The sequence below is a fragment of the Trichogramma pretiosum genome, unplaced genomic scaffold (genome assembly GCF_000599845.2).
Source record: "Trichogramma pretiosum strain Unisexual culture from Peru unplaced genomic scaffold, Tpre_2.0 scaffold96, whole genome shotgun sequence".
Lineage (NCBI taxonomy): Eukaryota > Metazoa > Arthropoda > Insecta > Hymenoptera > Trichogrammatidae > Trichogramma > Trichogramma pretiosum.
This window is the reverse complement of record NW_019640792.1, coordinates 63459-277162: the sequence shown is the minus strand read 5'-3', so window position 1 is coordinate 277162 and position 213704 is coordinate 63459. Positions and strand designations below refer to the sequence as shown.

General features: G+C 39.6%; 7 protein-coding genes across 10 annotated transcripts; 6 read left to right on the top strand and 1 right to left on the bottom strand.

Moving 5' to 3' along the window:
- Positions 1 to 36565: 36565 nt before the first annotated feature.
- On the bottom strand, positions 36566 to 201738 carry LOC106655644 (lachesin). 4 transcript variants are annotated; one of them, XM_014376140.2, is made up of 9 exons: positions 201357 to 201738; positions 148266 to 148605; positions 82541 to 82695; positions 73779 to 73964; positions 73462 to 73654; positions 71310 to 71438; positions 44138 to 44257; positions 43721 to 43891; positions 36566 to 40410 (listed from the first exon to the last, which is right to left on the bottom strand). In XM_014376140.2, exons 2-9 carry the CDS (start codon positions 148405 to 148407, stop codon positions 40148 to 40150), a joined length of 1359 nt encoding a protein of 452 aa, XP_014231626.2. In that variant the 5' UTR covers positions 148408 to 148605; positions 201357 to 201738; the 3' UTR covers positions 36566 to 40147. The 4 variants fall into 4 exon arrangements, with proteins under 4 accessions (XP_014231626.2, XP_023319287.1, XP_023319292.1 ...); XM_023463519.1 differs by having other exon boundaries at positions 82589 to 82695; XM_023463524.1 differs by lacking the exons at positions 148266 to 148605; positions 201357 to 201738 and adding an exon at positions 124691 to 124847.
- On the top strand, positions 61940 to 63173 carry LOC106655648. The gene is made up of 2 exons (XM_014376143.2): positions 61940 to 62626; positions 62712 to 63173. The coding sequence occupies exons 1-2, from the start codon at positions 62082 to 62084 to the stop codon at positions 62830 to 62832; spliced, it is 666 nt and encodes a 221-aa protein (XP_014231629.1). The 5' UTR covers positions 61940 to 62081; the 3' UTR covers positions 62833 to 63173.
- LOC111694631 (speckle-type POZ protein-like) lies at positions 117824 to 119109 on the top strand. The gene has a single exon (XM_023463527.1). It carries the CDS (start codon positions 118031 to 118033, stop codon positions 119036 to 119038), a length of 1008 nt encoding a protein of 335 aa, XP_023319295.1. The 5' UTR covers positions 117824 to 118030; the 3' UTR covers positions 119039 to 119109.
- On the top strand, positions 125775 to 127095 carry LOC111694635 (speckle-type POZ protein A-like). The gene has a single exon (XM_023463537.1). It carries the CDS (start codon positions 125983 to 125985, stop codon positions 126964 to 126966), a length of 984 nt encoding a protein of 327 aa, XP_023319305.1. The 5' UTR covers positions 125775 to 125982; the 3' UTR covers positions 126967 to 127095.
- LOC106655647 (speckle-type POZ protein A-like) lies at positions 127837 to 129209 on the top strand. Its single transcript, XM_014376142.2, has one exon. It carries the CDS (start codon positions 128058 to 128060, stop codon positions 129048 to 129050), a length of 993 nt encoding a protein of 330 aa, XP_014231628.1. The 5' UTR covers positions 127837 to 128057; the 3' UTR covers positions 129051 to 129209.
- Positions 154866 to 156155, top strand: LOC106655625 (zinc finger protein 33A-like). The gene is made up of 3 exons (XM_014376116.2): positions 154866 to 154878; positions 154978 to 155090; positions 155174 to 156155. Exons 1-3 carry the CDS (start codon positions 154866 to 154868, stop codon positions 156017 to 156019), a joined length of 972 nt encoding a protein of 323 aa, XP_014231602.1. The 3' UTR covers positions 156020 to 156155.
- Positions 187424 to 188908, top strand: LOC106655634 (zinc finger protein OZF-like). The gene is made up of 3 exons (XM_014376131.2): positions 187424 to 187598; positions 187668 to 187785; positions 187856 to 188908. The coding sequence occupies exons 1-3, from the start codon at positions 187573 to 187575 to the stop codon at positions 188849 to 188851; spliced, it is 1140 nt and encodes a 379-aa protein (XP_014231617.1). The 5' UTR covers positions 187424 to 187572; the 3' UTR covers positions 188852 to 188908.
- Positions 201739 to 213704: the final 11966 nt, after the last annotated feature.

Sequence of the window (213704 nt, the reverse complement as noted above, 5' to 3'; positions counted from 1 at the left end):
AGCGAGAGTAGCAGCTCGAAGATGTTGGTGTACTCCGGACTGCGACTGGCCCAGGCTCGACGCTGCGAGACTTGCAGCCTGGAAAGGTACAACGTGAGTCTGGACGCGACGGACGGCTGGTGCGCGTACAAGCGCAACGACGGCGACGGTCGGAGATATCTGGATGGCTCGCCGGTGGTGGTCAATGGGATGCTGGTCGGCGTCGTGACCGGGCCCATGGGCGACTGCTCGCTTGAGTCGTCCTACATAGTGGATCCGAGGTCTCACTTGGAAATGATGAATGACTTCATGGGCAAGAAAGACTGTTTCACCGTAAATTAGCCGTGCACTGTACGATTGTACAATGTGTCTGTGCGTGTGCGCGTGTGTGTATGTGTAAATTTAATAAAATTATCGTGAATGCTTGTACTTAGAAATGATTTTAATTACTTTACGCTAATTACCAATAGTGGTATTGATTTCGAAAAACTTAATTAGAGGTCCGAAAATTTCTAATAAAAAGATACTCATGTTATCTAGATATTCGTGTAATTTTTTCAAAATATCATCGATTCCCCTCAGACTCGGTAGCTCTCAATAAAAATAATCAAGACTGAAAACTTTGTAGACCGTGTTCTGACTTATACAATTATTTTTAATTTGCCACTTGCAGATTTACCAAATAAAACTACTCGCCATCTAGTGGTGGATGCTGTACTAGTTGAGACTGCTAGAAGCGAGATGCATTATACATCGAAAAAGTTGGATACACGTTGAACGTCACATCAAGTAGTAAAAATAAACTATATTACATGGGCCACAAAAAAATAAAACAAAATAAGTAAATAAATAAATACATAAACAGATGGACAAATGTATTTTTGGTACATTTTTTAAATTGACCTTCAACAATATATACAACATTTTTAAATCAATCGACGTATTACAATTTTCCCATGATGCGATAAAAAGCCATCAGATATGATAATGCCATTTTTAAAATCTAAAAAGCATTTTCACAGATTATTGTCTGTAAAATTATAAAATTAAACAATTTACATCCAATAACTTACTGAGCTGAAAGTTTGATAATTCATAGGAATCGACGGACCAGCCGTGAGAGTGCAAGGCTTTGCAGTTCGGAGAATCATTAAAAGGATCAAGTGTCTTTCTTTTGTTGAAAATAAGTACCATTTAACGTTATAACTGGAAGTGTATTTTAAATTTAGTTTTTCTTAAATTTTTTTGTTCTCAGTTTCAGTGTTAGTTTTAGTTATACTGTTTTATTACCAGTTTCTATTCAATTCGTCACAAGCATATATTATATCATCGCTTGAATAAATTAAGTACAACAGAATCATAACTGCAGTTATCATTGGAAAAGCCATTTTTGAAGCATAAAATTTGTTGTACGGAATTACCATTGTAAACTGAAAAAATAATGACACCGAGGTTTTTAACGAAAACAATTTTAAAAAAAATTTTTTTTTGTAAAAAGTAAAACAAATGCAGTTTTTGAAGAATATAAGTAAATCTACCCAGAATCCGCATGAACATAATTCTAAGATTATCAATGTTATTATAACTAGAAATTTCGTTTTTACTACTTCTCGTAAAGCTTCAAACAACCTGAAACATTTTATTTTTTTAATAAATCATGTATTTATATTGCTTTTTACGTGATAGTGTAAGTATTTTTTGAATTTTCAAGATAAAAAAATTATTTTATTATGAATAAAATCAAAATCACTAAACTGTATTGCGTCTTGATGTATACGAATATTATCGCGAAGCCTTTTATTTATTATTTTCATTTTTTGTTTATTCATCAAAAGTATGGAACTTGATTCTAATTCTTCATGAATGTGTGCCATGTCTTGTCTGAAACAAAAAATCAGTAGATATTGAAAATTGATCAAAGAATTAATTCAAGTTCAAATGTACCCCAATATTGAGAACATTCCTACAATAAATTTTACTGTAAAAACTTGAAAGAAATTCATTCCACTGATTGTAATTATAATTATCAAAGTAAGTATAATGGAGTAAGAAAAAAATATCCAATAATACTTCTTCAGGACGTTAGTAAAAAAGAGGGGTACACAAATGGTTCTTTCAGCCGAGTTATTTACTGATATCCAATTGATTACTGTAAATTCAACAAGTGGCTCGAATGCATATGCTAAAAACGTTAATGATAAAAAACCTGTAAAAATAGTTTATGTTATCATTATTTGTGCTTTTTTACCACTCAACGGGCTATAATGACTAGGTTTTCAGAGCTCGAATTTTTTGGCAATCTTTTTTATGTATAGTTAGTTTGAAATTAAAATAAATATTATTCAAATGATACATTAATAAAAAAATTGTTTTAAAAATTCGTTACATGTTTAATAGGGAGATAATAATCATATTATAATTGATTTTATTTCAATAATAAATAATAATCAAATTTAAAAAAAATTCATAAAATTAATAAAATAAATACAGACCAAAGTAAAGAAAAGTTATGATAAAGCCAATTTTTGTGTGTTCTAAGATAATTTTTTCCTCAGTGCGGGATCTGCAATTTTGCCACAAAATTGAAATTTGAATTTCAATAGCCTTAATCTATGTTAGAATTATCATTTTATAATAAATCATTTTCAAATGCACTTGAGTCATATCCATACATACCTTTGGCGCATCAAACATAACGCTTAGGTACATGGAAAAAAAACCAATGACGACACAACAAATAAAAAACGTATTAAATGTATCATAACTATCCATAGTTCCTTTATAAATTCCAAGTGTAAATGCAAGTATCTAAAATAAAATTGATATTTTTTTTTATAATTAAATTGCAATGTATTATAAGAAAAATTGTAATTTTATCATTCTAACGGTTGATGTTAAAATTTTCCAGACAATTTCTCTTACAAATACATCAGTATGTACATTGTACCAAGATTCAGAAATATAAAATTACGATTTCACTGTTAAATAATAAAAAATTTTTAAAAAGTGTCATCATATTTAAATGTATATCTACTACTACTGAATCCAACCAGAGATATAAAAATAGTGTTAAAATGACATTTATAGATATTTACTATATTAAATAATGCGAATGACGAAAAGCCGATTACTATTATTCTTCCAAATAATTGAATACTTTTATTCATGTCAGGAGAAACGAAAATCCATCGACCAAAGTTAGAAAGGTAATTAATCATGGCTGGTGGTGAATAGTTTTTTTCAGAGAGTAAAATATTAATATAGTGACTCATCTTCTTGCAATGATTATAAATTAAAATTTTTTTAATTAAAGATGAATCAGGTGATTGGATGATTTTCGAATAAAAAATTGAAAAATTAAATTGAAATCAAATTTGAGGAATTATTCTGTATTTCACCGGCTAGAGTAGTTATTATACTATATAATGAAAACAAATAATTTCATTATTTTTGTTTTTAATGACGCACGTGGGCTTTTCTTTTAATGGCAACAATTGAAAATTAATTATTTAAAAGGTTGTTTTTTTCCACCAAATGCTTTTTACCGCCCTTCTTTAGACAGTTGATGTCTACCCGTAGACAATATAGACACGTGTAAACGCAAGTCTTATTAATTTTAATCGTCACATTTTGAAAAGACTTGTTCAAATTATTAGATTTATTACGGTACTATAAAGTTGTACGCTTCGTTTTGTGGTTTAAAAAGCGATATGCAATATTATTTTTAATACCTAAAAAAATATAAGAATATAATGTACTTTAACTAAAGTTAATAATAGTCTTGCCTTGAGAAAATAGCTTAGAAGCCTGTTACTTGATTATTCGGACTCGCAGTTGCCTTTACAATAATCAATTCATGCACAGATGTTTTCGTTGAAAATAAACCTACTTTAGTTTTGGTTATTGAGCATGCACATAACTACAAAACCGAAGGACATGATGGATGCCACGGTCAATTTCAACAATATAAATTTAACTGATATGCAATTTTACAAAAAAATATTCCCTCGTGCTTGATTTCATCACAGCAAATCTCTGTAACGTTTTCCTATAGTTTCTTTTTAAAAAAAACTTGAACAGTTTGATTGCATTCTGATTGGTTTTAAAATACTACTTTTTAAAAAAAAGTTTCCTCCAATATTTGCGGTACGACTAAGTTCCCTTCCCGTATCAACTCTCGTTTAAACCTGCAGATTACCCTCATAAAAAGCACTAAAAATCTAAAAACCGATACAACTTTGGTGACCGGTTTTAACGTGATTCTTTTGAAAATTTACACCAAAAAGAAATTACAGTAAAAATTTAGCTACGGTTAGATGGGCGGAGCATATGAATAAATGAAAAAGACCATTATTTTTTTATAAAACCAATTTTGCCCAATTTTAACTTCAATTTGCCATATCTCCGTGTGTAATCAAAATTTTTTGATGGAATTTTCCAATGGTAATGGAGACAACATTCTTTAACTAGCCTACAAAGATGGTTCGGACCTTGGTCTGAAACTTTTAATAACAAAAAAAACAAATTTTAAAAATATAATAGTTTTATTATATGTAATAATTGTTTTATTCTAACTATTATTATTATTTCCTAAATCTCTACCGTGCCATATTTGGAATGCGTTCATTTAGTAATGGTTGACATTTCACATGAGCTACAAGTTTACAAATCTCAGCAAGTACTTAAATCTATTGTAATAGGAAAACATGAATAATGTGAAGGTCGCATATGTCAGCAGACTGTAGTCGTATGTTCACTTTCAGCCCGTCAGTAGGAGGAGGTGTCGATGGAGTCATTTTAAAAGAGAAAGTCGAAATCTCACCTACTCTCTAGTCACGTTTGTTTATACAAGTACACCACATGATGTATGATGCCGTAATAAGCAACGAGAGAAGCCACTATTGGATATTTAGTATCAGTTCTGTGGTCTACTGATTTCACACATGCTAGAAGTGAGTTTATTTAAGTAGTAGGATCACATAATTTAGAAGAAGGTCGTATGTATCATTAGATCGAAACTGTGTTCACTCAAAACAGATCAAATGAGATTTCTCGAGTCAACAGCAATGGCTATATCCCCCCGAGGTGTTAAATAATTATCTTTTTCTCAAAATCATTTTCGTTAAATATAAAATTCTCACTAGTAGATCCCTTTTAATCTATTCAAATCTTGTATAATTTTATCTATAATTACGCGTCTTTACATAATGGATAATAAAATAAGGTATGTCTTTAAATGTCTACAAGCAACGATAGTGGCCAGCAGTAATAGGAACACATAGGTTAAAAGAAGGTCGCATACATCATTAGATTGAATCTGTGTTCACTCAAAACAGGTCAAGTGGTAGGTGAAGTAACTCGAGTGTAACGCTACGGCCGCGCGCAGCAGCAATGCAACAACCTCGGCTGCAAGCAACATCTCGCGCGCGGCATGCAACGTCAGTGCCTGCCGAGAGCCAGCGTAGCCAACGACAACAGCTGCTGCCCAGAAGGACCTTCCGGTCGACCCAAGAGTCGACAGAAGGTCGCAGACCCACCACCTTAACTGCGACCCAGAGAGCGGCACCAACGACATCAAGACAACAACGTAGCACTTCTCCGACTGCGCTTGCAAGAGGAAGCGGTAGTACAAGGAGCAAGGCCAACAGCTCCGCGTCCGCCACCACGAGCCGCAAATCTGGCTCGTCACTTCCTGCCGTGCGCATGACTCGTGCAGAGCGGCTGAGGTTAGAAAAGCGAGCCAGAGAAACAACAACAGCTACAAGAGCTACTCCACCACCATCCAGGAGTAGCACGAGCGTCCAGAATAGGCGGACGCAGGACAACGCACCGCAACGAAGAAGCTCCTCGCAACAACACCAAGCAGGACCAAGCAGAATCCGGTCGCCACAACAAATGCAACAACATATGCGGAAGCGACCCGAGGCCAGACGTCATCACGAGCCTCGGCGCCCGGGGAGGACATCGTCATCTCCAGAGCCTCCCCCACAATAACAGCGACCGAATCAATGGCGGCAACAACATCCATAGCCGCCACACTCACAACAACAACAACGACAGTCTCGGTCTGCAGCGGGAGCATAGTGAGCACAGTCAGCAGGCTAATCATCAGCATGGCCTGCCAGCGACCAGAAGAAGTGCAGGGGCAACTGCTTTCGCAGACACCTGCACTCTCAGCGGTGGAACAAACACCACCAATAAGCGGCGACACTTCAATACCGGCAGTTGCAGAGGCAGAAACAACACCAACGAGCCCTTCTCCAGCAACACCATTAGCTGAGGCAACTGTCGAAGAGGACTGGCGAGTCGTCGGAAGGAGAAGAAGCTCGGCCCCAACAACACCTGTCGCCGAGCAAGAACATCAAATCACCGCAGCGTCCGAAATAACATCTTCGCCGGTTCGTACCTACAATTTATTCGAACAACTGAGCAACGCGATTGAGCTCGAATTCGAATCGAAACTGTGAAATAAGTAATAGGATAACATAGGATATGAGATAGTCGAATCTATTTTTAGATCGATGAGACATGTTTACTTCTAGCAGAGTCTGTAGAAAGAGGAGGTGTCGATAGAGCCTGTAAAAAGTGAAAGTCCAAATCTTGCCTACTCGTTGTATACTATTTCTCACATTGGGTCTACGCCTCCAACATATGTCCAGAACAAAATGAAGTAATCCGACACTCCGCATTGCTGTTGGATCATCTTTGAAACAGATATTATTGAATTCTTTAATTACTCATTCATACAAGCTTTGGATGAAGAAAAATCATTAATCTTGATCATCATTACATTATAACACATAATATAAACTACCATTTCATGATGGAATAATCAGAAACAATTGTAACTATTGTATTTTTTAAAACCATAAAATCAGGCTTCTAGCCTTGATGGGTTAAATGATCATTCTATTGTTAAAAATCATTTCTGTAAGATACTACATTCTCACTAATTATGGACATTTATATTTTGATCAATTATTAATGAAGTGACGATCAATAAGCTCAAAAATCTGATTAGGAAAACATAGCTCGAAGAGAGCTGATTTTTTTAGAAGCGTATCGTTTCAATTGGAAACGATTTTGTAGGCATTGCCAGCTGACCATCTCCAAAGCTGAAAGTACCATATGATCCAATAAGAATTGATTCCGAAGACTTTCCAAGAAACTTTTTGGATTATATCTCTCTCATTGAATCTTTATACGTCTCTAACATACGCATATCAAGATGAACTTCTCCAACATTCAGCGGTACAGTTAGAGCTTTATATAATTTACATTTGTGGATCTACATGATTTAAAACTTTTGTAAGTTAAAATTAATTGAATATGTTTTCGAGCACAAAAAGAATAAAGTGAAAAATAATTGTGACGCGATTGTAGTAGTGTAATCGGTCTGCTTCCGATATGCTCAACTAAATTTTCTTAAAGTTATAACGCCAGATGGCGATATGAAAATCCATACCAAATTTTTGCGATTATTTTCTATATCCTATGCCTGAGTTTGCCTGTTTTGTGTTTGATCCATTATTCTCCTTGTGTTATCAAAATTTTTTGATGGAATTTTCCAATGGGAATGGAGACAACATTCTTTAACAAGCCTACAAAGATGGTTCGGACCTTGGTCTGAAACTTTTAATAACAAAAAAAACAAATATTAAAAATATAATAGTTTTATTATATGTAATAATTGTTTTATTCTAACTATTATTATTATTTCCTGAATCTTTACCGTGCGATATTTAAAATGCGTTCATTTAGTAATGGTTGACATTTCACATGAGCTACAAGTTTACAAATCTCAGCAAGTACTTAAATCTATTGTAATAGGAAAACATGAATAATGTGAAGGTCGCATATGTTAGCAGACTGTAGTCGTATGTTCACTTACAACGCGCCAGTAGGAGGAGGTGTCGATGGAGTCATTTTAAAAGAGAAAGTCGAAATCTCACCTACTCTCTAGTCACGTTTGTTTATACAAGTACATCATGTATGATGCCGTAATAAGCGACGAGAGAAGCCACTATTGGGTATTTAGTATCAGTTCTGTGGTCTACTGATTTCACACATGCTAGAAGTAAGCTTATTTAGTAATAGGATCACATAAGTTAGAAGAAGGTCGTATGTATCATTAGATCGAAGCTATGTTCACTCAAATCAGATCAAATGAGATTTCTCGAGTCAACAGCAATGGCTATATCCCCCCGAGGTGTTAAATAATTATCTTTTTCTCAAAATCATTTTCGTTAAATATAAAATTCTCACTAGTAGATCCCTTTTAATCTATTCAAATCTTGTATAATTTTATCTATAATTACGCGTCTTTACATAATGCATAATAAAATAAGCGATGTCTTTAAATGTCTACAAGCAACGATAGTGGCCAGTAATAATAGGAACACATGGGTTAAAAGAAGGTTACATACATTATTAGATCGAATCTGTATTCACTCAAAACAGGTCAATTAGTAGGCGGAGTAACTCGAGTCTTTTAGAAAAAGAAAGATCAAATCGTGTCTTCTCATGTGTCTTTCGTCATGTGTTTCATTAGTAGACCACAAAATGAATGATGTCTTTAGATTTACACAAACAACAAGAGAAGCTGATGATGGTCCAATGATTTCTTAAAACAATATACAAATTAGTTTTAAAAAAGCCTAATGTTATCGTTTTAAACTCCTCTACCATACGACATTTGGAAAGTTTTTATTTAGCAATGATTGGATATTACACATGTGCTCTGGGTTTCACAAAAATGGCCATTGTATCAATGGATTCTTTTTTAAAGAGTTAAATAAGTAATAGGATAACATAGGTTATGAGATAGTCGAATTTATTATTAGATCGATGAGACATGTTTACTTCTAGCAGAGTCTGTAGAAGGAGGAGGTGTCGATAGAGCCCGTGAAAAGTGAAAGTCCAAATCTTGCCTACTCGTTGTATACTATCTCTCACATTGGGTCTACGCCTCCAACATATGTACCGAACAAAATGAAGTAATCCGACACTCTGCGTTGCTGTTGGATCATCTTTGAAACAGATATAATTGAATTCGTTAATTACTCATTCATACAAGCTTTGGATCTTGATCATCACTGCATTATAACACGAAATAATCAAAAACAATTGTAACTATTTGGTTTTTTAAAACCGCAGAATCAGGATTCTAGCCTTGATGGGTTTAATGATCATTCTATTGTTAAAAATCATTTCTGTAACATAATAAATTCTCACTAATTATATGCATTTAAATTTTGATTAATGATTAATGAAGTAACGATTAATTAGCTCAAAAATCTGATTAGGAAAACATAGCTCGAAGAGAGCTGATTTTTTTAGAAGCGTATCGTTTCAATTAGAAACGATTTTGTAAGCGTTGCCACTTGACCATCTCCGAAAGTACCATATGATCCAATAAGAATTGATTCCGAGGACTTTCCAAGAAACTTTTTGGATTATATCTCTCTCATTGAATCTTTATACGTCTCTAACATACGCACATCAAAATGAACTTCTCTGACATTCAGCGTTACAGTTAGAGCTTTATATAATTTACATTTGTGGATCTATATGATTTAAAACTTTTGTAAATTAAAATTAATTGAATATGTTTTCGAGCACAAAAAGAATAAAGTGAAAAATAATTGTGGCGCGATTGTAGTAGTGTCATCGGTCTGCTTCCGATATGCTCAATTAAATTTTCTTAAAGTTATAACGCCAGATGGCGATACGAAAACCCATACCAAAATTTGGCGATTATTCTCTATATCCTATGCCTGAGTATAGCGTCAATTTAGTGTTCCTCTTTTGATCATTCGCAACGAAGTCAACGCGAATAAGGCACACAGAAAATAAAAATAAAAACATAATACCATCGTTAGTAATAAAAAAGCATAGATTATAAGAAGGTCACATGGGTCAAAAATATACAATAGTAATTAGATCGATGTTGTTTCATAATTTCAACTAGATTGAGTGTCGATAGAGCGTATATAAAGAAAAAGCCTAAGTCTCACCGACTTCATCTAGTCACGTGTTTTTAAATTTACATTACATACATATTTGTGTTTGTCGCATCATAGCTATGACATAAATGGATCGTTCTCTTATTTATGTTTTAATTATCATAAAAAACATAGACATAATGAGAAAGCACATATAGTAGATCAGTGTCAATGTTCACTCCAAACCAGACCAAGTAGTGGGCGGAGTCACTCAATCCATTTTGAAAAAAAAAGTCCGAATCTAATCTTCTCTATCTAATCACTTGGAGTTCATTTGTAGACCACAAAATGAATGTTGTTATCGTTTTAAACTCCTCTACTATACGACATTTTCAAAGTTTTTATTTAGTAGTGATTGGAAATTCCACACGTGCTCTTGACAAATATGGCTATTGTATCAATGGATTCTTCTCAAAGTGTTAATTTAGTAACAGGATAACATAAGTAATGAGATATTCTTAGATCGATGTCGTACTTTCACAACAAACATATTCAGTGGGTAGAGGTGCCGATAGAGTCTTAAAAAGAGAAAGTACAAATATTGCTTACACTCAAGCTAGTCACGCGATGACACGTTAGTAATTTGATATTTAACTTCTATCAGTGGTTTCCGAATCGTGACAATTATGTAATTGGATAAATCGTTCTAAAAAACTTGAGAATAATTTGTAATAGGAAAACATTGATTACGAGATGGTCATATCTTTCATTGAATTCGAGTCGTATGTTGTAACGGTTTCCATCCCGGGTAAACCGTAGCCTGTCTCAGCTAAATAATCACCTGAAATTGTATCGATTCGGATTCCAAAATAATAAATAAGGTATTTATTGAGAGCTACAGTCACTAATGTGACGCCATAGAGAGCCATAAGCCATAAGAAGGCCATATATGTCATATTAGATCGACGTTGAATGTTAACTTTTAACAGTACGACTCTAAGTATGATGTTCACAGATCAAGCTGATCGGTCTTTACAGTATTTCATAAATTCTGAAAATCAAGGCACAATGCGACAAGAAATTGTTCTTTGTTACTGTGTCTCGTTTTCATAATTGTGTCTGCGGACTGTAAAACTTCATTTTTACTCGATCACCATAGAAACTGGCTGTTTTATACGTTTACAAAAGTCTCCTGGTTTTTGATCCTTTGGCCCAGTTAGTCAATAATCGGATTCCGAATTCTCGTACATTGTATATATTGCTGTATTAAAGAGCCGGAGAGGATCGCCGAGTGGGGAGAGTCGAACGAGTTTCAGTTCTTGCGGTCAGAAAATCGGCACCGATAACTTGAAGTGCATCAGCAGCAGCAGCAGCAGCAGCAGTAAATGCTTAGCATTACAGGAGTCGCGATCCATGAGAAAAGAGAATCGAAGTGGCACTGTACATCAGCGGCTGTGCATCTTTGCAGCAGCAGCAGCCAATGTAACACGGAAGAGGCGGATGGAAGAGGTTTTCGCCGTGTATACATATACGTAGTGCACAGAGATGCTTCGCGAAGGGAGGTGAGAGCGAGAGCTGAAACCGCTCTATATAGTCGTAGTAGTACGTACGTACGTCGGCGTGGTGTAGGTGGTATGCGCGCTAATATGCAAATTTCATGGGAGGCAATTTATTCGGCTCGTTCTGTGTGAGGGATAGCAATTTCGGAGCAGCTAGGGGCCAGCCTTATTCTTTCTTTTTTCTTTTTTTTTTTACCCTCCTTTCTTTGCGCGCCCAAGCTCGTTGTCGACGACTATATGTGGGCTGTGTAGCACCACGCAGTAGTACTACGTACACCGGAGAAGAACTCGGCGCATACACGCGGCGGCGGCGGCGTCGGCGTCGTTCGGAGGTAAGCTAACGAGTTTAGCGCGGCTAAAAGAGTACACGCGTGACTTATCTGTGTGGTATATATAAGGAATAGAGAAGCGCGAGTGCTCGAGCCGTAGAGAGAGAGAGAGAAAAATTTGAATTTCTATTGCGCGCCGAGCAGAGAAGGCCTGTCTTACTGCACAGGCTGTTATATGCAATTGCCATTGCCATTTGCCATTTGCCCTTTTCTTTTTTTTTGTTCTCTCTCTCTCTCTCTCTCTTATATGGAGCTCTTTCGCGAGCTCTTTTTATACGCGCGCGGCTCACCACCGCTGTTTTTTATTCTCTGCGAGCAGAATGCAGCAGCAGCAGGCGCAGTCATTTAACATCTTTTTTAAGATGATAATGAAGAATATTAAGCAAGCTGTAAGGCTATTATATGCAGACCGTATATTTCTCCCTTTTTTTGCTGCAATGGGTAACGATGCTTTGCGATCTCTGCGGACTATTATTAGGATGAAAATAATGTAAGAAATTTAATAATCGCAATTGTCGTGTAATCATCTGTTGAATCGTCGCATTTCATACAAATTTTTTGGCTACATTAATTTCAATTATCGAGCAAAAGCTGTAAACCTTGTCTCGTGGTGTCTAGCGATGCGCCGCAATTTCAGCCTCATAAGTGATTGAAAACGAGCTCGTTTCGAAAGGTAAAATTTTGCTGCGCAATATTTTAAAAAGTACATGCTCTTTCTGTAGATGTTCGAAATTATGTGCTGCCAGAGATTTACACTTGTAATTTTCAAGAGGTTTCTGTCGGGCGCGATGCACGACACGAAAAATGCCTACCCACGCATGATTCGCTATGCACAAGATTCTCGATGCAGTTTCTCTCGCATTAATCGCACGGGTAACATTGAATAGTTACGATAGTCAAACGTTAAATTTAAAAGAGGATGTCGAGGGTCGATTTTGCTGGAGCCACTCTAAACGAAATCGAATTAAAAATTATGACTGTTGAATATCTTAAAAATTGCGGCTGTATATGTCAGAGTGGCAACGTGTCAATCATGCGCGCGCGACTGAGCTTGAGACATATAAAGCTACATCATTAATAATAGCATCGCGAGATAATTGAAGCAGCGAGTGTGTACAGCGTCGTCGCGCACGTACATACAATGCCGACTCTCGATCGTGTTTATTTTTGACACTTTTTAATGAATTTTAATAAAATTTCGGATGAGTGAAAAATTGTAAGAAATACCTTGCTGGTTGGTCGAAATTTTTAAAAAAAGTTCACGCCACGTTACGTGTTCTCGTTCACATGCAACGCTAATAATTTTTCAGCCCTCGCTTGGTTAGCCTTGAGAATATTTTAATATTCCCTTCGACCGCCAGCTCATAAATCTGTTCTTAAATCTTTATTACCCTAGCGTTGATACGTCTTTTAAGGATTTTGAAACTCGACAATACGGTAAGAAAATAACGATGGTTTAGTGCTGAACATCAGTGGTTAATTGAATAGAATTAAATATGGGCCTTTTTTCTATTGTACAATAAATTATTCAAAAGAGTATAAACTATTTTAAGTTCTTGTGAATAAAAAAAGATATAAAAAATTTTTTCGAACTAATTTATGTATTTAATTTTGAATATTTTATAGAGGAAATGATAAGAGATGCTACATGAATTAGTTTCTCAATAAAATTACATCCTTACAATATTAACGAGAGGTATCAGAGAAGTAGATTTAAATGTGTAAACGTCTTTTTCTCTGGCGCGAATAGACTAGCGCCTCGTAGCGGAAATAGTCATAAATCGAAGTATATTTTGTCAACAACTCTAACTCATGCATATAAACATTAAAAGGAGAACCCCACTAATTTGAACCTCGTTAATTCGAATGAAATTGTTGGTCCCCATTTTTTACATCGAACCTTCAGAATTCGTTTAATTTGTTTATTTGAATAAAATATTGAAGTCTAAATCTTCAATATACGTGAAATTGTACGTACAAGATATCATTTTACATCTAATTTCAATGTTATCATTTGGCTTTCAACTTGAATTTAAATATCTAAATATAATGCATTAACCACTGAAAATAAAATGAAAATAATCAAGATGATGAAATAGTATATTTTTCACTCCCTAGGTGCAAAATATACTATTTCACGGAAAAGAGAAGATATATTGTAGAACAATTTGTGATTTTTGAAAATTATTTTCCTGGAATTTCGAAAAATGAAGAAGTTATTATAAATTGTAAAGTAAGAAAAAGGATGCAAAATAAAAGTGAGTCCGATGTTGGTTCATAGTTTTACAATTTTTTAATAAACAGCAAGATCGGCAGACATTATTCTTTTTGTGCTCGAAAACATATTCAATTAATTTTAACTTACAAAAGTTTTAAATCATATGGATCCACAAATGTAAATTATATAAAGCTCTAACTGTAACGCTGAATGTCAGAGAAGTTCATCTTGATGTGTGTATGTTAGAGACGTATAAAGATTCAACGAGAGAGACATAATCCAAAAAGTTTCTTGAAAAGTCTTCGGAATCAATTCTTATTGGATCATATGGTACTTTCACTTTTGGAGATGGTCAACTGGCAACGACTACAAAATCGTTTCTAATTGAAACGATACTCTTCTAAAAAAATCAGCTCTCTTCGAGCTATGTTTTCCTAATCAGATTTTTGAGCTAATTAATCGTCACTTCATTAATAATTGATCAAAATTTAAATGTACATAATTAGTGAGAAGTTATTATGTTACAGAAATGATTTTTAACAATAGAATGATCATTTAACCCATCAAGGCTAGAAGCCTGATTCTGTTGTTTTAAAAAATCCAATAGTTACAATTGTTTCTGATTATTCCATCATGAAATGGTAATTTATATTATGTGTTACAATGCAATGATGATCAAGATTAATGATTTTTCTTCATCCAAATCTTGTATGAATGAGTAATTAACGAATTCAATAATATCTGTTTCAAAGATGATCCAACAGCAACGCAGAGTGTCGGATTACTTTATTTTGTTCTTATACATATGTTGGAGGCGTAGACCCAATGTGAGAGATAGTATACAACGAGTAGGCAAGATTTGGACTTTCACTTTTTACGGACTCTATCGACACCTCCTCCTTCTACAGGCTCTGCTAGAAGTAAACATGTCTCATCGATCTAATGATAGATTCGACTATCTCATAACCTATGTTATCCTATTACTTATTTAACGCTTTGAGAAGAATCCATTGATACAATGACCATTTTTGTGAAACCCAGAGCACGTGTGAAATATCCAATCATTGCTAAATAAAAACTGTCCAAATGTCGTATGGTAGAGGAGTTTAAAACGATAACATTAGGCTTTTTCAAAACTAATTTGTACATTGTTTTAAAAAATCATTGGACCATCATCAGCTTCTCTTGTTGCTTGTGTAAATCTAAAGACATCATTCATTTTGTGGTCTACTAATGAAACACATGACGAAAGACACATGAGAAGACACGATTTGGTCTTTCATTTTTTAAAAGACTCGAGTTACTCCGCCTACTAATTGACCTGTTTTGAGTGAATACAGATTCGATCTAATGACGTATGTAACCTTCTTTTAACCCATGTGTTCCTATTACTGCTGGCCACTATCGTTGCTTGTAGACATTTAAAGACATCGCTTATTTTATTATCCATTATGTAAAGACGCGTAATTATAGATAAAATTATACAAGATTTGAATAGATTAAAAGGAATCTTCTAATGAGAATTTTTTATTTGACGGAAATGATTTTGAGAAAAAGATAATTATTTAACATCTCAAGGGGGCCATTGCTGTTGACTCGAGAAATCTCATTTGATCTGTTTTGAGTGAACACAGCTTCGATCTAATGATACATACGACCTTCTTCTAACTTATGTGATCCTATTACTAAATAAGCTTACTTCTAGCATGTGTGAAATCAGTAGACCACATAACTGATACTAAATATCCAATAGTGGCTTCTCTTGTCGCTTATTACGGCATCATACATCATGTACTTGTATAAACAAACGTGACTAGAGAGTAGGTGAGATTTCGACTTTCTCTTTTAAAATGACTCCATCGACACCTCCTCCTACTGACGTGCTGAAAGTGAACATACGACTACAGTCTGCTGGCATATGCGACCTTCACATTATTCATGTTTTCCTATTACAATAGATTTAAGTACTTGCTGAGATTTGTAAACTTGTAGCTCATGTGAAATGTCAACCATTACTAAATGAACGCATTCCAAATATAGCACGGTAGAGATTTAGGAAATAATAATAATAATAGGTAGAATAAAACAATTATTACATATAATAAAACTATTATATTTTTAAAATTTTTTTGCTTCCTCATAGAGGAAGCTTTGTGACGGGCTGAATTTCAGCATTCGTAAATAAGCATCGTAAGGTAAATTAAAATTTAAAAGTCCATAATTAGTGAGAATTTAGTATGTAACAGAAATGATTTTCAACAATAGAATGATCATTTAACCCATCAAGGCCAGAAGCCTAATTCTGTTGTTTTAAAAAATCCAATAGTTACAATTGTTTACAACCATATGTGCACCCATTGAGAAATATACTATTTCTGTGTAGGCTGTAAAAAATTACATTCGGTAAGACTATATTTACATTCATATACTTACGAGAAGAGCCTTTCATATTCAGGTCACAGATCTTCACCAAACTTTTTTGGGGTTTCTTAGTGCATAATTATTAAGCCTTTTACGTTCAATTTGATTTTATTGTCCCTAAAAAATGTATCGTGTTTAAAAATAGCCATAGTTATCTTATTATGGTATCGGGCTACCACAGCCAAGTCCAGCTGCCTCAAAAGTATTTATACTTTAATTATTTCATGTCCTCAATATTTTTTTGTACAGTAAACCCCTTAGCTCAATTGCCTTACTGTTAAAGTTTTAAAGAGCGAACCAATTCGAGGTAAAACTATTGCTGTTATCCATAGTTTATTATTACAATTATAGTACATTGCGGAGCACGTCGTTCACGCCGTGGCCTAAAGGCGTCAAATTTTGGAATGAAAGTTTTGTTATAATTAGTGAAACCATCTACTTAATTGATGTTTTTTGTGTGAACTTGCTATTTGTTGGAAATTTTTTTGAAGAATTCAGTTTTAATGAGACTGAAAATTCCCCGAAGGAATCATTGCCAAGTTTAATTGTTAAATTTTCAATTGTTTCATATATTATAAGGATGATGTATAAACAGGTAAATCGGTACCTTAATTATAGACAAAATGATCATCAACAATTTTGACATCGTCTCTCAAACACTGATCATGTTTACAGTAAAAACCAATCAGTTTGAATGTTATCTTTCCCCACAAAGTAATTCATAACATCAATAGATCAATTTTATTCATTCAATTTTCGTGGCACTAAATTGGAACCAACGTTTAATTCAGACATCAAAATGGATACAAGCGCTAAGAAATCCGAAGAAGTTGTCTCGGAAAATAATTCAATTGAACACGAAATTGTCGTTTTGGACGACAAACAAAACATTGATGATATTCGTCAGAAGGCATTTACACTAGAATCAAGCATGATAACACAGCAAGGCACAGTTCACAATGAACAGAAAGATTACTCATGCGACAAGTGCGAAAAGAAATTTGAGTTTCGAAGTCATTTGAGTAGACACCACATATCGGTACACAAATGCCGCAAAAATTTTGCACGTGACCATTGTGAAAAGAAAGTTGTGAAAAAGTCGAGTATGTTTACGCACCAAAAATTAGTCCACAAGGATCGCAAAGATTTCTCATGCAACAAGTGCGAAAGGAAATTTGAAAATAAATCAGCTTTACTTAAGCATAATAAAATATTCCACGAAGTTTTCAAAGACTACTTGTGTGAAAGGTGCGCAAAGAGATTTGGAAATAAAAGAAGTTTGCGCTTGCACATAAAGACAGTTCACGAGGGTTGCAAAGATTTCGCAAGTGCCAAGTGTAGACAGAAACTTAAAAAAAAATCGCATTTGCTCTGTACCCGAAACATAGAACACGATGTCTTTCAAGATTACATATGTCACAATTGCATAAAGACATTTGGAACTCAAAGCAATTTGATGAGACACCAAAGAGAAGTACATGATGGTCATAAAGATTACGCATGTGACAATTGCGAAAAGAAATTTGGAGAAAAATCTAAATTAATCAGACACCAAAAAGTAGTCCACGAAAATCGCAAAGATTACCAATGCGATAAGTGTGAAAAGAAATTTGTTCAGAAATCGAGTTTACTTTTGCATCGAAAGATAATACACGAAGGTCAGAAAGATTATGCGTGCGACAGGTGCGAGAAAAAATTTGGATACCAAAATCATTTGCTCTCCCATCAAAAGATAATACACGAAGGTTGTAAAGATTACGAATGCAATGATTGCAAGAAGACATTTGGAACTCACAGCAATTTGGTGAGACACCAAAAAGCAGTACACGAAGGTCATAAAGATTTCGCAAGCGACAAGTGCGAGAGGAAATTTGAAAAGCAAAGTTCTTTGATTACCCATCAAAAGACAATACACGATAGTCACAAAAATCTCGCATGCGAAAAATGCGCGAAAAAATTCGGAAAAAAATCGCAGTTGTTCGCACACCAAAAAACAGTTCATGAAAATCGCAAAGATTACGCATGTGACAAGTGCGAGAAGAAATTTGGATTAAAATGTAATTTTCTCATGCACCTAAAGACAATCCACGAAAATCGCAAAGATCACGCATGCGACAATTGTGAAAAGAAATTTGGACGAAAAGAGAATTTGCTTGTGCATCAAAAGACTGTCCATGAAGGTCGCAAAGATTACGCATGTGACAAATGCGAGAAGAAATTTGGAAAAAAATCGCATTTGTTCGTGCATGCAAGAACAATTCATGAGGGTCGGAAAGATCACTCGTGTGACAAATGTGAAAAGAAATTTGGGGAACGATGCAATTTGATCAAACACCAAGAGGCAGTACATGATTGTCGCAAAGATTTCTCGTGCGATAATTGCGAGAAGAAATTTAGACATAAACATCATTTGCTTTTACACCAAAAGACAGTCCATGAAGGTCGCAAAGATCACGCATGCGACAATTGTGAAAAGAAATTTGGACGAAAAGAGAATTTGCTTGTGCATCAAAAGACTGTCCATGATTGTCGCAAAGATTTCTCATGCGACAATTGCGAGAAGAAATTTAGACATAAACATCATTTGCTTTTACACCAAAAGACAGTCCATGAAGGTCGAAAAGATTTTGCATGTGACAATTGCGAGAAGAAATTTGGAGAAAAATCGAAATTAACTAGGCACCAAAAGACAGTCCATGAAGGTCGCAAAGATTACGCATAAAAAAATGTGAGAAGAAATTTACACAGAAACAGGATTTACTTATCCACCAAAAGAAATACACAAAAGTCGCAAAGATTTTGTATCTGAGGAATCGAGAAGAAATTTTGACTAAAACTGTATATGCTCTTACACCAAAATATAGTACACGAAGATGATAAAGATCATGCGATCAGTATGAGAAGAAATAATGATTGACAATTGTAAATATGTATTGACATTCATACATATGTTTTACCTAAATGATTATTTTTTACATGAACCTCGTGTATTCAATTATCAATACACCTTCGTACATGTCGTTGTGGTGTTTTATTTGCGAACCAGATTTTGCGTACTAGTGATAACTACTCTCTGTTCATTTGATTTTCATACTTGATTTCTGAATTTATTCATGCAAGAATCATTCCAAAATTTTTTCCACGTCTTGTTTGAAATTTCGATTGGAGCGAGAGTTTAGTAGTTGACCACTAGACTTTTCAAATGATACGCAAATGAAAGTGAAAAAAAAGTGTCATATTTGATTATGAGCTTATTGATTCCATCGACAGATGGAGTACTGTAAATCCGCAAGTGGCAACAATTATTTCGTAGGTTATTTATAGAATGCATTTATCAGAATCGGTACATTTGCGATCTTTATGTTCTGTCGTATCGCAAATTTGAGCGGTGCCAAGCTGTCCCTTGGCCCACGAGTTTTCGATATGACGGTATGAGTTATACAATATATTATATTCATAAATATTTAAATTAGAAATATCTCATAAGTACTAACGAGTATGAAAAATACATTCAGCACTACAAGTGAACTGCAAAGCGTTTAAAAATGGTATGTTTAAGATTCAGATGCACCGCCGCGTCAATAGAACGTCGATAACGCATTCTTAAAAAGTCTCGTCTTCAAAAGTGTACTCGTATATAGGCTCTTACACATCTCTATTGTAGTCCGTCATTTTTAATTTATCCGAAACGTGTCCGTGGAAGCTTTCTACATCATATATATCATACAAATATATAGATAAACACGTATATAGGAAGGGCCACCGAGAGGGAAAGAGAAGCGAGTGTATATAGCGCGGGAGCGAAGGCCACGTGAGCGCAAAGTGCAGAGCAGCAATATCCATTAACGAGTGGGAAATGCTCGGCCGAGCAGCACCGGCACCGTCGCCGCTATATACCTACATACCTATACATCTACCGCATCACAGAGCGACGGCGTATATAACGGCGAGGCGCAGCGCAGCAACAAGCCCGTGCGCGCGTGGTTAGGACCTCCTCCACCTCTTCTATATATTCCAGCAGTCTATTATACATGCACGATACTCGCGGATGAAACTGGGCTTTTACTTTCTGCAACGTGGGCTATGATATGTTGTATACTTGCCTACACGGCGAAGCCTAGATATCGTAGGATACGTGAAAAGGTGCTGGAGTCTTGGTTGATCGACGCCTTTTATATCGTAGCGATTTGGGACTCAGTTTCTAATGTCGATACTTTTCATCGGGTTCTTAGTGAACAGTAGACTCAGATACAGACAATTCTTTCAGTAATGTTTAATAAGTATATTCATTTATTTTTAAAATTTTTGTATCGTAAGTATTAGAAACACGCGCCTTTGAAGAAAATGTATACTCCCGCATCCCTGAATTCGTATAACGAATTGCAACGGAGTAATAATTCAGTTTAGGACAATGCTGCTATGTAATGTCTAGTACTAATAAAGTTGAAAATATTTACATTAAAATTATTGTAAAGTGGAAGAAATATTTTTTCCTCGACGTAAATTAATTTTATGTAAAATCATCAATGATTGTTATTGCTTGTAATTAGAAATAACATAATTTATGCGTCGCACTTTTTGACAGCAATAGTAATGATTTACAAAAATCTGCAATGAATAAATGTTGGAATAATTTTTCCGCCACCTTATACAATAATTTTTACTTTCCTACTTGCAGATTTACTGAAAAGGTTGCTCGCCATCTAGTGGTCGAGACTAGTACTCTAATGAATTTAACTTACTGTGTCGTTAAAAAATAATCATTTATTAGAGTAAATTCAACCGCATTCTCTTAAATATCATTTAAAATTATACTACTTTTATAATGAATGGATTTTAAGACGTGTTCGAAGATTTTAATCAAAAAATTAATAAATTAGAAGTTCCAAAACAAACCGAAGTTATGATACTAACTTAAGAAATAAGCTAGAAAGTGTAAAATAAGTTCCTCTTTTAATTGCGTGTTGTGATACTGTACTTTTTACTGCTTGTACTAAGAATAAATTAAAATAATATGATAATTAATTATTTTTAATCAATAATAAAAATAAATTATAAAAATTGTGATTGCATGATTTTTATAATTTTTTTTTTTACGAAACTTTTTTTTACTAAACATACTTGTTTTTTTCACTTATCTTCAATATCCATTAAAACGTTATCCATCAAACAACAATGAAATATAAAATCGACGGCGCAATAAATTTATTTTTAGTATGTCGAAAGTAGAAAGAGTTGAAACGAGAGAGAGATACCTGCGCTTCGGCTTTGAGAAAAACAGGTACATCGCACGACCCGGACGCAGTCTCGTAAAAGGTATCGAGCCATAAAATGGTTAGTTCAGTGCCCGGCCTCGAGCGCGCGTACAGCGTTTATACTTCGAGGGCGAGGAAAAGAGTCCTTATCTATATGTACGGAAAGCGACTATGGAGCATCGACCGTTCCTTACACGGTCTAATTACTTTCGGTGCAAATATTCCTCCGGAGTCAAGCCTTTGCTCTCTCTCTCTCGCTCTTTATCGTATACATTAAGGGATATGTGCGGCGCGGTGACGGGCACGCAATGCAAGTGTATGTATCGACACTATGTTGCATACATATAATGCAGCCGACGCATCTGTGCACGCCTTGAAGTTTTTTCGCCGCGATATATATACGAGCCGAGAATATACACACAGACACACACGCGCTCTCTTCCTCCTCCCACTTTCACCTCTCTCGTTCCTCTTTTTTTTCGCCCAACCGCCTCCCTTTTGCTTGCCGAGCGGCTTAAAGCTTAGGTAAAATACTCGCCGAGTTAAGAGTCTCATCTTGCGCTCTTTCCCCCCCCNCCCCCCCCCTTCTTTTTTCTTCTTCTCTCTCTCTCTCTCTGCCTCTCGTGGCTCTTCGCTGTGTGCTCAGGCAAGCCTTTTAATTTTTTTCCTGCAGTGTATATGTATATTGTGCGTTGCTGTACATCCTTGGCTTGAGAGAATTTTTATCTTCATTATCTGCGAGTTTCTTGGCGGAATGTATATAGCGAGAAAGAAAGGCCTGGATACAGAGAAGAAAAGAGAAATAGAAAGGAGAAAAGAGAGAGAGAGAGAGAGAGAGAAGGCAAGGTTAACATTAGGTTCCGAGTTTTTCTGTTAAAAACAAGAGTAGAATGACTATAGCGTAGGATTAAGTGGTTGAGGTCGGCGTTGCGCCGGACGATGTATGCGCTCGCGCACGCTTTTTCGCTTACACGCGAACACTCGTTTTCTTCTCTTTTTCTTAACTGACTCGCTGATTTCTTGCTTCTTTATACTTTTAATTTTTTCCATCGCAACGTGTGCCTCTTTCGAAATGATATATTTTTAATATTTTCAACCCAACGTCGAGCGCACGTCAGTCGAGATATTCCGATGAAAAATTTACTTAAAAAACGTTTGAACACGATATAATTGAACAAGCGAGAAAAGATCATTTGATCGCACACTCGAGATTATCACCTAGTAGCCGGATCTCGCGATGTATTGGCTAAAATTATAACGTAAAGGTAGAAATATTTTTTCATAGCTCGAAGAGAGATTCTAACTAAATTAACTATTTTCATTTTTATTATCTTAGGTAGAGAGAAATCAGCTGCAGAAATATAAAGAAGACATACAAGGCTTAATGAGACGGGTTGTATTTAAATGTGTGAACACATTTATCTCTTGCGGGAATGGATTTGCGCCACCTATCGGATATTGTCATAAATCAGAGTATACTTTCCCAACAGCTCTAACTCGTATATACCATCATTCACGGTGAAATCCCGTTGATTCAAACAGCTGCTCAATTTTTTCTACCTAACTTGTATGTCATTAGAACTGTCCAGAAGAAAATATCTCTTGAAACAACGATGAAAACGACGCGATTAAACGAGGAAGAGAAAATTTCTTCAATGATATCTAGTACGTCTTATACTCATTTCCCAAGATTAGGCTGCGATCAAAGCTAATCGTAAAACAAATAAGTTATTTTCTCACCTGGAAGGGTCAGATTATGCGTGAGAGTATATAATATAATACATAATGCAGGTATACACACTCGAGGTACATACCTGTACATCGCCGGATTTGTACATCGTGCGCGACTTTAGTGCTGACCGAGCTATTCGGCAGTTTCGTCGGCTGTTCGTCGTCGAGAGCTCGACTCATGAGTAGTAACCCGAGCATCGTTTTAGTTTATCGTTGGCTCGCTTCTGTCAGTGTGCGTGCGTCTGAGTATATCTATACGGGCGTGTCGCGGGAGCATAGTTGTTAGACTTAACGAGATACCTCGTTACGGCGCGGAAATAACTTTGGACTTGTGTATGTATGTGTGTGTGTCCGACGACAACACAAACGACGAAAAGACAGCAGCGACGATAATAAATATATGTACTCGGCGCACGCTGAGTCTAAGCAAAGATTCGACACATCCCGTGTGTCCAATCGGCTGCATCATTTTGGATGGAATTTTTCACTGAGAATATTTAGATCCACGCGTGGGTATAATAAGCGCACGTGTGCAAATACTCGCGCTCTGCGATATCACACCGGTAAAACGCGCAACAAGCAGCCGAGAGCTCGAGCTCGCGTTTGGAAAACCGGGTTATCGTATAATACCATTTGGCTAATATTATTGCTTGCGAGCCGAGAGAGCTTAATGACGTTGCGTGTGTCCTTTGAAAGCGCAGCGGACAAAGGTGGGCCCCCCTCTTCCCTCTGCCACTTGTTTGGTTTCGTGCTTGCTTTCTCTCTCTCGCTCTCGGTATAGTCGAGCTGTGTGCGCTGCAAGTTCGATTCGATTAATCAACGAGTACGTGGAGGATATAATAATACACGCGGACTCGCGGGCCGCAGACGCAGTTTTCCCCGGTGTGCCCCGGCGGTGAACGAGCCTAATTTTCGCTTCTCGGTAAACACATTCACACACGTATATAAATATACACGTTATGATGCATCCCGATGAACGAGCGCATCTCGATGGAGTCATATACGATATACCATATTATAAATACGACACGAGGCACAAAGATCAATCGAAACGTTTTATCGGGTGCGCGGGGGGACCCCCGGCGAATATGATCGAGCATCGGAACTCGTTCGCATTATTAAGCGAGTATATAATACAGCGATCGAGGACTACTATATGCGATGTTATATATACGGCGGGGCTTAATTGATTACTGCGCTTCGCGAGCTTTGATCTATTTTACTCTCGGCTGCGACGACGACGACGTGCGAGTGCGTGTGCTGCGGATCGTCGCTATCTGTGAGCGCGTGTGTGTGTGCTGCAGCACGATGCGCACCGAGAGCATCGGTTTGCACAAGCGGTTTCGTGGGCAAAATAACGTTTTGCGGCTGCTGTATATAGCGCACGCTGATCTCTCGTAGCAGGCGATATAATACGATCCCGAGGTCAGTCGAATGTCCAAATAACTCATTTATATATCTTTGCCTCGTAATATCGTTATCTCGCTAGTTTGTGTACGATTTTTTCTCACTTTTTAGTGTCGAATAATTTGTCATTTATGATTGCGTTGACCTGATAAAAAATCTCAACATTAATAATGATCTAATGATCCAAAAAGTACCGTTTAAAGTGTTTTAAGGTACATTTACATTTAAGATACACTAGTACTATTTTAATTGACATTTAGGTCTATTTTTATGTTCGAAATTTTTTGTGTATGGGGCAAAATTTAAAATAAAAATATGAAAAAACCTTGAAGTCTATTTTTTCTTGCAAAAGGATAATCATCGGAAAATTCGACTGCCCCACGAGAAAGCTGAGAAAATTTTCTATCGAGACCATATTTTCATTTATTTTTCCAATCAAAGAACAATGTCATACGTGCGAATTACAAGTTACAGCAAGTCGCGCAAGACTGGAACTCGACTTTATTTGCTTTTATCTCTCCTTGAAATGATCAATTGTACTCTATGGAAACAATTTTATTTTATGTAAAAAGACCTCTGCTTTACATTAGAAGAATTGAAAGAAGAATTGAAAGAAGTGAAAATCCCTGGTAGAAATACAACATTTTTTGACCAATAGTGTAACGCTTATAAGGATCCGCGTGCACAGTTCCACAGTGTCACGCAATGCAATAATATCAGATGGCGAGTACCTTTATCTACAAATCTGCAAGTGTCAAAGTAAAAATTATTACTTAAGTTATTGCGTTGGTTCTATTTATTTAGTCATTCACATTTAAATCTCCCATAACAAAATCACATCGAAGAGAAATTAATTATTTTCAAAAATAGTTTTGATGATATTAATTTGAATATATGATAATTTCGATATTATTAAAATGTGTATTAACAGTTAGTTCGAAATTTTAAAAGACTCAATAATTTTATTGTCAAAATTAACGACAATCAAAATTCAAAATATTATATTCAAAGGTATTTCAATTTCCTGGTATATCGAAGCAGCCTATTCTGGCTTTTGATGTTTGAAAACAACTTGATTTAATCTCAAAATATATTTAATCTCCAAACTTTAACGTACGGAGTTCATTAGTGATTTTATTATAAAATTATCAAAAGAAAGCTCAAATTTTAATCATGTAATTATAAAATATATGTATTTAAGCTTCGAGTATCGCATTTAAAACCGTCACAAAACTTCCTTTAGAAGAAAGCAATACATACATTTGCTGTTATCACAGGAACTCTTTTATGATATGCAGTGGCAAAAAAAAATAATTAGAAGTTTCAATTGACAATAATTTTGCATAAATACCCGTGTCAGTCTTCATTCAGTCGTGAGTTGTAAAGCAAGACAACCAGAAGAATGTCAAAATTGACTTTTGTGTGAGTATTTTCTCAAATCTATAGACGGGTGGATGTGACACTACTTAACGTAGTGCTCCTTTTATAACTCTCTGTTCGGTACATATGGGGTTCAAAAAATATTCTACCAATGTAATTCTATAGATTTTTGTCTGCTCTTTCCCAGGGTTATTTCAATTTTACGAAAAAATAACTTTTCTTGGAGAAAATTGACTTAGAAGTTGACTCGATTTTTCAGATCGATGCTCCTCGCGAAGAATAACCTGTTTCCATTTAAATTAACATATAAACGTGTTACTCTTCGCGGGGAGCATCGAAATATACTTCTTCCGATCTTGTTCGTGGCTGTAAAATAATTTTAAGTTTGAGGCTCATGCGTTTTAAAAGTTATCAACAGCCAAGTACCGAAAATGTTGTATTGTAGACACGCGCGACTATTCTCAGCGACTGCCCACTCCTCTTACCCCCGATTCTATCGTCTGAGCGTAAAACGACTGTTAATTGTTAATAACTTTTAAAGCGTTTTAGACTTTAACTTGAAATTTCTCAGATTTTTATTTTTTAATTATCTTTTGTGATTTACTTTTTCGAGGGGCATGAACGATAGTAATACTTGTTATTGCAATTTCGGTAAATTTATTTTAAATGAAAAATAAATTAAAAAAAACGTATCATTATATCATTTCATCAGAAAATGTACAGAAACATATTTATCTGTAGACTTGTAAACTATCCTAGCAGAGTATTAGCCATATACTTAAATGAAAAATTTTTCATCGTCTTTTTTAGATTCGCCGCTGTGGCGGTCTTGATGTTGAGCGATCTTGGCTCAGCTTCGGAAAATTTACCTGGACAAAACTTGGAAAAGGCCAAACGTTACTTCTCTTGGGCAGTTGGCAAACGTGCCTCATCGTACCCATCATTCCATAAGGGCAGCGAACATGAGCGAACCCCCGACTTCGCCGATTCGGAAAAGGCCAAACGTTTCTTCACTTGGTCAGCCGGCAAACGTGCCTCATCGTACCCATTATTCCATAAGGACAGTGAACATGTGCAAACCCCCGACTTCGCCGATTCGGAAAAGGCCAAACGTTTCTTCACTTGGTCAGCCGGCAAACGTGCCTCATGGTATCCATTTAAGCGTTACGTAGCTAAACGTTCCTGGTTCCCGGAAGATCACAAACGTGCCGCATGGTGGCAATTTTTCCGTAAGGGCAGCGAACATGAGCAAACCCCCGACTTCGCCGATTCGCAGAAGGCCAAGCGTTACTATTTTTATTATTAATGTGCCAAGCGTATAACAAATAATATATTGAATAAAAGTTATTCAGCATTATGATATTGTATTCGAGTGACTTTGTTCAATAAAAATCAACCATTCTTTAAAATAATTTAATTCATATACTTTATTACTTTCCCATTACATTCGTTAAAAGTATATTTTATAAAATGGCACTACGTTGAATTATCTGAAACTCATTTGTTATCACTATGTTAACGTGTATACTGTATAACATATTGTTCGGTGTCATAATTCGTACCTAATATTTAATACATAAAAAAGTTACACGTAAATCATAACATTGCTACATTTTTTTCCAATTGCTGCTGATTGGTTATTTCGAAGGTACGCATAATAAGTATTTAAAATTTTAGTATTTGCTAACTATCTACGGCAAAAACTCTTTTCTAATAATTTTTTCTTGTAAAATGAATATTAATTAAAATGTAATTGTACTTCAATTTGCTCCTCAGTTTGCTGGAAGCAGAAACGTGTGAAATCTCTTTTTGAAAATAAAAGAGTAATATTACGAAGTCAAAAAATATAAAAATGTATAATCAAATTTAGACGATTTACGTTAGAAATATTACCTAAAAAATCCACAGCATACGATTAATGACGAATTAATCGTCGATCAAGTCAACAAAAGCAGAAGTCCATGAAAAATACGTCAGTAACAACGTAAGAGTAAATATAAAGTACTGAATATTTTAAAACGCGATAGAAAATTCATCTGACAAAAAAATTTCTTCTGAACTAAAATTACACGAAACACCACTTTTTTCGTAATTGTGCTTTGAATAATATAAGTACTTTTATTTTACCACTTGTGGAACCACAGATAAGACGGCTTAAAGTGGTAGTATCGTAATCAAAGTGGTTGATAAGTGGTCTAAATTTTTTTGTAAAAATTGAATTGTCATTTCAGATTATTTAAAATGTGCTGGTCGTTTTTATGCGCGTAACATAAATACATGTATTTGAACGCGTTTAAAATTTTCATCTTCGTTCACTAATCTATTTTTGACAAAGAATATTTTAACCAGGGCTCATAAACATGATAAACTTAACGAGGGAAAATGATTTCGAGTATTTGGAAAAATAGTTTTCATTCGTCTTATTCAGAGCGAAACATTTGAACTGTATCGTTCAGATGACATACTCTGCTTTAAAATATTAATTGTTATGATCGCAAACTCGGTCGAGCTAGTAATACCAAGTGTCGGTCAGCGCCTTTCGAAAATTTACATCGTGTCTTATATTGTATGATATGCTTACGTTATTGATCACGAGCTTACGTTACCTCTATACAGAATGAGACAAGTAAGGGAGCAGCTCTCATTGTCAGCTCCGTGAGCCATATGATATTACGTCGAGTCGTTTTGTTCAGTAATACACGTCACGACACCGCAGCGTGAACAACTAATAAAGATCGCATCGACTACAGCAAGTGATTTTCTCGAAGAAAATAAATATCTTGAATTATAAACATTTGTGTTTGTGTGAGGGCCCAGAGCGATGTCGAAGCTCAACTTCTTTGTCGGCGGACGTTACGATAGCGGAGACGACGACGATAAAAGCTGCGAAGATGAAGATAGCCATTGTGGTGAAGGTCAAACAGCAACACCATCCGATGCCGATTCCGAAGAAGTCTCAGACTTGGAAAAATTGAAGAGCTTACGAAAAAAGTTCAACTTGAAGTTCAAAAGTGAGCGACTCGAATTTCTCGAGCAATTTAAAACCTTAATCAGAAAATGGAAAGACGAATTTCCTAATCTTCGGGACATTTTTCGGCCTCGAGAAATCGATCGTCTTCTCGCGCCAGTCCCAATTTGGTCAACGAGGAAGGATCGACACCTCTGCATATCATTTGCAAGGAATACCGCTGGGATTACGCCATAGAGATGTTCTTCGAAGTATGCGACGAAAAAAATCACGTGGTGCAGGTCGACGCCCGGGACAAGTCGGGCTGTACACCGCTGCAATTGGCTGTGGCGAGTCTCTCTCCAGATACGATTGATGCACTCTTGCATCGTGGTGCTGATTTGTCCAGCTTCGTTTTTCCTAATGTGAGTCACTTCAATAAACTTCGCCGATCATTTTGGTGTAGAGTTTGGACAGATTTGAAATTGACACTAACCGCTGGCACTCTGGCTGTCGTTGAGCGCCTAGAAAAAAGAGGATACAAACTCGACCGAAGCGACGCCTTGACGATCATGAAATTGATCGTCCAACACGAATGTCTCGCCGAGTCGTTGGATTTTGAAAAATTTTGGTACAATGATGAGTTCATAAGCACGGCAAAAGAAATTATGATGACCCCGAGCCTGTCTGTCTACGATCTTATTCGGTTGCAACCCGAAGAAGCGGCGAAACGACTCAAATATACAGACTTCTACATGTTAGAACGCTTGGATGAATGGAATAAATTCGTCCACGCTCGCGAATTTTCACTCGCAAAGGCTAATTGCACTGTGTATCTGTGCGAAAAACTATGGAGAAGATTTTTCCGGCGCTGGATTCTTTCTTGGAGCTGACGCGCCACCGACTGCCAATTCTTTGCTGTGAAATAATCTTCGATGAGTTAATGAACAAAGATTTATATCATACTTTTTTGGCGACTGTAGACTAAAGATTGCAAAGGCTCGTTTATTTTCGTAGCCTTTACTTAAGGTGTAAACGAAAAATTATGAATTTACCGCATAAATTTGAAACTTCAATCTCTGATTCACATTTTTAGCATAAAAATATGTAATAATTTTATTTTGTAGGCGATGATCTAATAGCCCTTTGATGCCTCTTTATTTTATTTTAAGTGTTAAAATTGTATAAAATAATAAAATGATTGAATCTTTAATTTTTTTTCTTGTGTCTGATGTAATTCTGCAAATTTTCAAAATCATTAAAATAAATAAATGAATACAGAACAAATTCGATCCTTACACTTTGAAACATTCCTCTGTTTACGACAATCTCTCAATTCAACGTTAATAGGAAGTCATAAACATGTATATCAGTGGTTTGACAGTTCTTTAATAGACATGTATGCCCGGAAAGGTCGAGGCGAACAGTAGAAGGATACGCAGAAAGTCAAAAAACGAAGGAAAGAAAAGCATAGACGACACCGGAAGTCAAGAATACCGCGACAACTATCCATATAACAAAAAGCTCTCATTGTCTCTCTCTCTCTAGCTCCGTCTCTCTACTCCATTTAATCATTGAATTCTAGCCTCTGCTTCGTTCTATGCTCGTCGTCGTCGCTAACGCCGCAGCCGCGACGTCGCGCACATTGTTCTCGATGTCTCGTCGTCGTCGACGTGGGGCGGGCTGGCGGCGGGAGAGCAAAGAGACAATCTTCCACGGACGACTGGGCAGACTCGCGGAGCGAGAGAAGATAAAAAAAAAAACAAGCCCTCGTCGCGAGTTCTTACATTATACGCGTGCAGTTCGCGCGATGCAGCCAACGCTGTTGCTGCCTATGTGTAGGAAGAAGTTGTGCAGCGGACGAGCTTGCACAATACTCGCGCACCTGTGCAAGCTCGCTGCGGGCACGTGTGTCGACGTCGAGGACAATAAAATTGAAAGGCGTTCACAATGAATCGCGCGGCTCGTGAGTAGCAGGCAAAATACGAGTGCTGTATACGAAAGGATAAATAATGCATTTTAATAATAATGACGAAAATAGGTAAGCAGATATTATAGCAGAAAAACGATAATAAACGCTTCGATGAAATTTTCAAGTGGTTTTGTAACAGTCAAATCGATGGCTAAAAACCAAACTCGTACGTGATTGTTACACATGTGCTAAATCACATAAGAAACAGCTCAGTAATTGTGGCCACGCTAGTTCAGTTACTCTGTTTTTTCCAGACGACTCTCGGATTTTATGCCGCTCCCGTCATCCGTATACCACGTGTACCCTACTGCATTGTCTCGATCTTCTTCGTGTATATGCTACACGCAGCACCGAAACTTGCACGAGGCGGCGGCGGTCGCCGAGTGAAATTGCCAAAATTACTCAAGCTCGTGCCGGCTCCACATTTCATTTTCTCGCGCGCTCGAAACCTCGTGAACGATCCTCCGGTATACATACGTGGATACTGCTATTTTCGCCTATTTTTATCACGGACTATCGGAATTTTGTATTCTTTCGGGCGGAGGACTTTGATCGTGACTTTTTTCAGAAACCGGTAACGTAATATTCGCTATTTTTTTCTTGCCGTTTTTGAAAAGTATTTTTCCTTTGAATAAAATCAAGCTTGTAAATTTAGTAATTACAACGTTGGCTGTGGGTCGTGTAGCTCGACACGAATCCTTTATGGACTTGCACGCTGCAGCGAAAAAATATCATACGATAAGATGATTGGCATACTTTAAGCAGTCTATTTCATCCGGTCGTCTTTCTTCTTTTTCAATCAAATTTTCTCCATATCCCATCAAAGTCTTTTTTATAATTGACCGTGTCTTTTGACCGATGCTTCGCGAGATCCATATACTCGTTCGTATTATTTCCCATCATCATCCCTCCACGCGGCCGAGATCCACAGATAAAAACGGATAAATTTTTAATTAAAATATTTATCAATCGGAAGCACGATGTACATACATTTTTTTCGTGTGTGTGTATGTGTGTACGATACGCGCCGCGCGCCATTGAAAAGTGAAAATAGTTCATGCGACGGTATTTTATATATCCGTTACGCGTGTATAGGCGCGCATGCACCCTACTACGTGTGTGCGCGCGCGATACGATCTGGCTGAACTTAGATTAATATAACTTTCTGTGGCATCGGTATACGTACGCGCGGTGCGCGGCGCGCATCTGGTTGGCCGCGCCGCGTTATACCCCCGCTGTGTAACTGCACTACTACTACCACTACCACTACTACTGGGCCGAGCCGGAGCTATCTCGTCAAAGGGAAAACCTCGAAAATAGTTTGCCTTATGAAAAGAACTCGCGCGCGGCACAGCTGCACACAAGCTCGTTTCTAAACAAGGGCAAAAAAAGAGAAAGGAGGAGAGAGAAAAAAAAGGGGGAGAAAACGTATCAAAAAATGCGGGAAGAGAGAGAGAGAGAGAAAATCAGTGTATCTGCATGCGAGCACGGAGAAACGAGGTTTTCTCTTGCAAAAAATAAAATAAAATAAATAAAGAAGAAAAATGAACGAGAGAAAGGAGAGAGAGAAAAAAAACTCACTCTGTGCAAGCTGAAAAGTAGTCTTCTGATGAAAAAGATCTTTTAATTACACGCTATACTAATATGCGAGAGTATAAGGTGAGAGAGAGAAAGCAGACGAGTTACGGATTTACACCTGATGCGCAAAATGCATCCCTCTCTCTCTCTTTCTCGTTTTCACAGCAGTGCGTCAGTAAAATTACATAATATTTTGACTGCAGTTGCTCCTACACACGATGCTTAAACACATTTATACCTCGTATAAGTCGCAATTCGTGCCCTCGTATACGTATCCGAGCTAAGGTTGAAGTTTATCCGCTCTACGAATCCTTCGATATATATGCAGTGCTATCGACTATCGGATCAGCTGCTGCTGCTGCGGCGTTGGCGATGGCATGGAGTCGTCGGCAGATGCTGCTGCCGTTGCGGCTGTTACTTACCCTATACCTGCCAGACACGATTTCGGTGTTTGTTCGCGACGTAACAAGTTTATATATCTTCGCCTCGTTCAGCGATTTTGTTTCTCGGGGATAAACGCGCGGGCTGCCGCTACTGCTGCTGATATAAGGAAACGCTCGTGAGCTGTGCAGAACTTTAGGCACTGCAGCTAGAATATAAGAACAAGTACGAAGAAGAAGTTGAAGAAAGAAGCTCTCGTTTCTGTATCTTTCTTTCTTTTTTTTTTCTTTAGGTTCTGTACCAGTGCAATGGTGTATCTGCAGTGCGCGTGGGCTGATATACATATAGCACAATATAGATATAGATATTGTATGGAGATTCGCGCGCTGCTATAGGGTAGAGGGAAACGTTTGCTTCTACTCGCTCGAACCTGTGGAATTCCTTTGGGACGAACTTTCCGATATTCATATCGCGTTGCTTGTTTGCTCGTTCACTCGTTCTCTTTCTCGCTCTTTCTCATCCTCTCTCCCTCCCTGGCTTTATACATTTCTTTTACTGTGTGTACTGCATCAAAAATTTCAAGCTTGTCATAACAAGGTATTCGTCGAGCCGTATTACATACGTGTATGTACCTTTTTTTTATATAACACACGCATACACAATGTGTATTACACATATGCTGGAGTACTTCGGACGATCTCGCGTTAGTAATATTTTGGAGCTCCTCTTTGTTTTTCGCGCCAGCTATTTTTCATTTTTAGTTTCTGTACCGATGCTCCCAATATGTAATATATTACATTATATTGTACGCAGTTATATATTGTGAAACGAAGCTCTGCATGCGATACGAGAGCATCGTTCGGCTAACTATACTTATGCAAGAAATGTGTGTGATTGGCGTATTCGTGCTAGCGATCGCGCGACAAGCGGCTGTTAATGAAAATTTTATATAAAATATACGTATCTGCCCCGAAAAGTTGGTATGCAGATGTAATATATTTGGTATCGCTTGCTTTGCTCGATGCATACGGAAAAAAGCTCGATGTTTCATCGAGTGCGCACGTTTGTAACGATGTATATGAAGATTTACGTACTCACTCGACAATATAATTTGCGCTAAGAAAGAGTATGAGTAAATTTTTTTTCTTCGGTTCAATTTTTTTCCGCCTGCGTCTGTATTCTCTTCTTCATTCACTCAACGACCTATACATTATCCCAAATTATTTGCCATTTTTTAATTGACTTGGTGTTACCAGCTTCCAATGAGACGATGGTCGACCTTGTCATTGCCGACATAAACACTAATTAGTGCATAAATTACTGCTAGATGTCGCAGGGCTGAATTATCAGAAATCGAAAATGAAAAAGTAAAGTGCTTGGAACATATAGGAGTGAATTATGTAATTTGGTAATCACTTTTTGTTCTTCTCTACACGATTTCTACTTTAAAAACAAAATGTCGTTCTCGTGCAAAAATTTGCTCTTTGAAAGTTCATTCAAGTACAATAAATTAATGTATCGAATCATAAGAAATGAACAAAAATGAAGAAATCCAATGTCGAAAATTGCAAATATTGCTCTCATTCTCTTGCTAGATCTAAATCAATTATTGTTTACGGAAATATTTATATTCCCATTCGATACGAGCAATTTACATTTGCGCGATCCTCATAATCAAAGTGGATGCGCACTCGAGTTTACTCGGCACACGCGTATACCCAGAGAGAGAGGGAGAGAAGGTCGTAATAATCGCAATATCAACAGGAACTACTTGAGATATTGGGAAACGAGGGGAAGAGAGAGAGCGTACAGAGTCGATATAAGCATGCCAAGATACCGACGTGCTCGCTTCAGCCAGAGGTGCAGTGTCACCTCTCTCGCTCCCTCTCTCTCTCTCTGGCAATATCTATACGTATATATAAATATGTATACGTATTTGAGCTTTGCTGCACGCGGAGCTACGTACATATATACACACCGAGAGAATCGTTGTTTGCGGTGCAAACGTCACGTTTCGAGCTCGTCGTCGTCGCCGCGCGACGTTGCACAGTCGCTGCCATAGACGCGGCGTCAACATGAGCATCGCAGTCAGCTCGACTGTTATATATCTATATACGACGATGAGACCTATGTAGATACGTTCGGCGCCGACAGCTCATTAATTTCAATGGTCATCGAAAGAGGGCTTATATTATTATTATATTATATATTCGATGCCCCCACGCAATCGTTACGCGTTAATGCGTTGGATTTTCCGACAAATCGCTCGGGTCGCGCGTCGAGTACTTCTCTATGTTCACACCCGTACGTACGATTCACGCGTGCAGAGGAGTTCAGATTCATCGTGCAGCATCGACCGAAGGGAGCTTTCAAGTTTTTGTCCATTACCTTCAATTATTCAGCCAATGTTGTATAATATTATTGCGCTCGTGGCACGCACGCACAGACGCGATACGATTACTTAATTGCACTGGTCTGTACATGGGTACGCATATGTTTGAGCGGGGACGAGAAAGGGGAGAAATAAAAACGAGACGCAAAGAACATTTTACATTAATGATATTTTATTCATGTTTATTGTTATATTTTCGTCCAAACAATATAGCAGGTTATCTCTTTCGGCGGCGGTGTCGGCGGCGGCGGCGCAATTGTGTATTATATAGTAGTAATAGTAATTGGGCTAAAAAAGGAATTTCGTCGATCGGTCGTTGTTTTCAATTGAATCAGTTCGATTAACTCTTTCTCGTTTCGACCCTCCCCTTACAGCGCGTATACAGTGGAATGTATATAGGCAATTCTATACTTAATGCACTGACCAATCCAATTGTATGCGCAGCATACAATACATCCTCGTGTGCGTCTCAATTTTGGAAATACATTTTATGCTTCGATCGCGATGTGCGTTTTTTATTCAAATCAAAATTTTTTCACAAATCCTTTCTGTTTTGTTTTTGTTGCATATCGTTACGCCTCTGTATTATACGGTATAGTTTACAATTTTTGTTTGCGCTATTTATAATTACGAATTAATCAAGATTACGGTATACATGATATTTTTTTTCTTGTTGTCCTGTGTATGCAGCACGTTGTATAGGGTTTACAACTTTTCGGGGATTTATTTTACATGCGATGCGACGCTATATCATTTCGATCGGCGCATGACAGTTCGAAGATAACCTACGTAAAAATCAATATAATATGCATGTAATATTTTTTTTTTAATTCAAAATAAAACCAAACGTCCATGATCGTCGTCGTATTTATAACTTACGTCGTTTAAATGCGTGAAGCGCTTTATTGTACAATGTGCGAGGCGCCAATTCTCAAGACTACTCGGTTTATATAATAATAATAATTTATTTATATATTATCGTGGTACTATTGTTACGATCTCGTGGCCGCGTTTACTCTCTCTTGCCAAAACCCTTACATATATTCAACAGTAAAAGAATTAATTATTGTTGCCTTTCTTTTTTTTTTTTGGTACAATGCTCATATATATTCACATTCTTGTTTTATGTACATTAAGATTTCTCTGTAAACACCTTATTAATTATATATACTTCTTTTTTTATTTTGCATTTATATTCAACACTCATCAGTCGCCAACGATTTTTCATAAACTAACTATAATTTTTTTATTCACAAGTACAATTAATTTTTCAAGCATTCCATTCGCGATGAGTTACGCTTCGAAAAAAGTTGTTCTCGATTATTATTATTATTTTTTTCATTTCAGAGCAAAAAATGGTCTTCAGCGATCGACAACTCATACAATGAAATTCATCTAGTCATTCATCTATTGATAATATACACCATTTATACTTAGATATAATTAATTAGCTTATTATGCTTTGTTCAAGTTCATTAAATAAATTTTTGCGAACGACATTTAATAATAACACTCGTACGTATTACGTCAACCTTATCAACTTTTTGATGCGGCTATCTGTGTATAACATATTTATATGTAATGGAGTTACATTTTTATAACTATCATCAGTATATTATAACACATTATTTTACAGCGTCTTTACAGAGATTTTCATTCAACGCGTCGATTCGTCGCAACTTCGTTCCTATAATGTACTTGAAAAATATAATTATGTTACGACGCACTGCTGAGTGATATTTTTAAATCTTTTTTCTTAAATTTTTCTTATAAATTTTATCGACTCCCGAAGTTGCGAAAAATCAACGATCGTTACCATTTTTTTCATTCGAAGGATATAATAATACAATAGTTTTAAATTTATTTACGAGTTGTGCGAGCGAAACAAAAATTGTTTTGCCATTATACTTTAAAATCGTAATGTAAACGGTGTTGGGACAGAGGAAAAAAAATTACCTCTGAGAGTAATTTCCGCATTTTACTGCTTTTACTTAAAATGAGTTTTACACGAAACGAAATGAAAACGAGAGAGAGAAGATTTGCGTTGTTTCTGGTTGGCTTGTGCAGTTGGCGAGTTAGAGAGAGAGAGAGAGAGAGCTTGGAGGAGGAAGGGAAAAAGCACGGGGGTGCCGGCGCGGCGAAAAAAAAAGTAAAAACAAGTAAGCTTACGTTGAAACAATCTTTTAAGAAATCTCGAGCCATTTAATGCAATGCACTTAGCTCCGCTGAAGTGTACCCGTTGGGTGAAATTTTCCTTCCTTCTTCTTCCCTCTTCGTCTTTTTATTTTACGCTTACCTGCCAATATAATAACTCGAAGAAAGAAAGACGACGAGAAAGGAAGAGAGAACGAGAGAGAGAGAAAGATAGAGTGGGAGACTTGCTTGGGATGTTCGCGTGCCGAGGAAGCAATTAGATTTCCAGGAAAGCTCCATGGCTCGTCGGTGTATAGCCGTGGCAGCAGTAGCAGCAGCAGCAACAGGTGCTCGCTAATCCGCGATATGAAGTGCGAGGGAGAGAAACCGAGCGCAGCAGTGTATACCTCTGCTACTGCCGCTGCTGCACTGTGGCAATGCGGAGCGCTGTGTTCACAGCCTGCAGAAGAAGAAAGGCACAGCTCCCGCGCGCGCACACACATAAGCCCGGAGAGAAATAGAGAAAAGTGAAAAAGAGAGGTAGATAGAAAGTTTCACCCCTGAGAGGCCTCGACATCAGCAGCAGCACTGCACACGCCGGAGAGAAAATCGCTCTTTTCTCTCTGCCTCTGGCTTCTGTGTCTCCGCCTCTCTCTCTTCTGCCTCTGTCTTTATATTCACGACGAGCATAATGAGCTGAAACGCGTCGTCATGTTGCTTGTATGCAATGAGCAGCTTCCGACGATTGATATTAATTGCGCTCCCTTCCCCGGGGGAGAGAGAGAGATTACAACGCGAAATGAGAATGCCTCGAATGCTTGTAAAATCTCGTGAACATTATGACAGTGCGACGTATAGAGTAAGACGAGACGGCGTGTACTTTGAAGGTAAAAGCTTATGGAGTAAAAAAACGTGCATCAAAGTTATTGCCGCGGCGTTTCCTAAATGCACTACATTGATCGCGATTCGCGTGGAAAATAACTTCTATGTAGTGATATTAATGGTCGAAATAAAATAATTGAAGAAAATTTGAATACTAATGAGTGAATTTAGTAAGTTTACTTTGTTTCAGCATGATTTACTGGAAATGTATGTAGATCAACGGAAAAAAAGTTTTCGTACTTCTAAATTCTCCTCAACTTTATTGAGAAAACTGTTGACTCTTTTTCTTTAGAATAAAAATAATTTTTGGCACGGTTTAATTACAGGATAGTTCATGAGATCTGGAATTTGAGCCGCAAACGTAAGCTTCGGAAGTGATAATTTATAAAACTTTTACAATGAAATCTCCGAATTAGTCGCTGAGGGCTTACGTATACCTAGGAATCTTGTTTTTTTTTTTATTTCATTGTTTAATGGGATATTTCCTACCCTTTTTATTGAATTATTCAAAATTCCAACATTTTTATCTCTCATTGAGTTACAGCAGTTCCTTTATTTACTTTTGAATTTTTTTTTATTTCTTTTGCCCTTACCGGCATTTCATGTTTTTTAAAAATGCCTCTTACCAGTCGTAACATTCAGTGGAAACCATTTGAGCTACAGTGCCCAGGTGGTGCACACTTCATCGGAATATGAAATGGTTACGGCCGCAACTCGGGGCGAGGTGATCGAACGCGCATAGGTTGCTCTTTACGAACACTCGAGCATAATTTCTTTTACATTTTTTGTTGTTATTGCCATCCTAATGCGACCAAAGAATGCAACGAAAAAAAGTTTTACGCTTAAAGTTTACGAAAAATAGAAACAGCTTATCTGGGGGAGAAATTACAAATTTTGAAATTTTAAAAAATGCAATGAAACAGGGAAGAAAAATCCCATAAAAAAATTAAAAAGCCAAGTTTAAGCTATAAGCCCATAATAAATAATTTTTGTTTTGTAGACGCGTTCGATTTTTCATTTGGCTTGAGCTTGAAAAAGTGTAAATATGTACATTAGGTATTATATACTTGTACGCACAGACTTAGGCATCATAATACAATATATTCTATATATATATGATCTCATTGTAGTGTACAAAATTTGTGCTCAACTCAATAACAGAACATTCATAACATTTCAACGATTTTCTCATTTTCGATAAAGAAAAACTTTTTTCGTCTCGTGCCAATCGTATCTTATATAATTCACATTTATAAAATATACTTTCAACGCACACTTTCGATTAACCATTGTATTATATATAATATTTATATAAATATGCGAGTGGCTGCGCCGAAAAAAAGAAGATAATTACACACTACGGAAAGACTTTGATATGTGTGCGGTAATGTCACTCAAAGCATTTATCGAAATTATACGCGCTCGGCGCAGCCAAACAGCTGCCGATATCGTTATATCGTCCTAAATTCGTCCTCGATCAACGCTGCACCATAATAGTATATTCATGTAACGACACAAAGTTCGAAATCAAAAGCCCGCCCCTTATAAGTACACGATTCTTTTTTTCTTACGATTAAAAAATTGTTCTGTACAGTTTTATGTGTCTCCCACCTCTGACGTCGTCTGCGTTCGTCTTTTTCTACGCACTGCAGTCGATTCTCGTCGTCGCCAAGAAGAATACCAGCAGCAGCGTCGTCATCAGCAGCGACGTCCGGGCAGTAGCAACGGCGGCATCGGCTCCATTGGCCTTGGGCTGGGCCGTGGCACCGCCGCCCTCGCGCAGACCCTGATACACGTGATTGAGACGATTGCCGAGTTCTCGCTCGTCCTCGTTGTTGCCGCCGTACTCGTTGTCGCCGCCGCCGTTGTCGTACTCCTTTTTGTGCTCCTGCAGCGCTATCTCTGCGAAAAGGGAGAAACAAAAAAAAAGGTGAGCGCAGCTTTAGACATCGTCGGAGCAGAAATTATCGCGGTCGTAATCGAAGCGAGAAATTGACACAGTTATTATTTCGTGCGCCGGTTATCTATTCTTTCCGTTAGGCTGAATTCTTTCCTCTCCCAGCTCGTGCCGCTCGAGTGGCTGTAGCTGAAGCGCGCGGTGATTTGCCGCAGCTATATGTACACAGGGTTCGAATTACCGGAGGCAGAGAGAGAGATCGCGAAGAGGGCGGCGGTAGCAAAAGACCGATACACACGCATACTGCGCCCGAGAGAGAGTGTATACAATACCGCGCGCGTACCAACAACGAAAAAAAAGAAGAAGAAGGTAAGAGAAAAAGAGGATCGAGAGTATAAGCGAAGATACAAAAAAAAAAAAACGAGGAAGAGGGTAAGAAGCTCGAGAACAAAGTTATCGGCGCGCATAGTGCGGCGAGGAAGAAGAAGAAGAAGCAGCTAACGCGCGAGCGTCAAGTGCACACGCCGAGTATAAGAGCGCAAGGGGGGAAAAAGTATAAGGAAAACCACCCAAGCCTTTTCCTCTCATCCTCCTATACCTATCCCCGCGCGCGCGCGCGTCGAGTGTTTGGTATGATAAACCGCTCATGCACGATCGCTGCTGCTGCACTGCTACGAGGGAAGAAAGAAGACGGCAAGAAGTGCTGCTGCTGCTACCGTTGTCCGCGCGTCTGTGTGCGAGTATGCTGCGGCAAAACTGCAAAGAGGAAGCAGCCAGCCAGCCAAGCCAACCCTCCCCAAAGTCGCTAAAACAATATCTTGGCTCTCTGCGGCGCGCGTATTAGTTATCGTTTATCAGCTACTACTTCACTATAGATATATAAGGGCCGCCGCGTATATATCCACCGCAGCGCGCGTGTTATAGTTATGTAGCTGCTGTATGTGTGTTGCTGCGAGCAAACGAGCAGCCGTAGGAGAGTTTAGGTACAGCAGCAGCAGCAGCAGCGCAAGGGCGAAAATTGGGTGAGCCATCTGTTGCCAGTGCGCGCGCGACACGATCGATAAAAGTCTTGGCCAAGTGTTATCAGACGAGAGAGAGAGCTAAACTGCTACTTTCGACGGCATGTTGCAAGCTCGTACTATAGCCACTCGCGCGCGTTTGTATAGATATTTCAACCCTTCTTGCTTTGACCACTGACAAGGCCTTCATATAAGCTATCTTATTCCTTTAGCTTCTTCTTCGCTTTTTTTTTCACGTCGCTTTCTCTATACCCTTTTACCGAGAGGGAGAAAAATTCGCTTTTATTTGTTCTCTTACGCGAGAAAAGAGTAGCGCGCTGATAATACGTTATAGCTTCTTCTTGCAACGAGCGTTTCCACGATCCATATTGTTGTTTCGAGATGGCTCAGCTTAATTTTGGATAATGTATAACGTTATAATTGAAGTGAACAATTTTAAAAATAAATTTTTCAACGTTTTACCGAGAAATCCCCGGGATATATCAGAGACATCCGAGCTGTGCACAGCTCGACCCGGTCTCTTCTAGCCCGCAATTATAATCTACTCGTGACCAAACAGTATATAAATTAGCCCAACAAGGCCAGGCAATTAGTCAAGCTCGGACAGCCGTCTCCGTTTTCTCCGTGCGAAGAGAGGCGCCGACACGTAAACCCTCCGCGCACGTCCCTTCCTCGTCCCTTCTTGACCTTATATTGAGCTGCGCGAGCTCCGACTTCAAGAATATTATATATTCGCACCGTAGAAATAAACTTGAAATTATTTTGATGATTAAATTTAATTAAAGATCTGAGCTAATTTCGAAAGTACTCTCTACGTAAATGGTCGACCAAAATATTTACAAAGTTTCGCTTCCAAATTCCTTGGCACACCCCCCGAGTAAATCCAATTTAACAATCGCAGTCAAAAGGAAAAAACTTCTTTTTTTCTCAGATCCAAAGAGCATGAAAAGTAAAGAAGCTCAAAAGCCAAATAAAAGGGACTAACGTCGCGCGAAAAGTCATTGAAAATGCAGAGCGTTATTAAGGGTACATATAACCCAGCTGAGTGTGTATAGAGCTCTCTCTCTCGCTCACCCTCAAGACAGGATATATTTTCCACAATGTAAACGCGGACTTGCAAGCTCACTTGCTCGTCTCGCATCTCTCTTGGCGCGAGCGCGAACACTCGAGACTTTCTTCTATCTCGTCGGCGGCGCTGTGGCGCTAAAAAGGCAGATAATATACATAAGTCCTCTCTCCTCCTTTTGCGGCCTCTACAGCACCAGTAGAGAACTCGACGTGCCGCTGATCGCAGATAAGCCGTTTGTGCACGGTCACGACTCTCGACGCGGGGGGGAGAAGGGTGAAAAATATTTTAAGCGTTTCGGAAATGATGGCAATGAGCAGCAGCAGCGGCGGCTTTAAGAGAGGCAGAGAGAACAGAAAAAAAATTAAACAGAAAATGAACTTACCGCTAATATATTTAATAAAGCTCAAGAGAGAGAGAGAGAGATACATTATACTCCTAGCTCGCCTTATTTCTCTTTGTGTTTGCAGATAAGTATTTCATTATAATGTAAACAAATTATTTTATAAACGACGCGCGCCACCGGAGTTGATTCGCGATATTCTGCTGCTGCTGCTCTCTTCGCGCAACTCGATTTTCGAATTTAATATTCTTTCCGTCGCTCGGCTCGACTCTTGTGGCCCTCTGGCTCTCGCTCTCTCGGCAGCCTTATAGCCCGAGTTAACCGGAGATTTCATAAAGCTCTTTATCGGATATCAGACATCACCGCTCCGGTGGTAATATACAGATATATACACTACGCCGCGCGGCCAGCTACTCCGTGGTGCTCTTCGCTCCGTGCGCAGTCCTGATCCTGTTATTAATAAACTGCTCGCGGGCTTCGCTTCGATATATCCTTATATACCTGCCGTCTATTTGTGCATGTTTCAGTAGGAGGAGGAGGAGGCTTGGTCAGCTTTAGCCTTCGTTCGAATAGTTTCGTTATTGTGTAACTTTTCTTATTATTTAGAATGGGGCAGGGGGGGTCCTCCTCACCCGGACCAAGTGCAGTAGTTTATATACTCGACGCGATAATGCTATATTATAATGGACGCAGTTGCGGTAAATAGATCTGCGCGCTTGCCGATTCCTTTAAAATTCATTTTAATCTTCTCGCGCGCGCGCGAATCTGATAATTTAATATTTGACGAAACTTCTCTGCTTCTGCTGCTGCTGCTTATCGCAGTGGCAGTTGATGGACTTTTGTATAACGAGACCGAGTATAATAATACAAGATGACATTTGCCTTACCGTACAATCTAATTCCGCTCTCGGCGTCTCCCAGCGAATTTTTCGATATGCACTTGTAGCCGCCGAAATCCCTCGGCTGGAGATTCATTATGACCAGCTGCATCCGGGCGCTATAGGTATTGGCGACTTCTTCCGACATCGAGTACTTGTCGTTCGTGACGATCATGTCTCCTGCGGGAAAGAGAAAAGAAGATTCGAGGGCGTTGAATCATAACCTCGTGTAATGAGAATAGTTGAAAGTTTTGTCGAAAAGAGTAAAGTAAAAAAATATCGAAACAATGTATAGATCTCGTTAATTCGCCGGGTTTGAAAATCAGAAAAGACTGGAATTGTGAGGAGGAGAGGGCGGGGGGATCTCTTTAATCCATATAATATCAACTATGTGTGCCACGAGTTATACGAACTTTGTAAACTCACCGTTTTCACGGGTCCAATAATTAATAGGTTTCGGCGAAGCCTCAACTTTGCAGGATAGCGTCACGTCGGTTCTCATCGGCGCCCCAACTAGCTGGTTCGGCACTTCAATCAACGGACGAACTAAAAGTAGACAATTTTCCTTTCAAAGTCCTTGTCACGCTGGATTCTCATACGTGTATTTATTTTGGATAGAAATTAATTTTGAATTACGTGTTCAACGTGGAGATTCTTTTTATTCAATTTGTTAAAAGCATAATAACTTTTAAACGCATTTTATAATTTTATATTTCATTATGGTGAATAATTTTAAAAACCATAAATGCAATTGAATTTGTATAGAAAGTAGGACTTTTGTTCAAAATTAGATTTGATTGGATAAAAAACAATTAAAAACACATAAAAAAAATCTTGGAAGTCAATAAAAAAACTCGTTTAGTTGGAACTACAAAAAGCCATTTTGTTACGTCAACTAAGAATATTGTTGGGGTTACAAAAATGTGTGATAGCCGTAACAAAAAATATAATTTTGTTACTTATATCAAATATATTAGTTGGCGTAACAAAATGTACTTTGTAAAGCTTTCACTGAAAATTTTTTTATTGCTCTCCACGATATTTTTCTCAGTTCCGCATTGAAACAATGCATCGGATTTAAATTATTATTTTGAAAATTCAACGGTAGTATACTTTAAAAGAAGCCAACAAATGTTCTAAATATCTGTTAAGCTTAATTGATTGACAATGTCCAATTGTTCGTGAATCTTAATAAATTTTTATATTTTTACATCTCAATTAAAGATGGACGTTGCATATTTTTTCAAATCAACCCATCTTAGGTCATCATAGTTATAATATGTTATATACTATAACTATGATAACTATGGTTTTTGGTTCTATGGTTATGAGTAAACAATTTAAGTTAATGTTCGTATGATTATGAAAAGAGAAATCGAAATTCATTTTTAAAATTAATTTATTTATTTATTTGAATGGTATGAAAATATTATACATTAAACTCTGGACTTAAAAAAACAGTTAATTTTTTAAGTTAATCTTCTTCGCTTATTACTTATTACTATGTTATTACTTCTTACTCTCTTATCACTATTAGCAACGATAGCAAACTCGTCGTGATCAATCGTTTCGTCTCTAGCTGCCAAACAAACATTCCACAAATGTTTGTTCGTGAGTGATTCATCGATGATGATTATACTCGGTTCAATTGGCAAGCCTGTCCTCCTCATGAAAGAATCCAATGCCCAGCACCGGAAATATACCCTCGACATTGTCTCGCACAAATGCCTGACACAAGTTTCCTTGAAACTGTTGGGTACGCCTTCGAATTCTCTGGAGAGCGCTAACTCGTAGAAGTCCGAACACGTGAGTGTTTTCGCCGCCTCTTCGGGTCGCAAACGGACAAGATCGTAGAGCGAAAAGTCTCGATTTTTCAAGTAATTTATTATTATTTTTTTCGCTTCTCTTTTGAACTCATCGTCATCATACCACGATTTGTCAACATTGGCCGACGAATTTTGAAACAATCCAAGTTTGATGAACAATTTCAGGATCATTAGAGCATCTTTTCGGTCCAGCTCGTATTCTCTATTCCCAAGGAATTCGACGACGGCCAGAGCATGAGACACTTGTCTCAATTGTAGGATAATCCGATCAGACGGTGAGTACAAAAATTCCGTCGTCATTCGTTCTTCGTCGAATTTACTCTCCGAGGGAAAAACGAAGCTCGTAAAATCAGCGCCATACTTCAAGAGCAAATCGACCACAGGTGCCTTGATATTCCACACAGCCCGCTCCAGCGGTGTACGAAGGTCCAAGCAATCACCGGCTAAATTTGCATCGGCCCCATTTTTCAGCAGGACCTCGACCATCTTCTCGGAGTTTTTTTTCACAGCCAGGTACAACGGTGTGTTGCCCTCCTTGTCCCGGGCGTCGACCAGTACCGACGCGTTTAGCTTGTGGCAGATCTCGAATAACATCTTTGCAAGTTCATCCTCGCAGCTATTCGCACAAATGTGCAAAGCCGTCAATCCTTCCGCATTGGCTGAATTCGGATCGACGCCTCTTTCCAACAATAATTGGACCATATTCTTGTTTTTACGTTGCGTAGCGATGTGTATCGGCGCGTCGCCCCGTTTGTCGCGAGCGTCGAGCTGCACCGTTCGCTGGACGTCGTCGCAGACTCTGAATAACGTCCTCGCCCAGAATGCGGCAACGTAGTTTTGAGAAGTAACGTGCAGAGGAGTCAATCCGAGCTCGTTGGTCGCGTTCGGATCGGCGCCCCTTCGCACCAGCCCTTCGATCATCTTTATTTTCGTTTGCTTTGGAAGGTGCCTTGGTTCGAGTAGCAAATGCAACGGTGTGTTGCCCTGCTTGTCCCGGGCGTCGACCTGCAAAATTTGACGCTTCGCTTCCATGATCTTGAAAAACATCTGCTCGGCGTTGTTATCGTTGCCCCTCCCGCAAACGACGTGCAGCGGAGTCTGTCCATAGCGGTTGACCACATTCGGATCGGCGTCTCTGTTCAGCAGCATCTCGGTCAAGACGACAGGCCCGTCCTGCACTGCCAAATGCAACGGTGTATCACCGGACACGTCCTGGACATCGATCATCAACGTCTGCTTTTGTTCATCGGTGATCTCGAAGAACACCTCCGCTAATCCGTCGTGTCTGCGTTGTGCAAGAACGTGCAGAGCCGTACGTCCGTCCTTATTGCCCAGATTCGGATCGGCGCCGTTTCTCAGCAGCAATCGGGCAAAGTTTTTGCGGCCATTGTACAGAGCCGTGTGCAGCGGTGTATTTCCCAAATTATCCCGAAGATCGACTCGCAACGGCTTGTATTCGTCGTTGCTGTGCTCGAACAACATCCGCATCAAGTCGTAGTCGTCCTCGGAATACTGGCAAGCAACGTGCAGAGGGGTCGATCCGTTCTCGTCGGTCGCATCGGGATCGGCGCCTCTCGTCAGCAGCGATTCGACCGCCTGCTTATTGCCGCGCTGCAAAGCCAGGTGTAGCGCGGTCTGGCCTTTCTCGTTCCGCGAGTTGACGACCTGCAGCAGCAGCTGCTCGCCACAGATCTCAAAGAACGTCGCGGCCAATTCGGCGTCGCCGCTTTTTTCCCCGCAAACGACGTGCAAAAGACTCGATGCCGTTGCATTGGCCAAATTCGGCATGCTTCCGTATCTCAGCAGCATCGCGGCTACCCGCGTGTGGCCACGAGACAGAGCATAACGCAGCGGGCACTCACCGGATTCGTCGAGGATATCGATGTTCACCGGCCGATATTCGGCGTGGCTGAGCTCCAATACCATCTGCACCAAATCCCGGTTATCGATGGCGCGTTCGTTGCAAAGCCAGTGCAGAGCTGTCGATCCAGTCTCGTCGGTCAAATTGGGATTGCCGCCTCTTCTCAGCAGCGATTCGACCAACTGCTTGTTTTTGCATAGCAAAGCCTTGTACAGCGCTGTTCTGCCCTTATTGTTTCGAGCATTGACCTGCAACTTTAGCTGACGTTCGTCGCAGATGTCGAAAAACATCCTCGCCAATTCGTCATAGCCACTTCCTCTCGAGCAAATATAGTGCAGAGGAGTGTCTCCGTCTACGTTGGCGATATTGGGATCGGCGCCATTTTTCAGCAAGAATTCGATCATTTGCTTGCTGCCCCTAAGCAAGGCATAGTGTAGCGATGTATAACCTGACTGGTCCTGAGCATTGATTAGCAAGGATCCATGATTTTTGCTGCAAATCTCGATAAATGTCTCAAACAAGTCGGTGTGATTTCTCTTACAAGCGAGGAGCAAAGGAGTCTCTCCTCTATCGTCGGCTAAATTCAGATCCGGGTCGTTTTGTAGCAGTAATTGGACATTGACAGTGTTCTCCTGGCGCTCTAGAGCCAAATGTAGCGGCGTCCGGCCAAACTTGTCTACGGCATTTATCTCGAGCGGTTGATTCAGTTCCTTACATATCGCGAAAAACAACTCCGCCAAGTCATTATTATCTTCGCGTTGGCCGTAAATTAAGTGCAATGGCGTCACACCACAACTGTTGGCCATATTCGGATTGGCTCCTCTTCTCAGCAGTGCTTCAACTGCGTTATTAATTTTTATTCGGTGCCTCGAGAGTATTACCGAATGCAGTGCTGTGTTACCCGACTTGTCACGGGCATCGACTTGTATAGGCTGCTGGTAAAAGTCCCACATTCCGAAGAAGCAAGTCAGGATAGTTTTTGCGCTCCATCGCTCGGATATTATGTGCAGAGGAGTCTTTCCGTCTTCGACTCTGGCTGCGCTTGGATCAGCGCCGTATCTGAGCAGCAAATCGACCACCCTCGCCCTTTTGTGCTCCAGAGCCAAATGTAGCGGTGTACTGCCCGACTCGTCCAGGATCTCCAAATTCATCGGTACCTCCAATAATTTTTCCAAGAATTTGGCCGATTCACTGTCGTTGTCGTGTCTGCAAATCGTGTGCAGAACACACTCTTTCGGTTCGGCTGAATTACAATCGGCTCCCTTTCTCAGCAAGTTCATAATCATCAATTTTCCGTCATAGCGTGTAATTAAATGGAATTTGTAATTCGTTTCGCGACGAAGATCGTTAAGTTTATTTAAATATCTGATATATCTGTTGTTTATTTCGTTGCCTTTACTTCCATCACGCAAACTTTCACCAGAGTCACCATTGTCGGACACTGACATTGTTTTGCAGCACTCACATACAAACATAATTGTTTATTATTTATAAAATTCTTTATTATTTTCACGAAAATCACTCTATCGTTTTTCAGCGTAGCAACGTGTACTAACTGTTAAACCGCACTTCACAAAGATGTATGCTGAGTCTAATCAAACACGTGGCGATGTGTGAATAATTTTTTTATCCAGTTGGCTCTATATATTCCTTTGCTACTTACAGTTTGGCTTCTCGAATGATACTGAATATTTAAAAGCACTGCACAAAGATGTATGTCGAGTCTAATCAAACACGTGGCGATGTGTGAATAATTTTTTTATCCAGTTGGCTCTATATATTCCTTTGCTACTTATAGTTCGGCTTCTCGAATGATACTGAATATTTAAAAGCACTGCACAAAGATGTATGTTGAGTCTAATCGAACAAGTGGTGATGTGTGAATAATTTTTTTATCCAGTTGACTCTATATATTCCTTTGCTATAATTACAGTTGGGCTTCTTGAATGATACTTAATATTTAAAAGCACTGCACAAAGATGTATGTCTAGTCTAATCGAACACGTGGTCGAATTAGAAGTGACTTGAAAAACTAACCTTTTTTTAAACACTTCAACAGAGCTTATGTTTCGTTGATGCTTATAGCTCGGTGTCGTAACGTGTACTGACTAATGCTATGCATCGACTTTCTATTTAGAACATTGGTATAATGATAAAATTAAGCGTCAGTCACGGCGAGTTTATATGTGCTATAAGACGGGGAATAGTAAACGTAGCATTGCAGTCCCTTTCACTTTTCAAGCGACGCAACTGGTATGAACATGCTTGGCGAGAGAAAGTTAGAAAAAGGCGATGGTAAAAAGACCATGTGGTGGATAGCTCATACGTACACGGAAAAGGTGGCGCCAAGCTGTGAGCCGTGCTCGCTGAGAGCATGAGTTTTAGGTTCATGTTCAAGAAAAAGCCGTGCATGAGCAGCAGCGTCTGAAGTCTCAACGCGGTGGTCGCACGGCACTTTTCGACAAAATTGCTTAATTTCTAACTCGCTTGAAAACTTCCTTAACCTACTTTAAAAAAATATGTGACCCATGATTTCGATTGGAAATTTCCTCAGCTTTCTGATGGTGTGCTCAGATTTTCAAAAAAATCTGTTTTTCTCCGGAAAATCAAAAAAATTAACTTTTAACATTAAATATATTAAAAAGCGTAATTTTAAGATTTTTTCTAATGGTCTAGATCGAAAGCTGAGAAAATTTCCGTTGGAACACACATTTTCCAGATGGTTCATTTTATTTTTACTTGCTGAACTACATCGATAAATGTATAAAAACGCGTTTTTACACGTTTATCGCTGTGGTTTAATAAATAATAATTATTTTCACACTATGAAAACTTGCATATCAATGGTAAATTTCTTCAGCTTTCGATCTAGACTATTTTAAAAAATCTTAAAATTACGCTTTTTAATACATTTAATGTTAAAAGTTTATTTTTTTAATTTTCTGGAGAAAAACAGTCTTTTCGGAAAATTTGAGCACACCATCAAAAAGCTGAGAAAAATTTCCATCGATATGGCATATCACATTTTTTTTGTAAGTACGTTTAGGAGGTTTTCCAGCGAGTTAGAAAATAAGTAATTTCGACAATAAGTGCCGTGCTACGCGACCGACGCGCGATGAGCGCTGCGCTGCTCATGCCCGGCTTTTTCCTGTGCATGCACGGCTATTTCATGAGCACGCACGGCTACACGAGGTGCGTGAATATTTTGTACGGCTCACAGCCACGCGCCAGTTTTTCCGTGTAATACAGAAAAAATACATCAAAGGAAAAACGTCAGTTGAACCTCGGCGCGTCCAAATTGACTCATCTTTAACACCAGAAACTCGACTTAAAATATGTCTACAAATAATCCGGCGAGGAAAGTTCAATTGTGCGCACGCTGCATCACATAATTTTATGCGCGTTCATTCCGTTTATCATAACGGGATGTTTAACGGTAAAAAGCTGAAAAAACAGGGCCTCCGAAACGAAAAGCACACGGGATTAATTCAGCTCGGCGGCTTAGTTAACTATACGGTAAGGTGTGGAAGAAATCTCTTGTACCACGCACGTGACCCAATTTCCGGCGCTACCCAACGTGTCGCTCTTCGCGTCGTCTCGCTTTCAAAGGGCCGCAGACGATGAATATTTGTATATACCGTTACAATTGTTTGTGTCGGTGATTTCTCGCGCGAGCTAACGTACGCAGTCTCTCTGCTCGTTTGGCGTCGAGTAAAGTCTTTCATCTCGCTCGTTCCGTCAATCGTCATTGCCTGACGCACGAAGGACCTCCGTGCATCATTGAGACTTGCCGAAAAATATTTAAAGTGACTATCGTGCGTCAAAATCAAAAAATTTGAAGATAATTACGAGTCGATAAAATAATATAATAAGTATATTACACGAGTCGGTTCGTTCGAAATGGCGCAGAACGCAGAGATCAACGCTTCTAATCCAGCAAACGCATCGAAGAGCGAATTCACGTGGACAATAATTCATAATAGACTGATTAGAAAGCCAAGAGAGTTTGTAAGATCACCGCTTTTTAAAGTAGACGAAACTGAACGATTGTTTTATCTTGAATTTTACCCATCGGGCTACCAAAAGGACCCAGTCACGGGAGAAATCACGCATCCCGATCTGTGGCTGTGCGGTACTCACGATGAGCCACTCGTGTGTTGTTGCACAGTTACCATTAAGGTTCAAGACTTTGTAGTCAAATGCAGCGAACCGAAAAATTGTTCGGTAAAATTTGGCGAGTGCGCTTCGTTACCTGATCCTCTCACATTAGAAGACTGGATTGATGTAGCAGACACAGATGAAATTAATGAATTCACTATCCATTGCGAATTCACACTAGAATCAAGTCTAGTGCCGAATCCACCTAGACTGAAATTCGACGAGTTATGTGAGAACGAACATTTGAGCGACGTGAGTCTGTTGACGGATGTTCCCGTCGAAGCCCCCGTTCCGGCTCACAAAACCATTCTGATTGCGGCCAGTCCGATTTTTCACAAAATGTTTACCCAAGAATTAGAGCAAGAAGAAAGCGGTTTGGTTACGTTGCCTGACATAAACCGTAGAACTCTCTTACAAATGCTGCAATTCATATACAAAGGTAGGGTGGATATTGAACACAGAGGGGAGGCTTATCGTCTATTAACAGCGGCCCATACATATGATATTGTAGAACTGAAAAAACAGTGTCAATTATATTTAATTGCCCATTTGACAGTAGAACATGCATTGCAACCGTGGATTTTTTGTCAATATTTTTCCCATTGTTTTTTGAAGCAACTTGCAGACTTTATCATATTACACGAGTGGGAAATGAAAACGTGGGCGTTATCACAGCCTGGTAATGAGTATGAAATAATTCAGAGTATCATAGATCATTTTAAGTAAAAAAGAAAAGATTCGATTTATGTATTTTTATATTATTGTATGATATCAAACCTTGTTATGCAAATAATTTACTGGGTTGTACAATGTCATTAGTATTTAGTAAAAAATATGCCTTGGGACGATTACTGTAATATAATCGAATCATTTATCTAATGTAATAAAACCCATTACAATAAATCATAATAAAAAAAGCATTAAAAAAATGTGTTCCTCATGAAAGTAGAAAATTATAAGTTTTTCTCTCATAATTTTAATTACAATAGAGTTTTTAGCTAAATGACTCAATCCATAAACATTTTCTATCCACAATGATTTTAATGAATCAATTGTTTATCTCACTAATCAAATTATGGCTCGTAACAATTTTTTAATTATAAATTTTTTAAAATGATTTCGACTGACTTGAAATGACTCGACTTTGGATAATTTTAACAAACGCAAAATAAAATCACTACATTGGGACAAGTTTGCTGAGGTCAAGTATAAGTATTTTGAATTGATCGATGTAATTATCACGCGTCTTAATCATCTTTCCCTTGTCAATCACACACTGTATGGTTGTAGGCTGACCTCATGTGTAACACGCAGCAACGAAATTAAAAGAACACGCGGAAAAAGACTCAAAGGGCACCGTAATATAATCGTGAAAGCGATCGACAACTCCTTCCCAATTTTTATATAGCAGTCTCTTACCACAGTTGTGAGGTTTATACTTACTTCTTACGGATGCGATGCATTTAAGCGATCGTAAATTCACCAATAAAAAAATAGTACAAAATTTCTTCATCACGTGTGAGTGGATGTATCAATGTCTAATCACCACCCAATACTACGCATGCTTGTCAATGTAAGTGAGAAAATTGAAAAACGGGGCCTCGAATGCATGAAAAAGTTCATCCGATGTATCCAGCAGCATAAATTGAGAGATTGTCAATCGGCATTTTGCTATAATCATTGTCCATCGTGATATATTTACACCGGTGTATCGCGCACGACGAGTCTAGCGTGCCTATATTCTAATTGCTGGCGCCGAGCTCGGTGTGGCGCTACGTGCGCGTTGTCGCGACGCGAATCGTATTGCTATATTATAGTCATACCTAACGATCTCGATAATCTCTCTGTCTCGTTCAACGGCTTCTCACTGACGCAACACCGAGTACGCATAGCCCTCTTTTCTCGTCCGACGGTCCACAATTGATTTCACTCGCTTTGTCATTACCCGCTACGCGAAGGACCATACAGCGTGCAAGTTTTAAATCGCACGGTGAATATATTTTCACGTTTACCGAGTGTAAACGCGTTGAAAGATCAAAGAAGTCGTAATATTACGAGGCAATGGAATCGATCTCGTGCCATGCGTATACTCGACTGACTACGATGAAGAGATACTTTACGTGGATAATAAGTGAATATAGTACAAAGATCGGAGGGCCAGAATTTATAGAGTCACCGAAATTTACAGTGACTGAAGGTTCAGAAAAGTTGTATCTCAGGCTGTACCCACTGGGACTCGGAACTTCCGACACTTCCAAGCCATACCAATATGCCGATCTCTTGGTGTATACCACGTCTCTTGGTTTACACGACCATACGATTCTCCCAAGCGGGTGGCGCAATTGCAAAGTGTCAATTATGGTTGACGATTGGCCAGTCGCAATAGCAACATCGCGTAATTGTTCCGACTCGCCCGTTTTAATACCTGGACTTTTTGAAATAAGTGCTTCGAAGGACGTAACGTCTGAAAATGATGATTTGACTATCCTTTGTGAAATCACGGTCGACACAGGAGGAGCTTCGGGGATGAACTACGAAAGTCTCCGTAGACTCGACATGAGTCGGTTATTTTTGAATAGATCTTTGTGCGACGTGACTCTGTGCGCGGCGGACGAAGAAACATTACAAGCTCACAAAATCGTGCTGGCCGCGGCTAGTCCAGTTTTTGACGAAAAATTCAAGGAAAGCCGTGACTGTAACTCAATCGACATGTCTAAATACGAAGAATTGGTTATCTACGAAATGCTGCGTTACGTATACCTCGGTACGATTATGATAGAGAGTAAAGAAGAATTTATATTACATCAACTTTTGTTGATAGCTAATGAGTATGGAATTCAAGGATTGAAGAATAAATGCGAACAAGAATTGCTTGCCAAATTGACAACGAGTAATGCTCTAAGTATATTTCGATCGGCTTATTTGAGTAGCGCCGATCGTTTAAAAGATGAAGTTATAAAATATATCAAGTCGCATAACATGGAAATTGCTGAATCTAACGAAACTCGAAATATTCTGAATCCTGTAAGATATGAATCACTTAAATCGATGTTAAGTTCTGTTAATTCTGACAATTTGCCATAGAAACAAATTGACGGAATGAATAATCTCATTAAAATTTTGTAAAAAAAATTGTACTGTGACAATTAATGTAATAAGCATCATTCATTAAGTATACTGAACTTATTTACTTTATAAAATAATTATGTATTTTGCGAAGAGAAGACCCATAATAAATATTCCACGAATTACCCAATAACAACTGTTCCATTAAATTTTTCGAAACAATTCAGATCAATTTTCAACAATTTTACGTTAATACTACTGTAATTCTCTACCACTAGATGGCGGGTACCTTTATCTGTAAACCTGCAAGTGGCAAAGGTGTAATAATTGTTTAAATAGCAGTACGATTTTCTGTGTGTTTAAGCCTACTGATTCAAAGTATTTTTCAATTTTGTGATTTTGTTGTTGTAGCATTATAATAAATTGATAATTCACTGATAAGCATCGGAAAATGCAAGAATATGTAGTTTACAGCATAAAAATTTCCTGAATTGTCCGTTTTCAATTGACTCCGCGCGTCCACGGCTGTCCATGTATCATTTTTGAATCATTACGATTGACGCGCGACGCAGCCCATACATACTGCGCTCGGTTGTAAACGATCGAAAATCGAAAATCGTGCGCGAATCAGAGAGGTTCTCGGCTCTCTTCAAAGCGACTCGGAAACGAAGGTTATATATCCGATCACGAGCGCGCGCGCGTGTGTGTATGTGGACGTGTACGTGTATTCACGTACTCGGTTCGGTAGTATAGGAGGAAGCTGCTGATGTGCATCAGCGAGGGTGAGGAACGAGCGTAACGAAAAGGGCCATCAATCTCGAACGAGCTCTATCTGTCTCTTGGCCGTGCAGCGCTCCATGCACGATCTCTCCTATCGAATGCGCGCTACTCTGCTGCTGCTGCTGCTGAGCGCCAATAGGTCGCATTTTAGAGGACCTACGCGAGCGTGAAAAAAACTGCTCCGGTAGCTGTGTTGGGTGCGCGTGTGCAGGTATACACACATACACGAACACAGACGTACGTACACGCAACGCGTATAAACGCAAACGGACGGCAATTAAAAGTTTGCCCAAGCGGCGGGGCATAAATCAATCCCTCTTGGTATATATATGGGATATAGCGGCGTTACGTATATCGCGCTCTGGCCGTCGTCGTCGTTGTACACGGCCGCACATTTTAAAGCTCCCTTTCGCCGATGCTCGACAGGCTCTCATCTCGCTCACGGCGCGCGCCCGAGCGCATATTTATACATCTGTCGATGACTTTTTATCGGCCCATTGTCGCCCTCCCGCGTGACCGTTATACGTTATACGTTATACGTATACGTTAAGCCTCTATATGTATGCATGCGCAGTATTGGAGTGATCGAGGGATGGCTGCTGCTGCTGCTGCGGGTGTCGACAGCGAGGTAAAAAAGAGCTATTAGTCGAGGCGATGTTGTCGCGATCGTGGGAAAAATTTTTCAAGTGATAATTTTTGCATCATTTTTATAAGAAAGAACACCTAAAATAAGGAAATAAATTTTGCTATCTTTTTGAACCAATGAGGAAGTTTTTTTTAAATTTCGTTTCAAAACTTTTATTCCGATTGATACGTAATAATGGCCTAAAGTTGAAAAAGTGACCACTTAAAATATTTTAAAATACATAATTATTTATTGTTTTTGGCTTGTTTTTGTCAATTTTCCTAATACAAATATGTTACACATATTGAGATTAATTTACATGACCTGAAATTAACCATTTAACTGTTTCAATCAGTTGAGACCAATTTTTCACCACTTTCAGTTTTTATCAATAAATGGCAGTTACCTTAACATGTTAAAATTCAAGTGGCAAAGTCAAAATAATTGTATAAGTCAGGCCGAGTAAAAGAGAAAAATAAAAATAAATAATTACAAATAAATTCAATATAGTGTATTTGACTTTTAATACTGTTTGACATGATAATTTGTCCTCACTCTCCCCTTGACCTTTTGAAAACAGTAAACTAAAGACAAATCGAGTACCATTTGCATAAGAATTATACATTCAAATAGTATCATACGTTAAAAATAACGATTTTTTTAATCAGTTATCCTTTTTTCATTTCATACATAACTAAGAAGCGAACATATTTTTTCTTAGAATATTTTTGAAAAATTTAGAGTTGAAAATTTCATACTATATAATATATTTAAAATTGGTTATTACATATGAAATATGTACAAAGATGATGAAAAACTGGTTATGTAATTGTCCAGTAATTGTATACTTATTTTAAAATTCTTATTTTTTACGCCGTTTCGCACCTGCCATATGCAAAAACGTTGTCCTCGAGAGTAAATCTAATTTGAAAAATCAAACTGCCTGAGTATGCTAACATTTTATCGCATTTATCACTTACTAAATCTTCATAGTTCCTCGTCTGCGAAAATATTTTTTGGAAGATTGATGAAATTGGGTACTTGCGTGTACCATTCATTACACTCGTCCAATGGGTTGGTTGGTTGAGTTTCGTGCATTATTTTTTGGTCTGTATTCAATTTTGGCTCAGTTTTAGATTCAATTTGGCACTTTTCACGAGAGAAATCTTTGCAATCTTCGTAGTTGGTTTCTTGGTGTATATTTGACTTCGATGGAGTCTCAAATTCATTTTTGCACTTATTGGGTACAAAATCTATGCGACCTTTATGAACTGATTTTTGGTGTCTTAATAAATTGCATTGAGCCCCAAATTTCTTTTGGCACTTGTCAAATCCGTAATCTTTACAACCTCCATGTATTGTTTTTTGATGTGAGAGCAAATGTGATTTTTGTCCAAATTTTTTCTCGCACTGGTCGCAAGCAAAATCTTTACGACCTTCGTGGACTGTCTTTTGGTGTCTTCCCAAATTTCTTTTATCCCCGAATTTCTTATCACATTTGTCACATCCGTAATCTTTACAACCTTCATGTATTGTTTTTTGATGTAAGAGCAAATCTCGTTTTTGAGTAAATTTATTTTCACACTGGTCGCAAGCAAAATCTTTACGACCTTCATGGATTAATTTTTGATGTCTTAACAATTTCGACTTATATACAAATTTCATCTCGCACCTGTCACAGGCGTAATCTTTCCGACCTTCATGGACTGTCTTTTGGTGTCTTAATAAATTGCATTGAGCCCCAAATTTCTTTTGGCACTTGTCACATCCGTAATCTTTACAACCTCCATGTATTGTTTTTTGATGTAAGAGCAAATTTGATTTTTGTCCAAATTTTTTCTCGCACTGGTCGCAAGCAAAATCTTTACGACCTTCATGGGCTGCTTTTTGGTGTCTGATCAAAGTAAATTTATGTCCAAATTTCTTCTCACATTTGTTGCATGTGTAGTCTTTACGACCTTCATGGACTGTTTTTTGATGTAAGAGCAAATGGGATTTTTGTCCAAATTTCTTTTCGCACATGTCGCATGCGTAATCTTTGCGACCATGGACTCTATTTTGGTGCCTTAACAAATATGGTTTTTGTCCAAAATTTTTCTCGCACATGTCGCATATGTAATTTTTTTTACCTTCGTGGACTGTTCTCTGGTGCCTAGAAAAATTTCTTCGTTCGCCAAATTTCTTCTCGCACTTGTCGCATGCATAATCTTTGCGACCCTCGTGGACTATACTTTGATGTTTTAGCAATTCCGCTTTTCGTCTAAAATTTTTCTCGCATATGTTGCATGCGTAATCTTTGTGATCCTCATGAACAGTTCTTGTGTGCTCATACAAATGAGATTTGTATCCAAATTTATTCTCACATTTATCGCATGTGTAGTCTTTACGACCTTCATGTACTGTTTTTTGGTGTCTTCTCAAAGAACTTTGAAGGCCAAATTTCTTTTCACACTTGTTACATGGGTAATCATTGTGACTTTTGTGTACTTTCTTCTGATGGTCGAGCAAATTCTGTTTATATTCAAATTTCTTCTCACACTTGTCGCACGCGAAATCATTGCCATTGTTGTGAATTGTGTTTTGGTGCTTTATCATGGTTTGTTTTTCTGCAAATACCTTCAGACAAACATTACAAACGTGTGTTTCGTCTTCAGATTTCTTCTCATTTTTATCCATTTTTGTGCCTAAACTAAGCGATAAATCTTTCTATTTAGTACCACGTAATTTGAATAAGTAAACTTTATCTTTTGATGTTACTGATTTTCCGTCAATCAAGACAACACTATTATTAATTTGTTCGGCCGTATAAATTTTTCAATTATATCAGATCAGAGACGATGTCAAGATGGTTTATGACTATTGTTTACAATTAAGACTCGGATTTATCTATTTGAATTTTGTCAATTTATAATTTTATAGACCCGTGTAGCACATGAAAATAAATGTTCTGTTCAGTGCCCTTTATTGTGGGACTCAAAATTTTTCATATTATTTTAATTTTCTTTATAATAAGCGTCTAATAAAAAAAAATTGGACCTGTTTCTAGTAAAAAATCTAACAAGTAAATTGTGGAAATGTTCATATACACCACACTTACGAGTTGTTTATAAAAATGAGAGCTCATTTTTTACTCACGAAATCAATGTCTATATGAAGCTCATTTCGTAAATTAAATTTGTCAGACCTGGTAATCTTCGTCATTAGTTAAGTTACAGTCATATACATTTAGAAAATCATAATATTAGTTTATTTTTCTCCCGCAGTAATAGGTGCACCCGCAGTAATACCCACATTTGCCCTACCCAATTTTATATTCAATGTGACCAATTGATTTGAACAAATTTTTTCCAAAAACATTTTGGTATTTATTTCCTCATTTATTTCCTCATCGTGGGTATTGTTGCAAGCGAGAGAACTGCGCCCTCAAAATGCGAGCAAAAAGTTCACGTTATATCTGTATACAAGTCGATTCAACGAATTTCGCACTCAAAAGTGCGTGTAGTGTGTAATATAAAACGCGCGGAAGCGAACGTAACCCGTGCCAATATATATCTACGTTGCGTAGAGTAGCGAAACGTATATTAGGGAAGAAGAGGGAGAGAAAGTGTGGAACACGAAATATCTTGAACGAGTATTGCTTCGAAATTAACGAGTTCAATTTTCGTTTTGGACGATTTAATTGCGAGAGGCTCAATCGATGAGCAATATAGGGTCAGAGTGTGAAAACAAGCTGACGCACTTGCTTGCAAGCTGCATTGACGAATCGGTCTCGTAGGCACGCAGTGCAAATAATAAAGCCAAAATTATAGCTATCTATGTAGTGATTTCAAAAATTATACAATTTCAAATAAACGACTCGTTACAAAGTGAAACGCAATAATAATGTCACGCATCGTTGATTGTTTATACGTTAATTCAACTTTTGAAATTATATTAATTTTCGATTGAAATATTTACTTGGAAAAAAAGTAAACAATTATGACTGAAAATAAATATTGCTAATTATTTTTATCAGCTCGTACGGAATTTTATTACAAGCCTTTATTAAGTTGTATAGTGTGTGTATGCTTGTAATTATCATACTTTACTATCTCATTTCGCACGAATCGAGTTTTTTTTTCGGGTCACTGGGTTACGTTTAGAGCGGCGTCAGCTAAAATTGTCAAGCCCCCTCGATTATTATATTCATTAACACTTGTAGATAAAATACACTTGTAATTTCGCGCTCTCGCATGCAGATGCGTGCTTGCACTTTTTCAACGTATTCGCAGGCAGCTGCGTACATGGCCATAGCTGCTTATGTCGAGCTTTTGAATAAATACAACTTACGAGTAATATTACGTACACCCTATACGCGGGTGCGTACTTTGCAATTGAAATATAAATATATATAAATATGATGATGCATATTACATGAGGGATTTGCGCGAAGATAGATTAATCCGAATATGCGTAGTAAATGATTGATAATAAACAATAATAGTTAATAATAGCCATGACGAAGATATCATATTTAACGAAGCATGCACGAAATAGTGTTTGGGAAAGACCACACATACGCGCGCGGGTAGTTTAATTTATTACAAATTACAAATTATGTCAAGCGTAATGTAATGTATTATACGTACAATCAAGTGTCATTTGAATATGATAACTACAATTTGAATAAATTCCCAACTATAATGATGCGTACTAACAACTACATTCAAAGAAAGCATGATCTTTTTACAATGTACTTTGTACACAATGTTTCGATTTTATTATATTTTCATGGGATCACCGAGAAACTTTTGCCTTAGATAAGTAGAACTCAAACTAATCGTGGCATCTAAGCTATAATATTTAAGCACCTGTGATCTATGCGAATAATGAGCAGCTTTTAATGCAAGAAAAAACGGATAAGAAGTCAAATCAATTTTTGAAATGAACAAAGAATCACTATTTTTAGACGAGTTCTCACATAATGTCACCTTCGTTGTGCCAACGTTTACACAAAAAGAAACTCGATTATTAAAAATTATTCGATTATTAAATAGAAAAAGCAGAAATAGCTATTGCTGGGTATTCTTGCTTTTACTTATATAAATACAATTATTTTTGCTTTGACACTTGCAGTTTTACAGGTAACGATAAGTCGCCATCTAGTGATAAAGGTTTGAAGTGGTAATATCGTATTTAAAGTAGTTTGAAATTGATCTTAACTTTTTGAAATAGTGAAGTTGTTCATTTTAGATCATTAAAAATAAGCCCAATAATTACAATATAATTATATCAGAAAATTTGTCAAAAACATTATAAATATTGAGAATTTTCATCTATTATTCAAATAATATGCCAATCATTCACTGACCTTCAATTAATATTGAGAACAAAAAAGTCTGAGGAAATTTAAAACCGCTCGACTGGCTAAGCTCTGTGCCGATCGTGTTAATTCATAACTTTATTATAATTGTCACGTTTAAAATGATTAAAATACATAGCCAATTGACAGGTTTATAATATCCAAATGATACATTCCATGTTTTCCATTCCTAGCAAGTCATTCTCTGCCTTTAATTGAATTAATATTAGAACATTAGAGTAATTAAAGTGTATTATTACAATAAAAGATCAAATTTGCTGTATCAAAATTTGATTGACAACCATGAAGAAGTCGAAGAGAAATCATATCTATAGATTGGCAACTATTTCCTCTCGTAAACCAGTATCATTGGTAATTAGATGATAATTAGAAATAATATTTAGGAATTAAGATTTCGTGATTGAGATCGTTCAGGTGCTGAACCATCATTTCATGAAAATTGTAACAAATACAATGTTTACGTTACTTTCAAATCAGACGACACGAGCGTAATATATGTATTAAATAGATGTCAATAACAATCGGCGTTATAAGTATCCGTGCTGATCGTATTTTATTTTGAATTCAACGGGTCGTCAGTCTCAACTCAATCGTACAGATCAACGTATCTCGGTTTTACGCACTATTGATCTCGGCTCAATAATTTTTTATAAATTTTAACGATAGAAAATTTTTACTCGACGTAAGGAAAAATGTACAAACCGAAATACGCGGAGTCGTTTCATCTGATAGGTTCCGTTTACGTGGAGCCACCGATACCCGTGTCGTTGCTGCAAGAATTCGACAGAAGAATCGCGCCGCTGATAGGTGTGCATCTGCGCCACAAATTACCCGCAGAATGGAAGAAGGTGGAGGGCTACGTCGCGCTGGAGCTTCATAGATTGTTGAAGGCAGAAACGAGCGAATTTTCGATACCAAAAAGAAGTTATAACGTGAATACGTTTCGTATGATCAGGCAAGTCGATAAAGAACAAGACGATAACAAAGTGACACAAGAGGTGGATAGCAATTTTGCAATGCTAATGGGCGATTCTCTATTCGGTGTGAAGTACGAAATGAAATTGAGCTGTTGTTATCACAAACTTACCGAATATCCGGGCGAGCCGAACTACATTCCGAGGCCGCATTATGAGTTGCGCAAAGCTCTAATGAAAGTTCATCAAAAATATGCTCAGTACATTAAGGATCAGAGTTTCGATGTTGTTTTTGCGGACCATGCTATCAAGAAGGTTCTCCAGTACGTATGCGTAAAAATGATCTTTACCTCAATGCCAATGCTTGCTTATCGATCTAATGTTTTGTATTATTTCTTTTTGATATAGATTTATCCCGAAATTGTTTGGAGAAGTTTTTAATGGTTATCGTACAATGCCCACAAGTCCACCAACACGACAGGTCAGGAGGGTTCTGACGCGGAAGCGGCGACGATTGCAAATTGAATAATTTTTTACAACCGTGGTTGTAACTAAAAAAACGTTGAAACTGTTTGATTTTAAATTGTTTGATATTTTGAGTATTATCAAGTATTGTCTTATTTGTATAATTTCAAAGTTGTTATGTGACAGTTATCATATTTTTCATTAGTTCAAAATCAGTCTCAACAAATTAGTTTGAAAAACTTATTTGAAAAATAGTCAATCAATGACGAAAAACGACATTGAAGGACTTTTTTTAAAGAAAAAACTTGTTGGCGATTGGTTACTGAATTTTAATTAAAAATATCCATGTTTAACATTATTTCGTATGAAAAAAATTAAAATATACTGTCTCGACCTGTGAAATAATCTTTCAAAACCACTTATTTTTCTCACAAAAACCTTTACCTCAGCTTCGAATGAATTTCAAGTCAACTGTAAAATTACTGAAAGTGAATTATGGTAAAGAACTTTTCAAAGTGGACTCTCGATTTTTGTGACTTATTTAAGCGTATGTTTGTTAATTTTTGCATCATGAATTATCGATTATTTTTTAATGCACTCGCTTACTCGGGCTTGGATGAAAAAAAAAAATTAAGTAAGGCAAAGAAGAAGAAGGAAGCTCGTTACATCTGGGTCTTAAAGGCCATAACCCTGTTCCTCGGCGAAGTGGCTGCTGCACTTTTAAAGCCCCCCTGTTGTCGTAAAGCCGCACATATCCATCAGAGAATGATACAAGCCGTATAGCCCGCACAGCTTGTGTGTGTATATATGACATACCTATACGTATACGTACACGGGCGCACACAGAGCGAAGGAAAGTATCTTTTCTTATAAGTGTATCACGACACGTATATATAAAGTATGTGCAGAGTGGAAAGCATTTCGACATCTGATGAAGCTCTTGCGAGGCGCTTTTTTTTTATTCGCAAACCTTCGGGGGGCTCTCTGAGTGTGTTCACGTATGTGTGTGTATCTGTAGAGCTGCATAGCTGCTGCACAATGTACACATTCTGGGTAAAATTGACAGTTTCGCGTCGGTAGTACTCACAGCAATTAACGTCCTACACTTTTAGTACCCCCCGACGTGGCAGTAGCGACGGCCCCTGCGCCAGTTCGAGAGCTTGCAAGCGCGCTACATGGCCTTTGAGAGAACGAAGGAGGAGAAAAAAAAATTTTAGGCTGCAATCGCGTTAATTCTCTGCTCTTTTGTCTCTCCACGCTCTTCCATGTACGTATACTCGTATAGAACGGTATAATCCAATCTTTTTTTTTTTTTTTATAAATTCCGCAATAAACGAGGTGCACTGGGCTGTTGGACAATCGAGTAAAAGTCGAGAGGGAGAGTGAGAGAGAGAGAGAGAGAAAGCGCAAGCCGGCAATAATATAGCCAGTGTAAAAATGACGATTTCCAAATCCGTTTTAACTTGGAGCAACTCGTACCGAATATTTTTCAATTCGGCTTTAACTTGGGTGACGGTTGTTTTCATATTCAATTGGGTATATAACACATAAAGATATGGCGAAAACAGATTCGAGCATTTTTATTTTCATTTCCAGCCCTGGTTTCGCAGGTCGTCGCCGTACGCGTAAAGTCGACGAAAAGAAAATTTCAAGTGCTCCAGAGGACTTCTTACATTCGCGCTTATAATAATGTACACATAACAATGTGTATAAGCCGAGGTAATAGTGGCGGCGGTGGCTCGTTTCGACCGCATGGCTTTAATGCCGGAGAAAGAAGGGGATCGGTCGGTCGCGCGCCCGTTATCTTATCGCTTCGCGCCACTCGGGTACTTCTCTCTCTCTTTCGCGTGGCTGTAGTGCTCGCCACTCTCTGTGCGTGCTTCGAAAATGTGTATACGCGCGCACACACACAGTCTCAACTGTACGTACGTATATATGTGTATACACGCGAGTCAACAGTTATACATAGCAGCTTTATCCTGTGCGAGCAGTAACTGGGATTTTCGCCTCTCTCTCTCTCTCTTTCTATCATGGTCAGAGAGGCCTCTAACTTGCGTGCTCGGCTACGAACTGTGAATTATAAAGCTCGAGATTAGAGGGCAAAGAATCTTTGAGAAGAAATTGAAATGAATGAACATTTGCGCGGGGGTCTCGATCTCCGTTCGTGTACGTTTGTAAATTCCGAAGCGAGCTGAGAAAGAGGATCGCGTATCGACGCCTCTGAGAGATGTCTGAGAATCTTCATATATAATCATAATAATAAGTAAAATGTATTCATGTGTAAACAATTATCAAGATTCAAGGTCAAAATCGTGATCGAATTTAAAACGAGAAATCGACTTTGATAATTTGTTTATTGTAATGCTAAAAATGCGGAAAAACAAGGAAACAAAAAAGTTTGCTATTTTTTCTATAGCTGTCAAGAGGACGAAAAATCGTGTTATTCCGTAAATATGACTAATTATTTTTTCTCCGACTTTTTTGAGCTTTAGTAAGAGTATTGAATACCTAAAAAAATCCACAACGGTTCGAAAAAATTACAATTAAATGGATAATTTCGAATGAATGTTAAACTATTTATGCGCAAACCCAATTATTTCTTACTCGATAACTTAACGAAAAGATGTTACAAAATAATACGTGTATAAAATCGTTCAAAAAATACATATTAATTATTTTAGAATTTTCTAGACTACTTTAGAAAATTTAATATTGCACCAGATTGTGAACAATTATATAAATGTTGAAAAACATTTTTTTAGTATAAAAATAATTTAAATTGAACAAACACACGTGGAAATTTCACATAAACACAGTTTTACAAAATATACGTAGCGAGCAAAGCACATCGTTGCTCACCAGTATTTTCTTATCATAACTCTCATTTTTTATGTTTAATCTCAGTGTAATTGAACATTCAAACCACCAATAAATCATACCAAATTCATTTTTTTGAACCATAATGATTTTTTCTCTAGATATCCCAAATCCATAAAAATAGTCAGAGAAGAGTTTGAATGATTTCGGGATTTTCAAACACGTAATATATAGATATTTTGACAGGAAAAAGTCTATTTTCGTCCTACGAAATATAAAAAAAAAAAAAACTATAGCTAAAATACCTATCAATATTTCCTTTGTTTTCGTGTTATCCCATGTTTCTTGGACCTCAATGAACAATTATCAACGTCCATTACATGCATCAAGCGACAATAATTTCAATCGTGATTTTAGTCTCGAATTTCAAGGATTTTTTATCTATAGAACTGCTCATATACGTTTATACAGTAGAGGGTACAATTTTTCGATTAAAAGAGAAAAGAGAACTCGCAGACACTCGCTCTCGGATGGGTATGTATATCTCCGGCACGTTGGGCAGTATACGGAGAGGAAAGGCGAACTACTCCGTTTAGATAAGCGCCAAAGACAATTAAAGAAACGTAAGGGAATTGGAAAATAATTAAAGTCCGACCGGCTGAGAAAACGAGTTACGAAACGCGCACTATATATCGTATATACGGTCAGAGATATATACACGTATCTATATATCGTTAATAGTACGGCCCTGTATAGCGCTCGAAGCGCAGCGAGATAAGACTATATAGTTGAAGAAATCGTATATATACTACCTTGATAAAGTATAGCAGTAAAACAATAAGTGCACACTTGTGAGATTGTGGATTGTAAAAATAGTGCACTGTATGTCTGCGGAATTTATTTATATAAAAAGACGAAAAAAAATAACGGCAAAAGTAGCTGGAGCGATGAAGTTTTAACTGCCCCGAGAGTTCCGCACATCGGTGTACGATTGATCGTTCGCGGGGCGGGGCGTAAAGACAAAGAAAATTGATATAAACACTTGCTCGAAACTGCTCTCGTTTACAACGGCACCGGGGCGCATATCTGCGTCCGCGTAAAACGCGCGCGCGCGACGATTCATCCGCAGTGACTTTTAAATTGCAGCGGAAAATGAAAGCCAAGCGCGTGGGGTGAAGGGGGGGGGGCTGGATGAAAGGGAGCTTTTTGATGGGCGCAATTCTGCGTAAAGAAAAATAATTAGCCTCAGCTGACTGTGCGTGCGCACGCGTATAAAAAAAATAGAGAAGAGGAGTCCTCGAGAGAGCGCAGACATTCATTTCTAACGCTCCATATAAATACCCGCTTTTTTTATTACTCGGTGATATTTTTCATGGCTTCGTCCTTCGAATCGAATAGAATCGAATCAATAAAAAAACATGAAAGAAAATGAAAAAAAAGAAAAATAAAATGGATCGATTCTCGTGAATGCGGCAATTGCTTTGTGTTTTTTTTTTACATGACGAAGGTTACCAGGTCTGACAAATTTAATTTACGAAATCAGCTTCATTTAGACATTGATTTCGTGAGTAAAAAATGAGCTCTCATTTTTATAAACAACTCGTAAGTGTGGTGTATATGAACATTTCCACAATTTACTTGTCAGATTTTTGACTAGAAACAGGTCCAATTTTGTTTTTATTGGAAGCTTATTATAAAAAAAAATTAAAATAATATGGAAAATTATCAGCCACACAATAAAGGGCACAGAACAGAACATTTATTTTCATGTGCTTATACACAGGGGTATAAAATTATAAATTGACAAAATTCAAATAGAATAATCCGAGTCTTAATTGTAAACAATAATCATAAACCATCTAGACATCGTCTCTGGTCTAACATAACTCTTATTAATTTGTTCGGCCGTATACATTTTTCAGAGTGTTGTCTTGAATGACGGAACAATCAGTAATATCAAAAGATAAATTTTACTTATTCAATTTCCTTGGTACTAAATAGAAAGATTTATCGCTTAATTTAGGCACAAAAATGGATAAAAATGAGAAGAAATCTGAGGACGAAACACACGTTAGTAATATTTGTCTGAAGGTATTTGCAGAAAAACAAACCATGATAAAGCACCAAAACACAATTCACAACAATGGCAATGATTTCGAGTGCGACAAGTGTGAGAAGAAATTTGAATATAAACAGAATTTGCTCGACCATCAGAAGGAAGTACGCAAAAGTCACAATGATTACCCATGTGACAAATGCCAGAAGAAATTTGGAAAAAAATCGCATTTGTTCGTGCACGCGAGAACAATGCATGAGGGTCGGAAAGATCACTCGTGTAACAAGTGTGAAAAGAAATTTGGCCTTCAAAGTTCTTTGAGAAGACACCAAAAAACAGTACATGAAGGTCGTAAAGACTACACATGCGATAAATGTGAGAATAAATTTGGACAAAAAACAGATTTATTAAGGCACCAAAATACAGTCCATAGAGGTCACAAAGATTTCGCTTGCGACGAGTGCGAGAAGAAATTTGGACAAAAAACAGATTTGTTAAGACACCAAAATAAAGTCCATAGAGGTCACAAAGATTTCGCTTGCGACGAGTGCCAGAAGAAATTTGGACTAAAATCCCATTTGCTCTTACATAAAAAAAAAGTACACAAATATCGCGAATATTTTGAATGCGATAAGTGCGAGAAGAAATTTGGGGATCGAAGCAATTTGAGAAAACATCAAAAAACAGTCCATGAAGGTCGTAAAGACTACACATGCGACAAATGTGAGAAGAAATTTGGACGAAAATCAAATTTGCTCTTACATCAAAAAACAATACATGAAGGTTGTAAAGATTACGGATGTGACAAGTGCGAAAAGAAATTCGGGGAACGAGGCAATTTGCTCCGACACCAAAAAACAGTCCATGAAGGTCGTAAAGATTTTGCTTGCGACCAGTGCGAGATAAAATTTGGACAAAAATCACATTTGCTCATACATCAAAAAACAATACATGGAGGTTGTAAAGATTACGGATGTGACAAATGTGATAAGAAATTCGGGGATACAAGAAATTTGAGAAGACACCAAAAGACAGTCCACGAAGGTCGTAAAGATTTTGCTTGCGACCAGTGCGAGAAAAAATTTGGACAAAAATCACATTTGCTCTCACATCAAAAAACAATACATGGAGGTTGTAAAGATTACGGATGTGACAAGTGCCAAAAGAAATTTGGGGCTCAATGCAATTTATTAAGACACCAAAAATCAGTTCATAAAGGTCGCATAGATTTTGAAAGCAATAAGTGCAAAAATGAATTTGAGACTCCATCGAAGTCAAATATACACCAAGAAACCAACTACGAAGTTTGCAAAGATTTCTCTCGTAAAAAGTGCCAAATTGAATCTAAAACTGAGCCAAAATCGAATACAGACCAAAAAATAATGCACGAAACTCAACCACCCAACCCATTGGACGAGTGTAATGAATGGTACACGCAAGTACCCAATTTCATCAATCTTCCAAAAAATATTTTCGCAGACGAGGAACTATGAAGATTTAGTAAGTGATAAATGCGATAAAATTTTAGCATACTCAGGCAGTTTGATTTTTCAAATTAGATTTACTCACGAGGACAACGTTTTTGCATATGGCAGGTGCGAAACGGCGTAAAAAATAAGAATTTTAAAATAAGTATACAACTACTGGACAATTACATTACTAGTTTTTCATCATCTTTGTACATATTTTTCATGTAATAACCAATTTTAAATATATTATATAATATGTAATTTCCAACTCTAAATTTTTCAAAAATATTCTAAGAAAAAAATGTTGACTTCTTGTTATGTATGAAATAAAAAAAAAGATAACTGATAAATAAAATCGTTATTTTTAACTTATGATACTATTTGAATGTATAATTCTTATGCGAATGGTACTCGGTTTGTCTTTAGTTTACTGTTTTCAAAAGGTCAAGGGGAGAGTGAGGTCAAATTGTCATGTCAAACAGTCTCAAAAGTCAAATACACTATATTTAATATAGTTACTTCGCTTGAAAAACTTTATTTTTCACACAGAAAAGAAAACCAAAAAAATGAACCAACGTAGATTACAAGCATCAATGAAAACAAAATAAGACCCATTTCTATTAAAAAATTTAACGGGTAAATCGTGGAAATGCTCATATAGACACGATAAAAGTGGCAAACGTAGTACGCCACGGCTCGAGCGCGCTAATGCAGTGCGAGCTTGCGCAAAGGGGGTCGAGAGTGTCCATCGAGTTATAAGACTCGGAGTCACCGTTGCGCAGTATATAATATCTATCGCTTTCCGAAGCAGCAGATCGGTCTTGTTAGGGAGCTGGCCATGGTGTATATACGGAGTAAAAGGCCTCGGGAGGGCAAAGGGCATTCAATTTCCGGGAAGGGAATCAGCTCGTGTGTGTGTGTGTATATAGCGCAAAAGTAAAGATCTAAGATGCGAGCGAGCTGCACAGTACAGCGAGACCCTCTCACTCTCCGGACGATATAAACCTTATAGGTCAGGCCGAGGGACCCTACAGAGTGTGTACAAGAGCGAGAGAGTAAGAGAGAAGGTGGTGAGATAGATGGACGGAAGCCTAGTGGCCGGTATAGTCCTCCTACCCCCCGGTAACCGCAGCTTAATTCATTCTACGCGCGCATCCTTTTGGCCCGAGTCGATATAACTGTAGCCGTAGTGCGAGTGTAATTTTATTATCTCTCTCTCTCTCTCTCGCTCTCTCTCAGTCCGACTTTCTCCCTGGTTCTATTCGCCAGCTCTCTCGGCTAGCTTTGACCGCACGAGGCAACGGCGGCGGCGGCGGCCAGCCCCGTGTGCTGCAACGCTTTCTATCTTCTCTCGTTCATCTTCTTCCCTCTTGCGCGCGTGAGCTCGCCTTTCGCGGTTTTAGTCATACATTACTCCGCTATATACACGTATAATGCGCCAGACCAGCTCTCATGTACCAGGCTCATTTCGTATTATACGTTCTACTTTTTTCTCTTCCTTCTTCTCGAGAGCTTTCACTCGACTCGGCTCGGCTCGGCTCGCACTCGATGTTATTAAATTTACCAGAGATAGCGAGACTTTTGATCGTTGACTGCGGAATTGCAGCGTATGTAGCAACAGTAGCAGCAGCAGCAGTGTACACATCTCCGCGGGCGTGAATAATGAATTGACGCAGTGGTACGAGTCGAGAAGTGATCGGGCTCGGCGCTGCATATCATATACTCGTATCATTTAGCCGAAAAGAGCTGAAAATGCGCTCGCTACTGTATAAGCTTCCGTATATACAACGACCCGATGTTTTCCAAGGTATATAAGCTCGTGCACACGTTTTGCGCTGTAGTACAGTGTGTGCATGTTAAGAGACTATGTATCTCTATGTATACGAGGCGGAGGGGCAGGCTTTCTCGTTGTTGAACATCGGCGCGAACAACGTATCAGCACTGTACGTTTTACACTCTCCGAGCCGAGGAAGAAAAATCGATCTGCGCACGTGCGTTTACTGTTATATGTACTATATATGGGAGAGCTTAAATATATACGTATATTGTTATATGTATTATATATACGCACACGCGTCGCACCTGCCAAGCTACATTTATATGTGTGGCAAGGCGTCGGTGCGCAAAGCTGTGTGTGTGCTCGCGAGAAGGAGGAGGACGAGGAGGAGGAGGAGGAGGAAGAAAACATGAATTACTCACAATGAACTTGCAGCATCATTCGTTTGCTCACCGACGGAGGCACTCCGTTGCTCGCTATGCACAAATAAGCTCCCATCTCGTTCCGGCCGACGTTCGGGAAGCTTAGAATTTCGCCCTGGGCCTGCGACACTGCGAACACAGCAAGGCAACAACGAGAGAACGTATTATATACATATATAAGCAACAAGTGAATAATCGTTTTTCAATAATGCGCAGCAGCTCTTCTTGAGGCGCCTGCGCGCGCGCGTCTATATGCTCTACGTTGTATTGCATATTGCAACGTTTATACAAATGTAAATGTATATTTGAGAATGAAACAAAGTAATAAGAAAAAGTGGGAATTATTAAAATGTTGCGGCGTCGAATTTTAACACACGTAGGTATGTTTGCATTTAGTACGAGTGACTTTCCGCAAATTTCATAAAGAATATAAAATGCTCAGCAGCTTTATATTGCTTTTAAAAACTCATTTTTATCGAAACTATTACAAACATGTTCATTGCTTGGGGCATTATTAAGTAGTTCTATGAAAAAATTTTTTCGGATAATTTTTCTTTTACGAGGACGGAGAATTGCGTTTTTCCATAAATCAAAACTCATATTATGTAATCAACGTGAAACGAAACCATTTGAAACTTTTCTCTGACTTTTTTTTTGGCATCGCTTACGTATTATATCTTAACAAATAAATAAAAAATTCAAGTAAGTGTTCAAAAGACTAATTTTATAACTTGACATGTACTACGCACTTGACTATTATAATGAATATGCGCTGTATAGCCATGTGCACGAAAATGTTGACTAGAAAGTGCATCGTAAAAAAAATCTGACCAACGCTTGAATTTTATGATGTGATACACAATTGAAGATTTTATATGGCCAGCTGAGCAAACAGAGCTGGCCTAAGATCAGTTATCTAAAGTAACAGGATAATAAAATCTTTCTCTATCTCAATGAATTTATGATTAAAGCACACGAATTCATAGCAAGTGTTTTATAATGTAATCTTAAGTTTTCTTTGCTCTAGTCGCTGATCGCCGTCAGTACTTAAATAATCTTCAAAAATATATCATTTAAATGCCATTTTTTGAACTCTAGAGAATTTTTCCTTGGGTATTCGAATTCCTAAAGTTAATGTAAAAGTCAGAAAGCAGTTTGGAATGATTTTAGCGAATAAAGAACAAATTACGTCCATTTCAATCGCGATTCTAGCCTTGAATTATAAGAACTTTTTATAGAGTTGCTCATATAATACCATAAACAGTAAGCAATACACTGAAAAATTTTTCCTTACATAAATTCCGGCAAATTTGATGCGCAGCAGTACGCTAGCGAGACGCAATTGAAAATAAATACACAGCAGTTGCGTATGCGTATAGCAGAATAAAAATGAAAAACAAACCCTCAACTAATGCACGCGTACGCACACATCATAAGTAAGTACTATATGCGGGCCGTTACATAATCGGAAGCGCGTCGGGGAAAAAAATATTTGCACGCGCTCGCTTCAATTTGCAATAAAAGCGGAAGAGCGCGAGCGAATAGCGACAACGAAAAAATACGCGCGTAGGTACAATGATACGTGCGCCAAAGCGCCCAAGAGCGATCGGCATTTATCTTCGCGAAAAACAATGACTATGTATAGGCACGCGCGCGCGGCTGGGTCTCCGGATTCTAAACGAGTTTGTACAAAATATCATGCGCTCACCGAAGCGGGGGAAGCGCGAGAGAGAAGCTCGTATATGCAGTACCGGGGGCGTTTATCAGTGTCTTCATTTATAAATCGACGTCGAGGTGCAGTGGCTGCTTTTTTATTTACACCCGCACGCGCGCGGCTCCTTTTTTCCTCGTAACTTTGTTCGCCCGAGCCTGCCCGTGCCACAACCGCGCGCTTCCTTGCAAGCGGGACGCGTGTAAAAGTTTGACCGCGAAAAATTCCGAACAACTTTCCGGCTGCTTTCTTTCTTTTTTATTTTGCTTCTCATTTTCCACGTACGTGTCCACTTTGAATGTTAAAACAATATTGACACTCTGTGTATACTTGCGAGTGCTCGCGGTGTCCGTATTATACGTATTATACATTATACACGGAGTAAAAGATGTATGTTCGCGAGAATACAGTCGCATATACGATGTGTCACACAATGCTTACCTTTGCTCTTGCTGCCGGTGCTCGCGCGGGTGGTAATGTCGCTGCCGTCCTCGCGCCTCCAGATGATTTCCGGCTTGGGGTAGCCGCGCGCCTTGCAGATAAGTTTCGCCGAGCCGCCCTCCGGCACCATTATGTCGCTCGAAGTTTCCTCGTAAATAATATCCGGCGAGATGACGACTTCCAGATGTGCGCTCTATATATACGAGTACAGGACAATACATATAAGCGTATATCCGTAGTTGTAGTGTAAGTTGATGCGTGCGTAAGCGCAAAACGCGAACGATAAACGTTTATTGCGTGACATATCCTGAACTCACCTGACTCTTCATGGGATCGGTATTGACTTGGCACATGTAGGTGCCCCGGTCCTCGGGCTGGGCGTTCTTGATGTTGAGCGTCCACGTGTTGAAGTCGCTGTGCTTGACGGTGAGCCGGGCGTTGTTCGAGATCACGTGCTCGTGTATCGCCAGGATGGCTTTGGTGTCGGCTTTGATCCAGGCCACCTATGTGCCCCGTCGTTACACCCAAACGCCCACGCAAACAGCCAACGGCCAACAACAACAACAACGACCCCCCGAAAAAACAGCACTTTAATTAATGAGTTCGGGGTGGCAACAAGTCGTTTATGTTAAGCATCGTTATCGTTATCATTTAGGTATAATTTTCATCATAGCTTAGCAGTGCAATTTCTTTTTTTTTCTCTCAATTTTATATGCGCATCAAAATACGGAAATCAAAAATTTTAGCTTCGAGTCCAGTAAATGCATCGTAACAAAAATGGAAAATAATAATCCTACTCCGATATCGCAAAGCTGTAACAAACGCGTCTCTATCGAGAACCAAAAATTAAAAAAAAAAAACAATTTTCAATGGAAAAAAATAATAATAAAATGAAAAAACTGCGTACGAAAAAAGAAGGTTTAATTTACGATGTAACGCGTTTGGCCCGCGCGTTGATTTCGTATCATACATAAACCCATTGCGAAAAATTGCCAGGCATGCAAATCAACCACCACCCCCCTATTGAATAAATGCGGTGCGTATACGTATATCGATGTGTCTCTCTCTCTTTCTCCTCGTTTGTTGTGTTACTTTTTTTTTTTACGCCCGCGCGAATGTATTTCACGCTCACGCGTACGTATAACAGAGGCGACACGCAGTGGTAATGCCTCACGATCGAACGGGCGCAACGCAACGCGCAGATAAGCTAGATAAAAAGCGCCGGAGAGCAGAGCGAGTGGTTGTACGCCGTGTGTACGCGTTAAAGCGCACGAGCTGCGGTGCTGCGTCTAATATTTAGTATCGATCACGTTATCTTCGCGCTTCGGGTGTTATATTATGTATATATATTTATCTATATGTGCGTTCATTTAACAGCTCGCAAAGTTGCTAACCCCGACGAGAATATATAATATACGTTCGCGTATACACAATGCGCCGCGTTATATGTATATAAGGCACTTGTCAACTTGCGTGCACACGCGTATATGCGGCTAAAAGCATCGCTTCGCACACACACACACAACGACGGCAGCAATGACGACGTACAGCGAAAGCTCCTCGTTTTCATGTGTATGTGTGCGCTGTTTTTTCTTCCCTCAACGCGTATCGTCCATGTACATATATAGCATTTTCTTATATATACTATAAGGCTTTACGATAATACGAATTTTCTCGCCGCGGCGGTGGCGGCAGCGGCGCGTGTGCATGCACACACAGCCGCACATACGCGCGAGAGCGTATGAAAAAGTTATACGTGCTTGGGAATATTGCATCGACGAATTGGGAAGTTTATAAGCATAGCTAGTTTCGCACTCGGGCGATATTGGCCGCTCGTCTTTTTTCCATCTAAATATGTAATATATTCTCTCAACGGGATATATCTATTTATTATATAGCAAATTTTTATACAATTTAGCCGTTTCATGAAATTCTATTTCTGTTTATACTGAACGAGCTGCGAGGATAGTTTGAACTCCATTCAGTGTTTAATTAAACAAAATTACACAAAAAAAGAGATAATTGAAATAGCTGAATATTTTTAAAATGGGACACGAAGATGATTTCTTAATTGACTCAACGAACAATTTATATTAATTTCAACTCTAATTATAATGCGCGAAGAAAGACGCCACATAGCGGCGACATTTGAACTACTGTACTGTGTAATTTATTTAAATGCGAAACACGTAGAATTTCAAGTTAGTACAAAGCACGACTACGCTTTGTAAGATCAAAGATATCGACTCGATTTCATGCGTGTCCGACACATGCATCCGAGAGAAATCCGAGGGAAAGTGAAAGCTTAGCCGAGTACAAGAAGATTTTTTAGCGCGGAAAATGCCTACGCAATGACGAGCTAATAATATAACGCGTGAAGTGAGCTCGTCTACATCGTCTAGCACACGTACGAAGGAGAGAACAGTGTAAGCAGCGAACAAAAGGGAAACATAATTGCGCTCATATGGCTATGGAATAAAAAGAGCGAGAAGAAAAAGAGACAAAGACAGAGCGATATGGTCACGTCGGTGCGTATGTATTGCGCACGAATCGAGTGATTCTACACACCACGCAGGATCTCTCCATCGTCTGCGAGCTCTGTCTTTCTCTCTGTATAGCATCTCTCTTTCAAATGCAAAGTATTTCGGCGGCGCTCGACTGCCTGGCGCACTGTAATACTAATTTTTTTTTTTTTTTCATTTTTCCTTCCTTCGTTGGCTCAAAAACATTGTCGGGATCTCCTCGCTCGCGCGCGCCACCATATCCTCGTTCGCTGCTTCTCCTCTTCTTCGTTCCGCTTTCATCTACCTTCGGTAAGATACAGATACGTGTGCCGCGTGTTATGCGCTGCGGTAATACGCGCCACTTTTTGTCTCATCCTAACTCCGGCTGCTTTTTTCTTCTTCCTTTTTTTTATTCCAATTTTATCGCGCCTACTAAGGTTCTTAGGAGCTTTTCTCACTTCCTCCGAGTGTAATCTACGCAAATGTATGTAAATAAACAGGTGGCGACGCTCGAGACACCGAGGCAGTTCACCATTTTCACCCATACAGACGCGCGTGAAGCAAGTACAACAAACGAGCTATGCCCGGCAACATCGTTTTATAATACACATACGCATAGCTTTCATCATGTGTATGTATCTGTGTGCGTGTGGGGATGCAGAGAAGCGCGGCACACATCACAGTAATGCGCCGGACTCCGTGTGTTACTTTTTTGAAAAGCTGCGCTGTATACATCCACATGTATATATATAGTACGCGGCATCAGCCTGCAGCGCCTCTCGTCCGCAGATAAATGGATAAACTCGCTAATTAAAAGTTTCGCCTCGACGAGTTGTGCGAGAGCTGCCGCGCGCAAGCTCCTGCCCCTCTTGCAAGCTCTCGCGATCCCATGCGTCAACTGCGCGCTGCCCGCTGCGCGCTTTATATTTTCAGCCCAGCTTCTTCGATATCGAGAATTTCACGAGCTTGCGCCAACATTTTTTTTCTGAATTAGCGCAGCTATGGGCTCGGGCGTTGGAGTCTTTTACTTTACTTTTTTTTCTCGCTTTCTTCTTTTAATTAAAGTCAAACGACGAGCTTCGCGGATGTATACACAACGAAGACAGAGACCGGAGAGAGGGTGCAGTTGCGTGTATGGATCGTGTGGTGTAATCATTTTAACTTCGAGCGCATATTCCGTGCCTATCTGTTGCTTCGAAATGACAAGCGAGATACATGTGTATTTTTTATAATAAAAAAAAAAAAAGCTCACACGCACACTCGTCGGTTTATTTAGCAGATTTAACTGTCTGTCGTTCGTACGTAACACACAATTGTTTAGCTCGCGTACGAACATTATACGCATATGAAAATGTGTCGTTTTCCTCTCGCGTGCAGTGCCAACATGCGTTACAAGCCCTTTTTATATTTTCCAGTCGGGTAATTTTTCTCTCCTCCTCGTCGTCGTCGTCATCCGCTGTTGCAGCGCGCGCGCGCGCGTAAAAGTGCCCCCAGGCCGGTTAACAAGCGTATACACACGTACATGTGCGCATTATCATTATTACGTAACGATTCCTGTGAGCGAGCGTGTAGCAGCAGCAGCACTGCACACACACAGGGTTTCATTTCGCGGTGAAGCGCGAGCAATAATAACGCGCGCAAAGCATGAGCTCGCGCGGATACGCGGAGGACTTAACCCGCTCGGACCGAGCTTTTCCCCGAAAATCCGCGAGTGATTCATATTGTAGCCGTCGTTTGACGCGCTGTTTATTATGTATATTTTCAAGTTTATCGCGAACGTGTATATACGTGTTCATGTACACTCGCGCAACTACTGCGGTGAAGTGTGGTATGTTAAGTGCAGTAGACTGTGCGTACCTTATACAACACACCGCGCCGAGAGAGAGGGAGAGAGAGAGAGAGAGAGAGAGAGAGAGAGAGAGAGAGAGCACAATACGCGCAACCACAACGAGTTCAGCTGTTTATTCAATATCGATATAAACTCACGCGCACCGTTGTTCTCGCGGGTTGACGTTTCGTCGTCGCGCGCGCGCTTCCAACTCTGTACATTATTTATAAATATCATAATCATACATATATCGTATATTTTATATCAATCATTATAATATATGCATTTAGCTAGTTCATATAAATATTGTTATTATTATATATATACTGTGCATATAAAGATACTGCTTACGAAGCTTGTTTGATTATTTCGTCAATGGAATAATTGACCCTGCATAATACACAATATATTTGGTTTGTATTATGCCAGGGGAAAACAGGTGGTATGAAACAAAGCCATGCAGCATGCAACTTCTCAACGCGGTGACAATCCTTCGTATATATATATTTTTTATATTGGGTATATATTTCGTCTTTATAATGATGCAATCCGAACGTTATGAGCTCGAGTACTTTACTTTTTCTATTCGTTTCAGTTCGCGCTTCTATTCTGGTAGAAATGCTTAAAGTTTTTCGTTTATTTCTGAGAAAAATTGTCATCGATTCCAAACTGTGCTTTCACTTATGTAATTAATTTTACTTTGCCGCTTGCAGATTTACACACAAAGATAATCGACATCTAGTGGTAGAAGCATAAACCAATAATATTATCGTATTCAAAGTGGTTGAAAACTGGTCTAGATTTTTTTGAAACAATTTAATTGTCATTTTCATATATTATTTAAAACGCGCGTAATATTTCTAAATTATTGTAACAAAAAATCGCAAAAATAAGCCAATTAAATGTCATGTATTTTGAAGCATTTTAAACGATCATTTTTCAATCAGTATGCCATTATTAACGTTGAGCATGTCTACCAGGGATATCATTGTTTCATTTATCGCGATCATTATCATTTTTTTTTTTTGCCATCGACCATATTGCGCAGCGTTCAGCGCGACTTTCGACTCGAGTGTCAAATTTTCAGCTTACACACCGCACTCTTTAATTTATAAGTGGCGCATGATCGCCGATCCCCGCGCAGCATATATGGCAATGCATGTAGTACTTTCGAGTGATCGCTCGCGAGAGCCGTAGTACGCAACTGTGTACTATATCCAATTGGTATTCAATGATAGGCGCGCGCGCGCGTCTGCTGCTGCGCGCGACCTCCCCCCGATCACGCACACACGTGCTTCAAATTTTTCATCTGCATCAGCTCTTTCGCGTGTTCCACGAGTACTTTTCGTTCTTTCCTTTTTTTTTTGCAATTTCATTGAAAATCGTACGGGAAAAAAAATTATCACGTGTGAGGTCGAACGTTAAAACGTGAAATTTTCCCAAGTTCAATTGTATTTGCGTCGGAAACTACTTTTAATAAATAATAAAATATTTACTATTCATACGATGTGATAATATTAATCGTTAATAATATATCATTAAAATATTCATTTATAATTATAATATTCTATTATAAATCAAAATATGCGAATATTCATTGATCACTTTAGGCCAATACATATTTGTGCGTTCATATCGTATTTATTTATCATACAATACCTGCGTGTGAGTCTGCGGGTTTCGAAATTCGTTTGGCAGCTTTAATATTTTGCGAGAGGAAAATCGGTCGGAACAACAACGACAACGACAACAACGACAGTACGGCAGCGGTGTGGCAGCAACAACAACAACAAACAATAACAACAACAAGAGCATAATAATGTGCGCCATGGCAACGAATCATCATCATCGTTCGACCGAACTTCCCGTGCCGTTGGAAAGCAATCAATTTATTTGTTTTCTTTTCGTTTTCTTTTTTCGTTTCTTTACTTCGTCGACTGATTATATGTATACAAAACAACGTCATCGCTTATGTATAGCCGCGACGGAGCCGAAGTGGATTAAACGTATACATAATCGAAAGCTGCGATCGCACGTAATATATATCATCGTCGGATCATCGCCTTTTATAAATACATATATATATTTTGTCGAATTTTGCGAGAGTGCACGCCTCTATTCGACGAGTGTGTATAACGCAACGCACAAGTTGCGCCGTCGTAGAGGGGTTGCAGTGGTGGTGGTGGTGGTGGTGCGCCATAAGTGCCAGCATGCATTATAACTCATGTACACACACACACAAAGGTGCTTCGGTGTGTATATATACAAAATATACTTTGCTACTGTGTAAAACTCCATGGTGCAAGTTTCCAACAAAACATCACGCTCGCATTATACGATATATATACAAAACTCAAAAGTGCAGCGGCACGCGCACAGTAATATATATACGCCTCGCAGAGTCTGCTGTGCGGGTTGTTCAGGCCCGCGTGCGAGCGAGATCGATATTCATGTACATAGGCAGGTGAAATTAATATTGATATTATACATATTGTGTGCGAGTGCATTATATATAGCGGAGAAGCTTGAGACAGAGAGAGAGAGAGAGAGAGAGGATGAGTGACAATTTTCGCTGCTAAGGCTGTATGTGCGCTGCTTGTTATACGTAGAAAGGCGAGGAAGTTAATTTGGTAAGACATGAGGTGGGGAAGAGAGAGAGAGAGAGGATGCATTATTACGAAGATGCATCGGCAATGTAATACAGTAGCTCTTACGCCCTCTTAATGCGGAATAATCTTCGACTATAATACCGCACGTACATTTGAGCCGCGTGTCTCGAAGTAAATTAATCATCGATGTGTATAGATCGTAAGCGATATTTGCATTTGAAATTACTCGGTACTCGAGACGATACAATCATATCGCGCGCCACGATAATTTTGACAATCGCGTTGAAAAAATAATTGAATTTCTTCTCGAAAAAAAAAGCGGCAAATTATGCATAAAATATCGCACTCGATACACTAGTATAGTATTTTGGATAAGGTACATCGAATCGAGTATTCGCGTAGCCCCGATGTTTGGAGCAGTTGTTGTAACTCGCCCGCGCTGCCACCGTCGTGCGCGCAAAAGATTTTAATTGAACTGTGTTCAATTTTCCAATGAAAACTGTTTTCGCCCGAAATCGATCCGCGCGCACCGATACAGATATCTCTCTCTGTGCAGCCGGCACATGTATATAGCCCCGGTGTTAATCTACTTTCGTATATAGAAACGATACCGGCACGGCGACGTGGACCGACGTCTGTTGGTGTGCATTTTGTTTCATATATACATAATATACACACACAGATTCGAAACGCGCAATACTATATACATCTATAAATCCTACGTGGTAAACGAAATGAAATCAAGATTAAAGGCAAGATCAAAGCGCGGCACGAGCGAAACCGCGAGTCGAGTCGAGGGATGAGAGCGGGAGAGATTGAGTAAAAGAGAGAGAGTGAGTGAGAGAGCAGCTTGGATTGCATTGGCATAATCTCAACGCCGGGGTGCAGTAGCAGTATGGTAGGTGCTCGCAAAAGCCTGACATTTCAGCGCTGCAGCTCTGATTTATATAATGCGCGCACGAGGCTTGATGATGATAACGCGCGCGCAGCATCAACTGGCAAGTAGCAGCAGCAGCAGCTGCTCCGAGAGAGAGTGAGGAGGGTTATCAGATAACAATAATTAGGCAGCGAGAGTTGCAGCGATAATACATACGCAATATAGGTATATAGCGGCGGGTTTTGCTGGATATAATGTTTACCTACTCGAGGTCTATATATATTATTATTATTATATATTATTATATATTATTAATAATAATACGCATGGCAAGTGAGATGGAAAGATAATACGCCTAGCACACGCAGTTTGTGTGTTGGTGGAGGATACACAAAAGCTCTCGCGGGCACACGCGTATACGCACGATGCTGTCGGTCTCTCTCGTGCGGTATGCGCTCGTATAGCTATATATGGAGGGAGGAGAGCCGCGCGTGAAGTATATTGCGCGCGTGTGCTTACGCAGATATATCTAGTGTATACGAGAGAGGCAATGTATAATTGATATCATTACTGCGTGCGCATTATTATTAGCGTTATTATCATGAGAAAAGTAGGCATGAGAGAGAAGCTGTATACGGGGGGGCGGGGGGCGAGGAATTGATAATCAATCTCGGAGAATTACAAAGAAAGAGAGGGAAAGAAAGAGATAGAGAGCGAGAGAGATAAAGTTGTTGCAAGAGGCTTGTAATAATTAGCGATGATGGGAGTTGAGAGCTGTGCAAGATAAACTAATACGGCAGATAGACAGAGATAGTGGGTGTAGTATATTAGAAACAGGTTAAATATAATTGTATCATTACATAGCTGCTGGCATTATTATTATTATTATTATTATTATTAGTATATAGTGAGCGAAAGTGAGAACAGACAGTGAGTGAGATATATAGAGATAGATAGAGCGAGGCAAGATAGAGAGTGCAACATTATTTCATCGATCATTGTCGCCGTATATATAGTTGCAAGTTGCAGTAACAAAATACGGTGTGCGAGAGGCTGATTATCATAACAAGAGGCAGTTCAATACGGTGCGTGATAAATACGGCTTGCGACAATATAGATCTCGATCGACTTTTATTTATTTATTTTTTTTGAAAATAGGGCAGGCAGAGGCTTGTGTGTGTGCTCGACTCACGCATTAACACTTTACTTTTGATTTTGATTTTTGGTTTGTAACTCGTGTCACCGAGGTGGAAATAGTTACCCGAGGATTGGCCACACTGTGATCACCGCTCGCGGACGAGGGACTCACCCTGTATCCACCAAGATTGTTCACCACGCACGTGAACGCGGCGTCGCGACCCTTCGTCACCGTTACGTTCTCCATGGGATTAAGAAAGTCCGGCTCCAGGCACCTGGCTGCAACATAAATAAAAGCGGGCATAGAGGTTAATAACGATCGTTGACGGAGATTTTAAACATTTTTCATTTATTCGATATATATGTGTTGCAATATCGCACACACAATATGCGTGTGCGGATGCGTACTTCGTTATTATAGATCGTGTTTATTAGCGTTTTAATCATTCGGAGAGAGAGAGAGAGAGAGAGAGAGAGAGAGAGAGAGAGAGAGAGAGAGAGCGAATATTTTGAAAGAGGAAATTACATTTTCCATCTGCGAGCTGTCGATGATTAAATTTCAAATAATGTTCGATCTGCTCATTTTGTGCAATATATGCTTAATCGCGATGGTTTCTGCAGTCGCTTTTTAGCAGTACGGTTTAATTAAAATATAATTTTCTCGGTCATTGTCACGCACGGCGTAAAACATAATTAATCTTCGAGCAACTGTAGTAAAATTCGAAATCATTACGACAAAATAACCAGAGATTCTTAAAATAGAAATGTCGCAAGGGAAGAATAAAAATCTAAACAGCAAGCATGAAAGTTCACTCTGTGAGCGGATGCGCCGACTCGGAATGTTAGAATCTAACTACATCGATCGAAATGGAAAACAAAGCTTTAAAAAAGAGAAAACGAGAGAAATTATGTAATACACATCGAATTGAACACTTCTTACGAGGTGTGAAATAGATACGCGATCCAGTAGATTGATGGAAATCTATGTCGAGACGACGCGTTGTCGATCTAGCGAGAAAAACTATAAACTTAGAAATTCGATATTATTTAGCATCGACTTTCGTCAGGTTCGTAAGCACTTGATTCATTTTGGAATCTCTGCAATGACATGATCATCGACCAGCTGATAAATTAAGATTTATAACATACTAGCGACCCCGTCGTGGCTTCGCCCACGTTCAATTTTTTCAATAAATTCGACTGATTAAAAGATCTTAAACAGGCCACGTCAAGTACGTAGTAGGAAATGTATAAGTCGAGTCGACACACTTGTAGAACTCGAATAGCGTAATAACACATGTACACATCAAATACAATGTATGCCGATTGACCGCATGTAAAAACAACTGCTTACGGTCTTTTTTATAACAATTGACCAGGGAGCGAGCGAGCACGCAAAGTGGTAAAATACGAAAAAAATTCTGAACTCAAAAATAAATAAGCAAATAATGGTTTTAATATGATAGAAACCTGCGCAGTGGTACAATGAATACGTGGTAAAAATTTCAAGCCGATTGGACAAATAGTTTTTGAGATCATAAAGGACAAACAGACACCAACTTCGCTTTATATATATAGATTTACTTGACGTCTACACTGCAAAGTTCGCCATAACATAAGCGAATATCTTTTATTTTGTCAATATCTGATGTTATTTGATGAAGCATTTTTTCAGATGAATAAATTTATGATAAAAAATTGAATTCGTTAAATTCAAAAAACCTCGAATACGTTTTTCTCATAAATGTATATTTTAATCTAGCAAAAACAAACTAATAATTTTTTACGCTTTTTTCCAATTGTAATTTTAAAAAGTTCGCACAGCTTGTACAGAATTAAAATATTAAAATACCGACAAGTATTTAAGTACCAAGTTATGTACCTTTACTGTATGTTATCCTCTCAAAATAATATCAGCACAAGAGCATGCGTGAAAAACATTTGAATCCAACGGGTCGCAATTTAAAAGAACTCACATGATTACATTTTCGTCACGTATGTTGATATTTTTACAAGCGCGTCGGTGTTTTAAAAAAAAGGAAATAAATTTGACCGCGTTTAATCCTTCAAGCTTCTTTTTTTTGTTCCGGGCGTAAGTTTTTTTTTTTGTTCAAGTCAAATATAAGCATTGAAAAAAAAATCACACAGAGAGAATCAATAGACTGTATAATGGATACGACAAAACGAAAACAACACGTTGCATCGATTCGACGCGGAGATTAAAATTTGAATCTCGATGATACCGTTATGTCGTTTCAGCGGTCAACACACTCGCGGGCCTGTTTTGCCAAAAGCCTCGAAATACAAGCGAAAGTTTGGACGTCCGGACGTGGAATTGTTTTTAATAATATATGAATATGAATCGCAGAGATGAATGTATAAATGCTGTATATACGTACATAGCCGCGGAGTTTTGGCGCGTTTTGGTCGGAATAACGAAAAGTTTATAAATTCGCGCAGAGAGAAGTGTATATTTAGAAATTCAATGGTTAGCTTTCAAAACAACGAGAATGCGCGAGCACAACTTTTGTACTATACGGACATATTTTAATAATTCATTATTGCAAACGTAATTATGCAGTAACAATTGGGGAGGGGAACGCATGGAGGAGTATAATTCGAGATTTATCGAAACGAGAATCATCGCGATTAGAGCAGTAGTATAGCTCGTCGTCGTTGAGACTCGAGGAGGAAAGTACCCGCACGCACCCTCTCGTGCTTTGTCTTGGCCGAATCTCCTCCTCTCGCTCTCGTTGCAGCTTATTTGCGCGTGTATAATCATATGGCGAGTACGTTTGTACACACACGTACACAGATGTATAAATTTACAGTCAAAGGCTCGAGACAAAGGGTTAGCCCGCTTGGATGACTCTCTCTTCGTTGCTTCTGCCGCGTTGTATATATTATTATATAAGCAATTCTCTATATTCTACACGTATACCGTGTACCACGCACACACACACGTGTATTATCGTGTGTACGTGTGTCTACGGTGCTCTCCAAGAGTGGTGCCCCGCCCGAAATACTACATCGAGATCAGCGGGTATTACGTACCGTTGTATACGGCACGCATATACCCGTAACCCACGCACTTGTATGCATCGATACACGCACACATTTGTAATTTCTCTCGAGTGGCGCAGGAAAATTGCAATTATTCCGGCAGTCCAATCAATTTAGATAACACGACGCTGAATAGGCAGGTAATTGATGAAATAGGATTAATCGCGCGCTGGGTACTAGAGGAGCTCCTACTACAACCGGAGCAGCGGAATCTCGTATATTATATATCGAGCCTCGGCCGTCTCGCGCGCGCGCTTCGTATTACATATAGTTATAGTATATAAAGCCCGTGTGTGTCATATGGCGCGCTCGACTCACTCTTTGGCAATTTCGCGTGTACGCCATGGGCGCAGAGGTTAATAATTGTAACTATTTTGTCCTGTGGTATAATACGTATAAGCGTACAATAGAATCGCAAATAATACACTCGCATTCTTCGAATCGGTATACGCGACTATACCCATAAGTATTCCGAGATTTTCACCTTTTCATAAACGTATACGTAAACGCGAAAGTATAAGGATGGAAAATGCATTAAAAAATATGCGAGAGTAGTTTTAGGCAGCCGCGCGCGAGAGCGTCTATCGCAGCTTATATATCGACGCGTTATACGGCACGAGCTGCAAAAATTGGAAAAACGTATTGGTAGAAATGCAATGATATCGGTAAGGTTAAGGAAAATCCCGTTTTGTCAATGCGTTCCTCTCTCTCTCTCTATCTCCTATATATCGTGCATAATAGAAGCTGCGCTTGGCTCTCGACCCCGTCGCCGTCGCCGTATACAGTCGAACGTCGACGGTGTACGACTATACGACATACCTTCGCATTCTCTCTCGCGCGTAAATCGCATTTCGTCGCCGTAGATGCTTTTTCTGCGCGTCGAATTTCAATTGACGATGGAATTCGTTCGCTTCTTCTACTATATATACCTCGATTTTTTTTTCTTCTTCTTCCTCTCTCCTTCGTCTTTTTTATATATTATCTCTCTCGCTGCATAGGTATCGGGGCGATCTTTTCTTCGCGCGACGATCGAGAAGCATCCCGCGCGCATCGCCTGTTTTGACTCTCGCGGTGCTGATCTTCGGCCGCTGTGCGTAAAACACTGTTACGTGGTATGAGCAATAGCTGTGAAGACGATGTGCGTGCCTTTGCTGAATTTTCACGCAAAGTATTTACATCGGTGCTATATTTTATCGAAGGGAAAGGGGTGAAACGTGGGGACCAATCTACAGGTATGAAATTCTGTTGGCGAAGGGCGTAGGAGAGAGAGAGAGCGAGTGTCACTTAATGCCGGGTCACGTTTCGTGCGCTATAGCTGTATCTTGTCGTTTCTTTAAGCAAAAACTATATAACCCCGCGCAGTGCAGCTTCGGCAAAGACGCAGACTGTACTGATTCGCTCTGCCTCTGTTTTAAGATTCACAAGGCTATATACTTTCGTGTCATTGTTAGGACACATTACGCATTGATGTTCATGAATTTTTACGATAATAATGCCTACTCGATGATTCAAATGATGACAGTGTTTTTAGATGGTAAACAAATATGACTAAGTTTGTTAAGCAATTGATTCAAATTATTGAAATTTTTACTCCAACTATTTTATCATTGCCAGGTAGGTTTAGCATTTGTTGCTTATCTACGCCAGACCTAACAAACGTAGTTTTAAATGAGTGGATCACTCGATGATCCAATAAATTTCTAAGTATTGCCGATCTACTTTCGATAACTCAACTAAGTTTTCTTAAATTTATAACGCCAGATGGCGATACGAAAACCCATACCAAAATTTGGCGATTATTCCCTTTATTCTATGCCTGAGTATAGCGTCAATTTAGTGTGCCTCTTTTGCCTTTGATTCTTCACAACGAAGTAAATGCAAATAAGGCACACAGAAAATAAAAATATAAACATAATATCCTTTCCCACTGTTTATACGATAACAGTTGCAGGGTGTCTCTCTCCCACCGAAGTTGATCCAGTCACACACAATATGGGAGGAGACAGTTGTGCTTTAGATAGAGCATGGATACAAACATTGAAACTATTAAAAAGTGCATTAATTTGATTTTTGATTGATTAGGCGAACTCATAAAGATCGTAATATAAGTCCGTTCGAATCCAATAAATTATAATACATTCAAACACTCATCGAAGCTGATGGAGTTCCTTTAAAAATCGATAATGCAAAATCATGAATAAACCATTTAAATAAAGCATCATTTACGAAATATTGATGTCAAATGCATTAGATATAAAATATGCATTGATATTACGTCAAATGTACATGTCAAATGTAAATGTCAAATGTATCTAAGTGTACATACAAACCAACATTAACAATTTAAACACCTAAATGATATGTGATCTTGGTTTTGCATCATTGTGGCCTTATTAATATATTGTTCTCAAATTTGAGTTAGTAATAGAAAAGCATAGATTATAAGAAGGTAGCATGTGTCAAAAATATAATAAAGTAATTAGATCAATGTCGTTTTATAATTTGAATTAGATTGAGTGTCGATAGAGCGTATATAAAGACTACATCTCACTGACTTCATCCAGTCACGTGTTTTTAGATTGACATTACATAAATATTTGTGTTTGTCGCAACATAGCTATGATATAAATGGATCGTTCTCTCATTTAGGTCTGAATAATCATAAAAAACATAAACATAATGAGAGTATCACATATACAATTAGATCAGTGTCAATGTTCACTCCAAACAGACCAACTAGTGGGCGGAGTCACTCGATGAATTTTGAAAAAGGAGGACTGAATCTCTTCTCTATCTAGTCACTTGGAGTTCATTAGTAGACCACAAAATGAATGTTGTTATCGTTTTAAACTCCTCTACTATACGACATTTTCAAAGTTTTTATTTAGTAGTGATTGGAAATTCCACACGTGCTCTTGACAAAAATGGCTATTGTATCAATGGATTCTTCTCAAAGTGTTAATTAAGTAACAGGATAACAGAGGTTATGAGATAGTCAAATCTATCATTAGCTCGATGAGGCATGTTTAATTCTAGCAGAGTCTGTATAGAAGGAGGAGGTGTCGATAGAGCCCGTAAAAAGTGAAAGTCCAAATCTTGCCTACAGCAACACCATCAGCGGAGGCAACTGTCGAAGAGGACTGGCGAGTCGTCGGAAGGTCCCGGAGAAGAGGCTCGGCCCCAACAACACCTGTCGCCAAGCAAGAACGTCGAACCGCCGCAGCGTCCGAAATAAAATCTTCGCCGGTTCGTACCTACAATTTATTCGAACAACTGAGCAACGCGATTGAGCTCGAATTCGAATCGAAGCTGTGAAATAAGTAATAGGATAACATAGGATATGAGATAGTCGAATCTATTTTTAGATCGATGAGACATGTTTACTTCTAGCAGAGTCTGTAGAAAGAGGAGGTGTCGATAGAGCCTGTAAAAAGTGAAAGTCCAAATCTTGCCTACTCGTTGTATACTATTTCTCACATTGGGTCTACGCCTCCAACATATGTACAGAACAAAATGAAGTAATCCGACACTCCGCATTGCTGTTGGATCATCTTTGAAACAGATATTATTGAATTCTTTAATTACTCATTCATACAAGCTTTGGATGAAGAAAAATCATTAATCTTGATCATCATTACATTATAACACATAATATAAACTACCATTTCATGATGGAATAATCAGAAACAATTGTAACTATTGGTTTTTTTAAAACAACAGAATCAGGCTTCTAGCCTTGATGGGTTAAATGATCATTCTATTGTTAAAAATCATTTCTGTAACATAATAAATTCTCACTAATTATGGACATTTATATTTTGATCAATTATTAATGAAGTGACGATTAATTAGCTCAAAAATCTGATTAGGAACACATAGCTCGAAGAGAGCTAATTTTTTTAGAAGCGTATCGTTTCAGTTAGAAACGATTTTGTAGGCGTTGCCACTTGACCATCTCCAAAGGTGAAAGTACCATATGATCCAATAAGAATTGATTCCGAAGACTTTCCAAGAAACTTTTTGGATTATATCTCTCTCATTGTATCGTTTTACGCCTCTAACATACGCACATCAAGATGAACTTCTCCGACATTCAGCGTTACAGTTAGAGCTTTATTTATCATTCACAATTTACATTTGTGGATCTATATGAGTTAAAACTTTTGTAAATTAAAATTAATTGAAGTTTTCGAGCACAAAAAAAATAAAGTGAAAAATAATTATGACACGATTGTAGTAGTGTATCGGTCTGCTTCCGACATGCTCAACTAAATTTTGTTAAATTTATAACGCCAGATGGCGATATGAAAACCCATACCAAAATTTGGCGATTATTCCCTATATCCTATGCCTGAGAATAGCGTCAATTTAGTGTGCCTCTTTTGCTTTCGATCCTTCGTAATGAAGTCAAAGCAAATAAGGCACACAGAAAATAAAAATAAAAACATAATATCCTTTCCCACTGTTTATACGATAACAGTTGTAGGGTGTCTCTCTCCCGCAAAAGTTGATTCAGTCATACACAATATGGGAGAAGACAGTTACTCTAACAATTTATGTATCATTTCAAAAAGAGACAAATGTGTAGGCGTTGTCAGTTCATTGTTGATCATCTCTAAACGTAAATTTATCATTTCAAGTAACTCTTCGTATACTATCTCTCACTTTGGGTCTTTCTACACCTCCGTTCCAACATATACGTACAGAACAAAATAAAATACTTTGTCATTCGGCGTTGCAGTTGGGGAATTATTGAAATAAATATTATTAAATCTCTTAATTACTTATTCACACAAGCTTTAATTATAACTTACTTGTAAAGCGTAATCTAAAGAACCATTATAAAACAAAACAATGAAGTGGAATAATTTGATTTTTTTTAGATTCACCCGATCGACCTTTCCGCTTCAAGATGATAAATAATATATTAATAATAATTATATAGCCAGCAATCATTTTCATAAAAAATCAATGTATTAGACACCGCACACTCACAAATACTCGGTAAATACAAAAACTGTTTCAAAGATACATAAACACGTGTAACACGATCGTTCGTTAGTGAGATTAGATTTATTGACTCGAATTCTCATTAGGAAAACATAGCTTTGAAAGAGCCATTTGATTTTTTTTTGAAAGTCTATCATCTTAAAGAAAAAAATTTGTAGGAGTGGTAGGGACCGTATTACGCTGGACTAGAACGCTTTCTAATCGTTACTTCACACATAGCGTCGCCACTTGTATCTCGTGCAGCTTCCACTATATGCTTCTTACTCATTACATGCGTAAATCAGTTCACGTTACGATGCCGCCGAGTAAACAGCTCGGAAGATCACACCGACCGAAGCACTTGGTTCTCGTGACAAAAATACATTTTTTATAATTTGAGCAATTGTGTTTGTGTGAGTGTGAAGAACAGTGAATCAAAAAAACAAAAACCGTTTGGAAAAATTGAAGTATTTGAAAGAAAAAATCAATTGAAAGGACAAAGATTGTCAAAATTACTTTCCTAGCGGGAGGCTTTATCAGTTTAGTGCTTCGCCGCGCCTACAAGGACAAGTCCAACGATGCTAAAGACGGCAAGCCATCGTTGCATCGTACCACACCACTGCATCATGCAGCTAAACACTTAAAGTGTAGTTGCTTAGATTAAAAGTTGTTAAATCGGATGGAACTTCATTGTAATGGCTTGGTCTATAAACATTTTAGAATATACCACAGGATTGATGTGAATTACACCGACGATGATGGCCTTAAGCATTTCCGCGTGGTCTGCATATTTAAACGACAAGAGTTCATCGAGTCATCGAGAATTAACTCTGCGCTATAGCCAAGTTGGAGCAGCCAAGCAGTTATTAAGAAGAGACGCAGATTCAAATCTGCCCTACAAGGATGGAGAGAATGATGTCCTGATAGCACGGTAAGAGTCATTTGATTTTTTTGAAAGCGTATCATCTTAATTAGAGAACAATTTGTAGGTGTTATAAATGAAATTTAAAAAAAGTGAAGTATCATATGGTCAAAAGAAATCGATTCTTACAATTTTTCTTAGTTTGGTCTTTTAGCAACTTTCGAGATATCAGTGGAGAATGAGAGAAAATTGTAAGACGCTCAGCGTTAGAATTAGAGCATTTCTGAAATATATATTATTGAATCTGTTAATCACTTATTCATACGACTTTGGTTGAAAATAAATGAATGTATTTCGCGATGTTTAGTGTCTGTGAGGTAGCTTATTTCTATTATTGTTGGGCGCGACTATACAAAACGAATTAAAGACCTCGCGACGGCTTGAAAAAGTACCGGAAAATTCGGCGGTCTCTTTGACTTCGCTGACGCGTACGGTTAGCTCGCAGCGAATGGTCATGACGTCCTCGGCGGACAGCAGCTCGTTCACGTTCTGCACCCTGTAGACCTTCTGTATGCCCAACTCTTTCACTTGTTGGTTGAACTTGCGACTGATGGATTTCTCGCTTTTCACGGGCTTGTCGTCGACCAAGAATGTCACGGTGAAACTAACTTCGACCTCGTCGTATTTGCACTGGACCAGGTAGAGCTTGGCGAAGTCGTCGTCGCCTGATATGCCAGTGGGAAAGAAAATTAGGCTGTAGTACCTTTCCGTGCCCTCGATCTTGAATTTTTCCGACTTCAGAGACTCGTGTCTGTTCTGTGTTCGCAGACTGTAATTCTCAATGGTCCAAATGTACTCGCTTTTCAGCGTTTGTACTTGAGCGTCGCCTCTGCTCGTCGAGACATCCATGTTGGTGGATATGTTTCGTAGTTAAAAAATGTATGTCAATTGATCCCCACGAAGAGTATTATCGGTGTTGACTTATCACCGTGACGATTGTTACATAAGTGATCGAGTTTTTCGTTGTATCGGGCGACGCTATGATTCGGATATCTAATAATACACGATGTAAATAAAATAAACTCATTGGCATTTAAAATTTGTCATTTGCACTAGAAAGGTTTAAAAGTCTCATAATTTGTTCCTTTGAAGTTGACATGCATATTTACCTCGCACAGTCAGAGTAAGCTTTCGAAATAAAACAAACTCGAGATAGTGAATAAATGATCGATGGCCAGGATAATAGGATGAAAATATAAAAACCATCAACTAAATAATGCACAGACAAAGCTGCCCGAGTTTTGCGTATCTGCTAATTATTTAATTAAAAGTGAAACGATTCAGGTAACCTTTGCTCATAGATAAGTTTTTTTTGGAACAAGGAAGATATAAAATTGTTCGCGTCTTACCGTTCGACAGATACGGAAATTTAACTTCAATTTTTTCCTGTTATATTATTTTAATTCTAGATCGCATGATTTCTTAGACTGCATATCTGGATCTTCGTCGACAACGGGTGATCGTAAAAACCAGATGGTATTCTTAGCGCCGTTTATTATAGTGGGCTCTGGTCAATTTAGTTCATTGAGAAAAAGGTGATCTTTATTACCTGTTTATGAATCTTTCCCGGAATCAGCTTCATTTGTTCAGCTGGCCGCATGGCCCTCATCTTAAATATCTTCATTTGAACTACATACTTATGTTAATTTTATTACAGCGTATCTGCTTACGTATATAGTGAAATCATGTTAATTGAAAGTGGTTCTTATCATCAGACTGAGTTCACGGCGCGGACATGTGTTTCTTTATTAACGAACTGAGTTTATGGGACGAACACATGTTTATTTGTTTCTCACGGGTAGTGTTCATATTTTCTTAAATCACGGTTTTATTGCAGTGTAATTAAGTCTCTAGTGGACCACGGCGAAATGGTTTCTCCTTAATATCTGTATCGTAATAAATGATTAAATTACGTGGAAATTACTGAAATGCTTTAATTACTATTTTATTATATTTATAATCATAATTTCGAATAATGTAACAATAGAAGTCAAAAGATCGGATGCAATCATACTTATTTTATCGATTATTTGTACTTTTACGTATTTAAATAAATATCGATACGGGAAGACACGGTACCGGCGCGCCGCGGCGCAGGCATAGTTGATATGTTTGGAGCATTTTGTTAGTTGTTAGCATATTTGTTCCGCGGCCTTTTTCCGTTCTAGCGTGGCTTGATCTCGTAATTGTCGTCTCAAGCGATTGATAGGAGCAAATACTGTGATGGTGTAAGGATCGACTTTGGTGTCGTTTATCGTCCGTGGTTTAGTGATTGTTTCGCGATCGTCTTTTCACAAATCGATCCAGTCATAATCTGGTACATATGCAGCTGATTTTAATCGTATATTTACGCTTGTTTTTACTGGCTTTATAAAAGGTCTTTGAATTATATGATTGTTGTTCACCGAGGACTTTACACAGATTTCATCTGACTTTACGATTTGATCATATCGTAGAGGTTTTTTCTCGATATTTTTTCTTTTTCTTATGCCCCAAGTTACTTTTGCTTCTATTTTCTCAGCTAGTTTTTCGTTGATAGTTAATCTTGTTCTCACTGCAAGATTTCTATTTTTATACCCTTGGAATTTTCCTGATTTCTCAAATTTCAAGAAGTATTTAGTGTAAAACTCGGTAAATTCCACCCAATCGTGTATACTGTCCACTAAAACAAGCAAGGGAAAAAAACAAAAAAATAACAAAAAATAATTATATTCGCTTCACTTTTCTTTATAGAGTGCTATTTGTAGTTTAACTAGTATTGAGATGGATTGTAAAGGTGACAGCTCTTGACGATACAACCTATAAATATCTCGTCTAAAATTGTGAATACCCGACTTTCAAAGTCGTCGTAAAAAGTTGTAACGCGAGAAATCGTCGTTTCTAAAAATGTGATTACCCGCCTCTGAAGGTCGTCGTTCTAAAAGTGTAACGCGAGAATCGTCACCCCTTAAAATTTAAAAAAAAATTTGAAAATTATGCCGCCCAAAAAAAAAAATTTATTTTTTATGAAAAATGTATTTTATGTATAAACTAAACCCTCTTTAAACAAACGTTATCTCCCTAGAGCCTCCAAATGTGACCTTAGGTCCAACATAATTAGGACAACGCGCCTTTCAAGCCTGGGTTTGACCCCAATAGCTTAAAGTTCGTGTTTGAAGGGAATGTCCAATTTATGAGTAGTGATTAATTATTTAGCAGAGTGACGGTACTGAGGACCATGCATTTGAGGTAAAGGGAACGTACTGAGGACCGCACGTTTTATTTATAAAGTACGGTACTGAGGACTGCATGTTTTATTAATAAAGTACGGTACTGAGGTTCGCATGTTTTATTTATAAAGGAAGGTACTGAGGACCGCACGTAGCTGTGCCAGAAGTCGTATCATAAAATCATAGAACGTATCGCGTTCCATAAAATTGTCTCTCTTTTTTGCAACAGCCCACTAACTTTCTCACACTAGCTGTACGCAAATCATTATTCATCCCAACATTTGGGTTGTTGTGTTACATCGTGAGACGCGACATTTAATAATTGATCTTATTCTGACTGGGGAGTATTGTGACCTTAGGTCCAATTTAACTTATTGACACGCCTTCTGAGCCTAGGTTTTAAAGAGTTTATACTAAAAACTTGATTTTGTTCTAAAGGAATGTCTAATTGTTCATATGTTTCATCGTATGCATTTTTCATAAGATGAAGTTTCGCGTATGATATATCGTCTTCTGGGAATAAAATTGACTCTTGGTCTTTCGAATCAGTTAATGAACTTTCTTGTATCTCGTCAATTATTGGTTCAATTTTTGGGCTAACTACTGCATGTACATTATGGAAAGAAATTAAACTGTCAATTAATTCATTGGCGCTAAGGTTATCTTGCATTAGTATGTTTCCAACGGGAACATCTTTCCGAGGTTTAAAACTGATGTCTACATTTTTCGTAATGAGTTTTTTATTTTTAAAATCGAGGATTGCTTTTGCTTGTCTGAAAAATTTAGCCCCTATTATGCCTTCACAAGGTAATCCGCAAAATTCTGGTACAACCAAGAATTTAACGTCTTTTTCGCAAAGAAAATTGGCGTAGATAGTACCTATGGTAGACACCGTATCGTTATTTATTCCTTTTAATTGAAAGGTTTCACTGTAGTCGATTTTGCAATGTTGGGGTATTAAATGACTCGCGACAATATTTGCTTCTGATCCGGTATCTATGAGGAATTGCCCTTGCAGGTGTTTACTTTGTTCACCCAAAATATCTACATAAAATAGTTCATCTGTCGCTTCACAGAGCCGTTTTCTTTTTTCATAAGTTTCTTCGTATGTTTTGTTATTGATGATGTTTTTTGAATTTAAAATTGCATTTGTTGAAAAATCTAAACAAATTTGATTGCTTAAGAAAAATTGGGTACCGATAATTCCCGTATGAGTGATGTTAGTGTCTGTAGGAACTACAAAAAATTCGATCCATCTATTACTAATAAGGTATTTAACCTTACCCGAGACTGTAATTTTTTTACTTGTTAAACCACGTATTTCAATGCGTTTATTAGTATCATAAATATTTTGAATGAACTCGTTATTTTTTATTAGATTAACTTGTGACCCTGTGTCAAGTAGAAAGGTAAATGATTTATATTTCACTAGTGGGGCTAAACAAGGGTTAGGCTCCACATCGATTTTTAAAGTTTTAAAGTGAAAGTCTTGTGACTGTTGGTTTTCAGTTTTTGATGTTTGATTTTCGTGATGATTTTTATTCGCGTTTTTCGGTTTATTTCTAAAACAATCAGCATCTACGTGCCCTAGATTGTTGCACGTATTGCATTTTTTTGATGTATCTATTCGACATTTACTCGCCTTGTGTCCGATGCGATTGCAATTATTACATTTTATTCCGCTTTGTTTTGAATTATTTTTTGAATTACATTCCGATGCACTATGACCCGTTCTTTCACATTGGCGCTTGAAAGAAGGAGAAATGACGTAGCTAGCTGTGTAGGACGTCACAGTATGAAGGATTATAAAAGAATACACCTGTCGTAACCCACAATTACAAATGGCAAACGAATACAGATTTATTCACGGGTACTTATATCTAATTACATGAGTTCTCTCTACTTAGACTACTTAACGTACTGCTGGCGACCCTCTGGTGTGAACGATGTCTTGTTGGTGCTCCGTCGGCTGTGGTGGACGCTCAATGACCGCTGCTGTGTCCGCTCGTCTCGAATGGCCAGGATACTCAAATGTCCCACACTAGGAACAGGCTGTATGACCGCTCTCGACACACTCTAGCGCGCACAGATATCGCTGACTTTATTACAATGTATAAATTAATTTAACAAGACTCTCGCACTGACGCTTAGTTGTCTACGCTTTTAGTACAAGTCCGAATAATACAATAATACAAGTCTGAATATAAAATCGCGGTACAAAGTGACGTGAGCTCTGCACACCGAATCAGATGATAGTAGAATCGCGCAGAGGCCTCCGTGGGTCCTCAATATATACCACTAGATTTCGCATACAAAAATAGGAGAAAGTACCTGTCAGCACCTGCTCATCCGTGAGAACCTGACGAAAGCTTTTACTAATTTTTACGAGTTTATTGGTCTTCCTGTTAAACCGACATCGCCTCAAATTTAATCAATGCTTTGTATGGCGTGTCTATTTCACACCTTTGTAAGAGGTGTAGATTTCGATGTTCTTTTCATAGAACGCGATGTTTTTACCAATTTTATAGTTTTGTTTTCCACTTAGCTTGATGTCGTCAGATCCCGTAGATCGAGGCTAGCGCGTCCGCTCGCAGAGTGAAATCTCATGAATATCGCTATTTTAATATAAATTGTTTACAATAGTTGAGTGGAACGTGACAGTGTAACGGCTGTCGAGCCGCTACTTATTTTAAATAATATAATGATCTTAATCTGGTAAGGGAGAACGAATGGGTGGCAAATAAAAGCCGTATACCTTCTCCTGATTACAACAATTATACATTTATTTACGCGACACTTAAATGCTAATTACAAAGGTGATAGATCTTAAACTACTTAACATACAGCTACGGACGATTCGTGACAGTCTCGATGATGATGTAGGCGCTGGCTCTCGTGGCGGATGATTCTCCTTCTGCAGCTGGGCCCTTTGGTAAATGGCAGTCCTTACTTGTCGCTAGCGCACTCACTCGCAATTTATCTTAACACACGCGAATAATTCTAACTTGACAAATTTTATAATTCAAGACTGCGTACTGATAGCTAATATTACAAATCAGACTGACAAGAGCTCCGCGCACCGTATAAGTTGATAATAGAATCGCCCAGAGGCCTCCGTGGGTCCTCAATATATACTACTAGATTTCGCATACAAAATTAAGAGAAAGCACCTGTCAGCACCTGCTCATCCGTGAGAATCTGACGACAGCTTTTACTAATTTTTACGAGTTTATTGGTCTTCCTGTTAAACCGACATCGCCTCAAATTTAATCAATGCTTTGCATGGCGTGTCTATTTCACACCTTTGTAATAAGTGTCGATTTCGATGTTCTTTTCATAGAACTCGATGTTTTTACCAATTTTATAGTTTTATTTTCTACTTAGCTTGATGTCGTCAGATCCCGTAGATCGAGGCTGGCGCGTCCGCTCGCAGAGTGAAATCTCATGAATATCGCTAATTGTTTATAATATTTGAGTGGAACGTGACAACAGCACGTATCGCGTTCCATAAAATTGTCTCTCTTTTTTGCAACAGCCCACTAACTTTCTCACACTAGATGTACGCAAATCATTATTTATCTCAACATTTGGGTTGTTGTATAATTCTTTAAAAGGATCTACTTCTGGAAATTTTTATCAACATCGTTTTGTGGATCAGAGTTTTCATCGTTATCTTCTTCTTCTCTACACAATTGGTGAGATTTCTTTTATTTAAACGTGAAATCTTTGGATGTAACATCCCCCCGTTTGTTGGAGAGACATTCTTGGTATTGACAAGAATGGATTTTTAAATTTTGAAAAAATTCTTGTCTTGTACTGGTTGCACTGCTGTACTGGTAGAGATTGGTGCTGCAGGCGCCGGCTGTTGATTGATAGCTATCATTTCTGTTACTTCTTCTTGATTTGGTGTTTCATTATATCTACCGGCGTTGACGAGCAACTGTGTTAAAGAGCCCAAGCAAGCAGCAAACATATGCATTGACCATCCATATGCTCGGTGTAGTGCTACGCCGTTGAGAATCACATCGATCGCTAATTTAACGATATGCAATATCATTAGTATAGCAATAACACCTGCGCTGGCCGAGCCGAAACTCATGAGTTTAGACCAAAGTCGGCCCCAAGTTGTTTCTTCTAACTTGTCGATTCATTAATTGGATTATAGTTCCGTTGGATCATAGTTAACATATACAAATTTAGAATTCATATATGAAAATAGATCAAGGTTAGAAGCGTTTATGTGGCTCCTTTTTGCGAAGCTTTCGTCTCTGACTGTTTCGAAAATAAATAAGCGTGGGTGTTCCGTAGTGATTACAGAGTAGCCACAAACACTTTCTACTTTCCTTGCTGTCAATCGAAAGGTTATATCTTGGCTCGTTACTGCGTAGACCCTTCTGGCATCTTCTTCTCCCTCGTCGGTGATCTTTTCCGCTTGCCCTTCATATAATACACTGTACCGATGAAAATTACAGATGTCCGTAGGCAGCGTTTTCCAAAAGCTGTTTCCTCCTTCAGAGTCTATACATGATTCGGATGCAAAATTGCATGTTGTACCAGAACGCAAGTGTATATTGCCATTGTTTAAATCTACTTTAGCCATTTGTTCTTGAAGAGTGATCCTGTGTGAGCCAAGAATTACAACATTCTCCCAAGTTTCGTAGTGTAACGTAATTAATTATCCTGGGACAATTATTTCGTTGTGTGGCCTAAGTATTCCGATATTTCGAGTCTGCCGAACGAACGTACAATAACTCAGGGTATTGTTGCGTTGTTCGATATTCTCTCTATTGCTTGGTTATGAACAAATTATTTGGGAATGGGACAATCAATTCCACAGAGGTAAAACGATAACGTTCATTGCCTCTGTGACCATGACTTATTATTAGGAAGACATGTTTGTTGAATTAAAATGATAAGTGAAAGGTATTCTAATATTAAAAAGAAATAGACAGAATGAGTTAAGATTATTATAATTAGGATATTTATTTTAACTTAGACTTACATTGTGAACCTAGAACTTGATTGACACAGAGAGAGACTTTTACACAGAGCACCTTTCACACTGAGCGTCGGAGAACGAGAGAGGGAAGTGATCCATCAGATTTTCCACTTGATTCACGAGATTTCGCGTGCAAAATTAGGAGAAAGTACCTGTCAGCACCTGCTCATCCGTGAGAACCTGACGACAGCTTTTGCTAATTTTTAGCGGATTGCCAAGTTCATTGCTCTTCCTGCTAAATTGGCATCACCTCAATTTTAATCAATGCTTTGTATGGCGTGTCTATTTCACACTTTTGTAAGAGGTGTTAGTTTCGATGTTCTTTTCGTAGAACTCGATGTTTTTACCAATTTTACAGTTTTATTTTTCACTTAGCTTGATGTCGTCAGATCCCGTAGATCGAGGCTAGCGCGTCCGCTCGCAGAGTGAAATCTCATGAGTATCGCTATTTTAATATAAATTGTTAATAATAGTTGCGTGGAACGTGACATGTTCTTGTATTAATTCTAGCGCGGTCCTTTCTAGTGAACTCTCTCGATTGGTGATAGCAGTAGAGTCGTAAAACCCTGTATCGTCTGCGCTCGAAAATGTATCTACTTCTCTTTTTTTATCTGGGTCGCTTTCAGATTGATATTGCGTAACCCTTTTATCCATTGATCAATTTAGAAGGAATACATAAATAACAAAAAAAATTAAAAGAAAACAAAAGAAAAATTGTGAGGGAAAAAAAATTTATTGAATCGTATTAAATGTCCGATGTATCTCCAAAGAGGTCAAAGATTTCTTTTTCTATTTTTTTCTTCTTTCGTCTTCGTTAATTTTAAACTTCTGGACTGGATCTGTTTCCGTGTTTTTAATAGGGTTGGGTGGGTCAATACCCGGGACAGAATTGTGTGCGGTGGTTGCTGCGTCACACAATATCTGAGCACAGTATTTCTCAAGTTTAGCTTGTTTCTTTGGTGATTCTAAAGACACTTTCCTCGCGTTTTTCAAATTTAGATAGGAAATAGGTTGAGGTATGTACGGTGAATCGCGGCACACCGGAATAATAAATTCGTATTCGGTAGGTGTTGGTATATATTCAATTATCTCCGCGGCTTTTTTCCGATCTAACGCGGCTTTCTCTTTCAATTGCTGTCTCAAATTATTGACCGGAGCAAATTTAGTAACTGTGTAAGGAGCGACGTCGTTTATAACTCGCGGTTGTGAAATGTTTTCGTGATCGTTTTCTCCTAAATCGATCCAATCGTAATCCGGCACATAATTAGTTGATTTTAAACGGTTATCTATTTTCGAATTTACTGTTGGTATATAAGTTTCTTTGAACAAATGGTGGATATTTACCGTGGTTTTAACGCGGTCACTAAAAGATTCAACGATTTTGTTATATGTTACGGGCCTATTACCTCTTTCTCTCTTTATTAAATTTTTAATTTTTTGGAGTGTCCTTTCCGCTAAACTTTCACTAGCTTTAAACCTAGTTCCTATTTGCAGTTTCCTATTTTTATATCCTTTGTGTTTGCTGTTCTTTTCAAAGTGCGAAAATTTTCCAGCGTATATTCTGGCGAATTTGACCCAATTATTTGTAACGTCCCGAAAAGGGACTTTGATTTTTTTGAACGAAATGTTCACGTAGCCTTGGATATTTAGAGCTTTTCTCGAGCTCCGTCCATTGAGAGGACGAAGGACGAGCGGTTGACTGAGACCGGCGACTCACGGATTGTTAAGTTGTGTAGGAACGAGGGTTACTTTCAACCCGACAAAACGATTGCTCGTTCATCGCCAGGGCGGCAGTGATGTCATTAGGAAAATGTATATTTATATTGCAACCATAATCAAGCAGTAGGTTTGAAGAAAAAGAAGATCAGTTTTATACTCGAAGAGGGTCTTATTATTGACAAATCCGTTTACTTACATTGTTGAATATAAATCTGTACCGTGTCTGGGTGAAAACCTTGGCCAGGGCAGCTGGAAGAGAGAAAGAGAGAGCACTGGCACTAGTTGGCGACTGGAACACAAGTAGTTTGACGAGGCCTCGATGTCGCGATATTTATATCATTTTCGGCGGTTTCACCTATTATTGCTTTCGGAGGATGTTTATTGGTTTCATTAGCAGCGAAACAATAGCTGTATCTCTCTTTTCCTCTGCTCTCGTCGCCCGAGCCAATGTTCGAATATTCCGGAACTCGGTTTTTACATAAAATACAACTTATTTGGATATATAGTAACTTAGTTATATAAGTATAGCTGTTGACAATTGTAAGATTATCTCGAACACTTATTCTCATTATTTTTACTGCAGCATATAAAAGATGATGTGATATTATAGCCCGACGATCTCTATATCTAAGTTCACTAGTCGTCATCATAAAAGGTGTTCTTATTAATTCTTCTGTAAATTTTCTTAGTTCTCCAGGAAAAATCAAAGAAAATGATAATTTCTCTACGTGCTCATCAAACAATATACTTTGTGAAACTTTAAATTCTCCTGGAGCAAGATATAAATATCCATCGTCATTCAACATTAAAGTTTGTTGTTGAGCAATAAGACTTTCTTCTGTAGGAATGTGTTCTGTGACGCCCCTCGATATATAGCCTACACGGCGGTAACCCATCAACGGCGTGGACCAGCCTAAAGCGCCTGTACAACTAGACCCCACTGATAGGACTGATCGTCGAACCGTTGGAATAAATATGTTCCAATTTAAAATAAGTTTCTTCACTGTTTTACTTGTACGTAGTTTGTATCTTGTAGTTCAAAGCATGTTACTTACATTTTTTGTCTAGACAAATTATTGCTTTTACACCTTTCTCTCAGGCCATGTGTTCTCACGTTTTATTTCCTGACGTCATAGGAATCAACGATAAAACCTAAATAATTTCGTTCTTCACCTGATCTTAATTGATTTATTGCATCTTGAACGTAATTTAAAAATAATATCCACCACTGTGGATTCATCAAAAAGTGGTATATCTCTAACTAATATTTAAATAAATAGTTTTCTGTCCTTAATTAATCTATGCAAATGAGATTGTATGAATTCTTCCTCTTCTGGTCGTGGTGCATTCGTATCTTCAAGAATACTTGGATGCACCAAACTTACTTGCATGGTTTCTCGTAATTCTGTTTCAAGTTGCTTCGATTTCTTTCTTTTTAATTTGTGCAACGTAAATAATTATGGTAACACAGTTATTACGTATATATTTGGCCTTGAATAACCGATTGTTTCGAGTCTGCCGAATTAACGTACAATAACTCAGGAAATTGTTGTGCTATTCTATATTCTCTCTTATGTGGTTTATATTATATTTGTCGAGAATAGGATGTCAATTCAACAGAAGCAAAACGAGAACGTTCATTGCTTCTGTTACCATGACTAGGCATTAGGAAACATTTGGTTGTATATAAATGGTCTCAATATAAGAAAGAATAACTGTAACTTAAATAATTATCCTTGGACAATTATTCCGTTTGTGTGGCCTTGATATTCCGATAAATTTGGAGTCTGCCGAACGAACGTACAATAAGTCAGGTATTGTTGAGTTGTTCGATATTCTCTCTATAGCGTTGTTATTGTAATGACGCCGGTTGATCTCTTTATCTATTGGTCTAGGCACAGCCTAATAACCATTAGTCTTCTGAGTCACCGATAAATCAATAGCGGAATCAAGGTTGAATTAGATGGGTTGCTTACGTAGAAGCGTAGTGTCGGTAAAGTAGATTGGAATTGAAGTAGATACGTTATCGACTGTAGGTCGTACTTGGCTCGAGAGCGTGAGGTTGTGTCCTCATGCTTGAGGTGACTAATGGAAGTCAAGGTAAGGGATGGTAACTATCTGTTGCTGATCGCGTACAGATAAAGTTACTTAGGGATGACCTAATCAGTGCTGCGGTAGTAGCTGTCAGCAACTGATTGATGTCAACGGAAAGGATTGCAACTATCTGTCACTTATGGCGAAAGATGGAGTTACGTAGGATTGACTAATCTAGACTGCAGCAATGAACTGCAGTCGACAGATTGAAGTCGGAGAGAAGTAACTATCTGTTGCTTGTAGCAATAACTAACTATTGCTTATAGCGAAAAGATAAAGTTACAAGGATTTGACTAATCTAGGCTGCAGCAATGAACTGCAGTCGACAGATTGAAGTCGGAGAGAAGTAATTATCTGTTGCTTGTAGCAATAACTAACTATTGCTTATAGCGAAAAGATAAAGTTACGAAGGAAAGGACTAATCTAGACTACAGCAATGAACTGTAGTCGACAGATTGAAGTCGGAGGAGAGTAGGATGAATAAAATATGTTACTCACTTTTGTTTATTATTTCCTTCTATTTATTTAAAATAGATGAGGTCGTTGTTGGCTGGGTTGGATAAGTTCAAATTTGAACGGAGGAGACTAGCTCTGAGAAGGAGCGATAGCCGTGATGCTCACATTTCGGAGATCGAATTTTGACTGATCGGAATGACTGAATTTACTAGGCGAGCTATGGCCTATTTATACGAAAGTCCCATCAGCGAGGCGGACCTGCCGACGGACTCGTAGTGGGAGAGAGTGGAAGGAGGAAATCAAATGTTTAAATTAGGGAGGCTGGAAAACTATGATTAGTAAAAATAAAGGAGTTGGAAATTAGGATTGTAGGGAAAATTGCCTTTCCAACGATACCTCATGACATATAAAAATATTACAAATATGATTGTTAATAATAATGTTCATATACAATGTAAAATAAATACTTAGCTAATTGTCAATTATTGATATTAATATTTTATATAATCGTTGCGCACGTATACTTAGCTATGCAAGCAATAATTAATTATATAATTCAGGTATGAGTCGATATTAATCGTTAGCAATTTATTTTTTAAAAGTAACTCTAGTTACACTAAATATACGTATGCAACAATGTACAATGGTAAAGTTGATTATAAATTTGATGTATTGAACAACTGTGGTTCGAACTTGGTTAACATAAATTAATATAATGTTTAATTATTTATTTAGTTACTCTGGCGATTATTATTAATGTATGTTTAGGATATTTTTCATGGTTAAAACAATGTTTACCATATCGTAATGAAATAATCCGGCGACTCTTGAGTCGGCTATTATAGTGAATCTAACTGTGGAGGCGGTTGAGTTTGGTATCGATGTACTCGTCTCAACAATTAATATTTAGTAATAATTACAACTACATCGTGGCATAATTTGTTTAAGCAATATAGCCAAAAACGTTATTCATAGAAACTACATGTTAAATAAGATCGAGATAGTTCGATGTCAAAAGATGTTTCATCGGTGAACACATGGCCGGAGAAAGGTGTGAAAAGTAATAAAACTCCAAATATAGATGTGTAACGGTTGCTCGGCGCGTTGAACTACAAGTTACAAGCTATGTACAAGTAAGACATCGAAATCTATTTTTTTGATTTTAAAATATATTTAGTTTGAATATTTCCACAATACGCCTTGTAGGCCGGATCGGTGCGTGCAGGCGCGTTAAGTCAGAGCGCGGAATTGGCGGGTTGCCTTGGCGTAGGCTATTCGTCGTAGGACGTTACATTATAAATAAGTTACTTGTTTACCCACAATCGCTTGCGATTGGAGGTATTTATTCATTAAAAGACACAGATCGTTTACGTGATCTGCTATTATTTCCAATAGAGTCTACAAATATTTTAAATTTAGTCGCAAAAACTATCACGGGTAAGGAGTTGAGGACCCTCGTTGTTTTCTTCGTTGCTTGTACTCCCTTCGTTTTTGGGCTTCTGTCTTGGTTGCCTTGATTATTATTTCCCTGCGTGGAAGGTCACTGCTATCGAATTCACGAGGGGTGGAAGATTCCTTCGTGATTGGTACCGGCAGTATCCCTCTCTTCTCAAGCTCAAGGGTGGACTCCTGTTGAGCGGCGCTTCCCTTTGATGATACGCTCTCGTCCTCTGACTTTGCGATGGACGTGGGCGTATAAGTCGCCTCGGGGGTCTTACGTCCTGATATTGATACAGGTTCGTAAGGGGACTCAATCTGCTCCTCGTCGAATAACTCAAGGTAGTCGTCGTCAATGATGAGAGGATACTCTTGAGCTTCCTGTTCGGCAGCGGATATAAAGTTGGCAAGTATGTCCTGAGATTCCGCTGGGGTAATTTGACGTTCGACGATTGTCGCAGTCTCTTTTAAGCAATCTGGTTTATCTACCTGTGTTACGGTAGTCGGCTGGGTACCCTTTACTTTTTCTGCTATTGTAATAGGGATCAACAATAGCTTAGGGGTAGCTTCTTCTTCTTGCTAGGTGGGTATAGCTTCCCCACGCGCAGTTGCTGAAGGTGTATCGCTAACTTTTCCTTTTCGAGCAGAGCTCGATTTGAGCGGTACCCTCTTCACCTTTGTCGGTTTAAAGGTTACTAGATCTTCGCTTTGCATCTTCGCATCGATTCGCTTCAGTCGCTTGAGGTGCTAGTCGTGATGGCGCTTCAGAATTCGTATTTTCTGCCGTCGTACAGGGTATACTCTCTTCTTGTAGCGTTTTTTGTTCTTCTTCCTGCGCTTGCACTTTTTCTTTTTACCCTGCTGGGCAAGACTTATATTGTTCGAGCACACTAAAAAAAATAAAGGATTGATATAATTATGGTGTGGAACCAAGTAGGGGAATTTCTGTGTAAGTCCACAGATATTAGAAGAAATCGAAAGTAATCTTTGTTCGAAGAAGATTAGAGGGTGAAAATATAGGCTAGAGATCTCCCCGGAGCCTCCAAATTTATAATAACGCCGTTGGGTCTCTTTATCTAATGGCCTAGGCAAAGCCCAATAACCAATAGCCTTGTGAGTCACCTTCAGCTTGCTTCGGACTGAGGATTAGTAATGAGAGCCGGCGATAGTAAGATCGAGCGTTGATAATGTAGATTTCAATCGGAGTTATCGACCGAGGATACTATTTTCTGCTAACGTCTGATTTGCTCCAGAGTCGTAAAACTCAAGTGGCACGACAGACCAACCTTTCTCGAATTCAAGACCTTTTTTACACTTAGCAGACCCGATCCTTATTTATTAAATAAAAGGCACAATTAATTACAAAAAGGTGATACAATGATCTGTGCAAAATTAGTGCAGTGAGCCAAGTGCAACAATACCAAACGGTGCATAATTCGCATGACTCAGTGCTGATAGTAGTGCTAACACAGTATTGTTTTAAGATTAGAAGTATTGATTTGACTGAAAATTGGATTGTTTACAATAATAGTTGCTATTGATTTGGTATTTTTACACTTGTCCGTAGTTAACTACGACTCTGTGATAAACGCGAGCGAACAGCAGCAGGCCCGAAGCGCCTACCCACAGTCTGTCTACAACATCGAAGATTGCTTTTCGAACGAACTGTAACTGCGTATGCTAACGCGGACGAGTAAGTAGCTCGACCCCCGCCCGCGCTTAGATCGAATGGATAAAACCGAACGCGCGAGTATTTTTTCTATGCGTCGCGCGCCGCTCCGCCGACCGGCCATTCTCTATGTTTTTATGTATTCAATTACAGCTCGCGTCATGCGTGGCATTGAAGCGCTGCTCACCCCGGCTCTTTCCTCGTCATTCAACGATCCGATCGTCGAGCTCGCTTTCCTTGATTGGCTGTCTCGCGCTCGACGAGTTCACTCGGCGCTTCTTTGCTCGCCGCTGAACGCGCGCGATACTAAAAATTAATGAAAAAAAAATCCATCTCTTCGTTTTTTTATATTTATACGTGGAAAGAGGGGGCGAACAAATGAAAACACAGGGACTAAGGCGAATTTTCTGATATAATTATGATAGAAATATTACACGCATTTTAAACGAGTCGTAATTAACAAGTCAATTTACTCAAAACATTGAGCAGCCATTGATAGTTTCGAACCTTCGCCACAAGATGGCGAGTACCTCTATCTGTCACTTTGCAAGAGGAATTGTATTCGTGACTTTATATATTTTGACAGCCAATAAAACTACTTGGTAGTTTTTTGTTATTGAGGTCTCTACCATCCAGGCCTCCTCCGATGTACACAACGCGATAATATAAAGACGATCGTGGTCGAGTTTGTTGCATTTGGCCCGAAGCGGCGTGAGGAGCACCCGCCCCCGCTGCACAAGACAAGTGGCACTCGTGGGAATCATATTATATATATATCGACGCGATGCGAGCAACAGGGTAGAAATTGCTCAAGGCTCTCTTTCTTAGCTCTATATACGAATATAGGGCTACCGCACTCAGTGTACGTGTGTGCGTGTCTCGATGTATCTCACGGGACTGTAGCCAAGAGTGCGAGCAAGAACTGCTTCCTCGACGCAAGGAAAAATATATAAAAGCTCGGGAAATGCTTTATCGCGTCCTTTGCTGCAAGGCTCTGTGTTCGGGGGCGGGAACCACTTGCGATTCGATATCCGAGCCGCGTGAACGTGTCACACGCGTTGCAATGCGGCTTTTTTGCCCCGGATTATTTCGGACTATGGCTTAGCGACAAGAGGACTCGCCTCGGGCGATTATATTTACGGCCTAGTTGCAGCGGTGAGAATAACGCGATGATTCAAAATGTTGTGGCGCGCATATAATTAATGATTCAATGGTAATATGTGTGTCATTCGATGAGCATGAAACAATTCAGAATTATCGCAGTTATAATCAAATTTAAGGAAGACAAAAAACAAATTTGCAAGATATAAAAGTCGCGTCTAAGAAGTGTGAATTGACTTTATATACTGTCTATACACAACATTTGAAAAACTCTCTGATCTACCTACCAAATGTTTGAAAATACCTGATTATCTTCCCCTATAAAATGGCATGTCTTCTATACAAAATTGATCATCTACTTTGTGGCCTGGAGATGAAAAGACACTCGATAGAAGAGGGGAGAATGGACTTTCTTCTTTAAACAGGTTCGATCGAAACCGCGTTTGACTAGCGCAGCATAAAGAGAAAATACTATACTTCGATCTAATGAAATTAGTAACCAATTCAGTACCTATGTTTTCCTGTTACAAATTATAGACTCAAGTACGAGAACAATTAATTAATTGATATTGTCACCATAATACGGAAACCACAAACAGATATATGAAAAGTCAAACTACTACTATCAAATCGCGTGAATAAATATACTTAGTAGGCGATATTTAAACTTTCTCATTTTACGGGTCCTGTTGACACTTTTTCTACAGACTCTGCTGGAAGTTAATATACGACATCGATCTAATGATAGATTTGACTATCTCATAACCTATGTTATCCTGTTACTTATTTGACGCTTTGAGAAGAATCCATTGATACAATAGTCATTTTTGTGAAACCAAGAGCACGTGTGAAATTTCCAATCACTACTAAATAAAAACTTTGAAAATGTCGTATAATAGAGGAGTTTAAAACGATAACATTAGGCTTTTTCAAAACTAATTTGTACATTGTTTCAAAAAATCATTGGACCATCATCAGCTTCTCTTGTTGCTTGTGTAAATCTAAAGACATCATTCATTTTGTGGTCTACTAATGTAACACATGACTAAAGACACATGAGAAGACACGATTTGGTCTTTCTTTTTCGAAAAGACTCGAGTTACTCCGCCTACCACTTGACTTTGAGTAAACACAGATTCGATCTAATGATGTATGCGATCTTCTCTAAACCTATGTGTTCCTATTACTGCTGGCCACTATCGTTGCTTGTAGACATTTAAAGACAATGTTCATTTTATTATCCATGATATAAAGACACGTAATTATTAATAAAATTATACAAGATTTGAATAGATCAAGCGGGATCTACTAGTGAGAATTTTTTATATAACACCTCAAGGCGAGATAGTTGTTGCGGTTGACTCGAGAAATCTCATAGTGAAACTTGATAAAGCTCATTTTGTCATGACTTACTAATTTAGATTAAATGCTACAAAAGAAAAAAATTGTTTTACCAAAGTGTGAATGAGTGAGTAATTAGTAGATCCGATTGTATCTATTTAAAAAATGCTCCAATCACGACGCTGAATATCTTTCATCTTGAATATTTCATCTTGGAGGCGTACCCAATGTGAAAGATAGTTTACCTGCAGTGTGTTGTAGTTACTTTAGAATCGATTTTTATTAGACCATATGATACTTTCGAATTTCGAAATAATTTACTGGCAACGTCCAATACGTCCGTTTCTAATTAAGATGATACAACTCAAAGAAAATCAAATGGCTCTTTCTAAGCTATGTTTTACTAATAAGAATTCTAGTCATTAAATCTTTATCTTATTAAGGAACGATCGTGTTACACATTTTTATGTATCTTTGAAGCAATTTTGTGTTAACTGAGTATGTGACATCTATAAAATAATTATTCCAATTTTTTGTTTTCACCGATGTGATATCTATAAAATAAGTATGTGATATCTATAAAATAATTATTCCAATTTTTTTGTGTTCACCGAAGCATGAATAAATGAGTATTTAGTAGATCCGATTATAATCAATCTCTAAACGTGCTAACTGTTACGCTGAGTGTCTAAGTATTTCATATTATATTGTTCTGTACTCAAACGTAAGATATTACGAAAAGTCTCTCATTATATTTCTAAACTCATATATTATTTGAACATATGTTACTTTCACTCGTAAATAAGATCAACTGAAGACGCCAACAAAGTATTTTCTAATTGAGATGTTACGCCTCTAAAAAATTCAAATGGCTTTTTCCAAACTATGTTTCCCTAGTCAGGTAATTAACTGAACTTATCATTTTTTAATTAGCAAACGATCATGTCACACATTTTTTTGTATTTATAATGTCATCTTATGTTTCTAGATTATGCGCTGTTCACTCTAAAAATGTGATTTTATGGAAATGATTTTCATCATTAGAATGTTCATTTAAAACCTCAAGGCAAGAAATCCGATTCTGATATTACAAACATCAAAAAAACGCACTTTTCTGATTATTTTGTCATTAGACATTTCAATTGCATATAACAATGATTAAGGTTTATGATTTATTTTCAACTAAACGTTTGAGTGAATAAGTAATTGACAGATTTAATTTTAAGTTGTTACACATGATGATGTAGTTTTGAAGTAATTTTGTGTTTGTAAAGTATGTGGTGTCTACTCTTGAGAGTTTGATATTGGATTCTATTATAATTTTGTATATAATATTGTATTGTATTGTATTTTATTTTATTGTACTTTTGTATGTATTCGCATGTATTATGTATTTTTGAAGCAATTTTGTGTTTGTAAAATATGTAGTGTTGTGAGAGTTTGGTATGTACTTTTATTTTTCGAGATGATCGACTAATTCCACTTACAAGATCATCTCCCATCGAACGATACTATTCTAAAGTGACAGTTTTTACGCTACATTTTCTTATCAGATTGTTCAATAATTACAAAGTTGTTCAGTTTTACGGAAAATTTTTAAATAAATTCGTATGTAAAAGAAAACTTATTTCAACCAGTTAAATGTTCATAAAGAAATGTGAAAAAAACCTATAAATGTACATGAAATTCAGAGATGTTACTATGTTATACATAAAAATGACAGATTTTTTGTCTATTCCATTATAAACGAGAGAAAATCGGTCGTACATGGATAATTATTGCTTTGATTTAATTGTTACAATATTTTATCTACGTATTGACAAATTCTGAATGCCCACAAGTTTCTCTTGTTTACATCGTATATTATTCGAATCATAACGATCACTCGTTCACTTACGTAACAACCGTCGACGTGATAAGTTGACGCCGACATTACTCTTCGCGGGGATCAATTGACATACATTTTTTAACTACAAAATATGACCGCCAACATGGATGTCTCGACAAGCAGAGGCCACGCCCGAGTACAAACTCTGAAAAGCGAGTACATTTGGACCATTGAGAATTACAGTCTGCGAACACAGAACAGACACGAGTCTCTGAAGTCGGAAAAATTCAAGATCGAGGGCACGGAAAGGTACTACAGCCTAATTTTCTTTCCCACTGGCATATCGGGCGACGACGACTTCGCCAAGCTCTACCTGGTCCAGTGCAAATACGACGAGGTCGAAGTTAGTTTCACCGCGTCATTCTTGGTCGACGACAAGCCCGTGAAAAGCGAGAAATCCATCAGTCGCAAGTTCAACCAACGAGTGAAAGAGTTGGGCATACAAAAGGTCTACAGGGTGCAGAACGTGAGCGAGCTGCTGTCCGCCGAGGACGTCATGACCATTCGCTGCGAGCTAACCGTACGCGTCAGCGAAGTCAAAGAGACCGTCCCGATCGGACCGATCGAGGATTCGGCCTCATGTCGTCCTTGGCACCTCGACTTCTCGAACTTATTCTTGAACGAGCACCTGAGCGACGTAGAATTGGTCACCCAGTCCGGACCGAGCGTGCCCGGACACATGCTTCTGCTCGCAGCCACAAGCCCTGTCCTCAGCGACATGATCGAGATCGCGGAGAAACGCGAGAACGGCCGGAACGTCGTCTACGTGAACGACATCAGGCGCGAGGTTCTCGTGGACATGATGTGCTTCATCTACAAACGAAAAATCGCCTGGAGCGGAGTGGACTTTATCGGCGATTTGCTGATCGCCGCCCACAACTACCAAGTCGATGGACTCAAGCAGCTGTGCGAGACGATGTTGAGCAATCACCTGACGTCGAAGAACGCGATGGAGGTGTACGTCAAGGCCAAGGCCTGCAACACCGAACATCTCAAGGCCGAGGCGCTGAGATTCATCAAGACTCATCGCCAATAGATCATCCAAGAAGAGTGAGCAGATCATCGTTTTATGTATATGAAAAAACTATTGTCATTTATAGTTGTTTTAATTAATGAACACATTTTTATCGATACATGCAACCATGTAAAAGATTTTTACAGTTATAACTGTAACTACAATAAAAGTTGTTTGAAATTTACTGCTCAAAAAATATATCTCTTGTTTCATTCGTTTATGAGCAATGTGCTATCTGTCAATGATAATAAAAGTGAAAGCTAATTTTCGAAATTCTCCGTTACATTTCAATCTGTCGCGAGGTCTTTAAATCGTCTTGTATAGTCTGCTCTTGCCCAACAATAACAGAGATCAGCTGAGATAATTTCAACATCGAGTTCATGTCCGCATTTATCGATCAATCAGACACTATACATCGCGAAATATATTCATCGCGTACCGATCAACGTTAAAGTTTTCGTGTTTATCCACGAATTAATACAAAAAGCCAAAAAAATGTCAACGACAAGTAGCAGCGGTAACAGCAGCAGCAACAGCAGTAAAGCCTACACTCGAGTGAATAAGCTAAGCAGTGATTTCACCTGGACAATAAGTAATTACAGCTTGCTGAAAAAGCAGCCCGGAGAGTGGCTCAAGTCGCCGAGCTTCAAAGTCAACGACGGCAGAATCGAGTATTGCTTGAAACTCTACCCCGCGGGATTTCCGGACAACAGCGAGTTCGCCGGTGTCGCGCTGAGCCAAGCCACCGAGGTGGAGCACGTGTGCCAGTTCACGATCTCGGTGCTGATCGACCGCAGGCCCGTCGTGATCATACGCGCGGGCAGCTGCGATTTCGCGAAATCGTCCAACAGTTACCGACTGCGCGAGCTGTTCAAGCTGAAAAATTCGCACGAGGTGCTGAGCGAGGACACGCTGACGCTGCGCTGCGATCTGACGATCGTCGCCGAATCCGAGTCGCTGCTGATAGAGCAGCCGCCGATCGCGGATGCAGCAGCAGCGACGCGGCCCAAATGGAGGTTCAACGAGCTGTTTCTGAGCGAGCATCTGAGCGACGTGAGGCTGCGCACGGCCTGCGGCAAGACGATTCCCGCTCACAAGGCGCTGCTCGCCGCTGCGAGTCCGATATTCGACAGGATGTTCAGCCACGACATGCTGGAGAGCCAAGCGAATTTCGTTTGCATAAACGATATCGGCTACGAGGCTCTAGTGCAGATGCTGCGTTACGTGTACGCGGCGGGCATAAGAGACGGGGTCGAAACGAGTCTGATGTGCGAGCTTCTCGAGGCCGCCGATAAATACGACATCGAGGGATTGAGGCTGGAGTGCGAGAGAATTTTGTGCGACAATTTGACCGTAGAAAATGCCATCGATCTGCTTTCGACGGCTCTCAAGCATAATGCCGATTCGTTGAAAATTCGAGCCCGAAAATTCATCGAGTTTCATCGCAAGAAGATAATCGAATCCGATAAATTTCGAAAGAAGCTGGACCGATTAAACATTATCGATGTTATGGAAGCTCTATCTTTCACAGAGTGCATTGATTAAGTACTTTCAAGTTCATATACTTTTATGAAAAAAAAAGTAGACGATAAGATAACAGACAATTTACTATAACTCATACAATAACAATAAACACGTTTGAGACAATATTTCTCATACTAATTTATTTCAACCCAAAAAAAAACTTAAAAAAAAAAATCTATATAATTATGTTACGGGGAAAATAATATCAGTTATTTCTAGCTTTTCTGAGCATTAATAAAAAATCTTAATTCATACAAAAAATTCGTAATTCGATTCAATAATATTCGTACATGACGTGAAAATAGATTCGACGACTACCGATTTTCATTACATTTTGACAACATGTATAATCACAAGAAAAAACAATAACTTCAAAGTCCATAAAACTTGCGTCAAACAAATGATCAGAGACACTCCGTACTGCATCAGCCGTCAGCTGACATTGTAGATCATTGAACAATGAAAATTCGTGCAAAGTCGGACTTCGCTGTGACGTAAGTTTTAAATTCCAACTTGCGACTGCCAAAAAAGCTACTAGACCTCCATTATCTATAAAACTAGGGTACCAAAAAAAATTCTGGAACATCATACAAGCAAGTGCATTATTGAATTTTTTAAGCTCACGCAGATAATAAAAAATGAATGGATCTTTGGCACACGTGACTTAGCATCAATCTCTTTTGAATTTCAATGAGATTTTAAAGCTCAGAAGCCCACCAATTACACAAACCTGATGAGAGATCGCATGAGTTTCCCGAAACCACAATTTTTTGTTAAGCTGAGATAAAATTTCATGGGTCATTCTATCGCTTACTTTTTAACAAATACGCTTTTTTTTAGCAAGCTAGCTGAGAGATTCAATTATGTACTAGTTTTTAATCAAGTATATGTTTGAATATTTCCTATACTGTACAGACATAAAGAAATTCGAGCTGCTCAAGAATGACTAAGCAACTTTCTCTTTGTAAACGCATATGAAATTTTCAAGCTGAGAAGCGCCCCAACTACACAAATCTGGAGCGATATCGCATAAGCATTACTATACTCCAATCTTTCGTTACCCGGAGATAAAATTTCAAAGGTCAACCTCTCGATTAATTTTCAACAAATACAACTTTCTTTCAGCGAGCCAACTGAGAGATTCGATTATGTACTAGTTTTTAATCGAGAGGATGTTTGAATATTTCCTATACTTTAAAGAAGTTTAGTAATGCCAGCAGCTCAGGCATAACTAAAAACTTTCCCTTTTTAAACGCATATGAGATTTTCAAGCTGAGAAGCTCCCCAACTACACAAATCTGGAACGATATCGCATAAGCATTACTAAACCCCAATCTTTCGTTACCTAGCGATAAAATTTCATAGTTCATCCTCTTGGTTACTTTTTAACAAATACGCTGTTTTGTTAGCGAGCCAACTAAGAGATTCGATTATGTACTAGTTTTTAATCGAGAGGATGTTTGAATATTTCCTATACTTTAAAGAAGTTTAGTAATGCCAGCAGCTCAGGCATAACTAAAAACTTTCTCTTTTTAAACGCATATGAGATTTTCAAGCTGAGAAGCGCCCCAACTACACAAATCTGGAGCGATATCGCATAAGCATTACTAAACTCCAATCTTTCGTTACCCAGAGATAAAATTTCATACGTCAACCTCTCGATTACTTTTTAAAAAATACAACTTTTTTTCAGCGAGCCAACTGAGAGATTCAATTATGTAGCAGTTTTTAATCCAGTCGATTTTTGAATATTTTCCATACTGTACGAAAGTTCAGTAATGCCAGATGCTCAGGAATGACTAAGCAACTTTCTCTTTTTAAACGCATATGAGATTTTCAAGCTGAGAAAAGCCCCAACTACACAAATCTGGAGCAATATCGCATAAGCATTACTAAACTCCAATCTTTCGTTACCCAAAGATAAAATTTCATAGGTCTACCTCTCGATTAATTTTCAACAAATACAACTTTTTTTTAGCGAGCCAACTGAGAGATTCAATTATGTAGTAGTTTTTAATCCAGTCGATTTTTAAATATTTTCTATACTGTACAGAAGTTCAGTCATGCCAGCTGCTCAGGAATGACTAAGAAACTTTCTCTTTTTAAACGCATATGAGATTTTCAAGCTGAGAAGCGCCCCAACTACACAAATCTGGAGCAATATCGCATAAGCATTACTAAACTCCAATCTTTCATCCCAAAGATAAAATTTCATAGGTCTACCTCTCGATTAATTTTCAACAAATACAACTTTTTTTCAGCGAGCCAACTGAGAGATTCAATTATGTAGCAGTTTTTAATCCAGTCGATTTTTGAATATTTTCTATACTGTACAAAAGTTCAGTAATGCCAGATGCTCAGGAATGACTAAGCAACTTTCTCTTTTTAAACGCATATGAGATTTTCAAGCTGAGAAGCGCCCCAACTACACAAATCTGGAGCAATATCGCATAAGCATTACTAAACCCCAATCTTTCGTTACCTAGCGATAAAATTTCATAGTTCATCCTCTTGGTTACTTTTCAACAAATACAACTTTTTTTCAGCGAGCCAACTGAGAGATTCAATTATGTAGCAGTTTTTAATCCAGTCGATTTTTGAATATTTTCTATACTGTACAAAAGTTCAGTAATGCCAGATGCTCAGGAATGACTAAGCAACTTTCTCTTTTTAAACGCATATGAGATTTTCAAGCTGAGAAGCAAACCAACTACACAAATCTGGAGCGATATCGCATCAGCATTACTAGACCCCAATCTTTTGTTACGCAAAGGTAAAATTTCATAGTTTATCCTCTCGCTTACTTTTTAACAAATACTCTGTTTCGTTAGCGAGCTAACTGACAGAATCGATTATGTATTGGTTGACTTAATGTTCCTTTCCTTATTCAACTATGACAAAATGACTACCTTATTGTTTAACTTTTGTTCAATTGCAATGAATCTTTTTTACATATAAATCCTTTCCTTAGTTAATGAACGATGATGAAGATTTTGTCACTTGTCGTTTCGGTTTTGTACATACGTAAGAGCTGTAGGACCATTTATATTCAGACATTTGGCTACATGTAAAACTTTTTTTTCCTGATATATTCGATTGATATGAACGCCTATACATACACTATATTCATCTATAATTAATGTGTGGCTCTTATGAAAACATCAAAAGTTTCTTTCGAGTTAAGTTTTTTTAGTTAGATATCTTACTATATTATTATCATCCCTTCATTAGGAATCGATTATTTTGCACATATTTTCGAATTTTTCATCGTCGGAAATGATTTTTTACAAATGAAAAATCACTCAACACCTGAATGGTAGTCCTTTTTTGGTGAAAAAAATTAAATTTTATCATTTTTCCAAAAAATTTTCCGTGAAATCATAATTTAGATTACGTTTTTTAATGTAATTATCATTGAATCTTATGATTATCCTTTATTCAATTTCAATTAGACTGAATCATAAATTAATTCATAAATATTCATTTTCATGTGGTGAAATTACGCCGCTGAGCGTTTGATACTTTCCCTTGTTTTTTCTAGTCGTTTTCTTTGAAGAAGAATGATCTAATGTATGAGAAATTAAACGAAGTATACTTTCACTTTTCGAGGCGGTCGTTTTACTCCACTCATCAAATCAACTCTAATTGAAAGCTACTTTTTTAAAAAGTTTCAATGATAGTTTTCATACAACATTTTTCTGATCGGATTTATAATAATCAAAAACTCTAAGAAAATTTTTATGATAAATTCATGTGTAGAAGACTCGTTTTGCCGATTTATTGATTGTATTAGTTTTTAATTCTATCGAGTAAAAGTATTAGAGAGAAAGAATGAGCTGTAAATGCATAATTAAATCATGAAAAGGTTTAGGCCTATTAGATGTATAGTATCGTTATAACATCGTTAAATGAGTAACGTGACTCGAAGGCTCCAGTGGCGCTGTCTCTTTTGTTTTGATTCAAGTGTCACCCGTTCATGAGCTGCTATCGTTCCACATAGCGTTCTCGGGCCGATCGATCGTTTATCCAGGGAAAACGCGAGAACGAGGTTCAGATCGCTTATCGTACCCTAATCAACACAACGAGTACGTTACTCGCTTGATTCGCAATTTCGAACCGCGTGATCTTTATCGATAGCTAAAAAGCGAAAATAACGGGATATTTTGTAAAAATTGATATCGGTTCGAAATGGCAGGGATCGTAAGCAACGCTTATACCCGAGTGACAGCGTCGAAGAGCGAATTCAATTGGAAAATTGATAATTACAGCAATCTGAACAAAAAACCAAAGGAGTTCTTGAAGTCGCCGGAATTCAAAGTTGACGAAAGCGAAAATTTGTTCTACCTAGAATTGTATCCATCGGGATTCCAGCCGGACTCGTCGGGACAATACAAATTCGCCGACATATTCTTGTGTCAAGTTCGCGGCGAAGCGCTCGAGTGTCGTTGCCAGATTCTGTTTTGGGGCGACGGCGAGCCCGCCGTAATCGTGAAGCCGGGCATGTGTTCGTTCGACGCCGACTCAAAAAAATTTTTGATCCCCAAAGTTTTCCCGATAGACGAAACGAGCGCAGTGTTGGTCAAGGACTACATGGAACTCCGCCTCGACGTTACCATCTTCACCAACGAGTGCGAGTCGTCGGTGAACGTCTCAATCGATATAAGCTCCGACGAGAGCCCGCGATTGGACTGCAGCAGATTATTTTTGACCAAACACTTGAGCGACATGAGTTTCCGATCCAAGTGCGGAAAACTCGTGGCAGCTCACAAAGCCATTGTGGCCTCGGCGAGTCAAGTATTTGCAAAAAGGCTCGTCCAAAACGAGCTGGAAAACAATGTTTATATAACGGTCTTCGAGTACGAGACTCTCATCGAAATGTTGCGGTACATTTACACGGGTCAGCCGAAAGAGACAATTTCCACCCATGTCATTTGTAATCTCGTGGAAGCAGCCGACACTTACGCCATGAAAGGATTGAAGAGTAAGTGTGAAAAGATGCTGATCTCCAGTTTAACAACCGAAAATGCAATAAGCGTACATAAAACGGCTTATTTACACGATTGTACTCATTTGTTAGAAAAAGTTAAAGAATTTATCAAGTTTCGTAGCCAGGAAATTACTGAATCAGATGAAATGTACGGGTTACTGGGTGATTGTATGGAGGTTGATTTAATTAAATCAATGTTAAAAAAGTAGTTAGACAGAAAGAACATATTTTATGAGTGTATTTAATTATTTATGGTTATTTCAAACTTTGTTATTTAATTATTTTCTCAATGTCACAAGCTTGTAGAAAAAATTTAACCTTGTGATTACTTATTTAAAATAATAAAATGGAAAAATATATTAAATGTGTGCCAAGTTAATTTAAATAGTGATCATGAACTTTTGATGTACTTGTCGCATAAAAGATTATTGATAAATATTTGATTGCTGCGTTATGTAAAAAAGCAAAAATTGTTCTGCATTGGTTGACACGATAAGCATCCTCGCACGAAACATGCGGTAAAAATTACTTGGGAGATGAATCATAGTTCAACGACTGCGTATCCAAATCGACCATTATCTTACGAAAAGTTAATGTAAAATTGTTTACACTTATTCGTCGAGAAAATTTTACTTTCATCATGCGTTAATTTTGCTTGTCATTATTTTTCAAAATTGGATATTGATCGGTAACAAAGGAAAAAAAGTGCCTGCAATGCATTAGAGACTATCGATCCTATACAATCTACATATGGCCCATGACCAGTAATGTGAATGCAACTATAGTTGCAAGTACACTTTCGATAAGTGCAATTTCTCCTTGTATAAGGGAGAATCATCACTGGTCATTAAGCAGTTTTAAACGAGGCCCTTCCCAACTTATATGCTGCAGGAAGAGTAAAACGCACTCAGTATCTCTCACACTCGTACGCACGTACATACGCACATTCACATACAAGTGCGACGACACATACACTGCCGTCAAAGCGAGTCGGCATGGCATATTTTCCAACCAGGATCTAAACTCGGCAACATCGAAATCGACCTAGGGTGATAGTGGTGATGAAAACACACTTATCAATAAGGAACCTTAACTTTTAACACGTGGACCATTTGACTAGTAACACGTTGCTGTACTGTGTCGCGGCAACATCAGTTCATCTGTAGAAGCCAACGTGCAAGCATCATTGGTTCCTGCGCACCTCAGTTGGAGTGTATAAAAGATTACCTTTCACTTTCTGACGTGGACCATTTGACTAGTAACACCTTGCTGTGCTGTGTCAGGGCAACTCCAGTTCATCTGTAGAAGCCAACGTGCAAGCATCATTGGTTCCTGCGCACCTCAGTTGGAGTGTATAAAAGATTACCTTTCACTTTCTGACGTGGACCATTTGACTAGTAACTTCTTGCTGTGCTGTGTCGTTACAACTTCAGTTCATCTCTAGAAGCCAACGTAGAAGCCTCATTGTATCATTAGGTGAGTTGGAGAGCATAAAAATACTCACTTCGAATTAGATATTGATCTTTGTGCAGTACTGTTACATCGCTAGTAAATGTTCAGACACTAAAGTGTAAGCATCAACGGAACATTAGCTTAATTGATTCCCCAAGAACAAAAAGCTTAGAAACAAGGAAAATGGCTCTTTCTGCGAGGCTGAGATCTTTCCACATGGATTATTATAATACATTGCCTGCACCATTGCACTCTGCAGTCTTTTACGCCACTGAAAATTTGGTCGAACAGTTGCTTATAAGTGGGGCTGACCCGAACGCGGTGAATGAAGATGGAGCCACTCCTCTGCATATTATTTGCCAAAAATCTGACGAGGCTTATAGCATGGCAACTACGTTTTTTAGAGTCTGCGATCACATGGAGCAAACGATACACCTTGATACCCAAGACAATTTGGGTAACGCAGCATTGCACTTTGCGATACACTATGAAAACGTAGATATGGTCGAACTTCTGCTGTTAAAAGGGGCCAATCCGAATGTCGCTAACAATGATGGAATGACTCCTCTTCATATTATTCGCGCCAAACGAGCAGTCCGTGATCACTTGTTGATGACGTTCCTGAGAATCTCCGATCACATGCAGCAGACGTTGCAGCTCGATGCGCAGGACAAGTTCGGTAACACACCACTACACTTGGCTGTGCTAGACGGCTGCTTTGTAATGATCGAACCTCTCCTAAGACGAGGAGCGAATCCCAATTTGACCAATGAAGAAGGAATGACACCTTTGCACATTATTTGTAAAAAAGGAACTGATGCGCATATCTATGCGATGAATTTCTTCAGAGTCTGTGACAGCGTTTACCGGACTGTACACATCGATGTTCGGGACAAGTTCGCCAGGACACCCCTTGAGTGGGCTGTGGCGAATCGCTTGCATCTTGTGGTCGATATACTCTTGGACAATGGCGCTCATCTGCGGAACTTTATCTTTCCATTCCCAAGACATTACGACGAGCAATTGAAACCAAAGCCAGATGAAAACTTAAATAGCTTTAGGCCAAGACTAATAAAAGATGCTTTGGCCGTCGTTAAAAGTCTTGAAAAGAAAGGATGGAAATTGCAAGAACATGACAAATTGAAGGTCATGTCAATAATACAGCGGTACGGATTGTTAAAGAAAAGTTCCGAAAAATTTGAGGAATCTCGACGAGAGTTTGCATAACAACTGTTGTTGAGTGGGCAAACTATAGTTTTATTTCTTCTTATTTTATGAAATAGAGAGTAGGATTATCGCACGAGAATTTGACCCGTGTTCACAGAATCAATGAAAGTTGTTAAAATGTATTAATATCAATTGTATCTAAATGTATAAATATAGAAATGTACAAATGATAAGGATTTTTAATAAATAATTTATAAACTCAAAAATTTACTTCTTTTTACTACAAATAATAATTCTATAGATTTATTTTATGACGTGTACGACATATTTCATTACTATGATATAATTAAAGGTCAAACAATACCATTAATTATTTCATAAATGTGCTGTTCGGAGATTCTGACTACTTATAGAAAACATATATGGTATAAGTAAGTGAAGCAATTCAGTTCGTGTAATTTTGTGGACCTCTGAATATTCAATATGAAAATGATGAGAATTAGCTTTTTTTGCTTAAAAATACAATCATAAGTCACCAGATCAACTGAGCTGATGAATATGTTTCATCTTTTAATGTGGAATCGTAAGTATCCAAATTTACCCATTTAATTCATCTTATTTTGCTATTGTTGCTCCCCCAGGTGAAAATAGTATGTCAGATCTGACTCCAGATCTGGCATCAGATCTGGTATAAGATCTGATAAATGTACGCCAGATCTGATACCAGATCTTGTATTCGATAATCGACATCAGAACTTATATCAGATCTGAAGTGACTGTATTGCCTTTAATTAATTAAACAATAACTTTATTAATAATTAAAACTTTATAACAAATTTAGTTATATTTTAATAATCACATCGATAATACCTTTAAGAAAAATTCCTACAATATTTAGGTTTCTGATAATGTGAATTTAAATTGATTCAACAACTTTTATTATTAAGATTTATTATAAAATTTTAATTATTAATAAACTTATTGTTTAAATAATTGAAGGCATTACAGTCACTTCAGATCTGACATTAGATCTGATGTCAGATCTGATATAAGTTCTGATGTCGATTATCGAATACAAGATCTGGTATCAGATCTGATGTCAGATCTGGTGTATATTTGTCAGATCTTATACCAGATCTGATGCCAGATCTGGAGTCAGATCTTACATACTATTTTCACCTGGGCCAAGTAACTGAATCTGCCCAGTTCAGGCAAGTTAAGTAGTAACATTAAAACACAGTAATGTTGAAGTAATCCAGTCAACCCAACTTGTGCAGTTTATAGATTCGTGAGTATATGCAATATTTAATACGTTACAAAGTAAGTTCAAGTAAGTTCAGTCGTATTTTTATATTTTTATATATGATGCCGTCGCAAAAGTTTAAGTGCTGAAAAAACGACATTACTCGAAAAAAATTTCGCTTAATTTTTTTTAATTTTCTTCCAGTAGGCTACAGCATATACATTATTACTTTATCGTGAAGAGCGCAGTAGACTATAGTCAGTAAGTATACAGTGCCACGTGAACCTGAAGCCAACTTATGTACACTAGACCCAATCTAATTAGGTCCGGTCCACGGAGTGGTGGAATGAGAATAAGAATAACGGCGTTCCAGCAGACTGAATTAGATTTGGGTCTATAGTGTATAAGAGCCATGCTCACATTTCGGAATGATAAATATTTTAGGAATTATGAATATTCGGAATGTTTGAAAATCGGAATATTGAAAACGGAACATGAAAAATTCGGAAAAACAAAATTACGAAATAAAAAAATTTCGGAATGAAAAAACTTCGGAAAAATTAAAATTTTGTGGATTCCGAATTTTACGCATTCCGAATATTCATAATTCCAAATATTTATCACTCCTAAATGTGAACTTGGTTCGTGTATAACATTCCTAATTCCTATATATACAACGTGTCACTCGACATGTGCTCTGGACTAGAAAGTAGAGACCGGAGAGGAGGCAGTGACCGGATATTCGTTTTTTAACTCAAATGGGCTCTCACATCCGTGACACACTACACAGTACGCAGTCTGCTTTCTCGCCAGTTAGATCGTTTGTTAGACGCACGTGGTATCTCCTCGCAAGAGTTAGATCAATCAAAGAATACGTTTTATTGGTTTATCGTGTTGCGCGTGTAGTAAGATCAAACAAGTTTACGATTATCATTCGTTTTTTAACGTTAACAAAAAGTAAAAACTTAATACTTTCAAAATGTCGACGTTTGTTAGAAAAAGTTATACTGAAGAGAAAATTAGTGGAATCAATATTCTGAAGAGCGAATTTGTTTGGAAAGTAAATAATTTTTGTGAACTGATTGAAGATCCAGAAGATATTTTGACCTCACCGAGATTTAAAATGGATGAAAGTGAAGAAACATATAGTCTTATGTTTATGCCAACTGGAAATTTAAAGGACCCAGTAAGTAAACATAAATCAGCAACTTTGACTTGTCATAATAATTATGACGAAGAGTTTGCATGTAGTTGCAAAGTATGGTTTTTTACCGACAACGAGTGTGTTTTAACTTTGGCATCAGATAAATCTTCATTTAAATCTGGTGTTCAAGCATCAATTGGTCTACGTCCAGTTTATATATTACCTAATCCAGAGGAAGTAGTATCTTACAAAAATGTTATGACAATCCATTGTGAAATCACAGTAGAAAAACCAATCCAATGGGCATCCAAACAGTTATTTATGAATAAACATTTAAGTTATGAGCAGCTGAGCGCAGAGTGTGATACATTTCACAATGTCTTACTAGCCTCAATCATAGAGAAATGATCAATATTCAGTTAAATGAACAAAAGTTATTACCTATAATACCAATTTTTAATGAATGAAGTTCAAAAATTCAAGCAATTCAATAGAGTACATATATAGAAAAGTGTAGGCAAATAAATGGAGAAATTAGTGTATAATCCTAAAGCGATAGAAATAATTTTAGATAGATAAACAAATAAGTAAAAAAATAATAAATTTGTTATGCATGTTTAATAATTTTGTGTTACTTCAAACTTTGAGATGTAAATAATTAAATTTAATATCTAATGTTAATCGACTGATCATGTCAAATTTTAAATTGTGATGACTAATGTAATATAATAGAACCATTTACCTAATGTACTGAAAATATTTATATTTAATGATAATAAAAATTGATTTAATCGGTAAAGAAAAAAGTATTGATATTTATGATATTATTGTTGTAATTAAAAAAATAGTTCTCACCATTCTACAAATTGGTTGCTCACAATAGTACGAAGAATACATTTTGCATTGATCACAGCAATAATGAAGTTTTTTGATATTACTCATTCTTTGACTATTTTCTAGAAAGGTTCTAGAGAATAAGCTACCTTTCTTGTATTTACTAAAAGTACTGTTATTGCTGACACCAATTTTTTAATTAAAACACTGTTTTAAAACACTTTGAACGGATAACTTTTATTATTGGTATTAAATAGTCTACTACGAAGATGTTCAAAGTTTTGGAATCACAAAAAATTATTGTGCACTGATTGAAGATATTAATAATCAGAAGTATTAATTGTCTTTCTCGTGTCGATCATAAATATGTAGTTTGATCACAAGTATAACATGTTAGCAGAATCAAAAGAATAATTGCAAATGTAAAAAATTTCTCAACTTAAGCGTTATAAAAAGTTTAATTTTGCGCATTTGCATCACATAATTTAATGCATTTATTCTTGTAATGCCCTTTCCAAAAGTATGAATGGTTGTGTGCAAGACGCGAGTATAAACACATGGCCTCAAGTCATGAATGTATAATGAAGAAGTCCCTCAAATTTACAGAACTGGCGTAGCAGCAGCGTCAACACGGCGTACACCGGAATAACTCTGTATGGCATTTGTGCTAGTATCGTGAATTTAATGTTTTAATTGGCACGCGCGACGATAAAAGTTTGCTTTTTTATCTAATATTCTTTAATCAACAACTTTCTTACGCGAGTATCGTATAAAGTTTTGTTATACTTATATGTGCTCGCACAGCCAGTTGCCTGATCAGCCTGCAACGAGTCTGTTGTAACTGCAAGCCTGTCAAGGTCCGAAAATCGCGCAAATACTCGCAGCGACGATGCAGTGGTGTAGTCGACTGCAAACTGCAGAGATTCATCACGTGATGCCAGCAGACAACGTTATACAGAGTACAAAAACAGAATACAGAGTACAGACCGAGTCCGACACACAAATCGCGCCTATAGCGTATCTAACTTCGTTTGTTTAATTTGTATAAAACGAGTTTCCAAACCACCACGAACGCAGCAGCGACATTACCCGGCGTATGCTTCCTTCCTCTTGTCCGGCATTTTTTAAGATCTTACTTAATTGTTTTTGGCCTTCATCAATTGAGGCCGTCAGTGCGTCCTGTTGTGACTTGTGCGAGTATAGTTTGACTACTATTGCGTGAGACGTGTTGTAGTATCAAAAAGAAGTGAAAGATTCAGTTACCAATTTTTTCAATCGTGCACCAATCAGTATTGTGTACCATTTCAAAAGAAATGGCATCGACTAGCAACAAAGCCTATACTCGAGAATTTACGTGGACTATAAATGATTACAGTAAGCTTGACGTACATCCAAAAGTATGCATAAAGTCACCGGAATTCAAAGTGGATAGTAGTGAAAAAGTGTTCTATGTGAAATTTTACCCATTAGGATATGAGGTGGAACCTTCAACCGGACTCATTCCATATGCTGGCATGGTACTGTGTCAAGCTAGCGCTGAATCGTTCAATTTTAGTTGCAAAGTTAAATTATTGGTCGACGACGATCCTGTTGTAATAGCAAGATCAGTTAAAACTTCATTCAATCAACATACCAAAAGGTTAGAGTTTTCTCAACTGTTTCCTATTCAAGATTTGAGTGAGGTAATATCTGACGAAGACGTCATGGTTATTCGTTTTGAATTGACAATTTACACAAAAGAATGTAAATCAAGGAAGCCGAATCCTAACAGCGAAATTACTCTCAGATTGAAGTTGGACAGTTTATTTCTCAATGAAAATTTAAGCGATGTAAATTTGCGGACTGCATGTGGAAAATGTATTCCAGCTCATAAAGCCATACTGGCCTCAGCAAGTCCAATTTTTCTCAATATGTTTACATATGAAATGTTAGAGAATGAAACCAATTTAGTTGATATAACCGATATCAGTAATGAAGTTCTCATTGAAATGCTACGATACATATACCTTGGTAGCATAAATGTTAAAGTGTCAGTGATTTGCGAGCTTCTAGGAGCAGCCAATAAATATGATATTCAAGGAATGAAGACTATGTGTGAAAAATTGTTATTAGAAAATTTGTCAATAGAAAATGCTCGAGATGTGTATAAAGCCGCTACCAAATATGACTCTAATTATTTAAAAAATGAAGCTATTAAATGTTTCTATGATGATAGTGTGGAAATTATTAAATCTGTAAAACAACCTTCTCTGTTTGATGAATTCAACCAATTTTTGAAGAATTACTCAAATAAGTAAAAAAGCAGATTTATTTTCTTAATCCAATAATAAGTACTTCAGTATTTTTAATGTATAAAACTTGATTAATTACCAAATATTATGTGCACATAGAAAACTGTTTAGATTGTAACTACCATTATGATCACAATAAAGAAACACAAAATAATAATATACTTTTTTATAAACTAATATCATTTGTGCAACTTATTAAATTATCAATACACGCATTTCAAAAGATTCATTAGTCAATATTTTATTCCATATAACAATAACAATTATGATAGCAATCTACATATAAGTGTTCATTCATGGTTCTTAACTATTTTTAAATCAACTATTTTTAAATTTCAGTTAATTTACAGTTATTCATCTAATACATGTCATTTTCGAAATTCTGGAAAAATTGCCATTCCAGCATATTAGCAAAATCAATCAGTTGACACGTTCATTCCATCAGATTTAGTAGCGGTTACATAATACATGCTACTCGCGTTACTACGCATAAACACTTCAAAAAGGTAAAAACAGCGTGCATTACATGAATAAAAGGCAATGTCATGTAAATTACAACATCGTGAGATTCATCTTCACATTGGGTGGGACGATAGGATATATGTCACGCCCACGTTGAAGAGAAACAGTCTCTAATTTCCACGCTACGAATCTGCTCGAGTCTCATGATACATTGACACTTGTTATGATGGAGATGACCGGAGAGATGAATGCAGCTGTCAGCAACTCGGCACTCGGTAATCATAATAATTTCGTTTTTGCGCTTGCTGATGTGAAGAGGTTCAATATGGCAGATTTCGAAGCCGCCCCGAGAGCAGCCATATTGACTCCCCTCCTCATAGTCACACTCGCACTACGAGTTTAGATCCCGAAATACTAGTTCAGACCCGCAGTACAATTTCTTGTGTCAATCGCACGCTCAACTGTTTATTTTGTACATACTTCGGCATTTCGTAACCCCACTTGTTTTAACATCGCACGAAGAGTTAGATCAGTCGAAGATTAATTTTAATGGTTATCGTCAATTGGGACGTGTTGCAAGATTATAGAAATTGCAGATTACATTACGAGTCATTAAACAACTAAATACTTTCAAAATGGCACGAATTCCAAGCAAAGCTTATACTCGAGTTGATACTGCCAATAGCGAGTTTACGTGGACAATTAATAACTTCAGTAGTCTGAACAAAACCTCACACGAATACTTGACGTCGCCAATGTTTAAAGTGGATAACAGTGAAAAAAAGTTTTTTTTGCAATTTTTCCCAAATGGATATCAAGCGGACACCACGACTACTGCCATGTTTCTATGTCAAGTTGGATCTGAATCGTTCAATTGTCGTTGCAAAATTACCTTGATGGTCGACTACGAACCTGTGCTAATCGTGAGATCACCCAGATATTCATTCAGTGCGAACAACAAAAAGTTGGCGTTCACTCAATTTTTTAGAGTTGAAGATACAAGTGAAATGACCGATGACCAAGATGTCATGATTATCACTTGTGAATTAAAAATTTTCACCACGAAAAATGAATCAATATATTTGCATGCAATCAATGAAAATACTTCTAGATTCAAGTGTGATGATTTATTCCTTAATGAAAAGTTGAGTGATGTAAAACTTCAAACCGTATGTGGAAAAGAAATCATAGCTCACAAAGCCATACTGGCATCAGCGAGTCCAGTTTTTTTAAAAATGTTTACTAATGATATGTTGGAAAACAAGAATAATGTAGTGAATGTAACTGATTTTAGATATGAAGTACTCATAGAAATGATAAGGTACATATACCTAGGCAACATAAATGTTAAGGAATTGACAGTGACTTGTGAGCTTTTAGGAGCTGCAGATAAATATGACATCCAAGGATTGAAAACTATGTGTAATCAAATTTTATTTCATAATTTGCGTGTAGAAAATGCTATCAGCATTTTCAAATTGGCTAATAAGTATAATTGTAATACTTTGAAAGATGAAGTAAAAAAATTCATCAGTTTTCATAGTGCTGATATTATGAAATCTAACAATGTAAAGAAATTACTGAACCCTGCTGAGCTTGATGTAATTCAATTAGTGTTAAACATTTAAGTATAAGAAAAATATTTACTCTACTTAATTTAAAAGTTAATTGTTATTGTACAATTTTTAAGAAAAATAACTTGTTTTATTACCAAATGTAAGCGCACAGAAAAATGTTTTGATTATAATAAAATTATAATTCTAATAAAGACAAAAACTTATAGCTTATGAGTAATGTTTATTTATTAACTTGTTCAAGGTTTCTAATATCAATATATTCATCACAATAAACTTACTGGTAAATATTCTCTATCTAAAATTATGAAGAAGGCAATCTTATATATGTGCAGGTATAATCTACAACAAACATCTACTGATAAAAGAATGTTATCCAAGTTTCTCATCCAAACTAAGTTTACTTGTTATTTTCAAAGTGGTTGAAAAATTATCATTCAATCATTGACAAAAATAGTGATATTCTTGTACATAGAATCCACAGAGTTATTATTCTATCATATCTAAAAAAAAATTGAGAATTTTTAGCTTCAAAGCAATCGCAGATCAACTGCAAAGCCCAACACAGATTTAAATATTTTCAGTTTTCCGGTAAGTTTTTGTCCAACTAAAAACTCGAAAAGCCGTTATTTATGACCACGGCGATACGCTCGTGCGAACGTTCGTTTCATAAATTTTGGCGGTTACGCCCATGCGACGAAGATTTTTTTGTACAGTATGAAAGTAGCGTCGCATAATATCGCGTCGCAGTCGCGCCAGAATAGAATAATAGCGGACGTCGTATTATCAGGTGCGTTATACAGCGGCGCGACACCGACTGCGTTAGTTTTTTGTTCCTCGTTGTTGCTGCTGCTGCTGTCCACGAGCGCGCGAAAAGTAGGATCGGGCATAAATATCGCACACACAAGCAGCTGAAAACGAACGAGTCGAGTGTAGTGCGCGGCGCGGCGCAGTCCTCCGAGCTGCAGCGATACTGATTTATGCGCTATTACTCCGCCATATTTATAAATAATACACACACACACTCGAGGGTGTAGAAAAATGTGTGTGCATACATTTTATATTTATCGTCGCGCGTTCGTGTGCGTGTGCAGTGCTGTGATCGTGGTGGGCCGTCGTCGTCGCAACGTACGCAAGCAGAGCTGTGCGGGTATTATTATGTGTACGAAAAAATATGGTACGGTATAACGGAAAAACTAGCGTACTACGAGCAGAGATCGTACCGCACGCGAGTGTGACATCGCGAAGTCGTAAATAATAAAAAAGTAAAGCAGAGCGTGACAAATGCGACAACGACGACTTGTGTATTCTTATAGTGCTCTTGCGACGCAACGAAATCTCGCCTATACACACACGGAGCAGAGGAGACGACGACGATTCGCGACTAAAGGTCAGTATTTTTCATGATATAAGTAACAATACAGCAGTGATAACGGCGTAAGCGAAGCTTACAATAGTAATCTATGAAAAGAGAGAGAGAGCATAATCTTCATACGTCCTGCTCGTACGGAATATAGGTGCGAGTTTAAGAAATTTTCGCATGTGCGTACTAGACTCATACATACATAGATACATGATATTTTATATATAAATGTATGTACGTATGTGTGTGTGCATACACTCGAAGCGGAGCGGCGTGATGTAACAGGAAGAAGAGGCGCGAGTGCACGCGCTCGTGCCAGTCTGCTGCTGCTGTTGCTGCTCGAGCTGCCGCGCGCATTATAGCCAGGGTGCTCCGGCGTATGTATGAATTATTGATGAGCCCGGCATAAAATATGAACGAGGCGCGTTCGCGCGCGCGCGCCGCAAGTCGTTATCAACGAGTTGCAGGTAGAGCTGCTGCTGCTGCTGCACACCCCCACACAGCCACACACACACACACACATTTACACGCATAGTACTAGAGGCAGTGCTGTGAGCGAATGTTGCAAAGGCCGACCCGTAATACACGGTACATTATACACAATGCTTATGTACTCTCGCCGCGCGCGCGGCGTTTTACAACGCCTCTGCCTGTGCTGCTTGTATTGCAGTGTGCACGAGAGCGACCGCGAAAGAGAGAGAGAGAGAGAGAGAGAGAGCTTTCAGCCTCTAGCCCCCTTTTTTTTGCGTTCTTATTACAATACGCGAGCTCCGAGCGTGGGTATCGGCCTCGAGCTTCTGGTAGTCAGCGCTCGAACGGTAGACTATCGAACTTTGAGGGCAGTCGCATACTAGTATTGATATAGCTTCTGCTCTAAAGCAAGTACATTAAACTAAAATTAAAATGACAAATAAAAGGCCTGTAGCTAAAAAGTGTTGTGTTTATAATTGCAACAGCAAATCGACTAGTGAGAATATTAATTTGTATCATTTCCCAACTGATAATAAGTTATTTCCCCATAAAGTGGCTCATAAAGTAGAAGAGGATATTCTATTACCAGCATTTATTTGCAGTCGAATGCCTTCCTACAATAATCAAATAAATAAGTGGGATGCAGAGACTTATACTGCAGCACCTAATTCATCGATAAAAAAATGTCAACTTAATGAATTACCAATAAAAAGTGACATTGGTGGATTCAAGGGTTATGATTGCATCAAGGATAACAATGAGAAGATGCTCCAAGTATGTGGCATTAACTCAAAGACATTTCAGTTATTGTTGAAAGTCTTATCAAGAGATTATTCCACTGAAAAAAAAAGTATCAGCATTGAAAATAGATTAGTAATATTTCTACTAAAGATGAAAACTGGATTGTCATTTAGCGTAATTGGTGTCTTCTTTGGCGTACACAGAACTACAATATCCAAAATTTTCTATGTCACATTAAGTTATCTAGCAGCAGCCTGTAAAGAATTTGTTCCCTGGCCATCTCAAGAAGAGGTACGAGGAACTACACCAGACTGTTTTAAGCCTAATTATAGTAACTTCAGAATTATCATAGATGCCACAGAATTTAGGATGGAAGAGCCACCTCGCACCGATGAACAAATACAATCTTGGTCTTCGTATAAAGGTGGATACAGAATTAAAGTTGTCGTAGGATGTTCACCTGCTGGATTAGTTACTTTTGTGAGTTGTGCATATGGTGGTCGAGCAAGTGATGTGCAAATAACTGCTGGTTCTGAATTGTTAAAATTGTTAGAAAGTGGAGATACCATATTGGCTGATAAGGGATTTCCCAGTATACAATCCAAGCTAATGGAAAATGGAAAAAATGTTTTAGTTGTCATGCCCCCATTCGTTGAAAACCACCATCTTACAGGAGAACAACGAGAAGAGCAACGTCACATTGCAAGAGTGAGGATACACATTGAACGAATAATGCAGAGACTAAGAATTTACAAAATATTAGACATGATTTCAATTAAGATGCTTCCATACATTGATGAAATCATCTTCATGTGTTGTGTTTTAGTAAATTTACAGCCAACTATCATAAAATAAGTTTGTATCCCAAGTGACATACATAATGTAAATTACCAAAATAAAAGTACAACATAGATTCATAAAATAATAAAACTTTAATTTTTTATTTCAATACACTAAAACTCATGTTAAAAATGAAACATTATTATGCACTCACATATCTAATGATTGTTTATGAAATAAATAGTAGCATAAATATGCTTGCAATCGGAGGTTATCCCCGCTAAACAATTACATTTTGCATTTGTCAGGTGTCGTAAATTATTGATCTGCAATAAAAAACGATATAAGTCTAATGCAAAGAATCATTGAGAAAAAAAGAATATGTAACTCTTTAGCTTACCCATACTTCTATATTATACGGCGTTTCCCTAATTTTTTTCGTTTTAATGCAAAAGGCTCTTATCACTTTACAATCATTAAACGTTGTTTCTTCTGAAACATTGTTTATATGACCTGAAATTGCCAAATTTTTTCCGTGCTTTACAGCCTCGGGCCAAAATGATAGGTCATGCGTTATTGATAATATATCCATATTGTTGATATAATGTCCTTTTCAATGTTGTGATTTAGTTCAGATGATATTAATACGTGTATGATTTCAAAATTTTGCGGTAACTATTGTTATTAATTAATAAAAACACATAAATAGTATATCACTATAACGAAGTCTCCATTATATTACATGTTAAAGGCTTATGTTTTGATGCCCTCAAAGTTTTTTGAGCCGCCACCGCGCGCTAGGCGCTGCGGTAGCGGCTCGAGGCCGATACACTTACACTTTTTCTCGAAATATTCGTAATGATTTTTGCTCTTGTATCTTTTTTCTCTCTTTTTTTTTGCTGTTTCTTCGCGCCTCGTGCACGGTCCGTAGTTTCGCTGTAAAAATAACAATAACGAAAAATAAAAATAATGACAACTACGTGTGCCGTATAGACGCGCGTAACGATGCTGACCGCGCGAAGATTGTGGCAGAGGCTTACGGGGCTTGAAAGGTTCAATGTTACTAGAAAAAATTTAAATCTAATGCAAGTTTAATGTAAGGTCAGACATTAGAATTAAGGTAAACAGTATAGAATTTGATTTGAGGTATCTTTAACGTAAAATTTTCGTTGATAATTGATGTCTTAATACTGATTTTGTTATTGCGTCGATTGCACGAAAAACTCATGAACATTTAATGATAATTAAATCCAGTCTCCGCCAATAGATGGCGAGTAACTTTATCTGTAAATATGCAAGTGGTAAAGTCAAAATAATTGTATAATTCAGTCTGAAACATTTTTTAACTTCATAATCTTATTCAATAAAAATCATTGTATTTTACACAACTGACGTTTTACGTTAAAATAACGAGGGCTAAGGAAATATTTGTTTGGCTGCAGTCTTGAAAAAATGGCCAAAGGTTCATCGTTAATTACTCATATTCCTTCATCGAACGCGTCAATTTTCCGTCTCTTTTTACATTACCTATCGATCTCGCAATTGAACATTCGCAATAGCTTTTGATCGTCGTTAATTAATCATCATTTCAAAATGGTAATATCATCTGAAATTCAACGCTGTTGAATCATTAATTCATAATTTATTAATTTAGGACAACTCGAATAAACGTATTCGTTCGCGTGTAAACGAATTTTGACGTATAATTCAATCGAATATATGTAAATATTTTTTTAATTTAATATGTATAATGTCGTGTCATTGTCCTCGACCCGTTTCGAATGGCAGAACGCGTATACATACAGAAGACGCGGCATTATTTTGGCTACGCAAAGGGTATATAAACATCAGCGCGCGGAGACGCTCCTTATCTTCGACAAGTCGCTGTAAACGAAGGCATTGAGTGAAAAATAAAAAAAAAAGCGACGGTATAATGCGACGATGATGAAGGAGATACATTATAAGTATCAGAATATATATGCAGCTACAATGAAAGTAAGACAGAAAGAATGAAAATACGTCCGGTGTACAGCTGAGCACAACTATACATGTATAAAGAGAGAGAGAGAATGGGAACGGCAAATGATGTTATAATGCCACGATCGTAGCTCGGGGGTAGCACAGCGAAATAAAGCGAGAGAGAGAGAACGAGAGAGAAAGAGAGAGAGAGGAAACAAAACCCAGCGAGGAACTTTGCTAACGAGAAAACTGTTTTTGCGGGATTTCGTCTTGCCATCGGCATTAATAGGTTGTACCTGCAACTTTTTCTCTCTCCTTTTCTCTTTCTCTCGTTGACTGAAATTAAGAATATGTTCAAGATTTTTCCCTCGAAATTCTATCTTCTCGTTTATTTTAGCTCGGCCATCATAGCGGCTGTATGAATATCGTTGAACGGGAAGAAAAAAAACTGCGATTCGATGGCTTGATTATCCATTCGAGATGCGAACAGCACGCGATTTCTCAATTGCCGTAAAAATAATTGTTGTTTTTTAAATTAATCAGATTAAAATTTGAACTTTGAGGATATCGTTTGATCTTGAAATCAAAGAATTAAAAATCTGTCATTAATCTCATGATTATCAAATCAAAAAATTGCAAATAATTTTCTACAATTTCGTTTAAAGAAAAATAAACGCCGTTTCGAACGAGAGATCCGCGGAAAAAAGAAAGTGTCACAGTTGTGACTTTTTGCGGTGCGTCGAGCTCTATGTGCGCGCTCCACCGAAAATAAAATAGTATAAAAAAGAAATAGTATCAGGCGACTTGCGCTTTCGACTATAGAGAGAGAGAGACGGAGAAAACTGAAAAACCAGTATGGGTAGACAGGGGGCAAGGAAGGGTCGGATAAGAGTATAAGCGCATGACTGCGGGGTGTGGGAAAAAGGGAAGTGGACGTGGTCCACCGAGGAATCAGACTCGACAACGGAAATTCCAAAGAAAACAGAGTCTTGGTCGGACGTATATATAAGTACATAAATGGAGCGGAGCGTATAACGGTGGCATACTGCGCCGCCTACATAGGAACTATCCATATAGCTATACGATTGTACGGTTGGTTATATGTATAAGCCAGCTCGAAGGGCGGGGGACATTTTTCGCAATGCCAGTCGCTCGTGTGACTCGACATGGAATTCGTGTCGTTCTTAGCCGCGTCAGACCTCGTTCCATCTTCCCTTCCATTCTATGCTTTTTTTTTGTTTTTCCGACTCGAAAAAGCCACACCACTACCAGCTCTTTCCGCGTCTTTCCTCCCTCACCCTCTCTCTTTCTCTCTCTCTCTTACCATATTCTCTCGTTCTCGCTCTGCCTCTGAAACATTTTTTCTTCTCTTTCTCTCTCTCTTTCTTTTTCATCGCAGTTGCAGCGCGCACGAAAGGGAGAGAAACGCAAGTTCATTTATAGAGTGCAGTGTATATACAGGGGCAAGGTTCAAAGATCCTACTGCTACTCCTACTTCTACTTCCCCTCTCTTTCTCTCTCTCTCTCTCAGCGGCTATTCAACGCGCGCCAAAGTAAAAAGAAAGAGTTAGGCGCGGAGAAAGATTGCGCGCGAGTGGGAGACTTTAATTCGAACGAGATATTTTAAGTGGAATGATTCGAAAGTTACGCTCTCCGTGTGGAACTTGGCCCTACTAGTTTCTCTCTCTCTCTCTCTCTCTTTCTCTCTACGCCGGTATACGCGCGTGGATATAGGAATATATATACGCGCGAGAAGTTGGAATTGACTCAACGTCAGCATGATTGGCTGCCTTGGCGCGTACTACTTATATATTGTGACGGAGCACAAGCCGTCAGTAAGCGAGTCGAGCACTCGCAGAAAATGCGTCGCGCCGAGACTGCCGCACGCGCGTATGTATGAGTGAGTGCGTGTGTGTCTCCCTTCTCTCGCGCGTTTTCAGGTAGATGATAAGCAGTGGCCCGTCGGACTGATGATGTGAAGCCAGGAGCGTGGCCCAGTATCAACACGTGCGAGAAGGACAGAAAAGAGCCAAGCAGACACCGGGCGAATTCCTTTCGCTACGACGCAGGCAGATTAGAATACGCTGGCGAGTGAGAAGGCCACGCGAAAAGCCGTGTGATAGAAAAGACGCAGGAAAACGCGAGCCAGTGCGTGAAGCTGAAATTGCTGAAGTGATTGCTGAAGTTGTCGTTGTGACGCGGGTGAGCAAGTGCCCGTGTAGTGCCCGTGGGAAATTGCATACACGAGTCAGATCGGAGCCCAGGTGGGCAAGACACGTCGAAGCAGACTCGTCCGATCGGGCAGACAGAATCGCACGAGTGAGGTGCGCAGAGCCCGAAAGAGAACGAGAAATTTGAACGTAGACAACACACGTGGAGGTACGACGAAGCCCGGACGCTGGCAGCAGTAGTAGTTGGACCAAGAAGACTACACCCAGAGCATCGACGATAGGTCATCAGTGCAGCAGCGAGGCGCCGAAGAACTTGGGGTAATTGTAAGGTATTTTTAAGTCGTTGGTCGGCGCGGCTGCCGGGCCGCCCGTGTGTGTGTGTGAGCAAGTGTGTTAGAGTAAGTGAGGCCACGCGAGTGTCGTAGCGACGACACTGGGCCGATAGTAACGTGCGAGCAAGTCTCGGCCCTCGTGGGCGATCGGAAAGTGCCCAACGCGTGCGTAAGCGGCTACGGGGCCGTATCGTAAGCCGAAGATTGTAACTCGCGTATTATTTGTTATCGTTTGCCCTCGTGGGCCTTAAATAAAGATAAATCAATTAATCGTAAAGGAACGCGTGTCAATTCATTTCGCTTGACCTATTCGAGAATTTCAGGTATCAGAAGCCTAAGCGAAGGGAGGTGAGTGAACGGGCTCACGGCTCACCCGTGCTGGTGACGGACCCAATATCCCCTCTGGGACTCGAGTCAGGTAAAGCGGGCCCCCATAAATAAAGTGCACGGCAGTCGAGCTGAATTACCCACCCGGGGTAGGCTGTCCGTCGCAATTGGCGCCCAACGTGGGGCCCCCTTTGGGCCTTATTAGTCTAGTTCGGGACTTAAGATTTTGGGCCTTACGAAAAAGGAAAAGTTTGTAAATTTTCGTTGGCTGTCACCAGAGCTCACCTTGTACGGACTATTGAAGTAGACTTCGGACGATAGAGAGTGTAACAGAGTGCGTGAAAGTGTGTGGGGCAGCGAGCCTCAAGAGTGTTTCGTGGAATTCGTTGCCGACCAACGAGATATTGAAATCGGAAGAATCTCCTACAGTCGATTGCGAAGTATTGATCGCTGATAATTTTGTACGATAGTTAAGTCTAGTGTGTAAGATTTTGTTGTTTAAGTTTCGAATGTAAACAGCTGAGTTCCAAAATCCTCTCCCAACTCCCTTCGTCCGAGTAAGCAAAAGATTACGAAGTAGATTCACAGTCGGTGTCGAGTTTGAGAGATTCGTGAGTGGATTTCGCGTGGGTTTAGTAGTAAAGTCAGCTTGAATTTTTCTCGCGTAAGTTTGAAGTAGTCCCGGTAGTGGGAGATTTCGTATAGATTTCGCCGGAGTAGTCGCCCGTTTAGATCGCGAAATGGACTACAAGGCCCCGATTTTGTCAGATGACAGTGGGATAGAGAGTGGTGATACCGTAGGTGGATCACCTGTCACGTTGGCAGGGGCGATCAGACCTCGGCGAGCAGTTACGTTCGTAAGTACAGCGCGGACAGATAGCGTCGTGACGACGACGATGACTTTCGTAACAACAGGAACCTTAGCCGGGGGAATTATTTCAACGCCCAAGGTGATCGCGACAACCACGAGTAGTCCTTCTCGGCACGAGACGGCATGGTATCAATCGCAGGCACGGTTACATCCCTGGAATTATGTGGACCGCGAGAGACAGTACTCGCGGGCGAACCCGTCAATTGGACCGCGGACGGCACCGAGTGCCGTGTCATCGTACTACAATGGTTCAGGGCCGGGATTTTACTCAGGTAACGCGATAGCAGAAGTAGATGTAAACATTGCGCAAGGTGAAGTAGCCCGATCAGCAGGAATAACAAGGACGTATGGCATGGAGACGATGCCGTTGTGGCAAGAGAGAAGTCACGAACGCGCAAGGACTGTAAACAGTGGGAGACAGCCCGATCAGGATGGAGCGCCCCAGTGTACCTGGGGCCCAATCAAGCAAGATCAGGAAACCCAGACGAGTAGCTCCGAAGATGAAAGTGGAGAAAGCACAGGATCGTTTCGTCACGAGAAACGCGCTAAAGCCAAGAAGAAGCGTCAAGGATTGCAAGAAGACCTGTCGAGCAGTCCGTCGAGTGGGAGCGCTAGTCCAGAAAGATGTAAGCCCTCGCCAAGACAGCCCACAGGGGCCTCAGACCCAAACATGACGGGTTGGCAGGTCACAAAGATTTTGCGAACGTGGGATTTGGCCTTTGACGGTGAAGATCGAGACGAAGCTCGGGCCTTCTTGGAAAATTTGAGTGAGTGCCAGGAAATTACGGAGATCCCGGAGGAAAAGATGCTCAAAGCAATGCCCGTAGTATTAAAAGGGAAAGCTCTACTTTGGTATCGCGTGAATAAGCAACACCTCACCTCGTGGGCAAGATTTAAGAAGACATTTGAAGCGAAATACTTGAAAGTTCTTCGCGATAGTACAATCCGCAGAGATATCGATCATCGAACGCAAGCAGAGGGCGAGCCTATCTCCGATTTCGCTGACTGTTTCTTGTATTTGGTGCGCCATCTCCGACAAAGACCGGAAGAAGATGAGCTCGTGGAGATGTTTCTTCAGAATGTGCGGAATGATTACCGACGCTACATCGCCCCGAGAAGGCCATGGTCCATTGAACAATGTATCGAAGTGGGCCAAGATTACGAGCAGATTCTGGAGACCGACGCGCAGTTCAAGGAGCCACCACCCAGAGACCAGATGTGCTTGCCAGAAGCAGGCGCATCGGCGGAGTCAGAAGGCACAAGTTTAACCGAAGGAGCAACTGACTCCAGTGATGGCGATGAGTCAAGTAAGCCCAAGAAAAGGAAGAAGAAGAAGCTACGAGATAGACCGAAGGCACAGGCCGACCTGCAGTCAGAAGAAGAAAGCTCGAGGGCGAGTGAGACTGCGAGTGAATACTTTGACACAAGTGAGCCCGATGATGGATCAAGGGATGAAAGTAGTGTGAGGGAAGGCGCAGAAACAAGGAGACCAGCCTGGCCAGCGAGAGTCAACAGGTCAAGCTACGCTGCCGCTACTCCTCCGTGGCAAGGAGTACCTGTCGCCCAAGGAGGGGGTCCTTGGATGGGCGGACAGAAAATGCTGACGACGGTAGAGCCCGTAGAATATGAAAGCCCACGAGAGGGGTGGCCGAGTAGAAAAGTACGTGGACAATGCTACATTTGCCAGGATGCAGGGCATAAAGTCGTAAGTTGTCCCTTCAGGATTTGCCCGCGCTGTAACGGAAGAGGACATGGCCATTACGCATGCACGAGTGAGTCGTTTTCAGAGCAACAAGATCGATCGTGTCAAGGATGCGGCACAAAGGGCTACGCCGAGCATGGATGTCTGAACTGTACAAGGTTTACAGGAACCCTAACCAGCCACTATATCAAGCAATTAAAACCCGAGAATTTGTCGCTGTGAGCCCAGAAGAAGGGTGTGAGCCGAGCGAGGTGGGCGAGAAGATAAGACAGGAAAAAGTCCACGTACTAAATCGAACAAATAAGAAAAGTAAAGGGACGCGCGCGAAAAGATGCGAAAACGAAGCCCAAAGAGTCGCGAGGGTGGCCGGTATCCGTGGCCTGGAGGCGATGAGGGCAGAGCAGACATTCGATGGGGGTCGGACGCGTACCATTACTGTAGAGTAGTCCGCTAGGCTGAAAATAGGCAAGTGTCCGGAAGCAGTATCACGCGAACAGGCCGAGTTCGAATGCTGATGTTCGTATTATAGTACGCGCGTACTCGTTTTCTAAAATTTCGGACCCAAGTAAAACCGCAGATGGGATTTAGACTCACGAAAAGGGGTGTACAGAAATCGCGAGGACGGAATAGCCCAAGTCTCGGAAAAGGGCCGTAGAGCCAATTTGCGTAATTTAGTGTGTAAGTTCAGTTGATTTTGAGTAAAATAAAATAGTAGGGCATTGGCGCCAAGGTTCAGTTGAGTTAAAGTAGACAAGTTACCCGTGCTGAAGGCTCACACGAAGACCCATCGACTCTTCCTTTCCTAAACGAAACTCAGCTGTAAGCCAGCGTAGCAGCCCCGGGGCTGAGTAGCTTTAAGGGTCGAAACATATCCTCCGGTAGTTTCGCATAAGGAGGGGGTAATTGTGACGGAGCACAAGCCGTCAGTAAGCGAGTCGAGCACTCGCAGAAAATGCGTCGCGCCGAGACTGCCGCACGCGCGTATGTATGAGTGAGTGCGTGTGTGTCTCCCTTCTCTCGCGCGTTTTCAGGTAGATGATAAGCAGTGGCCCGTCGGACTGATGATGTGAAGCCAGGAGCGTGGCCCAGTATCAACACGTGCGAGAAGGACAGAAAAGAGCCAAGCAGACACCGGGCGAATTCCTTTCGCTACGAGGCAGGCAGATTAGAATACGCTGGCGAGTGAGAAGGCCACGCGAAAAGCCGAGTGATAGAAAAGACGCAGGAAAACGCGAGCCAGTGCGTGAAGCTGAAATTGCTGAAGTGATTGCTGAAGTTGTCGTTGTGACGCGGGTGAGCAAGTGCCCGTGTAGTGCCCGTGGGAAATTGCATACACGAGTCAGATCGGAGCCCAGGTGGGCAAGACACGTCGAAGCAGACTCGTCCGATCGGGCAGACAGAATCGCACGAGTGAGGTGCGCAGAGCCCGAAAGAGAACGAGAAATTTGAACGTAGACAACACACGTGGAGGTACGACGAAGCCCGGACGCTGGCAGCAGTAGTAGTTGGACCAAGAAGACTACACCCAGAGCATCGACGATAGGTCATCAGTGCAGCAGCGAGGCGCCGAAGAACTTGGGGTAATTGTAAGGTATTTTTAAGTCGTTGGTCGGCGCGGCTGCCGGGCCGCCCGTGTGTGTGTGTGAGCAAGTGTGTTAGAGTAAGTGAGGCCACGCGAGTGTCGTAGCGACGACACTGGGCCGATAGTAACGTGCGAGCAAGTCTCGGCCCTCGTGGGCGATCGGAAAGTGCCCAACGCGTGCGTAAGCGGCTACGGGGCCGTATCGTAAGCCGAAGATTGTAACTCGCGTATTATTTGTTATCGTTTGCCCTCGTGGGCCTTAAATAAAGATAAATCAATTAATCGTAAAGGAACGCGTGTCAATTCATTTCGCTTGACCTATTCGAGAATTTCAGGTATCAGAAGCCTAAGCGAAGGGAGGTGAGTGAACGGGCTCACGGCTCACCCGTGCTGGTGACGGGCCCAATATCCCCTCTGGGACTCGAGTCAGGTAAAGCGGGCCCCCATAAATAAAGTGCACGGCAGTCGAGCTGAATTACCCACCCGGGGTAGGCTGTCCGTCGCAATATATAGCCCGAGAGAGTGAGAGGGGAGAAAGAGAGTATGGCAAGTGAACCAAATCGGCATGTCGGTGTGTAACGCGATTTTTTAGTTTTCGCGCGCGAGCAGGGAAAATTGGAAATTCTTTGACTTGCCCTTCGGAGTTCGCCGTGTAATATAGTATGTACGGAGCTGCGCACGTAACGTACCGACTCTCTTTCTCTCTGCTCGCGATGGTATTCACCCCCGTAATGCCAATTTTTGGACGAGTGGAATCATTTTCAACTGCTCAACTAGTTATGCGCGCGCTAACGCAACTTTCCATAATGTGTATTATATATAGAGAGAGAAGAGCTATCGGATTCTCGTGTAGCTGCGCGGCCGGCCCTCCTCGTCGCGTCGATAGTCGAGTCTCATTCTTCTCATTATATAACGTCCGTGGCGAGTATACTTCGCGATTTTCTTTTTTTTTTTTAGATTTTACTATATAACTGAAACTGCGGAATTTAATTTGAACCGGCTCGTGCGCACGAGTCCGTTACCCGGTCAGCTATATAGTACGGCTGTTGTACAAAATCATTTCATTCGACAATTTATGACTAGTTTGATGAATTCGGTCTATTTTTGGTATGTAATGGCAAAAAAAGTTTATGTATTGCAGAGAAAAAGGCATGATTTCATAATAATTAATTTGGTACACAGGTAGAAAAAGCCAAAATTGAATTGCAGATTTAATATAAAGTCAGTCATCAAAATTAAAGTAACCGAAACTTAACTTTGTTTAAAGTACATTTATATGCATTCTTTCTTGAAAATTAAAGTTTTAATACAGTTTTAGTTTTTGCATTGATGGTACAAAAATATTTAAAAAATTCAATCATAATTAAATTCAGCTTCCACCACCAGATGGCGAGTACCTTCATCAGTAAATCCTCAAGTGGTAAAGTAAATACTTGTATATAAGTAAAGAAGGCTATGGTGGAATTTCAACTGGTGCAGTGGAGTTTCCTTTCTTTTTCTGTTTTCTTGCTGAAGCTCCAATGGAAAAATTTTGCCTTCCTCGATGCATTGTAGCTCGCCATTTTCGGAATGTCCATTCACTTTCTCTTCGAAAGGTGGGTAAATTGCACTCACTTCAGAAAAGGAATGGCATGGGTTGTCTTTGGTGGTTTCACCGGGGCCCATGTGGTTTATCTTCATTGTGACAGGCCCGAGATTCGAAATATTTTTTCCCGACCTACTTTTAAAAAAAGATGGCGTTGCCTTTTTTCTGTGTTTTTTGGGGTTTTGATTTTTTTTAAATATATCGCATTTTTAGAGGCGATATCACATAAGTAAATCTCTTCAGTTACAGTACCTGTATACGAGGAGGAACGCGCACACGCGTCGACAGGCCATTCGGCTCGGCAATGAGTTACCTGCAACGGGGCCGTGCTGCATGGGTTACAGCCGAGGGCTTCGTTTGTTTCATTTTTAATGAGTTTACGTATATATATATACCTACACACTCTGGGCTCTGTCGGAGGATAGACGAAAAACGGTAGCAGAGAAGAAAAAGAAGTTGAAGGGAAACGAGAGAGAGAGAGAGAGAGAAAAACAACGAGCGAGTATCAACAAGGAGTATACACTCGGTATTCCTTAGGCGTTTTTCTTAACGAGTTTTCAAAGTCCTCGAGTCGGCGCGCGCGCGCGTGGCACGTGATATATATAATAATATACAACATCGATACCCAGGCCAATTCGATCTTGCGCGTGGACGTGAAAAGAGCTATACCTATACGATACACAATGTATACATCGTAGGTATGGACGCTTTAAACATTATACATATATCTATATACAATTTCTCATCGTGCGTTTACAGAAGAACGAGAAAGATACAAGCTGCTGCTGCTATATCAACAGTTCGGCACTTTCTCTCTCTCTCTCGCTCACCATCTTTTTCTCTTCCTCCGGCTAATTGGCTCTAATTGAGTCTCGAGGCCCCCTCGGGGGATGGGAAAGCTCGAATATAGCTCGGGCGAAAACACACAGACCCCGAACGGCAGTTGGGCGCGTCGAGTGCAAAATTTATCGCGCGCGCCACCACCACCACCACCATACCAGCCAGCAGCCGCTTTCAACGTGTGCAGCTGCGAAGCTCGCTCGCTCGCTCGCGGAATCCCCAAGCGACTACTTCGGCAATTCCCGATCGCGAGCGAGAGAGTCGCGAGGCTCGCGATATATATACACGTATATTGCATCCCTCTAATAAATTAACATCTGTTTTCAATATTACGCCTAGCGCCCCGTGTCCGTACTGCACGTTTACGCGCGAGCTTTTCGCGCCCTTTTACCCTCGTTTTTGTTGTTGTTGTTTCGTACACGCTTCGCGCTTTATATCGTGCACACATACGTACAACACACTGGCTTCTATATACACCTAGGCTGAACACTCGTGTTTTTCATTTTGTACGCGCGTATATAAAGTACTCAATTTAACCGGCTGATACCGTATAGATACAGAGAATAACAACAACGGCACGAGGTAATCGAATATACTCGTTATACCGGCCAATCAATTAAAACATTTTTAAATGTAATCCCGTAATACGAGCGAGCTTTTTAATTCGAAATGTCACATCGAGGCTTACACGTCATAAATTCTTCTTTTTTTTCGTCGCGTGTTTTTTGTTGGACTCGAGATATTTATTCATTTATTTTATTTCTATATGGAATCGCACTTATGGGATATCACGTGCTCGCTCGCGCAAGACGACAGTTATACCATAAAGTTTTAAGAGCAGAATTTTGACACATGTATGGGTAAATTTATACAAGGCAACCGTGTAAGTATACAAGTTACAGAAATATATATAGTTGTTTATTATATTATACGAACAGCTGATGCGGACGGGTGGGATGGGAGAGGGTTGAGCAGCTCTCTCGACTTTGCGCGCGTCGCTTGCGTCAAATTAACGACAAGCCAGAGAGAGAGAGAGCTCGTGCAAGCGCGTGACACTTGCTCTCTTGGACTTTATCTCCTTTTCACTTTGTCGCTATTTTCTTGCAGCGTCAAGCTATACACACACCCGCACACGCACGCAAACTCGTCCTCGTAGAGAGTTGATCTGTACGAACACATACACACGTAGTATATACATATACGCCCGGCAGTAGTATAACCGAGACGAAGAGTAAGAAGAAACGAGCAAGAGCTGATGCTGCCGTGTGTATAGATATATAGCCAGCCGAAAGATGGGGAGGAGGAGGGAAGGGGGGGGGGTGTAGAGAGGGTCGAGGGACATAACGTGCAGTGAATCGAAGAACAGCACACCGCAAGTCGCACGGAATGTCTGCCGTTCTCTCTCTCTCTCTCTCTTGCTCTTCTAAACTCTTGAGCATGAGCGCGGTATATGCACTATATGTATACATCTATAGTGCAAGGCGTACCGAGAGACTTCCAACTGTCTCGCGAAGTATGTAGTTGCTGTACATACACATAAGAGCGCGCGCACACACACACACACACTGCTTCAATGGCAATCCGCAAAGTGCGCACCGCACAGCGCACACTCGTGCCGTAGTGTGTGCCAGCCAGCGCCAGCTCGGCAAGATAGGGAGATCCCGGGACAACTGTGCGGCAGTCGTACCACACCACCACCGCGGCGGCTTTCGGTTACTTATCCATAAATGCATTATCTCTCTCGCGACGGTGCGCGCAAGTGCCTCGCGTATAGACTATGTAGTGTGGATATAGATATACGACGACTACGTATAGCCACGCGTCGGGATACGTCGAGCCACGCGACGGGACGTCGAGCGCGTTTCGTGACTCTGAGCGCGCCCCGCGACTCTCGGAGTCGGAGAGATTCGCCGCAGCTGTGTATATTCGAGAGATGTTGTGTATGGCGATGTATGCGCGATATATGATAAAACCCCGTTACGCGTGCACTACGAGATTTCTCTCCCTCGATGCACTACTTGGTGCGGTGGCCGTGGAGAGCGACGTTTTTTTTTCGCTCATATTTATACCGCTGCTGCCTGGCTCGCGCAGTTTTCCGTACATCGCACCCGTTTTATTAATATCCTTTCAAACTGTTACTTACAGCTGCTACGCTGCTCTCTGCTGCTGCTGCTGCTGCTACTACTACTGGGAAAAATAATATTATTATACACGTGCGGCTTCGAGGGGAGGGATCAAGCGCTTATCATTCGTTTAAGCCTCATGAATTATTTACTCGAGAATAGGACACCGAGGGTACCACGATGATGATAATGACGTACGACGAACGCGAACGACTACGAGCGAGAGCTATACCTGTAACTAGATTTTCCAAATTCAATGCGCGTGTCTTGTGTATATATAACTCGACGGCCCGCGCGCGGAGTAGCTTATCCCTGACTTACCCAAGATTATAATTCCACCTTGTTTTCTTCGATCGAGGCGTTTAAGTGAAAATACAATTTCATTTGCTTTTCTAACTGCTATGGCTGTATTATTACCGACACCTTTACTCGATTATTACGAGGAAGTTGACACAGTACTTCTGTAATTACATACATTTACTAGGTTTAAAATAAAACTACCTCGATTTCAGCCACCCTATATAGAGTTCGGCAAATAATCATTCAACTGACATTTTCTCTTTCACTTTCCATCCGTCTTCTTTTTCCGTTTGATTTCCGAGCTGTTCGTTCGATCAGTCGCGTTATATACATACGTACACTACTCCTCCATTCCTTCGTGCAAGTTGCCTGACGCGCTTGTCCCTCGAGGGATGCACGAGAGCTTTTTTCGCACACAACTACCGCGCGCACGGCTTACGGGTCAAGCGCAGCGCCCTGGGATAATTTATCTATTCAATTTAGCACTCGGTGCTTTACGGTTTTTTTTTGGCGCGCGTATTTTGTTAATACCGTACAGATTTATAAGCCGCAAATCCCTTTAGCATCACTTTTTCATTCATGTAATTAAAATAAAAAAAAAAAAATCACCTAATTTTCATAATTCGTTTTCTGACGCTCGACGTATCGTTTCTCTAAATTTTATTTCAGAAATACTTTTATCTCCTTTTCCGTCCTCCGTTCTCGTTCTCTTCCTGCCTCCTCTTTCCTACCCTTTTCGTTGAAAATCAAGAAAAGGGTAGCGCTGGCGGAGCAGAGAGTGTGTGTGTGTAGCCATAGAGCCAGAAGAGTCCACAGAAAGGAAGGAAAATGTACGCGCTGCAGTAGACAGGCAAAAGCCATGTTATTGCTGCTACTGCTGCTCGTAGCAGACACAATTTTCCGCTGGCCGTGTCCGCCCCACGAGTCACCCCCAACACGGTCTGGCGGAAGTCTTGTAAATAATCTTTGAACCAGAAAATAGAATATAGAAACGTATACATGCATAATGATATCGGATTTCCATGAATGCGCTGCCACCACCGTCCGTATTATATATAGTCGATATCGACAACAGCCGACCACGCGTCTGGCCGCTCATTGACTCGTACTACTACTTCGATTGATAAGCGTCTACTGCAAGTGTTGATTACTCGGTTGATCTTTATCTCCGAAGAGATATTTCTCTGACGTAATTTTAGTTTTGAACTGCGAGTATATATATTCTATCCATTGCTGTTTAAATAGAAAGTGTGTACCTATAGCTCTCTTGGTGTTATTTTGATTCCTCGTGGCAGCCAAGCAGAGCTGAGTACCTTAACAAGTTGCCATTTTTGTGTGCGCACCCGCGGCTCGGTGGCGAATATTTAATAAGACATTAATTACATTACTTCTCTCGGGCAGTTTTCGAGCTTGTCTCGCTCGAGAAAAGTTCTCGTTGTTTTTGTACCCGCGCGGCGATATATATAAAAGATACACCGCAAAGCTCGAAGAACAATCGCATCTACTACCTTGTGCTTGCTTCCTACAGCTCCCAGCGAGCAGAAGGAAAAGAGAGAGAGAGTCGCGCGCCGCCCTGCGTAAATAAAGAGAGAGAAAAAAAATATTGCAAGAAACGTGAAGGGAATGTACAAACTTGACTCGGATTAGTTTTTTTTGCTGCTGCTGCTGCTGTAGCTTTCCTCTTCGCTACATCACCGAGCAGCTCCAGAGTCTCTCTCTCTACGTTGGTATACGTATGTACAAGAGTTAGCACGAACGTGACGTATATATCTTGGATCTTCTCTTGATCATTTTTCGCTCTCTCTCGCGAAAGAGAGAGACTTTTCGTGAGAGAGAGAGTGTGGTGAGCATTGCACTCGTATAAGGATATTTTAAAAATATGCAAGCTTTAAATATTTCTCCGTTCTGTAATACGCCATATATACCGATGAATAATTTTGTATTTCAGTGTCTGAGAGCTTTAAATAGAAATATTAAAATGCTTTATTAAATTAAACTTAGTTTTTCAAGACACACAGCCGTGCACGTCTTTCAATTAAATTTACCATCAAATGCTCTCCTGCCTCATCGCAAGTGCTGTACGTGAAAATCGAGTAAAAAATGAAACATCCAAGGCACTCACCTATAGGCACGTTGACGATGAAGAGCACGACAAGGCTACTCGGGCAGAGCATCATCCAGCAGCGGCCCATGATGATGGACAAGGCGGCAGCGATGTTCCACCGCGATAATTGCGGCCTCTTCCTCGCTGCAGCCGTCGACATAACAATACACTTTTGCCGCACTCGACCGCGCGCGGGCGGGATTATCGGCGGGAGAGAGAGAGACAGAGAGCGGCAACGGTAGCTCTCGACTCGGCTCGACTCGACACGCGCTGGATCTTATCTTTTTAGCCCCATTGTTCACGTGCGGCTAATTTCCTCGATCTTCTCTTTACGCTGCTGGCTATATCCGTGTCATTCCTGCAAAGAAAGTCAATACTTTACCTCGATTCGTAATTATTAAATAGAATAGATTTTTATTCAATGAAAGAGCTCGATAAATATTGTATTAAAAAAGACTTAAAATGAAGACACTCGAGTGCGAGTTCATCGGCAGAGAGATCCTTAGCCACATGTTAAAAACAACGTATATTTATTGTGGGTCGATAAAAGTACTATAGGAAAAAGGATTTTTTTATTAGGAGAGCAACATTTATTAATTTAAATTAAATAATTGTAAACGGTCTAACAATGGTTAAAAATAATGTACCAATCATGACAGTGAACAAAGGTTTAATGAAGTGACAATCGTACTAGCACAATTTTTATTGAAATTTTAGATAAACATTTATATAAGTAACTTATAATTGTCAAGAAAAAAATCAGCGCGTTTCATTAATTCACTTTATTCACAATACAAATGTATTGTCATAATAAACATACTCATTGTACAGTTTGGTTGTCTATTTATGCAAAATAAAATTAGCACCAATAAAACTTTTTTTAAATCAGAAGTCTGAGAATTTATGTCTTTTTAAATTTGTCGCGTGCGAAATCAAATTCATGGCAAATGACCATTATGAGAAAAAGCGTTACACTATCGGTAAAAAAATGTTGCATTTCTACCAGGGTTGTCGCATATGTAATCTTTGTGACCTTCATGTACTGTCATTTGATGAAAAAGCAAATAATTTTTCACTCCAAATTTCTTCCTGATAAAATCTGTTTTTTTCCGAATTTCTTCTCAAACTTGTCGCATTCATAATCGATCGATAGAAAATACTATAGGAAAGGGGATTTATCAATTAGGTCATAATCTTTGCGATTTTTATGAACTGTCTTTTGGTGTAATAACAAAGTCGATTTATTTACATATTTTTTCTCGCACTTGTTGCATGCAAAATCTTTCTGATCTTTGTGGATTATTTTTTGATGAAAGAACAATTGTGATTTTCGTCGAAATGCCTTCTCACAATTTTTGCATGCGTAATCTCTACTATCTTCGTGTACTGCTTTTTGATGAGAGACTAAATGATGTTTTAGTCCAAATTTTTTCTCGCACTTGTCGCATGGGTAATCTTTACGACTCTCGTGGACTGTCTTGTGATGGATAAGCAAATACTGTTTATACCCAAACGTCTTTTCACACATGTCGCATGGGTAATCTTTACGACCTTCATGGACTGTCTTTTGGTGTTTTATCAAATTGCCTCGTTCTCCAAATTTCTTTTCACACTTGTCGCACGCGTAATCTTTTCGACCCTCATGAACTGTCTTTTTGTGCCTGATCAAATCTGATTTATCCCTAAATTTCTTCTCGCAATTTTCACATGCGAAATCTTTACGACTTTCGTGGACTGCTTTTTGGTGGATAAGTAAATGCTGTTTATACCCAAATTTTTTCTCACATTTGTTGCATTCGTAATCTCTGCGACCTTCGTGGACTATCTTTTGATGCTGAATCAAAATCCATTTTTGTCCAAACTTCTTCTCGCAATGGTCGCACGCATAATCTTTCTGACATTCGTTCATTGTCTTTTGATGCAAAAGTAATCTCGATTTGTGCACAAATTTTTTTCCGCAATTGGGACATGAGCAATCTTTGAATACCTCATGTACTGTCTTCACATGAAAAAGTAATTGATATTTTTTTCTAAATTTCTCCCCACACTTGTCACAAGCAAAATCTTTCCGACCATCATGAACTGTTTTTACATGTAAGAACAGTGTCTGTTTATTCCCAAATCTCTTGGCACACTTTTCACATAAGAAATTTTTGAAAACTTCGTGAAATATTTTTTTGTGCTTGAGCAAATGTGATTTATTTTCAAATTTCCTCTCGCACTTGTTACATGAAAAATCTTCGCGATCTTTGTGTACTAATTTTTGGTGCGTAAACAAACTCGATTTTTTCGCAAATTTCTTTTCGCAATTGTCACATGAGTAATCTTTTTGTTCATTGTGAATAGAATCTCGGTGTGTTATCATGCTTGACTCTTGTTTAAATGCTTCCTGACAAATATCATAAACATATTTTTTGTCATCTAAAACAGTATTGTCGTGTTCATTTGAATTATTATTTGAGACAACTTCTTCAGATTTCTTTTCACTATTATCCATTTTGTATGCTAAATTAAACGATAGATTTTTCTATTTAGTACTACGCAAATTAAATGAGTAAAATTTATGTATTCGGTATTGTGTCTTGTTTCAAGGGAAGAGACAACATTCAAACTAATTTGTTTTTACTATAAGCATGATCAGTGTGTCGAGTGATTACGCCAAAATCGTTGATTTTCATATTGTTTACAATTGGATTAACAATTTATCTGTTCATATATTGTCATAAAAATATTTGAACCAGTTTAAAATTCTAACTTGACGACGATTTCTTCGAGAAAGTTTCGTAGCGTTTTAAAATTAAGTAATTCAAAATAATTCCCTGTATTATCTAGTTAATAGATCCTTATACTACATATAATAAATTTAAAAAAATGTCAATACTCTTTCAAAAAGTTTCTACCCCTATCGCTGCCACCTACGTGCTCTATAATCCGTCACCGTATTTATATCGAGTTTAAGCCACTCTTCGGTAAATGGGGGGAAATCGAATCAAAATGAAAAACCACCCCCCCCCCCCCGTGCACACGTAGAGTTGGAGTCAAAAGTCAGTACTTATCGCTCATCTCGCACACACGCATACCTATTTGGCAAGCTCGTTACTTTCCAATTTTCACTTTTTTGTTTTCCCTCGGCTCGTCCACTCGTCGTCGTTTGTCAAAGAACTGCCGAGCTTTTATCAATTCGTTCGGGACTCAAAGCTACGTATAGCTTGGTAACGAGGGAGGTTATACGTATAGGTGAGTTTTCCCATGCAACGGGGAGGGAGCTATACGCGGGTACTTCGAGCTCGGCAATTACACGGTATTAGCTAGCGATGCCGGTCGGTTGCAGTACGCTGTACATACACGGGGAGCTGCAGAGAAAGAGAGAGATAATCGAGTCTGTGTCGCGCAGCTACGGCATCTATGCGTACAGTTCAGTAGAGAGAGAAAGTATTAGAGGAAAACTTGGAAAGAAAGACAAGAGTAATTTTCCCATGGATATAACACGTATACGCGGCGCGTCTGGAGTCGTTACCGCACGCACGGGAGCAGCGAGGCCTCACGCGGTGCGACGATGTCGGTGTCGGCCTGCTCTCTGCGCACCTTATGGGCGCGAGCGTGAAATCAACGCCGAGCATCATCGAGCGAGGAGAGCTTTTAAATAGCTCGGAAATTAATTAGGCCTCGGGCTGCACGTGGCGCGCGTCGCTATATATACCAGCTACCTACACACACGTTGAACATACGACGCGTATACACGCTTTAACGCGCCCCGCGTTACTACTACTACTACTACTACTCGTCTACGCCGTCGACCTCGGCCGTGCAGGCGCCTGGACATTGTTCTCCGTAATCTCGTATAACGAACTATCGCTCTGTATGCATGTGCGTCGCAGGTGGGTGGTTGTGTGTAGTCGATTAACGCGTGCGGCTAAACTATATACACGTTTCACGCGTGCGAGCTATATGCAGGAGGTACAGCAGCAGCCTACTTTACAGACGAGCACACTATATATGTGTGTGTGTTGCATATAACGAAGGCGATCCAAACGTGCAGTGAGCTCTATTTTACGTGTAATAAGCAGCAGATTGGAGAATCAAGCGAGAAGTATCAAGTATTGGGATGCGAACGAGTACTCGATAGTATTCGTGTATCTAGCTGAATGATAAGGTCTGTTAGTCTGCCGATGACGAAAATTTATCAGAAGTTGAAATTTGATGTATCGATGAACATATTACAACATTGGCCTAATCGCTGGATACGAACATGTTTATTTTTTGGCCTTTGGACTATTTTTTGATAATTTAGGGATTTTGAAGTTATGAATATGATTTTTGATGACATTCTCGTACATAATTATTTTCACGCAGCGTCTCATCAGCTGCGTACTTAGTTCGTTTTTATTTTTCTCCGTCCTAGCGCGTGCCCTACTACTGCGCTCGCGTACATTACACATCATAATCTATATTGCGCACTCGCGTGATTTTTCGTTTCTGCACACCGCCGGTCCGTTTCTTATTATTATTATTAATTTTTTCATTACTCTGATTATTATTATACACGTATAGGATGCATTATGTTTTTGTGCATTTTTTCCTTCCGCTCCTCGGCGCTTTATACACTGTTTTGCGGCCAACTTTTTCGCCCCCTAGTCCACCACCAACGCCGCTGCCGCCAGCCCCTCTCCCCCGCACGTATCTATATCTATAGCTCGTATAATATGCTACAATTAATACAAAAGTTTAGCGTATCGCTAGTGCAATATATATATAGAGAGAGAGCAGTGCACAAGCGCGAGCTTTTTGACAGCGGCGCGTTATGAGTATATCATTAAAACTTATATTCATTCTTTATACCGGAAGCAGGCTAGCGCAAGCGAGCAAGCGAGTCGGCGTTATATATTTTCTTCTTTTCTTTTTACTCATTACACTCGCCGCGTCGTTGCGTTTATGTTATATACGTTGCGAAGCTACATGTTGAATTGCGAAGATACGCTTATCGCGCCTCCGAGCGACGAGTCGCTCGAGTATATGTACGAGGAAGCATCGAGAAAGTTTCGCAAACAGTTATACGTTTTCAGGTGTGTGTGTTTGTGAATCTTGAAGATTTATGCATCGCGTAAACATTCGTCATTAATATATGGCGAGCTCGTAATCTAAGATCGCGTCGAGTGCAAAATGCGAGTATCGGTTGTGTATCATAATAAAATGTACAATACAATATGGTACAATAATATAATAAAGATCGTGAGGAATGTATAACATGGAAATCTCAAGGAATAGCTGCACGAAACCGAAATGTGCTTCTCATCGCGCTTCAATTGTTGCCACTGTTTAGTCGACGACTGGTGCAACACACATAAGAAAAGACTGCCGTCCGGTCAATCTCCTGTATACAGCGGCAGAGAACGAGAGTTACTTTTCAACCGAGGCTTCAACTTTGCTGCCTTCATAGGTATATACGCAACTATATTCGAGCTGGAGGGGCGCGAGCAGCAGCTCGTATACACTTATCGCGCGGCTGGGTTCATAATTCAAGGCTTTCACGCAGCTACGTATACCGGCTACACTCTTTCTCTCTCCCCGGTGGGAAAAAGTTTGCGAATCACGGTCAGGCAAAGCTCGGTATATACGCGCGAGAGTCGAGGTGCTCTCCTCGCACATAGTATATATATAACACCGCGGCAAACCTGCCGAGCAGGTACGTATATATGTTGTCTGAGTCTGTGTCTGTCCGTGTGTGAGTGGCTAGCAGAGCCGCGCGCGCTTGTATGTGCACGTTGGAAAAACGTCGAGAGTCGTGCGCGAGCTCGCGCTTAGCTGCAGCTAGCTATACTAGCCAGACTACTACCACTACTACTACTTGCTTTCTGTCTGTCTCTCTTTCTTTCCAGCCGCACTTAAGCCTCATTCTATTCGACCACGAAACTCTCTGCTCGCCGGGAAATTTATTACCGTCGCTGAGAAGGGAGAAAGGGAGCGAGGATGGGAAAAAGCTCGCCTTATATAGTTTGTTCCTCGACGTACATACATACGTATGCGTACATAGCGCAAGCCACGTGTATACATAATGGCAAGCGAGCGCGTGGCAGTTCATTCGTGTCGTATAAAGGAGCCTAAATCTTATACGAAGCCGCCGATCGAGCCGCGCGAGAATCGTCACTTTCTCAAATCGTATAGGTTACGAGAGCTTTCGAAGATGGCGCACCGATGCACCATCGATATCGACGAAGACTCATAATTCTACCCCGCGATCGTCTACTTTTTAATGCCATACGAGCGACAATTGAATCTGATATCTACGTTTCATCGTAAAATGATATAGGCAGGAGATGCTTAATCTCGATACGAAGCTTCGACAACTTGCTTATTTCGGCGGACTATCAAGCGTTTTGGTGCATAAAAATGATAAAATTGATTATGTTATATACTCATCGTTTATTATTGTTCATTAAATGGAAAATTTCTCTACATAAATTTCGTTAAATTAACTTCGTTTTCTTATGTTTACATTGAATTTAAAATGATGAATTTTCAAATCATGTTTGTAAATATCATTGAACTCGAGTTTAGTTGATTTAAAAGTTGACTTGAGTACAGAAAGATTAGTTTCATACTGAATTTGAAGAGAACAAGATGGTATCTCACGGTTAGTTCAACTTTGCTGCGAGGTAATTTTCATTTGATGAGAGTCAACGCTTAAAAATAATTTAGCAAAAGAGTAAATTTTATCGAATATATTCCAGAGTGAAGGAGGAACCTTTTGAAGTATCTTTTACAGAAAATGATGATCATGAAGTAATTGACGACTCGTTCAGTGTCCAAAATAATCAGTCCTCTAGATTTTTGCAAGAAAATTCAGTAAGTGCCATTAATTATACGAGAATGATATTTTACTGTTATGTAATAAAAATTTCCACAAAACTTTAACTTTTTCCCTACAGACCGTTCGGCTTCAAAAATTCAACAAAACCCATGAAAATGAACACGACGAAATAGACATTGAGTTCGAATGTAAAGAAGAAAAGCTTAAGATGAACTCATTACTATTGAAGAAAATTGACGATTATTCTCAAAACTATTTGCAGGATATAAAATATAGCAGAATTGGGGATACCGAAAACAATATTAAAATAGAAATTGTGGGCGAAGTGAAAAAAGAATTATTCGAAGATGACGAAAAAAAATTGATCACAAATGTCGAGCAGGACTTCGGCAAGGAAAATGAATCGAGAACAAACATTGATACGATGCGTAAAAGTGTTATTTACCCGTGTCATAAATGTGAAAAGATATTTCGTCACCAGGGCAGTCTCATAAACCACACGAATTCGGAGCACAAGGGTGTTAAATATTCATGTAATATTTGCGAAAAGACATTTCGTCACAAGGGCAGTCTCAAAACCCATATGAATTCGGCGCACAAGGGTGTTAAATATGCATGTAATATTTGCGGAAAGACATTCACACAAGGACATTATCTCAAAACCCACATAAACTTAGTGCATAATGGTATTATTGTTGCTAATACATGCGATTTGTGCGGCAAGAAATTTTCGTGGAAAAATAATTTCACACGTCACATTAATACGATGCATAATGGTATCTTTCATGCATGTAATATATGCGGAATGAAATCAACAACAAAAAGTCATCTCAAGACGCACATCGATGCGGTACACGACGGTGTCACACATACATGTGATGTATGTGGAAAAAAATTTCTCTATAAGTGCAATCTTAATCGACACGTCAAATCATCGCATCATATCAACTCAAAATCCACATAAATACGATGCATAATGGTCAAATACGCATATTTTATAGCCCATTTAACGATGTCGTTTATAATAACTTTGCATATTCCTACTTGTAATTTTTACCGTGTTTCAAGGTCTGCCCTACCATTTTTTTTATTCTAAAATAAAATGTATCACTTTTATCAAACGATAAATAAATGACTTCCATCAGTTATTACACTTTTCGTATTTTATTTCTATTCTCTGATAACAAAATCTCGACGCTATAGGATTGATTTCGATTGGGATCGAATAATTTTCTGACAAATTTAAAATGACTGGATCACGAATGAGAAAGCTCTGAGCGAAACAATTCACACCACGCGTCTTTGAGAAAAATAAATTCGCCACTGTATACATTATATACGACATATATTATATACTGTAGCGACTGTATATAACTGCACCGTGAGCTGCTGACTCGTGTCTATCCGGTTTTGCTCGTGTCGTCGTCGTCGTCGCCGACGTCGCCCAAACGAATGAACAATCACAGCTCGCAGTAAACACGTATATAACTACTGACTCTCCGGCAGTCGATGGCCCTGAACTGCAGTCAGTGTACCGAGTGCGCAAGAAAACGATGTATTTATCTCTCTCTCTCTCACTCTCTCTCTCTCTCTCGCCCACTGCCACCCCAGAGCTCTATTCCTCTTGTATATACACGCGCTGCCTGCTGCACATCGTACATATAGGCACTGGCACGAGCGAAGGGGTAAATTCAAATTATGGTTGAGCCCATTAAGCCCTTTTTGTCCTCGATTCCATCTGGTTCGTCGTAGTCGTCGTCGACACAGCCTTTTCTCTCTCCCTCTCTCTCTCTCTCTCTCTCCGACCGCGTTCCGTTTTGCTTATTCAGACAATGTGTTTACCGCACTGCTGCTGCTGCTGCTGTGTTGCACGGCGTGCTTGGGTTTAATCTAATAAGATGGCATTCGTATTACATCGCGTGCTATCTGATTGAAGTAACGTTTATACAAAAAAAGTGCATAAATAGAGAGAAAAGTACGACAATTTTTTTCATCATCGTTTATTGGTGGCTCGTTGTCCGAAATTTTCAATAAAAAATTAATTTGGATGCTAAATCGAAAATCGTAGAAATAAAAAAATAATACAGTAGAATGTGGAATGTACGAACAAGCCAAACGCGTAACAAGAACTATACTTGATAAAGTTTTCGTTCTCGCGTGTACCTACATTTCATTACAGTTTTGCATAAACTGATAAACAAAATCACGAATTCCATCATAGATTGTTGGAAGCTCCAGAGCCAGGTATACACGAGGCCGGTTTTCGCGAGCTTTTCCGCGTTTATAGTAGTGGTAGTAGTAGTAGTAGTAGTAGTAGAAGCTTGTGCAAAATTTTTGAAAACAAAATACAGAGGCAGTGGCGGTGGCGGCGGCGTTGGTGGTCGAGCATGAGTATGCAGAAAATATGCTCGGCAGCCGAACGAACATATGTGTGCATGTACGAAAGCGCGACCGTAATGCCGGATAGGAGCCGCGCGGCGCACGAATGTATAAGTTGTGCAAGCTCTCTCTCTCTCTCTCTTTCTCTTTCTCTCGGTGCTCTTAATCTAACCATTACACCGGACGAGTCAGCACAATTTTCATAATTATTGTTTTCTTTCTCTCTCTCTCTCACTTTATCTCGCTGCTCCCGCGTGCTCTCTTTATTGTGGTTGAATAATGCAGGGGTCTGCGCTCGCGGGTGCACCTCCGCGTACAGTATACAGTAGTAGTAGTGGTAGCAGTAGTAGAGTTCGGCGGGGGCGGCGGCGGCGGGGCTGGTACAAAAGTTTGGTGCTGCGCGCAGAGCACAAACCATTAGTGGACGAAAGCCATTATATATAAAAGCGGAGCTCGAGTCAAGAGTCAATGAAAACTCATTATGAGCAATGCGTTTTCACCCCCTGTATAAGTATATATATATGCTACTATATGCATAGCTCGCGCTCTTCTATGCAACCTCTTTCGGATTTTTTTTTATTTATCGTATAAAATGTGTATCATAATGTATACGTCGCTCGAGCTTTGAGCGGTCGTGGAATAATTTCGAACGCCGAGAGCTTGCGCTCGCCTTATACATACAACATAATAGTGGAATCTTGTACATTTCTTATGAATTTTTCTCGTCGCTTTAACAACAGCCACAGCCACAGCTGCGGCAGTAGACCGCGAAAAATCTGATCTCTTGTCGCGAAAAAATGTATTCGGACGAATTATGTAAAACGATCGAGCGGGCCGAGCTTAGCTGCAAACTCGATCAATTATTCGATTTTTTTTGTTTGAAAGAGAGACAGAGCGCCATCTTTTTTCCCTCAATTATAACTCGTTGCAGCGGTTATATTATATAGGTAGGCGCGCGGCTCGAACGTTGCCGCAGTTCTGCAGACGACAAAATAGATTAAACAAAAGAAAGTATAGGGTATACTCGCTGAAGGAGCCTCTACAGCCTATACGTATAGGCTTTTCCTTCGTGTTCTATTATCTCAGTCGTCTCTTCTCCTCCTCCTTCTTCTCCTTCTCCTGCTGCGAAGAACGCGACATTCTTTGGCATCGGCAAAGGATGGGCTTGACTTTCAAGCGTGGTAGTTGTAGTAGTAGTAGTAGTAGTCGTCGTCGAGTACGCGCGCGCCTTGACGAAGAGAGAGTATATGGGAAGCTGCTGCTGCTGCATTGGTTATAGACGCGATGACGGCGACGAGAGAGAGAGAGAAAGAGAGAAGCTGTCGATACTCGTGACGTGACGCCTGCGTTTTTTACGGGCACTCCATTAACATCTCATTATGAACACTTGAGCGGCTCGTTTTCTCTCTCGCTCACTCTTCCCATATACTCCATATACAGGAGCAGCACACGATGCAGCCCATGGTACAGGAGTATAGTACTGGCTTTCTTCTCTCTCTCTCTTCTTTCTCCGGTGCTACCATCATCTACCCCGCCGCTATACATATAGCGAGGCTCTGGCGGGAGTCATGCAGTTATCCCTCGTGCGCGTCTCTCTCTCATTCTCATTTTCGAGCGAGCCACCTTTTGCCTCTCTCTCTCTCTCTCTCTCTTTTTCGCTTTCACGCTGATGTGTATATATAACCCAGGCTCGAGCGCACGAAATATCTTAAGTTTGAACTTCCTTAAAATATCTGCCAAGCGTTGCGTACACCTCTTATCTTTTTTTTCTCTCTATACTCTTTTTCGCTCTTTTACTTACTCTTACTGGATATGTGTATGTGTGTGTGTGCGCCGATATCCCGATGCCGCAGTACTGGCACTTGCTCGCTTAGTTCATTAATTTTACGCGCCTTTCCGATTTGTGTGCCCAGTAGCTTTATAATCTTCGCAAGTTCTCGCTTTTGTAATAACCTTGAGACTCTACGCTATGGGTGTGTGTATGTGTAGCCGATGCGATTGGACGTTCTCATAAGCTCGAAAGGTGATAGGAGGCGTTCATGTGAGAATTTCGTCACAAAGCTACAACAAAATTCTTGTTTGCAATTATGCACCAACCGTCCTTATTTTGATTTTACTTCAGTTAACGCGATATTATCTTTTTATTTAAATGAAATTATTAAATACATCAATATGGATTTTATTACCAAAAAATTACCATTTAAAATGTTTTACATAACCTAAAAACGACGTGTTAACTATTTCCAAAAAATTAGACTATTTTTTTATACGATAATACAACTTCAAGCCTCAACCACTAGATGGCGAGTACTTTTATTTGTAATTCTGCAAGTGATACAGTTTAGACAAGGATATAAAATAATGAGATCATATAATATATGACAGAGTTTTAGTTTTAAGATGTTTTTTTAGAATAATGGTAGTATTAAGGTCAAGGGGGGTATATTCGCCCACTTAAGCCCAACTTTCAATAAAAATGACACTTAAGAAAATATTCATTGTAAAATCGAGATTTTTGATTGTTTAATACGATAGAGCATACCTTAAACTAAATAACTGCACAGTAAAAAAAAAATTTTTCGATATATTTACAATAAAAAAATAAATATAAACTTTAAGAGTCCTGTGCTGGTATTTTCGCTCACTCTAAAAATGCCCGTTTGTATTTTCGCTCACCTTTTGCTCACATTTTCGCCCACCTATAAATTTGCGTCAAACATATTTTAATTTCTACTAGAATTAAAAACGAACTTTTTATTATGTTTAATCTTAAAATTACTATTATTATAGTAATATTACAATCAAAAAAGGAGAGATAAGACAGATACATACGCGTGTTTACTATGCTTCTTGGGTTATGTTGACCTGTCAGCTGTGAAATTTGCACGCGAAACGAGGTGAGCGAAAATACCGACAATGTAGATATTAGTGTACCAATTCTCGCTCAGCTAAATTAATAAAGAATATTGACAAAAAAAATAATAATTAATGTACAGATACATTAATAAACATGTTTTGAATCAGATAAAACATTAACATTAACGATATGATTTATTTTAAAGCACAGTAAAGTAAAATAAAATTGCTCATATCTTAGCCTAGTTCTTAAGATGCCCGTAGTTATAACTCGTGTGGCAAAACTTGATTGCGAATTGATTTTTTTTCTAAAATTGTATAACTTAATTTAAGTATATAAATATTGGGTGTACATCTCGAAATGTTTATTTATAAGCCTATATTTTTTTTTCTTCATTTTACTTACTTTAAAAATTAATATAATTGATTGATCATAAAAGTGAGCGAATATAGGTACATGAGCGAATATACCCCCATTGACCTTAGTACTTTTCATTATATTCAAAAATCCTAGTTTGCATCCCCATCTTCTAAGATATTTCATTTCAATTTATAATATTATAAAATCATATATAATCATATATGTCAATAACCACCATACAAACAAAGTTGTCAGTCGGCGAGTGTCCGTCACGACCATTCCGGCCAATTTTTATAATAAAATTTAAGGTATTTTTTTGTATTTGTTTAATACTAAGCTGTAAACACTAAATTTTGGGAATAAACAATTACATTTCAAAAACAAAAAAAAAAAAAAATGGCCGATTGTCTGTGAAGTCGAATGGCAAAAAATTTTTTTTCAATAACCATATATATTATAACGCTAGACGTGTTTGATTTTCTGATAGTAATTATAATCGTAATCTAAATTTACAATTTCTGCTTCGCAATATATATTGACAAAGGGCTGCGTAAGGTAAGCGATCGTCGCGACGATCGAGCGAAAGAAAAATGCTATCGAGAAAAACAGCTGCCAAGGAGCTTTTTTGCTTCGATCGTTCTCGGATGTGTCATTTGCACACGCCAAGAGAGAGAAAGAGAGAGTTTGCGTATCGAGCTCGAACGACAAAGAAAACTTTTCGATCGCGAGCGAACGCTTACTGCAGGGAAATTTTTTTTCTCTCCCGGCTAGAGGATATCCCGGGGATGTCATATTGGCTCGTCTGGCACAAAGTGTCAAATTATTCCCGATGATTTTCAGAGGCAACGATAACAAACAAAAAAAAAGGAAAAGCCGATCAAGCTTGGATAATGAATTCAAATAGGCGGTATGAACTACGAAGCTTGCGTACTCTCATGATACATAGAGAGGCAGTGTATAAACACTACGTGACGAGCTCTGCTATCTTCTAAAACGTCTGCGAAGTTAATGGGACATAATGTCGCATTAACTTGCCAACGCGCGCCGGGAAATTTATTAATATTAAAAGGGGTGCGTACCTGCACACGCACACACACACACATATGCAGCTCGAGCTCCGTTGAATTTTCTCCCCCAAAAACAGGGTCATGATGCCGTATACGTTTCACATTCACGAAGCCTCGCTAATTAGCGTGTTACGCGATGCCGCGCGCACTATATGACAAGCAAAAGTCTTGTTGGGCCCTGCCTACTATAACACAAGATCTTTGGCGTTTTATCATTTTATATAAAAGCTCGAGAGCTAAAATATTCAAAAGTCCCCGTCGCGTTTAATGACTAGTATATTTTTGAAGCTTTCTTTGTTAAGCGGCGAGAGATCGTTATTATATACGAGCTGTGCGACAACGACGACGACGACGGTGTCTGGTATATAAATTTTAACGTCGTTGAATTGAAAATTTCTCGAGATAAAGAAGCAACGAGCCGCAGGCAATTGAGCCAAAAATATTTTACGAGTATAACATTCGAACGTCGATTCGACAATTTTTTTTCTCATTATTTTCTCGGACAAGGTCAGTGCAAAGGTGCATCGTTCAAGCGCAAAGCGTAAAATACTCATATTCAAAGGGCAAAAGTGCGTGACGCTGCAAAAGATACGTTTTATATATAATACACACATAAGGTGTCCTCTCTCGCAGGAGAGACTGTATAGAGCAAAGTGTGTATATATAGGTCTGCGCGCTATATAAGCTCGAGGAGCCATGAAATAATTTTGAGGTACTAAATTTAAATGTAACGATGCTCGTACGTATATATAGAGCTCGAGCCTCTGCGCACGGAGAGAGAAAGAGAGAGAAAGCAGCTCTTTCAGCTCATCTTTTACCTCTTTCTCTGTCTCTCTTTCTCTCTTGCATGCAGTGCAGTGTGTGCGTGTATGTGTATAGAGCTTCTATATAAACTTGCGTCTGCATTTTCGTATACGTATATAGCAGCAAAAGGGTCGCGAGCACACACACACACACACGCATTCACGTGAGTCACAAGCGCACACAAGCTACTATGTATATGTGAGGCTCCGCACATGCTTGCGCTGCGAGCTAGACGAGAAGTGGGTGGAGCAGAGGAGAGAGAGAGCTAGTGTGCCAGAGCAAAGCTGCGAAGGGCCAATTTCAAGACTATGGCTAATAAAGAGTTTTACTACTATCGCTATATCACCACTCTTTTCTACTACCCCTCTAACCCGCGCGCGCACTGGTGTCCCCGCCTTATACTACCTGCGCGCCCTTTCGTCCTCATCTTTTGCACTCGCACACACACTTGTGTGTGTATATATATATAGTACTATACGGTAAAAGGAGAATTAAGTCGAGGCGGACAGGAGACTCTTCGACGACATGCGCGCTCTGCTCTTCCTCGCTCCTAGTAGATATATATAATTCCTGCGACGCAGCAATAAAGTCTCATACGCTTAATGACGAATTAACCGGAGTTCCCCTGGGTGTCTTTTAAGTTTTATGACTTTTGTGCTCAGTCTCTCTCTCTCTCTCTCTTTCCCTGCACTCTCTTTACTCATACTTGACGCGGCTTATTTGTAAATTTACTCTCTTTTCTCGACCTCTCTAGCTCGAAAAGGCGCGCGGCTATAATACTCTCTCTCCATTGCCATTATATGATGGTCTTTTATATATTTTTAGATGACAGCTCGCACGCTACGGCTATACAGAGCTATTCCTCGACATCGCGTCGTGATCGCTCGCGCCCAAAACGTGTTGAGATAAAACTCGATTCTTTCTACGAAGTTTAGCGCGAAAAATAATCCGATTAGCTGAGAGCTGGAAAAAAGCGTAGAGCATCGGTATATCCCCGAAGCCCACACGGAGCGAGCTCTCGTTTTTCTTGAATTTAACCGCACACCTGAATTATATACAGGATTGATTAGCTATATTTTCAGCCGGTGGCGCGGCGCAATCTAATTCAATTGTAAATCGATATGGGACGTACCTCCGCGTAAACTCGCTACGGAGCGAAGTAAAAGAGAGAAGTATTTTCCAAAAGGGCCGCTCCGTATAGTCTCCGTATAGCGATCTCGTTTTGATATCTCTCGCGCACCGCTGAGCTATTCTAATGAAAGTTAATGCGTGAATTTTAATGCGCGCGCGAGGCATCTCTCTCTTTTCTACATCGTAACATCTTTATACTCGTCTCTGAACAAGATTTATGCGGATAGCCTCGTACGGACTCGACGATAATTTCCTTTTATTGTTTTGAATTTTTTTCTTTTTTTTTTTGTTGCTCCCTCGCGCATGACTTTAACGACGCAAAGAGATGGAACGGCATTTATATCGCACACTCGGCTCGGCAATACGTCAGTGTTTAATGCATCTCCAAGTGCACGAAGGCCGACTGGCCTGGACGCGTAACGAAGCAATCGTATATAGATTTAAATAAGGCTTGAGTTTTCACTTTATACGTAGCTATCAAGAGCGCATCATAATATACATTGATAAAAATATTCATATTCAAATTAATGTGATTTCATCAAAATTTAAAGATTACTTTATGAGTAAATACGTTAAATTCAATGTGAAAATCTAAATTTTGAATACAATTCACAACAATGGTACACTGCGGGTATACAGACGAACTGTGAATGAACTGTGTTTTGACTTATGCTATTATTTTCACTTTGATACTTGCAGCTTTACAGTTAAAGTTGCTCGCCATCTAGTGGGGGAAGCTGGATTTAATTATCATTAAATGTTCATACGTTTTTCGTGCAATTAAAGCAAAAACTAAATCAATTTTAAAACAATATTTTCAATCAGAACGTTTAAATCTGAATATATAATTAAGTCTTAATTATTCATTTTTGCTTTAAAAATAATGTGTGATGGCATTTTCATATAATTTTTATTCACTTTATGTTAAGAAATGAATCAGTATTTCAAGACGCGATGTCTTTCATCAGAAAGTACGTAAATTAACTAACTGTAAAACATGTGTCATTCGTTCATTTTTTGAGTTTTCGAACTTTCCTTTTTTTATCGAACACCCTAATTCGTATTGATATCGATCGTTTCGTCACACGCGCATCAGTAGCATAAACGCCTCGTTCGAGTTCATTTAATATCAATGAAGGTGCAATTCTTCTCCAGCGGTTACATTCCCTATGAGCATTGATTTACAGCCTCAGCTATGTATGTGTACATTGCCGCGTGGCATCAAAAGCTCACTGGTCACGTTATACACAACGTTCGACCGTGCATTCGAGCTTACGTCGAGTACGCGTATACTTTACATGCAGCCAAAGCCTTTTCACGTCTCACGCCGTAATGAACAGAACGAATGGATCATCCAAATATCCGCCCATTGATCTTAGCAAATGAGCTTTCGTTCGAATCGTTTTGTCTTGCATTCATCGCGTTTCTGGGCGCGTAGACATAAAACGTTTCGCGAGCATTAGAGCAACGAATGATTACATTTAAAATTTTGCTTCCTCTGAACATTATGTATAAATAATACAGAAGCGTAAGCGTTCAGCAAATATAATTCAAACTCGCGAGCAACAAATCGCCGCGCGCTTACATACATTTTGCGCTTTAATTACTTTTGTCCCTTTTATTAAGTTTTCGATTTCGCGCAAATGTGTTCGAGCTTTCATTTAATTCAAGCGAATAGTAACAAATTCATATTCCATCGTGTTATTAATATGATGTGTGTGTGTGTGTGTGTGTTTGCAGCTGTACGTCTCGTCTACGTACATATACACATAACCGAGCTTGCACCGTGAATCGCTGTATACGTGTATGTGTGTACATGAAAACGAAAACTTTATGAAACTTCGTTAGACGGGTTCATATACACGCGTCGCGATGCATTACTGCAGGCGCGCTCACGACACTTGTTACATCTTGTAAGTTTTAATGAATGGAAACTCTTCATCGCGCCGCGCTTGAGCGTCGATTAGATATAATTGAATGAAATAGTTTTCCATCGATGGCGATAATTGTTGGCTCGGATATATCACAGCTGCTTTTCGGTACAATTGAACGAAGTGAAAAGTATTTTGGTACACGGGTTTGATGAAGCTCCCCGCACTTCAAATGATTATTTAGCAGCCTCAGTGAAGCACACACTTAACCACCGAGTCGAAACCAAAAGACGCGCGCGCGCGCTCTCGGGCGAGCTTTTAGCAGACATCATTATTTGCGATGTAGAACGCGTGCTATATGCGGCATACATCAAAGCGAACGATCCTGAATCAAGCATCATCGTGGTTCGCGAACAAAACAGAAGTATAAATGCTGTACGACGTTCGTGCAGTGTGTAACGTCGAAAAGAAGAAAAAGGTTGTGATATGGAAGCGAGCTTTCGATATTTCTCCGCGCATACCCGAGTCTGCGATTCTCGAGTCTCGCCTCGTCTATTATTACGTTCTCTATGTATATAATCCGAGAGTCTATAGTACACGAGCTAGCGCACGTGGTTTCGCGCTAAGTACACACATCTATATATCTATACCGCATAGACGGTTACGTCGCGAGGCACTTCCTCTTCGAAGTAGTTTCGAGTCTGTTGCTTTCTGCTGCTGCTGCTGCTACTGCTGTCCAAGTCCTGGGCGCGCGTGCCTCGAGATATCGTCGTCGTCGTCGTGGCGCAGCGCGGCAGAGCTTGCTGGAATGTCTTACGTGCGTACACTGCATAATACCCGTCTGCTCTATCACTTATATTACACACACACATATACAGAGCAGCCATAGACATCGCTGCGCCGAGCTTTCGGAGCTTGCTTATATGCGGGCGACGATGAGACTACGCGCCTTCGCAGAGTCCTATATATACCGCGCCGTGTCGTTGTTGACGACGACGACGACGACTACGACTACGACGTCGATGGATATACCTGTACACGCAATGTACATACCAAAACTGCTCGCTCGTGATACACCCTTCGTAGGTATTATTATATACATATATTTTCGTACATACATACACGTATGTATGCATGACACGGGGTTATGCGCGCGACGCGACGAAAAATTTATGCGTATCGAATCTCGCGCCACACGCTTTGCATGAAGATTGAAAAAGCTCTACCCTCGCTCGCTGTAGCGAGAATCTTTGCCGTATACGTATAGACACGCACGCGCGTCGCGGCTTATACGTACGAATATTTTAATGCGCGCGTAAAAGTCCCGCGCGTATGTGGCTGCACGATCACGGGGCCACCCTTGCGCCGCCTCGTAGTCTTGGGAGATTTTCAAGGATGCTTATAATCGAATTTCATCCATAAATGCGAGTAATTCATGCACTCGTTATATACGTACTCGCTTCTTGCGGGGATTTCTCTCTTTTTGCTTTCTCCTCTTTCTTTTTGCGCTTTGCGCATCTTTGCAAGTTAGTCGGCGTACGAGTAAAAAAAATATTCGCGTCTTTTCATGTTCTCTACGGCAAAAAAAGCGCTCCACTCCTGTAAATAAGGTTTTGGAATGTTGCAAACGCTGCTGCTGGGCGCATGCAGAACGTTTCTTTGTGTGCGCCGAGTTGCGTTTCGTTGTTTATGATTAAGCTAGCGAGAGCGAAGAGAGAACCGTATGTGTGTGCGTGTGTGTGTATGCGTGCGTGACTGTGTACGAATGGTTTGGCATTTTTCAAAAGAAACTCTCCGCGAATAGAGAAAGAGATTTTTACAAAAATGCCTCCGTGTGTGTGTGCGCGCCAGAAGAAAATAGCACACGTGCTGCGTGTAAGCGAAACGATATACAGGTTAAATAAAACGAAAAAAGTTTTTTTTTCTCTCTCGAAACGCATACTGCATCGAGCGTAACTACGTAACGAACTTGCCAATATAGCGACTCAAAGGTATCGTGGATCTTTCGATTATTTTTACAAAATACAGGAGTCTTTGATGATCGAAAGTATATGTTTAACCGACTTTTCGAGGCCTTGCCGGCGGACAAAATAAAATTTTGCGCCATCCCATATGCACGCATACGTGACAAGAAAATATAATGAAAAACTTTTCGTCGAGCTCGAGATTTCGCGTTGTACATATACGCACGACGATCCAATATAATTTTCAGTTTAACGCTGCGTTACCACGCGCTTCGTCTTCCCGCATCCAACGCTTTCAACATATTGTAAGATACCCCGCGCGTGCAGCCTTACGTATACACGATGGGTTTGCTCAAGTTAAAAAGTTCAGCATCCGACCGGGGGGGCTTTAATGCAGCAAACCTGTTACTTCCGAAATCTCTCTTATCTTAGGTATAAAAAATATGAAACTTTCTTCACTCTCTTCTCTCTTCTTTGCCGGCTTTTCAGCGTACGGCGTGGAAACTATATATAGAATTTCAAGCTTATACTTGTTTCAGCGTTGTTGTTGTTGCTGTTGCTGCTGTTGCCTTTGACTTTTATTGGGTTGAATATTACTGCGCGTGGAATGTTATAGATAAGAAAAAAAGTTTCTCTCAGAGCAAGATCGCTGCGTGAAACATTTTCATTTGGCTGTTTTGATTTTAGAGGCTAAATCGGGTTTTGTACAAAAAAAAAAAAAAAAAAAAAATNAAAAAAAAAAAAAAAAAAAAGAAATACGATGCTTAAATTACACAAATTTTGAATTCTAATGAAAAATCACTCAACTAGATAGATAAAGAATTTCGAAGCATTTCGACAAACGCATAGATTCGAGCTTCTAAAAAGTACAGAAGTTTTTTGCTAGGACTGTATGCGCGCGTTCTACGTGGCTGTTTTCTTTGTAAAGCAGTCTTATATAAGAGCGGAATTTTTTTTTTCGTCTTTCATTTTCACTTTACGGAAAAGCCGCTTTTCTCACACTTTAACTCTTTCGAGCTAGCTCTCGCTCGGCTCTCTCTTTTGTCTCTCCGCCTTCGATCGTAATAATACCCCTTGCGATGCGGCCAATGGCATATATTAAATGAATGTCTGACGTCTCCTCTGACACGACTGCCTAACCGGATGCCGACGAATCGTCGCGACAAACTTTTTTCTTCTGCCGCATCTCGACATAATTCGCAAGGTGAGAACCGTAAAAATTAAAAGGCCATAAGTAGTATAAATATGAAAAGAAAAAAGGAGAGATTACTTTTATTCTATAATTATAGTTTATAATTACTAATTCTTCATTAATTTAATTCTTTGCAAGTTCACCATGTAAGGTGGTTACAACATTTTAACTGGTAGTGATTTAAATTCAATGTCAAACGTTCAAAAACAAAAAAACAGAATTGTTTGAAATACTTTGTTAGTTAAAATTCATCGATATTTGAAAAACCTCACTGACACGTGGAATAAAATGTTTTTTTCCCATTTCATTACAAATCGAGCAGGAAGTTTTTCAAGTAAAAGCAAAAGTTCGAGCTCTGACACGGTAGTATTTTCAAATTGGTGGAAAGCGGCGGACGGGGCAAGCAACGGCGCACAATGAACGAATGGTCTGCCGCTGCTGCCCTTCCACCCCTAAGAAAGGATTAAAAAGTAATGAAGTTAAAGAGAGTAAATAGACCATTTTTTTTGTCGCTGGTTCTCATTAAATGCTGGTCGGGGATAGCGTTGGAAAAAATTACTCGGTCAATTTTGACGTTGACACGCGATAAAAAAGAGAAAAAGATAACTCGATTTAACACGATGTCGAGGAAAAAATTATATTTAATCGGATATCTCGCGATTCTCGACTAATTATAAAATTACGCGTTATCATAATTATTGAAACAATAAAGAAGAGAGCAGAAAAAAAAACGAGTCAGCGTTTAATACGCACGAAAGTAATGTTTACCCCGATTGGCCACGAATTCGCTCCTGCCTTTCGTGCAAAATAAATCTCTCGGCAAGCCACTGTACCTATAATCAGCTCAGAAGCGCAGTCGAGTAGTAAAAGTAGTAATTTAAAATAGCTATCCGAGCGAATAAGAACAAGCACCATCGAAAGCTATCATCGAAAGGAAGGAGACTGTAGCCGCCGCTCGTCGATTCACTCGCTCGAAGCTACTACCTACCTCTCTTCGCCCCCATATAAGAGGCAGAATGTTGTGATTGTGTACGTGTGAGTGGACGTTGAATTTACGTGTGTGTATGTGCGCGCGCGCGCGCGAATTCCGTGGAAATTCCGTTGGACAGTTTGGCCAAACTAATAGGCTTTAGCCTGGGATAGAAAAGAGAGAGAGAGAAAAGCAGCGGGAGAATAGCTAGATTGAGAGTACGTTTCTCCGAGTATATGTATATATACGTGTATGAGTGTATGTGTGTGTGTACGTGGGTGCGTCGACGAGGCATTTTGATTCTGCTGACCACTGCTCGTGCACTCCTCTTTCTCTCTCGCCCTCGCTCTCTCAACGGATCGGGACGCTGCAAAGTCCCATCCAGCTTTGAGAATACGTGGCCGGCCTTCAAACCACTAGAGCTCGAGAATGCTCCGAGTGCTGCTGCTGCTGCTACTCGCCCCCGAGAAACGAGCTCTCCTCTTTATACGTGTATGTATGTATATATGTACGGGAGCTGACGCTTCTTTGCCAATAGACACCTTCGTGGAGCGTAACGTACTCGTTCACACGTACGTATTATATATACGGTAGCAGTGGTGGTAGTAGCAGTTCCAAGTTGTACCGTAGATACCCCTTAACACTCGCACACGCAGCGCATACACGTATTTTATGTAGACAGATAGACACACACACACACGTGCGAGCGAAGAGAAAACGAGAGACTGAACGACGCTGATGAGTATTTGCAGCTACTCAGAATCGGGCAGAGGCTCACGCCCGATACTATCCAAGCTGCATATCAATCGTTCGTTCGTGTGAGCATATAAAATCTGACTAATATTTAATTACGAGCTAGACGTAGAATTTTTTCTGATTTCTCGAGATGTAAGTCTGGTGGAAATTCTCAACATTTTATGATTAGCATGTATGAATAATTTTATGGACAGAAAAAGATTTTTCCAGATTTTATGTCCCTTTAATGTTTCGTGTTTTTTCTAAAAATTTTTGTCTCAATATAAAATTTGTACTAATTAACATTTTAACCTAGTACACAGTAACCTAGTATTTAGAAGTTCTAAATAAACTCATAAACGAACAGCTACTACATTAAAAGAACAACTAAATTAAAATATAAAATGTTTTTATATATACAATTATTTTGAGTTTGATACTTGCAGATTTATAAGTAAAGGTACTCGCCATCTAGTGGTGGAAGCTGGTTCTAATTTGGTTTGAATTTCCATAAATTTGAGTAATTTATGAAAAAAAAAAAAAAAAAAATTTATAAGCATTTAATATTTTCAATCAAGGTGTATAAATTTGAGTACAGAATTACATTTTTTATTCATTATTGTATTAGTCTATGATTATAAAAGATTTCTTTCAAAATAAGTCATATTTTATCTACGGCTTAAGTGGCACTACAAAATCGCGTCTGGTCAAGATATGAGAAGCTTACCCATACGCAGGCACACAAGTGTGTATAAAAAAAGAGCAAAATCAAATGTGCAAAACGATAAACGGGCAGCAGTAGCAGCAACAGTACAGGACGTCGCAAAAGCTCGTGCTGCTACAAGACCAACGCACCGCTATCATACAGGCTAGAGAGGAATTACACATGAAAAGAGAAGTCGTGCGCACAGAGAGAGAGGCTGTGCACAGTGTGTGTACGGCGGAATACAAGCGGGGGTATATCGCGACGCGCGACGCCAGGCAGCAGCGGTACTATACTATACTCGTTTGAATCGTGTTTCCAATATCAGTATCTCGTATAGCTGCTGCTTTGACGCATTGGCGCGTACATACATACATACATACGACGTCGTGTATGTATATGCTATGCAGGCGCGGGCGTCGTCGCCGTGCTCAGCGACACACAACGACACCAAGCGACTCGACAAGTACCACTTATTCTTTGAGATGCTGCTGCCTTAGAGCTCCTTTTCTCCTCCGTTCCTTCTTACGGGCGAAAAACGTCTACAAACTCGCAGAATGGATTTTCCGTCTTCTATGCTGCTGCTGTTGCTGCTGCTGCTGCTCTCACTCGTTCACTCGGGGGCTCAACCTTGTCCCATTCTTTTGCTCTCTCTTCTCTCTCTCTCTCTTTCCCTCGTTTTGTATGTACGCGTATACAGGCCGCGTATACGTTTTTTCTTCTTCTTATTCTTCTGCTTCTTCCACTGTGTGCACGTTTATACGTATGCCGCATTGTTGAACAGCAACAGCAGCAGTCGTCGTCGTCGTCGTCGTTTACCGGTATTTCGTTTACAAAGACAAAGTCAAATCGAGCTATTGATCTTAAGTGCTCGTGCGCAAGACTCCGAAAAAAATAGAACCATTCATACGAGTGCCTCGGCGATGGTTTCCTACTTTAGCATCTATGCAGCTGTGAAAAGTCGCTCTTTTTTGTTTTTGTTTAGTAAAACTTGTGTAGGCTCGTTGGGCGTAGATAAACTACCGCCATATTCAATGGATATTAGATAACTAAAATGTCAAAAGTCTAACTTTGGGTATATTTTTACAACATTTCGACCACGAATGGTTCGCGAAATTTTCGTAAATTTGCTTTTCAAAGCAAATTCTGTTGCTTTACGATCGATGTTTGAAGTAGACCAAAAATACTAAATAATAAACTAGATAATTACCATCAAAACTTCGTGAAAAATTGTCGAAATTTTTTATGAGCTTGCGAAGGGTAAAAAAGCTCGATATTTATTTTGAGAGTTCAGTGGAATAACCACATATTTAAATGATTTTCTTTTTTTTAAGTTAATTGAAAAATGTAATTATTAATAACTATTCAGGATAAATGACATCGTCAATAAAATCATCTAAAAATGTTCCTTTATTGCAAGTATTTCGAAGCAATGTAAATTAGTAGAATAACTCAGTTAATTAAGAATTCAAATGTTATGACAAATCCTATTCCTCAATATATCGAAGTTATGCACCAATGGATTTCATTCAATGCTAAACACCACTGACTACATGCGATCTACGCTCAATATCGTTGAACAAAGCAGTGCAGGTAAAAAAAAAATAACAACAATAATGATAAGGGGAAAATGTGCGCCGCAGCCATTCATTAGAGTTCGATGTCAATACGCAAAGGTTTTCTGCAGAGAGATAGCTCTCGCACACGGGGTGCAATAAAAAACGCGCCGCGCGCCAAGCGAGCGAAAATCGATTCGTAATTCGCCGGGGTTTTTTTTCGCGCGCGCGCACGTGTGCACAAACAAAGGCTGTTTCGCGCGCGAAAAAAAGCGTTTAATACTCGCTCTCCTCTCGCTCTCTCTCTCTCGTATACTCTTTTTCGCCCTCTTCCCACCACTGCACCACGTGATAGAGAGAGTGAGATTCATTTTTTTGCGCTGCTCGCGCGTGTACACGTGCACATATACGTATTTATAAGCTGTACACACATTTGCGCGTTGACACCAGCCATACATATAGTAGCTCAGCACGTGTGCAACGACGTGGGCTCTTTTTCTCTCTCTCTCTTTCTCTACATCACAATGCGTCAAACAAAAGTGTCTAGCATAGCCACACGCGCGGCGCACGAGGTGAATATATATATAAAAAAGAAAAACCAGGAAGAGAAAAACAAGCCGCACAGCGATATGGATGCGAGAAGCAGCGCAATACAAAAATGTGATGCGCATGGGCGAGTCGGGAGCAAAAAAAAAAGAAGAAAAATCAAGCAGACAGGCTGCTGCTGCTGCTGCTGCTGTGTGCCATGGGTGGTTATATACATATAGTTATACATGTCGAGCGTTGGTTGCCGCGGCGGCGGCGGTGGTGGTGGCGGCGGCAGCAGCGCCGAGGGTTAATGCATCAACATCAAAGTGGCTTTGCGGTACAATTATTGCACTCGACGTCGCTAGGCTACGCTCGCTGCGTTGAAAGCCATATAACATATAGATGTGTATATAATGCCGAGCGTGTGTATGTGTGTGTGTGTATGTAGTCGCGCGTCAATGAATGCCACCCGCACACACACGCTTACGTATGCACACCCACACGCTTATACATCATATACTATACTAACATATATTATACCGTCGGTACATATGCGTTTCCCATTCTCGCCTCTCTCGCTCTCAGTAGTCTCGGCTCTTGCGCTCGCCGCGTATTTTAATATACATCTGGCTACTGAGTGGCTGCGCTAGAACGAGAGGAGCAGCAGCAACTTGTGTGCGTAATTTTGCTTTCGCATTAATCGTGGCGTGTCTGCATCGTGTGCCGTATACGTAGAACGTATACGTACTCTACCAGTCTGAATTCGAATATTATTACGCTCTGCTCGTATTATTACCGATGAACGATTATAACGCCGAATTCAAAGTACCGGTCGACGCGTGAATTACAGCATACTGTAAGTTGCGCGATCGGATCGTTCGAAGTTGAAACCTCGTGCTGACGCTCCATTCGGGCTCTCGAGCTAATTTTCGAAACATCATTTTTGATATACAAGATCGCCCGCGGCCGGTTCACTGCACAATTGCATCGCGTTGCGTGCGTGTGCGTACGTCACACGACGTTCTTCGCAGGCATACGCGTGACACGCGCGTATATCGATTCTCCATACGATCTGCGCAAAAATCGAGGAAAAAACTCGCGTATCCGACGAAAAAAAAATGGGCTTGTTTGCCACGAACGCGCAGATTCATTTCGGCAAGGTAGCAAAGGGTTCTCTATACTACCACATACGTTGGAAAATTGCCGTTGCGTCGCGCTCGTATCCCGTACGTGTATGTTTATACGCATACGTGTAGGCTATCTATACGTGGCAAGCCGCGAAATTAAAAACATCAAACCCAGCCAGGGGGGTCTACGGCTAGGATGATTTTTTTTTACTTTTTTTTTTTTTTTTTTTTTAAACTAGTTTCATGAAAGCACGCTTGCGCGTTTGTGGTATATGTTACAAAAAGAGATGCTTTTCTAAAATACTGCTCGCGAAACGCAAAAAAAAGGCTACAGCGGCAGGTTGTTTTTGGAATGGTAAATACACGTTTGAGAGTGGCAAGACACACGTCGCTTTGCTGAAATTAGTTTCAGGCTATTAAAATTTTTAGTACCCCAACGTGGTAGCTTTTTCAAGGCGCGCGTTATTGAAGTACTTTTCATTTTAACTAATTCATAACTATTTTCAACGGGTTAGCCATTACTAATGCTAGATTATGAAAATGCGATGCGACGATCTGATTGCTTGAGTAATTGCAAAATGCATTCATAAACATGTTTGGCCCCGACATCGGGTTTTGTTCTTTACCAAAGCAGTATACCGGATTGAAATGCTCAACTTTAATAATGACTTAATAACCAAAAAACGACAGTTAAAAATCTTTTAAAATATATGATCGTTAATTGACTTGTTTTTGGTGATTTTTTGGCATATTAAATGACCGTATGCGACAATACAACTTTGAGCCTTCACCAATAGATGGCGAGTACCTTTAAATCTAAATCTTCAAGTGGCAAAGTAAATATATTTGTATAAGTTAAGATATAAATTTTCAGTGCTGAAAATTTTCTCAACCAGCATCGCGAGCTTCAGCTGGTTAGCAATGAAATTGATAACATACGATTCGCTCGTATGGCTATATATGTGTTCAAAAAGCTCAAAAAACGTAAAAGCACTTATCCTAATAATGGCCATTATTAAAATTTTTCTGGATCCATGACCCGTACGTATTTATACGCCTACACAAGCTGTACAGGCAAAATGTATGGGACTGCGCAGAGCCCACGGATCGCGATACAGCCTTTGAAAAACGGAGAAAAAGGCACTTCATCAAAATGAAAAGCTCATATAATAGAAATATATACCTTTGATCGCGCGCCGCCCGCTCTCGTGCCGTCCGTATATGCATATAACGGCGCAGCTGGGTGGGTGGTGTATATACGTCGAGCGAAGTGCGTGTTTAGTTCAATTCCATCACTAATATTTCGGCTTTTCATCGAACGTATACACGCGTGAGTGCACACGCGCGTAGATCTCTGCAACGTGCGGCCCCACACACATGCGGCAATATGTTTGATTGAAGAGTGTGATTTGCGCTGTGCAGCCAGGGCTCGGACTTTGTAGGCACACGTTCATACGTCCCTGCGTTATAACATCGACGAGACACACGCGGATCGAGCTCGCGAGCGAGTAAACATTGCGCGAGTCGCGCGCTTCATCGACCTTCTCCCCTTGCACTTCATAACTGCCTGCGTATGTATTCCCTTACAGCGAAGCTCTCGCGATCCAGTAATATCGTATTCCAGTATATGTGTGTGCCAGGTAGATTTATATAGTTCAGGTACAAAATGGCTCTTTCTCCGCGTTAATATGTTGCTGCTGCGCGGCCGTTAGCAGCTGCCTGCGTCAGCGTATGTACGGGCGCGTACGATAATGTCCATCCGGGAGCCTTGGCCCCATCTATATCTGCAGCATCTCCGCGCGGCGCGACTCACTGGTCAAGAACTAACCGGTACAGGATATTAAACGAGAGAGCCTCGCATCTCTAAGTTTTGCTCGATGCAGCTTGCAGTCGTCGTACTCTTTGCGCTATGTATCTGCATCGTATTCAGGCCTGCCCCATGACGGCTGGCATATGGCTCGGACGACGACTGCAAGCTGCAGTTCGACGTCGACGACTACGACTACGCCGACGACGGCGGCGATTATTGAGGCTGAATGTGGCGCGCTTTGATGTCATCGACACTCAAAGCTTAACGATCCCCGACGACGATGATGATAATGCAGCAGCGGCAGCAGTGGCAGTGACGCCTGCACGATGGATCAATCGTCGCATGGAAGTCGAGGGGCCGCCCGTCACTTCGATTGCAATAATCATCGGAGCAGTTGCAGACTCCGACTGATGTTTCGCTCGCTGCTGCTGCTGCCGTGTGTATACCGCGTACATGCCAACTCGATCCCGGGTGGAGGGGGACGTCTATCGTTACGCGATTGGCAGTCAAGTGCATCCTGCACACACACGCGCGCGCGTAGTACCCGGGCATAACAGGAGTATAGAATTTCAGCAACGCTATTAGCCTAATCAAAAGGAGTCGAGTCGAGTCGCGTCGAGCAGCAGCAGAAACATCAACAACAACAAAGATCGATTAGCACGCCAAGTGTGGCACATACATAATTGATAATTATATGTACTCATCGATTCGATAAATACCAGCTGCGCGTAGAGCGTCGAAGATTAGCGAGCGAGAAAACGTAATAATTTGAACGCTCTGCGTTTATACAGTATACACGAGGCAGTGCGATCGTGTTTTCCTCGCACGCGTGTGTTCTATGCGTGTGCGTGTATTAAAGCTCATTGCGAATTCGATGAATAAGTCATTTAGGCGTATTTTAAAAGCTCTCGCGCAGACACTGACCAATTATGCTGCGATACACGTGCTTGTATTTGTGCGTGTACATATTTTATACACAACGTGCACTCGTGCAACAACAACAACAACAACAACCGTCAGCTATAACAGTCAATTTGTAAACTTAATTCGGGCCATTCGTTCGTATGTGCGGCAAATAAACGGCGCGCTTATTCATACACGTTAAACGCGCAAGTTGAAAAAGCGAGAAAAGCACCGTATACAATATAACCGGCCTGCTGCTGCTGCAAGCTCTCCCGTATACAGAGCGGAGTACGTATACTGCACTGCGCGCGAGAGTAGTCGTGGCACACACGCGTCGACGCTCGACCGAGCGATTCTTCACGAGCCATTGACTGAGCCGCACTGCGAGCGCGCGGCAAAGATGAAAAATGTCCCGCGGGCCGATATTGCCTTTAGCTGCAGCAGTGAGTATAGGTATAGGTGTATGTATACGTTAAAGCCACAGCCCAGCACAAACACGCATTATGTCGCGTGTATATACAGAGATGGATAGAGAGAAAGAGAGAGAGAGAGAGAGAGAGAGAGTCAACTGGAAATCGCTCGCTCGGGCGCTCATGAAATTTGCTGCGATGACAAAGGGGCTCGCGAGCAGAGCAACTGCACACAGTAGTAGTAGTAGTGGTAGTAGTAGCTCATAGTCGCACGAACGAGGAAAAATGATGGCTCGATTGCGGGGGATTTCTGTGCGCAACGGATCTGAATTACACTCGTGTATATATACGTGCACACGTCTACATCGCTGTATATCTGTGTATAAGCGAATGCGCGTGTGATATATATACATGTCAGTGCACCGAGACTACAGCTACGCCAAGCCGCTCGAGTATATTACGTCACAGTTATATAGCAAAAGAGAGAGAGTCGTATAATACGCGGGGTCGCGCGCGAGCTCGCGCAACAAGTTGCCCTACCGAAGGTTTGTGCTTTCTCACTCTTGTGTTCTCTCTGCGGACCATCGACGCCCGCTGCCTTATATCGTGTATATAGATAGCGCTTGGTGCTGCTTTTCACGCTTCGATGAATTCCGTAAATAAATATCTGTTGTGGATGATCCGTGCACCGCGTCCCTCGCCTGGAAGCTGGCTGCGTTATTAGTCGGGACTGTGAGCTGTGTTTGTTCGATCGTATCTTAAAAGCTCGCAGTCGTGGCGACGCAGCGAACGAAGATACAAATTTATTCAAGTAGTACTTGGATAACTTTGCTTTGACTTGAAAACAAAATTGATTAAGTGACATCCTCAAATTTTTTCGGAATTTTTCATGATGATTTTGGCCGTCAAGGCGTTCAAGTCTTTATACAGCCAATACCTATCGAGTAATACCGAGCCAATACCTATTGAGTAATGAGTATACGTAAGAAATTATCAAAATTTCAAAAATTTCAAAAGTATACATACAATTTTTTCACTTTGCTACTTGCAGATTTACTAATGAAGGTATTCGCCATCTAGTGGTGATGACCATCCCTAATGATTGAATTCTTATGCATTTTTCATTCATTTTATATTCAGTATTGAATTTTAATGTCCGATTTTACACTGAATTCACATGAAATTTGAGTTTCACTTCAACGGTATAAGCGAGCGTTGGAACTATTTTATGTACATTTATTTCATTTAAAACGAATTATGTTTTTAAAGGACCCGAATCGAAATTTGTGACAGATAGCTCAATGTACGTAACTTCGTAACTTCACCAAGACAAAATCACCGCAGAGTTTTCATAAGCTAACTATAGGATAAATTAAACCCTCGCATAAAATACATTTCGTTAATTCATATTCTCTCCTTGCACTTGCTTCACGTACGAAGAGAAAATTTTCCCGTGCACAAATTTAACGAAGAACCACGCGATAAAGTTTATTAACGGGGTATAGTACAAAAAAAGAAAAAGCAATCAAATATTTACCCGTCGACTGTCTTCTAGGTCAGCTCCGAGACTCGACGGAAAGACGGAGAGAAAGCGAAAGAGAGAGAAAGAGATAGACACGGAAATTCTCCCGAGGCAGCGAGCAGCTGCGATGCTCCTGTACATTTATATACATATAACTACTATATACGCATGACAAATTCACATTGTAGCATCTTAGGAATACCAGAGCGAATGAATACGCAAAGAGAAAAAGAGACAGAGAGAGAGAGAGGGAGGATGAAGTCGAGGAGGCATCCGGTCGCATGCTTAACACAATGATATTCGTGTATATTTTACACTTACTATTCCCGTACTGTTACAATGTTCTCCCTTTTCTCTCTCTCTCTCGCAAATTTTCCTCGAAGCTCTTTCCTTCTCTCTATCTCTCTGTCTCTCCCTCCGGTCTCTGCACCTCTCACCTCGCGCGCGCAAGACACAAGTGCGAAAACGGAAGAGTATAATAGCTATGCGCGCGCGCGCGGGCGAAGAGAGCAAGTTCATTCGAGCCGAAATATTTGAATTCATTGCAGTCTCGCGCGAGCGCGCGGGGAGAGAGAGAGAGAGAGAGAGAGCAAGAAAGGAACAAGTGCGACATCGTAGATAGCGCGGCAGCCTAGACTCGTGAAAGTAAAGACAGATAGCTCGGGCTGTTCTTTTTTTCTTATACGACGCACGCGTGTACGTATTCTCATAGAGCTGCGTGTAGTAGTAGTAGCAAGAAAATTCGTAGCTATACTACTGGGCGACTGCGAGTGCAGCAAGATTCATTTAGCTCGAATAGAGGTGTTAATATACAGTAGGAAAGAGAGAGAACGAGTGAACATACCGGATTCCAAGCTCGTTTAATGCTCGAGCAGCTTTCTCGCTATATATACTTCTTGCAGGGCGAGGAAGAGAGAGAGAGAGAGACAGAGCGAGAAATAATGGCACTATGCGGCAGAGCAAAGAGAGAATGGATATAAGGAATACGCGCGGATGCGTCTAAATCACACATACATTATATCATATATAAAATAAACGTAGCGTTATACGAGCTGCAGCCGCGAAACTATTAGCTGCCTGGCTGTATTACGTATACGGACTTGTACAGCAGCAAGATTGGAAAACCTCGAGAATTGATAATGCACACACACACGCGCGGTACACATACACACGGCGTCCTATCTCCATCGTATCGGACGTGGCCATGTGAAGGGGGTTTAAACGCGATCGCCAACTACTTTGGCTAAGTCGTCGAGCGAGCGAGCGAGCTTCTCCTAAGATGTATCTATATATAACACATACACACACACTGTATTATATAAAGCACCGCGCTGTCCGCCACAGGACTTGCATTGACACGTACGCAAAAAGAGCCCCGATCGCTCGGGCGCGCGCGCCGTCGGTTTAGCCCCTCCTCTTGGGCTTAAAGCCGGCCGCGCGTCGTTATACATTGACTCGTTTATAATGTTGATAGAGCCCCCGAGACTCAAGAGACTCGATCATCCGACGGGTGGGCTCTTGATGATGATCGTCGTCGTCGTCGTCGTCGTCGTCGTTGGCTGCTGCCTGTGCTTGCTTGCACGGCCGGGCGACCAAACACGCGCGCGCCGGACTTTGATGAGCTTTCAAATCGAAACTTGTGCGGGAGTGGATGTGCGGAGAGATAGATAGATAGATGGATAGATGGATGCGCCGCGCGGGTGGGTCGCAAGCGATCGAGGCAGTAGTAGCAGTAGTTATATATAGCGCGCGCTGCTTATGACATGCTAATATGCAATATACGGCCGCATCGACCTATCTATAGACGTATATAATATATAATATGCGATCGTATAGATATATCGTATATAGGATAGAAATCATTTCGGATAAAATCTATCGCCATCCTCCCCTTCGAGTTGTGTGTGCTCATAGACTCTGTGTGTTCGGTCGAGCTTTCATCATCGGAGTCAAACTGCAAACAAATGAGAGACGATGTTTCTATATACAGCTTTGGTACAGACGAGGAGAATGATTGGAGCTTTTTTATATTGAATTTTATTACTTGATATGCGGGGAGCTTTTAGAAAAAAAATCACGACAATTAGTGCAAAAACAAACTTTCTTCGTTATGATTTCATTCCCACGTCTGCCATTAGTAAGAACATTTTGAAAAAAAGAAGTAATACCATTCGCATTAAAAATGCGAAGACCGGGAGAGGAAAAAGAAGTTGATATGAGAACGTACGATGCGCAATAGGACGACTCCCGTAGGGAGCTCAAAGCGAGACCTTAAATAATCTTCTTTTTCTCGCGCGTGTATACGTTATAAAACATTTCGTATATACTCCGCGGCTATATGTGTCCGCGTGTGTGTGTGAGAGAGAGAGACTTCGGTCGTTCGTTTTTTAGTCACACACAAGCTGCGGCTCGTGGCAACTTTTTTAACACAACATTCCAATTTCGAAGTTTGCCACTGGCACATACACAGCAGCAGCAGCCTCTGTATACGTACTGCGGATCCGGGGGGCTAGCACTGTGTAGTATAGCCTGCGCGCGAACACACCGCACACATGCACACATAGACACTGCCACTCTCACTCACACCTGTAATGTATGTTAAAAGTTACGTTACAACGGCAGCAGCAGCAGCTCCAAACTTTCTATAAATATTATTAATATGGTATAGCAACAAGCTGCTCCGTGCGACTGTATAAACACGTAATGGAGCTTATAAAAATTAACATCCATTAAACCGAGATAATTAGCTACTTTGAAACTTTTGTGCTTTTGTAGAAAAAAAAGAGTGAGATAAAACGAAATAAAAAGCGAAACGAAAAATAGATTCATTTTGACGAACGCGCGCGCAAAAAACAACGCGCCAGTTCGCTGCACTTGGAATAAAGCTTGTTCCGCAGCTCGCGCGGCTACTACCACTGCATGATAGTAGCCTGGGCATTACACATCGCGAGCTTTTTGTATACGTACATACATAGATCGTATACGAACACAGAGACGTACATACATACTATATGTGCGCGAGAGCTCCGCGCGCGTGTAAATTCCAAAGTAATCGCGCACGAAACGGCTCGGAAACAATAACGGAAATTAAAGTCAGATTAACCTGAATCTCCCGGCAATGCGGCGGTGGCGGCCAATATATGTACGAGGTGCGCAGGGGTGAGAGAGAAAGAGAGACGGAGAGAAAGTTTATATTACGAAAAAAAGCTCTACTGGCGCGAGCACACGCGGGGCTCTCTCTCTCTCTCTCTCTCGATTTTTCAATAAAACCAAAGCGATCCGTTTTGTACGTAGTTGTAGTAGTAGTACGTCCAGGCTCGTGCGAACGATATCACCTCGAATTTATTCTGCGCCGCAGCTCTATAAGCAGCATACGGGAGGGTGTTCGTGCGCGGCTGACTTATCTCGAGCGCAGCTCGCAAGCTCGATCCCTAGAGCTGCTTCCGCAAGCTCAAGGACTGATGAATGTTTATATGCTAGACGAGCTAGTCACAGTAGCGAGTATAGTATCGCTAGTCACCTCCTGTATCTCTCTCTATCTTGTCATACAGGCACGCGTACGCGGCGCGCCTCTGTGAGCGAGTACATGCGTCCGCTTGTGCACCATAAGCTTCTGTCTGCGTGCTGGGTTAACATGTAGATGTTCATACGCGCGCATGTGTGTGTGTGTGTGTGTGTGCGTGTGAAGTATAGGGCTCATATGCGTGTCGGGACGACAAATTATTGCCCGCCCGTTTTATGGTCCGTTAAAATATAAATCAAGTTCTAAATTAAATTCCTCCCATGCCCGCGTACGCGAGCTTGCAGCAGCAGCAGCTTTTGCGCCGGTACTGTACTATATACCATACCGCGTATGGCTTGGTGTAGCGCCGCGCGGCCAACTATAACGAGCGCGTTTTATAACATTCGTCGCGGTGTGGAGAGAGAGAGAGGTGCTACCTGCAGCTGCAACATCGTAGTAGTCGTCGTCGTCGTCGTGCTCCATGTGTCAAAGGGCGCGCGTAGCAGCAGCATCTCGCTCGCTTTCCACTCGAATTCTCGCGAAATTACACGCGAGGACCTGCGCGCCGCCGCCGCACTACGTACGTGCAAAAACACGCGCTATATACTTACCGTTATTATCATAGCGCTGTGCTGCTGCTGCTGTCAAGTGTGGGGTGGGTGTGGGGGTGTGCTTTTAATACCGACAAAGAAGAAGCGCTCGGCCGCACATATACATACGTGTGCGTATACGACTCTACTCCGACGTGTATCCGCGCGCGCATCCTTGCTTCGCTTTTTCGCTTCTCTCTTTCGCGTTGCGCGCACACACAACTCGACGCGTTATTATATGACGCGCGCGAGAAAGAGAGAAGCGAGACTGGCACGTGCTGGCCCGCCAGCCTGCACGAGGTCTTTAAAAATTTTTCTTTTCGCCAAGCGGTCAACCGCACGCGCGCACGAGAAACGAGAGGAAGCGAGAGGAGAGAGAGAAAGAGGAACCTCGAGTTTGCGCTTCTTTTGTAATACGCCGTGTTAACGCGGACGAGCGCGCGTCCGTATCCTCCTCCTCCTCCTTCCCCACGTCGCGTGCCCTTCCTCCTCCCCTGCCGTGCGTCCGGCACAGAGAGAAAGAACTACAAGCGAAAGAGAAAAGGCACGCGGTATAATAGGCAGAGGACGTGGCAAAAAAAACGTAGAGAGCACAGCCTGGGAAATTCGTTCGCGTACACTTGGCCCCGGTATTTATTATTTCTTTAATTAACGTTGCTTGCTCAAAAGATTGCGCGAAAGAACGCACAACAGCGAGCTAGCTGGTACTAGTAGTAGTAGTACTTGGAGTGTAACGCGTATACGCCTCGTTATAATATGCGCGTGCCTTAACCCGCACCAACCAGATGTGTCAACGTTTACTCGTTTATTTATTTTTTTATTTTTTCGTTCGTTTATCTTTGCTCTTTCCACCGAAATTTATCGAAGAAAAAACTTCCAAGCTGCGAGCTTGCGAGCTTGCACACTTATATATTTGTCAATGGATTTAAACGACGTGACTTTATACATACATCGAGTTGCGTAAAGCTTTCGCTCATTATTTCATCATTTTAGAGTATATTGACTGTCGAAAGCTCTCTCTATACGCGATACTTCGAAGGGGGAAAACTCATTTTCCTCGCGAGAGTCAATAAAACGTTCGATGGGATTAACTAGGCCTGACGTTCACCGCAGCAGCACGCACACACTCTCACACATTACCTTTATATTTGGTTCGAAAGTAGAGATGAAGCTGGGTCGAAGGTAAGGGAGCACAATTTTCGTGCATATCTCTACACGTATATAGCTGCGAAGAGAAGATAATGCGACCACCTCGCGAGCGGCTGTCGTAAGATTTACCTCGCTCACCCGTAATCTTCTTGCTTCGGTATCACCGCGCAGACGGGCGGGCGGCTGAGCGCTTTGTCTTTCACCACCGATATAATACACCTACCACCACCACCACCTTTTACCTCGAATTTGTTCGTCGAAGAGTTGAAAATTAGTATTCAATTTTCGGGCGGAGACAGGCGAGAGAGGATCGAGCTATCTACATATAGCTCGACAGCGACAAGTTTCCGCAGAATCAATTTGCCTCCTATATGCGCCAGTCATTATAGGGCTTTCGTCGAGCACATAGCACGTATTAAAAAGAAACGAGTAAAAATAGTATGTACATAATATCTTCACGGTATACGGCGTTTCATTATCTGACTTGGCAAAAGTCATTGTGTGTCGTCAAATTTTTGTAACCTCTTGTCGAGCATAACCGAAAGAGATTTCCCAAGTTTTTCATTGAAATATTCATTCAAGAAATATGCGCGTTCATAAATATTGTAGAATTTTCATACTGCTGCCGCTGCTGCTGCTACTACTGTTGGAGCTGCTTGCAGCATGCGCGCGAATATTTTAGCAGAAACCAAGCGATAGCAATAAAGAGAAAACAGGAGAGAGAGAGAGAATCGCAATAGTCGACTACTACGCAGGAGTATGAAGAGTAGTATAAGGCAAGGGAGGGCAACGTTGGCGGCAAATGCAGAGAGAAAGGGAGTGAGAGAGAGATAGCAGGAACTCCCAGATAATTAAACGAAATTCATTTACATAGCTCGAGTAATACAGAGCGCGCGCACGGCAACAGCCCCGGCTCTTCGGGTATAGATACCGGGCTATATTATATAGCCTGGTGGTAGTACACGGGTCACGACGACTACGACGAGGACGAGAAGTAGGAGGACTGCGACGACGATGCAGAGCGCAGCCACGGCAAACGGCAGAGGTTGAAAGGGAAATCGTGGCGTTATATATACTCGGTTACGAAATTCCATATTCGTATATATATTTCTCTCTCTAGCTCACAGTGACTGAAAACTAAAGGTATGCTTTTGATTTTCCGGGAAATATTATTCGAACGCGTGCAGGTGTGGGTGTGTGTGTGCGAGGACTACAAACGCGGAAAATCAAGTCTCGCGTGTCGAGGGACTATGCGATGGATCTCCGAAAGAGATTTCAAGCGCGAACGTAAAGTAACGTTTTTGGGAAGATGATTGAACGGATGATATCGGCCAATTGGATGGGTTCATTGTGTATAGATGGAAAAAAGTTAATCCGTCGTCAAAAGGTGAACCGGATACGCTCTCGTGTGTACGTAAGTACGATGAGGTATAATTAAAAAATTGCAATCGATACTGCACAGGAATTTGATCAAATAATAAAAATACACATTTAGAATATTTTCTGGATTAATTTTCTTGATTAAATTTTTCATAGATTAAATTTTTCATAGATTAAGAAATTGCATAAAATATAAAGTGAAAAAGATTTATTTTTTTATCGTCTATGTAAAAAATAATTTAATTATCTTTATTGAAAAAATGATCATGATGATTATGAATTATAAAACACGTTGATTAACAGATTTGGAAAATAATGGGAATATAATATCTTAAAATAACCACTTAAACCGATGAAAAAAAAATACCAATGATTCGAGACAATGGATATTAATATTTAATAAAAAATTCTGATTCATCATATTATGTAAATTAACACATTTTATACTCGAAGCAATAATTATATTGCACGAGTCGCGTTCGGAGGCTAAAGGGGCAGGGGTTGACTCCGGATCGCACTCGATCCGTAAATAGAAAATAAAATGAAATAAAATCAGTGGCCGATCTCCGATAGCGTAATTGAATTATTTTTTATTTTATACGTGTTTACACTTCGCAGGCGGTAATAAAACTAAGGGAATTGATTTTTATTTAGCAAACGCTTAAAATATAAATGCGATCGATTCGCGACTGCGACAACTTTCTTTTTGGCTTGACGCTTTTTTTGCGATGGCACTATGTCGAAAAATTTGATGAAAAAATATTTCAACAGCCGCCAGAGCTTTTGAGGTCGTTGAGAAAATTTTTTCCTGTTCACAATATAAAAAAAAATGAAAATAAACGTAATTTGCGTTGAATCTGTTCAAACAAAAAATGCTTCCTTGGAGAAAGATGACAAAAACTATCGAGCCATTTTAGACTGGATAAGCATGATATTAAAACTAAGCTTTATCTGGTATCCACGCCACCGTTACAAAGCCGATATAATCCTTACCTTAGCCGCTAGGTGTATGCAGAAATTCTATGTTTAATTAAATAATCCGGTTGAGGTGTGTGATTAATCGTTGATGACAACAATAGCATCGGCTACGTGCGTCACACTTTGATGTCAAAAAAATTTTTTTAGAGAATTTTGGGGTGTGCGTTTCATAGGGTTTCTGTGTAGAAAATTTTTTGAATTTCGCACTGTGACTTACAAAAGAAAGAACAGTTCAGCTTTTGTAAACGAATAAAAATGTTGAGATTTTTCTCATAATTGAAAAGTTACATCTTGCAAATGAGATAAGGTTATTCTATAGTTTTGATTCTTTTGCATTGATGCAAATGCAAAGATTAAATCACGCTGAATCTCGTGGTATGTATTTTTTTGAGGGGTAACTTGGCGAAATTCGGAGATATTTTGATAAAAAGTGGACATTTTTTGAGCTCCTATAATATGGGCTCTTATGGCGGAGGGTGTCGATTTGATTTTCGAAGCATAATTTTCAAAACGAAATGAATAGTTACCTATATAAGACTATGATGGGATCAAAGAAGAATTTTTCATCTTTCCTATTATACCTTTAAAAACATAGATAACCAGGGAAAAAATCGAAATTTTTCACAGGAAAGAGAAAAAAATGATGTTTTTTCAATGTTTTTGGGAATTTCAGCCTGCGCAGTGCGCACTGCGTATACTACCTTCAGCTCGAGCCAGTAGATTAGATTGCCGTGAGAGTCTCTATATGTATCGTAATACATAACTTTGTATGGACAGTCGACGGTGGAGAGGGAAGGTATCGCTACCTTGATCGCGGGATAACCTCGCTAACACATAACGAGTAATGCGTTCAGTTCAGTTGCTAACAAAGAGCTGAATACCCACGAAGAGCTAGTGTTTACAAATTATATCCTCAAAAGTGTATATCAAGGGTCATTATTAGCTAGTTGAGAAGTGTTTAACCTCAAACATTTTCTCAAGAAAATGTCGTGAAAATTATCACAGTGATTAAATATAATAAAGCGAGTAATGGAAAGCAAAGAGGATACGATTAGGTAAAGTTGTTTATTCATTCCTTGATATTTTTTTAAGTGATCGGCTCATCAAAATAAATCATTTTCCAGGATTAAGGAAGAACCGAAAAATACTTCGCCAGATGTGCTAAGCGACTTTCATATTTTGAATTCGGCGGACTCCTGTAAAGCCAAAGAACTTGAAACATTCACACTGCATGAATCATCAGTGAGTTCATTAATTTAAATTATGCTTTATTTCATTATTATTCAAGACTATTACACTATTTTAATTTTAGGGAAATCGAATGAATGAGGTTATGTTGTTACAGGAAAAGTTAGATAAAGATATATTTGTGGATTTTGAGTGCAAATATGTTAAAACTGAATTGAAGTCTTTATCGAGAACCATCTGTAAAATTGAGAACCAAAGTCATCCACCTATTGTGAAAAAAGAAAAACAAACTGAAACTGATCATTTAAATGACAAAAATTTAATAGTGTTGATAAAAAGAGAAGTTGATCATGAAAAGAATCATCCATTCCAAATGAATTCTCAATCAATGTTTAGAGATTATAAAAATACGAAAATATTAAGAAAAAGATCGCTAACCAAATTATCTTATCAATCTCAAATATGTCAAAAAACCTATATTCGAAGAGCGAATCAAAACAGACGTATCAATAAGACGCACAAGAGAAATAGATCACATGATTGCGAACTTTGTCACAAATCATTTGGAGTAAAAAGTAAACTTAAAAGGCACTTAACCACAGTACATATTCGCAGCAAACCCTTCGAATGTGACATCTGTCACAAATCGTTTGGTCGCAAGGATTACCTCAAAACTCACATGAATGCAGTACATAATCTTAGCCAATCTTTCGAGTGTGAAATTTGTCACAAATCACTTTCATTCAAAGGTGACCTAAAAAGACATATAAGAGTAATTCATGATCGAAGCAAACTTTTCGAATGCGACATCTGTCACAAATCGTTTGGTCGCAAGGATAGCCACAAAACTCACATGAATTCAGTACATAATCGTAGCCAATCTTTCGAGTGTGAAATTTGTCACAAATCATTTGGATATAAACATCACTTCAAACATCACGTGAATGCAGTACATAATCGAATCAAACCCTTCGAATGTGACGTTTGTCGCAAATCATTTTCATTTAAAAGTGACCTAAAAAGACACATAAGTGCAGTACATGATCGCAAAAAAAACCCTTCGAATGCGAGACTTGTCATAAATCATTTGGGCAAAAAGGTAACCTCACATCTCACATAAACGCAATTCATGCAATTCTAGGAATGTGAGTACAATGAAAAATTTTACAATCACATGGGTACGCTATGAAATTTAAGAAAATCTCTCTCATATATATTCATTAATTTTTATGAAGAACAATAAAATATTTCAAATTTTTATTATAATTCATTTTTTCGTGATTATGAAAAATCGCTCATTCACCTTTTTACTCTTAATCAGTATGCTACAATAGAAAATCTATGCCTCAAAGTAAGAATCATTATATTTCGTACTTCTTATTTTTTATGAAGTCTCATATTTTCGATTCAAATAATGTATACGATGAGTAAAATTCAGACATAATTATTTTTGATTATTGTTTTCAAATTAAACTTTACCAATTTTTAATTACGTTTATTGCAGTTGTACCCACTTTAAATTTGACAAATTCAAACAATCTCATAAAGTAGAAGTCACAAGAGTTATTCGCTGTGCTCGCTTCTCCATCCAGTTAATTAATTCGCTCCTCCGAATTTCAATTCAAAAACTTATTAAAATGTTTACGAAAGAAAAAAAACTTCATTTGGGTCCATGATAAATATATAAGCTCGAACTCGTATATGCGTTTCCTACAAATACTCATTGAAAGTGATCGGTCGAAACTTGCCCACGACGGAGTATAGGCCGAAACGTTGTTAATTTCAATGCGATGGATCGCCGACCGCAGTCGTGTAATTTCGACATGGGTATATAACACATACACACTCTCACATGTATATATGGAGCAGCTCTTCCACACAGCAGTAACGTGTGTGTATATATGCGTGTGTCTGTGTGCGAAAACGTTACACCGCAAGGTTTCATTGGCGCTCTCGCTCTCGTGCGGTCTTGTTATTTCTTTCGCGTACGTATATGTATATAGTACCTCTCGTACTCTGCCGAAGCTTTCTGCGCTTTATAGCTTTTCAGCGAATTTCGGTATTTAGCCCACCATTTATATCCTGCGCCGAGGCTCTCTATACGGTTGACTTTGCTCTCCACACTGCTGCTGCTGCTCTTCTGCTTGCTGCACTGCGTTCAATAGCTTTTTTTTGTTGTTGTTGTTGTTGTCGGCGTCGTCGTCGTTTTGTGTTTATTCGCGGGTAAATATATAGATAGATGCGTATCTATATGAATCGGCGCTTGGACACTATTTCCTCGAGCGCTCAGCAATGAATATTGTTTTATTACTCTCTAGCCCAGGACGGAAAATGGCATTGGCGCTTTGGCTTTGTGAATTCTCAACAACAATCGCGGCCAGGAAATTTTTTTTCGCCTTTTGATTTGTCAAGTAAATAATAAAAGAAAAAAAAATAATAGCATCCGTACATATCCCAAGCATTCATCGTTGATTAAAATATATTCGCGTTACAAAAAAAGGGGAGTAAAACCAATAGATGAGAGAAAAAAAATTTCAACGATCTATCGGGGTTACATGATAATATTCGCCGTGCGTGTGTGTTCGACGAGTAAGACACAGAGGGGGAGAATTCATACCGAATCTCTGAAATTGCATCGAAATGTATTATGCATACATGGACAAGACTGAAAAAATATTTGCGCATAAATAAGCGCGCGCGCGCGGCGTTCGAGTACTATCGCAGCAGTAGTAGGGGAGGAGGGTGGCGCGGAGGAATTCAATTTTAACGATGCTCGATGCGAAAGCGCATACAGTGCTATACACAACGAAGGAGGTAAAAGGTATATACGTAAAGTCGACGCGCGCGCGAAATAGGTTACGGAACCGTACTGCAATCGTTTGTACTGTACCTACTGCTATCGAGCTGTTTGGCAAAAATAAGCGCGCACACGTACAAAAAAATAAAAAAAAAAAATACCCCCCGCGCGAGCCTCGAAAAGAAGGTAAACAGCTCTCATTCATTTATTCATGCTCGATCTACTCTCGGGCCGAGCTTTATTTTTCATTCCGACTATTTCTCTCTCTCTCTCGTTCGAGAATCTTTTTCTCTATATAATACGTGAAACGCTCCGTACGCGTAGACGCGCGTATAAACGACTCGAGTTTCGGCTTTGCACAGACACACACGCTGTAGGTATTATGGTGCGCGCTCATCAGTCACTGTCGCTGCGACCGGCGCGTAGCGCGATGCACACCGCGCGCTACGCGTCGGCACGAGGACCATGCAGTGGATGTACGCGCGGGATATGGCGCGTATATATATTAGGCATTACTGCTGCATCATACGCGCGACGTTTTCGTTTCTTAATCTTTTTTCGTTCCCCCCTTTACAAGTATACATGTTTTGCATGAAAAAGAAGGGGGAAAAATCGGGAAATCGACGCATCGAAAGTATGAAAAGACTAATCGGAGTCTGTGTATCTTTTATTTCTAAGTTGAACTTTATTAGACGCTTATGGTAAAAGAGATAAAGCCGTGAAATACGATTCATTCGTATGGGTAAGCGAGCACGATGATTGCGCATTATATGTCTCGGAAACGATGCCAGTTGATTTTGAAACACCATGCATTTCCAACATAAATAAGCAGTTGTTTAAGAACGTCAGTCAGAAGTTAAATTCAGAATTTCTAACAAAATAATTAAAATCCAAGCAAATTGATGAACTATTCAATTGAAAATATGTATTTCGCGTTCATTAGGATCACGAATCAATTTGCTAGCCCAGCCAAGCTTCTTGGCTGACCGCTAGGCGGCGCAAAGCTACCCGCTACCGAGTTGTCACCACCGTAGCATAACTGTAGCGTAGAATTATTTTTTGTTACCTTCCAACTCTATTATGATATTTGTTCCCAAACGACAATCTCACGCTCGCACGTCACGTTGACTTTGCAAGCGAAAAGATCGCAAGTCTCGAGCGCGGTGGCTCCTCGACTCATTTCACAATTCATATATGCTCTTCTTGGCCTAAGTGTTTTCGCGCGCTCACGCCGCTTTATAAAGTTCAAGTCTCGGAGTCTGTTGTCTAACTATACCGGCGCGCACACGTTAAACTTTTGCCCCGGGAACGATAATACATAATGCGACGATTATGCGCACACGCATGCATAGAGACGAGTTACGTACCGAGTCGTGTATGGGCATGCACGCGAGTATGTATAAGTAGCGGCGACACGCGCCTACACACAAGTCGAGTTTGACTCCATTTATGTATCGCCGCCACCGCACGAACGAAGACACTCGCTGGCAGTTTGTCGCTCTCTTTCTCGCTCGCTCGACGTTATACGGATGGACGCGTTTCTACGCACCCCGCCTGTATACATCCTCCTCCTCTTCTTCCAGAGAGAGCGAAACCTCGACGATTCCGTATGTATAAGGGGGTCGACGAGGTTTATTATTATATATACAGAGTTTGCGAGTCGAAGGAGCCCTGCTCGCTGCCGCTGTCGCCGTGGGCGTTGTGTTACGTACGCGTACGTGTCCCTCGCCTTCCAGCAATTCTTGGACGTTAAACTCGCTCCCCTGGGAAATAATAGGGTAAGAAAGAGAAAAGACAGTCTTGTTTTTCTCGCTGTCTCTGTCTCTGACTCTCTCTCTCTCACCCTATCTCTGGAGCAATGCCCAAAAGATCGCGCGGACACACACACACACACACACATACACTCGGAGGCAATCGGGATACTTTTAGAGCGGCGCTCGCTCGCGCGCGCAGATATCGAATGCCAGGCAGATCGGAGCGATCGTATAAAGTCGAGCAATCTCGCGAGAGAGCCTCTCACTGGCTTGCTTCCTTCGCTTCCTACTCCTTTTCCTTTTTTTTTCTTTTTTCATACGTATATAGCTATATAACGTACTTATACTGCGCGCACACGTTCCTTCCGCGCGACAGTTCGACGGCAAATAATCGTCGATCCTCCTCCTTCTCCACCTCTTTTTTTCCTCCTCTCGCTTGCGCAACAGCAACAGCAGCAGTAGTGGCAGTGGCAGTGACCCGCCACATGCGACTAACCTTTTTTTTCATTACTTCGCGTACTCGATAGTGCATGTGTGTTTATATGTATATGTGAGTAGCAGCAGTAGTGGCATGGCAGCAGCGCTGTGAGGGAAAGAGAGAGAGAGAGAGAGAGAGAGAGAGGAAATAAAGGATATCAGTGAAACATGCAGTACGCACGTCTCGTCCGAAGTCTCATTCCAAGCGTCCCTTTTACGACTCTCTGACTTTTCGTACACATTCGAGAGCGAGAGAGAGAGGAAGCAAAAGAAAAGCTCGAGACTTCGATTTTCACTTATTTATTCGATTTGGCCACGCTCTCGAGCTCGTGTTTCCCTCGCTCGCTCTTTCTCTCTCGCGATATCCCCTTTTTATACTCTCTCTCTCTCTATCGCCGCGCGCTACTTATGTATGAGCCGCTGTAATCGCTCGATAACGCGTTTACGACGTAACAAGGCCAACTTTTTCGGACTTTTATTTAACGCGATCTCCGGCATCCCTCGTGCGCGAGGTGTATGTATAATTTATCGATTCGGTTATCCTCTCTCTGTACAGTGCCCGGTGTCGTGCTTGTAATTCGTATTATATACGTTTGCCAGTCGTGTAGCTGCTCTAATTAATCGAAAAAAAAGAGAGAGAGAGAAAAGGGGTTCGGTATTATACCATCCAAACGCAGTTGCGTGGACACGATCGCGCGCCCGGGGTATATTAATTCGACCAGCTCTCTCGTCTTATCTATTATTCGAATCGATCGCGTTACAGTCAATGAAGCTCGCGGCTATCATTATATCCGCGCGCGCTGGCTTTTAATGGAAATTGTCTAAAATATTCACGATTACAAGGTCGACAAAAGTCGTCGTCGTCGTCGTTATAGTTGCGATACGTCCGCTCGCTAATATATAGTGGAATAATATATATGATCCGTATGTACTTTTGATCGTTGAGCGCGTATACGCTATTACGCATCTAGTTGAACGTGGTAGACGTCTGTGTGCGTGCCGCAATCGTGTGTATACCGGTACATATCGACTGTTTTCGAAAATAATGCGGACTCGGATGGGTATTAACACGTTACACAGGTCGCTCTCGTAAGCTATATACCATTGACGCTGCTGTCTATATACAAAAGTATATGGGATGAACACGACACGTATCCATTTTAATAAAGCACATCGATGCGCTGGGGCGCTCGCATTTCGTCGCCAGCCGCACCGTTCTGTGGGCGAGTCTTTCTCTCCTCTCGCTCTTTCCCTCGAATTTGCAGTTAACACGCGAAGCGCATTAAAAATTGACGATATCGTAAATGCGTTACACGCGCGCATCGGGTCAGCAGTGGCTCGCTCTCGATCGAGGTAAATACATATGTGTAGCCCCATCGATTTTCCGTAGCCGACTCGGTCCGACTCTCATCCTTTTTTTTTATTTTGTCAAGCTCGTCGCTCGAATACGTATTAACAAGCCCGATGTGTTACGTAAGTTTGTATAGTTAATATATTACATTATGTAGATGCGCGCGTGAAGCTCGCAACAGCTATAACAGCAACAGCGAGCGATGTGTTGCTCGCACGCGGCGCGCCCCGAGAAGCAGCAGAACGTCTGCAAGCTCGCGGTGCTTCTCGTGGAAATTATGATTACAATACATTCGCTCGCGCCGTGCGGTATACGTACGCACATCTCCGCGAGTATACACGTGTTTGTATACGATATATATATTTCACGAGCGATCATCGTATATCATATTCGCGTGCATTATCGCTTTTCACGAGTAGGCAGCTAGTAGTAGTGGTAGTGGTAGTAGTAGTAGTAGTAGTACGTAGCAGCGTATAGGTACACTACAGCGTGGCTTCGGCCTCTATATACGCAGCTACCGAGCCTCGAGCTTCGTACGAGCTGCAGCTGCTGATGTACATTTATGCATTAAACGAGCATTATTTATTCGAGGCAGATTTCTCTCTCTCGCTCGCTCTCGCGCGCAGCAGTATCCCTCCATACATGCAGCGTAATACTATATACGAATACACACACACACACACTCTGTTGGCCACTGATGCTGCTGCTCCTTCTCTCCTACACTCGCGCCAAAGCGGCAGCAACAGCAGCGCCAGCAGCCACGATGAATATGCATTGTTTAGTCTGCTAGTGGCGGCGGCGGAGGTGTCGAGTGCAGACCCGTCGCTATCACTGCCTCATCAATCACACGCAGTTGTCCTGCTGCTGCATCGTTGTTGTCGTCGTCGTCGTATCGTCGTTCGCGCTTGCCGTCAACGAGTCCTCCGCGCGCGCGCGTTATCCTGCTGCCGCGGCACAACACAGCAGCAGCTCACACCCCCCATTCCCTTTAGCCGTTTTCTATATGTGCTTCGGTACGTACATACATACATGCATGCGAAATCGTGGTAGTCTGCAGCACGCTACACGCCTCGCTCTTTCGCGAATTCTCGCAGCTCAGTCCACCACCACACCCTGCGAGCAAGCGCGTGCCCCCGTTTCGAGTGTACCGTGTGTGTAGAGCTGCCTCGAGTGTTGCGAGGCGATCCGATCGCGCTAATTTACCGAGTTTCCTTTATTTTTTAAACCTTAATCGTTCGATTTTTCAGTGCGTATATACGCACTGTTGCCCCATCTTATCCTATACATCGAACGCGTACGACCCGGTCGAGCCGACTTTCCATGCAACGCTTGCTTTTTTTTTAGCTCACGTCACGGTATAGTTGCTGACTCCCCATCTGTTTCTATCTGCGCGCGGCGAAAGAGGTAATTTACACGCGAGATTAAGGCTTGCTCGATATGCCCAAACGCATAGATACGTACATATATATAATCGCCTGCACACGAAACAGCGCACGTCGAAAATGAAGCATATTCCCCGGCATCGAGGATTGCGCGAGCTTACCTTTAGTGCGTAGCGTTTATTGCGATTTTCACGTATCGTATAAATGTGTTTGGCGTAAATTCAATAACAGCTCTCCGGAGCTTATTTCTCTATTTTCTATAACTACAGTGATAACTCCATCTCGCGTTTAACTTTTTTTTCCCCGCAATGCGATCGCTAAAAGATGAGCCAGTCAGTATCGCGATCTGTGCGTTTTATATACGTACCCAACGTTTACGCAACTCGAGCTGGCGCACAAACTGCAAGCACGGGACTTCGGTAGAGGATGCGAATTTCCAGTTTTTTTTTTATTCGATATAGCTGCCGCAGCCGCACACACGGGTTGACCACGTAAAACGCAAAAAAAAAAAAAATTAAAACGATGAAATCCCTTCTGATCCTTCTCCTGCTATACCTGCACTTGATCGATGGAATGTCAAAAAGCTCGGCGCGCGCGCGTGCCGGATTTATTACACATTCTTGTGGAATAACATTTTACCTCTCCTTTGTTTAAGATAAACGTTAAAAAAAAAGTCCCGGGAAGATTTTTATTTTATTACTCCGCACGCATTGATATTGGAACTAAAAAAATATGTGATAATAGCTTCAAAAGCTTGCAAGTGCGGCCTCGAAAGAGCTTTCAATTTATATTTTCATATTATACGTGTGGGAAAATAATTTTTAACATTTTTTTTACAGCACGCGATATAGATACATCACACCAGCCGCGCGGACATTAAAATACAATTTTCCAAATGAATAAAAATAAGAAGAAGAAAGAAAAAAAAACGACGGAAAAAACGGACGTATGAAGCACGAGGGGGTTTTATTCGGGTAATGGGCTAGTACGCTCATTCTTCATAGTAAGGAAGGCAGCGCGGCGGCAGCACGCGGGTTATAGCGTCGACTTGGATGGGTAGAGAAAGAGAGAAACAGCAGCGCAGCTGCTATATATAAAGCAAGAAAAATATCAGTACAGAGGGAAAACCTCCCCAACCCCCCGGTGTATACGTATATATGTATGCGTAAAGAGAACGGACATCCCGGACGTGTTCAAATTTGCAGGCCATTAACGCGTGTATACCTCGTGTGCCGCACCGACACCGACGCCGACGCCGAGACGCGAGAAACACAGTATAACACGGCGTATATATGGTGCGAAAGCTCCCAGCTTGTATATACGTATGAAGCTCGCACGGGACGCCGCCGTCGCTGTCGCCGCGCACCGACACTAGGTTGCAAGCCCAGCGTGAGTTTTCGTAGATATGGTACACAGTATATACGTAGATATAGCTTCGTTTGCCCAACTTGAGCCAGCTTGTGTTGTGTGTGTGTGTGTGTGTGTGCCACACTGGGGTTTTTGCGCGCAGATAGTGGCCCATCTTATATACGGAGCATCGAGTATATACCGTGTAAGCGAGGATCGCGTGGCCGACAGTCCGCGCCGCAACCCCATACGTACAATACGTATAGAGTAGGATCGCAGAGGCGCGTGCAAAATTACGCCAAGATCGCGTGCTAAACGATACACCGGTGCCGCCGTGCGCGTGTAGCGCGCCGCGTATTATATACGTAACGATCGACTTTGCCCATTGCGGAGCAGGGGCGCCGCACCGCAGCCGCAAGCTCACGTGTGTGTTGTGTTCGGCTCGCGCGCTCGCGCGCCCAGCTCCTCGAACTTTCATCACCTACATATACACGCGCGCGTGTAGACGCCTCGTTTAACCCTTCGTTTTTTCGTTCAAGACCAACTCGTGTGTGCAGCCTTGTAGCGAAACGCGCTGAGCTTGCAAGCTCCCGTATACACAATGTGTATATGGTAGTAGCAGTAGTGTTAAGGGATTCGATGTGTAGTCGTCGTCGTCGTCGTCGTTCGCTCAGAGACTCGTACACACGTATAGACAGGCACGCACACGAGTTCCGTGTATCGAATTAAAAGCCAGGCCCCGAATTTGTCGGTGCGACTCGATGCCAACACACACACACACACACACACGATCGTCGCACGTTCTTTGTGTTTTCGCTGCTGTGTACGACACGTATCGAAACACGTCCAGCTATGCCATGGAGCGGAGGAGCTTTGGCGCGCTCACGTAACGCGCGTATTATATCCCGTAGTATATAGATTTGGTGCGTCCGGAACCAGAAGGGATATGCACGTTGTGCGGAAAGGGCCGATACGTAGAGAGAGAGAGAGAGAGAGAGAGAAACTGGCCTCGTGAGCGCGCGCTCGCGCCCCCCGACAGAACGTCGAAATGCAGTGCACACGCGGCGTGGATACAATACATCCAAATACGTACGTATAACAACGTATATATAGAAGCGAAACACCGATAAGCCGGAAGTTGTTGAGCGAGTCTAGGCGCTCTTATCAACGATTTCAGCGTACACATATATCCCCTGCTACACCGAGGCCGGGGGGGCCGGCGGAACAAGGCAGCATATATGAACATCGGTGTACGTATAGCTACCGTATACGTGTGCGCCTGCTATACACGATTGAGAGTGTTAAAATGAGTTTCGAGAGCATCTGCCAAGCTCGAGCTTTTATATGTGCAACAACAGCGGCATAGCTAAGCTATATACGCGCGCGCGAGCAACGAGCAGTAGCGCGCTTATTCGTTCAATCTTTACATATGTTTACGCGCGCGAGCTTGCGAGCTTGCGAAACGCGGCGCCCAGGCATTGATGCATCTTTACTATATTTACCCATGCGCGTCGAGCGCGCGTTTCACGTGACTGCTGTACGTTTAATCTTTCTCTCGTGTGCTATAATACAGCTCCTCTCTCTCCCTCTCTCTCGTTTACGATCGCAAGTACGAAAAGTCCGCCGCGCACACGCGTATAAACGTATAGGTACATGCAGCACACTTTTCACTCGAAAACTCTTCTTTCGACAGCTGCGCTGCTGTTGCCGCTGCTTTACGTGCACGCGCATAAATGTGTTACATCGTTTATTTTCGGTTGCGTGAATAACACATTTCCGTCAGAGAGCTGTAAAATAATTACCGCGCGTACACGATCCTCTAGTCGCTCTCGTTCAATTATGTTGATTATATAGTCATACATATAGTATAGCCCCGCTCGACGACGACGTGACGAGAGCTCGTGCCGACGTTTTTCAATTTTTCACAGCTCCAGCCAGAGAGAGAGCGAGAGAGCGAGAAAGCTGTAATAATGCTTTTTCGAAACATTACAAACGTGTTCGCGCGGTCGAGGCGAGAGAAAGAGAGAGCGAGCAAAAGTATATATAATAATAATTTTTCGGTAACGAGGATTTATCGTCGAAAAACGGAGCTAGGGCTCTTTTCTTGCATTCGCTCGTGTACGCGCGCTCGTATATGTACGGGAAACATTAATAAAGTCAGGCGAGAGGCGTTGAGGAGGGTGGGTTAGAACAGGAAAGAGAGAAAAAAAAGCAGAAAGAGACAAAGCACAGGCGCGCGCGCGAGGAAACCGAGTGACAAATAGAGCAGTGTTAGGAGTGTAGTCGTTTATTGGTCGGACGATTGCCGTTGTGTGCGTTTGTGTGTGTGTGTGTATGTATGTATACGGCGCCTCTCGCTCTCGTGCTCAGGCAAATAATCGCATTTCCTCGACTCGTGGGCTCGTTTTTTTTTCTCTCTCTCTCTCTTTCACTCCCTCGAGAAGCTATTGCGCAGATACTTCCGAGAAGTCAAGCTTGAAAGAATACGAGAGACAACGGCGAAAAACAAACGCCCCGAAGAAACAGAGCGAGATAAGGTCAGGGTTTCTCTCTCGACCATGCAAACAACGTATTCAAGTATGGGCGAAGAAAAAAACAACAAGCTTGCGATTGTACGAGTCGAATCGCTACGTCGAGAATTTATATTAACACGGAAAAGAGATAAGTACGCAACGATGAACCGAGTATCGGTAATAAAAATTTACTCGAATCACTTGCTCGGTGAATTCTTTTACTATTTCGAAATTCAATTAGAGCTTTATTTCTTATTGAAAATTGAAAAGCGAGATTTTAAGCTAATTGACACGAGAATTAAAAAAGAAACTCTGATATTTGTCATACGTAATGCATAATTTCAATTTAGAGTTGAAGAATTTCAATTATCGTAATTAAATTCATTCGACTAAACGCTCGCGAAACTAACTTTGCTTTTATTGCGAATGCCGAAGTGATACAGATGTGAATTTGTAACATGACAGTCATCAAGGTAATTGAAAAAGGTGAAAACTTTATCACCTGATACTGGATATTACGAAAATACTTTCGTCTTTGTTGAAAATTCAATGAAAAACTAAACGTTAATAATGGTAACAAACGTGATTGTAGATAATTTCCAATTTCCGAATTCAAAATGCCTCGATAGAATAAAATGATAATGAATAGCAGATCCACAGAATCGGAAATGCGAGTTTTCATGAAACAATAAGGGAAGATAAACTGATAATATATACGTTACCGACTCCTTTATAACAACATGATAAGATTTCTTCTGTCGCGGCATACTTGATCTCATTTTTTTCTCGAAACTAAATCAATACTTCGAAACTGGTTCAAGCTTATTAAATATCCCCCTGAATCCGTGATAAACTTGTTAACTTTTGCTTACCGGTGTCTCTTAAAAATTACGCGAAAAGAAACTAATTTGATCAGTTCAGCTGCATGTACAGCGTGCATATATTTATCGAGGAAAAAAATCGTTGCTCGTGATACAGCATCGTATAATAATGGTTAGCGCGAGCGACATACCTACGGAACGTATAAAGCAAAAAGATATTGCCTGCTTTCCTCGATATTCAGGCAATATTCACTTATTCACTTTTTCCCTTCCGTCTCTCGTCGTATCTCTCTCTCTCGCTTTTCAGTTTAGCCGTTATATAGGAACAAACGCGTTTATATCTAGCAGCAACAGCGGCGACGGCAGTAACAGCCGTAGCGGCAACAGCACCAGCAGAGAGAGAGAGAGAGGAGCTTTCGACGATGTTATCTCGTTACAGGAAGTTTCAACGTGCGGCTCCTCCGTATAAACGTGTATATCTATACTCGGCTGGGGAAAACGCGGCTCGGCACAAACTTTCGTTGCTTGCGAACCTATGTCATGATTACAATTACACGGTCAACTCACGGCAAATTTTCGCACACCCCACACTGTACGCGATTTTTTTGCGTACTTTCTCTCCTTCGCCTCCTCCTATTCTCTGCAAGCTCTTATTATTCTTTTCTCGCTTTTCACGATTATTGGTGCTAAGCCGACTTTTTCTTTGTCTTTTTATTTTTTTCAGCTTAAAATTTTCAAACCAAACTCTACGTATACGTCTATGTATCGCGTGTATATGTGCTTGCGTGCGCTTGCGTGTCCCGTTGTATGCAGAAGCTTTTCGTGAAATTCAATTAAAAGATAGCGCCGATTCCAAGGGTTTATTCGCCCGTGTCAATTGGCATTGCGTTTGATCATTCATAAGCTTTTTATTATATATATTCGGCGAGGAACCGTCGAGGTCATCGATTCGACGGATAGAAAGCGCGACGATACTTGGCTTAAAATTTCGACGCTAATTTGTGATATCACTTTTGCTCCCCAAGCTTGCCTAGGTCAATCTCTCGGCGAGATCAGCTGCGCTGAACTATACCATCGCGGTGTTTATTTAATTTTTTTTTTATTTCGGTATTTTTTTCTTCTTTTTTTAAACTCTCGAGCTCGCGATCGAATCGATTTCTGGCTCTCCGATAAGAGTACTTACCTCGGTTGAAACTAAAGCTCATAAGCTTTCGGCGAAACAGTTGAATTGTTGTTGAATGGAGTGAAAAATTGCTCTATACTACTGCCGCTGTGCGATGCGGGTTGATTGTAGGAATTTTTCGCAATAATCAAACGATTACAGCTGCATTGTTATTCACTTAACTGCACACTTGAACGAGTGTTTTACCTCAAATCAATAATTCATCGATCGGATGAGAAGCAAACTGTATCTTGGCAATTAATCACAAGATGAAAATTAACTGATATTTAGTATTTACTCCTATTTAGAGATATATTTTAAAATATAAAAAAAATAACTAATCACTTCGATTATTGAAGTTTAATCCTTCAATTTTATCAATAGAATATTATTCAAACCTATAATATAAACTAATCAACAATAACAATAATCATCACAATAACCAACAAAAAAATAATAACAAACGTCGACACTTTTTTCTGATTTCAGAACTGAAGAAAATAAACCGCAGGCATCCAATAACCGCACTGGAGAAAGATCGCGGCGCGCACGTGTCGTCGTCCCCGTCGTGGATATACACAATCGTCGCGGGCTAGCGCACGATAATCCACGCTCTCTACGGTACGTATATTATATATAGTACACGACGATATACACGGAGCTTTCGCTGTGAGTAAAGCTCGACGGTTCGTCGGAAACTGACTCGGTCCGCGAAGCTTGCGCGACGCGCACGGCACAGCTTCGAGAGAGTGAGCGAGAGAGAAAGAGTCAGGCAGAGCAGCAGAAGCTTTCAGGGGGCGGCCCGACGAGCAGCGTCGTCGGACGAGCGTCGCGTTGCTCCGCCTTTCGGCGCGAGTGCAGCGCAGTGCAGTGCTGCCTATAGTGCCGCTTGCGCGGCTCAAGAGCGCTGCTCTATACTCGTCTTTGCTCTCGCTCTAGGCGCGCACCAGAGACTTTTTTGTACGTATTAAGCACTTGCATACACCTATACGAATTTTTAAGATTTATGCATGCGTGTTCGTATCTAATTCACGCATATAAGTATGCACGGAATATTTGGTATGTTCTGCTATGCGAGAATGTCCGAACTTGCGATGTAGCCGGCTTCTGATTGCGACATTTATCTCTATCTCTCACTCTCTCGACAATATTTTGATGTCGTGTAAGACCGCCCCTTCGTACCATTTTCCGATATCCTCCACATACACAAATGAGCGAGTCAACTGCATCTAAAAGACTCTGCTCTGGAAATGCGGATATGTGAGCAAAATTCGCCGAGTCTATAAGTTGAAAGATCAGTTTGTAATCGGTTTAATTGCTAAAAAAAATGTCATTGATGCTCGTAGATTACACACTTGCCTATGTATGACTGATTTGAGCAAAAAGTCCCAACGTCTTTATATTCTTTAACGTCTTTAGTAAACATAGTTGTTCATTATGTACCGTTTTTATAACAAAACCGCAATATATTGCAAAATTTCAATAATTGCAATATCAACTTTGCAAAATCGCCTCTCGACTACTATTCGATAGTTGTCATTCATTGACCGGTTGGTGCATTAGTTGACTTCAATGCGGGCAGCTCGAAGAAATTTCCATTGCTCGTTGCGGTCGCGAGGTACTTCGGTATACAGAGACGAGGGAGTCACAATCAAATCCGAAACAGAACGATGAGAGACCCATTCTTGTCGAGCTCCCAGTCTTTCTCCTCTTTATATATTTGTTTTTTTTTCACTAGCACATGGAACATGATATATACACTACTGAAAAAACTGTTAAAAATTTAGTTGGCTTAAGTTGGCAGAGTTGAGTTAAACAAGTGTTGATTTAATTTTTTTATTTAAAAAGTACAAAAATGCCGAAACAGTCAATCACTTCCTCTATTTTTAAAGCGACGATTAACAACAAGATTTAATTCTTAAATTTAAATATATTAATTCAAAATTAATATTTCAATATTCATTTAATTTTTGCGTTAATTGTGTGCAAATTATTTGCCGGTTAGTTAATTGTGTTCATATAAACGCACAGAATCCCATGTGTCAATCGATAAACAATTAACTCACACATAATGTTAAAAAAAATACGAAAGTTCAATCATAACTATAGTTAATCTCTGCCATTAGATGTCGAATACCTTTATCTTCAAATCTGCAAGTTAAAATAATATTAATAGCCCGTGGCTAATAATAATGTCAATGGACAAAGTGCGCCCCAACAAGACAGTTCATTCTAGACAAGCACTAGACTCAGGATGAAGGAAGATTTGGACAAGCAGAGGGCCTTATTGTAAAGCGTACAACTTTTTCCTGATTAGATAGGAATATGCACAAACAATAATTCGTGTTAATAGGAGAGGAATGAAACAATGATTTATAAAAGAGGGAAAGTGACGAAGAAAAGTGTGCGCTCGAGGATAATATTTGAGGTGTCGAAACACATTGCAGAAGATCCCAAGGAAAGAGAAAAAGAAGGAGACGGCACAAAAATACATAAAACGAAGAAGAAGAGGATAAAAAAGGGGGCAAAGCAGGGCTATAGCAGATACGTAGCGCTGCTGCTGCTGCACCACTAGCTGCTGCAGCATCGCGTAAGTTGCGCGCTTGCGGGGGCGCGCTATAGGTTAAGTAAGTGGTTAAGAGCCGCCGCCGTTGCGCCGCGCCGCGCCGCGCTCTGTACGGAGAGGAGAGTCCCCCGGTGTTTCCACCGGTAATGGAATAAAAACACTCGACCTCGATGTCTCCGAGTCGCATCAGCAGCGTACCTACCACTGCTGCTGCTGCTGCTGGTGTCGCGCTCGAGAGCCCTCCGCCCGCGTACGCCACTTTTCTACTTGTACATCCTCTTCTCTCTCGCTCGCTAGCTCGTCATCGCTCCACCTACCCGATATGCCGCCTATACATACCACTAGCACTCGTCTAGCTGTCTACTTTTTTATCTTCGCTTCTATATACTGACACTGTACCGCGGCTGCTGCTTTCTTTCTTCATCTTTTTTATTACATCTCAACCTACTGAGCTGCATGGCTGTTCTCTCTCTCTCTATCTCTCTTACTTACATACTCAGGGTGTGCGTATATGCTCTTGCAAGTTTAACAAAAAAAGCACACGTAGCTTTAACTATATATGAATAAAGCTGCCTACGTGCTTGTCACAAAATTCTTCTTAAATTTTTATAATCTCACGCTTAACTTGGTTAAGAGCATTTTTACCGTTTTGCTCTATGTAGCGACCAGTCTTTAACTTTGACACGTGCCATGTACTTAACATATAGTGAAAATTAATTTCATGCTTTATCGTAAGCTCTTAAGATTTGGATGTTTACAATTTCATATTTTCTTGTTATCTACTATGGGCATACCTTTGTACATTGTTACGAATATTTCTAATGTCAATCACTATCTTTAAAAAATTACTAAATTAATTGATTAAAAAGTTTGCAAAAGATCGGTCGGTCTCCTTAAATAATTTCTTAAATGTGTCGGAGCATTACAAAAGTTGATTATGTTTTCAGTTTCACCATCATCTTCGTCTGAATCTCTAGTCAATTTTTTTATGGGCCGATCATGCCTGGTTTTTGGATCTAGTGATTCCTTGAAACGCTTTTCAACGTCGGACGTCTTCTCGCTCAATTTCACTTTTTCATACCAATACCGAACGTTACCGTGACAAATTTTTAATGATATAATGTATTTCATTATTACAATTATAATTTATAATCTGACATTCAATTTACTAGCTGCGTATATTTTTTCTACGATTTCAAGTTCGTTTCAACTTGTCTCTACAGGTTTCATGTAATTTTTTTATAAACAAACTATGATCATAAAAAATTTTTTATAATCTATTAAGATGATGGATTGTTTATGACAATTCTTCTGTTATAATTATACTACAAATATTAAGCGCATTTTGAATGACCCGAACAGATCATTTAGATCTATTTCCAAATACGATTGTAACGTTCATTTATGCTTCCACCGCTAGATGGCGAGTACCTTTATCTTTAAATCCGCAAGTGGCAAAGTAAAAATATTCGTATAAGTCCAGAAAAACAATGTAGCGCGCGCGTATAATTGAACTCTGTTCAGCAGGGCATCCGTACACAACTCGCTCCGGTCCTTACTCTCTCAACGCTCAAACTCGAATCATGGTCGTCTGCACAAGTGCATCCGACGATCCTCGCTCCGAATTTGCAACATGTAACCGGGCATGGGCCACTCGTGCGGTCACGTGGTACTACGCTCGTGAAAGGCCACAGTAGTACCGGATACAATCGTCGCAACTCATTCACACATTCACGTGAAAACTCCGAATTGGACGCGTCTATGACGCGTCGCTTACGTTATTCGACGTTTGCCTATAGCGCAACGTCACAATTCTACAATTCTATGAATAATAGATTTATAGCTATTTCTAGTTCGTTTGTAAAATCAATTTGGAGTTTAATGCTATCTTTTCCCATTATATCACATACTTTTAGAAGTATATTTTTATTTTCCTTGGCTTTCTGTAAAGCTGTTTCAATAGTTTGAATAAACTCTAGCTTGAACTTACAAGGAGACCATGCCAGCTCCGGGTCATGGATTAGCTCCAAAATTTTTTTGGGGTCTCTAGTACCCAATCCTGAAACTCTCTGTGCTTAGTTTGATCTCATGGGCCTCAGGGCCCATTTCTTAGAGGATTTTACACATTATAAAAAAATCTTTGATATTTTCGATATCGATATAGAAGTACTTAAATGAAAAAATGCAACGATCAAAAGTTTTAAAATTTTTCAAAGAATTTGCTTGAATTTTTGCAAAATTTTTGGGACCATCTACCTCTTTAAGTCCTAAAATCTATAAAAAAAGCGTCAAATTTGGGCCTCTTGAATCTATTACGGCGTACTGTACCAGTTGCTTTCAGTCCATTTTACTTCAAATGTACGAGTAAATCAGGACTTGTAAAAAAATTATCCATGTACAAATGATAGACGAGCTAGTTTTCTTTTTGAAACTTCTATCAATAAATTCTATACCATTTGCAGCACAACAGTGGAACCAAGAGCACATGAATGTAATTTTTCATTTGAATTGAATTTTTATTCCACAATAAATATCTAAATCGAACAAGTACCCATTGACATCACACAGTCCCCACAATTTCAAACCATATCTATCTGGTTTTGGAGGCAAGTACTGCCTCAAACTAGTCCAATAATTTCCAAAATCCAAAATAGAAATTTTTATAAAATGGACATATCCAAAAATTTCCAAAATCATCCAAAAAATTCTGAAAAAATTTACACGTGTTTTTTTATCAATTCTAAGCACTTTTTTTCGATAACATTTTTTCGTAAAGTCCATTTTTATCGAATTAAAAAATACCAAAGCTTTTTTTTACATTTTCGGCTAAAATCAGCTGTTTTGGTGGCTGCCATCTTGAATCTAGATGAACCAACGCTGCTAACTTTTAGTATACCTGTTACTAACCAATATATTTATCATTTCTACTTATTTTATTTATTAAGGAAAAGCTTGCTGGGAAGTATTTTTGGTGTGCATATATGACATAACTTTTTGAAATAGATTAAATCATTGTTTACATTAATTTTAAAGGTTAACAATTTTTCGATAAATTTCCGGGGCCCAATTATTTTCTTAATGTACAATCGCGGGTAGCTTTAGTTTTCACGGTAATCTCGAATGCGGTATCTAATGCATATTGGATCAGTGAATACCTTTTTATGCGAGCTGCGTAGCTTTTAGATAAACGCTTACTCGAAGCATATTTACACTTTGATTTTCCCATTGCCAAGAAATTGATATCTGAAGATGTTGAAAACCTCACTGAATTTAATCACGGGCTATAGATACTATTTCTTTCGAAAGGTTTACTCAAACAAAATATCGATGAAACACTGGTGTCAGCGTAAAAATAGCACAAGATTTTACGATCTATTGTCATCTATTGCGACATCAGTAACCCTGTTTTTTTTGCAATGCGATAAGAGACTTCTTTCTTGGTGACGGTCAAAGTAACCGACACTAATGAAATTCGGCAAATGACCAACAGTTGCATTTCGCAGTTAGTAGTGATGTAAAAAACAAGGTTATATCTATATAACTCGCATTTCACCATGGGACACCGAAATAGATCGAGCTCTGAGAGGTACGTAAGCTTATTATTATAGGTATATAGCAGTAAAACTAATATTTAATTAACCTATTGTTTGAGAAAGCTTAGCGTTTAAAATAATTATTTAAGATAATTGATTGATTGATTGATTGATTGATTCATTCATTCATTCGAAAGAAATGAGCAAAAGTTGTATAACATTCACGTAGACAGGAATTAAAAAAACTCCATAGATATGAAATTTCTCATTGGACGTTTGGTAGCGTAGCAAATATGTAAAAACTGAACGAACGTGCCTGAGCAACGTTTGCAGTTAGTTCGCGCGCCGGGATTGCTGAGAGTCAGCTCGCTCCCCTCCCCAAACGACTTCGTAGCATCTTGTATCTCTATCTCTCTCGCTTTCTGTCTCTTTTGTAACGTGTTGTGCGTGCGTCTTTTTTTTTATAAATGTTGGATTTACTTTTACTGGTATAATTAACACGTTTCAATGTAATCGATGAAAAATTTATTTGCAAAAAAAACTACATTGCTTCTTTTTTTAAGTAAAATTTATTAAAACCGTTGGGTATGGATAGTTGCCCGTGTAAAAACCGAGCGAGCTGTAAGTAAACAACCAATCGCTCGACAATTTGTATAGATTTGGGCAGTTCTGGGGTTTAGAGTTGAGAGTTTGGACGTTGCCTTTCATCATCATAATAATAAAAGTATTATTATAGTAAAAAGTACTTACCATTAATATAGATCGTAGGGTAGGTATTTGACTGGATCATTTTTAATGATTTTTATTGCGCCATCAAATGTTTGTCCTTGTATTTCAACAATTATATCGTCTACTTTTGGCCCTCTTTCATTTACGGAGTTGATAAACATTTTGCACGTAGTTCACTTTCACCTTTCACCAAGTACAGAACTATTACAACTTCAATATTGTGTGGATCGATTATGCAACTGCAGAACGTGAGGATGTCTGTGGCTGTGCATACAGTGAGCCGAAAAAGCATATAAAGTTGGCAATATTGCAATTACTTGACCACAGCGCCTCCACAATCTTAACATTGTCAAGTGTAAATATTGTGCAATAGGGTGGTCCACTTTTTCAAAAATTTTTTGTATCTCGGGGGATCCATCGGAATCAGAAAGTTTGAGGTTTAAAATGAATTTTCCCGTAAACTAGAACTCAAAAAAATGATTTTAGATGGTGTCGATGGATTTTTGAAGTTTAAAAACGTGCTCCAAAAAAGAAGCAAAATCGGGCTATCATTCGATTTATTTCAAACTCTGTTTAGAGGGTAAAAATAATCTTGACAATACATTTTCTTATGTGTTTTTGTCTGCAGAATCGAATGCCGTAGTCAGTTTTGACCTAGGAGTACAATTTCATTCAAAAAATACACTTTTTCGATCGTTCTTTTTCGCTGATTCCGCAAAGTTTATTTTCGAGCGAGTGGCAAATGAACAGAAAAAATCTAGAAAATTTTTTGACACCACCAAAATTTAGGATTTTTTATGACAAATCCAATGGTATAAATTAGTATACACTTTGAAATTATTTTAATGCAGAAAAATACAACTTTATCCCAAAAAACGACATTACGAAAAATTGAAAAATCGGAAAGTGTATTAGTTTCTTCCAGGAAATGGTTAAGTAGAATCAACTATGGAAAAAATTGCATGAAATTATCTGATGGGTTTTTTTCTCACCTTTCCAACGCCGGTTTCAGAAGTTAAAAATTTGCAAGATTCGCTGAAATTCAGCTATTTTTGTACGATGCATTTTTTTAGCTTAAATTCTGCTTCGCAGGTTTTTTAATGAATAGAGCTTGCTCAGAATTATTGAATTTTAAGCCTAAATTATTATTATTTTTACCCTCTAAACAGAGTTTGAAATAAATCGAATGATAGCCCGATTTTGCTTCTTTTTTGGAGCACGTTTTTAAACTTCAAAAATCCATCGACACCATCTAAAATCATATTTTTGAGTTCTAGTTTACGGGAAAATTCATTTTAAACCTCAAACTTTCTGATTCCGATGGATCCCCCGAGATACAAAAAATTTTTGAAAAAGTGGACCACCCTATTGTGTATCTCTGACTGAAGGTAGCTTATTTTAACGCACATTCTGAAGCGATTTTATTCGAGTTTGTGCATGAAAATTTCAATAATGAGAAATCTCAAAAATAAACGAAGAAAAAATCTCTAGTGTCAGTGTTAAAAAATCAAGCTGGAAAAGCGTTGGAATAATATTGAAGTTTAATGGTACCTGCATTTTTACTCCGAGACAGAGTCTTATCGCTTACACTCACCGGAGAAAGAAAAACATGTAAGCATTCAAATTTAAATGAAGTTCATAAAAATCAAATTTTAACAATATTAATTAATCATTTTTACAGGTTCATCACAGCAGCAGAGGAGTCTCAGTCTCGAGCCTGACTCGCGCTCAGTGCTGGTGATGAAACGAGCTCAGCAGAACTCGTATGTGATTCGATTTCAGAATTCGAGCGTGATACATATTCAAAAGTTTTTCTCTCTTCTCTATTCTCTCTTCTCTATTTATCTTCATTCTTTTTTTTGATATTTTATTCTGCTATTAATTAAAATTTGTACTCAAAAGTTAAATCAAACTCTAACCCAAGTCGCTTTAATTCCTTATCAAATTTTACATAAAAAAAAATTGCTTGAACCATTTTTCCATATTAACCCCAGAATAAATGTACTCTTTAAGAGTACATACTTGACTTTAATTGGATTTTTATAGTAATTTCCCATGTTATTTTTCAATTTTTACAGGAAACTGTAGAGTCCCTCCGAGACAAGCTTCTAGTGGCAGACACTAGTGGACTCTAAGGCTATGTGAACATTTTGGAGATGATAAACCTCAAATTTTGAAATCCCCTTCTAAAGCTTTACTTACTTTTAATAAACATCGATAAAAAAGAAACCGTGGCACATGGATGTCATTACTCTCCATGTTGACTCAATCAGTTCTACTCTCCATGCCAGTTATTGATAATAATCAATAGAGTCATTTTTTCAATAGGGGATCTTCGATATAAACTCAAAATTGATGAAGAAATGCGAGCACTATTCAAAAAATGATAGCGGGCGTGCGCGACGACACCTAATAAATTAAGAGCCAAATAGAGTGATTCAAGTGAGAAGCACTTTCTCCAAACGTATACGGAGGTTATGGTTACTATTGCTATCAGTATAGCCATTTCGGATGACGGGTAGACGCACCACAATTCCTGTGTGCTCGTGTGTATGCGTGCATTATATGTACGAGCGTTCGATAGCCGTTCGCGTTGTATATATGCGGCAACATACGCACTTGCTATATATAATACGCGAGAGGAAAATCGCGATCGGTCAGAGTCGATAACACTATGGCCTGGAACTGCTATACCAATATGCGCAAACGCATAAAGTTTCCGTTGAGTTATGCACGCGCGAGTCATATTATTATCTCCATACTTGAGGCTCACGCGCGTAGCCACATTTTTGACGGGGTGCTTATGTTAATGCAATTTTGCGCATAACAGCCTGGGTTCTTCTCCGCAGCCCTCTCTCACACTCTCTCTCACCCTCCGCGACGCATATAATAATGTTCAGTACATATTATACAAGCGCGTGGGTGCGAGCATAGACACACACATACATTTAGGGCACACTAGAGTGTTAGTGTGGTGTTGCTTTGTACAGGCTGCACAGCCAGGCTGAAATAACGACTACCTCGGGAGATAAATCGTTTCCGTGGCCTGTTGTTGCTGCTGCTGCTGCTCGCATATACAGAGGAACCAGAAGCAACAACAGCAGCATTATATATACGTGTGTAGGTGCAAAGAACTACGCTCAACGTTGCATATACATACAGGTTTGTGGGTATGTGTGTGTATGTGGGGGCGTAGAACGCGTGTATATGTGCTGCCGCCTCGTCTATCAGTCTCACTCGACCGGTGCACGCAACACAGCAGCAGCAGTATGCGAACGTGTGAATTGCACTTTTTGCATTCTCGCGAGCCAAAAATGTATTATATATCTATGAGCGCGTCCAGCATAAGTCGGTCACTCTCAACAGCGTACAGCACTCTATAGCGATTATAGCATGCTACGAATCTCCAGGAAAAAACTTGACACAAGAGCAATGGGATAGGATTGCACAAAATCTTACAAGTCAGCGCACTTTATTGGTAGGTGACTTTAATGCTCACAATACTATGTGAAATTGCGACTATACAAGTGTAAACGGAAAAAGGTTGGAGAACACAATTGAAAGTTACGATCATTTTTTACATAATGATAATACGTCAACTTTTATAGATATTCATAGAAATTATGTCTCCAACCTTGATCTGGTGTTAAGTATGATGTCACTTTCCGATAAAATTTATGTGTCGATGTCCGATGAAACCTGGGGATCGGACCGTTATCCTTTGCTAATTAACGTAGAAGCAGATCTTTGTCAATATAAAAAGCAAACCTTCAAACTATACACACTGCGATCTCACTGGGATAGTAGCATCTACTAAACTATCATTTGACGTATCACTGATCACAATCACTTCTTCGGGCTCGATAGTGGATTGATCGAACATGAATTGAGACCCAGCATTACTATTTTCTAGTACAAAAGGGGATGGATTGTTTTCTCGATTAGAAAAATTGTTCTCGTTTATTCTTGAATCGTTTGGATTGATATTTCTTCGTTCCAAAATTAAGCTTGTATTAGTAGAATCCGTCAGATTTTAATTGTTAGAGCGTGATATATAATTTGTCAAATTTAATCTGTTCTCCGGTATGGTATTATCAGAATCATTGAGGTTTTGCAGGTTGTTCGTTTCGTCACCCTCAAATTCAACGGTGGATTAATTGTTCATAAATTCTAAACTTGTATTTCTGTGTACTTCATTAGCGAAAGATAAATTATTTCTCAGGTCATTAATCGGTGATTCATCATCTTGCAAATCAGTTGCGGAGTTGATATATATTTGCGACATTAATCTTGTATTTTCCGCAATGTCAGAACTTGCAACAGAATTTCCGGATATATTGTGGGATAAATACACTCTGTTAATGGACGCGGAATCAACTAATTCGACAAATTGATCATTCGTTAAAGGTAAACTTATACTTCCGTTTACTCTATCGTCGAAATGTATATTATTCCTTTGTTCATTGCTGTCGGTTTCATCATCATGCGAATCAATTGTGAGGACGTTAAATATTTCCTAAATTAAACTACTATTTTCTTCATTAATATGTATCTTAATTAATATGCAACGGACTCCGTCTGGTTGCATAGCTTTGCTTGCGAAGTCCAAGGCTCTTTTCTGCGAGCTCCTATAGCCAAAGCATGGCTCAAATCAATCTGCCCGCTTGGGCCTACTGCTGCTGTTCTCGCCAAATTTCCCCGGCACTTCGGGCCCACGTGACTGCATCTTCTTCGCTGCTACCTGAAACGCGCAACAATCATGCACACACGCACTCACACATGCCCGTTACGATGCTTGGGTGACGTGATTTCGCTCAACCGAGCTGTGCCCCGTAACTTCGTTACAATATATAGAAACTCGATGGTACGGACCTATATAAAACGAATCCCTCTATAACACGAACTAAAGACCATTTCCCGTCGAAAAATCTCTCTAATACGAATTTTTACGTGTAATTATTAAACCTCCCTAATACGAATTTAAATTTTTAAAAATTTGCACAATATGAAGACGTCTTTAATAAGAAATAACGATAAGACCAAAACCTCTATAAGACGAAATATACAGCCATCCCCTTGAAATTGGTACTATCGAGATTCTACTGTATAGTAGCTACAACACTTATTTATTTTAATAATGACAAATTGCTACATCATTTTTTAATATTTTATTTTTGATACATTTTATTCTATATTATTAAATTAATTTTTAAAATGGTGATTCTCCTTAGTCTGCAACAATGAGAAATAATAGATAATTAAAAATCAATATAACTATCAAAACAATCACAAACAAACTGAAAGTCAATTTACCGAGTTAAAATACTGACTTTTCCAATACTTCAGCTCAGCCCTAATCTCTTTATTATATAGTTAAGATTTCTCCAGATCTTTTTTCATTTTTTTTAGGAGATTATTTTTGTAAATAATATCCTTCTTCCTGGCTGCAAGCTTGTCTCGAAGGAACTGTACAGTTTCCTGTAAAAATTGAAAATATCATAGGAAATTACAAAAAATGAATTACAAAGAATGAAAATGAAA

What these genes read in the sequence shown, in the direction of transcription:
- LOC106655647 (XM_014376142.2), top strand. Translation starts at nt 128,058, where the DNA reads ATGGCACGAATTCCAAGCAAAGCTTATACTCGAGTTGATACTGCCAAT.
- LOC106655625 (XM_014376116.2), top strand. An exon ending in GATTTTTGCAAGAAAATTCA is followed by an intron (nt 155,091 to 155,173) that starts GTAAGTGCCATT and finishes TTTTCCCTACAG; the next exon opens with ACCGTTCGGCTTCAAAAATT.
- LOC111694635 (XM_023463537.1), top strand. Translation starts at nt 125,983, where the DNA reads ATGGCATCGACTAGCAACAAAGCCTATACTCGAGAATTTACGTGGACT.
- LOC111694631 (XM_023463527.1), top strand. Translation starts at nt 118,031, where the DNA reads ATGGCAGGGATCGTAAGCAACGCTTATACCCGAGTGACAGCGTCGAAG.
- LOC106655644 (XM_014376140.2), bottom strand. Translation starts at nt 148,407, where the DNA reads ATGTCGACGGCTGCAGCGAGGAAGAGGCCGCAATTATCGCGGTGGAAC. An exon ending in CCGATCCCATGAAGAGTCAG is followed by an intron (nt 73,655 to 73,778) that starts GTGAGTTCAGGA and finishes TCGTATATATAG; the next exon opens with AGCGCACATCTGGAAGTCGT. An exon ending in TTATTGGACCCGTGAAAACG is followed by an intron (nt 43,892 to 44,137) that starts GTGAGTTTACAA and finishes TCTTTCCCGCAG; the next exon opens with GAGACATGATCGTCACGAAC.
- LOC106655634 (XM_014376131.2), top strand. Translation starts at nt 187,573, where the DNA reads ATGGAAAGCAAAGAGGATACGATTAG. An exon ending in AGCAAAGAGGATACGATTAG is followed by an intron (nt 187,599 to 187,667) that starts GTAAAGTTGTTT and finishes ATCATTTTCCAG; the next exon opens with GATTAAGGAAGAACCGAAAA. An exon ending in TCACACTGCATGAATCATCA is followed by an intron (nt 187,786 to 187,855) that starts GTGAGTTCATTA and finishes TTTTAATTTTAG; the next exon opens with GGAAATCGAATGAATGAGGT.
- LOC106655648 (XM_014376143.2), top strand. Translation starts at nt 62,082, where the DNA reads ATGTACAAACCGAAATACGCGGAGTCGTTTCATCTGATAGGTTCCGTT. An exon ending in GCTATCAAGAAGGTTCTCCA is followed by an intron (nt 62,627 to 62,711) that starts GTACGTATGCGT and finishes TTTTTGATATAG; the next exon opens with ATTTATCCCGAAATTGTTTG.